Source organism: Dermacentor silvarum, chromosome 8 (genome assembly GCF_013339745.2).
Source record: "Dermacentor silvarum isolate Dsil-2018 chromosome 8, BIME_Dsil_1.4, whole genome shotgun sequence".
Classification (NCBI taxonomy): domain Eukaryota; kingdom Metazoa; phylum Arthropoda; class Arachnida; order Ixodida; family Ixodidae; genus Dermacentor; species Dermacentor silvarum.
In genome coordinates this window covers 6,600,486-6,888,843 of record NC_051161.1, presented here as the reverse complement: position 1 = coordinate 6,888,843, position 288,358 = coordinate 6,600,486, and the positions used below count along the sequence as shown (strand labels likewise).

Here is a 288,358-nt window from a genome sequence, read left to right as displayed (position 1 = left end):
AAGGTGGACAGCGAGAACCTTAATTCTCAAGGCATGTGCATTTCGGCTCCAGGAAATGGCAAAGGCGGTGAACGAGATCTGGACGCGGTTGGCGGGGCGCTGCCTCAAATATTCGCGAGGCGCAGTTCCGACTCGGCGCGGCGTTACTGAAGGCCAGAACTCCTGCTGCTCGTAAAAGAACCAAACTACACGAAAGCGAACACAACGAAGATAGGACAGTGGCCGATTCTGTGGAGGCACGCCTGCACCGCGATGACTGCATTTTATTATTCGGCTGCATCCGGACTCTGGCTGCGTTTGTTTCCCTGCATTTAGGGCTCGAAACAGGTCAGTGCGTCCATCCTTTGCGCTACGCCGTAGCTCCCTCGCTATCGTGTCGTCAGGCCATCTCGTTCAACCGCATTCTTACCTTATGCGGTGAAGAACAACCAAGCTATGTGCACCACTGTCAGTGCAAATTGAATTCATGCCCGGCCGGCGGAAAAGTGCAATTGGGATCCGGAGGCGCAAAAACCGTTGAGGAGGTTGCCCCTGCAGGCACCTGTCGTAGCGGACAAGGACGACGTGATTATTTTCTTTTGTTTTAGTGATACTCTCCGGAGCAGAGGCATTGTGGACGGACGTGCACAATGTCAGTCCACTGTCATTGCGCGCACCGCGAATAAGCTCTTCCGAAGATGTCTGCGTCCGCTTTGACAATTCCTGGTGCTGTCGGATTAAACGAATTCACAGTGGGAGAAAGCGTTCAAGTCTACACTGACTGTATTCTATCTCGCTTAACATCCACGTCTGACAATGCGAAAAACATCGATGCGTCACGGCACTCGATGACATTACCGTTTTCTTTCTCTCTCTCGTACTGAATGACGCGGCAGGAGCATTTGTTATTGGAACATTTCAAAGCTCATGCATCAGCTGGCCAAAATTATGTAAGACAGCTGTGGTTGTATACGCACGGAGACTCGTAATTAAATAAAACATCACATCGGGTTCGTTCGCGCCCACACATTTATTCATTGCTGCGCGCACTCAAAGTAGCAGAGTAGCCGTGCGAACTCAATACTCAAAGCAGCAGTGCGAACGATTTTAACTAGACGTCGTGTGGCACACAGTCATTTTCTCATTGAGAACCACCGCTACAATTATCTGTATCAACCAAAATCAACGTTTTCTTGGGTCCTGTTTGAATTAGCCCGTTTCATTTAATTAACCATATTCGTCACGTAATCTGATCATATTACTCTATTTATTTCTCAATTTCAGAGGGAATCCATCGTCTGCAAAAGACAAAAGTCTTGTGTGTTTTTGTCATCATGAAACAAGAAAAAAAATTGGAGGCGCTTAAGCAATTCGCCTTTAAGAGTGGAACGCGATAGCATTAAGATCCCTGGCTGCTTATCAGGCTTCCTGGCAACTGCAGCTTTTTTGTCCAACTTCGCCTCCACGCGCGGCTGCCGTAAAGCCCCTGCCGTAAAGCCCCTGCAGGAGCTCTAGGCTGCCGAGGAGGCGAGCGCCATCTGGATGGTGTTTTTGCAAGGAAACTTACCGCGGCAGGCCGCTGTATGAATTGTAGATATGCTGGAAAAAGGGGTTGTGTGTTTGAGTTTCGGCGTAAGAGAATTATGTTTTCTCGTATGTTCAAAATTACAATACTATGCTATCACGTACCCGCCGCGGTGGCTCAGTTAGCTAAGGCATTGCGCTGCTGAGCACGAGGTCACAGGATCGAATCCCGGCCGCGGCGGCCGTATTTCGACGGAGGCGAAATGCAAAAACCCCCGTTTGCTTGCGTTGTAGTGCACGTTAAAGAACCCCAGGTGGTAAAAATTAATCCGCAGCCCTCCGATATGGCGTGCCTCATAATCAGAACTGGTTTTGGCACGTAAAACCCCAGAAAGAAGAAGAAGAACTTTATCACGTCTGTAGGTTGTGGTTAAGTTGTACTTTACTATTTTTCTGACTCAATTTGCTTTGAGAAATTCGATTTTGTTCACTAACGGCTTGCGCCACGCGCAGAGCCTGCGCGGTCGGGGTGGATCGGGATGATGATTTCCGCCAACGACGCCGGCGAGCCCGCGCCCACGCCGATGCCGAAGTTTCTGCAACACGGGCCCTAGGCCCTCCGACGCTCGTCCCATACTCGTCCCGTTTGAAGCTGCAGCACGGCTTCGCTGTTTCGTGCGGCCCGTCATCATGAATCGGCCCCAAGTGGCCCGGTTTTCATGCACGTCCACGCACACTCTTAATCGTAAATCGGAACGAACAGGAGCGTGGGCACGAACGCAAGATAAGCTCTAATTGTATGTGCAGCTCAATGCGTGAATAAATGACCCAGCTCGCAAACGACTGACGCGAACATCAACGTGCGCCAACATCGAACACCTTGTGCTTCTGCCTTCTTGCAGCTTCGACTCCCAAAGGGACGTGCTGGGATACCAGATAGAGTCTGGTTAATCCTCCAGTCACTTACTTTGAGTCGCGGCGGGGCAAGAGGCGTACAAGAACAGTTTATACATTCTGGGGCCTTTGGGCGAAGTTCCACTGGTGGTTATCTATTTAAAAAAATACAGAAGCGACGATTCCTGTGAAAGCAGTTCCGCCGTAGAAAGATCAGAAATTCTTTGTCTCCACGCAAACTCCAGACAGAACTATAGTCTAATCTTAAACAGAGGAGCACAGAAGAGGAAGCAAACGTTTTAAGCTGACTAAATCATCTTCTGCTAATTAATCGTGCAAAACGGGACAAAAGTAGCCGACAGGTCACAGTGCTGCTCCAACAAAAAATGTCACAGTTTCGCCCTAAGGGCGAAGCAATGAATGCGATAGCAACACAGCAATGTCATACGAAGTAAGGTGAGCGGCTTTGGTAGCAATATGAATTGTAGTAAACATGAGCTGATTAAGTAAGCAGGTGTGCTGCGGCGTAAGTAGACCGACATGAAGAGAGACTCGATGACCACGGGGAGGCGCGTGTGAAACGGTGGTGTTGATGAGAAACGCTTACCGTGGGCAGCGCGTGCGAAGGGACACACCTGTAGCGCTGCACTGCCGACCCGGGCAGCATTGCATGTGTAGCGTGCGTTGGAAAATGTGGCCCGACTATTACTAACTGATTGAACAAGCGTGGTGTGAGCGCGCACAAACAAACATGAATAGATCACACTGGATGACTGCAGACAACGACTGTCAAAACGCTGGCAGCAAGCGCATATATACGCCGCAGCAGCGGGCGAAGGTACGTGCGGTCTATCGCTTCAACGGAAACTGAGCGGCGAATGCACGGCGCATAAAGGTCAGAGCCGTGTGGAGATAAGAGACGGTGCGGACGAGCGACGAGCGCGGTTGTTGGCAGCGTAGAAGTGCGCCCCCCCCCCCCCCCCCCTCGCGCTCCCTCCGGCGCCGGCTTCCCGCTTCCTTGCTTGCGCGTGGGAGATTGAGTGCGTTCGCTCTCCGTGATAGCGCGCGTCCCCGCACGCTTCCGCTCGGGCATACGGCGCGCGGCGAAGATTTTATCTATAGGGAACCTCACGGCGACGGCGACGACGACGGCGACTGCAGAAATACGGTAGAAGTTTCCATATAATTAATATCGCAATAAAAGCATTTATTGTGCGAACGCAACATACGCTCAATAGAAGCGAAGCACAAATGACTTGAAAACGTGCGGAACAGGAACCGCATTTTCTTTCTCTTTTTGCTTTCTTTTTTTATTTTATTTTCTTCCACGATTAATTTCATTTTCTCTTCTTTTTGTCCTTCGTGATTAGCTCGGACGCCGTCCCACCGTTGTTCTCTTTGGGATCGGGCGCTTGGCGCGATGCATGATAAGAATAAGAATGTAAAATAAAATAGTGCGTTACAAAATACCGGTCGTATTTTTTTTTCTACATATATACTTTTTTTTTCAATGAACGCTGCTTGTATCGCACACAATTTAATTTTTTTTTTTTTAGTTGTTGAGCCTTACTCAAATTGTCGTGTGACAAGTTAATGTTGCGCAAGTATGGTACCTTGCTTCAGGAACTGCTGCGCGCTATTTGGCCATGATCACGGCAATAAATGCACATTTGCACCGTGTTCCATTGCGATGAAGACTTTCTTTGATCACTGCAAAAAAAAAAAAGACTTTTGCAATGTGTGCTCACGTAGGAGGGTCGCAGCGTAACTGTATACTATTAGGCGCGTGCACGCGTTGCCTTTTCTGCGTCACAATACGAATTCATACAGAAAAATTTGTTCGCATTAAGAACGGATCTCAAGTGACAAAGCCTTTACACAACAGTTGTTTGTCTGTTGTATTTCCATCTGTCGCATTCGCCTTTTGGTGTGCCTGCGACAGTCCTTTCTGTCGAGACGTGTGACTCTTGCGAAGAAACCTGTAGCGTCCAGCACAATCAACGTATAGCAGCCCCGAGCCCGGCGAGCTCGTTCGCGCGCGCTTTGAGGCGACCGCGTTTCCGGTATCGCTTCTTTGTACCCGCCCTGCGAAACGGCTGCGCCCATATCTCTACATTATTCAAAAAGTGCATCGTGACGGAGCTGCCGCTCGTTAAGCGCTGACGAGCGCCGCTTGTTGGGGCGCGCACGACGGACGTCCGAGGCGCGGCTGATCGGAACGCGTGATCGACGGCTGACGCCTTTCAGGTCACTCGGCGTTTTCCCGGGCAGGCCGCGCGATCGACGGTCCACTCCGCGCTGTGGACGGACCAGCGTGCGGGTCAGATAATCCGCGAGAACTTGATGCGCTCTGCGACACGCTACAGATGCCGCTGCCTGAATCGCTGGCTCGTTGGTAGTCAAGCTGAACCGCAGTTGGAAGATAAGCTGATCGTGTTCGCTCGATGGTCGGCACCTGCACCGCCGCGCCCAGGGCCGGTATTTTGTAGCGATGCGTTTGCTTTATTCTGTACTAGTCTTATCATCCCCCGCTCACGGCCGGCAGATCCCGTTGATAATGTGAGCGGACCATCGCTCTGACCACTGACCAAGCGCGAAAAGTGCGAAAAGGCATTAGCATCGGAAAGGCATCGCTACAATATACCGGCCCAGGCTCGTCGCGACGCCGACGCTCAGACAATTTTCGGGCTTTGCGCAGCTGCGTGCGTGGAGGGCTTATACGAGGAGCACGTCCGCGGAAGGCTTTTCGAAAACGCGACAGCAGACGTTGCAGTCGCCGATTGCGCTGAATGGGTGCCTCAGAGAGAGAGAGAGAGAGAGAGAGAAGTTTAATGGTGCGAAATGCAGAGAGGTCGGCCTGAGGTAAATTCCTCTAGCCAGCTACTCGGCGTTGGGGGAAGGGGAAGAGGGAAAGAAAGAGGGAAGAAAGAGGCGCATGACGGGTGACGATGACGAGAAAAATGAAACTTTCCTGCACCTTGAGGAGCTTTCACCCGGGAAGGTGGCTCTCTGCGAGCTTCAGGCTTACTGTTCGCGGTCACTCAGTTTAGGGAATCAGTTACTGGACACTGGGAATTTTGGTACCTCGCTACCCGTTATGAAGTCCAGTGCCGCTCTCCCCGGACATTCAAGACCATTTTCATAAGCAAAGATCCTTGGATCATGATATATGCGTGGTCGCTGCGCGCTGAAAGCAGCGAGGGCACTGCTACAGTACCTAAAATCGACAGGTCTCTGCGACCCTTTATAGACTCGATGTGCACCTTCAACTGTGCGCGCAACCATCTTTCTCCCTTTTCGCCCCTATATGCCCATAGATCACGTTTCTCGAGTGCAGGGTAGCGAACCGGACATGCGTCTAATCTCTATGCACTTCCTTGCGTCTTTATGTCTTGGTACGGCGCGGTGGTTTAATTTTCATTCAGACACGGCGTCTGCCTTTCCGAGTACCGACACCATTGCTGTCCCCTACCAGGCGGCAATGTGCCGTATTCATCGCTACATGGACAGCCCATTCGCAGCCAACATAAAGTTCGCTATGCTCATGGCATGAACATGGCCTAATTTTACGGCACCAATGTCGATGACGCAGTGCCTGTTAGTAAGTCAGGGACGGCCGTAATTCCTACAGCAATCACTAGGGGAAACCTCTGGCGCTGCGATCGTTCAGTCACCGTGGGAATGATGGGCATGGATTTGTCTGTTCTTTGGGGCTCCCGACGTTCTTGAGGCTTCGTTTATTATACGCTTTATCTCGGCCTAAGTTGGTCTAAATCTCAAAGCAATGTATACGTTTTTTTAATGCTGAAGGCAATAACCCCGTATTAAGAAATGCATATTAAGTTGAAGCCCATGCTTGACTTGACGCCCATCGCGTTTCCTCCGCCGCATTCACGATCAAGTCAAGCATGGGCTTCAACTTAAGGTTCATTTTTGAATACAGGGGCAAGACCCTACGCTCACGCATAACCGCTGCTAATTGCAGGGGTTCCGCTTGTCCGTGGCGTAATGGTTTCAATATCGGGCTTCTGTGCTACAGTTCCTGTTTTTGAATCCTGTCGTCGCACAATTTTAATAATGCTAATTTAACTAATTGTAGTGCAGCACTTTCTTGAATATGATCCCTCTGCAAAGTCACGAAGCCACCTTAAAGCCAGAAGGACCAAGTTTAGGACAAATCTATATTAATAATGCTCATTTAACTATTTATAGCGCAGCACTTTCTTGAATATGATCCCTCTGCAAAGTCACGAAGCCACCTTAAAGCCAGAAGGACCAAGTTTAGGACAAATCTATGTAACCCGTCATGCTGGCTGAACTGCCCTGCATGCTTGCAGCTCCTGTATAGCGTCACAGTTCGCTCTGTAGTAATTGTATGAAACTCTGTGGGCCTTAATTTGTAACAATTATTTTCACTTGGCATTATTTTCGTCCTCCGTCACTGACTTGGCCGGTCGCGAATCGGGGAGCCGCCGCGCGGCCGACATTGGCCACTCGACGCGACGGTTGATAAGAAATGAATCGAACGAAAGCGACGCTTACTATAGACATGACCCTTGATTTCTCGTGCCTCACGTTTCACTTCAGAACGACAATGCGAAACCACTTGGCTTACATTTTAAAAATTGAGTTCAATTCTGGAGTTTTATGTGCCAAAACTACGATCTGATTATGAGGCCCGCCGTAGTGGGGAACTCCCGATTAATTTTCACTGCCTAGGACTCTTTAACGTGCACCTAAATATAAGTGACCTCTTGACCCCTGCAATTAACCCATGGCCCTCAGTCCCCAGCGGCTGCGGAGCACCTGACCAAGGCGGCGGTCAGACCTGCGACGCGGCAGAGGGTGCTAAGTATCTCTGGGTCCGAACAGGCCGCCACTGGAAACTGAACCTGGCAACGTTCAACACGCGAACCCTACCGAGTGAGGCTAGCTTAGCAGGGCTGCTTGAGGAATTATCAGGCAGTACCTGAGATATTATTGGCCTTAATGAGGTTAGAAGATCTGGTGAGGCTTATATAATGCTGACCAACGGCCACGTCCTTTGCTACAGAGGTCTTCCAGATAAGAGAGAATTCGGGGTAGGGTTTCTAGTCCAGAAGGACATAGCGGACAACATTGGCGAATTCTACAGCGTTAATGAGAGAGTAGCAGTCATCGTAATAAAACAGAATAGGAGGTATAGAATAAAGGAAATGCAAGCCTACGCCCCGACCTCCAGTCATGATGATGAAGAAATAGAACAGTAATACGAAGATGTTGAATTAGTGAGGAGAAAGGTGCAAACTCAGTATACTGTGGTCATGGGCGACTTCAATGTAAAAGTGGTGGAAAAGCAGGCTGGTGAACAAGCAATTGGCAACTACGGCATCGATCTTAGGAACACTAGAGGAGATAATTTGGTAGAATTTGCGGAAAGGAATGGCTCATATTATACCCCCTTAAACAATTGCTCATACCCCCGGAAACGCGGCCTCCCCATTACTACGACAGAAGAAGTTGAGCGGCAACGGAGCCAGCTGTGGAAGAAGACGACGACGCTCGAACCATTGCTGCTAATGATGATAGTTTCTGAGTACAGGCGATGGGCGAACGAATCGGCTAGCCATATATACAGCTCGGCTCTAAAAAAGCGTTCAACCGAACACTGCTCAAAGTAGTACAGCAAGTTCCGCCTAAGTATGAAAGTTGATCGAATGAATCAGTCCTTTAGAAGCCGTTGTAGCTGTCATTGCGCAGGTGAGGGGACGAAATGGCCTTGCTGTTGTCAGAATTATGGCGGGGAATTACAGCCGGTATACGGCTTGGCGTTCTTGTGTTTAGATCGCGGGTTGGATTCGCGGGCGCGTCTTTGTGCGTGCGAAATGCAAGAACGCTCGTGTATACTTAGGTTTATCATCTCGTGTTGAGCTCTCATCTCGTACGAATTCTTATCTCATACTGAGAACAGCGTACGTCCTGCGTGATTCCATTCTCGTCATTCGCGCCGCCCGTATACTCGTGAATCCAAATATGCACTACAAACGTTTCCGCCTTCTCCTTGCAATCAAGACATATGAAATATATATGCGTGCCCATCAAATTACTTGTCCAACTGATTTTGATTGTTTTTCAATAGATTTTTTTAACTAAATAGATTTAGGTGCAGAATAAAGAAGCCTGGGCGGGGAAATTTAATCCGCCGCCATCCACTAAGGGAAGCCCCAGTCTCTCGCATAGCCCCAGTGCTGCTTTAGGACGTTAGACTCCGTGAATCAGTCGCTCATATTGTAACCATACATATCCATTCCACCAAACATAAGTGCGCTGGCCTCGACTGCTTCGCGTGCGGACATGAATCTGCGTACCTTTTGTATCACGATGGTTTCATGCCCTTGCGTACTATAGCAACGTCCTAGCACACGGCCGGTGCACTTCGATTCGTGACGTCATGCTAGCTGGCCCGACTGCCATAGAATGTAATGGCCCGAGTAAGCCGCGCACGCTGATTTTGACGTCGCCGCTTTCGTCACGCCGAGCATTTCGGTCCAAGTAACATGATGTCAAAAAGCTGAGTGCATGCAGCCCTGCCATCTAGGAGGCGCTGGTGCTAGTCTCCCCCTTTGACCGCGGTTTTCCTAATATGAACGGCCTCGTTGTTTCACAGCTGTGCATTCAGTCGGCACGGAAAGCCCTTTCCAGCTTTATAACACTGTAAACCAATATCTTTGCACCTTTACGGGAGTAAGGGTGCGAGTTATATATCGATTTGCACCCTTAAAAACTCTTGAGCGTGTAAATCGGTTTACATTGTAGAAGCTCCACTCCTCTGCGGTCCTTCGTCACAACGGTATCCGAAGTGTATGTGTTAGCTGAGCACCGTTCACAGACTTAGCGTTGCAGAGTTGTAAAGCTTCACAGCCCAATATGCGCCCGTATGCTAACGTGTACAAAGCTTATCAGGAATCCGGGATGGCTCTATAGCTCAATTCCAGCTCAGAACGTTTCTCTTCAGAAACGTTCATTTGATGCAAGATATTCGCTATATTGTCTGCACGTTTACTCCTCCACTAACTGTTATTCTGCAAGCGACGGCGAGCGAAGGCATGCGAGACAAGCCACGTTGTGCGAAACGGGAAGTCGGACAGATTTGACAGCCGCTCCGCTCGCCACACGATGATCGCATCCCATAAGATTGGCTTTCATATGCCTATGCCGGCGAAGGCAATGTCTTGTGGATGGGTTGATCGCCGGACGAAATAGATGTGTGTTTCGGGTCGTCGATTTCCAGAGTTGTAGTAAGACTACATTTCGTGACTGCCCGTGGTCACCCGGCGTCGGCCATGTGGAACCACGCCTTCGGCTCGCAATAAAGTGTGAGCGGCCATCAGAAGATCCCGTAATAACTTCGCGCGTTAAACCGAATTTACAGCTATTTTTCTTCAGAAGCATATATATATGCTTATAGGAACCACTGTGACTCCTCATATTAAATGAAACTCGTAGGGAAATTAGGGGAAATGTGGGATATTACCAAATTCGATGGCTTAATGTGAAAAGCGAAGAGGGTTTTCAAAATCAGCAATATGGAAAAAAGAAAAGCTTAATTTTGCCCTCGTGTAATTTTCGCTGCTTCCTTTACGATACAGTTTGCAGAATCCCGTTATCGTTTTTGTATTGGTGAGATGCCGAGCTGCAATCTTTATACTTTATTTTATCAAACTTATTGATGTTCGGCAAATAAAGAAAAAAATCGATGGCCTAAGTAAAATATCTCCTTCCAGATTATGTAGCGTTTCGTTTTACACGCAAGTCGTCAAACTTTGTTCGGTGTTTGCCGAGCAAAACAATTGGTCGGTTCTGAGCGAGTCAAACACTCGCAAAATGTTCAGCACGTCCGGGACTTTGTCTCAACCGAGTTGTATTGTCTCAACTTACATTGAAAGCGACGGGTACGCATAACTTTCGGAAACATTTTATTGGACGAACAAACATCGTATCTAAAGCGGAAAAAGAAAGATATATTGTACGCCACTGAGAAATATACCATCACCTTTTGAATACGAATATCGCTAAAGCTCGCGCAAGCAATGTAACTATTTCATGTGTAAGATGTGTGGGCTTGCCGCGTTTCCTGCACGATCACCTGATGAAGATGAAGTAAACGATGTAAAGCTTCAATGCGTGTCCGTTCATACCGTCAACTTCTCTGCTTCTCATATTTCAGTGCAGTTTTCCCTTTCCGCAGTTTCAGAAACATGTAGACATGCAACCAGGCTCAGCTTGGCTAACCTCCCTGCCTTTCTTTAATCACTTCTGTCTCTCTCTCTCTCTCTCTCTCTCTCTCGTGTAAACTGTGAAGTAATAAATCACACTCTGTATAGTTTACCCAGATATAGTTTACGATACTGTGATAGACTTCAACTAAGCTGAACGTCTTTTGCACATGTGGTCATTCAGCAGGATGACCGTGATTAAGCCTCTCTCGCTTCTTTTTTCCCGGTAAATGTCACAATGTTCGTTCATTCATTCATTCATTCATTCCGGTGTGACATTGTGCCTCCTGTATATGGCATATACAGGAGGCAGAACTAACCATGTGCACCCTTCAGGATGTTCAATCGCCCATTTTCGACGAAATGAAAGCTTTTGGTGTGTACTTCGACAAAACGCTAAGCTTCTCTTCACACGCTAAATATACGAAACAACGTGCCCTTCGCACTCGTGGAATTGTTTGTCGAATATCCCATGACTTCCACTCCCCTGTTGCATTTCTGAAATTGCATTCTCCTTTCACTGCTAGAGTATGCCTCTGTATAAGGGGGGCCTTTGTATCTTCAAGCACCGCTTTCTGCCGTTGTGGCGACCATAGTCCAACCCTCCCAAATATACCTCAACTAACATCTCTAAAATCAAGACGCATTACCTTCTATTCATTCCATGGCATTATGCATTGCCCAAAGCTTCTTGATCGTGTGCAATTTTCAGTGCCGCAAGGTATGCACGGTAGCATTCCGCGTTTTCTGCGAAGTCTTGTTGGATTAGAGACTGCTCGACTCCAGAAAACATGTAATAAGTATTTTAGAGTTGATTTCCTATGTTTTGTGTGTATATATTGATGACCACGCTGTACGAGTAACTCCCTTTTACGCCCGCCTCCTCGCTTTCTGTTTCCCTATTTCGCTCCCTATCTCACATTGTTTTGTCTACCACATTTCTCTGCACATTTTGTCTCCCGTATTACCTTTAAGTGCACCAGAACGAAGGTTCCGTAGCTGTTCCTGGGTACTATAATAAACATTATTATTATTATTATTATTATTATTATTATTATTATTATTATTATTATTATTATTATTATTATTATTATTATTATTATTATTGCCGGGCCAAGTCCCTCAAGCCACTGGTGGCTTTGACAGGCCCGTTTCTTGTACTCTGTATTCCTTTGTGCAATAAAAATTATTATTATTATTATTATTATTATTATTATTATTATTATTATTATTATTATTATTATTATTATTATTATTATTATTATTATTATTATTATTATTATTATTATTATTATTACTTTTTGATGCAACCTTACACTTTTCGGCTCACACTAAACGTGTTGCGATGCGTGGTATGCGCTCTCTTGGTTCTGTGTGCAGACTATCGAGGGAGTTCAAGTCTCCTATACACCGTTCCGCAAATTGTACACAACCATTTGTCTTCCTCAACTCGAATATGCGTCGGTCATCTGGAATGGCTCTTCTAGATCCAACAGTGACATTATAGATCGTGTCCAGAAAAAGTTTCTAAGCATATATAATCACCGCTTTGCAAACCTGGACCTTGCACCCTGTACTAGCACTGTTGGATTGTTGTCATTGCCCTCACTTCGCGACCGACGTAATCGCGCGGACCTTCTGTTTCTCTTCAAACTCCTTCACGGTAACTTCACGTGTCCCGAACTTATCAGCTGTGTCATGTTTTGTATCCCACGCAAGATCATTTTGTATCCCACGCAATCGGTGATTACCGGGCCATTGCGGCATCTATGTTAACGACCGCGCTATTGGCGCTGCATGATTATCCATGTCTGTGTCCATTGCATAGCACTACCACTGTCAAGAACCGATGCAACTACAAAGCTTCGCTCGCCATAGCACGTGAGCTTACACTGCTACAATGGCACTCGAGGGAATGTACAAACACTCGTCTCCATGGCTTGTAATTGCATCTACAGCTCCGTCTTCCACGTGCACTAAGAGTGTCACGCGCTGAACCTGTGACTCAATTGGCATGGCTTTCACAAACGTGTATCCTTTTCGCACGGGAATGGCCGACAGCATTATACAATCGATCACTGTGACCATGAGCTAGGAGCGGATTATAAGCATCTCCTTTGTGAATGCCATCGCCACAGGGCGCCTAGAAATGAACTCTTAGCCTCATTATATTGAGTGAAGAACGGGGCTTTGTCGGAAGAGCTAATCCTCAGACCCAGAACGTACTCGGCACAGAAGGCGTTGAATGCGTTGTTGCACTTCTTGAGGACATGCGGGATGAGATAATTGTGCCCTTCATCCCTCTGTAGTGCCCCCCCCCCCCTCTTTTTTCTTATAGTGTAAGCATTTCTATGGTTACCCACGAGAAAACTGTCCGAGCGTCCGTCCGTCCTCAACTTGAGACGGTCGCTTTCAAGCCACCTGTGGAAGAAGACGACGACGAACGCGCGAGCAGTTGCACGAGTGCGAGGGGCGGTATGGGAACGCTGGCATGATCAGCTGCACCGGAGTACAGTGGTTACTGTAACCGGAAGTTCTAGGAGGCGTTGACTAAGCACACCTTTAGTAAGCCAGAACTGTGGTTTGTGTCGCTCGCCGCAGCGCTGTCGCATTTACCGTAATGGCGCCAAGACGACCGCAGCCGCTGAGCAGTGCTAGGATTACCAGCAGAGCTCACACTCAACACCACGTCGTTACTATGAAATGCTCACGCATCTTTCAGATAACTCCCTGGGGTGATTCTACGTGTATATATATATATATATATATATTATTATTATTATTATTATTATTATTATTATTATTATTATTATTATTATTATTATTATTACGATACCATCTAGAGATGCTAAAGAGACGAGCCGCCGCGAGAAAGACGATGAAGTGTGTCTGGGCATTTGGCGCGAGCAAGGTGTCGGCCTGGCGGTTTTGGTTCCAGTGTAAATATATTGTAAATAGCTTCTTTCGTGTGTGTCTTTCCACGCGTAACATTCTGGTGGAGGATTGCGATCCCCGTCCTCGCCACGGAACTCCGAAGTGGTCGGTACATCGAGCTTGTCACCATGCCTCCCGGTGACGAGACCGCATCTGCAACGGCTTCGGCTCGTCCGCCTGCTCCAATCGTCACGGTTGCCCAACATCGCGACCCTGGTGTTTTCTCTGGCCTAGAGGGACAGGACGTTGACGAATGGATCAAGCTATATGAATACGTCAAATGCTCACCGACCGTGGCCGTACGTTTTTGTCCAAAGTCATTGACGACATCATGCGTGCCTGCTCAATACAGCACAAAATTACCACCTCCTACCACCCACAAACGAACGGCCTCACTGAACGTTTGAACCGCACCCTTACAGACATGCTATCCAAATACGTTTCAGCCGACCACCGTGACTGGGACCTGGCTCTACCTTACGTTACCTTTGCGTACAACTCTTCCCGTCTTGAAACTGCTGGATTTTCCCCGTTTTATCTCTTGTATGGCCGAGAACCGACGCTACCACTAGACACTGTGCTTCCGTCCACCACGGCTTCAACTAGCGATTATGCCCGTGATTTAATCGCCCGTGCTGACCATGCTCGTCAACTTGCGCGTGCTCGTCTGGAAGTGTCCCAAGACAAACAGAAGCAACGCTACGACCTCCGTCACCGTGATGTGCGTTTTGCGCCCGGCACCCTCGTGTTGCTTTGGTCACCATCGCGTAAAGTGGGCCTTTGTGAAAAACTGCTCTCCTGTTACACAGGCCCATATCGCGTGCTCCGCCAAGTGACCGATGTCACATATGAAATCGTTCTAGCCACGCCCACTACGTCCTCCGCTGGGACAACCAGTGATATTGTCCACGTCGCCCGACTCAAGCCCTACACCTCTCCAAGCGCCTTGGATATTTAACAGCACCGTGAAGGTGCTTTCGTCGCCGGGGGGGTAGTATTACGATACCATCTAGAGATGCTAGAGAGACGAGCCGCCGCGAGAAAGACGATGAAGTGTGTCTGGGCTTTTGGCACGAGCAAGGTGTAGGCCTGGCGGTTTTGGTTCCAGTGTAAATTTATTGTAAATAGCTTATTTCGTGTGTGTCTTTCCACACGTAACAATATATATATATATATATATATATATATATGTGTGTGTGTGTGTGTGTGTGTGTGTGTGTGTGTGTGTGTGTGTGTGTGTGTGTGTGTGTGTGTGTGTGTGTGTGTGTGTGTGTGTGTGTGTGTGTGTGTGTGTGTGTGTGTGTGTGTGTGTGTGTGTGTGTGTGTGTGTGTGTGTGTGTGTGTGTGTGTGTGTGTGTGTGTGTGTGTGTGTGTGTGTGTGTGTGTGTGTGTGTGTGTGTGTGTGTGTGTGTGTGTGTGTGTGTGTGTGTGTGTGTGTGTGTGTGTGTGTGTGTGTGTGTGTGTGTGTGTGTGTGTGTGTGTGTGTGTGTGTGTGTGTGTGTGTGTGTGTGTGTGTGTGTGTGTGTGTGTGTGTGTGTGTGACGCGAGCAGGAGGTTGCGGACGTAGAACAACATGGTCGCCCGAACACTGCCTTTATATCTTCATCTTTCACTACTAATGCACGATACCGTCCTTGTGTGGTTCGTTACACACTTCCCCCTCCCCCCGAGAGAGCCGTAGGTACAGGGGCGGATGATACCCTCTTAATCTCCTCACATGAACGATTTCAGTGTGGCAGTCCGGTGACGTCTAGAAGAGCTCAGGTGGCCGAGGCTGGCTGTTGCACTCCGGACGACATATCCATGCTCCGATGAAGAAAGGTATGGACACAAAGCAGCCGTGGGAACTCGGATGTCGTTGCGACTTCCAGACACACGGTGTACCCTGCTCGAACGTGTGGTGGACTGGGTCGTTGCGGCGACGTCTCTGTTGGTCTGGTTTGTCAAGAAAGTGCCCGTGTCTTTTCCGTCGTAGTGCACAGCGTTGTCGCAGGAATCCTTGGAGTGACGACAATACTGATAAATGGCGCTGAACATGCGTTTGGCGACGTTCCTTTCTTACAAAACCCCGTATTCCTTGAGTTCGCCTTGAATTGAGTAGGCTTTGGCGTTGATGTCTTTCTTGTTGTCAGCACCTGTGGAAATTTCGGAGACGGTCTTCGTCGCCTTCTGTTTCGAAGTCGTGGTTGCTGCCGTTGTTCTTGGAGTTGTTGATGCCGACGATGTTGTTGCGACATTTGTTGAGGTAGCGCTTCTATGGAAATATGCCTTTGATTTCTTTCGCAAAACAAAGTGGGGATCACTTGGTAGCCGGTACACTGCTCCTTTTTGTGGGGCTTGTCTGGTGGCAAGGGCGGTTTGCCAGGATTCTCAGAAGACCCTTTTGAGGCTGCTTGGATTTCATTCAGAATGGACGCTTCTGTAATTTGACAGTGCGTGATGCTGCTTGGCGCGTGCGAATCTTCTGAAGTGGCAGCGGTTTGCTGAGGTGTAGTATGCTGAAGAAAGCTTGGGAGTCGCGAAGCAGCTTGATCTTTAGATTTAAGTGACTCCAAATTGTCTTCGCCTTGAAAGGTACGTGCATTCGTGCTGATGCTTGTATTCTGATTTCGTCTTGGCAGTAGGCAAGTTGGCTTCATTTCCCCAGAAGAACTGATTGCTGCTGTATATTCTCGATTCGTTTTGTTGACGCAGAAGTTTGTGTCCATGCAGTTTCGAATTCCTGGCGATTGATCGCTGGAGGATGTCGCAGCGGATGTGGCTTGACCATGTTCTTCCAGAGAAGGGTCGTCTGTCTGAGATGTCGTGACATCGTGCTCAATCGTGTAAGGCAAGCGCTGCTGAGAAGAGTCGTGTGACTTGAAAGTGCGTAGTGGCTCGCGCATTCGATATGAGTGATGGAATGCGTCAGAATCGCCAATGGCGACATGAGCACTGCAGCGTGCGGAAGGCGTACGTATGGTTGAATGATGTGCCGTTGTCAAACCTGGTTCAGAGTTGGGTTTCGAAGCAACGAATTCGCGTGCATTTCGCTTAGTGCGCAATGACTTTTCGTTTACTGGGAATGTCAAGTTGATGCTATGCGTGCGATTGCATGTCCTCTTCGCGGGAGAATCACGACAAGGACAACTCGCCGACGATCTTCTCATATGAGCCTGTTCATTAGTGCAACGTTGTGACTGTGCGTAACTGCATTCAAATTCCTGCTGCTGGTGAATGATGCAGGGCTCTTCATCATATTCTTTGAAGCGACTGATCATTTCATCTTTGATTTCTTTCCATGATTCTTTATATTCAAATACGTGGGTCAGGTAGAACCGAAATGCCTCACCGGTCAGGAATTCATCGAAGCTGGCGACCATCTCCCGTTCCGATCATGATGCAGTGGTTGCGTGGACCTCGTAGAAGCGGAACCAGTCTTCCACGGGCCCATCGTCCGCTGATCCAGCGTACTTGGGGACGTCCAAGGCTTCCCATGGTGTGGTCATGATGCTGGTCGGTGTCGGTGGTAGATCTCTGCGCTTCGGGTTCACAGCGTGGTGTTTAATACTTGCATGATGATGTGAGCGCGATGTGGTGGCTGCAAGGTCTTTATCCTGTCGACTAGTGTGACGCGAGCAGGAGGTTGCGGACGTAGAACAACATGGTCGTTGTTGTTGTTGTTGTAGCCTATCACGCCTGTGACCCTACCCACGGAGGGGGATTGGTCGAACATGGTCGCCCGAACACTGCCTTTATATCTTCATCTTTCACTACTAATGCACGGTACCGTCCTTGTGTGGTTCGTTATATATATATATATATATATATATATATATATATATATCCTATCATCATTGCTTCCCTTTGCATCTTTCTTTCTTTCTGTGGGTTTATTAAAGGCAAATTCGGTACAAAATTGCCTTGGGAGACACGGCTAAAGGCTGAGGAAATGCCTGACTGGGCCGTGCCACCCTGGCAGCAAAGCAGCGACATGATCTTGCCCCAGCACAGGGTATACAGCCGGTCTACGCATTGCCTGACTTTTATTTCCCGTTATTCCTCTCCTCCTGAGCTGTGATCGAGACTTGTTAAGCGAAAGTTCTTTTTAAACTTTTTTTTTTGCTAGATACGAAAGCCATATGATATCACGCCACGCGTTTTCGTAGCATCTGCTCGCTCTTGAAGGCACATATGCACATGTGCTGCGTAAGGACACAATATGTTGACTACGTAAACGCTCGCTCTGTTCATTATTGACTGCCTTCCATAACGCCTGTAAAGGCTGCGCTCTTCTTTCTTTACTGTCGTCGAACGCGGAAGACGCCCGCCGCCTCTCCCGGAAGACACTGCCTCGCCCGGGATTGCGTGTCAGAAAAGGCGAGCGTCGAAATAGAGCGACGTGTCGACCGCACAATATAAAGCGCGCGCGTTCAATGTGGTCACGTAAAATATACGCCCCCCCCCCCCCCCTTTTTTTTTTTTCAGATGAAACGGGAAGAGGACGGCGCTCTTCACCGCGCTTTTTCTTCCTTGATCATATCACCGCGCGGGCGCGCAATATGCCCGCGCGCAGGAGATTACAGACATCCCCGGTATAAGCAGCTCTGCTCTTATGTGTAGTATGCAACACGCGCAAGACATTGTGTAATATAGTCGCTGTCAGCCGCGAGCGTGCACTCCCAGCCGCACAGGCGACCATGTAGTTTGCACGGATTGCCAGTGTCATGTGATCCCGGACCTCACGTAGGCCTGACTGTCTTTAAGTGTTTGCTGCTCACAGCTCTTATGCTTTCTTCTCGCGCTATGTGCGAAAAAACGGGGACAGGAAAACACCGACAGCCGACGTGGGCGCCGTCCGGTTGTCCGTGTTCCCGTCTTTTCGTACATAGGCCAAGAAGAAAGTATAAACAGCCACCTACCATAGCCCTTTTCATCGCCCTTCTACAGATAGCGACTTGGAAAACATTCGGCACTGTAATTGACGTCATCGCTTACCCGCATTTAAGTCACCCACGAAGGTGCATAAAAGAATGTTTACGGTACTCGTTTAGCATTTAATGTCATTAGCTTTACTATATGCTAGCACATTAGAAACTTGTTTATTTACAAGCACTTCGGCTAATTGTCGTGGTTAGCCGAATTTAAGCGCCACTATTATATCATGATATGATAGCTAGGGGCGCTTAAATTCGGCTGCATCTTCTCTCGTGTCAGGACAGATGGGCCCAGAAATTTTCTGTCCGCAGATGTGTACAAGCACCATCATTGAATTCGATTGTCAGCTGTTGGGTATTCGTGCCGATATCGTCTATGTAGCCCTCGGAACAAGGGAATGCCGGTATGCGGGTGCTTTGGACTAGTATCTCTCTGCAAAGCAGCGCGTATACCTCGAAGGCGCGTCTGGCCAGGCGTTGGTCTGGCTCTGTAGAGCGTTCCGTCAGTCACAATGGTATAGTCTCAACTAATACAGTGTGTAAAATTCTGTTTCTGTTTCTTTAATGTAAGAACTCTCCTAATTAAAATATCAGATTGAGTGCTCGTATTGAGACAGTTATTAAACGTGGGCATTTGATAAAACTTTACCGTATAACTTTTAAGTTTGAGAATAGGCGGCAAGGCCTCAGCTCCCTGCGCGTCAGTTAACTTCAATCGCGTGTTTCCGCTGTTGTTTTTCTTTACCTGTATTATATGTGGGTTAACATTAATAAAAGATGTATCATCGATGAACGAAGGCTTTCTACATACTGGATAAACAGCGCAGACAACAGGACTACAAAAAGAACACCTTCCCTACATGCGTAGTTAAGTTAAACCAACTTAATACCTAGCAGTAGCAGCCAGTAAGACTTGAGGATCGACAGTTTTGCTGTGCCTAAGATTTGCACGACCGAGTGCAAACTTGCCTGTTTTTTTTTTTTGTACTTGTATTATTTGTGGGTTAACATTATTAAAAGATGTATCACAGGTGAACGAAGGCTTTTTGCATATTGGAAAAACAGCGCAGACATGACTACAAGAAGACGACGATGATGCCTGATAACTCGCTGCTTTAATATAGTGCATTCGCGTGCGTGCGTGCGCATGTGTGATGTTGGCTATCTTTCTTGCTTCCCGCCTTTTTCTTGCATAAATTTCCGTTCCTCGAACAACACTACCAGTTGACAATCAGCGCTATGTTGTCGCCTTCTCCTGTTGTGTGCACTGTTTCTTCAGCATACCGATGGTCAACCATCATCATCAACATCAGCTTATTTTTATGTCCACTGCAGGACGAAGGCATCTCCCTGAGACCTCCAATTACCCCTGTCTTGCGCTAGCTGATTCGAAATTGCGCCTGCAAATTTTCTAACTTCGTCAACCCGTGCACCTAGTTTTCTGCCGTCCTCGACTGCGCTTCCCTTCTTTTGGCACTTATTCTGTAACTCTAATGGTCCACCGCTTATCTATCCTACACATTACATGGCCTGCCCAGCTCCATTTATTCCGCTTAATGTCAACTATAATATCGGCTATCCCAGTTTGCTCTCTGACCCACACCGCTCTCTTTCTGTCTCTTTACTTTAGCTAGGCTTAACATTTCTCGTTCCATCGCTCTTTGTGTGGTTCTTAACTTGTTCTCGAGCTTCTTTATTACCCTCCAAGTTTCTGTCCCATATGTTAGCACCGGTAGAATGCAATGATTGTACACTTTTCTTTTCAACACCGGTGGTAGGCTCCCAGTCAGGATTTGGCAATGCCTGCCGTATGCACTCCAACCCAATTTTATTCTGTAAATTTCCTTCTCATGATCAGGGTCCCCTGTGAATAATTGACCTAGTTAAACGTACTCATTTACAGGCTCTAGAGGCTGAGTGGCGATCCTTAATTCTTTTTCTTTTGCCAGGCAATTAAACATTATCTTCTGCATATTAATGTTCAACCCCACTCTTACACTTTCTCGGTTAAGGCTCTCAGTCATTTGTTGTAATTCATCTGCATTGTGGCTGAACAGGACAATGTCATCTGCAAACCGAAAGTTGCTGAGATATTCGCCGTTGATCCTCACTCCTAAGCCTTACCAGTCAAATAACTTGAATACTTCTTCTAAGCATGCAGTGAATAGCATGGGAGAGATTGTGTCTCGTTGCCTGACCCCTTTCTTGATAGGTAATACTCTACTTTTCTTGTGGAGAACTATAAGGTAGCTGTGGAATACTTGTAGATATTTGCTAAGATATTCACGTATGCCTCCTGTACACCTTGATTATGCAATGCCGTTATGACTGCTGGTATGTCTACTGAATCAAATGCATTTTCATAATCTATGAAAGCCATATAGAGGGGTTTATTGTACTCCGCAGTTTTCTCGATTACCTGATTGATGACATGGATGTGATCCATTGTAGAGTATCCCTTCCTGAAGCCATGGCCTATTCTCTTGGCTGATTGAAGTCAAGTGTTGCCCTGATTCTATTGGAAATTATCTTGGTGAATATTTTATACAATACTGAAAGCAAGCTAATGGGCCTATACTTTTTCAATTCTCTAACGTTTCCCTTCTTATGGATTAGTATAATGTTGGCATTCTTCCAACTCTCTGGCACACTTGAAGTCGTGAGGCATTGCGTATAAAGGGCCGCAAGCTTTTCAAGCATGAGATCTCCGTCTTTTATTAAGTCGACTGCTATTCCATCTTATCCAGCCGCTTTTCACCGGATCATGTCTAGCAAGGCCCTTCTAACTTCATCGCTAGTTATAGAAGGAGCCTTTGTATCCGGTTCATCACTATTTCGAATGAAAGTAGCTTGGCTGTTTTGGGCACCGTACAGGTCAGTATAGAATTCTTCCGCTGCTTTTACTATGTCGTCGAAATTGCTGATGATATTATCCTGCTTATCTTTCAGTGCATACACCTTGCGTTGTCCTATGCCAAGTTTTCTTCTCATTGATTTCATGTTGCGTCCATATTTTACTGCTTCCTTAATCTTTTCCACGTTATAATTTCGAATATGCTTACTTTCTTCTTGTTGATCAGTTTTGACAGTTCAGCGAATTCTATCTGATCTCTCGAGTTTGACACTTTCATGTATTGCCGTTTCTTTATTAGGTCCTTTGCTCCTTTGGAGAACGTTCCTACTGGTTGCCTTGGTGCCTTACATCTCATTTCAATTGCTGCTTCTGAGATCGGCCTGGTTACGGTTGCATTCATTACCTCTATGTTATCTTCATATTTATCTTCTAAAGCTGCATATTTGTTTGCGAGCACCGGCCTCAATTCGACTGCTTTTACCCTTACTGCGTCTAGGTTGGCCTGTTTCTTCTTGACTAATTTTACTCTTTCTCTCTTCAAATTGACAGAAATACTAGACGTCACTAACCTATGGTCACTGCACTTTACTTTACCTAACACTTCTACATCCTGTACTATGCTGGGATCGGAAGAGAGTATCAAATCTATTTCATTCCTTGTATCTCCATTAGGGCTTTTCCAGGTCCACTTCCTGTTGCTGCGCTTCCTGAAGAAGGTATTCATTATTCGGAGCCTATTCCTTTCCGCGAAGTCTACCCAGATCTCTCCTTTTGTGTTCCTAGAATCGATGCCATGGTTGCCAATTGCTTGCTCACCAGCTTGCTTTTTCCCCACTTTTGCATTGAAGGAGGAGGAGGAATAAACATTTTATTAAAATAGCACACTGAGGTTCTTGCGGGTGAAGCCCCTACTCCAGGGCCCCACTGGCTCTAGCGGCTCGTTCGGCTTGGTCCAAGGTTGCCTGCTGGCTTCCCAGGTCCTGCCGGGCGAGTCGCGCCTCCCACGACCTTTCAAGTTCGTTGCGTGTAACGAGGGGTGAGTTTCCCTCTGCTGGTCTTTGTTTGCAATGCCAAGTGATATGTATGAGGGTTGGTGTATCGCTGCACCAAGGACAGCAGTCATCGTATTGGGACGGGTGTATTTTGCTGAGTGTGTGTATATTGGGATATGTATTCGTTTGTAGGCGTCTCCAGTCCTGGGATTGCCAGCGTGTGAGTTTAGGGTGGGGTGGCGCCATTGTCTGCCTTGCGCGTCTTTGGCTGTCGAGGATATCTCGCGGCAGCGTAGGTGTGAGGTATTCCTCCCGGGTCGATGTGTCCGCGGCTCGGAAAATTAGTCCTCGAGCCAGGCGGTCCGCCCGTTCGTTTCCCTGTACACCTTCGTGAGCGGGGCACCATGTGATGATGTGATCTTCTCGAAGGTTGTTTCCTAGAATGCCTAGGACGCTCCGAGGGAGGACGCCCCTGAGAAACAGTCGGCAAGCTTCTTGAGAATCCGTGAGAACGTGTGCAGATTGCCTCTTGCCCTCTGCCGCTCGTATGGCTAGTGCTATGGCCGCCGCTTCGGCCACGGCCGTGCTCTTGGTACGGATCGTAGCCGACGTGATTGCTTCGTTGCCTCTAGTGACGACCGCAGCAAATGCTCTCAGCCTCGAGGGGTAGGGAGTTGCGTCTGTGTAGTGAGTGTTTGGGTCGTTGCGTAACCGTTCGAGTGCCACCGCTCTCGCTCGTCTGCGGCCGGCGTTAAACATGGGGTGCATGTTCTTGGGTATTGGGTGCACGTGTATGCGTTCCCTGTCTTGTCTGGGTATTTGGTGCGTCTCCTCCCCGCAGAATTGGGGTGCCAAGGGGTAGTGAAGTCTCTGTAGTAAAGCTCTACCTTGGGTTGTAGAGTTGAGTCTCTCTCTGCGCGATCAAGACTGCCGCGGCGTGTTCATCGTACGTATTGTAAATACCCAGACTCTGCAGACGCTCTGTGCCAGTGCAGTGAGGGAGGCCCAGTGCAGCTTTGTAGGCAGTCCGTATGAGTACGTTGGCCTGCTCTGCTTCACATCTGCGTGAAAGCTGGTATGGCAGAGCGTACGTAATGCGGCTGATTACGAAGGCTTCTACCAGTCTCCTGGTGTCTTCCTCCCTCATGCCGTCCTTACTGCGGGCTATTCTTCTTATGAGTCTCGATACGCTCCTGGATGTGTGTTTGAGTTTGTTTAGCGTTGACGATACGCTGCCCGTCTCCTGAATTTGCATGCCTAGCACCCGGAGCTCCTGCACTTGTTTGACCTGGCTTCCGTTGATCTCCAGATTGAGGATGGGGTAGCGTGTCTGCTGGGTGTTTTTAGGTCTTATTTGAATAAATTCAGATTTTTCTGGTGCACATCTCATGCCTGCCCTTCTCGCGTGTTCGTCAATTGTGTTGATCGCTCTTTGTAGAGTGTCTTGTCTGTGCCGTCGCCCATGACTACAGTATACAGAGTTTACACCTTCCTCATCGCTAATTCAACATTTTCATGAAACTGTTCAATTTCTTCATCATCGTGACTGGAGGTTGGGGCGTAAGCTTGCACTACACTTATTGTATACCTCCTATTCAGCTTTATTACGACGACTGCTACCCTCTCATTAATGCTGTAGAATTCACCAATGTTGCCTGCTATGTCCTTATAAATTAGAAATCCTACCCCATATTCTCTCTTATCTCGAAGATCTCTGTAGCAGAGGACGTGGCCGTTAGTCAGCACTGTACAAGCCTCACCAGTTCTTCTAACCTCACTAAGGCCAACAATATCTCAGGCAATGCCTGCTAACTCCTCAAGCAGCCCTGCTAAGCTAGCCTCATTCGAGAGGGTTCGCGTGTTGAACGTTGCCAGGTTCAGTTTATAGTGGCGGCCTGTCCGGACCAAGAGATTCTTAGCAACGTCTCCTGCGTCGCAGGTGTGACCGTCGCCTTGCATGCTCAGGTGCTCCGCAGCCGCTGGGAACTGAGGGCCATGGGTTAATTGCAGAGATCATGACGAAGGTAATGGCGGAATACTGCTTCAGGGAGGCTAATTCCTGTTCTGGTGAGGGAGTACCTTTGTTAAAGTTACGTGAACCTTACTAGTTTGGTTGCAGTTGGACTAGTATAGCCACACTGGCCCTCGGCAATTTTTTGCCGGTATCAGGCGCCATTCCAAGCCAGAGAATGTAGTGGACTGGAGGTGGATTCGAACCTACGACCTTCAGTTAGAAGCCCGATGTTCTACCTCTGCTCCACGCCACCACAAGACTGATGTTCAACCAACTGGCCCAAATTAGCCCTCTTGTATGATACTTCTGCTAAGCTTTAGTTATACGATGGCTTTATTTGTGCGGCCTCTCAACGCGTCCCCGCCTAAGCAGAGCATGCTTGAGAAAAGAAGGGCAAAGCTGTGTTCTCAAATCAAGTATCGTAGCTCACGCTGCAGTTGACGCGCTTTCGGTTAGCAGTGTTTCCAGCACCTCAGAGCAAGCGAAGCTACAACCCTATTTTCAAGCCCATTTGGAAAGCACACGACAAAGAATGACCTCACTTGAAAATGGCTTCACAACAGAGTGAGCAGAAGAAAAAAATTCCCCTGTCGAGGAAAAAGGGGGGTGAGCGAAGTTTGTGGCAAGACGACACTGTCGCAGGCGTTCCGCTTCGTTTGCCCTAAACTCGGGGTAGGCGGCTCTTCGCTGATGTTTGGCCGCAACATCGTGTTGCCGCAGCTCGGGGTCCGCAACTCGGGGTTTCGCCTGGGCTTCGGAAGCCCTCACGCTAGAATCGGCACGTCGACGACGAGCCCTTTCCCGAGTGAGTTCGCGGCGCCATTGTTCCAGCGCAGCCTGCTCCTCGGCGGAACGTGCCACCCGAGCCATCCCATTCGGTCCCCAAAACTGATCTGAGGCGAGGGAAGCCCGGCGAAGCGCGTGCCAACCCCCTTTCCTCCTCTTTCTCTCCCCGCGACACGCCAAATGATCCTGATTGGTCGCGTCTGTCACCACACGTGGCCCGGGGAAAGACCGCGCTGCGAGTATAGGGGCATATGGCCTTTTATTGCGATAGCAATTATATGGACACTCCAAAGCAAATTTCTGCCGTCGTCGTCGCCGTCGTCGTCGCCGTTGCCGTGAGGTTCCGTATGACGTCAGTGGAGATGAAATCGTCGCCGCGCGCCGCCGAACGCTGTATGTGCGAGTGAAAGGGCGCGAGGGACGCGCGCGCTTTCACGGGGAGTGAACGCACGGCGAAGAACAAACGCGCGTTCTGCGCCGTGCTCTGCAGAAGTAGGCGTCTCTTTCCTCCTTTACAATCACGATATATGTAGAACAAACGCGCCTTCTTCCGACGCGCGAAAGGCCGTGGCGGGGAGGGGAAGGGAGGCGACGTTTAGCTGCTGCACCAAGTGCCTATTCTATCCCTTCTTTCGCTCCCACTTACCCCTCCCCGTTGGCGCTGAGCCGTGCTCCCTCAAGGGCTGCAGAAGATAGCGCCAACCTTTCCCTTTCCCTCAAGAACCACTTATCAAGTGCCTATTTATATCAGACGCTCCGGCAACAGTCACCAACGCCGCACGCATTTTGTGCGAACGCGGGCAAAACGCTGACGGCGTCGACAACAGTTCTGCGTGTTGCCGGTGCTGCTGCATGTCCAAGGTTATACACCTGATAAAGCTACTATCATTACTCCGTATAGCTCTCTACAAATTTTCTATTGCAATTGATGCTTCGCCTTTCAGGTGAAACTGCGACAACTTTTTTGCCGTGCTGCCGCTTTGCTATACTGAGAAAACTATATGCTTAGAAGCTACAGTGAAAAAAAAAAATGTCGCAGTTTCACCCGAAAGGCGAAGGATCAATTGCGATAGCAAATTAGTAGAGAGCTATACGGAGTCAGGATAGTAGTTTTATCAGCTGTATAAACTTGGACATGCAGCAGCACCAGCAACGCGCAGAACTGTTGTCGACGCTGTCGCCGTTTTGCCCGCGTTCGCACCGAACGCGCGCGGCGTTGGTGACTGTTGGTGACTGTTGCCAGCGCCTCTGGGGGCGGCTCGGAGGTTTTCGACGAGATCAGAACGGGAAACTCGTCGAGCAGCTTCGGAAGTCTTTACCCCCTTCTCGCCTCGCAACTTTTTTATATAAATACGCATTTGGTGCCGCAGCTAAACGTCGCCTTTCTCTATTCCATGATTCTCAATTCAAATTTTCTCTATTCCATGATTCTACAAAACTGAAAATCCCAACACCGCAATTTAATCATTTGCTTTTATCATGGGACAATAAATGGTGTCCCACACGTAAATTGGAAGTCTCCCTAACAAAATTAGGCTGCCGTATCCCCCATTTAATCTTTCCCTGTACAGGTCCGATCTGGCAACGTACCCTTTATGTCCTACGTGCCAGGAACCTGAAAAAATTTGACAATTTTCTACTCACATGCCGTAGATTTCTAAATCACAGAAACTTTTTTTAACTTTCATTTCTAAAATTAGGCATTTCTTTAAATGCTAAAAATATTCCCACCTTCGGGGCTTCTTTATTCAAAACTGGAACATCTGCATGGTCATTTGCGACTATCTCTGACACAGGGACGCTACCATGTTAATTCTCTCTATCAATAATGGAATGTATAGCTCATCAAATCAATGATAGTATGCTCTGAATTAGTATAATACCACAAAATTGATGTTTATACGTAATTATAATTATTTTAATTCAGTCTCTGCAATGTAAGTATATTTCCTAATTATTAAAATGAATCAACCTCACCGTGACTTTTTATTATTTCTTTAGTTTTCGCTCTCCCACGTCCCTGTAACCTTTAACCGACGGCTTCTTGGTCAATCCCACCGTAGTGGGTAAGCGCCAAGCATTGAACTGACGATTGGCTCTTCTCGTCCTCCGGGTCGCTGACGCGCAAAAAAAAAAGAAAAAAGAAAAGAAATAGAGACAGAACAATAAAAAAGAAAAAAAAACTGTCAGCCCTTTCACTGGGGTGGAGATGGAAGACCAGCGAAGCTGTACTATTGTGGGAATAATGTATTTCCAATTATGACTATGAAGATGTGATGGTGTAATTGGTTATTTGAACTATTAAAGAATGAGAAATACAGGGTGTTTCAGCGAACACTTTCAAAATTTATTTAAGGTTGCCTGTGGCAGATAGCCCAATTCTAGTTAATGAGATGGTCTACTCGAAGAGGCGGACATTACTTGCACAAAAAATTGAAATGCATAATCGATTAATCAACAAAAATTGACTAATTAAGTTTTAACTAATTACCTGATGGCCCATATTGCAATTTAAAAATTGTAGTCGTGGAGTTCGCAAGGCGGATCCACTTGGAATTAATTCTCGGGATGACACCAGTTTCGAGATATTAATTCCCGAACTTTGCGTAGAAATGCATTGGCGTTCAAGTTAATTTTGTGCTTCAATGCATAAAGCGACGTTTTGTTAAGAAAGTAACTGTAACGCCAATGCATTTCTCCGCAAAGTTCGGGAATTAATATCTCGAAACTGGTGTCATCCCGAGAATTCGTTCCTAGTGGATCCGCCTTGCGAACTCCACGGCTACAATTTCTAAATTGGAATGTGGGCCAAGGCCATATTTCAAGCCCATCCAGGCGCTACTGAACTTTTTAAAAAGTACGGGCCTGGACTCTAGGCTTTGAGCATGCCAAATTGCTTGCCATATGTTTTACATCCTCCTTCTCTCGTCATCGTCACCCATCATGCGCATCTTTCTTTCCTTCTTCCCCTTCCCCCCAAAGCCGAGTAGCTGGCTGAGGAATATACCTCAGGCCGACCTTTCTGCATTTCCCATCATTAAACTTCTCTCTCTCTCTCACACAATATGGGCCATCAGGTAATTTGTTAAAACTTAATTAGTGAATTTCTGTTAATAATTCGATTCTGCATTTCAATTGCTTGTGGAAGTAATGTCCGCCTCTTCGAGCAGACCAGCTCATGAACTAGAATTTTGCTATCTGCAACAGACAACCTTTAAGAATTTTTGAAAGTGTTCGCTGAAACACCTTGTATATATGATCCGGTGGTTTTAATTTATTTAGTGACCACAGGGACCATGGCCTTATGGTCGCTACGGTACACCGCCATAGGGTGTACGGCAAAGATTGGCACGTTCTTCATAAACACGTCACCAACGCCACGCGCATTCGTTGCGAACGCGGGAAAAACGCCGCCGCCGTCGACAACTCTGCGCGTTTGTGTGACCGCACACAACCGCTGTCAAAACGCTGGCGTGAGGACGCGCGCCAGCAGCAGCGAGCGAAGGTTCATGTGGTCTATCGCTTCAACAGAAACTGAGCGGCGAAAGCACAGCGCATACAAAGGTAGGAGCCGTGTTGCAGATCGCTTTCAAGATACGGTGCGCGCGACCGCCCGGCGCCGCGCGAACTACAAGTTGCTCGCAGAGCTGAAGCCGTAAGCCCTCCCTCCCGCACTGCCTTCCCGCTGTCTTCCTTTCGCGAGGGAGATTGAGTCGCCAGTTCCCCTTGCGTCCGGTCGCAGGTCGCAAGTTACGCATTTGGTGCCGCAGCTAAACGTCGCCTCCCCTCCCTCCCGACCCGCCACGGCCTTTCGCGCGACGGAAGAAGTGGCGTTTGCCCTCCGCCGTGCGTTCGCTCCCCGTGAAAGCGCGCGTCCCTCGTGCACTTTCACTCGCACATACAGCATACAGCCAGTGAGAGTTTTTTTTTTTTTTAACCACCGTCAACATGGAGACAAATACCCAATTCCACGCGACGTACAGACTTGGCTACATGCCGACCCTATTCCCAAAAACATGCATCCGGACTACAATAAAGAACGTCGGAAGGCAAGGGCTGCCTCCCTCATTAAAGCCTATGGTGACACCACGGGCGTCACCTTCGTCGACGCAGCTGAATATCAAGACGGGCACCGCTTCGCCGCGGCTACCACAGTAAGCGGCTCGCTCAAACATGCCGCCAGCATCGTAACCCAAAACGCCGAGACGGCCGAGGAAGTGGCCATCGCCCTGGCCACCCTTGATCCGGACTGCCATACCATCGTGAGCGATTCCCGCACGGCAATCAGCAATTACATCAAAGGTCGTATTTCAAAACAAGCGCTACGCATCCTAAACCAAGCCCCTCACTCACTTGAGAAGGAAATCACTCTCGTCTGGTTCCCAGCGCACGCTGGCGACGTACATCCGCACCTCACCAACCTCAACGAGGTCGCTCACTCCGTAGCACGAGGCCTTGTCAATCGTGCCGGAGACAGCGCAGGTGCACCCGCGGAACGCGATCGCCTCACCAGCTACAACGACCTCACGAAATCATTCCATCTCAACAGAAGAACCTTCCCCATCCCTCATCACAAGCTAAACAGAGCACAGGCAACCACCCTTCGCCTGTTACAGACAAACACGTACCCCTCACTAACACGTTACCACAGGATCTACCCGGACACCTACCCTAGTAACATTTGCAAGGTCTGTAAGACTGAGGCAGCATCGCTTCCCCACATGCTATGGGAATGTAAAAACCAATATCCGACAAATAATACCGTGACCCTCTCGTCGAGATGGCACGCCGCCCTGCGCAGCTCCCAACTCGACGACCAACTCTGGGCTACCCAGCAAGCCTGCGAGGCGGCGAAGAGGCAAGACCTCGATGTCCCCACGTGGGAGGCCTAGGCCCAGCCAGCTAAACTGTTGGTTTAAATAAAAGTTTGTTCCTCCTCCTCCTTAAACATCCGGACGCGACCATCGAAGAATGAGCCCTTAACAGCTTCACTGTAAAACAAAAAACAAAAAAAATGAAAAAAAAAAAAAAAACGTGCGACTGTTTTGTAACGTCGCCCCATGCACCGCCGCCTCTTTTAGTTCTCAGTGGAAGAAGCAATAGCTCAGTGCATGCAGGCATTCCTTAAGCATGAAGGAATACAAATATATCAAATAACGGTACACAGCCCCGGAGAATGTAAGTGCTGCAATATTGTGTCTGCAAACTTAGACTGGGCTCGAGCCTGAGCTGTTTAAATATATCTCGTGCCTGACGGCCGGCTTGCCAGGGCACAGCCACAATGTGGACCGTGAGGAAAAGCTGCATCGCAGGCATTTGAGTGCATTCCTTTCCGCGTGTCCATTTCGTATAAAAACGCTCCTAGCGCATGGCTCCCATTGTAGCAGCATTTCGCTACTCTTAGGCCGAATCCTCTCAAACCACGCGCTGTCAACGGGTGAAGCGCGCGTGCCCGGAAGTTGCCGCGGCGAGGCCCGCCACGATCGAGAGCGACCACCCGGCGACGGCGGGCTCGGCCGCTTTACGCAACGAGGCCGCAACGAGATGAGCGCGGCGTAGAGGATGATGACCGCGATCGCAATTTCGATACGACAAGAGCCTGACGCCGCTGTTAGGAAGCGCGCTGGTCACTTGCTACTGGACCGTGCAATCAATTCTCCAGCCAGTCCGTCACTGTGCCTCTCCGATTGTGCGCACGTTCCCACAACCGGAAATCCTCAGGTTTCTCGCGCTACATCGGACGCGGTGCGTCCACATCGTTCGTCGTAGAGGTGAGATAGCAGCGTGTATAATTGCGAGTGCTAGATTGGCGACGTATATATCGCGCCCCTGCAAGCTGTGTGACCGTTACGTGCGCTGCTAAGCGCAACTACCATGCAGGCTACATTATTGAGATATAGAACACGCCAAAGTCGGCACCTGTAGTTCAACTAACGCTGACTTTGGTCTTTTGTATTAGGAATGCCATTACGTACCGATGATCTGAAAGGAAACAAGTACGAAATAAAATGAATTCCACGTTCGCACGAACGGCTGATAGAAGCGTGGAAATAGGGCCAGGAATTTCAACGCAAACAGGCGGCCACGTTTTTTTCTTTTCACTCGGCAGTCATATATCAGCGATAGCGCACGGATGTTCACTTTCTCTCGCTTCCGCTACGGGCACGCGTATCGGTATCGCCCATCTGGCACCGCACACTGGACACCTGTGCGTTGACCGCACGCCGGATCGCCATTAAATGAGTCTTACATGGGAAGATGTTTCATGAAGCTGTAAAAAACATTTGGTCTCCACGCGAGCAAGGTTCCGCGCACGTATTTTATAACCATTTCCGGCTGCTCGTAAGCATGCAGATATCTTTCCCGCATAAACATCGATTCAGTTCCCCTCTCTGCGTCCTGGTTTCTCGCGCGATGATGAACCGATTGCGTCCAGCTTGCAGCGTGCTCGTGGCTGGGAACGGGAACTCGGGTCCACCTCTGTGAGTGCATCGTTCGAGGACGATTCGCAAACAAGCGTCTAACCGACCTGATTAGATGGAGGCCGATCGGAGAACCAAGCTCGGACCACATGCGCACGCAACGTCGTGTGCAACGCGCCTACGTTCAACGTGCGCTCCTAAAGTATTGCGAAATGGTTTTTCTACTGACAGACTCGGACATAGAAAGGGAGCGCAAGACACACGAAGCACTTCGTGTCTTGTGCCTCCTTTTCGTGTCCGTGTCTGTCAGCACAAGAACCATTTCGCAATGCATAACCTACTCGCCCAAATCGCCACTTTGGATTTTTAAGTAATTGCTATTGCGTTAATGGGTGAATTTTGGTTGACTGGAGAACTAATCAGCGGTTATCGCGCAATGTTTCTGCTCGCCAGAGTGAATGTGCCAGTGAAAAAATAAATGCGGCATATCCAACGAGTTGGAATCTACATACAGCGAAGCTTTGTGTGAGTGCATGAAGAGTGGAAACACGAGTTTGTGTTCATTGAATGTTTTCACAAAGTGGACACGGAAGGCTTTATTCAGGCATTGTACAGAGGCTAATGCAATGCCGCCGTCGCTGCCGTGGATGCACGAAGGACAGCTTTCTTTTTTTTAAGAGAACCAAATAAAATAGAACCAGAACAGAAGCGAAAATATTGCAGCACAGGGGGAGCATCACCGCGCAGTGCGGTCAAACCGGATGTGCGCGCCAGTCGATGGTGCTGACTGGACGGCACCCGATTGGTCGCGCAGGCACTCCGGAGTGCGAGGAACACGGGACAACAGAACACGTCTAGTGCATTTGCCCGCGATATGCTGCAAAGGCAATCACTGGTACAACATTTGCTCAAGTTTACCAATCAACCTTTGTCTGAAGAGGTTCTATTGGGACCGGATTCTTGTCGGCGTGGTGTTGTGAAGGCTCTCGTTAAATTATTGCACGAGAGCGGTCTAGAATTGAGACTTTGAAGAGTCATTGTTGCTCAAGTTCACTCACCACAATCTTCTCCCTCATTATCAACACCTCTCTCTTTTTAAAGCGAAGCTTTATATGTCTATGCGAAATGGCTAGGCGAAATCGCCTGTGTACAGAAAACTATCGTCATCAGCTTTGGCTCCAGCGTGGTCGTCTTCTTCCGCAGCTGGATCGTTGGCACCCCTCGGGTTGCGCTCGTGCTCGTGTTCGGCACGCGCTCGTTCTCGGCACGCGCTCGTGCCACTGCTCCCGCGTTCGTCGTCGTCGTCTTCTTCCCCAGCTGGCTGCGCTGCCGCTCATCATTCCAGCGTAGAATTTCACTTCTCTTCTGTCGTCGTAACGAGGAGCCGTGTTTACGGGGGTATGAGCCATTGCTTAAGGCGGTACGAGCCATTCATTGTCTTACCTAACGGACAGATTCAATTTTTAAGCAATTTAATTTCGAAGAATCGCAAGCAGCAATGGGCGGGCGAATGCGGCTAACCACGCCGCCGAGCAAACTCGAGACATCGAACGCAAGCGACAACGGCGGACTGCGGGCATCCCGTCAGTGACGTCGTTCTCTCCGTCGCAGCCGAACGTGTATGTAACCTCATAACTGAGAAATACTTTATTGAACCGTCGAGGTTAACCCAGGCATAAACACCGGGGCCGCACGTTTGTTGGTTAACCATCTGTGCGGAGTGCTTGGGCGGTGTTTATTCTATTTCCGTCTCCCTTCTCCAATGCTGAGTATAGCAGGTCAGAACTTTGATCCTGGTGGGCCTCTCACCTTTTCTACCATAATGTATCTCTTTATTCGACCGAAAATGTAATTTATAAAGGAATGCACATTGATGGACTTGTATTTGTGAATGTGCAAGGAAGCTTCCACTGCTTCTTAGAATACACATTTGACTATCGTGTTATCATCTGAAAGAGGGAGAAATCACTTTTTGTAGGACGATTGTCGATGCGCTTTATATTATCCGTCCATCCGTCCATTTACCTCACAAGTTCCAGAGTTTAGAACATTGCTTTGGAAGGAGGAGTATGGGGGGGGGTTACAGAATTAACCAAAGCAGGTGTTATGGTACAAGCACACAAAAATGCCTAATGAGGACAAATGACCACTAGTGCAATGCTATAAACAACGGAATCAACATTTTTGAGTATTCGTGACGCCACATAGCGTTGCACCTCGATAGTGCACGACCAATGGGGGAGCGTTAGTCACCGCGCAGAGAAAACGTTAACTTGACGTTTACTGTCCATTCCATTGAGACCAGTGGATACACACCGCAGCTCAGCGGGAACGCTATAGTGCGGAGTGCGCACAATGCTCATATTCCCGCCGCGCAAGGCAGAGCGCTGCGCCTGACCCTGGCAGAGCACTGAGCTGATTAAGCGTAGCGTCGACGGTGTGTCCACTTCGCTTCGTCGTTTTTGCAGCCAAACGAACTCTGCACCTCTCGAAACCCTCAGCGCACCGGCCGCGCATTCGGCATCGATAGCAGAACAGCATGATCGGCGGCGTCGACAGCGCTAATGCGCCTCGAGGCTCCTCATAATCACTATCGCAATAATAAAGAAAGTGGCAAACGAATCTCAGTAGCAGAGGAAGCTGTCAACACCTGCATGGGGTGGGCCATTTTTAAAGCAAGGTGATCCTAATGGCACCTCATTCTCTTATTATTTGTGTTTACTAATTACGTGTTCCACCATTGTTCACATTATTACCTTTTCAAAGTGCACTCTAGTGTCGCGTGTTACTCTGGCAATAAAATTGCTGATTCTGGCTTTTCTCAGCCGGCTTTTTCCATTGTTCCGCTCTTACGCTCAACAATAGAAAGCGCCGGCTCCGTAGCCCAGTAAGCTTGTAGTTGCAGTCATTGCGAAAAGTGACTGAGGGTTCAGCAATCAGTATGCACAGGAATGATGTGCATGTTCCTCGTCTTGCAACTTTACGCGTCTCGTATAACCACGTACGCGAGCACACGAGGGTTGGACCCTCTCGTGCCTAACCGTGCTTGGCTTAGCCGTGTCCGGCGAAAAGGGGATCCTGGGTGTTGAGCCAATGCTGAGAGCTTGGACCTTTATGGCCCCTCGGCGGAGGCAACACGCCGACCTTTGGCCTCTGTCACGTAGACGGCGCCCCCGGACTGACTCACCCGGGTTAAATCGGTAGATCCTGTCTTCCACTCCACTCTGTCTTTCTCTCTCACTTTCAATCTTTCCTGTCTTCTCCTCTCTTCTATTTACTTCCGATCATCTAAATAGCGAGGGTTAACCATGTCTGACGTAACCAATCTAAGTTATATCATATTAGGTTATATCAGTAACGTGCAGCTGGCGTTTGCAGGGCTTGTTTTACATGTGTTGCGGCGTCCCCTTTTGGGTTCCATGGTGGGTGGCTGGCGTTACTGCCGAAAGCACGCACTCACATATGGCTAGCAACTTTCGTCCACATGGCCTGAACAGGGTGTCAAAATGGGCTAATAAAAACGGGTGTAAGCTAAATCCTCAGAAAAGCTCTTGCCTCCTTTTTACAAGAAGGAGAGTCCTGGTACCAGATGTTGATATCGAACTCGATGGACAACGCATACCTCTTCCCAAAGAGCACAAATTTTTGGGTGTCATACTTGACTTGAACTATTCTCCATAGCCCGCACTCAATACATTTAGAATAAATGCTTAAAAACAATGAATATTCTTAAAGTTTTGTCGCACACAACATGGGGTAGTGATAGTAAGTATCTAATAAACCTGTACAAGAGCCTCATGCTATCCCGTTTGGATTATGGCGCTGTAGTCTATCACTCTGGCGCACCCATGCAGCGCGTTAAAGATGCTGTATGCCGTTCATCATTTAGGCATCCGCCAGGACACAGGCGCCTTCAGGGCAAGTCCTGTACCAAGTCTTTACGTGGAATCAAATGAGTGGTCACTTGAACTCCACAGAACATATTCTAGTTTTACGTATCTCCTGAGAGTGCATTCGAACTCTGAATATCCTTGCTACGCAACTGTAAATGACGTGTGCTGCACTGTTTAATAATCGCCCAACATTCAGCGAACCCTTCTCGCTGCGTGTTAGGAGGCTTTGTGAAGAAATGGGTGCCTCCCTTCTAGAACATCGTCTAAACACCCCCGCCTCTAAACACCGTCTAAATACCGCCGTGGCACTGGAAAATCGTAGAATGTGACACGTCATTTGTACAAGTCTCGAAGCACGCTCCACAAGAACACATTCGAATGCACTTTGTAGAACTGCAAGCGAAATACTCGTGCACGGAATTTTACACGGATGCATCAAAATCGCATGCCGGCACGTCCTATGCAGCAGTTGGACCATCATTTTCGGAATCAGACATTCTGCACCCACTAACAAGAATCTTTTCGGTTGAGGCCTATGCATTATTGTCGAATGTAAAGCATATATCATGCATATAAATTTAGAGAAGGCAATTATAATTACAGATTCATTAAGCGTAGTTCAGACTTTAATGTCACTACAAAAGCACAGAAATCCTGTAGTAATTGAACTCTATTAGCTTCTGTGCAAAGTTATGCTGCCGAACAACGCATCCTAATATGCTGGGTTTCTGGCCACAGAGTTATTCTGGGAAATGTGCTTCCGGATGAACTCGCAACATCTACAGCAACGAAACCTTGCAACGCTCCCATAGCTGTCACAGCTATAGATTTGAAACCTTTCCTACGGAGAAAACTAAGACGCTATTGGCAACACCTTTGGTATGCTCAAACTTCTAATAAGCTTCACCTAATTACACCCCAGTTAGGCTTTTGGCCATCAAGAACGAAATCACGGGCAGCCGATGTCCCCTTAACTCGGTTGACAATAGGACACACGTATGGCACGCACAACATCTTGTTGACTGGCGATATGAACCTCCGATCTGTGGTAAATGTAGTGAGAGGTTGACCGCCATCCATGTCTTACTGGAGTGCCGGGCAGCAGACGCTGAAAGGAAAAAAAAAAAGAAAAAACTTTTTTCTAGCGTACAGACAACCTATCCCTCTTCATCCAGCAATTTTTTTTTTGGTAATGAACGGCTAATCAACATGAAATCAGTACTAGATTTTTTTTCAATGAAGTCCGCTTACTGCATGCTATCAGCCCCAGACAGAAACTCGTAACGTGGCCTCTCTTGAGAAGCCCGCTGTTGCGATGGTAGCGTTTTGTATACCGCACGCCCCAGGCCCCTTACTCTCGAATGGCCCTGATGAGGCAGTAGTGCTACTGACAGTCACGCATTTTAGTATATCAACTCTTCGTAGCATGTCTTATTTTCGCCCAGCGTGTCACTGTACATCCTATGTATCACTGTCATAATTTTGCTTGAACATATATTTTACGCACTCCTACAGCGAATGCTTTTTAGACATCTATACAGCCGTGTCGCTTACCCTCTGACATTGACCACAACATCGACTACATCATACTATTGTCTGGCACTCTTTGGCCTTGCACCATAGAACCCCATTAATTATCACATGTCTCATGTAACAGACCTCGCGCTTCTGGTGGAATACACGTGCGATGGCCATCAGCAGGCGATATCTACCGTGCTGTCTCGGAGATTTCTCGCCGCATTTGTCTCTATTATTATAACTGTCCAAAGGCACCTATAGGTGCTACTAAGATCATAAGCAGACACATTTGGCGAGATAAAATGCAATAGACAGCCCTATCAAACAGAGCACGGGAAGCCTGCAAAGTTGTGAGCCTTTTGGAGTGCTTGTTTGGCCACCTCTCTTATTTTCAGGCCAACCATTACCTTGCTTTGATATCTCGAGCTTCTCACGTTTAGACGTCATAACTCGAAGTGCGCCACCATCCCGCTGCCAAACGTGATGGAACTTGCTGACCACCGAGGTCTAACCAATTCTGTAGTCTCTTAGGGCAAGCAGAGACGACAGGAAATAGGGAAGTGGCGGCGCATCCATCGTTTGGAGGTGATCGGTGACGTATAATGCGATTAGCAATCTACATCTTACGATGGATGTGTAATCGGTGATGATATGTCTTGTATGTCATGATGATGAACATGAAGAGCGACACATATCCAGTGACTCAAGTTGATGTGAACATGTTCATTGCAGAGGTGCACACGCCCAGGGGCACATACCGAAGTTGGCGTGCAAGAGGTTCATTGAAGAGCGGCGCATGTCACGTATCCCCCAGGTTGGTCCGACATTTGGTTTCGAACTCGATTCCCTGAGCAATGCAGCCCAATGTGTTCAGGGAGCTAGCTAGCCATTATAGACCCGCTGACCCAAGTTGGCGTGAAAGAGGTTAACCGAGTACAGACAGACATAGCGCAAGCTGGGTGAAGTTACCAAAGAACGCTAATCGCATTGGAAAGAAATACGCGTCCTATCGGTTCCAGCCATCGCGTAAAAAGAGATTCTCATGCCTTACATGAACAACGAAACGAGGCGAACTACCAGCGTGCATTCGAAGGCTTCAACGGAAAGCTCAGGTAATATACAAACGTTTGCGTCTGTGTTGAGCATCTCGCCGCAGCTATAAGTCAAGGCTGCCGCGCCGGGAGCGTGCTACAGGCGCTCTAACCAAATGGTTATCAGTGCTCTTAGCGCGCTCGCGCCAGTGGTGGCCTCCGTTTAGCCGTAAGGTCCCTCGATAAAAAAGTTATATCTAGGGACCTTATTTAGCCGCAGCGCCCAGCGCGACCAACCGGCTCTATACGGCAATTGTGCTTGACCACCAGTCGACGCACACGGATACGGCAGGAGGCAGCAACAGCAGCACGTCGGCACAAAAAGAAAGCAGCTCTTGCGTGTTCGGTCGCCGGCCTTGCGTTCCAGCCGTCGAGTCGGCGCGCGATCGACGCTGCGGGCGAGGCGCACGATTTGGAGCAAGGCCGCGGCGGCCGGCCGCTCCCACCGGATAGCAGGCGCCGTACGGACTTTTAAGCCGAGAGGTCCACTCTTTCTCGCAAACGGTGTTCCGACATGGTGCTGCAGTTATACGTTCGTCCCGCTTCGCGAAATGGCTGAGAGTGGCCATTGTCGCTCGATTGCTTCCTCTTCTAGTTCCGCATGTATTTTTCTTGTTTTCTTCTTTTTTTTTTTTTTTTTTTTTTGCGCGTCACTTCGACATGTGGATTTGCGAGAGGTATGGGAAGGATCCCCTCCCACAATGATGGTGTCACCTCCCAAAAGCGGAAACAGATGGTGGGGGGAGGGAGGTTTGGGATCGGCGCTGTAAGCAAGGCTTAAAGGCTCCCTTCAGTGGTGGAGGGAGGGGGATGGGGGGGGGGGGGGGGGGGGGGCTCGTAGGGCGGCGACCACTATAGCGCGCGCGCACTTACTCGCGCTCATAAATAAATAAGGGAATGAATGAATGAATGAATGAATGAATGAATGAATGAATGAATGAATGAATGAATGAATCTCAGTGAAGCATTGAATCACAGGATCCGGCAATGAAACAGGTCAAAGAATACAAGCACGTACGAAAAATACAGAGGTTTTACTGACGTTTCGGCCGGCGACTGCCGGACTGGCCTTCACTCCAACGGAGGCCGGTCCCCGGCCGAAACGCCAGTAACATCCTGTTTTGTTTCCTAGGTGCTTCTATTCTTTGACCCATATATACAGGGTTTCCCAACTATCATGCACCAAGATTTTAAAAAATTGTTACGACGCAACCAAGAGTGGCGCCAGTCAGAAGACGATTTGACGTGAAGAGGTGGAATCGGTCTCGACAGCCATCTTGTTTATGTATCGTTGTCTCCCTTGTAAATATTGTAAATACATATTTATATGTGACATCGTAACAAATTGATTGGTGAGAAGTGCGGGGTACCCGCAAGAGCCAACAACGGAGCTCCGCTGTGGTCGTCACCTCGGACTGGACAACATGACGGACGAAACAGGACCCGAAATTGAACAGCCCAAAACAACGCCTACAACCCCGACGGTTGTCGTGGCTCAGCCGCGGGATCCAGGAACATTCTGCGTCACCGACCACCTCGACGTGGAAGGCTGCATCGCCGCGTATGAGCATGTAAGTGCCCACAACAAATGGGATCCGACAATTATGTTAGCTAACTTGGCGTTCTACCTCAAGGCACGTCGAAGGTGTGGCATGATAACCACGAGGAAGAACTTAACAACTGGGACACGTGCAAGCAGAAGCTGAGGGACTTGTTCGGCCGTCCCGCCGGTCGAAAGAGTGCCGCTAAGAAAGAACTATAGCGACCCGCGTCCAAACGTCTACAAAATCACGCATATCTTACACCCAGGACGTGCTGGCTCTGTGCCACAAGGCCGACTGCGATATGGCTGAGTCAGACAAAGTTGGGCATGGGCTGAAAGGAATCGCTGACGATGCTTTCAACCTGCTCATGTGCAAAAATTGTGAAACAGTGCAGGACATCATAAAAGACCGTCAACGCTTTGAGCAGGCCAAGAGTCTGCCGAACACAGAAGCGACATCCTCTTGTGACGACATGTAGGCTAGGAATACCGCGACCATCATCATCAAACGACCTGACGTGAATAGTGCGGCGAGAACTTGAAGCCACGGCTCCTGCAGCCCTTTTTTCCCGCCCCAGTGAGCCGAACAACTTGCCTACAGTGCCATTTGTGCAGGCAATAATCCACGAAGAACTCGCTAATCTTGGAGCTCATTCTGCGTGTGCCGTTGCCGATCCACCGCTGTTCAATGCTCCTTGTCCATCCACTGGGCAGCGGTATCCTGCACGCTACCGAAATCCAGCCAAGTGGCGAACCGCAGACGATCGGCCAATATATTCTACCTGCCAGCGTATCGGTCACGTTGCTCGCCATTGTAATAACCGCACTGTCTCATCCCCTCGACGACCGCCATTCGCCAGTTATCTCGCGAACAGAGCCAGCGTCGTTATCAGAGAAAATTCTTGTTCTTATAAAAGCTCGTGCCACTAATTCGCATAAGCGGCGATGTCAGCAGGCCCATGGTTCTCTAAAAAGGCCCTGTCATGCAGAAGACTAGCCGCGAGTCGCTCATCTTTTCAGGGTAATCATGGTCGGGTAGCATTGCGGATTCAAAACGACAGACTGGTGGGCTAGTTGGTATGACATTATTTACACAGTAGCGCAGAAGCACACGGACGGCGAAAGAAACAGACGGGACACAGCGCCAAGAACTGAGTGTTCGTCGCGTTAGGCGCCTGTGTCAGTTGAACTTGTTAGGTTGATTTGTTGGTGTGTCTTCCTTGTACATTCCTTTTGTGTGGATATATATATATATATATATATATATATATATATATATATATATATATAATATTGCAGAGCCGCTATTTCGCCTCACACGTGACGACGCGCCATTCCTCTGGACTGATGAACAGCAGACCGCCTTTGCCGAGCTACACGATTGTCTTCTCCTCCCGTGCTCGGTCATTTCGATGAGGACGCTGACACAGAAGTACGCACTGACGCCAGCAATATTGGTCTCGAAGCTATCCTGGTGCAAAGGCAAGACGGGACTGAACGAGTTATAGCCTACGCGAGCCGCACTCTATCTCGCGCCGAGTCCAATTATTCCACCACAGAGAACCGGGAGTGTTTCGCGGTCATTTGGGCTACTACAAAGTTTAGGCCGTATCTCTACAGGCGGCCATTTAAAGTTGTGACCGATCATCACGCTTTGTGCTGGTTGGCCAACCTCCGAGACCCTTCTGAACGATTGGCACGATGGAGTCTGCGACTCCAGGAATTTAACATCACCATCGTATACAAGTCCGGCAGAAAACATGAAGATGCTGACACGCTATCACGAGCACCTGTTGAATCTCAGAATCCTGACGAGGAAGACGACAGCGCCTTCCTGGGAGCCCTCAGCGGGTCGGATCTGCTCGCTAAACAACGATCGGACGCTGAGTTAAGGCCCATCATCGATCACTTAGAAGGCGACATCGCGTCCATTCCTCGCCCTATTTCGCGACAGTTGTCGTCATTTTGCCTACGAGAAGGCATCTTATACAAAAGAAACACAGGTGCCGGCGACAAATCACATCTTCTAGTAGTGCCTCAAGCCCTTCGCGACGACATCCTATTAGCCTGACACGACGAGCCGACATCTGGTCACTTGGGCTACTCAAGGACTCTGGACAGGGTACGACAACTGTACTACTGGCCTAGACTGACTGCTTGCGTCAAACGCTACGTGAAAGGATGTCATGAACGCCAGCGCCGCAAGTCACCACCCTTCAAGCCTGCAGGCCTTCTACAACCCATCGACCCTCCGCGTACGCCGTTTGATCAAGTTGGAATGGACCTTCTTGGACCATTTCCCTTGTCTTCCTCCGGCAATAAGTGGATCATTGTCGCAACCGATTACTTGACGCGTTACGCTGATACGAAGGCACTACCACGCGGGACAGCATCTGAGGTTGCCCAGTTTTTTATGCATCACACTGTGCTTCGGCATAGCGCACCGTCATTCATCATCACTGACCGAGGGACGGCGTTTACAGCGAAGCTTCTGGACGACATCTTCAAGTTGAGTTACACGAGTTATCGAAAGGCTACTGCATACCACCCTCAGACTAACGGCTTGACAGAAAGACTAAACAAAACACTGGCAGATATGATCTCGATGTACGTGGATGTGCAGCACAAAACGTGGGACGAAATCCTGCCGTACTGTGAAATAAGGAGCAGTGGGGATGTGTCTATGGGAGCGAGAACGACTACGAGAGATAAACCTTGTTTCAGTGCTCGATCGGAATCGTGTGCGCACTTTTGTAAATTACTCAAAATTTAAAAATGTGTTAAAATCATCTTTAAACGCTCAGGAAGGCATGGAGAAGGATATTAAGGCAATGAGCCTTTGTTCAATACTAAAACAAACATAAAAAAGTCTCAATTTGCCGTACCATCTACTAAAGGTGGTTCTTATTGTCCATGGTGGAATTCTGACTGTGAGCGAGAGTTTAGACGTCGAAAAGCTGCATGGAAAAAACTTTTATATAACCAATGCCCTGTAAATTGGGCAGATTATAAGTATGTAGCTGCTACATTTAAGCGAACAGTCGCAAAAGCTAAGGACGATTACGATTCGAAACACTATACATATCTTTCTAAGTCTAGTAATAAAAAAGCTCTGTTTAAATTTCTTCGATCCTGTAAAGTTATACCAGCCCCAGTGAACATAGACTCAGTCGTTCTGTCAACAAAGGATCAGAGTCACGATTTACAGATAAATTGCCGACAGGACTATCGAAACCTCCCTCGGGAGACGACTTTGTGGAAGTCACATTGACAGAGCTTGAAAACATAATTAGATTATTACCGGCGTCATCCCCAGGCCCAGATGGAATTACAACACGAATGCTAAAAGTTTTGTTTGATTATGCGCCTCAATACCTATTAAATATAGTAAATTTTTCTCTAAAAAATTCCTGGATTCCAAGAGAGTGGAGGGTAGCTAAAATTATTCCACTGTTGAAGAAAAAAGCAGCTGGACTTAACCTAGACAACATAAGGCCAATTTCTCTTACTTCCAATGTCGTAAAATTAATAGAAAGGATTGTTCATGGGCGCATAACACATTCTATGCAGGACGATACAATTCTCAGTCCTTGTCAGATTGGATTTCGTCCCGGGCACTCGATATGGTGCGCTCATGTAGATCTAGAGAGCCGCATTAAACTAGCTCGTCGCAAACGAGAGTATGCAGCTTTGGTGACGCTGGATGTGGCAAAAGCATACGACGTTGTGGAATACCTAATTCTATTCAATAAACTGAAGTCTACGAATTTACCGAAGTATATTACCGCATAGATATATGAATTTATGAGAGATAGAGAATTTTATTGTTATCAACACGGCATTTCGACGTGTAAATACAAGCAAACAAGAGGCGTACCACAGGGTGCCGTTCTTTCACCCATTTTGTTTAACGTTTTGCTAAGCACAATTCCTTTGTCCAGGGAAGTGAACGTTTATGTTTATGCGGACGATATCGCATTTTTTTACATCTGCAACTAATGTACACTCACTGCACCAGTCGTTGCAGAGTTACCTAGGAAGGCTTGAGACATGGCTAGATGAGTTATGTATGTCATTAAATTATAATAAAGGTGCCGTACTAGTTTTCCCGTTAACTGCACCAGTGCATATATCCCTCCAATATCACCAGGAAACCATTCCTCAAGTTGACTCGGTGAAATACCTTGGTGTCATATACGATGGCAAGCTTGTCTGGCGCACTCGCATTGAACATATCGCAACAAAGGCAGAACGTGCCGTACCTATATGCTCCACCGGCTTAGTCACCGTCGCTCTGGACTACGCAGGGATACTTTAATGATGATATATAAAATGTATATTCGGCCAATATTAGAATTCGGTTGCGTGTTATTTTCCGGTAGGTCCCGCCTATAAGATTAAACCTCTAATACTATTAGAAAGAAAAGCTCTGCGATTATGCCTTGGGCTACCTAGATTCGTTGCCAACACTGTATTATATCAGGAAGCTAATATACCCACTCTAGATTGTAGATTCCGCATGCTTACGGTTCAGACTTTTTTAAAAAGTTATGAATTTTAAAGGAGGGCGTGCACAATGCATATTTTTCACTGAACCGTCTGAGTTTCTTAACGTATCGTGGTCGCGATTTCACAGTCCTCAGATAATATTTGTGCACGCACAGTTCCAGCAATTGAATGTGTCATTACGTCAAGTTTGCCATTCGAATAATGCCTTAATAGACCTCAAAATTGAATTCGAGTACATATTTCCAAATCATGCTAAACTATTGCCTAGCAGACATTTAAATAATATATTAGAAGACCAGCTAAACCAGCTAGCTACTGCCAACATAATAGCTACCGACGCTTCCGTGTGCAATGAGAAGGCGGGAGTGGGGATCTCCTCTGAATCTCGTCAATGGTCTTACTCTCTTCGCCTTCCCGACTTCACACCCATTTTTCAGGCAGAACTAATAGCGATTATATTAGCCCTACGAGAAATTCCCCAAAACGATTCATTGGCAGTTATTGTGACTGACTCACTGTCTGTCTGCACAGCACTTACAGCCTCGTCAAATTCAAAAATTTTGCAAACATTTTGTTCAATGGTTCCTTCGTACTTGCTGCAAGTATACTTGCTTTGGGTACCGGGACATCGTGGTTTGCACTTGAATGAAATTGCTGATTCACTCGCACGACCATCACTTAATGGTCCTGTCATATCTGTTTTGCCGACATCAGCTTATGTCACCGCGGCTAGGTACAGAAATTTCTATATATCGCAAAATTCCGCAAAATCGCTTTTAACATCGTCTTCGGATTTCCACCATCTTTGCTTCTCATGGAATAATAATTGGTGTACATCAAGGCAATTCTAAGTTTGCATTACAAAATTGAGATGCCGTATACCGCCTCTAAATTTTTACTTACACAGGTCTGGTCTCGCTGTGTCCCCTTTATGTTCTTTTTGCAATGAATCCGAATCCATAGAGCATTTTTTTTTCCTTTCGTGCCGCCGATTTTTAAGAGAAAGAAAAATCTTAGAAATTGCATTTCGAAAACTAGCCTATTATTAACCTCACCAACCATTCTCTCCTTTGGGGCGACTTCACTGGGACACAGTCACAGGGATGCTTTTCTTGCAGTTTACAATTTCGTTAGAGATACAAAAAGATTACCTTGCTGAATTTCTAGAATTATGAATTATTCCTATTATTTCACTTCTTTATGACAAAATTGCTTTATCTCAAAATTAAGAATTAACATTAGATTTTCGTTAAATTTTCAATAAACATAGTTGAAACCGCCTGCTTCTTGGCCAATCCCCCGTAGTGGGTATGCGCCAAAGTTTAGGTAACAAGACAAGACAAGGATGTGCTGCCTCTCGCTGCTTTATCGTTCTAGTCGCGAACGCTGACTTCCCCAAGTGCTTTGTGACATTTGGTGGAAGGTGCAGGACCTGTTGCAAACCTGGATCTCCGAAGCCGGACAATCCCTGTCACATCTCCCATGCCTGAGGAGACTGGTCCTACCGATTCACCCCCGGCACCGCCTCCGGTCGTCTGTCCTGGTGCGCCACGCCAAAGGGATCCTCCCATCTTCAATGGCACTGACGATCATGACGTAGAGGACTGGCTGTCATCGTACGACCGAGTGAGTACCCACAACAAATGGAATGACGCTGACAAGCTTGGTTACGTACCGTTCTACCTTTCTGGGGTCGCCCATCTTTGGTTCCGCAACCATGAGGCTGACTTTTCTACCTGGACAGCATTCCGAACGAAACTTCTAGAAGTATTCGGTCGCCCTGCTTTGCGCAAACTTCGGGCTGAACAACAGCTTCGCTGTCGTGCCCAACAAAAGGGCGAAAACTTTACCTGCTACATTGAAGATGTAGTTGACATTTGCCGGCGTATCAACCCAGATATGACCGAAGAGGACAAAATCAAGAACATATTGAAAGGCATAGACGATGACGCCTTCCAAATGCTCTTGGCAAAGAATCCTCAGACGGTCAACGACCTCACAACGCTTTGCCAGAGCTAGAAGAGCTACGCAAACAACGGCTTTCTACGCGCCGCGCTTCCGCTCCGGACGTCGCGCTTTCAGCTCTGAGTGACGGTGTCAGTGCTACTCCTTCCAGCTCAGCACTCTTCGACCAAATCAAGCAATTTGTACGAGAAGTGGCACGCCAACTCTCTCTTCTGCCAGCCAGTCAAGCGTCCGAGTCGCCCTTGTCTCCCGATCTCCGTCAGGTGATACAAGACCAAATCGCTACCGCCGTACCACTTGCTCATCAACCGCCTCCTCCGCCTGTTCCACTTACGTACGCTGCCGTTGTCGCGAATCCAAGGCCTCCGTCTGCAGCTATTCAATCCAGACCTACCAGCGCCTTTCCCTCACCTCCGCAAGTAGCTGCAACATATGCACCTACAAGCAGCTACTGGCCGCCACAGCAGCCCGTGCGCCCACCTCGCCAATATCTCCATCAGTCTCAGCCTGCTGTTCTCAATCCATGGCGCACCCATGACAACCGCCCTATCTGTTATTCGTGCGGCCTGCCTGGGCATGTAGCGCGGTTTTGCCGCCGGTGCGGATGGTATCCTTCGGATTCTCCGAGGGCACCAAGCAATGGTTTCGACTCTCCGTTCCGTTCCGCTCCTGCCGCTCAGCACTTCGAAGCCTCACCTCCTGCTCCCGCACTTTCAATACCCGTCGGTCTCCGTCACCCCGTCGGCGTTCTCTGTCGCCGCTTGTCCGTCGCCCTGAAGCTATCCGAGAGGAAAACTAAGGAACGCAGTTCCGGAGGCAAGAACTGCGATCTCAACGAACTCCTCAAGCCCCAATTTATTTCCTGCAAACGTCCTTGAAGTTTATGCAGAAGACATTGCCGTTCATGCGCTTGTAGACACGGCAGCAGCAATATCAGTGATTTCGAACCAACTTCGTCTTCAACTAAGAAAAGTCGCGACGCCATATTCTGCCGTTTCACTACGCACCGCAAGCGCTGCGCTGGTACACTTCCCTTAGGGAAGTGTACCGTGCGTGTTGCTATAAGAGGCACTTTATACCGTGTTGAGTTCGCTATTCTGCCCCGCTGCTCCCATGCCATGATTTTAGGGTGGGACTTCCTCTCACCTCATCATACCGCTATAGATTGTGCCCGTGCTGAACTCACTCTGTCGCCATTCGGCACCAACGTTTTTGAAGATACTGATGACGCTTCCGGTCGTGTGTTCGTGACCGCCGACACCGAGATTCCTCCATACTCTGCCGCACTTGTACCCGTTTCCTGCGTTGGGTTTTCCGACTCTACTGTTCTTTTCACGCCGTCTAAACTTGTTGCTCGCCGTCACCCCTTTTTACTTCCTTTTGCCCTTCGTGCCGTTCGACAAGGTTCCAGCGCACTTTATGTCTCGAACCTGTTTCCTTGCCCTGCTAGCCTGCTCCACGATGAGTGTCTTGGTTATGCTGATGCAATCGAGCCAAGCTTCCTTTATGATGTGCCTGACGACCCGGCTTCTCCTCAGGTTGACGCTATGGCCCTTCAAGTTTCTCCTCCGACACTGCCGTGTGACCCAACATTTTCTCGATGTATTGATCCCAACCTCGCTCCAAGTCAGCACGTCACGAAGCTCCGTGACGAGGTACAGGGAACGTCCACCTCCACCAGATATGTTACGTAGGAAGACGCAGACGAAAGGCTATAAGCAAGAGTATATTTACAAGTAAATGCGTCGCACTTGGCCAAGGGGCAACAGCCCGCACTAGCCTCTAATCTTTGTCGTCGTCTTCACACTGCTCGCTTCATCATGGCAAATACTGTTCCGTAGCACTATATATATATATATATATATATATATATATATATATATATATATATATATATATATATATATATATATATATACATACATACACAGGTCAGGGTGGGCGGCGTCACTGAAGCAGCAGAGCCGGCGCGACTCGCATCGGGCGACGTTGCTGATGATGATGATTTATTGGCATCCGCTTTGAAACGGGGCGGCGACATTTAATCACCTAGCTGGCTTGATTTAATCAGGTATACCATACATGTTCTTTATCTAGCATTTTTGTATACCTCTCATTATATTTCTTTTTCAAAAATTTACCTTGTACCGCTACCTATGATTTTAAGAGAGCAGGTCGTATCCATCTTTTCCCTGCTTTTTTTTTTTCCACCAGTACTCTAATCGTCTCCTGCTTGTCTCTACGGCTGATCTGTTGATGTTTCCTTCCACTTTAAACCCAAGCGCTTCTGGGAGTTGCGCGTTACCTACTGTTCTCGCTGGGTGGATCCCGTCGCATTCCATTAGGATGTGCTGAGTGGTCTCTGGATATTTACTGCAGCATACACATGCCTCATCTAGTTCCGAATATTTGCTCCGGTATGTTTTGGTTCTTAGGCAACCGGCTCGAGCCTCAAATAGCAAGGCACTGCCCTTTGTGTTATCGTACAGATTTTCCCTTCTAATTTCTTTCTTCTCATTCTTGTAAATCTCCATTGTCCTCTTTATATCCATTCTTTGCATCCAATTCGCGGTCTCTATTTCTCTCACTTTCTTTCTGATGACTCCTGGTTGTCTATTTACAGCTTCTATTATCCTGTACTTGGTTGCCAACATCCTTGATCTCTTCCTCCATTCTGTGTCCACGCTTTTCATGTAGAGATACTTGTGCACTTTAGCCGCCCATTTATTTTCATCCATGTTCCTGAGCCTATCTTCAAAACTAATTTTGCTCTGTGCTTCCCTGACTTCAAAAGAGGCCCAACCCATGTCACCCTGCACTGCCTCATTTGTGGTATTACCGTGGGCTCCCAAAGCCAACCGGCCTACTGATCTTTGGTTAACTTCCAAACCCGACAATATATCCGATTTTAAGCATATAATGGCATTTGCGAATGTTAGCGCTGGCACCATTAGTCCTTTCCAGATTCCACGCACCACCTCATACTTATTGTGGCCCCACAGTGCTCTGTGTTTCATTATTGTTGCATTCCGCTTCCCCTTTATTTTCAGATTATCTTGGTGGTAGCTTGAGTAATTCTTTCCTTCGTTTATGTGTACGTCGAGGTATCTTATATTGCTTCACTATGGGTATTACTTGCTGTTGAATTCACACCACGAAGCTACTCGTCTCTTCATTAAAGGTCATAATTCCTGATTTCTCTGTGCTAAACTTAAGGCCTAGATTTGTCACTGCATTCCCACAGATATTCGCAAGTATCAGTAAATCTTTTTTATTGTCCGCTAGAAAGTGTCAATATACGTGTCAACGACAGCGCGCGCCCCCTCGCGGTTCCCTACCGGCGGCTTCAATGCGCCCCGTAGGCGCTGCGTGCCGCTCGTCATACTTCCCCATTCTAGCCACTGTAATTAAGCGTCTCTTTCCTCCTTTACAATCACCATATACATAGAGCAAACGCGACTTCTTCCGTCGCGCGATAGGCCGTGGGGGTACTGGAGTGGGGGAGGCGACGTTTAGCTGCGGCATCCAAATGCGTATTTATATAAAAACGTTGCGAGGCGAGAAGGTGGTAAAGACTTCCCATGCTGCTCGACGAGTTTCCCGTTCTGATCTCGTCGAAAACCTCCGAGCCGCTCCCAGAGGCCCTGGCAACAGTCACCAACGCCGCGCGCGTTCGGTGCGAACGCGGGCAAAACGGCGACGGCGTCGACAACAGTTCTGCGCGTTGCTGGTGCTGCTGCATGTCCAAGTTTATACAGCTGATAAAACTACTATCCTGACTCCATATAGCTCTCTACTAAGTTGCTATCGCAATTGATGCTTCGCCTTTCGGGTAAAACTGCGACATCTTTTATGCCTAGATTTAACCAGAGTTGCAGAATGCCGTATTTAGGTAAGCGAATATCGAAATAAGGTATTTTGCGTCGTACATAATGCCCGGCAGCGTCGAGCATTTGGAGCAGTGAGCAGTGCACGGTGCCGTAATGAACAACTAACGAACGAGTTCATGCAAATTGGTACCGTGTTAACCACGTTATTCCAGAGGTACGGATTTACAAATATATTTTTTAAATGTTTGTAACCTTACCTCGCTCAACACGATGACGCGCTTGGAGGGTAGCCGCATTGCTGTTATGCCGCTTACCCGGCCACTTGTGAAGTAGTTGTATAGTGCCTAGAGTTATTCTAGGCACTATAGTAGTTGTGAGCCTCAAGAGACTTGTATGCTTTCATTTCAGTAAGCGATGCGTGGTTCGTCGACAGCACCAAATAATTTAAAATGTCAGCATGTGTCGTAACCGGTAGCAGATCGACGTCAGTCGTCTTGTCGGCCCCGCCGCACAACGTGTACGGATCAACACCGTCGCACATGTTGGTTTTCGCTTTCGCCCACCAGCTTGGCAAAATATGATGGGTAGAATTCCTTCGGCCTGGCCTTCATTGAACACGCGATAGTTCGCAAATCGCAAATTCAACGCCGAAAGACTGCACAGACGGCGCTCAAACATACGCGCGCATCGGACAGTGCTCCCACATGGCGGACGATCGATAACCTAGACGGCGCTGTGACGTCATGGGTCGTGGCCGAGTGGAGCTCAGCGCAGCAGGTAAGTTCAATTTTTGTTTATTCTTATTTGGTTGATAGAAGTGTTAGGGTACCCGAGCTATCTATATATATTGTTTTTCATGCTTTTTTAGTTTCTTGGTTAGTTTGGTAGGACGTTAGTAGGTAGCGAATAGTTCAATTTTTTTTTTTTTTTTTTTTTTGGAAGCGGGTTGTGGCGCACGTGTTGCATGGTGAAATCAGTGTAAAGCGGCAGTTTTAAACCGCGTGAAGCTAGCGGAGGTAGCCGGATAGCGAGTTTGCCGTACGGCTTACCGTGGGGCTTTGTTCAGGTATTTTATTGGGCTTTCTCGTTAGGTGGACGGGTGGACAATGGCGCGGCAGGCTAGGAAGGACAGGGGTGAGGACGAGCTGGTGCAGGGCGAGGAGTGCAAACGTTGGTGTTATTTGGACGAGACGCACTTCGCCAGTTTAGCCGACGCTGAGGAGGCTAGCTTCGTGTGCAGGTCGTGTGAAGGATTTAAGGGAGCTGTGCGGCGGATGGAAGGGGAATGGGCAGCCAGTGTGGAAGAGCTCAAAGGGGAGCTGAAGGTGGAGCGAGAGCGGCGAATTGAGCTCGAAACTCGGATCGGCGAGTTGCTTCACAGGGAGGGGGCCGAGGCCGTCCTGGTAAAGCGAATAGCTGGCGAGCTACAAGAAGAACGGGAAAAGCGGGCCGTGCTGGAAGAGCGGGTGGAGGCGCTAATGGTACAGGCGGCGCGTAATCCCGGGTCAGCTCAGGCGGGCGGCGGGGACAGCGCGGAGACTCAGGCAGAGGCATGCCATGAGAGCAGGGAGGGACGCCTAGGGGCCGTTGAACAGCAGGTGAGAGCCGGCGGCAACACGGCGGTTCCACAACTCTACAGCGAGGTAGTGCGGCAGGCTTCGGGTGGGAAGGGACGAACAGCAGGGAGCACATCGTCACGTGTCAGTTCCGCACGGCGGGTGGAGAACCAGCTAGCGCGAACTGGAGGACGACAATCGCAGGCGGGAGGCAAACGTGTAGAGCGAAGGGTCCTAGTGGTGGGGGACTCCAACGTAGCTAGGGTAAAGGAGGGCGTCCTTACAACAGTGAAGGCAGACGGGCGGGTGAGGGTGGAGGCCCAGTCAGGGAAGTGCATGGTTGACGCAATGGCAAAAGCTCAGAAGGTGGTATCGGACAACCTCGAGCATGAACACCTGGTCGTTATCCATGCTGGTCTCAACGATGTGCTGAAGGGAAGGAGCCAGAACCTAAACGGACAGTTAGAGGTTGGGTTGCGTAAACTCAGAGAAACCTCTGCGAATGTGCATGTGACCATATGCACAATCCCACATGTCCGGGGCCAGGCTAGCGGGATGGAATGGAGGGTGCTTGAGGCTAACCGGGTCATTAGGGGTCTGAGCAGACCACTTGGGTACGGCATAATGGAGGTAAACCGGGAAGTGTACGAGTCTGGCTCCCACCCTTTTGCACAGGATGGCATTCACTACAGTGGTGCCACGGGCGGGAGCATAGGTAGTAGGATAGGGCGCCAAGCTACGGCTTTTTTGGGGGGACCCAGAGCCCTAAGACCACCAGTGTAGACGAAGACGGACCCAGAGAGGCTCCAAGATTCAAGAAACGTAGAATCGGTAGAAGAAATAGACGTAAGCACCAGGGGCAAGGTCATTCTGACATAGGGTACATTAACATGCAAGGTGGCAGGAATAGGCTGAAGTGGGAGGAGATAGACGAGCAACTAAGGCAAGAAAAGCTGATGGTATACGGGTTTGTGGAGACACATCTTAGGGACATGGAGCAACCTCCCTGTAATCCTGACTATGCATGGGAATATTGCAATAGAACAGAGGGCAGCAGAAAAGGGGGTGGAATTGGTGCATTCATTCATAAAAGTATGAACTGGCAAAGGGTCAAACAGGAATGCAAGGAGCATTTATGGCTAAAAGGGAAAGTTGCAGGAGAGCAGACACTCCTAGGCTTTGTATACCTGTGGACAGGAGCAAATGCCAAAGAGGAAAACAAAAAAATGCTGGAATGCATATCAAGTGACATTAATGAGCTAGGAGAAGAGTGCGAGATTATTATACTAGGAGATATGAACGCACACATAGAAGACATGGACGGGTACACAGACTCAACAGGCAACATGATGCTGGATATGTGTGAAATGCATGACTTAGTTGTATGCAACAGTACTGAGAAGTGTGAAGGGCACATAACATGGGAGGTAGGGAGCCTGCAGTCGACGATAGATTATGCGCTAATGTCACATAGGATGCACGATAGGCTAAATGTAATGAGCATAGATGAATATGGCTCCAGAAGTCTAGGTAGTGATCACAAACGTATTAAGGTGAGTTTTAGAAGGGAAATGAAAGTAGGTAGGAGGCAAGATGAACAACCAGGTGGGATATTTTACTCGGAAAAGCAGCTTGAAATAGCAACCCAGCAAATTGAGGAAGTAATTTCAGAGGATACAAAAACAAAATGGACATATGCAAATTTAACACGACTATTTGAGCTAGAGCTTACTAAGGTACGAGTCAGGACAAAAGGGAACAGAAGACGTAAACCCAAGAGCTGGTGGGATGAGGAGGTTAAGAAGGCCATAGAGAAACGTCAGGAAGCATCCAGGGAACACAGATATTCAAAGCAGAGGGGTGAACCAGAAGCTGATGTAGGCAGAAAATGGAATAACTTCTTAAACTGTAGAAGGAAAGCATCCAATTTGATCAATGAGAAGATCAGAAGAAAGGGGAGCCAATGGTTGTCAGAAGTAAACAAAAAGGATAGAAAAGCAGCGAAGAAATTTTGGAAACATCTCAACTCCTTGAGTAATAAGACTAGCCTAGAGCAGAGGTTTATAGTTACAGCTCAAGGTGTTCGACTAGAGGGAGATGAGGCAATGGAACATATAAGAACAATGATGACAGAAAAATTTAAAGAACGAAACATAGCATGTGCTCAATCAGGTGAGGATGGACTAGTCAGTGCAGTGGCTCCACTGGCACAAAGCGAGTGGGAAAGGGCAGAGAAGAGGGTTCCTAGTAGCACGTCGACAGGTCCTGATGGCATCCCAATTATGTTGATAAAGACATTGGGCCCAAAATCTAAGAAAGCATTAAGAGAGGCAGTGAGCAAAATGATAATGTACGGTAAAGCCCCCGACGGGTGGAGACTGAGCAGGATGAGCATGATATATAAGGGAAAGGGGGACAAAGCCGACATAAACAACTACCGTCCCATAACAGTGACGTCAGTGGTTTACAGGGTGGTGATGCAGATTATAAAGGACAGACTGCAGGCATGGGTGGAGAGCGAGGAGGTGCTGGGGGAACTACAAAATGGGTTCCAAAAACAAAGAAGGTTAGAAGATAATCTGTTCTCATTGACACAGTGTATTGAAATAGCAGAAAAGGAACACAGGCCCCTATGGCTTGCCTTTCTGGATATCAAGGGAGCCTATGACAGTGTAATCCAAAAGGATTTGTGGGACATACTGGGCCCTCTAGAGGTGGAAGATGGAGTAAGAAATCTTTTAAAAGATATCTATAAAAGTAACAAGGTGCTTATAAAATGGGAAACAAGGTATCTGGGCCTATAGAGATACAGCAGGGGCTTAGGCAGGGGTGCCCTCTGTCACCTCTGTTGTTCATGCTGTATTTACAAGGATTAGAGAAAAAATTAGAGAGGAGCGGACTTGGCTTCAACCTTTCCTATTTCAAGCAAGGAGAATGGATTAAACAGTCATTACCAGGAATGATGTATGTGGATGACATTGTACTTATGGCTGACAGCAAGGAAGACTTGCAGAGATTAATGGAAATCTGTGGTAAAGAGGGAGATAGCTTAGGTTTGAAGTTCAGTAAAGAAAAATCAGCAGTCATGACTTTTAATGATAATCAGGGCAGCGAGCATAGGATACAGGAGGTTACGCTGGAGGTGGTGGATAAGTACAAATATCTTGGAGTGTGGATAAACAATGGGGCTGAGTACCTAACGGAACATGAAAAATATGTGACAGCTAAAGGTAGCAGAAATGCAGCTGTGATGAAAAATAGGGCACTGTAGAATTACAATAGGTACGAAGTGGTGAGAGGGATTTGGAAAGGGGTGATGGTCCCTAGTTTGACTTTCGGCAATGCGGTCCTGTGCATGAGATCAGAGGTTCGAGCAAGGTTAGAAGTTAAGCAGCGAGGGGTAGGTAGACTGGCTCTGGGAGCACACAGAAATACACCAAATCAGGGGGTACAGGGTGACATGGGATGGACGTCATTCGAGGACAGGGAAGCCAGCAGCAAGATAGAATTTGAGGAGCGATTGAGAGAAATGGCAGAAAAGCGGTGAGCAAGGAGAGTTTTCAGTTATTTGTACATGAGGAATGTTGATACAAAATGGAGGAAGCTGACCAGAAAACTGTCAATCAAATATTTGGACTGCAGGAGGGGTGCAAACCAGGAAACAGCGGTTAAGAAAAAGGTTAAGGAAACAGAGAGGGGTCTGTGGAAAACAGGGATGCAGACGAAATCAGCACTGGGAACATACCGAACTTTCAAGCAAGAAATTGCCAAAGAAAATATCTACGATAATTCTAGGGGAAGCTCTTTGTTGTTTGAAGCCAGGACGGGAGTATTGCGGACTAAGATGTACCGAGTCAAGTACCAAGGTATAGACACGTTGTGCTGTGCGTGTGGATAGAGTGTACTAGAATATGGTCGAGTGGGACGAGCGGCTGGGGCGGCGCATGCTTTGCAGTGAGGCGCCCGACGTGGAAAAATACTATGGCGGCGCTGCGATCGAACTGGATTGGGCCGCATCAAGGTCGCGCCGTTGGAAACTGCTGGCGGTACTGCTCGGCAGGGTCAATCGCACTACTTCGCGCGCTGGTATTTGCGTTCAGACCTCTCAAATGGTGTTCATAATCGAATATGACATGTATATATGTCTTAAGAACAAATGCCTTTCTTTCTCTTCATTTTATTTTTTAATGTCGCTCGGTGATTGCCCGTGCATTGCGGCCGCAGTGTCGGCTTTCATTCTACTATGTTATTGTACGGTTCCTAGCTTTGGAGAACAAATATTTTTCTCGTTCTTCAAGCAGCATGTATCTCTCGTGTGTATTGTTCCGCATATAGTTTTCCATCAGTAGGTCTTGCGGAACGCAAACGGAGAAACATATGTAACCTTCCTGCTTGCCGCTTCAAACAAGTAAAGCATATCTGCCCCATCCGGCACCTTGTACTCAGATTTCTTTCTTCTTTTGGGGTTTTTTACGTGCCAAAACCAGTTCTGATTATAAGGCATGCCGTAGTGCAGGGCTCCGGATTAATTTTGACCACCTGGGGTTCATTAACGTCCACTACAACGCAAGCACACGTGCTTCTTGCATTTCGCCTCCATTGAAATGCGGCCGCCGCGGCCGGGATTCGATTCCGCGAACTCGTCCTCAGCAGCGCAACGCCTTAGCTAACTGAGCCCCCGCGGCGGGTACTCAGATTTACGGGAAGCATTGTTATTGAAAAAAAAAAAAAAACTGCAGCGCAACATTCTATTCAAGTTTCCGCCTTACTCGCGTAACAGAATGCGGAGTAATGGGTACGGGGTCATTTATCGCGGTCGGTGTCATTCTGGTGTCATTCTGGAAATTAATTTCAAGTGGATGCGTCTTGCAACCTCACCGGCTACAATTAGTAAATTGCAATATGTGTCGTAAAGTAATTAACTAAGAAGTTCATTAATCAATTTTGTTAATAAGTTGAATAGGTGTTTCGATTCTCGTGCTACTAATGTCCGCCTCTTCGAATAACCCAGCTCATCAATGAGAATTGTGCTAACTGCCACAGGAGATTTTTAAAAATCCCCTAAACCTAAATTTCGAACACCCGGTATAGTGGATATACGGCGTTGCGCTGCTCAACTGGAGCTCGCGGGTTCAATCCGTCGCGGAATTCGATGGGAACAAATGGAAAACACTCGTGTACTTCTATTTAGGTGCACGTTAAAAAGCCCCAGGTGGGGAAATCTAAACCAGGTGCCTCATACTCATATCGTGGTTTTGCCACGTAAAACCCACAAATTTGTTTGAACTAAACAAAAAAAGACAGGTGGCTGCGTTCTTCGTCTTTTTGCTAGGAGTGTAAACAAAATAAATTATTCTCGAGTCTGATTTCCGAGAAAAACATGTTACGCTTATCCTATATTTCATACATAAATGTAATGCCATTCCCAAATGTCTGTCCGCTCAACTAAGCAGCTTGTATATTATAAACGGCTGCTTTCAGTTATTCGACGCACTATCATAACCACAATAATGAAGCAATTAGAGAAACGGCATACCTCACATGCACGTACAGATATGTGCAGATCTGCTGCGTTCGTTCAAGAAGATAAGTGTGGTACCACATGGGGCACCCAGTTTTAATGGGTTGCAAAGATGGTGAGACTGTCAAAAAAAAAAAAAAGTTTTCCTTGCCTGAATCAAGTTAGCAGATTTACAGGCTGCCCCAAAACGGGGCGTTTATATTGAATGACAGCTTATTACACTCATTAGCATGGCTTATTAGCAGCTTATTAGCCGGACTTATTAACACCCCTGCGTTAATTTTCTCAGGAACTGCGCCTCTGCGCAACAGCCACAACTCTCCGGCAGCACAATCATTCGGAATAACAGTCCGCACTTGCATCGGTCTCTCACCTTTGAGACTGCAATAGTGCGGTTATGCGTTACATTCGTACGGAAACGACTGTTCGGCGTCGTACAGCATATCAATAACACTTTCATATATATATATATATATATATATATATATATATATATATATATATATATATAGTTTTAATTGCCTGCTATGAATAATATTTCTGCGAATGAGAGTTTTATGTGCAGTATTCACTAATACGTGTGTTTCGTATGCAAACGTGCACGGTCGGGAGTTCTCACTGTACCATTTGTACCATTCTCAATGTACCCTTTGATTTAATTACGTAGAAATACATCGGTCATTCTTCGCGCCACGCAGCTAATAAACCTGGTTTATTTCACTTTAATATTGTTTTCTTCGATCATTGTTCCTGATCAATATCCACCGACAAGAAGCGCGCTTAAAATGACACGCTATCAATAATAAAATTTTCGTACGTAGCTTCATGTTGCAGAGATGCCAGTTGCTTTTAGAAGACAGTGTTAAAAACAATGGTTCACTTGACTGAAACTACCTTTGGTACCCGCCGTCAAGAGTCATGAGCGCACCAAAGCACCTAAAACATAAAAACAAATGTACTACACAGACGTTCTGCGAGAAAAACTGGGCGCCGCCAGCGTCCGCGTAGCGAACGCGCGCTCGCTAGCAGACGACGCGCTTGACAACGACAGCAAAACTGAAGACGACGCATTGTATAATCCATCCCTCAAATATATATGTTTGGCAAGATGGTGTAAACATAAATTTGCAGTTGAAATAAAGCACTATTTTAAGAGCGTACTATGCGCAATCGGCCTCGGCGCCCGCAGCGAAAGTGCGTTGAATATGCCGCGGAGCGCGTCTCCGCCCCAATCCAGTTCGCTCGCAGCGCCCTCGCAAAATTTTTCCACACGCGGCGCCTCAGCGGGAGAGCGCCGTTCGGCCCACTCGACCATTATCTAGTACACTCTAGTGTGGAGAAGAAGAAACGGCTGAACACCTCATACTTTTCTGCAAAGGGCTTAACCCTACAGTGCAAGGCAACGGGGCTGATTTTTTCAAAGCATTGGGGTTTAGGGACAGCGAAGGCAAAATAGACTTTAAGCGGGTAGAAATAACCAAACAGAGGTTATCTGATTGGTGGATAAAATCAAGGCAGGGGTGAAATTTCACCCACCACAAAGTACATAATATGTTAATAGTCATGGCTAGGTGACGTATGCCACCGCCCGGTTTAAAGGGTTGCCTCATCCATCCATCCATCTATCCAAAACAGCAGAACCCATAGAGTTTCTCACTATAACACCGTTTTGTAGTGTGAAACTCTATGGCAGAACCTCCTTGGTGTAAAAGCTAATGTAAAATACCTAAATCTAGGCAGTTTTTTTTTTTTTTTTTTTTTTGGGGGGGGGGGGGTGGCAGCACTGACTTTCATGCATGCCAAACCAGCGCCTCCTCTACTTTTTAAATAATAAAGGATGCACTGGCTAAACCATAGAGTTTCTTACTGCGAGAAACTCTATGGGTACTAGTACACTCTACTATGGGCTAAATCATGCTAACCATGCTGAGCATTGAGACTGAGCACCTTGAGCTCAAAACGCCAAAGCGAAACTGAACGATGCCAAGCCTATCCACCATTCAGCCCGGTCGGTTATTTGGTTTCGGTGCATTGCTGGTTGACCGCTTCTGCAGCTGTGTCAGCGGCGTTGCGGTAACCAAAATACTGACCGCCGTTCCTTGTCCCATCCGTATTCTGTTACAGAACCTGACCGATGTGCTGTTGTGCAGCGTGTTCCTTGCTCCCAGCCTGTTATTGTCGAAGTTTGAGCTAAACTGAGCATCCACGGCTACAGATGCACAGGCCAGCAATTTCTTTCGACGTGTGATCTTTTGAAACGAAGCTTACAGCTTACATTTCCAAGCACAAGGTCTGATATCAATGTGAAAACCTCATTTGGAGCATGCTTCCGTTATGATTCGGTAATCGACGTCGGACCACCACTGCTGCCAGAGCTCGCAAGTTGAATTGATCTGCGTTTGTGCCATTCTTCCGACGTCACCATGGTGGCAAAAAACCAAGGTAAGTCCAGCTACTCATATTACTTTCAGAACGAAGCCACCTGTTGACTTATGATTTTTCTTCCATAGATTCAGTGGAGTGGTTGCTGCTCCTAGCCTGCGCCGTGCATCTCGTCGTTTGCCCGTTCACGAAAGTTGAGGAGAGCTTTAACCTGCAAGCTATACACGACATTATTTACCATAGAACGAACATTTCGAATGTAAGTTTATAGGTTGACTTTACTTTATTGCAGCATCGTGCATGGTTATGCAGCTAGACCCGATTTTTCTGCATTTTATTTTGACTGGCCGCAAAACCTTGCACATGGTTGTTAACGCAAGACATTTTGACGCAGTACGATCACCTGGAATTTCCTGGTGTTGTGCCAAGGTCGTTTGTGGGCCCCCTTATGGTTGCTGTCTTTGCCGGACCATGGGTTGCTGTGAGCACACTAATGGGCTTGGAAAAGATAGTTGCACAGTTCGTAGGTAAGTTTTTTGTGATGCCGCTTTGGAACCATCAACATTGGCTTGCTTTTACGTGGAAATACACGTGTATATAATCAGATATTTTTACCATCTTGCCACATTATGTCATGTTTATTCACATCATCAGTGCACGCATTTTTCTGTTGCAGTGAGGGCTGTCCTTGGAACGATGGTGGCATGTGCGTACCGCGAGTTCAGCAGGGCCCTCCAAAAGGAATTTGGGTTTGCCATGACCAATTGGCTTACATTGCTGACAGTATCACAGTTCCACTTTGTGTTCTATATGTCACGACCACTTCCCAACACCTTTGCTCTGATTTTCGGTAAGTATCGACAGCAGGCCACCATTGTAAATGCACTTATTCTTGTCTTGACCGGAGTCTCGCACCTCTCACGTATTTTCTGCCCAGTGTTTCTTGCATATAGCTACTGGCTGGAACAGCGCCATTTCCCACTCATTGTCACAAGTGGAGTGGCTGTTCTTGTTTTTCGTGCTGAGCTGGCATCCCTCCTGGGCATCATCATTCTGATGGAGATCTTTTCTGGCCGCCTGAGAATCCTGAATGTTTTCAAGTGGGGAATACCCATAGCACTAGCCTTGCTTGGTAAGTATAAATATTCATAAGTTTTAACTGTTACAATGTAAGCTCTATATAAGTCCACAAGATTCTCATAGCCAACTATGCACTGCTCATAGCGAAGGTCTTCGCCCATTCTTATTTACAATGGCAAAAACACAGCGCAAAAAAGACATGGACACGAGAGTGCGACACGCACACAGCGCTGACTTGCAACAGTTTATTCATGAGGACATGAGGGATATATGGCACTGCCATGCGCAACATGTGAATAATTAGCAAAACACTGCAGCATCATTTCGAATGATGATAATGATAGCCACGTGCTAACAATGCACACTGGCTGTTTGCCATTCAAATGTTGTTAAGATATGCGATTTCCCGAGATGAAAGTGCAATAGAAGGTGAACTGACGCATGAGCTATCAAATTTCCTTATGAAATCTGCCTCAATGATTTCACGTGTCAGCTGCGAATTATTCCTAGCCAGCACTTCGCTTTTGTCAAAATAGGGCTTACACCCGTGATCACGGCAATGAATGCCCAGATGACCCTGTATCGTGTTGTACACGTTATTATAGTGCTCCCTGAGACGATCGTTTATGCACCTGCCGGTCTGTCCCACCTGCCGGTCTTTGCCAATTAATCACCAACACGCCCAAGCTTCCACGCTAAATCACTTATTTACAAGTCTGTCTTGATGGTTTAGTAAAATTTAAATGGTCCAAGTTAAGCTGTATTAATAAATTATGCTTCACACTTAGCAAAATGGCCACTCTTGCCTTGAGAAATATTGGGCGTAATTTTAAAAAGAAAAACTGGGTTTTGTTGTCTGGCAGCCGAAAGTTTGGGATTTTTCTGGTAACATTCACAAACGATTACCACAGGCAGTGGCCTCTTATTAGAATAGACATTCTACTTAAACAAGCGAAATCACTTTCAGGAACATGTAATGACAAAAACAGCTGTTTGCAAGGCATGACGAACTCATCTATACAAGTCTTTGTTGGCAGAGATTATTTCTACACTTGAAAGAAATACACAAAATGGTACTCTTAAAAAAAATTATGCAGAAAGCATTGACAATGATTGCCAATGTAAGCAAATAGCCCAAACAAACAAGTGAGAGAGACATGTTACTTGCCGAGTCTGACCACCAACTACCTCTTTTTTAACAAAAATAGTACAAATAGTAGTGTAGAGTGCTCAGCGATTCAAATATGATAATTGACCCGCATGACGGATGGCACTTTTTGCACCACTGACAGGTGCTGGTGACACCGAGCTGATGCACTGTGGTATAACATGAAAGCATGGACCTTTGTGACGCATTGTGACTGCATTTGGCCTCACCAGTGATCACCCAGCGCTCACCAGTGGCACTCACCAGCTGCCATGCAGGCTGATTATCACATTTGAATCACTGAGCACTGTACATGGGCATGTTGTGCAATAGGTGTGATGTTTTCTCTTATCTTACAAGCTCTCGTTGGTGTACATTATCATATCCATTTTAAGCATTTCTGCATCCATCCTGTCAGGCTTTTCATCCTTGTGTGTTTTCTTGCTGTTTTGCTGTTTTACGCTATGCATCCTTGCTACAATATTAGTGGAATACCAAGTAGCCAAATCTGCCACCATTCTTTGAGCATGACTTAGCTGGGGAAGATGTCCCCTCAATGACACAGCTACCATTCGCAATGCATTACGTTACGCAATGTCACATTCACTTCCTAGTGCATTACTGCCATTTACATGAAGGTGACATGCGGGAAATACAATGCAATGCGCCATTGTTGTATTCATGTAACAAGGCTGCTAAAAAAGCAACAAGCTTTCGTTCAGTAAATGCTGGCAGGCGGTGAATACACTATATATGCCAGTTTTTGCTTTAGCGTTGAGCAAGAAGGAACCATATATCATATTCATATATGAATAATATTGATCTTGACCACTTACACAACATGGGCAGCATTCATTAGTTTTGTAACACCTGCATTTATTCTTAACCTTTACAAATTTACAAAAGGACAAAGTTCGGGGAAAATCAGGCTAAACCCAATTTTAATAAACCTTGTACAAGGTTTAAAAATCAATAATTATCAGGGTTTACCTGAAAGCAAAGGACCCTTTCTATATGGTGTTATATATTAAATTGCTACTGAAGTGTTAGTTTTTTAAATGGATTCAAAGCAGAAGTAATTAGTCAAATAGCTTTAGAGCATCTTTCTTGTGTGAAGTTTCATAGGAAACACTGAAGTATGCATGAAAGGAAAAATAATGTATGATGTATAATGGCTGCCTCCGAGATGCTGCCATCGCTGGTCTGTGGGGTGTCACCATTTATTCCACCCTGCAGGTGACGCGCTACGGGAATAGCCAAGAATAGCCAGAGCCAGTACAAGCGAGTACTGTAGTTCAATAAAATACTACCGAAAATATTTACAAAACAAAAATGTTGTCTTTTTCGCCGTCTAATGGCTGCACCCCCGATTTTCACCCCAAATCTCAGAAAAAAACCTGCAGCCACAACAAGAGTGTATATGGTATGTGTTGCCTATGTTTTTCAACAGGTCTAAGTTAGAAAACCCTAAAGAAATTTTACCGCATATAACAGTTGCCATCAGCCCAGTTAAATCTTCAATGCCAGAAGAAATGTGTTTACACTTGGCTGCCGTGGTAAACTACATATCGCTGTTCATGTTTTTGCTGCAGGAACCACCATTGCTATTGACTCCTTCTTCTGGCAGCGATGGCTGTGGCCAGAAGGTGAAGTGCTCTGGTTCAATGTGGTGTTGAATAAGAGCTCAGAATGGGGTGTATCCTTTTGGCTTATGCCCTAACCTAGTGAAAATACGTTCTTCCAACTGACATTTTGATGTTGTTACTGTGGAGCCATATCTTTTTACACAGTTCTGATGGGTAATGAAGTTTGCCAGGATAGCATCATGTTCCTTGGAATCGAGTCGTAACTTTGGAAATATTTAATAATGCTCTACATCCTTGTCTTACACCTTGTACATTATAGCGCACACTGCATTTAATCCTTCTGAAAATTATCTCTGAAGCAATTACTGAACATTTCATTCATAGATAGTATAAAGTTGGATGCATATGAAAGTGTATGGAAGTTATTTAGGCATAATCTTGTCATTCTTGCATTCATTTCTAAGGTGCCCATGAACAGTAGAGGGGCCTAAATAATGCTGCACTGAAAAAAATTGAAAATAACAAACTAAAAGTAGAACTTCTTGCAAAAACTCAAATAAGGGATAAAGAGTTAGGTAAAGTACATGTGGGCAAAAAATATAAATATCAAGACCTCTAACATTCTGCTGAGTTAGAGCTTGTTTTATGGGGCTCAGGTTTCTTGAATCGTGGACATGAAAAATGCTAGGGATCCGCAAGCCTGGTTGTGGCACAGAAAATGCGAGTGTTAATCTCAAGTTCTCAGACGAGACCTCGCCATGTATAATTTTGAATAAAAACACATGATCATGATATTTTCGGGAGATATTGCGAGTTGACATGAAAATGCAGGACGTAGCATTAAAATGCCTACCTACCTCCAGACAGTGTTACTTTCATCTCCATGTTTAAGTAAAGAAAAGCAGTTTTTACATCAAGAAACCTGAGGAGACTTGCTTTCTTCACATGAAGATGATGCCTTTCTCATCGTACCGTGATGTTTAAAAAAAAATGTGGCCGAAACCATCGAAGATGATAGTAAAAGTCAGCGATAATGTTGTTGTGTAATCTGCTGCATATCCCCATGCCATTCGTGAACCACAAAAGCTTATGGGCACATCAGCAGACGCACGAAGTGGCAATCTTGCTGCCAACTACGATTCAAAACATTACCACAACACAGTATATATTGGTGTAATCACAGCACCCCAGTGGAAACTTCGTAGCAATCCCCAGTATCTGTAGTAGCCTGGCTGCAACTTCGTTGGAATGGCTGTTCATCAAGCGACAGTTCCAACTGTTGTCTGTTGCAGATCGGGTGCTCGCAGCCGGCACACGTCCTCCTCGCTCCTTACCCTTCTCTTCCTTGTGCATTCTCTCCCCACTCTTTACTCTCCTTCTTGTCACTTGTGTTGAACCTCTCCAATTTTTTAAAGTGGATTTGACATACTGTGCAAAATCACCGGCATCTGTCTAACCATACAAGGTGGGCAAAGTAGCTAAGGAAAGCTTTCACCTTAAAATGTGTTTTTATGTTTGTGTAACATACCAGTTTGTAATAAGAACAGACTTGAAAAGCGATTATGTTCCTGGGCTGCCCTTGGGCCTGGCGAGGCTCTGTTGCTGTGGATTTGTCAGGGCCATATTTTTTTATTATCTGACCAACACAACTGGCCAGCACAACAGATACACATGACACAGTGTATAGGGGTGACTTTACACGCTTAAAAAACTGCTCTAGGCAGCTTGGTTTCTGCTCGGGAGGCACCACATCATCATGCCACGACTAGTCAGGGTGACGGGTGTTTGGTTGAGGTTGCTAACAGCTACATATCTTACGCTGTCAGGCACAGGAGGTAAGGAGCCAGCTGCATTTAGCTAGCACCACTTCTGGCGCTTCCAAAAAAAGCAGTGTTCCTGTAGGAACTTCACAAGGCAGCAGCATCATATGCAGTTGCTGCAGTCTGGTTTTCTAGGCTGGTGTGCTCACTCCTACCTATTCACCGGTGATGATCCTCCTGTCTGTAATAAATGTGGTGAGACGCTTACAGTCCTTCACGTCATGTTAGAGTGTCGGGGAATAGAAGCTCAAAGAAAAAAATACTTTGCCCTGGCATACAGGCGACACATTCCCCTCCACCTCACAATGTTTTTCGGCATGGAACCACTATTTGACAATAGGTTAGTTTTAGCGTTTTTACGAGATGTTAGCACATGTTTGCCCAAGTTATCTTAGCACATCCTCTCACTAGAGGCTGCTGCTGCGATAGCATTTTTGTAAAGCTTAGTTTCCCAGCCCTTGCCTTCAAGGGCACTCTGGTGAGGTGTGAGGGCTACTGTTACTCATGCATTTAGTAAACATCACCCTTGGTTAACAGAAATTTTATGGTCATAGCATACAGCACTAGTCATTCTCACTATTGTAATACCTGTACATTTTACACACTTTACAGCGACTAATTTTTAGGCCTCTCTACAGCCAAGTTACATGTACCATTCACATTCTGATTGACAACCCTTACAGTTGCCACATTCTACCACTGTCAATTCATTTATTATCTTTTGTTTGGCACTATTTGGCCTTATCTAGCCCTTGTTCCAATAAAATCCATTAATCATCATCATCTAGGCTAGTGTGAAGCCTTTCCTGATATGTGTCCTCTACAGATGTCTTAAACAGTATCCAGACGTGCCAATGAGAACCAGCGTCGATGAATTACGTCATAGTATTACTGCTTCAGCATGACTTGGTAGATCATTTGTGAGGCACTGCGATACCAATGGTAGGTCTAAGCAACTACTGTAAGTCTGCACAAGTATGTTGGAATGCTATTGTACAATGAGTGAAGATTGTGATCTCAGCCTTCACCAAAAATCTATCTTCGAAATTCCCAGACTGGATGATTGGCATTGAGGTCCCCACACATATGCCAGGGTCCAGGTGTCACTGCTGATACGTCATTTGGTCTTATGTTTAGCTAACTCAGAGTAGATTTACAGGCACCCATAATAGTGAATGCAAGTGCTTTTTTTTTTTTACAACGAAGCTGTTAAGGACTCACTCTTTGATGGTCGCATCTGGCAATAGAAAAAAACTCTCATTGGCGTATGCTGTATGTGTGAGTGAAAGCGCGTGAGGACGAGGGACGCGCGCTTTTACGGGGAGCAAATGCACGACAGAGGGCAAATGCGACTTATGTGCGAGTGAAAGCGCGCGAGGGCAAGGGACGCGCGCTTTCACGGGGAGCGAACGCACGGCAAAGAGCAAACGCGACTTCCCACTGGAATGGGAGCGGTGGGCAAGGAGGGCATCGAGGCACACTAGACTGTGCGTGTGCATGCCCGCTCTCTCATTGTGCCGCATGCGTGCAGCCCTGCCGGTTTCTGCCGCCTTTGCTGCCGACTCTCTCTGGGCTCTCGCCCGCCTCTCCCCAAACAGTGTTGACAACAGCGTTTAGCCGTTCCATCACCTTGCCAGCGTTTTGACAGCGGTTGTGTGCGGTCACACAAACAACGCGCACAGCTGTTGTCGACGGTGGCGGCGTTTTGCCCACGTTCACACCAAACGTGCGCGGCGTTGCTGACGTGTTTATGAAGAACGTGCCAACCTTTGCCGTACACCCTATGGCGGTGTACCGTAGCAACCATAAAGCCATGGTCCCTGTGGTCACTAAATAAATGAAAACCACTGGACCAAATATATTTCTCACTCTTTAATAGTTCAAATAACCAATTACACCATCACATCTTAATAGTCATAATTAGAAATACATAATTCCCACCATAGTACAGCTTCGCTGGTCTTCCATGTCCACCCCAGTGGAAGGGCTGACAGCTTTTTTAGAGAGAGTGTTACGCAAGCATATTTTCTAGTGTCATGAGGCAGCACTGGATGAAGCACATAGGTGAAGTCATGCCAACTGTAGACAAGAGGGAGCAGAAATTTAACAGAAATGGTGGAGAAGGTCAGCCTGAAGTTGACTCCTCTAGCCTGCTGCTCTGTACCAGGACATAATGAAGGGGAGAGAAAGAGTGCTACGAATAATGACGATTTGGACAAAAGGCATGAAAAGCCTGTCAGATGGACCTTTCACAGCTGCGACTTGAGCCCCATGCTGTGCTGGAATGTAAATAATGCACAAATTGCTCTGCAACCAGATTTACATTCTTCAAACAATTTATAGCCTGAAAGCTGGATCACTTCTGCAAAAGCTAACAAGGTGAAGAAAGGTTCATGAAAGAGAAAAATGTAGTCCACCTGACTGTAGCACGAATCCACAAGAAAGCTTTGCAGTTAAAGAAAAATTCGTCCTGGTCTGAGGATTAAACTCGAGATCAATGCCTTTCTGGGGCAGTCACTATTACATCTGAGAGCTGAATTATGTTTTGAAGATTTTGTTGACATATCATGATGGGAAATCTGTTTTCGTATATAGGGTGTCCCAGCAAACACGTTAGCCAAGCTGTTCAATGGAAAAAAAAGTATAAAGACAGGTGGTGCAAGGTACAATTTTAAGACCTATAGTGTTCGGTCACCAGACGTCTGAACCGCTGTAGGTTTTATAATTGTATCTTGCACCGTGGTTTTTAATTTAAAATTTTTTTTAACAGCATGTCTAATGTTAGCTGGGACATGGTATTTATGGGGACAAAAAACTGAACTGTGGAATCAGAAGCCATATGAAAACAGATGCTTCCCTGACTTTGTTGTGGAAGAATAGCACTGGTTGAGCTTTATTTCTGATTACTAAGGCTTGTTGGTTCCAGATATAGAATTTCGACTGACCAGTTACTTTGAATGTACTGATGGTAACTGATGTGTATAAGACTGCTGCAACTACTTGCTTATCCTGGCTTTAAACTGCCAGCAGTGGAAGCTGGGGTCATGAAGCAGGCCACATGGCATTGGTGTAGGTATGTTCTGAAGTGCTGGCCACTCATTGTTTGAGGCATGAATTTGGACCTATAGATAGTTGTAGCCCTCTGGGTGGCAGCGGCGAGACGCCTACACCTACCTATGGTAGCAATTAACTTTTTAACGGGTTTTTGTCAGTATGAATGTTTCTATGCCTCTGTAGCCTTCCTGTGCAATTAATTGTCTCTCGCCATGCTTGTTATAGCCATCTGTTTTCTCTTCATTTCTGGGCATTTCTTCAAGGACGCCTTGTGTAAGTCTTTACAATTACATGCCATAGCAGCTCAGTGCTTGTGCCATTGCACTGCTGAGCTTGAGGTTGCAGATTCAATCCTGGCCACATTCCGTTGGTGTCAGCATGCAAGAATGCTAATGCACTGTGCATTGGGTGCACGTTAAAGAGCCCACAGGTGGAGCCCACCACTACGGTGTCCCTCATATGTTATAGTGACTGCCCCAGAAAGGCATTGATCTCGAGTTCAAAGCCTTTACAATTGGTGCACTTATCGTCACTTGTACTGCAGCTATTTCTGCCATGCTTTTCAGAGCAGTGTGAGCTTAAAGCTTAATTAGCTTGGGCAGTATTCACACCTCCAGTCTTTATACTACTGTACACCTTCGACACAGGAATGGGTTCAGAATTAAATGCTACGCTTCATGTCAAAAATAGGCTACCTTCGTTGACACAAGAAGGAATTCTGTCTTCCTTAAAGTTGTTTTTTTATGTATCAAGATATACCTTTGTGATGTATCAGCAATGTGACAGCATCATCTTCACCAGCTTGATCTGAATGGCTACGTCACTGCCTCGTATGGTAACATCAATGCTGTAAACAGCACACCCTGTGCTGAGGGCCTCTGAGCCGATACTGTGGTTTGAAGAGCGAGAGGTCTTGAGCATTCTTCGCTTCACCTTTTGGCTCATGACCGGTGGGAGTTGGTCATCAAACGTGTCATCACTGCTAGCCAGCTCCATCACTGAAGTGGCTGCTCTGCTTCTTCATGATGGTTGTGCTTGATCTTGCAGGGTGAAGCAGGTCCCTATTAGCCCCCTGGTTTATGCATGGTAAACCCAAGAACAGCAGAAACCAGAAGTGGTGCTCTGTACAAGAGTCACTTTGTAATTGACTTCCCTGAAAACTCTAGAACGGCACCTATAAGGCATATTTTTGGTTCCACAAGACAGGGCCATATGTTGTGTGGAATTCAATTAAACATTATTCAGCATCCATCCGATGTTTGGAGCACAAACACAAAGGCTTAACTATGTTCATGCCCTGGAGCATGGCATACAGGGGTAGCATTCTCACCTAAGCGGCTGTACATACAATCTAGGTTAACAATGTTAAATTTCTTGTTCATGTTCCCTGTCTGACTTAAATAAGGAGCTTTAAGATATACAAAAAAAAGGTACTAAATGCACAAAAACTGTGTAGCTACAAAAAATGCAAGATAGAAGAAATATATATGCATATGCGCATGAAAGAGAAAAACACAAGAGGATTATTACAGTGTATACAAACCACAAAAGTTGCAAACAGACGTAAAAATGTGTAGCAGGGTCGTAGGATCAAGAAAAGAACATACTACTACAGTAGTCACCAAGAGAAAACATAATGGCAAGCCTATACATATATACCATGCAGCTCTTTCAGAAAAATCAATTACACGTCGATGCAATGTTTCACCAACTCGTATAGCAATGTTGAAAATATAAACCTTAGTATTTGGTTACTGTAAGCTGTGCGGCATATGTATACTTTCAATTTTTCTGGATTACATGCCAGGTATCTTTTCATTTTTTTCAATTCAATTCATTTTTTAATCCTGGTCAGTGATTTTTAGGTGCCATTTTTCTTACTTGTTTCCAACTTAGTATTGCAACAATAGCATTTTCTAATGGGAGGGGTGAAGAGAAGCATGTGACCATCCTGAGGGAATAGGCAGGTCTTGCCCATCTTTTGCTGTGCCCCTTGTAACGATTGCATCTTCTCGATAGGGCCAGCATAGCGATGTGGCGTGAGGTTTTCAAACAACACCACTGTGGCAATCTGTGACTAGTCCGTGCAGTGTACCCCTCCTCCACTCGCCTAGATATGGCCGTACCTGTGATCCACCGTATCTGTCAGTAGCTTGCATTTGGTGTGTCCTTGACAGCCGCGGCAGACCTCACCCTGGTCGTGGTACCTGTATTCGGCCATTCCCCGAGCGCTGGGCAGCTCCCTGCTCCTGATCCCCATTGGGGTGTGGGTAGACCGGCGGGTGAAGATGCTGCTGCTGCCTGCAGTGGGATATGTGCTGCTCTACTCCTTCCTCCCCCACAAGGAGCTGCGTTTCATCATCTACACTCTCCCCCTCCTCAACGTGGCTGCTGCAAGGGCCTGCTTGTACTTGTGAGTGCAGTTGTGGTAGAGCACACTTACAAACTGCACAAGCCAAGTGAGCCCTGAATAAGCTCAGCCGTCTCACATAGGTGACTGGACCTGTAATCCAAGCAGCCATGTCAACACCATATGTCATCGTGAAGATAGGAATCTGCCAGGAGCCAAAATGATAAGTGATAGGCTGGCGCTGAAAGCAGATTGAAACATGCTCGTTAGCTTTACTTACATTGGGCATGTGGGCTTCATTCTTATGAAATACGGCTGAGAGCACTGCAAATTAAATGTGCAAGCGCACATTGACATTATATTTTTCATAGGTCACGCACTTTTTACAGAGCCTGGAAAAAAAACCATGTAACAGATAATGTCCTGGGCAGAATTTCATTGGTTCTTTCTGAGCCCACTCGACATCTTTCACAATAAAACTTATTCCCTAATAGGAATACTTAAATATGTCAGAATCGAACTTAGTTAATTAACAAACTAATTCCACTTCATAAAATAGTTTGAGGAATTCACACCAACTATGAAGAGAGTATGCCTTTGATCAAATTTGCCTAAAGTGTACCGCTTTTTTAAAAAGCTGGTTCAAGTTACATGAGACATCCTGTGTGTACATGCATGTGTGTGTGTTCTTTATTGCAGAAAAGAGTGGCTAGAAGGCCTATATAGTGTAGCAGGGTAAATAATAGGGAAAGAGGAATATTAGAAATTGAGCAGAGCTTCTCCACACGTGTTACTGCTCCAAGTAGCCCAACAGAGTTCAACAGTTTTTGGTTTCTTGGAGCTGATAGTACTGAATTGGCATAGCTTCCACATGCAGCAGTATTGCATTTGCTGAAGAGAAAAGCAGAAAAATAGTTCAGATTGAACATTCATTGGTGTATTTTTGTCTTATGTTGCTGTGGTAAATAAGATGTGTATGGTTTATGTTCCCCCAGACTAAACTTGAGTGGATTGTAAGAAACTTTTTTTAAGGAGCACACTTTGCCTCCGTAGTTATCCCTTCATTGCCACACAAAGTTGGCTGCGAGTACAGCACGTTTATGCTTGTCTTCCTTTGTTCGTGTCTACATTATTCAAGAATTACAATTTTCACATTAGCAGTGGAAACCCACTGACACTGCATGTAGGACACACATTGCATGCTCTTATATTTCCTGTGCTTTTGTGAAGACAGCTTTGTGGGATGGCACAGCTTTATGGGAGCACACTGCTGTTCAGTAAAGGCTCTTCTTGTTCTGCTAAATGCAGCTGGAACAACAGACTCAAGTCCTCATGGCATGTTGTCTGCACACTGGGCATCTGCTTCCATCTTGTCGCCAACCTTTTTGCTACTGGCCTCCTGCTTTACATCTCCAGCCACAACTACCCTGGCGGCTATGCACTTAAAAAGCTCCACGAAATTGAGGCAGGCTTGCCAGGTAAGCTAGTATGACAACATTATCAATTTGTTAATTGTATCCAGTGAGATGGCTGCCACTTGAGTTCTTCTTAAAACTGCATCCAGGTTTTACGGTGTCAGTAGTTAATGTGAGGTATGCACCATAAATATTGTGTGACAGTGTCAGCATCTGTATCCATTAATGTGTGGCCTCGGCAAGTTGTTCAGTGATTTAAAACAATTGTTACAAGTAGAAAAATTGGGGTAGTGAGCTGAAACAGGTATATTGTATAGTGTGGGTGGACTGAAGCTGTGTTGAAAAATGAGCTGGGACAACTAGAATGAGCACAAATGATTAGTAAAGTTGTCATAATTGCCTAGAAAGAGCCCCATGCATGGCATAAGTCCATCTGCGATTGAAAAACAGTTTCTGCAGACTGCTCGCAACCCTGCTAGTACTGCTTGCATAATTGGGGTCTGATTAAATTGCACTATTGAAAATAATACAAATTGTTTAGCTTAGTATGGTGGCAGCAGCTAGGTGAGTTTTGCAATATGTCTCTATTGTTTGGTCATGTGCAATGAGCAATAGAGCATAGGCAGTGGTTGGAATGAGTTAGCAGATCGTGGGTGTGCTGTTTACAACTTCAGCATGCCATGTTAATTTTTCTGGGCTTCTGGGTTTGGGCTCTTCTGCTTTATGTAGCTTCAATTAAGTTGGGCTGTGGTCATAGTGACATATATGCATTTGTTCTTGAGACCTCAAGAAGTCATCCCCTTCTTTATATAAATGGGCACATTATATACTTGAACATATAATGTGCCACCATAGCTGTACTTAGACTGGTGGACTCAAGACAGGGCAAATGCCCTGTGGTATGCACAGCGGTCATGCATGTACCTTACTCCTCATCTGCTTTGGCACTGCTTGTCCAATGTGAGCCCCGTGCACAGCTTTGTGATGCAAAATTCCATCAGTCAGATGTGTTAAAATTTAAAGAAACATCAACACTCACCTTACGATTGGTTAGAGTCCCCTCCCCCCCCCCCCCCCTACCCCTGTTTTCAAGCCAACAAGTCCGAAGAATGCAAACATGTGCTGCAATGACATTTGACTGCTTCATACTACTAGCCATCAGCTCCCTCACTTTTCAGTGGTGTTCACAGCGCACACAGACTTAGTGAAATAAGAGACAGGCAGAAAGTTGTAAGTGAATGCTTTTAAAGCAAAGCTTTCTTTGCCTCTTCCTTCGACATTTCCACTGCTGTTGCTGCCTTTGGGGTGGTTGAGAAAGTGTGTAATGTACGTAGCAGGAGAGGTGTCTATGAGACCTTTGCAACAAAGGAGTACTTCTTGTTGGGCTAGTTGGTGGTGCATAGCTTATAGGAGAGGAGTGCAAATTAACAACACACAGAGGAAGGAGAGAGGAAGAGCACCATCACCAAGTGTTGCGTTTCGAACGAATTCAGTGGGCGTCGCCAAAATGCCCTGTGGAGCACCCTGGCTGTTGCCACAGTGCCCTCTGGAACTCCTTGGCTGTCGACACAGTGCCCTCTGGACAGCTGTAATTACGCATGAGCCCCCCACAAAAGCATTGGAGAAGCCAATACCGTGACAAAACGGGTGAATAGCGGCCTTCCCACTCTTCGCTCGTGGCAGCTTGCATACATGGGAGAATTGCAGGAAAAGGGAAAGGCGTAGTCAAAAAGCATGCTTCATTTGGGTTCTCTTCAATAAAAAAAAACAAACACTACTACTGGACTTGGCAACAGTTGCCAAGAAACTGTAAAAAAAAAAATATGAAAAAGAAAGAAAAATAATTTAATTCAAGGTACGGTGTGGCTGCATGTTTCTGCTATTTCTTAAAAATAAACAACATGCAAGTTTGTCCATGTGTACAACTGATGCAGGGCATGCAGACACAAAGCCGCACTAAAACACTGCAACATCAACATGACAATATGCAAGCGACCATCTAGCAAATCAACACTACGACCACAATGTCACAATTCTGCAACACTGGTAGGCCATGCTGCGTGAAGGAATCCTGGGGGGCCAGCGGGCGCTGGTCTGTTGGGCACGGAACGTGGCAGCAGCTATTTCACCTAAGGCTTCAATAAAAATTTTGTCTCTCTTTCTCTCAGCCACGATGCGATGCACCATGTGAGGGAATGACAGTGCTAACATTCTCGCAGTCTATGAACAATGGCACATACAGTAACAACTCCTTGAGTTGTTAACACATCTCGCTGTATGTTATGTGTACAACATAGACAAACACCAAGTAGGGCACTGAAGGTAACATTTAACGTCATATCATAACTGTCGTATGCTGTCAACGTTGCAGCCAAATATCGTCAATGAACATAAAACAGCACTGAAAACTTCACTTACATCGATTCCCACAGTGCGTGGCATCTGCATAATTTTTACTCACTGCCTAATCCTTATATTTTGTAGTATGTGTGCACGGTGTGCACTATCGAAATTAATTGTTATCATTTGCCCAAACTTCTGCTCTTAGAGTACTCTGTTGCTACAATACTTACAATGATTTTCATGCAACAAAAATGGCGGTTCACTCTTATGTGCTTGTTTATTTTAGTTGCCAATATCCACATCGATGTGTTTGCTGCTCAGACCGGGGTTTCCAGATTTGGAGAGTTGAATCCTCATTGGAGGTAAGGACACTTTTCAGTTGCTTCTCAAGTATTATAACAGCTTGCCTTACAATTGATTTCAATGTGTATGGTAATAATTAAATGAAGTACTAGCCGCTTTTTAGCGGCTTCTATGCATGGTGTGCCTTGTTTTAAAGCCATAGCAGCACAACTAGTTCTGGTGAAATGGAAAGTTGGCATCCACCAGATTGAGGCATAAAAGCCACAGAGGAAACCGACACATTCTCATTGTTTCTCCTAATTTCAAAGCTTTCGTTTCAAGTAATAGAAAAAACTAGTAGCCTATAAGATTGCTGACAACTAATAGCCTATTAGCCTAATAAGTTCTTACAGAGCGAACCATTAGGCTGTTTGCTTGTTGACAAGTAGCCCAGTCCAATAAAACATTAGGATTTCCATTTGGGACCCATTGGCCCTAATGGGTCCAATAGATTGAATAGTCAATCTGAATTGGTAAATTTCACTTACAGAATACTGAAAGCACCAGTCTTACTATGAGCAGAGTGTTGGTAAGACATAAAGATTCAAAAATGAAAGTCAGGAGGGTGATGCCACCTTGAAGTTGTCAGTGACATCATAGATATTGATAGTCTGTTCATAGTGAGTTAGCTGTTGAAAAGAGCTGAAAACACAATTGTGTAGAAATACAGCCAAAACAAGTGAAAATATTTTAAAATTTGTGACACCACATTGACACTGCACTTTAGGTGCGAGATTCTGAAAGGGAAAGTTTGTTCCTTTCAACCTCTCTCCCTTAAATAATAAATGCAAACAGAACCTTGAAAAGTGGTGATGAATAAACTTTGAGAGGGATTAGAGGAATATTGGTGCTGCTTGCTGTGTGTCAGATGGTCATGAAAGAATATTTATTAGTCGAAGCATCTCCACTCTTGCTCTTCAGTGTCCCTTTAAGTTAATTTTGCTTATACTAAATACTACTCCAGCCTAGTGCTGGGCTGTTGCAGGCAGTGAGTGTTGCAGAAAGCAAAGCCAAATGGAACAGATGGCAGAGAATGTGTGTTTAGCTAACTTCACCTTGTTCATGTTCCTTTGTCCGTCAAGATACAACAAGACGGAAAACCTTGTTCCTGGTGGCTTGGAGATGCAGAGCTTCACCCACCTCATCCTGGAGGGCAAGTCCATGCACAGTAGCTCAGTGGTGCCTTACCGAGACACCCACGAGCTCCTGGCCACAGTGGAAGGTTACAGCCATGTGCGTCTCAACTATGCCGCCTTGCCTCTTGTGCATGTGCGGACTCGACCCCGAGTGCTCATCCTCAGGCGCAAGGTGCCACCCACACAGGTCATCCTCGATCTCCAGCGCAAGCGATCAGCGCAAGTGTGACCATCATAGGTCTTGCCTGTTGCCTCATTGTGTTTGGTTTGACCTCTCTTCTGATAGTTGTGTCTACGTTTGCGCTGGCCCTTTTGGTTTGCTCAGTGCAAGGCTTACAGATTTAAGAATGTGGAAGATGGTGTCAAGAGCAGGGTGAATGGAACTGGCAATGGACATGCATTGAGCTTCTTAATTTAGGTGCATTATTTTCACTAATGCATTTTGTGCTATAGCTAAGGTTTTCTTTTTTTTGTGTGTGTGTGTGTGTCTGTCTAAGACACAAGGTAAAATTCTTATTGTATGAAATTACTATCCCTCGAAGCTTTACATTGCAGTGTTTTAGATGGAATGCATCGAGTACATTTGTTTAAAATATTTATTTTGAGTACTGTACTCTATGTTTTATTATTCTTATGCATATGAATCTGAACTGGAAGCTCTCATTACGCCAGCATTGTGTAAAACAAATGAAGAAATCTGCATTGTGTTAAAAAGTGAGTAGCCCAAGTAGTCAGGGGCTTAGTGAGCTGACCAAAGATGCGTTGCTGTACATCATTGCCTACACATGCTTCATAATTAATTTGTGCTTGTATAGTGATGTAAAGATTCAGAGTAATCTGATCATTTCTTTGAAAAAATCAAAAAGGGCTCTGCTTGATGGTGCTTGTTGAGAATGACATGCTTACACAGTGAAGAACATAATATTCTACTAGTCCTTGCGTGCTTGTCAGCTGTCAGTGTACGCAATGCGAAGTGCTGTGCAGGTTAATAATTTATATATGGTTTTCGAGAGATAGATTTTTTTGCGATCTGTCAAGAGCAACACACAATGGACATTTGACACAGGAGTGCACACAGCCGCATGATCATGATCTTCAATTCACACCTCAAGGCATCACTCGCTGCACATCTTGCAACTCTGGCTTTGTGCTCAGTTGGGCTCGTTGGTATTTCTTGGTGAAAAGAAAACGTTGAACAGTTGTGATCGCAGAAAGGGGAGAAAAAAGACTGAAATAACTGCAACACAGCGCTGGCTATGTTATTGCTGTGCCCTCTGTTGGGCTATATTTTCACGAACTCCAGCACATGTTGTTGCTAAGGAAAAGGTAATAGAGGCTCAGTCAGGTCAACTAAACATTGTTGTAACAAGGATGAGCAAAGAGAGGATGAATGTCAGACTGGTGGCTTGTTTCTTTCAACCTATGGTTCGACCAGAACCAGCTAGCCCAGCATTCAGTCTTATTGCTCAGATCATTTGAAACACAGGGTAGCGCTTATTCTTTTAATGTGCAGTGCTCACACTACATTTGTGTAGGTCCCAGCTCAGCCTTGTGTGCTGCAGCATGTGGCTTGTGATGTTTGTGCTCCAGATGTCAATATCAAATGTATGCTAGTATCTCACACTAGCCTTTGTCATCTGCAGGCTGAGGAGTGAGTAACAAGATCCTCAAAGTATCAGAATCACGCTTTATTGTCCCAAGATTTGGGAGGGACCCCAGACACAAAGCTACAGTAAGTAGCTGGTGATTACTAGAAGAGGAACTTGGACGAGTTGGTGGGAATTCATGTTTAGGAAAATTATAGCGCTGGATGCCTGTGTCTTTGCCTATCCAGCGCTGTTATTTTCCTAAGCTGGTGATTACACTTGTGAATCATGCATTCTCAATGCTTCATTCAAGCTGCACTCTTGCATGGAAAATGCTTGTTGTGCAGCAGCTGTGAAGAAAATGTTTAGTACGTGGAGACTAGCGATTGTAAAAATAATGCTTGAAAGAAATGCTGAAGAAATGTAATGTTATGGTACCATACTATTTCCTCATTTTTTGCTATGTTTTCTCGGGTCTTTTATTGGTGTGCGGTGAGAGCAGAGAAAACTGGGCTTCAATTTTGCACCAAAGAATGCCACATACACAGAGTGTCCCAACTATCATGCACCAAGATATTAACATATGCAAATGCCATGTGGCTCGACAGAACCAAGGTAATGTTATTTTCCGTCGCTTGGAGATACTCAGATTATTTTTTGCATTCCATCTAATTCCATAATTAGTCTTAATTAATTAACTTCTCAAATATTATAATTAGGTGAAAAGTGTCAATGAGAAAATTGTAGAGCAACATGGAAAAATCCCAATGCAGCTTTCTGTTGCTTAATACGTGCTACATAAAAGTGTTTTTCTGAGCGTGAAAGAAGCCCGCGAATGCACGCAAAATTGCTGCACGACTGGCCGCGCAAGGCGCTTTGCGTGTATTCACGGGCTTTTTTTCACACTTGGAAGAACACTTTTATGTAGCACGTATTGAGCAACAGAAAGCTGTATCGGGAGTTTTTCATGTTTCTCTACAATTTTCTGATTGACACTTTTCACCTAACTATAATATTTGAGAAGTTGATTAATTAAGACTAATTATGTCATTAGACGGAATGCAAAAAATAATCTGAGTATTTCCAAGCGACGGCAAACAACATTACCTTGGTTCTGTCCAGTCATGTGGCATTTGCATATTTTAGAATCTTGGTGCATGATAGTTGGGACACCCTGTATATTGATCTCTAATAGTGCACACTTTACTGCACTAGCCCAGCTGATGCCATTCCACAACTCCTGCAAAAGGCTTCTAGGCAAGTGATGTTCTCGGGACAATCATTATGACAGATTGTGGTGAAACTTACATTGTTCACTATTTCACATCTCCACACGTTCGCATTTTCTCTCTCTTTTTTTTTTTTTTACATTCTTGGTCAAGCAAGGCAACAGGAAAAGCAGTTGAATATACTTAGAATGCCTCAAAATTTGGCTTATAACTAAGCTTGAGAGGTCAGTTTGCCATTAAACCTGAGCATTGCTCACTTTCATGGTTTCTGCAAGGAGGAGCAGTGTTCTACAGAACAGTAAAGCCATTGTTCACTGCCACAGGCACTGTTATAAGCAAAACCGTTGATGGTAGTGTTGCCATACCTGAAATTTTGCGCTAGCAGATGGCATGGCTGTTCACAGCCTTTCCTAAGCTCACCTCACCTTTTTACAGTGGTTCGTGAGCTGCAAGTCTGACAAGTGTTTAGCTGAGCTGAGGCAATGCTCATGTATAACAAACGATGCATTTACAGTATTCACAATGGCAAGAAAACAATAGATGCTATTATTTTGTGCAAGTAGTTTCACAAACAGAGCTTACCATCCTTAATTAAAAGTTTTCAAACTGTATGAGAGTACAAATAAGCACTGCTAACCATTCAGTTCTGTGTAATGATGTGGAGTGCTTGTATGTGAAAAATGTGAGTTGTCCAAGTAATTACTACTGAAACATTGCAAAAGGCACAGATGATTGAGAAGCTGTGTTATCATGTTACCCATGTCATTGTCACTCAGGTCTTCTGCACTGTTTTCAGTATGGAATATAGCCCAAGCCCGTACCTTGCTGTCCTTGTAATGACTGAGCGTCGAGAACCACTGCATGCAGCGGTCTTTGCCTCTCCTTCAGAAAGCCGCATGCATATTTACAACTGCAATCATTCATTGCTCTGCATGTTTAACTCGCTAAAACTTTTAATATCTTGGGTGAAAACAGCTTTATGTGTAACGCTTGTAAGGAGGTCAGTGTCATTTCTTGTTCTTGAAGAAAACATTTCTTCTTAAAATCTGGAGTGAATCCTAAAATGCCCGCCGTTACATTGCAGGTGAACATAAACTTCATTGTAGATTTACTGTGTGTGTGTTATCGTCCACACACTTTCCCGTGAGAAACAGTGTACCGGTACAAAAAGGATAACCTTAAAAGATAACTTTAAAATCTCACTTTTTTCTTTGCATTGTTTGTGCAGTAGGATGTGATTTATTGTTTGGTGAGAGCATTTACATTTGAAGTTCGCTTTCTACAAGTGGCAAGTTTATTTGTGAAACTATGCAGATAATCAAAACAAGGATGGTGCATAACCTCACGACTACACACTTAACAAAAGATGAAGTGAATCGGTGTATCTTGATGCTGATGGTTGGTTCGTGGTGCTGTGAGCCTGTGATTGAAACTGTGAACAGATTTGTACGTGTTTACAAAGTTGTTAGGACAACTGATGATGCAATATGGGGCTCGTGAAAACACTGGCGCGCACTAGGTTTCCTATTCTAGTACTTAGCAAATCTCCTCCCGGGTTGTCGCACGCCACATTCACAGCTATCGCCACAAACCCTATTACGATAATAAACGATAACACAAACGTGCCGCCGTTCGCTGCTGCAGGCCGCACAATGTGAGCGCCACATTTTGCTCCGGCAACATCCGGCATTGCCCACCAGCTCGACTTCGTTTCTGTTTCCCCATCTTAAACACAAAAGACAACAAAGATACGTCTCGGGCCGCCAGAGCCCCACCAGCTCGACAGGCGTCTCATGCGTCGTGCAGCTGCGATTGGAATCTGCACGTATGCAAAACATGTAGACCAAGCAGCCGCGCGTATCCGAGAATCGAAGCGTGCGACTGGGTGTTTTGCATCCATTTAAATTTACGAGCGTTGAAAGGGTAATGTCCAAGTACCCACGATCTTTGCATGAAGCAGACAAAGTAATCATTTTTTTTAAATGTTCCACTTTCGCCCTCAAGGCGAAGCATCAATTGCGATAGCAAATTAGTAGAGAGCCATAAGGAGTAGGGATAGTAGTTTTATCAGCTGCATAAACTTAACACATTCGCTTACTCACTGAATTAACGAGCGTGGTGTCAATGCGCACAAGCAAACATAAATAGACTCAATGACCGCAGACAACCACTGTCAAAATGCGGGCGTGGGGAAGCGCAGCTGCTGCAGCGAGCGAAGGTTCATGCGGTCTATTGCTTCAACGGAAACTGAGGGGCGTAAGCACAGCGCATACAAAGCAGTGTGGAGATCGCTTTCAAGATACGGTGCGCACGTCAACACCGACAGCCAGCACAGGCTCAAAGTACAAGAACGCATTTGTTGGCAGAGTAGAAGCCGTCCTCCCTCCCTCCCGCGCTGCCTTCCCGCTTTGCTTCTTTTGTGGGGGAGATTGCGTTGCCGGTTACCCTTGCGCCCTGTTGCAAGATACGCATTTGGTGCCGCAGCACAGCATCGCCCCCCCCCCCCCTCCCTCCCTCTCATACCCCACGGCCTTTCGCGCGATGGAAGTCGCGTTTGCTCTCCGCTGTGCGTTCGCTCTCCGTGAAGGCACGTGTCCCCCGCGCGCTTTCACTCGCACATACGGCGTGCGGCGACGATTTTATCGCCCTTGGACTCATGCTCCACGTCTCATGCTCCTCCTCCGCATCGCCCTCGTTGAAATCCTCTCCCATCGGTGGGCACATCTCGTTGAGAAGCGTGCTCGCTACCGCCCTTGTCGGCAAGATTTTCCCGCGGAAGCCGCATTGTAACCGGTATTTCGTCTCACACGGCTGCACTGTAAGCGGTATGCATATACATGGAGTTCTATGGGAGGGTAAACGGGAGTCGGAAAAGGCTGCGTTGTAGCCAGTTCTGCACTATAAACGGTTACGTTATAAGTGGTCTATACTGTACTGCAATCAGGTGGCCTCGAAAACCTTTAGCGTGCTATAGATTTGTTTTGAATAAAACAGATGTGTATTCTTGTCTTTTCGAAGCTCAGGAACAACTACTCTTTTACTTGCAATTTCTTGTAGCGTCAACATCGCAATTCCCTGTGATGATTTCTTCAGAGTAATGGAAGCCAATGAGAGCACCGAAAGAAAAGGAATGTAGAAAGGGCTTTACGTAGGTTCCAGGGCCTGCTTGCACTAGTGAAGCAGGTCAGCAGGTGATATAGAAGCATTAGATATTTGTCAAGCGCTGCACAATTTCATACCACTGTGGCAAGATTCTCATTGTGCATCATATTTTGCATGGCATCCGAGATTTGAGCATTCCATTTTTGCATAATCTCAAGGACCATGCTTTTGATGCACTACCAGTAGTGCACCCAGGATCTCTGCCAGGGGGAGGGGGGGAGGGTTAAATTTTTGTGGTGGGGGAGGGGGGGAAGCAAGCACTTTGTGTAAGATGCAATTTCCTTGCTTTAGTCAGAGGAATCCAACAGCAAATAAAATGCCTAATAATTATAATAATGTAATGACACCAAGGATGATGACGATGTTTACTTATTCAGCGTTTTACCCAAAGTAATTTGAGAGTGAATGAATAAATACAAGACAGTGATAGAGTGTTTGTGTTAATCCGGAAAATTCGACCTCAAGCCACCTCCTGAATTGTAATAATTGTAATAACAATGTGAACAGAGCACTGAAGGGACACATTGGACTGGTGGGGCTGTATGCGTAGGTGGGGGGGTTAATTCGGCCTCAGGAGGAGGGGGGGGGGGTGTTACAACACCCAAGTAGTTTAGTAGTGGAGGCGTTACAGGCGGGCGGGCGGTTCCAATCCAAGCTTTTTCTTGGCACGATTGTCTTGGAAAACATTTAAGCGAACACCTGCGACCTGAATTTAGTGCTCGATGCAAGATGAGCAAGGTGTTGTACTCGGAGGATTTAAAAGGCGTAGACCGTAATTTTTCTCGTATGTTTTGTGAAAGGGGCACAAGACGAGAGACACTGGCCTAGCGATCACAAAGCTGCAATGTTTTACTTATACACGTCGAAAGCATATTAAGACAGACTCAAGCGTGCATGGAAGTCAACTGCAGTCGACGAACACTAAAATTCTAGCATACCTCATGTTCCATATCCTACATAACTATTGCCGACCACGTGGTTAACGTTTGGTTATTAAGCATGTTCCATGAAATATTATCAATAACGTGGAGGACAGCAAGTTATTTTACAAAACCACACATGCATGATTCATATATAAACATCGCAAAACATATATAAAAGTTCGCTGTAAAATGCTATAAAATTCCTAATATGTCATACCAACTTGTCCAAGCTCTACGTTATCAGTGGTATAAAAGTTCGAAAAGCTAAATGTGTGGAAGGTATTTTTTTTTTTTTAAGGAAATTCAAGGTTCTTAGCTGTGCGCGCTTACGCAACGCGATTTATCAAAGACTACGAAATGCAAACACGTTAGTGTATACGACGGGCTCTAGCACAAATCTGATATTCACGATTGAAATGTTAGATCACTCACATTGTTGATCCAAACATAATTCACTTGAGAACACGAAAGTGCGACTCGTCATTCATGTTAAGCCCGTGACTGCGACAGCACGCATACCTAATTCACGTGTTCGATCGATTCGGCTAGGAAAAAAATGTTTTAAATGACTGCCTATGCTCAGATATAATGGTCAGTCACCGATGCAACCGTCACAGGTTCTAGATATTTGCAGCGTGAACGATACCTTATGATGAAAGTGCACAGAGAGCAAGCGCGACCAGCCCCGCATCGGAGAATCGTGCGCCGGAACCGTCAGCGGTTGAACCGGAAGCGCCGAGCAGACGACGCGTCCCATGAGCGATTAAGAGTTTACGCCTCACCTATATATTGATGGTCTGTTTTAGACACCACATATTATTTGTGGCCATACTGTCGCAAAAAGTCTTCTTGCACTAAGTTGTCGCAAGGAAATTTTCCCAATGAACTTTATATACACCCCTCCCCTGGCTTGAATTTGGGTTAATAAGCCCTGATGACTTTATGTGTTTGCCTTGCACATGAGTAATGTTATTGTAGACTTTTGGGCGAAAAATCCAAGCGATATAGCCATGATAAATGACGAGTAAATTTACAGTGATGAGTAACTTTACATTTATCCAAATGTTTAACATTTTTCTGAGCTACCATAACAAAAATCACCAGAGCAAGTTGAGCAACAATTATGATTTTGAAATGTTGTATGACCGAAAATTCGGGTGGAAAAAATGAAATTGAAGAGGCGGGATGCTGCACAATGGCAGTGTGGTGTACACGCTGAACCTCTGCACACCTTTGCTCGTGCTCAGGCCAACTAGCAAACTCAGCCCAGCTTGCAAGTCTTGGCTGTTCTTTGTCTTAGGCTATGCCGATGCCAAAGTACCTCCACATCAGACATTTCAACTGCATACAAAGTCAGACTTCAGCCCAACAGTAACTTAGATTATCGGCCCATCACTCCAGGGGTCTTGCTGCACATAATATTGCACCAGCTGCCATCACATTATGAGCAGATCTGACAGATTTTTCATTTGCTGGAGTGATTAAAGTTCCATAGCTTGGTTGCTAGACCTTTGTTATTTGTAAAGAACACCGTATGCAGAATTTTGTGTATCCTCCTTAAGTAATGGGGCTTTTAACTTTTGTTGATATGCATAATATCAGGTGAGAGATAGAGGGAAAGTTCAGTGGAATGCAGACTTCTGCTGGTGTGTGCAATGTTGCCTACATGCTACTTTGCATGTGGAAGGGGATGAGGGATTGGAAGTTGTGGATAAGATAGCTGTAGTGCAGAACAGACATCCATGTATGCCATGTGTTCTCACAAAGATGCCATTTCCATGAAAACTACTTGCTTCTAACCACCCCTAAGAATTGAGCACAAGCGTAATTGTTTTCCTGGTCATCTTACTGATGGCTTATATTTATGCACACTTTGAATAAGACAAGTGAACTACAGAGTTCTCTGTTACATACAACAGAATTTTACTGCAACTTGTAAAGCGAAGTGATTTGTAAGCGACCATGCATATGGCAGCGCAAGAAAAAATTGGATTTGTACTATAATTACTGCATGTACTGGTAACTATGTTTTGTTACACATTGTGTGGTCAGTTAACACTAGCCACAAAATCAGTTTTGACAAGGCAGATTATGTAATCAATGGTTGAGTAGCATGTTAACACTGTCACTCATTTTTTTAATGTCCACTTAATGTCCTTGTCTTGCACAAACTTTTGTGCATTGTGGGCAGTTTAACATACAAAGCACTTGGTAGCATGAATATTCTGTAGTCCAGTAAGATACACCTTGACAAACTTCATGTGAGCAGGACAGTCTTCACAGCAACTCTTGATTGAAAGATGAAATGACATACTACTTTGCCAAATTTACAACCGGTCACTAGTGGGCACCGCCACATGTCAACAAAAACAATAAAACAGCTGCACTGTTTTACCTCTGCCTAGTACTTCTTTGGTAGCACTGAACAGTGCATCTTTACAGCAATGCTCATGTCATCTGCCTAGTACCCAAACACGCAAGCAATGATGCAATACCAGGAATATTATCATCCTTTAAAAAAAGCAGATCTTCATGGAATTCTTGGAACTGCTTGGGACAAGATTGTTGCAGCAAGTAGAGGCAGTTGCCAATATCGTCCCACAGAGCAGAGTTGCCATGTTCACATAGGTCATAGGCCAGCTTGAAGATGCTATCTATAATCCTCCTGAAATGAAACTGAATTCTTGGCCACGATTGTTTGATAAGCATTGCTAGTGACAATAAGGCATTCCTCCTGCAGATCTGCTCATCTGTGTCATGCATTTCCATGTATTCCAAAAGGACTCTTAACGTCTTGTCCATGTACTTCACAACATCCATTCCAAGACATTTAATGTAGGGTGCAAACTGGCTTGAGTAAGCCTTCCTTAGAGCAAACGTCTGCTCCACCTCGGCTGCCGTGAGCAACTCGCAGTACACATAATCTGCCATTTTTTGCCGCCTGTCATCTTTGGTGCGGAATGTGCGAAGAGCATCCAAGTAGTCACTGAAAATCAAGTTTCGTAATCCTGTGTGGAGTTCAACTATTATGTCTGGCTCTTTAACATACAGCAAATGTTTGAGAGCATCAAAGAGCACCTCAAGGCGGCCGTACTGATCAAGGTCACTCGGAGGAACACTGACAATGATACAGCGAACACAAGTGAGACCAAGTCTCTGATTGTAGGTCATATAGTCATCTACAAGCAGTAACGCTGGTGCCATGACGATCGGCAGAACATCAGCCATATCATTCGGAGAAAGCTTAAAGAGCACTTCCCGGTAGACATGCCTGTAGCAAGGATTCTTCTTCCAGGTCTCCTTGGTAAGTTTTGGTTGAATGTATTTCAGCACGGAAAGAAGTAATTTTGGCACAGAAAACATGCACTTCAGCTGCGACGACAGTGCTGACGATGCCGCGACTGACTCTTCACTGCACCAAGGTAATTCAGCTTTGTTGTGTGCGAAACACAGAACTTTTAACGGCGTCACAAAGTCGTGTAGTCCGGTCAACTCTGATGCGTTGCTCTTTATGAGGATGTGGGCGCAAATCATTCCTGCACTAGCAGCTTCAGCAATGCCGGGAAAATCGTTTTTCTCGTGTCGACTATCTTCCTCATCGCCCGTATCATTCGGGGTGCCGCTGAGCAACAGCGATTGGGTGAGCGCGCAAAGTGTGGCGTTGTCGCTCATGACAAGGTCGTCCGGCCGTAGTGTTTCGAGAGTGGCGCGAAGTGCTTGGAGCAGTACGAGTTTCTTTGCTGGACAGTTCTCAGACATGAACGACTTGATAAGCTCCATGCTAAAGCTTCAGGCAAGTTGGCAAAAACTTCAGGCAAGTTGGCAAAAACTTCAGGTACGTAACAAATGTTCATTCATCTGTTCTTCTACTGTAAGCGCGCCTGATGTAACTGCGTAGCCGAACCAAAACAGGAGGTAGCGTGTAGATCACCGTGGAATCTATCGCAAGGCAGTTGTAGTTGGTTGTAGATGCGGATTTGGTGTAGATGAATAAAATGTAGAGCCTAGATGCTAGTGGCACCAGGCATAGAGTTTCTCACTTATAGTGAGGAACACTATGGCACCAGGCATTGATAACGCATACATAGAATAACAAACTGGAAAGAACCAACTGTGTGGAGGCAATGCCTCCTTTACTAGATGCCTGCCGCGTGGTCCGGTAAACCCGGTTCCGTGCCTTCTCCCATTTCTCTTCTCCGCGAAAAGGCAACGAGCGCCACTTGTGGCGCACGTCTGCAACTTAGATCACGTGCTGCGGCCTCTGAGATTACTGTAGCATCTGTTACCGTCTCGGAGTCGGCAGGCGCTATCGAAGCGCCGGCGGAAGTCTTCGACCGCCGCTACTAGTACACTGTACCGCCGCTGCCGCCGCCGCCGGAAGTCGAAAAGGCAACGAGCGCCGCCTCACGGAATTTATGCTGAACTAAGGGAACCGCCGCCCCAATGGGAAAGCGAGCAACGCGACGGGCATCTAGTGCAGACCAGATCCTAGGCACCTAGGGACACGATCATTTAGGGACTTTTGAGAAGGCGCGATGGTGGCGCCAAGTGACGACGCGTGCGTCTAAATGTCGTACAAAAATCCCTCACGTGACCAGATCCTAGGCACCTAGGGACACGATCATTTAGGGACTTTTGAGAAGGCGCGATGGTGGCGCCAAGTGACGACGGCATGGGATGGCGTGTTCGTTCTCGGCGTGATCGTTCTCTGGCCCGCGCCCACCGCGCGTTGTTCAACATTGCGTGTGTGATTGTGCTTGCGTTGCTTGTGTATTGGTTGTAGGTTCTGTGTTACTTGGCGGAAAGCCGTGAGTAGTGCTTGTGTGGCACTGCGGCTTTGGCCTCGGTGAGCTCTGGCAATACAGAACCTGCGTTGTGTGATCCGTGTTCCTTCACAATGCGGAGGTGGTGACGATTGAAATGTCGAAGTGGCGTAGCGCCTCGGCAGTGCAGTTCAGCGAACCGCGTCCGCCTTTGCATAACGGACGTCGAGAGATATGCTGCTCTCTACAAGTCATAAAAATGTGACTGCGTCGACCGCCCACGGTTCAGCGCTGAATGTGTGGTTCAAGTACTGTGCTTGAAACGAATGGCGCAGCTGTGGTGGCAGAACGCCATGAGGCCTCAGTTCGTGCTGTATGCTTGAAACGAGTGGTGCAGCTGTGGTGGCAGACCGCCGTGAAATCCGTGCTGTGCAGACGCTCGAAATATCCAATTCACGTCGGCGTCTTGGCAACGGCCAGTTCGCGAACCGGCGAGCGGCGCCTCTGTGCCCGCCCTATTCGGTAGCATCGACGCAATAATATTTACGTAACCAGTCCTTGCTTGACAGACGCCGATGGCGAAGGTGCTGCGATATGCTGCCGGCCAGCCTTGCAGTTTTTCTCACATTAAAAACATGTAGCATATATACATGCCTAGCATGTGTTATAAGACAATGTCTACCATGAGACGATTGTCAGGAGTGCCCCAGTACTGCTCCCAATCTGGCATTCCACGCTTTGCATGCCCTCAGTAATCATGATGACAATGTGGGCCCATTTTCTTCAAAGTGAGTTGCTATTCTGTTTGCAAAATGGGGAGGCTAGCTAAGCTGGTCTGTTCTTTGTGTTTTGTCAATTTGATGACAAATTATTGGCAATGTTATTTTAAGGTGCTTTTAAAAGATGTTAAGCCTACCAAAAAATTCCACCAGTGGCAGTGTTCTTTGGTGGTGACAGAAAAGTGAAACTGCAGACGACCAAGTTGGCCATGCCCGCATTCTTGCAAAATTTAAGAGCAATGTCGGCACCCACAACCTTACAACTGTGATTGAGCCATGGATGGCCACATGCTTTCTGCACCAATTATAGGCCCTTACGCAACATCAGTGAAGAGCCAACAGACCAACGTACTGTGTTCCCTTCAACCTAGGCAGTCTACAGTTCATTGTTGTCGCAACAGCTGATCGCCCCGCAAATTCACAGCCTGTGCCTTCTGCTGCTACTACGGTCAACTCGTCACCCGTGCACAACACACTTCTAGTTGCCCTAGTGGTAGTGCCGTTGCTTCTAAATATTGAGTAACCACACATTGTAGGCTACAAGGGCATTGTTGCACTGCATCTCATCTCCATGTGTGTTGTGTTGCTGTTTGCATACATGTCCTTGTTTGATAAGTGCTCTGAATTTTTTTCACTGCTGCAATGTCTTGACTGCACTGTGGCAGTGTTGTATGTACTATCGATTAACCTCCATATACACAAGTGCTTTGATCATCAATCTTCAAAAATGCAACCTTCATGCTGCTCCTTCCTTCACAAGAAAGCGTGCATATTAAACATTATTCTTGCCCCAACTAGAATTGGTAGGTTCAATTTGGTCACCTCACCAGACATATCTAATCCGCATTCTTGAGTATAGCCAAAACTGTGCTGCACGTTTAATCGCCAGGGATTGCAACCAATATTTGAGCGTATCTAACATTATGTTGTCATTGTCACTACCATCCTTGGAATCATGCCAGAATGTAGTGTCGTTTTGTCTGCTACATAAAATCATTAATAGTGAGCAGTCGTCCACCTTGCCTCTTGTTTGTCCATCCCACACATCTAGGTGCTTGCACAATCGCCTTAGCGTCCAGCACATTTTTGGTCGAACTAATGCCTTTGACTTGTGTGCTTTGCCACGTGCCATTAGGCATTGGAATGGTCTTCTCGATAACATTGCTGACATTAACAATACTGTAACCTTCAGACAAAAAATCAGTATGTTTGGGTAGTGTTCAAGTGGTTTCTATTTCTGGTGTATGTAACTTTTTTTATGTAATTATGCAATCGTACTATTCACTGTATAACCCAGCTTTCTAATGGTAGAATTTTACTTCACGATTTTATAATTTGTTATCTTTAATTTATTGCGTTGATCTTGTGTCGCTGTTTATATTTCTAACGTTGTATAACTTTTTCGCTCCTTTGTTATGCGATGCCCTCCCCCCTCCACGCAATACTCCTTCTGGAGCCTGTGACGTAGATGAATACATAAACCAGATAGCACTACTGTTTCTTGTGAAATCAAAATTGTGTATATTGTTGTGGTTTTACCAATAGAAGCTCTAAATCGTAAATTGTTCTCCTGCAATGCCAGCAACGTATCCATAACAGGCCAGTTGTGTATATTGCCTAGAATTATCGTTCTTAGACCCTGAAAAGTGTGGAATATCCTATCTTCCTGTCTGTCCGGGTCTTTATCCATTTTTCCGTAAACTTGGGTCACTGGGTAATCCATGGTATAAGGGGTAGAGCACTGGGGCTGTTGTGCTGAGGACACCCAGTTTGAAACAAAAATAGGTCACGAGGTATGGGCCGGGCCGCTCATCAATGACAAAAAAAAAAATTTCTTAGGTGCTGGGCAGATTCGAATCGAATGTCAAGCACCGACTTAGCGGCAACCCTGCTAACAGGCGTAGCATGTCCAGAGGGACTCGTGAGAGAGGAGCCCGACTCATACATGACTGATCTCTGTGGTGGCAATACAATGTCTCTACATTGTTTCAATGCTATCGTATTAGCATCGGCATCATTGTGAAATGGGTTGTGCCAGAATTTTTCTTTCTAAATTTATTCGCCTGTACCTATGTGCCACAGCTGAGCTTCTATCTCAACATTAGTCGATCTCAACTGAAGTAATGTATATATAGCCTTAGCTATAATTTCTAATGCGCATGAATGATTCTCACCAAGAGTAACAACCGCATCAATTCCATCACAATCTGCACCTGCATTATCAAATATGTTATAGTGAAGTGAGTCTGCTACAACTGAGGATCGAACATGTTTTCAGTTTCAAGCAAACCATGCCAGTCAATTTCATGAAAGTGGCATTACAGAATTCACAGGCATTCAATTGCACAATGCATGCTTATAGGCAATTTTATATTCAGTTCATGGCAGTTGCCATCTTGGGCTGTCGTAATCTAAATTTTGTGCATAGTGACGTCAAGTTTACTTAATCGTGGAACGTTAAAAACACCTGTGCACTGACTCTAGGTTGTTACAGCCAGAAAAATGGGCATGTGAGCAACCATGGTAAGAGCGCCCCAAAGCTCCAGTATAAGGGTGCCTGCATGCGCTCCCCCCCCCTCCCCCCCTTTCACCATTCAGTGCAGAGTAGGGAAAACTGCGTCATTTGCAACTGAACAGAAGTTACAAAAAAAGAGTTCCATAGAACAATTTACTTTATTTTTCATTAATTGTACATAATGACGGAAGTCTGCAGTCAGGCATTCCGCTCACTAAGGCACATGGAAACAAAACAGGAAAACAAAAATGAGTAGCTCATGAAAAATTAAGCCCTCGAACATGCAATATACATCCATCACCTGTGCACCATCAGCCCGATTACAACTTTTCTATTACTGTGCAAATATAGCTGTAGCCATTTGCCTTTGCACACTCAACTTCTTTCAGTGGTTTATGGGTTCAATTTATTAGATATCTTTAGTGGCACACCTAATTTCCTTTTTTTTTTTTTTGAGAAGCTCAATCACCACATACCTGTGATGCTTTGTTTCCCAAGCACCAAATAATGCCAGCAACCTCATCACATTATCATGGCAATCTCTTAAAAGTCACAATTTTATTTGGTCGTTTTGACAAGATTGCCAAGCTGATTAAACATGAATTGCACTGAATCCTTCTATATAATCTCAACTCTTTCCTTGATTGGCACCAGTATATCAAGCTTTAAGTTGACAACTTGAAGCATCACTTTCATATTCTTCAGGATAGGTAGGTTATCTTTATGTTTGCTTGGATTGTTACACATTATTGATGGCAAGCGCCATGAACACTTCCAGATTTTGCGAGAACTTTCATTTTTCAACTTCTATTTCATCAGTGACTCCACCACACCTACCGGTGTGATAGTTTTCTTTGCATGCAAGGAGTATGTTATACTTTCACAAGCATCATCCAAATGTGGTTCACGTTCAAGGCATTCACCAGACATGGTAAAGCAACATTTGGCGGCAGTTGCAGCAAATAGAGCAATGTAACAGTCGAAAAAGCAACCAATCTGCGATTGTACAGCAAAATCCCATTTTTGCAGCTACTCTGACGCCACTGCTGTAATATAATATGTAGAAAACAGACAGCCTAAGCTAATGATCAAAGAACTGCTCAGTGACAACAGAAATTCAGACATGTGATCAAACAACCGCTCAGTGATCCACAGATCCAGACGTGATGCTGCAGCAACTGTGGAATTCCTTTAACGTGTTTTCACAGTACACCCATGTGCACAAGAAATCTAACACTATAGGGTATACCATTTGGGCAGCTGCTTTGGTGCTGCTACCACTGCCAAAGTCCTGCACCCCTCAGTCAGTCAATAGGCACTGAAAGTACTGGATTTGCATGCAAGTAACACGACCACAAATATGATGCAACGAGCGGCTTTTGGTCTCTCCTAAATAAAAATTTAATGTGATTATATGTGTCACGAACCCGAATATAATGCGAGGCGCGTCCTGAGGCTGGAAATTTCAAGGAAAAAAAGGCAATATCCGTGAAAGTGAGCCATCAAGTATAGGGTGTGTCCTTCTACATTGAGCTTATTCCAATGACAAAATTCAGTGAGGCACCTGACACAGCCACCAACTCCACACCCCCTCACCACACATTCGTGCTGAGCCCCAACCCACACGATGGACTCCCATGTCTCATGTGAGCAGTGAGTGATAATCCTAACATACAGCTTGTTTGAAAGCAGAACCAAACAGAGTTCTGCAAACGCCACATTCGAGTTGAGGCTATATTCACAGCATAGCTGCAGTGCACGCTTGCTTGCTGTAGAGACTACCATCACAATAAACATGCACGGCATTGTTGACATTGTAGCATCGCCTCAGCGGGTTAAGATACGATTTGTTGCCCTTTTTGCACATAAACACGCGTCTATATTGTGCGAAATTAGGGCACCACCGCTGCACCACTCGTTTCAAGCACAGTACTCAAACCACACATTCAGCGCTGAACCGTGGGCGGTCGACGCAGTCACATTTTTGTGACTTGTAGAGAGCAGCACATCCCTCGACGTCCGTTATGCTAAGGCGGACACGGCGACGCCACATCGCGGTTCGCTGAACTGCGCTGCCGAGGCGCTACGCCACTTCGACATTTCAATCGTCACCACCTCCGCATTGTCAAGGAACACGGATCACACAACGCAGGTTCTGTATTGCCAGAGCTCACCGAGGCCAAAGCCGCAGTGCCACACAAGCACTACTCACGGCTTTCCGCCAAGTAACACAGAACCTACAACAAATACACAAGCAACGCAAGCACAATCACACACGCAATGTTGAACAACGCGCGGTCGGCGCGGGCCAGAGAACGATCACGCCGAGAACGAACGCGCCATCCCATGCCGTCGTCACTTTTAGCGCCACCATCGCGCCTTCTCAAAAGTCCCTAAATGATCGTGTCCCTAGGTGCCTAGTATCTGGTCACGTGAGGGATTTTTGTACGACATTTAGACGCACGCGTAAAGCAGGCATTGGTGGAGGTGATAGCAATGATGATATGTGGCTGACAACCAAAATAATTTGGAGAAGCCAGGTCAGGCCAAGCCAAGCCAGGTTGGTTGATGATTGGTTGATGTCATTAGCACGACCTACTTGGCAATGCCTCCTCTAGTAAAGGAGGCATTGGTCGTGGTCATTTAATTTGTGAGCGTGATTTCAAGAGGACCCCAGTGCACCGCTGTTAGCTGCTCAAGCTGCTCAAGATAGTTTCATGAGAACTCTTAGTCGAAGAACAGTGCAGCGTACTCTTGATGCGGTAGGCTCGGTTTCTCCCATCTGCGTGTCTCCCCTCTATGGCTTAAACAAAGCGTCCGGGATGTACGTCTTCCCAATTAAGTAATATGCTCTGTGAAAATTTCATATGGTAGGTGTGGTCATCTTAAACCCGATCACGCAAGGACGCTGAGTCAGTACGTCAGCCTGTTTCATTCCCAAGTGTTCGAGGAACACGAAACAAAACGCCGAACTCGAATGTCAGACTAGATAATTACGATGTAACTAGCGGTATATATGAAAACGGGATGAAATTATCTAGAACACCTATATTGCTAGGCAAGCTTGACACGCCGTCGCTCTAAAACACGTATACCAGCGTGTACAGCCGCGATGTCACACGCTTATGTGTCGAAACTCATTCAGTTATTTTTTGCTTCAGCAATACTTGACATGCCCAGCACGGTGTGCGTTTGTCTTTCAGCTCGTTTCCTGCTCGGTGGTGGTATCGTGGGTGTTCGCTGTCTACACGGGGCTCTTCGTGTCTTTGAAGCACCTTGAGCATGCGTAAAAGCTGTCATGCAGAAGGAAGCCGACAACGCCGTCATACAGGAGAAACTACGGGAGCTGACGCACGTCATACAGCAATGCCAGGTGAAGTTTCTTGTGTTGACAGTGGTTGGCATTTTATGGCTGGAGGCATAGCACAAGAATCTGCTCTGATTTTTTTACAATCAGCACACTCACGGGGATTTTGGAGGGGTATATTTGAAAACGTTTTGGATAAACAGGTGGTCTACAACAGTAACAAATGACGGATAATATAAAAATGCAGCATTACCTTGCAGGTTGATTGTATATTCGTGGGCTTGTTTTTATACTTTACTGCTGGTTGGCCAAGCATGGTGACAGTAGTTTCCTGCAATCCAGGTATGCGAAACACAGAAGTGCACCCTAGTCCACACTGATAGATAGCAAAACTGCTGCCACATACTGTGAAAGTGCACTTGCAGTGTTACATTACTTCTGATGCTGTATTTTGGTGTACTGCAGCCATCAGCTAGGTCCAAATGTTCCCAAAGTAGTCGCTATCTGTGTTTGTGGTTATGAAATTCATCATACCACGTTGGGTCCATTTTTCCAGCATACAGTAGTTCCTGCTAGCTTGTTGCACAGCATTGAAAATGTCCAGATCTGTGTGCTTAACAGTGTATTGCTGTAATAGAGCATTCAACAAGGCTTTCAGAATATCAGCTGTCAGTGCCACATGCGCAACTGTTGCTGGATAGTTCCCACCTACGACAGGTTTGCTGTGTAGCAGGTCAGTGGCATTCAAGTGAAGCCATTGCAAGCTGGATGCACTGAAGTCGGTCAACAGATGTAACATGCTGTAGGCTTTGGAGTATGTTGCAAATGTGATGAACCTGCCACTGTGTGATCTGATGATTACTGTGTGATCTGATGATTACAGTACACAACTGGTCATAGAAAGGTGTCCAGTTCTCATCTTTAATGGCGAATTTATCATAAGCAAAGCCATGATTTTGTTTTTAGAGCTCACTCACTCTTAACTGTTTCCTGTGACCTGCAGGTTCACCTTTGAAACTGCAATTGGATCACAGCTTTATGCCCTAGATTAAATTACATAGCTCTAATTTCTGCCTTCAATCAATCAATCAATCAATCTTTATTAATGCAACAATAAGGGAATACAATTCATTTGAATATGCAGAAGGAGGTCCCATGGTTACAAACCGCAGGCGGGACCTCCTATGTTAATAGATTAGAAAACTATCAAACTGAATGTATAATAACAATTTCAAAATGTTACTCGTAACAGAGACACTGTGGAATATTTCAGTGATTACATAGAAAAACGTAATGAAGCACAGAGAGTAAAGAGAGTAATGGAAAGCATCAGTTATACATTGAATAAAAACATTCTTATCTTTCGCCTAAATACATGAATAGGCATCACTTCTTTGAGTACAGATGGGAGTGAGTTCCACAATGAAATGGATGAGAAAACAATGCTAATTTTTCCATAATTAGTACGTATTCTGGGCAGCAGAAGGTTATTATGGATCGCAAATCTAGTTTTGTTTGTATTAGATAACATGGCGGAAGGGAAAATATCGATTATGAACATGCGATGAAAAACCTTAAAAAACAAAAAACACCTACTGTAAATATATAGTTCAGAGATAGGTAGTATGTTAAGCTGGGCGAAAATAGGATGTGATGGCGTCAGTCGAGTAACGGAGGTAATAAGTCGCACAGCTTGCTTTTGCAGTACCTTCAGAGGCCAGATGTGAACTGAATATGAAATACCTCATGATGTAATACAGTAAGTTAGATGACTGTGTATGAATGCATAATACAGCGCTTTAAGAGTACTTATGCTAAAGCACTTTCTTGATTTTAATAATGCCCTAATGCCATAGTACTATTATGCATGGGTTATGTCATAATAAGTCCGATCACAATGAGGCCAAAAGTAAATGTCATTGATATGAAGTACTGGTTCAAATTAAATAAAGTAAAATTTGGTCTACTACTATATGCAAGAGAACCTGTTTACTAGCATCTCTGCATACATAATGCAGGTGGTTAAAATGAATCTAGAGGTTCTAGCAGGGGCACATTCGGTCCTGGAACCTTAATTCTTGTCTAAAATCACTGTTAGTTTCTTACAGGTTATGCAGCTGTCCAGTGTGGAACATGCTTGATTAATCTTAGCTTCTGTTTCAATCGTAGGAAGAGCGAAACCGGAGTGAGCACAACCTGACCAACATCACCAAGACTCATGAACGCATCCAGCAGGAGCAGAAGCTGTCACCCTACTACAAGTCCAAGCTGCGAGGCCAGTACAAGACCGCACTGCAGGACGCTGAAAGCGAGGAAGAGCTGCTTCGCAAGGCCCTGGACATCATCTTCGAGATCCGTACTGTCCGCAATGAACGACGTATTGCAGCCAAAAATTCAGGTGGGCAGTTTTGCATGCCACTGATACTATATGGCCGGTCTATTTGATCTCTATCCTTGGGGCATTTAGAGATTTTTTCAGAGGAAATAGTTTCTGTTTCTGGGGCACAAGTGAAAATAAGCTGCTATATCGAATACAAGCTTAGTTACTGTAACAAAGATCACACATTGGGCATTCCCCTCCAGTCACTATAATTGTTGATGAGTGCTTTGCATTTATATTTATAGACCTTTTTCGCAGAGAAGTTTGCTGTAGAGGAACGTGATGGCACTTTCGGCAGGGCACCGCATGCTGCCTCAGTGAAAGAGCACGAATACATTACCGCCTCTGCCCTGCCGCTGTGCGATCAGATGGTGGAAATGCAAGTGGCTGGGTGATCGCTCACGTGCTGTGCTTCCTTCATGCTGCAAAATGTGGAGCGTTAGAGGAAAGACGTGTGCAGTAGTTGGCTGTAAAAATAGTGACTGGAATATTAAGGAATGAAATGAATCTGTGGGACCAAGTCCACGGACCACTGCTACATAAGGACTGCCTGTGTGGTTGGCCCTTTGTGATGCACAGCTTTCCTTGAGGATAAAAAATTCACTCGTCCTCCAGCGTTGTATCGCTAACCTCCAAAGAAAGAACTTCAACCCCGGAACGTCACAGAGAGTGAGAGCCGCTCGTTACACAGAGGCAAAGGGAGTAGCGCCACTTCCTGGCATGTTAAGTTTCTCACACATTATCTGCACACATGCACCCCAACTGACATGCAAACTTATGCCCACTCTACCGCCAAGTTTCAAGAATAAGTGAATGGGCGCAAACTTGAAATCAATGCGCCAAAGCCTGGGTGACTGCTACTGCACTGACGAAATACGAATGTTTAAAGCTGAATGTTTCGTAACGGTCTACGGAGTAAGTGAGTGAGTGAGTGATAATACGGGCTTCGCTACAGGCTATTACAAAGTACAGAACATCTACGCTGCAAGCCCTTGTGTTCAGCAAGAACAAATCTATTGCAAACTGAGCACACCTGCGAGCGACTAGGCAGAAAATAAACAATCAGATAGTGACCGCACCAAGGAACTTTACCGAGTCATAAACATGACGAGCCACCACTTCAAAGTGTTAGCCAAATAAAGAATGAAGAGCAAAACAGACTGATCCTGCTTTAATTCACAAGTGGAAAGTTTGGACAGCTTGGAATACGTATCTAGCCCCGCTTCTATAGTACAAGCACTGTATACGCTGCTCGTGCCGTTTGGACAAGGCGTAATGAGCTCTGAAAGCACTTGCATGTCCATTGGAGCTGTGGCCAAAGCTTTGTCTCATGCACCCAGTCACCGTCTACAATATTTCCTGAAACAAAGGTTTGCCGAGCCGAACCGGGCGTCATGCACATTCATTGTAAACACGCAGGCAGCTCAAGCAAGCAATGGACATGTCACCACGTGATCAAACATGGCGGCACCCACGGGATAGCTGTGAAAAGGGTCTATGGTGTGGTTTGTCAAGAGCTCATCTACACTTTCTTGTGTCCTCCATCGATCTCATTAAGTGAACCATACTTTCACTGACGTCCCATTTTGGGTGTTCCAGATCTTCATAAACGTATCTACGCAGAGTCCTTGTAGGCAGGAGAATAAAAGTATTGAGAAGGGGTTTATTAGCGGTGTCCTTCAAGGACGCTACAAGTTCCAAGAACGGCGAGGCAGCGTGGAGCACCGTCTCCAAAGACGCCAGCGACCAACAGCGCAAGCAGAGCGGGCCGAGCGTTGGCGATGCTGCTGGACGGAGGCGTGTCTTCTTCTTCACAATCGCCCCCGCAGAAAAAGAGCCATCCTGGCGACCTAAGAGGTTGTTAGCAGAGGGTCATGGTAGGGCTTGAGACGCGCCACGTGGACGAGGTCACGTCCACGCCGGCACATGTCGTCAGATGGAAAAAGTGGCTCGATGAGAAAATTCACCGGGGACGTTCGCTCCAAGACGCTGTAAGGCCCTTCATACTTTGGAACGAGTTTTGAGGAAAGGCCTGGAGTTTGGCAAGGAACAGCCAGCCATACAAGACACCCTGGGGCACACGTGGGACAGGGCAGTGATCTGGCGCGGGCTTCCTTCTAGCGCTGTTGTTCTTGTGACGTAAAGGTGTGCGCGAGCTGGCGGCACTCTTCGGCTTGTCGGGCAGCTTCGTACACAGGTGGGCACTCGGAAGCGTCAGGACGGTATGGAAGGAGAGTGTCGATGGTATGCAATGGCTCCCGTCCATATAGGAGGAAGAATGGTGAAAATCTCGTAGTAGCTTGTATCGCGGTGTTGTATGTGAACGTTACAAAAGGAAGTACGCGGTCCCAGTTCCCATGATCAGATGCCACGTACATCGCGAGCACATCACCGAGAGTGCAGTTAAACCATTCCGTGAGCCCGTTAGTTTGCGGATGGTAAGCTGTACTCGTTCGATGAATAATGTGGCATTCCGAAAGCAGCGCTTCGACGACCTTGGAGAGGAAGGCGCGACCTCTATCACTGAGGAGTTCTCGAGGTGCGCCATGTCGAAGGATGAAGCGATGCAGGACGAAAGAGGCTATATCCCGCGCTGTAGCACTCGGTAGAGCCGTGGCTTCTGCGTAGCGTGTCAAATGGTCCACCGCAACTATGATCCACCGATTGCCTTCCGGTGTCATGTGAAGCGGGCTGTAGAGGTCAATGCCTACGCGTTCGAAGGGTTTGGCAGGGCACGGAAGCGGCTGCAAGGCACCAGACGCACGTAAAGGTGGTAATTTGCGACGTTGACAGTCAGGGCAGCACTGAACAAACTTTTGCACAAAAGTGTACATTCCCCGCCAGTAGTAGCGATGGCTTATACGTTCGAAAGTCTTAAATACTCCGGTGTGGCCACATTGCGGATCGTCGTGAAAAGAGGCACATATTTGGAATCTTAAGCTGTGGGGAATGACTAGTAGCCATCTACGGCCTTCGGGAGTGTAGTTGCGTTGGTGGAGCAGCTGATCATGAATGGCGAAATGAATAGCTTGGCGTCGGAGGGATCGGGATACAGGGGTGGTCGATGATCCAGAAAGATAGGCCAAGAGAGAAGCGATCCACGGTCACGGCGTTGTTTGGTGCCAATCGAGTCAAGATCAAGAGATGACAGGGGTTGAGCGCAAGTGGTTCCGCAGGCCGAGTCTGGAGGTAGAGGTGAATGGGACAGGGTGTCTGCGTTAGTGTGCTTGCGTCCGCAGCAGTAGACGACGCGAATATCGTACTTCTGGATTCGGAGTGCCCAGCGTGCTAAGCGGCCAGATGGATCTTTCAACGTGGCGAGCCAACAAAGCGCGTGGTGATCCGTTACTAGATCAAATGGGCGGCCGTATAAGTATGGGCGGAACTTGCCCAGCACCCATACTAGAGCCAAGCACTCTTTTTCAGTTACGCTGTAATTGGCCTCTGCTTTTGTCTGCGTACAACTCGAATAGGCGACCACGTATTTCGAGTAGCCGGGCTTGCGTTATGCGAGGACGGTGCCAAGACCGACCTCGCTGGCGTCTGTATGTACCTCAGTTGCAGCTGTCAGGTCGAAATGGCGAAGAATAGGTGGGGAGGTAAGAAGACGACACAGTGTAGCAAACGTGGCGTCGCATGCAGGGGACCAGGAGGAGAGGTCCGCGCCACCGCGTAGGAGCTGGGTCAAGGGCTACATGAGCGACGTGAAATTGCGTACAAATCGCCGGAAATATGAGCACAGGCCCACAAAACTGCGTAGTTCTTTGACGTTAGTAGGCTTCGGGAACTGAGCGACTGCATGAAGTTTCGCCGGGTCCGGTAGAACGCCGTGCTTGGACACAGTGTGGCCTAAGATGGTCAGCTCCCGTACGGCGAAGCGGCACTTCTTGAGGTTCAGTTGCAGGCCAGCATTGGTGAGACATGTCAAAACATGTCGAAGGCGAAGTAGCTGGGTCGGAAAGTCAGGCGAGACCACGACATCGTCGAGGTAACAAAGACACATAGACCACTTGAGGCCACGCAGCGTATTGTCCATGAGTCGTTCAAACGTGGCAGGCGTGTCGCAAAGTCCAAAGGGCATCACGTTGAACTCGTATAGGCCGTCAGGTATAATAAATGCTGTTTTCTGGCGATCGGCTTCAGCCATTGGAACCTGCCAGTAGCCAGAACGCAAGTCTAGGGATGAAAAGAATTCCGCGCCCTGAAGGCTGTCAAGGGCATCGTCGATGCGCAGCAAAGGATAGACGTCCTTGCGCGTGACCTTATTTAATCGACGGTAGTCAACGCAAAAGCGAATAGACCCATCCTTCTTGCAAACGAGAACGACAGGAGATGCCCAGGGACTCTGGGATGGTTGGATAACGCCACGGCGTAGCATATCGTTGACTTGGTCGTTGATGACGCGACGCTCGTCGGTGGAGACACAGTATGGTCGTTGACGCAACGGCTGGTGTAAGCCGATGTCAATGTAGTGCTGCACTTCCGACGTTCGGCCCAATTGCGACTGAGAAACATTGAAGGAATTTCTGAAGTGGTGTAGAAGCTGAAGAAGCTCGGAGTGTTTGGCAGGGGTTAGTATAGTGGCGATGGAACTGGTAAACATGTCACTCGACGACTCTTCAAGCGTTGAAAGGGCGAGGAGTCCGTTCGAATCAAGAGTGAAAGATTCGTCTGGCATGGTAACAAAGAACGAAGAGTGAAGCTGTTCCACGCGGCCGAGACATTCGCCGACAAGCAACATAACCGACGCAGAAAGTGGATTGCACACAAAAATATTGCTGATGCCGGCGGCGATGTCAAGCGTTGCAAAAGGCTGTGGAACGGCTTTGCGACTCGTAAAGATGTCAGATGGTGTAAAGAAGACCGTAGCATCGGTGACGGCATCGCAGATGACTGGGACAAGGGCAAAAGAGCCAGGTGGAATGTCAGTGTCCTCACGCACGACCAGTTTAGGCGGCTGATCAAGAGCGTCGTGGTATTGTGCGTCACACAGCGGCGAAAATTGAACTTCAGCTCGTGCGCAGTCGATGCCGGCATTATGACGAGACAAGAAGTCCCTATCAAGGATGATGTCATGTGAGCAGGCAGGAAGAACAATAAACTCGATGATGTACAAAACGCCTTGTAAAAGCACACGGGCACTGCAGGCTGCGAGAGGTGTCACGTGCTGCGCGCTTGCCGTGTGAAGCGACAGTCCAGAGAGCGGCGTGGTCACCTTGCGTTGCGAACGACAGAGTTTGGCGGCTATAACAGAAACGGCGGCGCCGGTGTCCACAAGCGCAAAAGTAGAAAAACCTTCCACAGATATTGCGACCGTGTTAGCAGGAGAAGAGCGAGGACTTGGGCAGTTCGAAGATAGCGCAGTTCTTGCCTCACGAACTGCGGCACTAGTTTTCCTGGCCGGAGGGTGCGGGTCGACGACACATTGGGGAGAGCGATCGTCGACGAGGAGATGGATGGGGATTGGCGCGACGGAAATTCAGGGAGGTCAGAAGAAACGTACCGCTGGGAGGGACCCGGGGCTGGTTGGCGCATGGGCTGACTGCCATACTGGAACGGCCGGGCAGCGTCGTAGGGAGTTGGAAGGCAACGGGGGCAATAGCGAGCGACGTGTCCTGGCGTGCAGCAGCGTAACAGATGGGACGATTGTCAGGCGTCCGCCATGGATTGCTGACTCTCGGCCCGGCCCAAGAAGCAGTAGGAGCGGCGGGTGGTGCAGACTGTTGCGGGATCAAGAAAGGCGGCTGGGGAGGCCTACGTACTACCTGCGCATAGGTAGGAGGCACAGCAACTGGCTGCACTGCCTGCGCATACAAAATAGGCGCGGCAACGACTGCGCTGCCTGCGCATACGTAAGAGGCACGGCGACAGGCTGCACTGTCTGTGTATAGGGAAGAGCCACAGGTGGCTGGTGGTGAGCGACGGGAACAGCTTGAGCGATCTCTTCGGCAATGACAGTGCGGAGCGTAGAAGGCAGACGACAGGACGGCTCCTGAGTGATGGGGACCAAGGAAAGTTGACGGGCAACCTCCTCGCGCACTAAGTCTTGAATCTGCTGAAGCATTGGAGAGTGGTCGGAAACGGCAACCAGACTCACTAGCGAGTCGGCGGTCAACAGAGGCTGCCGAGTCAGGGTGCGTTGCTTCTTCAACTCTTCGTAGCTCTGGCATAATGTGACTACTTCAGAAACGGTGCGCAGATTCCTGGCCAAAAGCATCTGGAATGCGCCGTCATCGATGCCTTTTAGGATGTCCTGAACTTTATCAGCTTCGGGCATGGCGGCGTTCACAGGTTTACAAAGGTCGACGACTTCTTCAATGTAGCTAGTGAAATTTCCACCAGCCTGCTGAGCATGGGCTCACAAGCACTGTTCAGCGCGTAGTTTGCGGACAGCAGGTCGACCAAACACTTGAGTAAAAGACGTCGTGAAAGTTGTTGGGATGTCGACTTCGTGGTTATGGAACCAGAGTTGGGCAACCCCAGTAAGATAAAATATGACGTTGGTCAGCTTCGCGACGTCGTCCCACTTGTTATGTGCGCTCACCCGTTCATACGACGTAAACCAGTCCTCCACATCCGTTTCATCTGTACCGCTGAAGACCTTCGGATCACGTTGCCGAGGAACCCCGGTGCAGATGACAGGCGGGGGCGCAGGCACCGGCGGGTCTGTGTTGTCGGTCATGATGGGCGGAAGCGTTCGGGTTCGAAGCTCCAGAGTGCAAGCGGCGGGGGAAATCCAGCAACCTCCACGAATTGAGAAGAGGTTTATTGGCGGTGTCCTTCAAGGGCGCTACAAGTTCCAAGAACGGCGAGGCAGCGTGAAGCACCGTCTCCAAAAACACCAGCGACCAACAGCGCGATCAGAGTGGGCCGAGCGTTGGCGATGCCGCTGGACGGAGGCGCGTCTTCTTCTTCACATTATCAAGGTTACACATTGGAGATATTGGTGAACCCAGTGTAGATACAGTCAACGTGTGATTTTTTGGACTCCATAGGGGCCGCGAAAATGTCTGAAAGAATTAATGCATGCTTTTTACTGCCCCCAAGGGCTCAAATTGCCACAAACACATCCAAAATAGCTATGAAGGCCTGCCAGTACACTTATTAGGTGTATCGTAGCTCGTACTGTTCTAGGAGGAATGCGTGTATAATTAAGAAATACATAACGCGTCCTGTGACTATTGCCCCTTCCCACTCTTGATATGCTTCACTACAATACATCACGTATGCTTCACTGCTTAACACTGCTGTATTGAAGCAAAGCTGACTTTCGGGAACCGGCGCTGTGCAACGCGCCATGCTTTCCAAGTTTCCAAGACATCGGCAAGGATTACAATGTTGGAGGTGACGCCATTGCTAACAGCAGCGAATTGTTTCAATGAAAAACACGGCACCGAACAGAAAGAAGGTTGGCAGCGAACGTTGAAGTAGCTAGGCCTAGCGTTGCCGCGGTTAAAGTGTACTAGAATGGGGGAGTGGGTCCAGCGGACGCCTTAGCAAGTGCCGAGGGTGAAGCAAAAAACGCGGAAAATGTGGCGGCGCTGCCGTCGCCTTATTCTGAATCTCCGGCCAATAAACGTTGGCTCCGGCTGTTGCGGCAGCGCTCATTGGCTGAGGCGAGCTCGCGGGCTGAGTAGCTGTCGTCTGCTCGACGCACCATCGTTGTTGCGTCGTTTGCGTTCTTTCCGCCGCTCTTTCTCCATTTTATTTACAATAGATTGGTGGGGAATAATCTCAGTGATGCCGCCACCGAGTATCCGCCTGTCAAAGCTCCATGTAGCTGTGGTAGGGTCTCCGACGCGACAAGCGTCCAGCCGGCGAGCGGGGCCGCTCATTCGGAAGAAAGTGACGGCGGCGCCACCTGGATTTTCAATAAAAAAATGCCTCAGTGTAGAGCCCTCGTTGGACCCACTCCCCCAATCTAGTACACTCTACCGCGGTGGTGGCTACGGCTGCCAGCGGATCTGCGTGCAAGAGCGGCCGGTTTGAGGAGGCGAGATAATCAAAATGGCTGTGGTGGTGGCTTCAATTAGTGCCGTATCAAACATGCAGTCATGGCAAAAAGTCCGGAAAATCGGACAGCGAAGGTTTTTTGCGTCCGAAATTTCAGATGTTTTTATAATTGACTCTATGGGTTACGTGGCGGTGCCGCGAGGGCATCCGGGAAATGGTTGTTGACTGTACTATAGATATCACTACAAAAGCTAGAGAGACTTTTCTCATTGCTAGAGAGACTTTTCTCACCAAAAAAATAGTTTGTCACATATGAACAAAATATATAGATATGCGTCATGTGGTTTGATGTGACATTAAATCTCATATATTTGTGTAGCAAGATACGACATGTATATTACATAGGAGATGCTGCATATGTGAACCTGTTCACCACCAAATGAGCAGAGTGGCACTTTTCTGCGACCAGCCACCACAGTGCACTATCTACAGTCACAAACAAAACATAATATGTCTCATACTAGAAGTAAAAAATTCGTCGACACTTCCACTTTTTGACGAGAGTTAACCAGCAAAGCTGACACGTCTGGCCCCAGTGTTTATCACTAGGTTAATCCCGAGGGCTCAATAAAGTATTTCTCAATTATGAGGTTACACACACGTTTGGCTGCAACGGAGAGAATGACGTCACTGACGGTATGCCCGCATTCCACCGTTGTCGCTTGCATTCGATGTCTCGAGTTAGCTCGGCAGCATGGTTAGCAGCATTCTCCCGCCATTGCCGCTTGCAATTCTTCAAAATTAAGTTGCTTTAAAATTAAATCTGTCCGTTACGTAAGACAATGAATGGCTTAAACCCCCCTTAAGCAATGGCTCATATCCCCGTAAATGCGGCCTCCCCATTACGATGACAGAAGAGAAGTGAAATTCTGCGCTGGAATGATCAGCGGCACCGCAGCCAGCTGTGAAAGCAGACAACGACGCAGGATCAGTGCCACGAGCGTGTGCCGAGCACGAGCGCAACTTGCGGGGTCGCCAACGAGCCAGCTGCGGAAGAAGACGACGACGCTTGAGCCAATGCTGATGATGATAGTTTTCTGTACACAGGCGATTTTGCCTAGACATATAAAGCTTTTCTTTAAATGGTGCATAGATACATGTGAGTTGGTGTAACCTTATGTTCTCAAGTTTACTTGCGATATATGAATTAGTTATCCATACTGTGTTGACGCAACTGTGTTGCAGGTCAAAAACAACTGCACTGCAAAACGCTTGAGGTAGGGCTTCTACCTGCTAAGCGTGAAACTATGGTGAAACTCTTAAAGGGGCCCTGTAACACTTCTTGAACATAGTAAGAAAACGGTGCCGATCTGTTAACGAGGCTCCTGTGAGCATGTGAGCCAAATAATATTGCAATGCATGCAGCAGGGAATTTGTAATCTCATGTCAAAAGCAGTGAAAACTCGCTTGATTTCGCTTCTGCAATGTTGACATGCAGCGTCATCGCAAGCAGGTGGACCCACAACAGCTATTCACTGATTTTGTGATCGCAAGGACATTCTCAGTAATACCATTATTGGTCATTTGAGTTAAGTAAATGAAAAATATATATGGCTACAATCCCAAAGAGACAGAGAAACCATTTCGTCTTTGCTTTGCTGGTCTAAATACGTCACTTGCACGTTGCTGCATCTGCTGCGCGTAGCCTCCGAGATGACAGCGTAAATACCGTGGCCGCCACAAGTTGTCTCGTGTTTTTGGCGGTGTGCCAGTGGGGCATTGGTTCCTTGCTTGCTGTCTTCCCTGTGCAGCTTCCATGGCACTGGTGGAAATGAAGGGAAAGAAAAAGCTGCTGGGGGGGGGGGGGTTGGTGTGTTTGGTTGTGCATCTAACTTTGGTTGTGCTTGAAGGTTTAAAGAAAATTTGGCGGCAGGAGGTTCGAAAGGTGACATAATTGAATAGTGATGTCATTCTATGATTAGGTAGAAAAGCGTTTCAGGACCCCTTTAAATATCGTTTGGTAAAATACTAAAATGAAATAAGAATTTAACAATGGTAGAGCTGCTGGTCACCATGGCAGCCAGGGGAGTGTCAGTGTTTCTAGCAGTCCTTATTAGTACTAATGTAAATTTTGCGAATGTTCATGAACTTTCTGAAGGCTCCAGCATGAGCTAAAGATTCCATTTGGAAATACTTGCAAGCTGATGCTGTTCTTGGTGTGTGCCAATTGCAGAGATCTGGTAATTTTTTTTCTGTACCTCTCTTTTGTCACTCTTGATGGATGGCGTGTTTTACACCACTTTAAAGCAGCCTTGCAAATATAATACAATATGGGTAGGTTGTACTTTGTGTATGAGTGTGAGGGATTTAATGAAAGATTAAGAACATGGGGCTTTGGTTTTGCTTAATGAATTGCTTCCATGCATAGGGTTCACGAAGATAACTTTTTCTTTCTCTCTTTGCTCTCTGATGGTTTGCAATGAAAATAATTATCTGAGGCATGTCTTTGCATGACTGAAATATTCAAGTATGGAGTCCCTCCCCTGCTGTGTATGTTCTAAAGGTTTTCCGTGAAAGGTGTCAGTGTAGCCCTATTCATTATATAGTGACTAGAGCTGGCAGTGTGTCACATCGGATGTTTGCACAGTGCAACTTCTTTACTGCTGCGGGCACCATCCTAGGGCATAAGCTCCTGACGAGTGAAGAGTGTGCATGAGAGCGAGGCCTCTTTCCTCCCGGCCGGTTGCATGCCATTGTGTTGGCAGTGCTGTGGCATAACCTTCTCTGTGCCTCACGTGTTCCAGGCAGCGTAGGCAGACGGAGCACATCTTTTTCAGAACGCCCCAAGGAAGCTCTGCGTCGGGGGGCCCTGATGAAGATGCTCCAGCAGAATGCACTCACGCTGCCCCTGTTCATTGGCAAGGAGGATGAAAAGCCACCACCACTGTGCGGGGCCATTCCGGCTGAGCCAAACTACGTTGCGAAGGTAATATCCGAGGCAACTAGGTTTTGTCAAACTGCAAGACTGATATACAAAAAATCCTTCAATAAATGATAACATCTACTTTTGAATTTGAATTTTGAATTTGCCTTTATTTCCATAAATGTACAGTTTATGGGGGATTTAAGGAAAAAGTTGCGCACAGCAACTTGACGGGCCTTAAAACCCAGTCTGAGGGCAGCAGCGGCAGGCACAGGCGCTAATTCAGGACTGACAACAAAAATACATTTGAAATACAATGCAATGTTGGCTTAAACTTATGCCATAAAAAATCAATATAAAAAACACTACAGACAGAAAAAAGCAGTTTTATACATGAGCAAACAAAAACGGTGAAAAAAAAATTGATCATGATCAAATATCACTGAAAAACTCATACAAACGCGAAACAGGACAAAAATGACATCATTGTTATTGCGCATGAGTGTGTTTAACAAGTGTGGTAAGCGATGATGTAACATTTGAAAAGCATAATTAGTGCGAGGACGTGGTACATGCCAGTGTTCAGGTGACCGTGCGCTGTATTCTGTTCTATTTCTAATTAACTGCGTTAAAGACGTAATGTATGACTGATTTTGTTTCACGTCTTTTCGATAGGCTAAGGACAGTCTAAAGTCTAACAGAGAGTGCCTATGGTGTTAGGCTGCTGAGCACGAGGTCGCGGGATCGAATCCCGGCCACGGCGGCCGCATTTCGATGGGGGCGAAATGCGAAAACACCCGTGTACTTAGATTTAGGTGCACGTTAAAGAACCCCAGGTGGTCCAAATTTCCGGAGTCCCCCATTACGGCGTGCCTCATAATCAGAACTGGTTTTGGCACGTAAAACCCCATAATTTTTTTTTTTTTTTTTAACAGAGAGTGCAGCGTGAGTAATTTAAGCTGTTTGAAGAGAGGTGCAGTATGAGAATCTGCTGGAGCATTGAAAATACTACGAATTACCTTTTTTTGGAGCAGGAACAATCTGTTAATGTTGGTAACAGACGTACTCCACACCAGACAGGAGCCATATCACTCCACGTTTGATGGCACCTTTAAAATTTATCAATGGTCAATGAGGTCAAGTATGGGCCACTAAGGGCAAAAGGCTGGTCGCACTGATTCTTTCTTTCTTTGTTGTTGCAAACTATAAATAAGGAGCACAGGAAGAAGAAGCAAAAAAAAAAAAAACATCTGCATTGATTTTGAGCACCCTTCCATGGTCTTTGAAAAAACAAGAAGCAACTGCTTGCCATAACAGCTGTCTGGGTTGAATCGTGTAAGTGCAAAATGCAAAAGGAAAGAAAAAAGGAGCACAAAGCTTTTCAACTAATTGCTGCTGTTCCTTTTCAGAAAAAGTGGTGGTTATTACAGTGCATAGTCTACCATTACATTTTAATTGGACACTAGTGATGCGGTTGTGTTGCACATTTGCAGGCCTTCACTGCCTGGGACTGGGCTCGGGGATGACCAAATACAATACCTCTGAATTAATGTTTGCTGTGCCACAATAATGCATGCATTTGCCAGAAACAAATGAGTAGTATAGTAATGCAGCTTTCTGAACCAACAAAGGTCAAGTTGACAAGCTTTTACGGCACTACTACAGATGTGGAATCCACCATTTGCTTAGTGAGGCACAATGAAATATATCAAGTTTTTGAATTGCTGACTGGACTTCAATGAAAGTTAGTGAATTATTTAGTTAGTTATTAGTTAGAAAATTAGTTAGCTCAAATTCAGTTATTCTGGGCTAATTTCAGGGGAAGGTACAGCTGCTGCAAGCGTTAACTCACTGTTTTCTTGCAAAAACTGTTTAGAGTAAGCAATGGCCTGAGATATTTATGCCTCAGCTTTTCTCACGATGACTGTGAAGCTATTTTTCTATATAGTGATATGTTTCACAGAGAAAGCAGTTATTTGAAATGCTTCCTCTTCTCCTTTTTCATGTACAAAAATTTTTCTTTTTAAAAATCACTTTGGAAGAAGTCTGAGTGTGCACATTGGTATTCATGAATAAATTTTGCGTCGCAAGACAACTTAAAGTGAGTAAGCCATGTGTAGTATGAAAACAAACATTGTTTTAAACGAAATGCAAAATTAAAAAGTGAACTTAAAGTTTCAGAAGTGCCAAGCTTAATTTCCTATGATTACAGTAAGACCTTGTTATAACAAAGTTAAACAGTAAGCCACATTTATTTTGTTATCCATTACTTCATTATGGCAAATCAGTTTTGCAGAATCCTGCAAGGTGGAGGAAGTGTCATAAAGGGAAAATTGTCATCCACCCAAATGTAGCACAAAGCTTCAAAGGAAACCATGACATTTAACATGACGAACCAACACTTCCTGCAGTGGGATTCCACGGCACTGGTTTTCCATATTCAGTGCTCCTGTGCTTTGAGTTGTTGATTAATTCACCCTCGCACTGTGATTTGCTAGCCTAGCTGGTAGAGCAACCACCCCAGAAACGCGTTGGTCCCAGGTTGAAATCCCGGACCAGGACAAATTTTTTCTCAACTGCGAAGCTTTGTTTTTCTGCATAAGATTCCTTTGCAGTTTTTTGCTACATTCGGGTGGATGACAATTTTCCCTTTGATTACTTCATTATAATGAACGTCAGCTTTTACAGCCGATATTGGCTGCCAGGATAAACTTTGGACTTCAATGCATAAAACAGTGTTTTCCTCGAAAAGTTTACTGGCGTTCCAGTTAAATTTGTGCTTCAATGCATAAAACAGTGTTTTCCTCAAAAGGTTAACTGGAACGCCCATGCATTTCGTCGGACACTTTGAAAATTAATAGCTCGAAACTGGTTCAGTCCTGAGAATTTGTTCCGAGTGGATACGCCTTGTGCACTCAGCAGCTATAATTCGTAGATTGAAAGATGTGCCGTAAAATAAGTAATTAAATAGTTAATTAGCGTAATTATGTTAATTATTCAATTTGGTGTTTTGATTTCTCATGGAAGTAATGGCCGCCTCATCAAGTAGTTTAGATCAAGGATTATAATTGTGCTATCTGCCACTGGCAATTTTTTTTAATTTGGGGCAGCTAAAATGAAACACCCTGTATACTGGACTGAGCGGAATGAACAGAAAGCGTCAAGGTAAATCCATCTAATCCCTTCTTAGGGCGCTGACGAACACAGATCCTTCGGTCTCATTTGGGGCACCATCAAGATGCGATGCCTACAACGCCATTGCCGGTGCTCCATCATCTTGCAAGCTTTCTGAGACGCCTTCAGCAAAACACTAAACCTTGCTATTGCTTTCAATGCTTCGCCGTTGGGCGAAACTGCTATATATTTTTTTTGATGATGTAATATTAAATGTTAAAGGAACTGCCCCTTTTCCTCCCTTTAGTAATTCAATGCCTTACATGACGAATTTGCATATTTAGTTTTACATAGTGACTACACGCCTTTCTTGTAGCTTGCAGCAAAAAAAAATTGTGCCCACTTGTCTTGACAGGTTGGTGACATGGTAGCAGCCTTGGCACGTGGTCCTGATGATGATGAGAACTGGATTCTAGCAGAAGTGCTTCACTACAGTCATGGCAGCGCCAAATATGAGGTGGATGACATCGACGAAGAGCAGAAGGAGAGACACACACTGAGCCGTCGCAGAGTTGTTCCCCTACCGCTCCTGCGAGCAAATCCCCTGACCGACCCCTCGGCATTATTTGCCAAGGGAACACTCGTGATGGCATTGTACCCACAGACTACTTGCTTCTACCGGGCACTGGTTCACGAGCCCCCCAGTGGTCCCCAGGATGACTATCTCGTACTGTTTGAAGATTCGTCATACCCGGAAGGCTATTCACCCCCTCTTGCAGTTGCACAACGTTATGTCATCTGCTGCAAAGAGATGCGTAAAAAGTAGTGCTCAGTCTTTTGGTATTTTGCACAGGGCAGCTGCATGTATTATGGCTGCAGTTGTTGCTGTGTGTTCCACTGACGGAGCAAAGCTGTACAAATGGAGTGCCCAAACTTTCAAGGGATCAGCTTTAGGAGGGAAAGAAATTGGCAAGATTTATGTTCTGCCCCCTTTTTCTTTGTGGAATAAGTTTAGACCTGACAGTGGTGAGTAGGGTTTTGCCGCACTGATCGATTCCTTCACAGTCCTTGCTGTGAATGAGGTAGCAGCTAGGGCCACTATTTTGTATTGATGCCTTTTTTGATGCTAATGCCCTTTTGCACATTTTGAACTTCAGCAGTTGTCGGAGCAATGCTCTGCCCGCATTATGAACAATATCAGCTGGCCGTGATTGGTGCTGAATGATAAGACTAGCATGGAATTGAGTGGAAGGCATCGCTACAGAATAGCAACCATGATTGCTCTTGTCTGCTCTCTGCGTAGAGCTTTTCCTATGCATGATTGTGCACATCCACTTCACAGTATTTAGTAGATTCTAACGCACACTTTTTTTAGGGAAATTTTACTGAAATATGACATTTGCATAATTACCAATGTGAAATAAAAACTGCAATAGGTGGTGCAATAATATCGCCTTCTCTGCCAATTTTGTATGAAGCGTAAGATTGCATGTTCTGGGCATTTGATATCAATAAGGAGACCTCGGGCTGCAACAAAGAGTAATATGGTCATTTTCTTTTTCCAAGTGAGGAGAAATCATTATTTCTCTCTCGTTCATTAAAAATTGGGTGGTAGAACAATCAAAGGTATTGCAAATTGCATTTTTTTTTTTGCAGCAAAGCTGTTAAAGCAAGTTTCACAGCCGTTGTCATGTGGCAATGAAGGCCGGAATGTGGCAACGAGCTTGGTATCAACAGCCAGCAAAGCAACCTCTGTCGGAGTCCTGTATTATTGCTTTGAAACTTTAATATCAATGATTATAAGATAACTACCTTGCGTATGCATCACTGAAATGGAAAAAAACTTATTTGCGTACCAGTAATCTGTAACTCTTTTTCTCATGTCACATTTACCGGCTCCATGCTGGAAGTCAGCTAGGAGTTTGTACAGCCACCGCTGTGAAAGCTGGTGGCATAGTCTGGCAAGGCAGCCTGCGTGGAAGCCCTAAAGTGCTCATATAACCAGGGTATCAGCGATCAGTCATTACTGAGAACAGTCAGCAAACAGAACCCTAAAAGAATAATGTGAAAATTTGCTTTTACAGCTTCGTTGTGTTGTATCACTTGCTCAGATTGGCAATATGAAATTCATGGTCCGTGTTACAATCGAGGCTGCGTTATAAACAAGTAAATACTTGCCACTGAATGTTGCACATGAAATCCTATTTGATATTGCCATCAAGACTTCATCCATCTATCCATCCATATGGCTTTTTTTTACATCTCTATGAATAACGCTTATACATATGCTTGTCAATTACATGAGCTGCCACACTTGAATGAACTGAGTGATATGAAATTTGTGATATTGTTGCTTCACTTTGCATTTTGTTTGTGTTGGTAGCATTTTTGGCAGATGCTATATGCCTAATTTGATTTGTTCAGGGCACTTATTCAGTAGTATTTGATGAAATTTTGAGACATGGAAAAGCATTTCTTAATGTTGGCGTCCAGTGACAGCATTGCACTTATTCAGAGGCTAGCAGCACTCCTCCAGTACAGTCAGGAAATTCTGATTTGAATTTCCATTCTTATCATTTTATCTCTATGAAGAACACTTCTGCATATGCATCTCAATTTCATGAGCTACTTAATTAGAATGAACCAGGTGATACAAAATTTGTGATATTACTTCACTTCATGTTTTGTATTGTTTGGAGCATGTTGTGGTGATGAGCAGATATTATATGCCCGATTTGGTTTGTTGAAAGCACTCATTCTATAGTATGTGCCGAAATTTCGGAAAAGAAAATTCAATCTGCAGCTCTAGCAACAGGCTGCTAGTGGGAATTTTGTCCTGGGTTACATAATATTCATTGCTGTACGGCTTTCCTTGGTTTGTGCTGAGCCACTACATATTATAGTCTCTCTTAAAAACGGTTCAACCACAAATGGCAAAACGCTATATCATGCGTTAAATGTTCCTTTTGAAGCTTTCTGGTCTCGATGTTTGTGAGTGTCAAAAGTTGGCTCAGACATAATTAGAGAGAGATTAGTGCACCCAGTAGCAGATCAACACGAATTGATTAGTATGCCACAGATTTCTTTGGTCTGTCATTCCTGACAGTCAGAGACACTGAGTACACCAGTTCTCATTGGCTGATGTCAGCGCTTCGGGCAGCCCTGGGCAGTGTGGGGCAACAAATTGAAACGATGCATCTGAAATCAGGGAGTGTAAGTACCGTATAGTTAGCAGTCGAATTGCTAATGAGAGCATTTGTGAAAACAAGTCCCCATGTTGAAACATCGGCTGAGGATTCCCTTTTGTGTCCATTGTTGATCAATTAAAGTTCATACTTTTTCTGCAAGAAGCACAGTGGCAAAGAAAAAGCTAAACTGCAGGCAACAGGGTCACATGGATTATGTACAGTGTAAACAAGGCACACAAGGAAGATGGACAGAGCAGCGAGCTTAACAAGTGCACCTGTCCCATCCATTGTGCTTGTGTGTATTTGGTGTGAAAGGCTACAAAAACCATCAAATCAACCAACTAACCCATCAGCAAAAATTTATGGGTCAGACGAAGAGTGGGTAGCTTGAAAAAATTTGCAGGGCGAAGGCTCCGCAGGATGCCAAGTGTTGGGCGAAACCTCCGTCTAGCAGTGCCATGACTTGGTACAGTGTTGTTTGGGCAGCCAGTCTAAATCTCCGGCTCAACATCAACTTGTAGTGCAGCGAAAACTACGAGGCATGCTAAGGCACTGGTGCATGCACAGCTTTGTAAGCAATAGAATGTAGTTGCTTTCTTCGGCACAGGCAGGATAATAGGTCATTCCACACCAATTGTACCAGACGTGTTGCTCGAACATCAGAAATTTTCTTCTAAAAAATCATGGCTATTCACTACCTTGCTCAGTGATTTCCCAGTATATTCCTGCTGAAAAAAAAATTGTTACCACATCACATGCTTCCAAAGTTTGCTCAAGTATTTGAATCATGGTTCTGCAAGAAAATTATTTTTGTTGTCCAAAGTTGGACTCCCCATTTCTGAAGCCCCTGACGCACTGATTTGGCGCATGACGCCAATTTACGCGATGAATAACGGCTATGCACAGATGGGCTCTCGCGCAAAAAGAAGAAAAAGAAAGTAAGCGCACGATACATAGTCGCCGCAGCCGTGTTCACCCATTAAAGCGTTGATTCGATGGATAAATCACTACCCATGCTATTGCACTTGCTGACGCCGATGCACACGATGAACATTTAAATATGCGCAGACTGGCTTTCCCGGAAAAGCGGGAAAACGCGCACACACACTCGAGGCGCGGCGCACGTGGCTTCAGCGACAGCACAAGAATACGAAACCATTGCCGCTTCTACCCCACTGAACACAAGACGTTTTGTAACCGTCTTGGACCAGCCAAAATGAACTAGAACGTCTACAACTATTCAAAACGGCTACAAGACGTCTCTATATGTACGTCTTGAAGACGTCTTGCGGAGGACGGCTTGGAGTCGTCTTGTTATGCTGTTTTAAGATATCATCTTGCTAAGACGGCTAGAAAACGTTTTGTAAAAACGTCTCGAAGATATCTGTGCGGATCCTTATCCAGATATATGTATAAAATATGCATTTCAGTTCTTTCCGCTGCTTTATACGGTCGTTAGATACCTAGCACCCATACTGGCCACACACTTAAAAACATGTACATGCACTGCCTTTCCTTTGGTCTGTCATTTTACCATCCTGTAAGGTGTACATTTCCATTGGCTGTGCTGTACGTCCGGTCGTAGCGCCTATACATATTTCAAGAAGAAAAAAAAACATGAAGCAAACGTAAAAAAATGTGCTAGATTGAAGGCAGCATACATGCAAGACCTAAGGCCTTTAACCACGTTAATTGAGAAAACAGAAAAAGTGAAAAATAAATCGAACGGTTGTACGTGCCTGAACTAATGAAGCAGCGCTGTAGGTGGAGACTCCGGATTAATTCTCACCACCTGGGATCTTTAAGATATATATCAATCTAAGTACACGATCGTTGTTGTGTTTCGATCCTATCGTACCCGCGATCTTGAGCTGAGCAGCGCAATGCTATAGCCACTTAGCTACCGTGGCGGGTAACAGAAAAAACGTGTGCCTACGCTGAGCAGCTGCGCAAATTTAGTGTGAGCGTTAGTTTCAGATAGATGAATAGCTGAGTCCGATGATATATTTTTGTGGCAGAAGATCGATCAGGTTTTTACCTGTGCGGTTTTCTGCAGGCTGTCACAATCGGCGTTTTTCGCAGGATGCTAGTTCAACCTCCACGCCAGCGCGTTATTTGACAGTTTCTCGCTCCTACCGAAATGTGCACATTGAGCTGCATCACAATTCCGCTGTCAGCTGTTCAATTCAGTAGTAAAAAAACTATAGTATTGCAACTTCATCAATTTCTTATAACGCTTTTCACCGTCGTGTACTCCGAAGTTGTGAGACTGAATCGTTCATTTCATCGCTCTTTCAAATTAAATACCTATATACGCTCAAAAGCTATAGCTAAAACTGGCGCTTTAAATAACGATGTGAACTTTGGGGGGAGAGCAGTATATCATGGCATTTCATCTAGACGTATTCGTTTTGCCCAATTATGTGCAACCACAGCACGGCGATTTTAGAAGTGCACCACATATAGTAAGCGTTGCCCGAAATTTTAATACTGCATAATTTGCGACATAATTGAAAATGTTTTGCTTGCTTTGTATATTTACTTGGAATATTTTTCACAATAGAAGTGCGCACATAACAAACTCGTAACGCTGCACCAAATCGATATTGCAGTCACCAGGACTGTGCACAGTTGGCCAGCAGCTCAGTACAGCCATATACAGCCGATGCATGGCGGTGAGGGGGGGGGGGGGGGGATTATGCCAGTGTCTACCTAGATTGGAGCGCTTAAGGCAGGCAAATTTGCTTTAGAAGTACGTTTGCAGTCCACGTGCACTTCTCACAACGTTTACAAGGGCGTTGCAAAAAAAGAAAAGCCTTCGATAATTAGCGGTATCTTTCAGAGCCGCGTATACTGCATCTATTTTGTCTGCTTTGGACGTGTTATTAGGTGCACATTACAAAATTGCGATATCGTTTAGTATTGCTATGTCGCAGAGTTGTAAACTTGATACTTTCCAATTTTCGAGACTCTTTCGAAAGACAGCGCCGCCATTAAATCAACATCTGCTTCCAGCCCATACCTGATTTTAGATTTTATTTTAAATGCAAGAAACGTCATCGAAATCGGTGTAGCGATTGCCGAGAATGTCGATTTCACCATTCCTAAGTATCCGGAGCTAACGCTGCAAGCATTACGCATTTCAGTGCGGGCGCTCTAAGCGCGTTTCCGGAGTTTTCTTTCTGCGTGCTAACGAAAGGCTAACGGCGCCGCGACTTGCAGACATGGAAGGAGGATGAGATTGGAATTTTCTACCTCCCCCCATGCCCGGCGGCCCTGGCTGCATAGCGCCTCTTCACTCTCTCTCGACGCCTCCAACTATCACGTGACGAAAGCCATGAGCGAGGGCGTTGCGTTCGTCGCGTGAGCTCAACCTCCCTTTGCCGTTCTCTCTCCCGACCTGCGCTTCCAATCTTTCCCCCTTTCACATCTTTTACGGCGGCAAGCGGCGCCGGTTGCTCGGGCAAGTCGGTTCGCGCCTTTGTTGCCTTTGTTTTCGCCTTTGAAAACTGTCGGAGCGTACGCTCTCTGTGCGTGCTCTCCATTTTGTGTCTTCGATACGTTAACCAAGGACCCTTGCTGACCCTCGGAGTACGCGACGTCGCTTCTTTGACTCGGAAAGCGGATCCTGCCTCGTCGATACGGACAAAAAAAAGAGTACCGCACGAAAGTGCCTTATTTCTGAGAATTGTTACCCCCAAATGTCCTTTGTATGGTCATGTCACGTTTGCGCGACGTGCTCGAAACGTATACTGTGAGCTTGCCGCCGTCTTAAATTAAACATTGATACATGTTTGTCACAGAGCAAATAATGCTTGCTTTTTCCACATTGTGAATAACTATTTCATGACGCGTTTTCGTGTTTTTTCTCGATGATCCTGACAACCTGCGAGATATAGCGCTGCACTGACAAATTCCTAATTGCAGTCATCCATGGTCTGTGGAATGCGTTCGGGACAGTTAGTGTCCCTGTGGGGGCGAAATGCTAAAACACCCGTGTACTTAGATTTAGGTGCCCGCTAAGGAATCCCAGGTGGTCCAAATTGGTACGGAATCCCTCACTTTGGCGTGCCTCATAATGCAGATCGCGGTTTTGGCGCGTAAAACCCCATAATTTTTTGAACGTTACGGAGAGTTAATTACTCATGACAGGCTTATCACAGCTGCTGCTGTACGAATGCCGAAACTTTAGGGCTTCAACTAGTGTCGCTCGTTTGGCGATACAGAACTACGCTGCTTGCATAGGCGTATCTACCGGGGGGGGCAGGGGGGGCACTTGCCCCCCCCACTTTTGAAAGCCGACACCTTTCAACAAAACGCAGCTGAAGCAAAATTTAATTTCTTTTCGGTGACGGAAGCCGATTGCCAATCAATACTGTATTTTTTTCGTGAGGCTCCGCCAGTGTGCTTGACACCGTGTACCCTTTGGCAACATCATTGCAGCGCTGTTGTAGGCTTGCTTTTAAGTTCCCAGTTCCGCCTTATAGCACGCCTGGCACTCTTGGCACGAATTTTTGTAGAATGATGCCAGGGTAATTTCTTTTTTGAGGTGGTCTTTGACTCTGACGAGTTGCTGCGTTATTTTCTTGTAGAGATGTGGCAGATTCGCACTTCGTAACCTTTGAAAAACCTCGAAATGACTCGCTCACCCCTCGTGCCTAAGGAAGTGAAGCACGCTGTCTTGTTGTCCTTGCTCTGGCAGGAGGGTTAGCAGCACGCCTTTTTTCCGTCGTTATAGGCTGGTCGGGATAGCCATTGTCGATGAAGTCTTCAGCTCAAGTTTTCGTGCGACAGCACTGGAGTATAAAAGCGGAATGTGAAATATATAGGCGAAACTGGGAACTTAAAAGGAAGACTACAACAGCACCGCAATGATGTAACCAAGTGGCACACTGTGTCAAACGCACTGCCAGAGCATCACAAAAAAAACAGGACACGGTATTGATTGGAAATCGACTTTCGTCATCGAAAAGGAGAAGAAATTATCATTCCACTTGTTCCTTGAATCATTTGGGTATAATCTACGGCCCACACGATTGACCGGACACGGGGACTCCCCCTGAGCTATACGCAAACGAATTACGTCATTCGGCATGTATATAATAAAAGACCATCATCATCATTTCTTTGTTTTTTGGTTGGCGAGTGCTCGCTTTCTTCAACCATCTCGCAATTTTTATGCGTTATACAGGGTATTTAGGTGTTTTTTCCCGGTATCCTCGGCAAACTATGCGAGGAACGTTGCTTATATTTCTTCGAATTGTGAAGCAATGTTCTGAGTGAAGAGCGATAAATGTTTAGTCTGTGTAAGTTCATTACAGAGTTTGTAGAAAGTTACTCATTCAAGTATTCCAGGGTGCCATACTGCTACAAATGTAAACGTTTTCTAGACTCATAAAACTGCACGTTATAAGAACTTGAAACTTTGTCAGAATATGTAGAAATTGAGTGAGATGTGTTGCTGAACATTCACGTTCCTGCTTTAAATGGAATTACTGCAGATAATTACCAAACCCTTATTTCTCCATGTGCTAGCTTCTTGTGCATCGTATGAGATTCGTATTTGTTTCTCCGGTGTCCTCGGTGAGCTAAACAAGGCATCTTGTTTATATCTGGGGAAAGCTAGGGGCATGGTATGGGTAATGTGCAGGGGATGTTTCAAATGAGTAGATTAAATGTGCGTTTTCCAGTAAATTACGTACGCAAGTGGTCCATAGCGTTATTAGTGTGTTTTACGAGCGGTGTTAAACTTATACTGCTGCACTGGCATAATTACAACTGAGGTCTAATTTTGCGTACATAAGGAGAACAACACGCCAAGTTTATGTACGATGGTAAATGTGTGTTGATCAAACACAGTTTTGAAACATCGCAAGCAAGCATTTGAAAATATCACACTACTGTTATTGGAGCGAGGGCCTTACTACTCCAGGTACAAACCCAGAAAACGGCTGGTTCCGCAAATCTGACCTTCAAGCTCAGCAAAGGTCAGACTGGTACTACCGGCGGCGGCTGCGTACGCCGCGCCCATGTCTTGAAAGCGATGTGGACAAAGTGCGGCGAGTGCTGGTATGCGCTGTGCTTTCGATGCTTAGTTCGTGTTGAAGCGAGAGGCAGCATGAAGGTCAATTCGCTCGCTGCTGCTGACGCGCCGAGCAGCGTCTGTGTGTTGTATTGTGGTGCAATTGCAGAGGCGGTACTTGCTGACCGCGCTGAACAGTGTGGTTTAACCGCGTTGAACCACGGCAAATCTTTACCCAGGTTTCCCAATGTCCCAAGAGAACTCTGCGTTTCAGAAATTTTATACTTTGAAGGAATAAGCAGCACTTTAAATGCAATGTGTCGCGAAGTTCTAACGTTAGTGGCTTATTTAGAAGCGCTACAAATAATTCTTGAACTCCCTTCTTTTTCTTGCGTGATATATTAGGCTGGCCTGGTGTTCTCACTGAACTAAAAAAGGCAGCTTCTTTATGTTTGGTAACTGTAAGGACCAGGTAATGGGTGATGTGTAGGGAAAGCTTAAAATAGATAGGTAATCAATAAATTTCCTATGCAAGTGCTCTAAAGCGTTACGAGTGTGTCTAACGAGCGGGGAAGAATTGAGACCGCTACCCTGGCACACTATGGTAAATGTTCTGGCGAAGTAACATGAGTGTTGATGAATTACTGGCTTTTTTTTTTTTTTTTTTTTGCGCGCCGTACTACTACTACAGTGCGGGATCAGGGACCTCTGTGAGGCACTCATTGCCTTAGACCTGCATCATCTGGAAATTTTGATTAGTTCCAAGAAATAAATGCAAATTAAAATAATTCCTCGGGCCCTCATGGTTCACCATGTGTGATTGATAAATAGGCCATATAAAAATAACCAACAGACGCGTTTTCCGGGCTCTATCAGATAATATAATAGTAATTAGCAATTATATATATATATATAGAGAGAGAGAGGAGCAGGTGGTTTGCGGTTTGCCCCCCCGCACTCGAGAAATAGTCGGTACGCCACTGGCTGCTTGCTCTTCCAGTGGCCCGCATTGTTGGCGATCACGAAAGCGATCAGGCAAACTTGCGTAGCCGACGTAATTTGTTTGGCCTGTTTATTGTTATTCAATTCCTGGCTGGCGCGGTAGCGCCGTTCAAAAAATATTCCCGCCTCGAATCTTGATCCCCATTGTTCTCGCGTAAAATCGCGTGCTTGCTGTTGCGTGTTACTGCGCTCGCTTGCAACGTGTTACGTTTCAACTCGTATTGTACTGGTTGCGTGTGACCCACCTGTTTTATTCTTTTCATTTGCGTTTAGTGACTGTGATGTAATTGTGTACTGCGCATTCGGTCGAGCTACAGTCACCCACGCTTCGAATCTATTGATTGCTGGTTGGCACTTCTAAAATATTGCGATCTTTGCGGGTGCCTGCTCATGGTTTCAGACTCGGGAACACTCCGCTTTGCGCATAGTTTTCTTTCGCGCTATCAATTTAACCCATAAATTGTGCATGGCTTAAATTAATTCGCATCGGCGTTCCTACCGCAAGTCATATATCTTAATATGCTAAATCACGCGGGCTGAAAACGAAACGTTAGGGGAACTCGTAATTAAAATTCGTGAAAATCTGAGGCTTTACATGCCGGAAGCGCGATATGATTATCAAGTACGCCTTAGTAGGGGACTTCGGATGAGTTTTTACCTCCTGTGGCTCTCTAGCGTGCACCCAATGCACAGCACACGGGCATTTTTGCATTTCGCCCCCGTTCTAATGCGGCCGCCGCAGACGGGATTTGCGCACCTACAGTACGCCCCATATCTTGTTTCCTTGTTTGTTTCTCTGGTTAAAGAAATATCGCCAGGCCATCTACGCGTTTCCACGCTGTTGTGTTCTTCTTTCGGGGGTTTTACGAGCTAAAACCACTTCTGATTATGAGGCACGCCGTAGTGGAGGGCTCCGGATTAATTTTGACCATCTTGGTTTCTTTAACGTGCAATACAACGCAAGCACACGGGCGTTTTTGCATCTCGCCTCCATCGAAATGATCTCGTGCTCGCTCGGCAGCGCAACGCCTTAGCCGACTGAGCCACCGCGGCGGGTCACGCTGTGTTTCTTGTTTACCCGTTATTTTATCAGAGCTTTATGGGATCGCTGGCAGCGATTTCCTCCAACGCACTTCTCTGGAAGGGAAGGTAACTTGAAATTTTAGGGTTGTTACGAACGTTTAGCATAGCGCTATACATCGCTTTATACCATTGCCGCGACGGTCTGAGGCACAAGTCTGGTTGGCGCATGCTCGCTAAGCTGCGCCACATGTACGCGTGGCATACTTTAGGCAATGCAAGCAAACCAACCGGTAGCTGCAATGTAGATACGGTAGCGGCAATGGTAGAGCGGCATATGGTAAATGCTTGTTCATTTAATGTTCAAGTGGGAACCCGTGAGATACCTGGATGATTAAATAAATTGGGGTATGTGTACCTACTCGCGCGTAGCGTCAAGCGTTGAGCAAAATTACACTTGCAGCGTTCTATCAGCAAGATGAAGCGCTGGTAAACAGAACGATGCATGACAGAGTGGTTTCCTGTGATGCGCATAACGATGGGCCTTTGTTATCGCAACACAAATTATTTGCAACGCTGAAAAGGTCATTTCTTATTCCTCTTGTTCCATAGACATGCGGAAATTTAGTTTACAAGTCAGGCCGCATTATTGTTCCAGAGCGGATTATGTGTTCATATACATGGTCTTTTTTTAGCGGCAACAATTAAAAAAATTGCCTGTGGCAGATAGCACAATTATAAACCTTGATCAATATTACTCGATAAGGCGGCCATTACGTTACGAGAAACCAATATGCTTTTCGAATAATTTACTTTATTGCGATAATAAACATATACTAACCACTTTGCAGCACATATTTTAATGTACGAATTGTAGCTAGTGGGTATGAAATTCATATCGACTAGCCCCCCCCCCCCCCCCCCCCGAAATTTTTTCGTGCTGGCATGCACCGCCGACCAAAACTACCACCGACGCCGGCAATCATTCTGGATTTTGTCGACAATGTCCTTTTCACGCTCGAAAAGACATTTCGGCGCGAACATTGCGAACTCGGGCTGGATTTCGTGACAACGCCCTTGCACCTGGAGTCACGTAACGCAAGGAGCCCCATCCGAGCACGAACTTTCAACGGCTTTTCGATGGCGAGCGGGCGCGTTGCGGCATTTCGCAGCGGCCGCGGAATATACGGAGCGCATGGATTTCAATTACGAAACTTTATGAGTATAAAGTTCTCATAAACTTTTGACGCGAAAGGTGCGCTGAAATTTCCAAAGGCATGCTTTAAAAGATTTTCAATTCTGGAACTTTATGGGGTTAATGCTGTTATAAACTTGGGCCAACATGCGCGCACTGGAATGCTCGTGTCCAAGCCGTTCCATAAATGGAAGCGCGCGCTCGCAATCTCCCACACACACGAAAATACTAAATATCACCGTGAATGTCAGCTAGCAGTTAGCAGCTAGCAACTTTATATGGAATACATTCTGTGTTGAAATAACCTATGTCGTGTTAAGATTTCACATCCTCTCCACTTAAGATCAAGTATATTTCCACTGTCACTATCTGTAAAACAATATTTAGGGCTTAATTAGCTAAATACGAGCGACTAGAAAATGTCATGCCTTAGTTGACTAGTAGATGTTTCAAGCATTTAAAAACGTTTTTAAGACATCCTCAAAACGTCCAGCGGAACGTTTTGTAGCCGTTTTCAAGACGTTCCCAAAATGTCTTGCAAGACGTCTTATAGCCGTCTTTGGGACGTCTACAGGACGTCTTTTATAACGTCTGATATCCCAAATTTGGCGGTGTATTAGGCAGTCTTAGAGACGGCTACAAGACGTTTTAAGACGTCCGACAAAATCTTGGTAAGATGTCCTGAAGAAATATCTAATATCTTGCCAAGACGTCTTGTAAACCTTTAAAATGGTTTTCAAGAAGTTTGCTTGCTTATCTTGTCAAGACGCCTTGAAGACGGCTTCTAGACCAATGTGTGTTCAGTGGGGTGTACATCACTCCCCATGATAATGCGCGTGCTGCCGCCGACTTACGCGACGAATAAACGGACATGCACAGATTGACTTTCGTGGGGAGAAAGGGGGGGGGGGGTAAGCCTGCAGCCCAATAAAATGTCGCAGCCAGGTCTAATCATTTCTCTGAAAAGCGTTGGATCGACACTTACATACCGTACATCAATCCCCATGCTAATGCGCGTGCTGCCGCCGACTTACGCGACGAATAAATGGAGCTGCACTGGTTGACTTTCGTGGGGGAAAAAAGGGAGGGGGTAAGCGTGCAGCCCAATAAAATGTCGAAGCCAGGTCTAATCATTACTCTGAAAAGCGTTGGATCGGAACTCACATCACTCCCCACGTTAATACGCGTGCTGGATTTTGAAAAGCGTTGGATAGAATTACGCGACGAATAAACGGACGTGCGCAGATTGACTATCGTGGAAAAAAAGCAAAGCCTATAGCACATTGAAATGTCGAAGCCAGGTGAAATCATTACTCTGAAAAGCGTTGGATCGACACGTAGTACATCACTCCCCAAGCTAATGCGCGTGCTGTCGCCGAATTACGCGACGAATAAACGGACATGCGCAGATTGACTTTCGTGGAAAAAAAGCAAAGCCTATAGCACATTGAAATGTCGAAGCCAGGTGAAATCATTACTCTGAAAAGCGTTGGATCGACACGTAGTACATCACTCCCCAAGCTAATGCGCGTGCTGTCGCCGAATTACGCGACGAATAAACGGACATGCGCAGATTGACTTTCGTGGAAAAAAAGCAAAGCCTATAGCACATTGAAATGTCGAAGCCAGGTGAAATCATTACTCTGAAAAGCGTAGGATCGACACGTAGTACATTACTCCCCAAGCTAATGCGCGTGCTGTCGCCGAATTACGCGACGAATAAACGGACATGCGCAGATTGACTTTCGTGGAAAAAAAGCAAAGCCTATAGCACATTCAAATGTCGAAGCCAGGTGAAATCATTACTCTGAAAAGCGTTGGATCGACACGTAGTACATTACTCCCCAAGCTAATGCGCGTGCTGTCGCCGAATTACGCGACGAATAAACGGACATGCGCAGATTGACTTTCGTGGAAAAAAAGCAAAGCCTATAGCACATTGAAATGTCGAAGCCAGGTGAAATCATTACTCTGAAAAGCGTTGGATCGACACGTAGTACATCACTCCCCAAGCTAATGCGCGTGCTGTCGCCGAATTACGCGACGAATAAACGGACATGCGCAGATTGACTTTCGTGGAAAAAAAGCAAAGCCTATAGCACATTGAAATGTCGAAGCCAGGTGAAATCATTACTCTGAAAAGCGTTGGATCGACACGTAGTACATCACTCCCCAAGCTAATGCGCGTGCTGTCGCCGAATTACGCGACGAATAAACGGACATGCGCAGATTGACTCTCTTGGAAAAAAAGCAAAGCCTATAGCACATTGAAATGTCGAAGCCAGGTGAAATCATTACTCTGAAAAGCGTTGGATCGACACGTAGTACATCACTCCCCAAGCTAATGCGCGTGCTGTCGCCGAATTACGCGACGAATAAACGGACATGCGCAGATTGACTTTCTTGGAAAAAAAGCAAAGCCTATAGCACATTGAAATGTCGAAGCCAGGTGAAATCATTACTCTGAAAAGCGTTGGATCGACACGTAGTACATCACTCCCCAAGCTAATGCGCGTGCTGTCGCCGAATTACGCGACGAATAAACGGACATGCGCAGATTGACTTTCGTGGAAAAAAAGCAAAGCCTATAGCACATTGAAATGTCGAAGCCAGGTGAAATCATTACTCTGAAAAGCGTTGGATCGACACGTAGTACATCACTCCCCAAGCTAATGCGCGTGCTGTCGCCGAATTACGCGACGAATAAACGGACATGCGCAGATTGACTTTCGTGGAAAAAAAGCAAAGCCTATAGCACATTGAAATGTCGAAGCCAGGTGAAATCATTACTCTGAAAAGCGTTGGATCGACACGTAGTACATCACTCCCCAAGCTAATGCGCGTGCTGTCGCCGAATTACGCGACGAATAAACGGACATGCGCAGATTGACTTTCGTGGAAAAAAAGCAAAGCCTATAGCACATTGAAATGTCGAAGCCAGGTGAAATCATTACTCTGAAAAGCGTTGGATCGACACGTAGTACATCACTCCCCAAGCTAATGCGCGTGCTGTCGCCGAATTACGCGACGAATAAACGGACATGCGCAGATTGACTTTCGTGGAAAAAAAGCAAAGCCTATAGCACATTGAAATGTCGAAGCCAGGTGAAATCATTACTCTGAAAAGCGTTGGATCGACACGTAGTACATCACTCCCCAAGCTAATGCGCGTGCTGTCGCCGAATTACGCGACGAATAAACGGACATGCGCAGATTGACTTTCGTGGAAAAAAAGCAAAGCCTATAGCACATTGAAATGTCGAAGCCAGGTGAAATCATTACTCTGAAAAGCGTTGGATCGACACGTAGTACATCACTCCCCAAGCTAATGCGCGTGCTGTCGCCGAATTACGCGACGAATAAACGGACATGCGCATATTGACTTTCGTGGAAAAAAAGCAAAGCCTATAGCACATTGAAATGTCGAAGCCAGGTGAAATCATTACTCTGAAAAGCGTTGGATCGACACGTAGTACATCACTCCCCAAGCTAATGCGCGTGCTGTCGCCGAATTACGCGACGAATAAACGGACATGCGCAGATTGACTTTCGTGGAAAAAAAGCAAAGCCTATAGCACATTGAAATGTCGAAGCCAGGTGAAATCATTACTCTGAAAAGCGTTGGATCGACACGTAGTACATCACTCCCCAAGCTAATGCGCGTGCTGTCGCCGAATTACGCGACGAATAAACGGACATGCGCAGATTGACTTTCGTGGAAAAAAAGCAAAGCCTATAGCACATTGAAATGTCGAAGCCAGGTGAAATCATTACTCTGAAAAGCGTTGGATCGACACGTAGTACATCACTCCCCAAGCTAATGCGCGTGCTGTCGCCGAATTACGCGACGAATAAACGGACATGCGCAGATTGACTTTCGTGGAAAAAAAGCAAAGCCTATAGCACATTGAAATGTCGAAGCCAGGTGAAATCATTACTCTGAAAAGCGTTGGATCGACACGTAGTACATCACTCCCCAAGCTAATGCGCGTGCTGTCGCCGAATTACGCGACGAATAAACGGACATGCGCAGATTGACTTTCGTGGAAAAAAAGCAAAGCCTATAGCACATTGAAATGTCGAAGCCAGGTGAAATCATTACTCTGAAAAGCGTTGGATCGACACGTAGTACATCACTCCCCAAGCTAATGCGCGTGCTGTCGCCGAATTACGCGACGAATAAACGGACATGCGCAGATTGACTTTCGTGGAAAAAAAGCAAAGCCTATAGCACATTGAAATGTCGAAGCCAGGTGAAATCATTACTCTGAAAAGCGTTGGATCGACACGTAGTACATCACTCCCCAAGCTAATGCGCGTGCTGTCGCCGAATTACGCGACGAATAAACGGACATGCGCAGATTGACTTTCGTGGAAAAAAAGCAAAGCCTATAGCACATTGAAATGTCGAAGCCAGGTGAAATCATTACTCTGAAAAGCGTTGGATCGACACGTAGTACATCACTCCCCAAGCTAATGCGCGTGCTGTCGCCGAATTACGCGACGAATAAACGGACATGCGCAGATTGACTTTCGTGGAAAAAAAGCAAAGCCTATAGCACATTGAAATGTCGAAGCCAGGTGAAATCATTACTCTGAAAAGCGTTGGATCGACACGTAGTACATCACTCCCCAAGCTAATGCGCGTGCTGTCGCCGAATTACGCGACGAATAAACGGACATGCGCAGATTGACTTTCGTGGAAAAAAAGCAAAGCCTATAGCACATTGAAATGTCGAAGCCAGGTGAAATCATTACTCTGAAAAGCGTTGGATCGACACGTAGTACATCACTCCCCAAGCTAATGCGCGTGCTGTCGCCGAATTACGCGACGAATAAACGGACATGCGCAGATTGACTTTCGTGGAAAAAAAGCAAAGCCTATAGCACATTGAAATGTCGAAGCCAGGTGAAATCATTACTCTGAAAAGCGTTGGATCGACACGTAGTACATCACTCCCCAAGCTAATGCGCGTGCTGTCGCCGAATTACGCGACGAATAAACGGACATGCGCAGATTGACTTTCGTGGAAAAAAAGCAAAGCCTATAGCACATTGAAATGTCGAAGCCAGGTGAAATCATTACTCTGAAAAGCGTTGGATCGACACGTAGTACATCACTCCCCAAGCTAATGCGCGTGCTGTCGCCGAATTACGCGACGAATAAACGGACATGCGCAGATTGACTTTCGTGGAAAAAAAGCAAAGCCTATAGCACATTGAAATGTCGAAGCCAGGTGAAATCATTACTCTGAAAAGCGTTGGATCGACACGTAGTACATCACTCCCCAAGCTAATGCGCGTGCTGTCGCCGAATTACGCGACGAATAAACGGACATGCGCAGATTGACTTTCGTGGAAAAAAAGCAAAGCCTATAGCACATTGAAATGTCGAAGCCAGGTGAAATCATTACTCTGAAAAGCGTTGGATCGACACGTAGTACATCACTCCCCAAGCTAATGCGCGTGCTGTCGCCGAATTACGCGACGAATAAACGGACATGCGCAGATTGACTTTCGTGGAAAAAAAGCAAAGCCTATAGCACATTGAAATGTCGAAGCCAGGTGAAATCATTACTCTGAAAAGCGTTGGATCGACACGTAGTACATCACTCCCCAAGCTAATGCGCGTGCTGTCGCCGAATTACGCGACGAATAAACGGACATGCGCAGATTGACTTTCGTGGAAAAAAAGCAAAGCCTATAGCACATTGAAATGTCGAAGCCAGGTGAAATCATTACTCTGAAAAGCGTTGGATCGACACGTAGTACATCACTCCCCAAGCTAATGCGCGTGCTGTCGCCGAATTACGCGACGAATAAACGGACATGCGCAGATTGACTTTCGTGGAAAAAAAGCAAAGCCTATAGCACATTGAAATGTCGAAGCCAGGTGAAATCATTACTCTGAAAAGCGTTGGATCGACACGTAGTACATCACTCCCCAAGCTAATGCGCGTGCTGTCGCCGAATTACGCGACGAATAAACGGACATGCGCAGATTGACTTTCGTGGAAAAAAAGCAAAGCCTATAGCACATTGAAATGTCGAAGCCAGGTGAAATCATTACTCTGAAAAGCGTTGGATCGACACGTAGTACATCACTCCCCAAGCTAATGCGCGTGCTGTCGCCGAATTACGCGACGAATAAACGGACATGCGCAGATTGACTTTCGTGGAAAAAAAGCAAAGCCTATAGCACATTGAAATGTCGAAGCCAGGTGAAATCATTACTCTGAAAAGCGTTGGATCGACACGTAGTACATCACTCCCCAAGCTAATGCGCGTGCTGTCGCCGAATTACGCGACGAATAAACGGACATGCGCAGATTGACTTTCGTGGAAAAAAAGCAAAGCCTATAGCACATTGAAATGTCGAAGCCAGGTGAAATCATTACTCTGAAAAGCGTTGGATCGACACGTAGTACATCACTCCCCAAGCTAATGCGCGTGCTGTCGCCGAATTACGCGACGAATAAACGGACATGCGCAGATTGACTTTCGTGGAAAAAAAGCAAAGCCTATAGCACATTGAAATGTCGAAGCCAGGTGAAATCATTACTCTGAAAAGCGTTGGATCGACACGTAGTACATCACTCCCCAAGCTAATGCGCGTGCTGTCGCCGAATTACGCGACGAATAAACGGACATGCGCAGATTGACTTTCGTGGAAAAAAAGCAAAGCCTATAGCACATTGAAATGTCGAAGCCAGGTGAAATCATTACTCTGAAAAGCGTTGGATCGACACGTAGTACATCACTCCCCAAGCTAATGCGCGTGCTGTCGCCGAATTACGCGACGAATAAACGGACATGCGCAGATTGACTTTCGTGGAAAAAAAGCAAAGCCTATAGCACATTGAAATGTCGAAGCCAGGTGAAATCATTACTCTGAAAAGCGTTGGATCGACACGTAGTACATCACTCCCCAAGCTAATGCGCGTGCTGTCGCCGAATTACGCGACGAATAAACGGACATGCGCAGATTGACTTTCGTGGAAAAAAAGCAAAGCCTATAGCACATTGAAATGTCGAAGCCAGGTGAAATCATTACTCTGAAAAGCGTTGGATCGACACGTAGTACATCACTCCCCAAGCTAATGCGCGTGCTGTCGCCGAATTACGATCCTCAAGTCTTACTGGCTGCTACTGCTAGGTAATAAGTTGGTTTAACTTGACTACGCATGTAGGGAAGGTGTTCGTTTTGTAGTCCTGTTGTCTGCGCTGTTTGTCCAGGATGCAGAAAGCCTTCGTTCATCTATGAGACATCTTTTATTATAGTTAACCCACATATAATACAGGTAAAAAAAAACAACGGCAACACGCGATTGAAGTTAACTGACGCGCAGGAGGCTGAGGACTTGCCGCCTATTCTTCAACTTAAAAGTTATACGGTAAAGTTTTATCAAATGCCCACGTTTAATAACTGTCTCAATACGAGTACTCAATATGATATTTTAATTAGGAGAGTTCTTACATTAAAGAAACAGAAACAGCATTTTACACCCTGTTTTAGTTGAGACTATACCATTGTGACTGACGGAACGCTCTACAGAGCCAGACCAATGCCTCGTCAGACGCGCCTTCAAGGTACGCGCTGCTCTGCAGTGAGATACTAATCCAAAGCACCCGCATACCGACATTCCCTTGTTCCGAGGGCTACACAGACGATACCGGCACGAATACCCAACAGCTGACAATCGAATTCAAAGATGGTGCTTGTACACATCTGCGGACAGAGAATTTCCGGGCCCATATCCTAACTGAAATTGACCGGCGGCCGATCGTTGATAAACAACTGGGCAGTGCTCGGCAACCAGTATTCTTGGCCAACCAATGGCGGCCCAAGGTGGGGCTCCTGGATGGGTGCCAATTATGTTTGTTATTAGTTGGTCAAAGACGGTCAGCCAGCGGTCGGCACCCAATGCTCAGGCGACCAAACGTGATCTTCTGTAGGGCCATGATTTTGATCAAGAAGCTCACAATTTGCATTCGTTTCTAATGTCATCTGCGATATATTGTCTCTGTTGTTTGTGTTCTGCTGTGCTGTTTACTGTCAAGATGTCTGCACCTACAGAAATCTTCATAACTGAAATGCCGTTATTAAGTGTAATGTGGGTAAGGTAACCAGAACCAGGAACTGACCCGATTTATAATCCAGCTGTGCACCAGCTGATGTCTGCAAGGTCGGCCTACGGCCTATATTGGCAGCGAGAAGTCGGCCGGTGTAAGTCCAACAACCTATCCCGCCTTGGCCCGACTATGCTAGCCAAGCATGGGCCAAGGTCGGTCAGGTTGTCCATCCACGTTGGGTCAGTATGGCCATAACTAGGAATTGGCCCGATTCGTAATCCAGCTGCGCACCAGCTGATGTCTGCAAGGTCGGCCTACGCCCTTGGGCCTATATTGGCAGCCATAGGTCGGCCGGAGTATAGCTATTAACCACTCCCGACCTCGCTGGCCAAGCTTGAGCCAAGGTTGGCCAGGTCGTCCATCTACGTTGGGCCAGCATAGGGCCGAGGTCGATTTCTCAGTTGGGATCTTTTCTGACAAGAGAGAGGATGCAGCCGAATTTAAGCGCCTCTAGCTATTATATCATGATATAAAAGTGGCGCTTAAATTCGGTTAACCACGACAATTAGCCGAAGTGCATGTAAACAAATCAGCCAAGTTGGCACTCGGTCGCGCAAAGCTTAGGCACAGCGAAGCTTCTTCTTCTTCTTTCTGGGGTTTTACGTGCCGAAACCAGTTCTGATTATGAGGCACGCCGTAGTGGAGGGCTCCGGATTAATTTTGACCACCTGGGGTTCTTTAACGTGCACTACAACGCAAGCACACGGGCGTTTTTGCATTTCGCCTCCATCGAAATGCGGCCGCCGCGGCCGGGATTCGATCCCGCGATCTCGTGCTCAGCAGCGCAACACCTTAGCTGACTGAGCTACCCCGGCGGGTACAGCGAAGCTTACTGGCTGCTACTGCTAGGTATGAACTTGGTCGCTGCTAGGTCTTAACTTGGTTTAACTTAACTACGCACGTAGGAAGGTATTCTCGAGCGATCATTTTCGGAGGTACCTTTCCTTTCGCTACATTTCGCGTGACTACCGCTGGACGCGTGGGCGCCTACGAGCGACAGCGCTCCTGGCATGCCACAAACGCAAGCAGGCTAACCTAGTTTGGTACAGTGCCAAGAACGCTGTCGCTTGCCGACACCGAACGCGTTAGCGACATTTCGCGTGACTAGCCCTGGATGCGTCGGCATCTACGAGCGACAGCGTTCCTGGGATGCCACAAACGCAGGCAGGCTAACCAAGGTTGGCACCGAGTGCCAAGAACGCTGCTGCTTGCCGACGCCGAACGCGTTGGAGGCTAGCCGCTCGATATCAATCGGCCAACTTCGCTGTGTCTTGAGCTTCGCGCGGCCTAGTGCAAGCTTTCGCCTTTTCTTTTTTCCTGGCTCAGCGCGCCGCGGAGAAAAGAGAGGCAGGGGTCGGGAAGGCAGGGAGCTGGCGGGAGACCATGCACGCGGTCTCCTCCACCGTTACTAGTCTTCGCCTCCTCCGGGTTGCTATGACTACCACGGCTTAGTGGTAGTCATAAGTTTCTGGTGTGCTAGCATAGTAAAGCTAATGACATTAAATGCTAACCGAGCACCGTAAACATTCTTTTATGCACCTTCGTGGGTGACTTAAATGCGGGTAAGCGATGACGTCAATTACAGTGCAGAATGTTTTCCAAGTCGCTATCTGTAGAAGGGCGATGAAAAGGGCTATGGTAGGTGGCTGTTTATACTTTCTTCTTGGCCTATGTACGAAAAGACGGGAACACGGACAACCGGACGGCGCCCACGTCGGCTGTCGGTGTTTTCCTGTCCCCGTTTTTTCGCACATAGCGCGAGAAGAAAGCATACGAGCTATGAGCAGCAAACACAGTCAGGCCTACGTGAGGTCCGGGATCACATGACACTGGCAATCCGTGCAAACTACATGGTCGCCTGTGCGGCTGGGAGTGCACGCTCGCGGCTGACAGCGACTATATTACACAATGTCTTGCGCGTGTTGCATACTACACATAAGAGCAGAGCTGCTTATACCGGGGATGTCTGTAATCTCCTGCGCGCGGGCATATTGCGCGCCCGCGCGGTGATATGATCAAGGAAGAAAAAGCGCGGTGAAGAGCGCCGTCCTCTTCCCGTTTTATCTGAAAAAAAGAAAAGGGGGGGGGGGGGGGGGGGCGTATATTTTACGTGACCACATTGAACGCGCGCGCTTTAATTGTGCGGTCGACACGTCGCTCTATTTCGACGCTCGCCTTTTCTGACACGCAATCCCGGGCGAGGCAGTGTCTTCCGGGAGAGGCGGCGGGCGTCTTCCGCGTTCGACGACAGTAAAGAAAGAAGAGCGCAGCCTTTGCAGGCGTTGTGGAAGGCAGTCAATAATGAACAGAGCGATCGAGCGTTTGCGTAGTCAACATATTGTGTCCTTACGCAGCACATGTAAATACATGCATATGTGCCTTCAAGAACGAGCAGATGCTACGAAAACGCGTGGCGTGATATTATATGGCTTTCGTATTTAGCAAAAAGAACTTTCGCTTAACAAGTCTCGATCACAGCTCAGGAGGAGAGGAATAACGGGAAATAAAAGTCCGCCAATGCGTAGACCGGCTGTATACCCTGTGCTGGGGCAAGATGCAAAGGGAAGCAATGATGATAGGAGACACGGAGGACAAAAAAAAAAAAAAAAAAATTACGTAGAATCTCCCCAAGAAGTTATTTGAATGATGCGTGAGCATTTCGTAGTAACGACATGGTGCTGAGTGCTCACACTCAACTCTGCTGGTAAATCCTAGCACTGCGCAGCGGCTGCGGTCGTCTTGGCGCCATTACGGTAAATGCGACAGCGCTGCGGCGCGCGACACGAACTGCTGCGGAAGGCGGCACAACGTGAACTGATGAGGGAAGCAAACTACTGCAGGTGGCGGCGCCAGGTGCGCTGCTGACGACGTTCCGATCCGAAGCCACGGCTGCTCCACAGTTCTGGCTTACTAAAGGTGTGCTTAGTGCGTACCTGACCAACACCTCCTAATTAAATAGACTACGCGCTTTCCTAGCGCATTAGGCCCGTTTACATGGATGCGATGCGCTAGCAAGTTGATGTGATGCGATGCGCCAGTTGTCGCATTCATGTAAACGCGGCTACTGGCTCTGCAATAACAGACGGCGAAAAACATCACGCAAACCAGCGCAAAGCTGGTGCGCTAAGCCAACGGCTCCTGCTAAGCAGACGAAATTACCGCCATTCGTGTGAAGCTTTGCTTCCCGTAAAAAATGAGTTTGAAGAAAGTGGACTTTATTTCATTTACGAATTTGTTATCTCACAACAGCGATACATAAACAACTTGAGTGTCGTCGTCTGCATATAGCAGCGGAAACAACGCGCGGTTGACAAGGTGTCGTCTGCTCACGGCAAGCCAGCTCGGCTGCTCGGCTCCCGGCCGCCGCGCGCCGGCATGTTTACAAGGATGGCCGTCAGAGGCGCTCGCCTACCTACTGTAACATTCGCAAATGCCATTATATGCTTAAAATCGGATATATTGGCGGGTTTAGAAGTTAACCAAAGATCAGTAGGCCGGTTGGCTTTGGGAGCACACGGTAATACGACAAATGAGGCAGTGCATGGAGACATGGGTTGGGCCTCTTTTGAAGTCAGAGAAGCACAAAGCAAAATTAGTTTTGAAGAAAGGCTCAGGAACATGGATGAAAATAAATGGGCGGCTAAAGTGCACAAGTATCTCTACATGAAAAGCGTGGACACAGAATGGAGGAAGAGGTCAAGGAAGTTGGCAACCAAGTACAGGATAATCGAAACTGTAAATAGACAACCAGGGGTCATCAGAAAAAAAGTTAGAGAAATAGAGACCGTGAATTGGATGCAAAGAATGGAAACGAAAAGGACAATGGAGACTTACAAGAATGAGAAGAAAGAAATTAGAAGGGAAAATCTGTACGATAACACAAAGGGCAGTGCCTTGCTATTTGAGGCTCGAGCCGGTTGCCTACATCGCCTACTACTGATGGGGGAGAGAAAAATCCGAGGGTAGGGCAGGGGGTTCGCGGCTCATTTTCCAAGCATAGTCTTTTTAGGAGGCGTTGACCTGACTGCACACGTCTTGTGGTCACAGAGACGCGCCCGTGTCACTGCTTGCGCCTTTGTCGTAGTCTTCTTCTACTGCTGGCTCCGGTTACAGTAGCCACTGTACTCCGGTGCAGCTGATCATGCCAGCGTTCCTATACGGCCCCTCGCACTCGTGCAACTGCTCGCGCGTTCGTCGTCTTCTTCTTCCACAGGTGGCTTGAAAGCAACCGTCTCAAGTTGAGGACGGACGGACGCTCGGACAGTTTTCTCGTGGGTAACCATAGAAATGCTTACACTATATAAAAAAAAAGGGGGGGGGGGCACTACAGAGGGATGAAGGGCACAATTATCTCATCCCGCATGTCCTCAAGAAGTGCAACAACGCATTCAACGCCTTCTGTGCGGAGTACGTTCTGGATCTGAGGATTAGCTCTTCTGACAAAGCCCCGATCTTCACTCAATATAATGAGGCTAAGAGTTCATTTCTAGGCGCCCTGTGGTGATGGCATTCACAAAGGGGATGCTTATAATCCACTCCTAGCTCATGGTCACAGTGATCGATTGTATAATGCTGTCGGCCATTCCCGTGCGAAAAGGATACACGTTTGTGAAAGCCATGCCAATTGAGTCACAGGTTCAGCGTGCGACACTCTTAGTGCACGTGGAAGATGGATCTGTAGAAGCAATTACAAGCCATGGAGACGAGTGTTTGTACATTCCCTCCAGTGCCATTGTAGCAGTGTAAGCTCACATGCTAGCGAGCGAAGCTTTGTGTTGCATCGGTTCTTGACAGTGGTAGTGCTATGCAATGGACACCGACATGGGTAGATCATGCAGCGCCAATAGCGCGGTCGTTACCGGTCGTTACCGCAATGGCCCGGTAATCACCGATATGCTATGTTCTGTCCATTGCCGATTGCGTGGCGATGAAGTAGTCTTATGTCAGCGATTAATTGTTGGTTGATCGATCGATTGATTGATCGATCAACTTTATGCACATAAACATTTAGTAAAAATGATCGTATTTATGCATCTGATCAGAAAAAAAAAGCATATCACATACTAAAAGAGCAAGTCTTACTCAAAAATTGCATAACAATTCAACGCATACTGAGTGAGAACATAGCAAAAATCATGTTATCAATTGTACTGGAACCTTCTACGAGTCATGTAAAAAAAGCCGACGCGCTTAACCTGCTCATTAGATTTTCGAAGATCGCCAACTTTTCTCCCCGCTATCGTGCTTGAATGTTACTTGTTTTGCTGGGCACTAGTTCGACCAATAAAGAGAAAATTGTAACGCACCGTTCTGACACTGCATCATTCTTCAGCGTCACAACAACGCAATATTATAAATCTATCTATCTAGCCTCTTACGCCGACCCAGTGGGCCAAGTTGTCTACCTGCTTGGGCCTCTAGGCATGTGCCCCTGTCGTGGTCGTTCCATTTTGGTCAATCCAGCCTCGTGATATTACTTGTCATGCAGTCGTCGTCACGCCTTCTACCCAGTCGCCCAAGTTGTCTAATAATAGCTAGTGCCAGTAGGCTCGTGGTCATTGCATCACCGTCATGCCAGCTTGTCATCCGACACTCGTCATGTATTCGTTGTCACACAGCCGTAGTGATACCGTCGTGGTCGTTCAATCGTCGTCATTTCAGCTTTGTGATCTGTCCCTGCTGTCATCGTCATGCATTCTACTTCGACACAGTGGCCCAAATAGCTTAATTGTTTTCGGGGTCGTGATGCTGTCGTGGTCATTGCACTGTCGCCATTCCAGCTTTGTCATACGACTCGTCATGCCGTCGTCATCACGGCATCGTCATGCCGTGGTTTTATCACTGTAATCACTTCAGTACAACGTCATCCCATTTTCGTCATACCACCTTCAACGTCAATCTTTCTTCGTCATCGTATTGTGGTCATACCGTCTTCATTCAATCTTCATTATGGCGCCCTTGTGATGCTGTCACCGTCAGTCATTATTATCATGCCTCCATTGTCAGACAGTTGTGATGGCGTCCTGCCATCATTGTCACTCCAGCTACGTCATCCGACTCTCGTCATGCAGGTTACGTGATAACGTCATCGTCAGGCCATTGTCTTGCCACCGTCGTCGATCCATCGACATCATTTCTTGTTTGTCATTCTATCATAATTATGCCGTAGTCGTCGTGCTATCGTTGTCATTCTCGCTTTTTCACCCAGTTTTCCTCGCACCGTCGTCATCACGTTGTCGTTGTGATGACATGAGGACATAATTTAAGAATCAACATCTCATTGTTGTCATCATTATAAGCCTTTGTCGTTCCATCTATATAATTTCTTATCCCTCATTTCATTGTCACTGCGTCAGCGTCATACCTCCATGCTCATGGGCGACATTGGCAAGCGAGTGCCACAGCAAAGTGGGACGATATCGCAGTATGTAGCATATAGCCAAATCAACGAGTCTCAGAATTACCACTAAACGTGTTAAAATATGGGATTTCAGAAATATGGTCTGTCGTTACATTGCTTGATTGCTATTCCCATTCATAAGACGAGTTCTGCTGTATTCATCTCTTTTCACCCAGCCCGAGGAGTGTTTTCGACCCTTTTAAATAGAACAAACCTCTACGAGGAAGTCGCCCCAACTCATTAACAATAAATGTTTTCTCGCTCTCTGTCATCAAAATCGGTACAGTGATTGCTGAGCAAAACAATTCCACTGTTTCCATTGGAGAGGAAGCTAAACATATTAGTCTCCCTTTCCTTGAAGAGGGTGCTCTCACGCATACATGGGCTGTTCACATGTATGTATGAGTGCATTGCAGCTTTTGCAGGAAACATTTGACAGCTTGAAAATAAAAGACTGCCCCACAAGAAGAGCAAACATTTTTTTATTGCACATGGAATGAGAAAGTGACAGCTAAGTTCTTTTTTTTTTTTTTTTGCATAGACTGCCAGGCGATATCACTACACGATGGCTCACTACCAGGAAGATGCTAATCGGACTGGGTTGGCTCAACTCTTGGCTTGTGTAAGCCTCCATGGTTGAGCCATTGGTTGGGCATACACATAAAGCTCACTAGGCTGAACCGAAAGCAGAATTCAAAGATTTTTTGAGCACTAGAGGAAACTTGAGGGCTTTCAAGGCCTTTAAAATGGCTTACATGACCACACTCCAATGGCAATTATATTTGCCAACAAAAATAAAGTAACAATGGGCACAAGTCAAAAATTTTATTTAAGAAGTGTTGCGCAATAATATGTTGCCAGCATTCAGCAGGACTGATTGTGTGTCATTTCTTTCCAGACTTCTTGATGCCTCCGGACACTGAAAGGACAATCAGGGTTTCAGTTAATGTTCTACCCACCCATATAGACAGTGAAGCTTTTTGTAGGCTATTCCCAAGTTCCATTAGCTGGTATTATGGCCGAAAAGATTTTTTTAAAAGAACCTTGTTTGTCAGGTGGTGTTGAGCAGAAAAATTAAATTAGTTTGAGTTCGGTTCAAAATGCTGAGGTTTCATTGGCCCAGTTGCAGTGTGGAGAAATAAGCATTTATTTAGAACAGTGGCACACTTCAGTCAAATTCCATACCAAACACTTAATGATACTCCTCCAAAAAATTGACATTTGTTTGAGTTGAATTAGAAGCCATATTTTTATAACGTTGCTCAGAAAACAATGTGTGGCAATTTGTGGAGCCACTCCACCAGTTGAAAGAACTAGTGTGGTAATGTTATCAAGCCACCCATCAAACCAGAAGTCAATCACCTGTAAGTTCACATCGGTGCAAAATTTATTGCGTCACCTAGCGACATGGCTTAATAAACAAGTGCCAAGCTGAACAGAGCTCGAAGCCACCTCCACTTGTGAACGTTTAACTGATTGACTGAGACAGCTTATTATAATAAAGGCTCTGGGAAGGCCCACATCAGAACTACATTAACTATAATTTCAGCATTTCTTTCATTACAAAAAATGTAGTCAATATGAATCACTAAGGAGATGTGTATTTAAATTGATTTATCTTCAGGCACGGAGCAAGGCAATACGACAGGGACCAAGAATAAGAAGAGACATACACAGCGCTGTGCATGTGTCTTCTTATTCTTGGTCCCTGTCATGTTGCGCTGCTCCGTGTCTATTATGAATCCAAACAAACTAGCCCGGCAACGTGCCCTAGCAAATTGTCTGCAGGCCTTTACACCAAATTAAGCTGCTAAATACCCGCAAAAATCGCCATTTGTCACCACAGCAGAGATTGTGGTGACAAATGGCGATGCTGTGCTCAAACACATTGCGTGGCCTTCTTATTGCGTTCTGTGGCGGTGTACTCTTATCTGCTGAAGTAAAAACTTCCTACTTGCTATACTTTTCTTGCAAGAACCATTGCACAACTCACACAACAGATGAACATTCCAGCACTTTTGATTTACATACAATGCGACCCAGTGTCACCACCAGCAGTGCCTGTTCATGTTTCCATTCCAATATGGTAAGCCAAAATGCATCTGATGGGCTAAATCTCTAGAGATGTGTTTCTCTTAAGAGTGGATTACCCTTTAATGAAACACGCCGAACAAAGCTGCATCACTCTGAGCGATGGGGTTTTATTAGGACCACCAGGTTCTTCATACGCAGTATTCAAAAATGAAACTTTCATTGCAGTAATGCAATCATACCCACTTAAAACAATACCAACTACAGCAGTATACGATTGGAGATAGATGAATGGGCAAATGCAGCATCACCAGTGCTTTATTAGTTCTACGGAAAAGTGGCATATTACAATGCTGCCTCGGTTATAACTGTGAGATCTGGTGAGCGCTAGTCAACACTAAGTGGAAGAAGGTCCAAGTCACATTCGAAAGCCACTGGCACTGCGCTGAAACTATGACCAGTGCACAGCGTTCCTTTATGCAACTTGCACTATGTCCTTCAACCTCCCTTCCCTCAGAACAAGGAACAAGTGATCTGCTCCTAATGCAACAGACAGGTCAAAAATTAAGCGAGAACTCCCATTATGTGGATTTGCCTCAACCAGTCTCCAGCATAATTGGTCACAGGCACCATGTTGCACTTTTGTGTTCTAGGTGCACGTGCATAGCCAGCAGCCACTGTAACATTTTAGTTGCTGCGTGGTTATATTTTGCCTGTCTACGAGGGCAGACCCTGCAGTGTCACTTCCATCAAGAGTCAACAAAAACAATATGCACAGTAATATCTGAAGTGCAGCATCGTGAACGATCACAAGAATAGCAAGAACATGCACGAGTTAGTAAGGAAGTACGAGCCTTTACGGTCAACAATTTCCACTGTTATCCATACCTAGGGCTCCGTGTTTTCGGTTCTATCCGAAAAAATCCGATAAACATTCGCTGGTAAAATTTTTGACAATTCGGATTTATCCGATAAACTCCGATTTAAAGGGACAATATGATCTGGTTCCGTTCTTTATCGAAAGGGCAAGTTCTAAGCGCTCATTTATACAACTTCTGGTTTGACCGATTCAAAGTTTACCGCGCGTCGACAGTATCTCGGAGACCACACCCATCGCACATTTAATAACGGCATTGTCGCGCACGAAGCGAGAGACATCAACAGGTAAACGAATGTAAGCGCACCAGAAGTGCGCGACGGCATCTTGATATACGGTCCCCTGGCGACACTAAGGTGCGCCAGGCGACAGCGGCGCTAGGGCGCCTAGACAATATCGAATATACGGGCCCCGGGCTTTGCCGCCCGCTGCCGCCGCTGCCCCCCTCAAGAGAAATTGTGAACCCAAATGTGAAGCATGAGCTTACCTGCGTGTTTGAAACCTATGCACCTATTTTTCAATTAATGCTTCTTGAAACTGACAACTTGAGCCAGCTCCTGAATAATCTTGCGAACTATCACTGCTATGAAATACGTAACATTGCTCAACCCCTGTCGTTTTGGAGACTTCACAATGACAATGTCGAGCAGCCAGTACTTTCTCACTGCGCGCTGCATCTTCTGGCGCTAACGTTGAAAGGGCGTTTTCAAAGCTGAGAGTCGTCAATAGAAAGGAGCGCACTTCGATCACTGACAGCAATCTTGCAAAGTATGCTTGCGTGTTTTACAATAAGCTTTAAGCTAAGGCTGTTATACGCAAAATTAAAGGTGTTCTGTGTTCAAGTATTTCACTTGTGCGTATACACGTTTTTGTCCATTCAAACGTTCTAGGAAAAATAAAATGCGCTTCGTGTGTTTTGATATTTTAGTATTCAGATATGAATTGATCTAATATTTTTGGGTTTTGAGAATAATGCAAAACTCCAAATTTTGGAGAATTGGGAATTTACGGGAAATAAACTCCGATAAACGCCGAATTTCCACCAGAAATATAAACTCCGATAAACACCCGCCGATTTTCAAGAAAAATAAACACCGAAAACACGGAGCTCTATCCATACCTCTATTACTTCTAAGTCAGAGCAATGCAATGGATAAGTGGCAGGGGGCCCATAAAGATGGAGGGAAAAAAAAAAAAAAACCATTATGCGTGGGGTTCTTGAACACCTGTGCTGAACATGCTGGCAAAAAGGCAAATAATCTTCCTTTCCTGCTTCACAACACCGATTTCCAAACAAGCAATCGCTGGATTAAAAAGGTTTACAGAGTGGCACACGATTGGGCAGGTGAAGATCCATTGATGAAACGTGGAGTTTATATCCTCAGTCAACAGTGACGCGTCAGCAATGGAGGGCCTTTAGTATGCCAATGATGCTATAAAAATTTGTGATTCTATGACAGATGAGGAAATTGTTGTTAGACTGGCCAACGGAGCGAATGGCAAAAGTGATGACATATAGGAGCAGCATGTGCTAGTAATTTCATCTGAAAAAGCCTCGCTCACAAAAGTCTTTCCTGGGGTGATATCACACAAGCGCCCCACTTTCAAAATGTCCCCTTTGTGTTCAATTTGCCCTCCTGCCTCTCCATGCTCATGCCTGCTGACATAAGTGCAGCACCGGCAAATCACGAGGGCAAGAGAACACCTGGAAAGCGAGATGCGTATGTGATCCTGCCCCAGGACTTTGTTCTTGCTTAAGAACTTACACTTCACTACGTGAAACAGTTAGACACGTTTCAGAAACATGTGAGCAAACTCTGTACATGAAGCATGTAAGGTTTAGCAGTTACGTATTTTCTTTTGTGAGGCAGCAAGAATTTGGTGGTGGAACAGCCATTTGACCTTCTGACACAGGCAAATATTTCACTTGCACAGCGACAAACGTTCTTGGTGCAGTGTCCATTGTACATCTATATACCTGATGGTATGGTCTCAATTTTGACTGAAATAGACAACAAATATAATGGACCTGACTTTATGCGCATCAATGAGGAATTCGGCTAAAAATTGCGAGAGGACTTTCATTCATATTTAATAGAGTGACTTTCCCTGTGTGTATATTGTTACGGCGCAACCAAGAGCGCCAGTTCGAAGAAGACGATTTGACATGTAGAGGTAGAATCGGTCTCGCCAGCCATCTTGTTTATGTATCATTGCCTCTCTTGTATATATTGTAAATACAGCTGTATATGTGACTTCCGCAACGTAAGAAATTGGTGAGAGGTGTGGGGTACCCACGAGAAACAACAACGGAACTCCGCAGCGGTCGTCGCCTCGGACAGGACAACATGATGGACGAAACAGGACCCGAAATGGTGCGGCCCGCGTGAATGCTTACAACCCCGACGGTTGTCCTGGCTCAGCCGCGGGATCCAGGAACGTTCTGCGCAATCGACCACCTTGACGTAGAAGACTGGATAGCCACGTATGAGCGTGTAAGTGCCCACAACAAATGGGATCCCACGATTGTTGGTTGACTTGATCTTCTACCTACAAGGCACAGCGAAGGTGTGGTATGACAACCACGAGGAAGAGCTTAGGTACATTAGATTTGGCTGCACCGCCTGAACCAGTTCACGAGGTGCTCCACCCTGCCATTTGTTTCAGCGGTGCAGCAATGGCGCACGCTGAACCACGACGTTCATTTCAAAAGGTGCAGGAAAGGTGCAGGGCTGGTTCATGATTTTGCTGTACTCATTCCACTGTCGGTGCCACCTAGGTGCAGGCGTACAGGTGCGCGTTAGCAGCGCAACAGACAACACAGCACACAGGCGCGAGCGCCGTTAAAACCCTGCTTATGCACGTCTGATGTATCTACGCAAGTGTGGTGTGTATTTAGGCCCCAGAATCCGATCATATCTGCAGTTCAGGACCTCTCAAACTTACGCACTCTGTGCACATTAGTTGGACATAACATAACGCCTGCACCACGTCTGCACCTTGGCATTCGTTTCGAGTGTTGCGCTGTGCCTGCACCGCAGAAATCGAGCAGGCGAATTGATTGGACCTCTCAATGACTGGGACACGTGCAAACAGAAGCTGAGGGACTTGTTTGGCCTTCCCGCCGGTCGGAAGAGCGCCGCTAAGGAAGAACTAGCGACCTGCAACCAAACGTCAACAGAATTGTACTTCTTTACATTCAGGACGTGCTGGCTCCGTGCCGTAAGGCCAACAGCCATATGTCTGAGTCAGACAAGGTGGCCATGTACTGAAGGGGATCGCTAACGATGCGTTCAACCTGCTCATGTGCAAAAATTGTGAAATGGTACAGGACATCATAAAAGAGTGTCAACGCTTTGAGCAGGCCAGGAGCCGCTGCATTGCAACGCTGTTCGCACGTCTGCCGAACACAGCTGCGACATCCTCTTGTGACGACAGGTTAGAAATGCAGCGACCATCATCATCAGATGATTTGACACAGATAGTGCGGCGAAAACTTCAAGCCACGGCTCCTGCAGCCCTTTTTTCCCGACCCAGTGAGCCGAACAACTTGCCTACAGCACCATTTGTGCAGGCAATAGTCCGCGAAGAACTCGCAAATCTGGTAGTTCATTCTGTATGTGCCGTTGCCGCTTCACGGCTCTCTCATGCTCCTTGCCCATCGACTGGTCAGCGCTATCTTGCACGCTTCCGAAATCCAGCCAAATGGCGAACCACAGAGGATCGGCCAATGTTTTGCCTGCCGGCGTATCGGTCACATTGCTCGCTAATGTAACCGTCCTGTCTCCTCCCCTCCGCGACCACCATTCACCAGTTATTATTGCCCCAAACAAAGCCAGCATCGTTACCAGTCTCCATTTGAACTGCAACAGCCAAACACAATGATGCCGTGCCCCTTGAAACAGTTCCTCGTCGTCATTCCAACATCACCAGTCCCATTCGCCGCAGGCGCATTGCGCATCATCCCCGATGCTGCCCCAACACTCGTCCCGGAAAACTAAGCGATGCAGCTCCTGGAGGTGACGGTGCCTTGACGACTCAACCGCAAAATCCTCTGATCACTTTGCCGACCAAACAGAACTTGATGGATGTTGTAGTCGATGGCGTCAGCGTCCCAGCACTCATTGACACTGGCACGCACATATCCGTGATGAATGCCCACTTGCGCCGGCACCTGAAGAAAGTTCTCACAGCTGCTGCATCACGCACCCTCCGCGTTGCTGACGGCAGAACGCCTACCCTGCTTGGTATGTGCACTGCTCGCATTGGCATTGCGGGGCACCTAATGACATGTTTGCCGTTTTGGAACAATGCCCTTACGACGTTACACTCGGCTTAGACTTCTTATAGTTCCATACAGCCCTCTTTGACTGCGCGCCTAGTGTCATTCAGCTTGAACTGCCCCCCGGCTGCTATAGTCCACCAGTCACACAACCACGGTTATACTCTCCCGAAGACATTCATCCGCCGTCGCCTCAAGCCACTATGTACGTCACTCTGATGTCGTTCCCAAATGTTCCTGACGGTGTCTATGTGCCAGTAGCGCACTGTCACGGAGCGGCATATTTTTCGAATGGTTTGGACGCTGATTAACAACACGCCGAATTACGAGCGTCAAAAACGTGGGCTCCTGACTGTGCAGCGTATAATGCATTCGACATCGACACGCCGAATTACGGGCGTCAAAAGCGTCGTGGCCACTCGGGCTGCCATCTCAATTCCAGACGCGACACGCCGATTACGGACCCCGAAGTGTGCGTGTACGGCCACGTGGTAGTGCCAGGCTCGACCTTGGCCCTTGACATTGGGAGAGAGGATAATCTGCGGTTCTTCGTCCATGGTGAAAGGGCGCGGCCAAGATTGTTGGGAGCTAAGAGAGCTGAATTCGGAGAACGCTACATAGCGGCAGTTTCCCTACCTAGGGAACTAGGGAAAGGAGAGGCTATTTAAGCGCATGTTTTGGGCCCTGCTGATTAGTCTAGAAGCTGAACCTATGCGCTACTGAGAAGCCGTTGGGGGGCTAGTGCCGTCCAGTATCGCCTGGGCCGCCTGGCCACGTCGGAACTACGAGGAACTTGTTGACGTGCGAGACGTCAAACCAGCGTCTGCAACGAAGCTCACGGTAGTTCACCTCAAGTTAGCTCAACCTGCTTGAGAGAAGTCGTCAGATCTAGACTCCCGGGAAACCCAGCTCAGCAATTCGCATCCACCTCGACAAGATCGGACCGCCAGCATTCTTCGGGAAAGCTTTGTGCACCGACTTCCGCGGTTTATGGACTTGCTGCTGCTGCCCGGCCATGCGTATGACACCATTTGTTTTCTTTTGAACGTTGTTTTAGTGAAATGCTGTTAAGTGTATTCTTGTGTATTTGATCCTCGCACAGTTTCATTTTTATATCTATTGTTAATCACTCGTATTTATTTGTCCTTATCATTGTGTATACTAAGCTCAGGTGTGTTAGTCTGTCTTGTGTTTTTTTTATTATTTTATTTTATTAATCTGTGTATTTATCAGCCGATAAATATCTTGTTTTTTTGTTTACTCCCGACTCTGACTCTTTTCACTGTGCTCGCTTGCGTACGGAACGACCAACCAGCTTGTCTACCCCGTCGATTGACTTCGCGCCGACGACGAATCGGGGACAGCTGCGACACGCACCCGGGATCTCTGCCAGGGGTGGGGGGGGTTGACAGTTTGCCAATGCCATCTAAACAGCACTAATTTCAATTTCTTCATGGGAAATTGTAAAAAAATGCACTTTTTGCGAGTGTGCAGACGATTGTGCATCTTACATCTTAGTTGCAGAACTCAAATGCGCAAGGAAAGAAAGGGGGTTAAACAAAAGGGGGGGGGGGTTAAGTCGGCCTCAGGGGGGGGGGTTACAACCCCCGAAACCCCCCTCGTCGGTGCGCCACTGCTATGTGCTATGTCCCACCATTTACATACTGCTTGAAAGGAATTTGGCCGTTTTCCATACTGTGCTCACTGTTACAGGTAATCAGACTTTGCTCCCTCTGTTTAATTTTACCTGCTCAACTCAAATTGTTCCCAGAGGCATGTCTTTAGGCAACATCTCACCTGTGAACGATTGAGAGATATCAGCACTTGATGTCGAAATTGTGTTGCCCTCTACGGGAACCTCCGATTCACGGACTCTCACAGACGAACTTAGCAAGATGATCGCACCTGACCTTCCTCCTGCACAAGCTGCTGACGTCCACCGTCTTTTGGAAACTTACCGTGACATTTTTTACCTTGACAGCCGCTCTTTAGCTCAGACATTGGTGGTCAACCACCGCATTTACACCGGAGACACCAATCCGATACGCCGCAGGCCTTACCATGTTTCCCATGCTGAACGACAAGTGATTCAACAAGAAGTCGATAAGATGTTGACTAAAGGCGTTTATCGAGCCATCTTGCAGTCCGTGGGCGTCCCTTGTTGTCCTTGTCAAGAAGGATGGCAGTTGGCGCTTTAGCGTCGGTTACAGACACCTCAACAAAATCACGCGCGAGGAAGTCTACCCCTTGCCGCGTATTGATGACGCTTTGGACTGCTTGCATGGAGCCAAGTAGTTTTCATCCATAGACTTTTGATCAGGCTATTGGCAAATCTTGGTAGATAACATGGAGCGCGAGAAACCTGCCTTCGTAACACCTGACTGCCTCTACCAATTCGAGGTTCTGCAGTTCGGCCTTTGTAATGCCCCGGCAACCTTCGAAAGAATGATGGACTCCTTACTTCGCGGCTATAAATGATCCACATGTCTGTGTTATCTAGATGATGTGGTAGTCTTTTCACCAACTTTCGCGAGTCATCCTACACGTCTGTAGGCCATTCTTGCTGTTTTCCGACACGTCGGCCTGCAGGGAACTCATCCAAGTGCCACTTCGGGCGATGTCAAATTACCGTTCTTGGCCATCTCGTCAGTACCGCTGGCGTTCAACCCGACCGTCACAAGATTCGCACTATTCAGAACTTTCCTGTTCCGCCTTGCACCACAGATGTAAGAAGCTTTGTAAGACTGCGCTCGTATTTCCGTTGTTTCATCAAGAATTTCGCCAAAACCGCCCGCCCACTCACCAACTTACTTAAGAAGGACGTTACTTTCACATAGGACCTTACTCAAACCAAAGCCTTCTCCGCCCTCGTACACTTGCTAATGACTCCTCCCTTGCTAGCTTATTATGATCCATCTGCCACCACTGAACTTCACACGGATGCCAGTGGCCACGAAATTGTGGCTGTACTTGTTCAATGGCAGCGTAATGCAGAGCGCGCAATAGCATACGCCAGCCGTCTCCTGTCAACTACCGAGAGGAATTTTTCAATTACTGAACGGGAGTGCCTGGCATTAGTTTGGGCAGTAGCCTAATTCCGCCCTTACTTGTGCAGCCGCACATTTTCAGTGGTTATTGATAACCACGCCTTGTGCTGGCTCTCGTCACTGAAAGACCCCACTGGACGATTGGGCAGATGGGTGCTATGGCTCCAAGAATATTTATTTGCTGTTTTCTACAAGTCAGGCCGCTTGCACAAGGATGCCGACTGCCTCTCCCGTCATCCTGTCGACCACCCTGCAGATGATGCGCATGGCCATTTCTGATCTGTGTGACCTCCGCACTGAACAACGGCGTGATGACTGCTTACGTGTTATCGATTGTCTCAATTCTGGCCATTCGGAGCCCACGCTGCGCATGTTCGGAGCCCACATGGAGCCTTGTAACCTCGCGGACCGAGACAAGTGCGTTTAAACGAGTGCAATGCTTTTATTATTTGTGGACAGTTGCCACCTGACAGAATTACTCTAGCTTTTTGCAAGAGTTACATAGTTCTATGATTCTGTGTTATGCCATGCTTCTCCTGCGAGTTCCTCCGTTTTATTCCTCTCCACTATTTTTAGTTATTTTTTATCTCTACAGGGTTAGATAATGCCATTTCCTGCTTTAGCCATTTATTTGCAAGACTCCTGCAGCACAAACTAGCTTCTTGCACCCTGTACACAGCACTCAGAGTGATATTTTAATCCTCCAGTTGCCCAGCTTTCTACAGCTACTCCAGTCCTATTTGCCTACAGATTGACACTTGGTCAAGGGCTTGCACATTGGCAAGGGTTTTGGACTTGGCGGAATGCCAATTTGTTAAACTACTAAAACCTCAACTACATAGTCCTGGCACGTTGACAGTGCCTTGGGCTTGGTGAAGTGCCAATTCGTTAATGTACCAAAACTTCAACTACATAGTACTATGGCCCGTGAGTGCAAGCGTAACTCAGGAAAATTTTTTTGACCTGGCCTCCTTTTTTCCCTTTCCTGCCCTGATGGACCCATTTTCTGAGGGTGCAAACTTTTTATAATTATTTGATTTAAATAAACATTTTCACAACACTTTGGGCACACCACAAATATCAAATGTCTTCTCTGGTGCACTTTAAACACTGAGGAACAATAAAAAATGAAATTCTATGGTCAATGGAGGGAGCAATAATTACGTGCGGCAAGCATGGCATAGGCATTCACTGATCACTGCAATCAAAGGCAACAGAGCATAGATTGGCCAAATGTTTCCGTTTACTGTGAAAGAAATGCAGACATGCTGTTGTTACCAGTGCAATACAGCCATCAAATGGTCTTCAGAAGATATGCATGCCGTACCTGGTACCAGGCAGCAGAAGGAACAGTTTACACATGGTTCCGCCAAGATATCATGGCGAATAGCTGCAGCAGCCTGGTCTGATGCTCCAATTTTCTAGCTTATCAATGCAAAGCATTCTTGTCGAATGTAGAATGGTTTTTCCAGCCAGGTATCTGACCATTTCCATGGGCCGATCCCAAAGGTAGTGCAGTTTAACACAGCATCTTAAACAATGACCCAGGACTGCATTTGAAGTCCACAGCTGTTATCAAATGCCCAGATAGCAAATATGACCTTCAGACCCTGTAGACTTGATGAAACAATATGCAATCACTTATAGCTTGACACATACGCCCTCGTATCCTAGGCGTAGCGCACCCGGATTCTTCCACAAGTGCGCATTAATTTCAGCAATAATGCACACTGGGCTCGCTCCACCCTAGCTGGTGAATACACCAGTGACATCACCAATCATACTATGATTGAAACCACAATCAGTGAAATGATGGAGACTGAGTAATTATACCAAATGTATAATTGCACATATACTCAAACGTGTAAAATTCTACAGAGGTGAGCAGCCTTGTCTAGAACGTGGGAACGGCAGCTTCCGGGGCTCTCCGGAGCCAGCCAGAGACGCCTAATGGTAGTTGCTGGGCCCAAACGTGCCCAGCACCTACCGTTAGACGTTGGACCCAGCAGCTAGCGTTAGACGTCGCTGACTGGCTCCGGAGAGCCCCGGAAGCCACCGTTCCCACGTTCTAGACAAGGCTGCTCACCTCTGTACATAATCCTTATCCCTACCTACCTACCTACCAAACCTCCGCATTGCCCCCAATGCCAATGCTATTAAACATACTTCATCTTCCCAACCTGCAGTGTACATTTTGATTCAGAAAATTATCATGGTTTGCGAATGCCTTCTACTAAAACAACAATGCTTCGCATTACAGCATTACATAGTGCTATAGAGGAGTTGTGACTGCCAAACTCTTGCCGCAGTCCACTAACACTATAATTAGCCAGCTTACTTGGCTAAGGTTTGCTTTTTGTCAAATTACTCTGCAATGGCTCCAACATTGCACAGATCGCTGCTCAGGCTTTAGCGATGTTTTAAAGATGACTTTCAAGATACACCGCAACTGCCTGGACGAAGAAAGTGACAAGTGTGGGCATGAACTTGAGCGTCTAACAAAATTGTCAAAATTGCTATCCATAAAGTACATAAGCAAAAACTGCAGCTGGTTGAAAGAAGAAAACGTACCGAGGGGCCCCTTTCCAGCAGCCTTTGCCGCTGCCTCCTTCAGTGCCTTCTGTTGTTCTTTTTGCTTTTGCTTGAACTCCAGGTCATTCTATGGGAAAAAAACAGAATGCAGCACATTATGCGAAGAATAGTGTACAAACAAAAAGGCATCAATGAGCACATCGCATGTCATACGCACCTGCGTCAATCAGATATGAAGCCCTGCATCCATTATAATGTTACGTGTAACTGATGTCCAAGGCTATTTACACTTTATTCACAGAGGAGGTAACGGAGGCCAAAATGGCAACGCTATATCAAGTGTGATGTTATATATAACATGTGTGTACAATGCGTGCACAGTGTGTACATGAAACATAGCTTTTAAGGCTGCAAGATATCCCATGCACCTAATCACATCGGTTTGTGAAAAGCTCTAGCGAATTGTAAAGAAAGAGAAGTACAGGCGCCGTCCTCCACTGCACACATAGGGGAACAGGAAATTGGCAGTTGCTCCCTATGTATTTAAAATGTTGCACTGCTTTTAAAAATGTGGGTCTGGCGTTTGGGTGATATCTTCTGCGCCCCACGGAATCAGCTGCATCTGTTCCATTGTGCACAGAAGGGCACTAGGGACATTGGCTGGTAGAGGAAAATGCCTCCAGCATGTAAAAGCATGTAAATTGTTTCGTTCAGTGTATTTCAGGAGTGGTTTACAACATTCCCCTTTCCTGTGGACATGTTAATATTCACCTCGGAGAACATCGAAATTCATTAAATAACGCACCGTTCTGTCATCTTGCGTCACACTGCCAATCATGCCATTGTAGAACCCTGTTCAAATGCACAACCATTTTGTTCCGGCACCCTGACTTGACCACACGAGAAATCTCGTAGGTGTATATGACCAAGAATGCTGCACTATGCAAAAGCCAGCCATCGTTGTTACTACTTGACAGTGCATTTAACTTCATTGAACACTGCTAGACACGCGCATTCGTTATCAACTTGTTTAAATTTTAGAAGCTCTTTCTAGACATGCGCGATGTATCTGTGTGTATATATTTCTTCTGTGCGTGCAGTAAAAAATCAGTCACGTTACGAGTTTGTGTCACTTCCTTCGTCTCTCGTCTTTACTGCGCTCCAAGTTTCTTACGAGACTGAAGTCAATATATAAATAATAATGTAGAAATGGCACAAATGGCTAATTTAGCTAATTTACGAAGAGACGTATTAGTGAAGAAAATATATGGTTTATAAAATAAAATAAAATTGGAAATATTAAAATGAGTTTGAACACTATCGGAAATATGAGAACGTTTCAATTTCCGAAAATTAACACGGTTATCCCTTTGTATCGCGGAAATCGTTGCACATGGCCATACAAACGTTTCTGTGGCTGAAGACAAATGCAAAGAATACCCGAATTTCATTGAACACGCAATGCCGGAACAAAATTTGTAAACATATTTTTTTTCTTCTTCTTCCCGAGTTATAATCAGACAGCAGATTAGCAAGAAATATCCAATGAATTCTGGCTCATTGCAGATATGGCATACCTCGTCCAATTCTTTCTGTTCCTTTTTTGCCGTCTTCAAGGGTTTTTTCTTGCCGCCTGAAATTTAGAATTTTGGTTGAGTTTACAGTACAAATTAATTTAAACAAGCACAAGAAACGTTTTGCAACGAATGCTCTTACCTTCCCTGCCAGACATGATCGGCGATGGTGGCAACGAAAATGCAACGAAAAGAACTAAGAGAGGGTGCGATCTTTTCGTCAGACCGCATCAGACTTTACGAAGTCGATGTTGATTGGGCTGTCCGCTGTAGATGGGGTCGCCAAGCACGGAGAGCGCAAGTGGCGCGAACCATAGGTTTTATAGTGTGAAACTCTATGGCGCGAACGGACGAGCACATAATTGGATTTATCTGCTCTTCCTTCGCATGCGCGAGGAGCAGTGGTTGCGAGCACGCACGGTGTAGTTGCGAGAGAAATGTGATGGTACGTTCAGCTGAGCTACACTGTAGCTGAGCCACCCTGGCACCGTGGCAGTGCAGCGGAAATTACGCCAAACACCGCCCGAGTTTCCCGTTTCGCTCCTTGCCAGACAAACGTGCGAGCCACCAAACGGGACATGGAGGAAGGATCCTCCATGAAACGGGAGTTTGCGACTGTAGCGCCCTCTGCGAGATACATGCCGAATGCGAAGTTAAGCAGACGGCGCTCTATTACGCAGGCCACTTCTCCCTTGGTCTCGCTGCAATTTGCAGACGTGAACAAGGTCAAGCATTCTATTGATGCCAGATGCTTGAAATATGAAGTGACAAATGACTATTGCCATTCGAATGATTTTGGGGGTACTTGGACGAGCCTGCAAACTGCGCTGGCAGACCCTTGCATGTACTCCGACTTTTAAGTGTTTTCGGAACTGAAAAGAAACAACGGAAACGAAAGTTACAGCATCAAACGTAGAAACTGATGCTGCAGCTTCATGTATGTACCTCATTATCGCATGACGCCGCTACATCGGTGATGAAATGGTTCCCCTTCGACGGCTGCTCTCGTCACAGCTCCTGATTAGCAGCTCTTCGTTGACCGATGAGCTCCTGGATTCTAGCAGCGAAAATAATTTTGTGCGAGACACGCAGAGACACGGCTATAGTGAACTAGAATATACTAGAATATACTATTCTATTATAGTTCACTATAGACACGGCTTACTTACATCGTAACCGCCTGTTACAAAATGGCGCCTGAACTGAACAGCTCGCTTTTCGTCGTCTGCTGCCGCACGCTGCCCGACGGGATCGCACCGCGCTCCACCGTCGATCTCCGCAGTGGCACGGTGGCGCGCACTCGTGTTGTGTTCGCCCCAGCCGAACGTGCGCCACCACACGCGTGGAGCCCAGACGAACGTGCGACACCACGCGAGTGCAATGAAAACGGCACGAGTGCCGTCAGCCGAAGGTACCATGAGATAGTAGTAATATGAAACTCAAGTAATATCCCGAGAACGACCTACAGGGGCGCTGCAAGCGCCGCTCGCGTGACGTCAGGGCACGGACTCGTGCCTGTCGTCTGCTGCCGTTCGGGCGCTGTCCGGGGGCCTTCTGCAGTGTTTCCGTTTGTTCGCTGTCGTTCCCTGTGCTTACGACGGTCATCTCAAATGCACTTTTACGACGTCTTAATTCGCGCAAACTTATTCAAAGAGCTTATTTTCTAGACGACAATTTATTTCTTAAGGGCAACGCTGCAGTGCCAGCCGAAGGAGCTCAGACCAGCCCATTGCGCGTTTTTCTTGCGCGGATGTAGACTTTTTGCAGATTGGGGGACTGATAAAAAAGCATAAATAGCACGTGACTAATAAAAGCATAAACGCATAAACATAACACATAAGAATACAGTTAGGGTACCATACCTGCACTGGTGCAACGATCGAGCATGTCACTATGTCGGCTACATATGACTGCTACATTTACCTTGATTTTAAACCATTAGAATGTGTTTGCTTATGACGAGTAGCTCATGGTATAATATCTAATTTTTTCATTTCTTCACAGAAACGCTCGGCGGTAACACGAGGACTTCACACTACAGTTTAGATTCAACCAGCACCACTTGTTCCTTTAACTTCTCAAAATTAGGCCGTTCTTCACCGCTTAATTTCAAGTGGCGGTAATTTGAAGTAAAGCTAATTGAGGCTTACAGCTATTTGCAGAATACGCAAAGGAATGTACCAATATTTATTCACTGTTCCGTCCTACACGTTCAACTCACTTGTGCAATTTACTGCTGCTTGTTTCTTGAGGAACATACATCACGAATCTGTTTGTCGAACTGACACAGGCTGCTCGGCCCAAATTTTTTTAGTGAAATATGCCTTTTGGACAGTATGGCTGCAGCTAGAAAGAAGCCGAAGCCTCATTCATTAGCAGCATGAGGCTTATTAAATATATCATTATTCCCCTGTGGAGGTCAAAAATTAAGTGAATTCATTTGAGGCTTGTGGTGTCTCCTCTATGAGACGGCTATGTGAGGTTTTATTATATGTAATCACGAAGCGAATAGTTCTCAGTATGGGTAGGATCGAGACATGGTGATGCAGAAGGCGTTTGAATTTTCCTCTTCAGAGCAGCCTAAGCTGTGCTGTATAGCCTCGAGTATAGATTAGGCATTGCAATTGGCGCTCAAGGTGGCGGTCCCACTCCGGCGGCACGAGCCCCCCGTTTTCAGTACTTTTGGAACCACCGTGGCGGCTCTTCTACTTAGGATATAAAGTTGTCCTATATACCACAAAAAAGCTTAATTCTAGTAGATTCCAACTATATATAATATAAAGAAATTGATTAATGTGATTTGGAAATAAATGTTCAAGAACAAGCATGAGATACATGGTTTTTGCGAACTGTGTCTCAGTTGTGACCATATTTAGAAGAAACTACCGCATTTACTGCATTGCGGCTTGCTCTGTAGCTTTAGGACATATTTATCTATTTCCTAGACGCAGCAAAACAATGTTGGATTTTTACTTTTTGGATGATTTGCTTTAGAAGATTGCCAAATATCGCAACTTCTGTTGTAAACAGCCCGGCAACTACACGCTCAAGGAATTTCCATTTAGGACGCAAAATTTCATTCATGTACCTTTATTAGTTTTAAAAAGCAGCTTCGTAGCTTTAGTACCTACCCGCAAAAATGAGCAAAAGTAGGACCAGAATTCTAAATATTGCTTAATTTCCATGGCATTATTAGGAAAACTGCGGTTGACATCATATATTGACATCAAATACCAATACCAAGATTTTTCTTCCTTGTAAAATGCAATGTATCTCACAGCTAAGCACTAAGGGAATGTTAAGTGTTTTGCGGCGCATCATACACAACTTCGTGTGTTGAAATTGCAGACATTCTTTTTGCGCAAGGTTTATGGACAGACACTGCGGATCTACGCATTGCAAAACCAGTAGACTCCTTCAATATGTTACATAGCTTGCGATATCCACGCCGCAGATTTTCACCACTCGCGGATTGGAAGAAGAAACTGCCGTTCAGGCATGACAGTAAAAAGAAGCCGGCATATCCTTCAATAATGCACGAAGGAACGAGCGCGCGCAGCAGCCGAGCGAGCGCCGTCCTGGCCGTGACGTCACTCGTAGAGGGCGCCACCACAGAACACGCGCCACTCCAACTTCTCGCCGCTAGACCACAGAACACCCACATGCCTGGCTAGACCAGAGCACGGCCGGACTCGACTCTACCCTCCGCGCTCCGAGGAGAGTCGAGTCCGGCCGTGACCAGAATTCTAGTACACTGTACCAGAGGTGCTCCGACAGCGCGCGCCAGTCGAGTCCGGCCGTGTCCGACGACGCGGGGCCCGCGAACGAACAAAAGCGGCGCTGCGAGCGCCGCTCATATGACGTCATGGCAAGGATTTGCGCCTGTCGTCTGCTACAGTTCGGGCTGCGTTGGTTGGTTCTTTATTCTATGGCTGCGTCCGGACGCCTTCTGGAACGTTTCCGTTTGTTCGCTCTCGTTCCCTATTCTGGTGCACTTATGAAAGTCCTCTCATATTTTGACGATGTCTTCGTTCGTCAAAATTTATTGGAAAAGCTTATTTTCTAGACAACAATATGTTTATCAAAGGCAGCGTTACAGAGCCGACCAACGGAGGTCAGTCCAGAGCGGTGTGGGTGTTTCATGCGCAGTTCTACACTTTGCAGCGGTAGCTCACGTGGATAATAAAGACATAAAGGCGAAAACTTAGGATAGAAAAATCTAGTTAAGCGACCATACTTGCCATGGTGTAACAATCATGTAACAAACGCTGGCTATATATGCCTTCTACAACATTTAGCCCACTAAATCTTGTTTGCTCATGACGAGCTGTTCATTGGCAAAATACCGAATTTTCACATTTATTCACAGTAACGTTCGGCAGTAACACGAGGACTAAACAACACATCAGTATAGATGCTGCCACTACTATTTGCTTTTTTGAACTGCTTGTCAAAGTTAAGCCGTTCTTAACCAGTTAATCTTAAGTGGCAGCAATTTTAAGCAAAACTAATTGAGGCTTTAAGCTGTTTACCGCACACAAAAAGACATCGGACAAATATTTATTCTCCTTTCAGTGCTACGCGCTCTACTCAGTTCAACAATTTAGCGCTGATTGTTGCTCGGGAAACCGTTCCGACCGTTCTGCTTGGCGAAACTGACAGAGCTGCTCGGCGCAACGTTTTGGGCGAAATATGCCTTTTAGACCATATGGCTGCAGCCAGCAAGAAGCCGAAGCTTCATTCTTTAGTGGTATGGGAAACATAGAAAATATCAGCATTCACCGAAGGAGGTCAAAAATCAAGTGAATACTCGTACATATAAGGCTTGCATTTATAGTGTGTTCTTTATGAAGCGGGGATACGAGGGCTTTTTTGGGCTGACGCAGCGAATAATTCTCAGTTCGTATAATTAAACAACATTGTGGTTCGAGGCATCGTCATGCAGACGGTAGTTGCGTGACAATGTTGCATGACGAAGCTGCCTCTTCCGAAGCAGCACTCTGGTGCCTCGAGTACGTTATAGGCATTCCAATTGGCGCTGCTAATGACTTCATGGTTTCAATTCGAAGTTGTGAACGGAAGGGTTTCGCGAACAATGCGTGCCTCGTCATAACGATTGTCGGTTGCTTTTATTGCAGGAGGTGTCTAGCCTATTATCGATAAAGACCGCTTCAGGCCACTATGAAACATTGCATGGCATGTGACGATTTGGCTCTTGATCTTAACCACGAACCTTTTCTTTCAGGTGATTGTCTAACAGACAGGAAGCGCAGTCGTGTTAACAGCCATCTAGAATGCTTTTTCTGGGTGCCTGTTTCGGAGAAAGATAAAAGTAGTAGCAATTCTTTTTCTTAACACACGCGCGCTTTACTCTTGTTTTTACGCATTACTGCAGTACCTACAATTGAGTAGAACTCAGCAGAACAATAAGAAGCTTGATGAAAGCTTCGTAGGCATTATATCCTACTCTAACATACCGATATATATGATGTTGACACGTAATACCAATGTTGCTGTTCCGTGTAAAGCGAAATGTCTGTCATTACTACAATAATGGAATGTTAAGTTTGGAGCGAAGCATCGTACAATTAAAATTTTCCATACTGAGTTTGCAGACATTTTCACGCAATATTTATGAACAGACACGGCGCACCTCTGCGTTGCAAAAGCATGCAGTAACCCCTGCAACTCTATATAGCTTCGACATCCAAGCAGAAAATTTTCACGATTCACGCAGTTTCGAAAAAAAAATGTCACAGTTTCACCCTAAGGGCGAAGCAATGAATGCGATAGCAACACAGCAATGTGACACGAGGTAAGCTGAGCGGCTTTGGTAGCAATATGAATTGTAGTAAACATGAGCTGATTAAGTAAGCAGGTGTGCTGCGGCGTAAGTAGACCGACATGAAGAGAGACTCGATGACCACGAGAAGGTGCGTGTGAAACGGTGGTGTTGATGAGAAGCGCTTCCCGTGGGCAGCGCGTGCGAAGGGACACACCTGTAGCGCTGCACTGCCGATCCGGGCAGCATTGCATGTGTAGCGTGCGTTGGAAAATGTGGCCCGACTATTACTAACTGAATGAACAAGCGTGGTGTGAGCGCGCACAAGCAAACATAATGACCGCAGACGACTGTCGAAACGCTGGCAGCAAGCGCACATACGTCGCAGCGGGCGAAGGTACGTGCGGTCTATCGCTTCAACGGAAACTGAGCGGCGAATGCACAGCGCATAGAAAAGGTCAGAGCCGTGTGGAGATAAGAGACAGTGCGGCCGGCAGGCGACGAGCGCTGTTGTTGGCAGAGTAGAAGTGCGCACTTGCTATAAGTAGAACACTTGCTATAAATGTATCTAGACATTTATAACAAATGTTTTGGTGCAGTTGGAGAAAGAGATACTACGTTAAAGCATCGTTAACCCATGCCAACCGCATGGTTAACATTAGGTTATTAAGCATGTTCCATGAAATATCAGTAACATGGACAACAAGTTATGTTACAAAACAACACATGCATGATTCATATATAAACGTCGCAAAACCTATAAAGGTTCGCTGTAAAATGATATAAAATTCCTAGTATGTCATACCAACTTGTCCAAGCATCTACGTTATCCGTGGTATAAAAGTTCAAAAAGCTAAATGTGTAGAAGGTATTTTTTCTAAAAGGAAAGTCAAGGTTCTTAGCTGTGTGCGCTTGCGCAATGCTATTTATCAAAGACTACGAAGGGCGAACACGTTAGTGTATACGACGGGCTCTAGCACAAATCCGATATTTACGATTGAAATGTTACAAGATCACTCACATCATTGATCCGAACAGAATTCACTTGAGAACAAAAAAGTGTGACTCGTCATTCATAAGCCCACGACTGCAGCACGCATACTTAATTCCCGTGTTCGGTCGATTCGGCTAGAAAAAAAATTTAAGATAAGATATAATGGTCAGTTATCGATGCGACCGTGACAGGCTCTAAATATTTGCAGCGTGGGCGATACCTTGTGATGAAAGTGCACAGAGAGCAAGCGTGACCGGCCCCGCAAATGCAGAATTGTGCGCCAGAACCGCAGAGCAGACGACGCGTCCCATGAGCCTTTACGAGTTTACGCCTCAGTTCGGATCAGCTCATTCCAAGTGAGTGGGAAGTTGGTGCACGCATCATATTCGCGACGTGCATTGTTTTGTTTCGCTTGAGAAAGTGCGGAATGTAATGATGAGCGAGCCTCCTGACCAACAGAAGGTGATCGAAAAGTACCTCCAAGGGTTACATTATCATGAAGACGGCTACTCCCATGGCTACCTGAAGTCAGACGATGAGCTTAAGCTTTATGAGAGGTCGTTGGCTGCTGTCAATGAGAGGTATCCTGTGCGGACATCAAGAGACCTGAACAAGCCGTCTAAATGTAAGGATGTATCGATTGCTTCTTAATGTTTCGCTCTGCACGTAGATTTATCATTGAAAAATGCAGTAGTAATTTTAACCAGGGACTCAACCCGGCAGAACGACTTGTTTTCAGTTGTGGTTAGTGCGCAACACTAGACAATTGATTTATCTTGATTCGCCTTTTTGAAGATCGGGTTATCATTGTTCTGGTTACTAGTTCAGAGTTCCCCTAGCACCGATTTATTTCGGTTTGAGTAGAGTATTGTTCTGGTTACCGCGACATGATCCGATCCTCAGAAATTTTGATAAACATAAAAATACCTGAACTGTTATTTTTGAGTTTCAGTCATGATTAGAACCGCGCATGCAAGCTAATTGTGACTTTAAAAAATGAGAAAGTCTGCCCCTGTGCTGGGCAATCGCGCGAGACGAAACTGTACGTCGGCTTTTCGAACGCATACAACATAGTGGCCCTGGCCTGAAGTCGTGTCGTCGAATCTGCAGACACGCCGTCCGCAGAGCTGCTGCTGTGACCAATGGACGCCGGCGGTGTACCTTAGAAATAATGTCAGTGTGCATGTTATGAAAACATGTCACAAAGTCTAACCTCAATGCTCATGTTGAGGTTAGACTGTGTAACATGTTTCGCTGGAGATGTGGAGTCGCTCGACTCTCACACGTTCCCCGATGATGTTTTCCCTTCATGGCTCTCGCATATCCTGTAATCTAGCGGCCCTGAGTGGCTCGGTAGGTGTAGTTGCAGAATAGTACGACATGGCGCGAATTTTGTGCTGCTAATGCCAGCCCCCCCCCCCCCCCCCCCAACGTTGGGGTTACCAAAACTTTTTCCATTCTCGAGGTTGCCAAGTGTCATGAGCATGGGGAACAAAGGCGATGCAATGCGCACAGGTTTCCTGCTGGGTGGTGCATTTTGCACAACAGCCACTTGCCAGCAATGTTTGCTTGTGAAAAGGCACAAGCAAGTGATAAAGTCCAGTTCCTTGCTTCTTATAAAAATCCTTGTACATGTGCACAATAGACAATAGACAATTTACAACACAAATTACTTAACTAAATTGCAGTAAAATACACATATGGTGCTAAAACTTGAAGGAAGAAAGAGGTTATACCAAGGTTCAACTGCGCTGCCTTGCCAAGCTAGCACTGAAAGAAAGTCCACCCAAACAGAACATGCCATCTCACAGTTCTTTATTCTGGCCACATTCGAAGCATGTCCATGCTGACTGAGGAAGCACCATACTTAGTACATTTCTTCCACTCAGAGATGGCAGGTCTTGTGAGACAAGATATTCAACAGTACACGAGATATATAGGCAGCAGCAATGGCAGACAGTATTGAAGCATTAAGTAATCACTCAAGACAATAAATGTGGGGAAACAAAGGGGACCACCACCACCACAACTGAGTATAACAAGAGCATGTGCACAAAAATGCATACATCTGCCTACAAAAGACCTACAAAAATAAATTGCACCAGGAAATGAAAGGACATAGCACCGAGATTCAGAATCTCACAAAATTCTTGCAACTCATTGCCAAGCTTAAACTTGAGCATACAAATTAATGACTTCTTAAAGCACCGAGATTAAAAGAGCACACTCATGGGGTTAAGTGTACAGTAAGCTACTGACAAAAGCAAAAAAAAAAAAAGGCAGTGTTTCTAACAAAGGAAAAAGCTGCCAGAGTTCTAGAAAGGTATGGCTACCCTGTAAATTGTGTCCAGTCAACAATTATCTTGTATTTGGCAAATAAAAACAGCCCACACAAGAAATGAAAGGTTATGCACTCACATAGGCACAAAAGAAGAAAAAAAATAAACGCTGCAATCATAGAGATATGAGAATACATGCTTGAAGGTAGTAAACCACTGCTTTTTTCTTTTCAATAATGAAAACAAAAACAAAACTGCCTACAATGTTGGAAGGCTCTACTAAATGTTATGGCTCAACACTCTTCATAGTGTAGTTTTTCTTTCAGTAGTCCTGCAAGAATCTTCTACAAGCTGCTCTGAAACTAGCCAAGCAAAGCTGTTCTACCAGGGAAAGTCAGCACAGAAGACATGAGATCACAAAAAAAAAGAAAGTAACAACCTTCAGAAATATAAATAACATCTTTGATCTAATGCTACATATGTCCTCTCAAACTACAGCCCCCCACCAACGCAGCCACCACCAAGCTTGACCTTGTGACCTCTACTTCTGCCGTGTGGACAGTGGAATGTACACTGGCCCGCCATACTTTGCCCACTCGGCATCGAACTCGTGCTCCAGGATCTCGGCCCCTCGCTTACGAGCCAGGCCGGTCTCTTCAAGCTTGAGCTCGCACATTTGCATGTCGTCACGCCCTGGATAGAGAGAATTGGGGTGAGGGCTCCATCTGAGGAAGAAACTGAATTCAGTGGCTTATAGTGGTGCCATTGATGAATGCACACCAGTCAACTTTGACAGTTACTGTCCAAAAAAGTAGACACAGAAGGATGGGTGGGAGCTGTTCCCGTAAGCAAGCAAAACTTTCTTAGCCATGTTGTGGTCATGTCGGGATCGTGGATGATTGTTTCAGGCAATTGTGCCAGAACCTCCGTGGATACAATACACAGAATTAGAATAGCCCTTGGTGCCTTACAAACGTTAAATGCAGGGATGGAAGTGGCCAAGGGAGTTTTGGAGCAGCTCTGGGAGCATGCTAGGTAATGCTCAACACGAGTGAAATGCAGACAAATCAAGAAAAGATGTTCTTTATTTGACTATGCAGAACACTACAAGGTTACGGCGAATGAGTTCTGCGGAAGGCTGAAAGGTGGAGGAAACTTCACTAAAGGAAAAAAAAATTTCATACACCCGACAAAGGAAACCCATATGCGTTCCTTGGAAACTGCTAGTATTAAGTTACATACCGGATGTGCCAGCTAAATGTGATCAATAAAAAAACAACAACAAAAAAAAATAATCAAGGAATTTACGCGAACAGCAGTCATTGTATGTTGATAGGCTTTTGTTAATGCTAGCCAAGAGATTTTTTCTCGTTCTGCACAAGCAACTAATAATTAAGTTTGATTAGCTAACATTAATTACATAACTTATTGGATAAGGATATACAATAATGCAAATCCTAGGTTGCTTTAAATCCAGTTATTGTTAATTTTAAACATCCTCCACAACTTTTTCATTGACATCTCGTCGATTAGGTAAGATTATAAAGCTAGCTAATTAGACGTATTCGTGCACAATATTGAAATTGTGCAGTACTGTGCAGAAATACTGACTGTGACAGCCATGAACAACACCCATCAACATACAGTGAATGCCGTTTGCGTAATGCCCTCAGTTATTTTTTTATCCTTGGTGACAATCGGTTGGCACTACCACAGAATAAATGCAAGGTTACTTTGTCGGTCATTGCATGTTTGCCAGTATTCCACATAACTTGGTGAGAAGAAAGAAATTCTGACATTTATGAAAAGAATAAAGGTGAAAGAAGTGCGTTCAGTGGCTTTCCGATCAGTATAGCCAACCAATATATTTCACAAGCTCGATTATTAGGGCAATGTGAATCTAAAACGGTGACCATTACAGTGAAATGTTTATATAACGAACTTCAGGGGACCGCAGCAAATTGTTCGTCATTCTGAAATGTTGTTATAGTGAAAGTCCCAAATTTAACCACTCAGTTCATAGGTTATCACCATATGAGCTATCCACGAAAACGTTGCTGCTGGCCCTCGGCCAGGGCTGTTGCTATTTTCCGTAAGTTCCACCGCCATGCACCACCGAAGCACTGTATGAGTGGCACGCGCAAAGCATACGCCGACGCTGAGAAAACTACCGACAAAAAGGAAGCTCCATGCCGCCTCCAAAGCGCAATGTTTCTTGCCGTGCACACCACACTGTCTCGCTCGAGGCGGACATCTGAACTATTCCAAGCGACCGTGGGGCATGTCCGCGAGTAAGGAGATTACATTTCTTCGTGGCATGTGGCTAGTTTGGGCTAGTACGGCTTCAGAAAGGAAGAAGCGTGTGCAGAAAGAAAGGCGAAAGAAGAAAGAGATGCACCTCCGTTGCTAGGCGACACTTGTCTGGGCAGAGCATGCACTCGCAAAACCTGATGCGTTGTCGCCTCCGCAGTAACAAAAAACATTCTCTCTCTCGTTTGTTTTCTTGAGCGCCGTCACAGGTTTTCTGAACCTATGCACCGTGGCATCCGCTTTCGGTGCCTTGTCGCCTGCTAGCCTATGTTTTGGCTGCCGTAAAGAATATGCGGAAATCTAAGAATCCCCAGATTTTTAAATATTAGTTCATAGAACTAAGGTGTTGTTAACATGATGCGGAAACTGAATAACGATCATTATTCTGGAACGCTTGGTATTCTGAAGTTCGTAGTACTGCTCTACTGCTATACTGAGCACAAGCTTTCCACCACCTACCACCTGCAGACAAATGGACTCACTGCGTGGTTCAATCGCACATTGACAGAAATGCTCTCTATGTACGTTTCTGACGACCACAGTGATTGGGACAACGCATTACCCTTTGCGACTTTTGCTTACAATTCGTCCCGTCACGAGACCGCTGGCTTTTCATCCTTTTACCTTCTGTTCGGCCGCCACCCTACTTTGCCCTTTGACACACTGCTTCCTTCTTTAACGAACACTCCCACAGAATATGCTCAAGACGTCTTCGCCCGGGCTCACACGGCGTGCCAGATAGCCGGCTACTGGCTCACCGACTCTCAGGCCGCGCAGAAGATCCGGTCCGACAGCTGACATCGAGATGTTCGATTTCCTTTTGGTTCTGTTGTCCTCCTATGGACGCCATGTAGCCACGTCGGCTTGCCTGAAAAGCTGTGGCCGCACTACACGGGGCCCTACACGATATTGCGGCAGCTTGGCGATGTTAACTATGAGATCGTTCCGCTGGACTCGCCTGTTCCCACTGACATTGTGTATGTGTCTCGGCTGAAGACAGCGAGTTCACCTCCATTATAGCTGGCATCGAGATGGTCGAGGTGTAATTGGTCGCGACAGCCATCTTGCTGTATATCCATACCTGCCAACCTCAAGACTCAAATTCGTAAACTCGCGACCGGCGAGGGGGGGCACGGGAATTCTGCCGAGGAGTACGACTTCACAAACACACTTGGAAGTACTGATGGAGTCTAGTACTGACGAGGCTGTGAGCACGCCTTCACACTTCACAGCGGCTACGGCTACGAAACACCGGAGTACTGGAGTTGCACTGCGCCTGATGTGCTTAAGCAGCACATCGCACAAAAAAAAAAGTGAGGCCCACAAAACAGGTCATACTCGGGAAAAAAGCCTAGCGAAGGTGACAGGTGAGACGACAAGCCACAGCCTCCGATACAGAAACTGTGCCTGCCGCATCCACCCGAAATCGCCGTCGTCTCTGGGGGCACCACTTACGTACAGGTGGGTCTCTATGTTGAGAGTAACGACAACCAGTGATGTCCGGCCGTCATTGGGTCGTCCAACGACCCGATGACGAACGCAACGTCACAGAGTGAAAAATGTCCCGACTCTGCTGACAATAAAGGTTACGGCGCACACCCCCATCTCTATGCGCCCCTATGTAAGTGGCGCCCCCGCCCACCAGCAACGGTGTGACTTTATTAGAAAAAATAATTTCGCGAATATAACCATTTTTCCATAAAAATTGAGCCGACATTCGTAAAATCGTAAGATGGGTCCAAATTTGTACATTTTACAGAAAATTCAGAAGATTTGGCAGGTATGTATATCAGTTGCCTACTTGTAAATAGTGTAAATACATCTTTATATGCAACTTCCACAACGTAACAATATTAACGAGGCTCTACTGAATTCGATTCAGTATTCAAAAGTTTAGAGTATTTGCACACCGTTATTTGTCTTTTATTGAACAATCAGCATACCGACACTTAAAGCTCAATGAGAATCTCAAATAAAAATGTCAGTAATCTACAAGTACCAACCCATATAAGGAGCCATTAATATCATGATTTGTTTCTACAGAAAAGTGCTCTACATGCTATACATTCCGAACTAAATAAACCTGTTGCTATTATTATATTTTTATTCTTGTTATACTTTTGCTGGCATTATTGTCTCCAATATGCTTTCAAATCTACATGTGCATAGCCATGCATAAAAAAGTCAATTTTAGAGAGCAGCTCTTAGGCACCTGTACCTACGTTGAGTGTCGGCATAACTGAGTGAACGAGCACAGCGAAGGATGAAAGAGCGAACGCGGAGCGCAGCGAGGGATAAAAGATGGCGATAGTGAAGAGAGTGCGAGGAGAAAAGCGGACTAAGGTGCAGTGGAAGCATGAGGAGGAAAGCGGAGGAGGAGAGTATGGCAAAAGACGTGCGCCACAGCAGGGACCAGGCATAGGTGAGCGTGTCCATTGATACCATATATGGAAACAAAGCACTGGCGTGGGCTTCAGGCCCACTGCACATGCGCTACTTCGCCTGCGCCGCCACTAGAGAATGCACTCTGCGCAAGCCATGCGTTCTCGTGTTCACGCTTTCTTCCTGAACAATGAGCAACGCAACCGGTGGAAATGCTTCATCTCCTGCTGCTGCTAAAAGAGCTGCCCGAGCAGAGGCTCGGCGCCATCGCTGAGAGGACGTAGTTCAGAATAAAATTCTTTGCCACATTTTTTATATGTTGCAAATTCAAAACATCTAAACAGCTGCGCTCAAAATTTGCATTCGGGAGTATCGTAATCATTGGTGAATTCTTTATTATGCTTTTCTTGGTTTCAGTGTCTGTTGCTTTCATATGACGGCATGAATGCGGTTGTAAGGAAAGACCCACACGGCAAAAAGAGCGCCGTGAGTTCGATTTCCAAATGACAAGTGACAAGGCCGGAAATCCTCTGTCTATTCCTTCTTCTATGAAGCAGAACTAATGAATGCACTGTCATTCTGTGGTTTTCAATATTTCTCCAGTCAGCAAGATAAGGGCACATCACAGAGGAAGTGTGTAACCAAAAGGTCTCTTACCTGCTATCAGCAGAACGGGGGGCCTGCCAGGGTGCAGCTCCATCTGCCGAGCAATGTATTGCCCATCAAAATGAGCAAACCAGAGGCCACTGCTGCTTCCGTCTTTACGGAAGGGAATGCGGAAGTAGCGCTGCCGATTCTCCTCACTGGACGCATCCCCACGGGGCCCTGGAGAGATGGAGTGCGCACCTGCAACCAAGAGCACGGCAATCAAGTTGCCCAAAAGACGATTTTAAAAGCAAGCAACTTCTAAACATCAACCACAGCTTGCCAGCAATTTGCAACAATGTCGAGTGCAAGTCAACATGTCCTGAGCAACCACTGAATGATACAAGGATGAACAATAGGCAAATGAGGGAACGAACTTTCAGTGTTTCAATAAAGGGCGCTGCTGATTAGAAGTCTTCCTGTGACCCCTTGGTATTGTCAGGATACAAGGATGCCTGACGCACAGACATTTTCTTTTTCTCTTCTTTTTGATAAACAAAGTGTGAGACCAGTCACTCGTGGGACACAAATTAGTCCAATTTTGACTATTACTATTTCAGGTTAGGACTGCAACATACTGTCGTTAAGCACAAAACATGACATCTATGATAACTGTTGCCACAATATTCACCTTTTGGCAAAGTATTTTCCCTTTAAACATTTTTATCCTTGATGATTTCCTTAATCCTTGCCAATACGATTTCAGGAATACATGCATGTGTGAAACCCATCTCGTGAGCTTTACTTATATCTTTACCACCACTGACAATGAATCTGGTACTATCGACAATTTTTTCTCAGACTTGGTTAAGGTTTGAAATCGTACTGCATGATCTAGTGATTAACACTGACCCAGATATACCGTACTAGATTAAAGGGATAATGAAAAAAACTTTTGCCGCCGAGATATTTAGCCTAAATGAAAGCTTGGGTGCTGAAATTGGTTGACGCAACCTTGTTCTTATGCAGAAGTTAGCAAAAAGTAATGAATTTATTGCATTTTTTTAAAAAGACCACATCTAGCAGCCACACCGTGAACTAGAGGAAGTGACGCTGCCGTGACGTTATCTGTACCGGATACAGACGTGCAAGCCATCGCCCGTGCCTCTACAGCCTCATGCACGGTGCCGACCAGCAGCGAACGACGTCTCAGCTGCGCAATTTTTCGCGGCCGCATACTTGTTTTTGCAAGCGAAGCTTGTGCCCAAGTCTTCTATATTGCCATGTGTTGTGTGCTGCTCTTTAATGTGATCAGTGAAGCACCTGGCACAACACAGGAGAATGCCTCTACGCTGTTGCGAGCAAGGGTGTGAGAAAAGTATCGTCGGGCAAGACAAGCCGTGTCATACCTTTCTGGTAGAGTCAAAGCTGCGAAGGATATGAATTCGTGCGGCGCGCCCATCGCAGCCAAAGGGTACCGTCAAAGCGAAACTTTCTGTGCTCCGAACACTTCGAGGACAGTGACTGTCAGACGAGCCCTGCTTTGCTGCAGAGCTGCGGCATGTTAGCGAAAGGGTGCTCATCGTAGTAGCAGGGTTCTTCAATACTGTTTGTCTAGTCATGAAACTTCCGCACAACGCTATGGGAGAGCTTCATATAGTGTCCGCAGTGGACGTACCACAGCGCTGGCACAAGTACAGTGGAATCTCGATGATACGAATCTCATGGGGTAACGAAAAATATTCGTATTAGCCGAAATTCGTATCATCGAAACACAATTAAAAATAGCTAATTAAAGAGACAGAGGTGAACTCACCCAGGCACACGCACGTAAAAAGCATTTACAGTATAGACCACTTATAACGTAACCATTTATAGCGCAGAACTGGCTACAACGCGGCCTCTTCCGAAGTCCCGTTTACCCTCCCATAGAAATCCATGCATACGCATACCGCTTACAGTGCAGCCGCGTGAGACAAAATACCGGTTATAATGCGGTTTCCGCGGGAAAATCTCGCCGACAAGGGCAGTAGAGAACACGCTTCTCAACGAGGTGCGCCCACTGATGGGAGAGGAGATCAACGAGGGCGATGCGGAGGAGGAGCATGAGACGTGGAGCATGAGTCAATGGGCGATAAAATCGTCGCCGCGCGCCGCAAGTGTGAGTGAAAGTGCGCGGGGGACGCGCGCCTTCACCGAGAGCGAACGCACGACCTTCCGTCGCGCGAAAGGCCGTGGGGGTATGAGAGGGAGGGAAGGTGGCCACGCTGTGCTGCGGCACCAAATGCGTATCTTGCAAATGGGAGCAAGGGTAACTGGCGATGCAATCTACCACGCAAAAGGAGCACAGCGGGAAGGCAGCGCAGGAGGGAGGGAGGGGGGGGGGGGGGCGGCGACGGCTTCTACTTTGCCAACAAATGCGTTCTTGTACTTTGTGCCTGTGCCGGCTGTCGGTATTGTCGCACGCACCGTAGCTTGAAAGCGATCTCCACACGGCTCTGAACTTTGTATGCGCTGTGCTTACGCCGCTCAGTTTCCGTTGAAGCGATAGACCGCACGAACCTTCGCTCGCTGCGGCGGCCACGCTTCCCCATGCCTGCGTGGGGAAAAGCACAAAAGCAACAAGAGCACCACCGTTTCAAACTCTTCGCACCCAGCCGCGGCCTCCGCGCTGTCCGGCGCTGCGTCCGCACCTCCACACCAAAAGAGAAAGGGAGAAAGCACGTGACTGGACGCTGTTCTCTTTCGCGGCCGTTGGTGGGGCGGCATTTATTCGTATCAACCGACACGGGTCGAAAATCGATTCGTAACAACCGTTCTCTAGCACGTTGCAAAGTAATGGGGCTCGGCCGGGACCACAGAAAAATTCGTATCATCCAGAAATTCGTATTAGCCGTGATCGTATCATCGAGATTCCACTACAGAAGGTGGACTGGAGCAGACACCAAACGGACGTCACAGGTGTTCTATGTGTACGCTCGCTATTGCGCAAGGGTCGGCCTGTATCGGCGTATGTATATTGTTGACATGTGCAAATTGCTGCCCTGTTTCTGTAGTGTTCACAAACTTAAACGTGAACGTTTCGAAACAATGTCTACGCCTTGTTACAACAATGCCTACTGCTGTAAGCAGGTACACATGACGTCACAGTGGTCGGCGTGCAGTCTGGAGCTTGCTGGCGTGCAGCCGTCGCGCGCCCACAATCCACCAAAAATACAGCCATCCGTTAAAAATATGTGAAATAAACACTGCGTATTAAAACAGTCGCGTCATTCGAGTCAAATTTCGATGCTTCCCTAATTTTTTTCATATTTTTGTTCAGTATCCCTTTAAGTTTAGCATAATCAAAGTAGATTTGTGGCTACTAGTAATTTTTCATGTGGGTCTTCATTGACTATATCAGGAGTGATACAGGGGTCTGTTCTGTGACTTTTGCTTTTCCTAATTTACATCAATGACCACTCCAACTGACTAAAGTCATTGTCAATTTATTCACTGTTGACTATATTATAAGACCAACGAATGATCCTAATAATTCTGCTAACCTATAAGATGACATTTCCTGCATACCCCTTTGATGCAATGCATGGCTCATGAAACTAAGTACCGTATTTACTCACATAATGAACATACCTTTTTTTTTTTTCAGAAAGATTTGCGCTTATTTGGGTGGTGACGAAGAAATTGCGGTCACTGACCACCAAGGAACCCGTACGGGTCCCAGAACGTCGGTTTTTCACCTTGACTTGTTCAGTGACAGCAATTTCTTCATCATCATGTTACCTGACCAGCAAACCTTTGTCGAACTCTTGACTACATATCCTACACAAGTTGTGGAGTGCGTTCATTATGCAGGGTAAAATTATGAGCACTTTTTTTTTTCTGTAGCTATCTCTAAAATATAGGTGACTGACTGAGAGCAAGATTTGGTGTACAAGATAATGAACAAGATTCCGATGTGTCGGATCGGCATGCCGGATCCGAGGCGTATTGCCGTGCTGAGTGTCTCCAACTTTTGTTGCACGCCAAGTGTCCGAGCTGGCGCTACAGCATAGAAATACGCCTCAGATCCAGCTGCCGTTTCGGTGCGTTGGACGGTGTATCGAACGTGGAATCATATCGTGTCTCCTACTTTTGTCGTGCGCTGGACATCTTATCCGGCGCTATGGCACAGTGAAATGCCTCAGATCTGGCTGCTGTTCCCGTGCACTGGACGCCATACTGTACAGCGAATCGCATCGCGATCATTACGCAAAGAAAAGAACAAACACACTTTTTGATTGGAAAAGCGTGGGGTGTGTTCATTACGCGAGTGCATTCATTATGCGAGTAGATACGGTAAGTAACACAGATGGTTGGGTGAGTTAGTTGAGCATGATGAGGCATATGATGCACTTAACACAGACGTCCACAGAAGAATAGAATGATGGGATACACACAGTGCAATACATGGTGTTTTATTTTAGCTGCACCAAATTTTTAAAAATCGCCCGTGGCAGATAGCACAATTCTAATCCTTGATCTAAACTATGCAATGAGGCGGCCGTTACTTCCACGAGAAATCAAAACGCCTAATTGAATGATTACCATAATTATGCTAATTAACTTTTTAATTAATTACATTACAGCACATATTTCTTTATACTTTATTCAAACAAAACTCGCAGCACCATTGGCATTATTTCTATCTACGAATTGTAGCTGGTGAGTTCGCAAGGCGTGTCCACTTGGAACAAATTCTCAGGTCTGAAGTAGTTTCGAGATATTAATTTTCAAAGTGTCCGACGAAATGCATGGGCGTTCCAGTTACCCTTTTGAAGAAAACACTGTTTTATGCATTGAAGCACAAAAGTAACTGGAACACCAATGCATTCGTCGGACACTTTGAAAATTAATATCTCGAAACTAGCACAGCCCAGAAAATTCGTTCGAAGTGGATACACCTTGGAAACTCGGTACCTACAGTTTGTACATTAAGATATGTGCCATAAAATAATTAATTAGACAGTTAATTAGCAGAATTATGTTAAGTATTCAATTAATTGAATACTTAAACTGCCATTTGGATTTCTCGAAGTAATGGCCACCTCATTGAGTAGTTTAGATCAAGGATTAGAATTGTGCTATCTGCCACGGGCAATTTTTAAAAATTTGGTGCAGCTAAAATAAAACACCCTGTATATGTACCACTGTTTTTTTCTGCCCACATTTATTATGTGCACCACATGCCCAAATAAGTAAATCGTGGCATATATCATCACATTTGCACTACTAATGTGAGGACATACGCTTTTTTTTCTTTTATAGCGCTGCTACCTGGTGTACAATAAACTCTTCCAAGTATGAGGTGGTGTCAAAAAGTTCTGTGACTAATTTCACAACATCCCACAAATTGGTAGCACGAAGTATGCACAGTTGTAGGTAGCACCAACCCTGATATGCCAGAGCAGCAAAGGAAATTGTCCAGTTCGAATTAGGAGCTCAGTAATTGCTGCCAATCTGACAACCTTTGCCTGTGACCTTATCAAAGACTGCAAGTTGGAACAAAGAACAAATGTGAATTTACGCAGGAAACTGAGCAAATCTATCACAGATGTTTGATATGCCGCTATGACTCAAGCGAGGAGCTTTGTGTGACATGCAATTCAAGGACGACAGAACGTACTGGAAGCCGGCGAGCGATCAGGAAGAACAACGAGCTCCCCAAAAATGTTGAAACAATGTGGCATCTTGCGCATGTGGAAAGTCAAAGAAAAACCCAGTACATTGTGTATAGATTTGTGAGGTCAATCCTAACATGCAATTTGAACCTGTGTTGCACCCAAGACTGAGCCACGCTGACTTAAGAGCAAGAGGAACACCACGACAGTCTGCCAAGAATCCTGTCAGCTTCCCTCATGTTGAGGATCATTGCTAGTGATATAACTTGAGTGTATGGGTGCGACCCTGATACAAAGCATCAGACTTTGCAGTGGATGAACCCATCCACTGCAAAGTGAAACAGGTGACGAAAGTTCACAGCTCTACAAAGTACAGTATAGACCACTTATAACGTAACCACTTATAGTGCAGGACCGGATATAGTACGGTCTTTTCAGACTCCCGTTAATTTTCCCATAGCACTCCATGTATACGCATACCGCTTACAGTGCAGCCGCGTGAGACGAAATACCGGTTATAATGCGGCTTCCGTGGGAAAATCTCGCCGACAAGGGCGGTAGCGAGCACGCTTCTCAATGAGGTGCGCCCACCGATGGAAGAGGAGATCAACGAAGGCGATGTGGAGGAGGAGCATGAGACGTGGAGCATGAGTCCAAGGGCGATAAAATCGTCTCCGCGTGCCGTATGTGCGAGTGAAACCCCCGCGCGCCTTCACGGAGAGCGAACGCACAGCAGAGAGCAAACGCGACTTCCGTTGCACGAAAGGCCGTGGGGTTATGAGAGGGAGGGAGGGTGGCGACGCTGTGCTGCGACACCAAATGCATATCTTGCAACCGGGCGCAAGGGTAACTCGCGCGAAAGGAATCTACCACGCGAAAGGAGCAAAGCGGGAAGGCAGCGCGGGAGGGAAGGAAGGGGGGGGGGGGGGGGCGGCTTCTACTCTACCAACAAATGCGTTCGCATCCTGTGCCGGCTGTCGGTGTTGTCGCGCGCACCGTATCTTGAAAGCGATCTCCACACGGCTCTGACCTTTGTATGCGCTGTGCTTACGCCGCTCAGTTTTCGTTAAAGCGATAGACCGCACAAACCTTCGCTCGCTGCGGCGGCCGCGTTTCCCCGCGCCCGCGTTTTGACAGTGGTTGTCTGCAGTCATCGAATCTATTCATGTTTGCTTGTGTACGTTGACACCACGTTTCTTATTTCAGTTAGTAAGCGAATGTGTCAAGTTTATGCAGCCGATAAAACTACTATCCCTACGCCCTTATAGCTCTCTACTAATTTGCTATCGCAATTGATGCTTCGCCTTTCGGCCAAAACTGAGACATTAACAAGAAATTATTACTTTGTCTGCTTCATGCGAAGATCATGGGTACTTGGACATTAACCTTTCGACGTTGGTAAATTTAAACGGATGCAGAACTCCCAGTCTCACGGTCCGATTCTCGGATATGCGCGGTCTACATGTTTTGCATATGTGCAGGGCTTGAAAATCGTTTTGGTTATAGTGCGGTACCGCTTATAGTGCAGATATTCACGACTCCGGCGACTTACGTTATAAGCGGTCTACACTGTACATGCTTATTGTCTTTTCCGACAATAGCAGCATTGTGCACCAGAAATTTGTGCTAAATGACGAGACTATCAACAGATAGTTTTACTGCATTTTAGGGTGTCTGGGGGAGGAAAATCAGCCACATTGGCCGGACTTGTGGTGCATAAGAGAATGAATGTTGCGCAACGACAATGCATCCTGTCACAGAGCTTTCCTTAGGTACAAGTTTCTCACTGGAAACGTGATCTTTCTTTCATACCCACCATATCTGCCTCTTGCTGACTTCACTCTCTTTTGAGAGTTGTTAATCCAGCTCAAATGTTGCAATTTTGACAAATTTTTCAAAACGCTCATCTTCGTGCTCAACACGCTTTGGAAAGGAGACCTCCAGAACACATTCCAAAAGTAGAAAGATGCTGTGCTACTGTGCAAGTGGACCATTTCGCAGGTGATAACGTTAAAAGCGAATAAATTTTCTTGATAACAGAATTGGTCTCAAGACTTTTTGATACCACGTTGGTACTCTTAAATAAATAAATCATTGATGAGAAGTGGAGAGTTATGCACATGCCACTCTGTGCAAGGAGAAGAGAAACAAAATTAAGTGCAAGAGAAAAGAATTACGGTACGGTAAGGCAAAAAAGGCATATGGATGAAGATATTAAAAATTATAGGGTTTTATGTGCCAAAACCATGATCTGATTATGAGGCACGCCATAGCAGGGGGGTCTACGGAATAATTTGGACCACCTGGGGTTCTTTAACGTGCACCTAAATTTAAGTACACGGGTGTTTTTGCATTTCGCCCCCATCGAAATGCGGCCACCGTGGCTGGGATTGGATTGGGCACCTAGCCCAAGTGGATGAAGATATTATAGAGCTTGTCAATTGAAGGGACAGACAGCCGCCCACAACATGTCAAGATTTTGGTGGATATAAAAAGACCATGATTTATAGTGATAAAAGCATAAAACTGAACATACTGGTCATGGTTTAAATATAAACTATAATTGTAAGTTGACACACGTGTGTCTTGCGATACTCTATGGTGAAACTTTGGTACCAGCTTTGTAGTCCGATATGACCAGTCGTCGTTTACAGTCGAGTTGCTGCAGACTCATGGTAACACCACAAATATATGAATGCGAGTGAGATCTGCACTTCGCTATGGCTTGAAGAATCCCATCTAACCATCTCATGCACTGGCGACCCAGCATTCTCTTACCTTTCACTTTAGCTCGCATTATCATAAGTTCCATTGAGTCGACAGCCCACATGACATGACGAAAATAAGAAACCTCTAGTTTTAGGACCTTTGCTTCACAGGAAGAGTTGGGTTTTATCTCACAGTGACCACAGATTGAGATACATAAGCCGGCTGTCACCATACTTACTGGTTAAAACGACATGCATTATATCTTGTAGGCATTTGCACTTTTTTTTTCTATACATGTTACAGTGTAGGGAAAATTCATGCCTACAAGTGTGCTGCCTTTGTGGCAATGAGTATAATGGCAGCACCATGGCGTCTATTACTGCATGGTGGAACACATACCTAAGTGCTTTTGTATGTGTGTGAGTTCTTTCTGTGGAACCTCGAGTTCTGTGGTCTTCCTGTGAGAAAACCTGGGAACTGGTCTGGAGTACATACACACCTCCATTCTGTAGTGAAACGGGAACTCTGCTCTGTAAGGTGTCGGCACCACCCTTCTTTGCATTTTTGCTCTTCCAGGCATGGTACACTTTAAGCCTCCGGTGGAACTCTTCACGGCATGCTGCCAGGAGCTCCAGATCTAAAAAGATGACACTGCTTGTTGACTTTTGACTATAATACGCCTGTATACTCTGGGTAATATTCAAATCAAGATGAGGATTAAAAATAAGGCACACATAATAGTTATTAATCCCCGATATAGCACAGTAACATGGCATTATTTGGTCTGCTGGAGATTGCAGACAACAAATAGTCAATACTAAGTGGATGCATATATTTGATTATTGAATATGCATAGATATAACTGGCAAAATTATTTGATTATTATTTAAAACCTAACCTCTGATTAGCGAGTAACATAAACAGCTCAACAGTAAACTCCACTGGTACAGCTTCCTAAGGCCCACATATGTGGCCATGTCACAAATTTCAGAAATGACCGTGCCCAATTTCGCTTTACTTTTTGCACTAGTTAGAGCCTGAAACGTGATTTCCTTAAATAAATACATGAAATTCAATGCATCACAAGCAATGGTGCTGATTTGTGAATGCAAAGATGCAGTGTCTTGTACTTACCACAAGATGTGTTGATAACATCCCTCAGCTCAGAATACTTCCACTTTGACAAGTCAAACTTGCCCTCCGATTTGGCCCTCACCTGTGACCTGCCCACCAAAGTTACAAATATTAGACAAGAACCCTATACAAAAACGACAGCTGCACAAAGTAAAAGTTTGCTGATGACGTGTACCTGACTGGCAAAACTGGAGTTCCCACATCTTCAACTACGCCGTTGCTCTCCTGCGCAAGCCGAAGGGCAAGCTCATGGTCACGTGACTCTTGCTCAATTTGTTGGTTCCTGCACGTAGAGAAAGAAGCACATATTTGTGCAACCCAGCTCACAGCTGAAAGCTCTTTGGGCCACAGAAAAAGCAACCAGGAGGTCAATACAAAATGGCTGGACACACCTAATATGTTCATCCTTCTGTTCCAGAAAGAGCTTCTCTTGCAACGCTTGCTGGAAGGAAGATCACAAAGCCATCTTAGACATGTACCAACAAGCTTGTATCAACAGTATATGAACACCAACATAATTCTTGTTAGAGGAGGGGCAAGAACACTTGTGATTAGGCTCCCATCGTGTACTGTTCCCACTGCGCATGACTAGCAAGATGGTATAGTTGGATGAAAATGCCCTTTTTCAGGTGACATTTACGATTTCCATTCAGGACCACACCAGGTACCAGAGCATAGCCTTGCAAGGACATGCTGGCAATTGCTGTTACCACACCCCTCTGCCCTGTGCCATATATTGGGCTGAGCAGTATTGCTAAGAAGCCTCAGGAAGAGGCAGAGCAAGTCCCCTTCAAACATCCGGCCTTGTGGGAACACTAAGCCATGTTAGTGCACAGTGCTGTAATGCATTTTAAGCTGCAAGCCTTTTACTCTGTACAAAACTCCAGGATGTCTGATAGCTAATGCTGCACATGGGTGTGACAGCTCACATCAGGAGCAGAAGACTAGCATTGTATTTGCATGGCAAGTACTGACTGACAATGCTTTGGTGCTCTGCCAAGCACAGGATAGTTACTGCAAGCCTCGCTGCTGCATGCCGCTAACTAGCCACTCAAAGTTATTTCAAGCATGTTTCTTTTTCTTTTTAGAATTTACGAGGTGCCTGTTACGAGCACATGCTCTATATTTATTTTATAAATCGGGCATGTGTTACATTCAGGTGCATGTTACATTTAGATGCACTTTTGTTTTCTTACTTTAATTAAAGCCTGCAAGGACTGGGTGCGCGCTGGATTCGGGGGCGCATTAGAATCGGGTAAATACGGCATCTGTGTACGGTCACACACCATGTTTAGAAAAGCTAACCCACTAGTAAAAAAAAGTGAATAGAATAGATGTAATTAAATACATAACAGACAAAGAAGAGAAGAAAGAAGAAGGCAATAGTGCAGGCAAGATGAGACTGAAAAGCCACGAGTGAATCAGGATCAAGAACAAGGCTTTAAAAGAAACTGAGGCAGGGACCCACCAAAATTGTGGGTTAGCAGAATAATCTGTTTCTTACAGCGCAATGGAAAGGCTATTGCCTAAAGTATCTAGACTTTAGGCGGTCAATTAGAGTGTCTGAAAATTTGTACAATTTTCTGATATGTAAACGCTTTGATTAGCTGTGCACTGATGCTGGCTACAATGACAATGATGGCAACAACATGCCACAGAAACTGAGAAACATGCATATTTGTTGGCAAATAAGCAAGCTTTTATGAAATGTAAAAGGTGCGATGCTGGCACACATTCACAGTATGACACACCCATGTTATTCAGAAATATTCGCATGGCACAGACAGTGACTTGCATGCATCACTAATGCATGACCATGTTATCAGGAAACGTGCGACCACAGCATTTTGTCTGGTTGCATGGAGGCAGCACCAATTTTCCACAAAACCTCCTTGCAGATTGCAAAAGCAGATCTGAACACACAACACCTGTAATGACAGAAAAAGAGAATGACGCATTCCAGATGTTTCTCTTGAATAAGTGTTTCAAAACTTGCTTCATGTTACATGACTGGGTCACATGCAACAATGACCAGGCACCTTGGTAGAACTGTCTCTGAAGAAGTAGCTTCGGGTATTTTCCCCTGAATGTGTGAAGTCTTGAGTGTGAAGCAGCCATTGAACTGCAACAGCTCAAATGGGGTGCACCTCTATGCACCACAGCGAATGAAACAACTGGCATACATAATTTCCTAATTTTTGATTAGACACTGAATCCTTTTCTCATTTCCAAGGTTGCCCACAATGTGTCCTAGAGACACTTGTGTCGTAAAAGGCAATGGCATCATTGCCACTTTTTGCAAGTGAGAGTGAACTCTGTACTACAGGGCACTGCTAATCATATCTCTATTGCATAAGCTAGTGTGAATATTCAATGTTTTCAAATATGTGATCGAAGATAATGTCCTTCGGCTTAGGTGGTGTCCAAAACATGGTGGCCATGTTTGCTATGGTGACCATGGTGGCCAGCACTCAAGGATTGAGAGTGCTTGCAAAGTGCTTACCGCTATTCTGGCATCCTCTTGCTGCTTTGCCTTCTCCTCAGCCTTGCGGGCAGCTTCGATTTGAATTTTTCTGAATAGACAAAAAAATTAATTTCAGTGCCTTAAGTGAGGTGTCAATGATAATGCTGTAACCACCAGTTGCCTGTTAGTAAACTCTTTGTAGTACAGTCAACAACCAATTCTTTGGACATGCCTGATAATTTGGATGCCTTCGTGGCACCACCACGTACCCCATAGAGCCAATGTATAAGGACGTCTAAAATTTCAGACACTGAAATCTTTCGCCGTTCGATGTTTTTTACTTTTTGCTGTGGCTGCAGGTTCAGAGCGGCATTAATCAAATCCACCACCGCTGCCATTTTGATTACCTTGCAGCCTCAAACCAGCACTTTCACATGCCAATCTGTTGGCAGCTGTAGTCAGCCATAACCACCGCTTCAACTGCAACCATTTGTGTTTGGTCACATGGCATCTGGTGCATGGTCATCTTGTGTTGTCGTGTGCTCTGCAGCACTAGGCCTAGCTGCTTCAATGTTTGCTACGAGGCTTCCTGCTGTTCAGTGCTGCGTTTTTCACTGAAAGGATTTGCCACTGTCGGCAATGGTGCTGACTTCACCTTCGTCATCCTCGCCAATGGCTTCGAAGCGCAGAAAGCACAGCAAGAGTCGAAAAAACTATGCATAATGCTTCTGTTTCTTCTTGACTAATTTTACTCTTTCTCTCTTCAAATTGACAGAAATCCTAGACCTCACTAACCTATGGTCACATGGTCACTGCACTTTACTTAACACTTCTACATCCTGTACTATGCTGGGATCGGCAGAGAGTATGAAATCTATTTCATTCCTTGTTTCTCCATTAGGGCTTTTCCAGGTCCACTTCCTGTTGCTGTGCTTCCTGAAGAAGGTATTTGTATTCGGAGCCTATTCCTTCCTGCGAATTCTACCCACATCTCTCCTCTAGTGTTCCTAGAATCGATGCCGTAGTTACTCACCAGCCTGATTTTTCCCCACTTTTGCATTGAAGTCGCCCATGACTACAATATACTGAGTTTGCACCTTTTTCTCATCGATAATTCAATGTCTTCACAAAACTGTTTTATTTCTTCATCATCGTGACTGGAGGTTGGGGCATAGGCTTGTACTATCTTCATTCTATATCTCCTATTTAACTTTATTACGACTGCTACCCTCTCATTAATGCTGTAGAATTCATCAATGTTGCCCGCTATGTCCTTATGGACTAGAAATCCTACCCCAAATTCTTTTATCTGGAAGACCTCAGTAGCAGAGGATGTGGCCATTAGTTAGCACTGTATAAGCCTCACCAGTTCTAACCTCACTAAGGCCAATAATATCCCAGGCAATGCCTGGTAATTCCTCAAATAGCCCTGCTAAGCCTCACTCGAGAGGGTGCGCGTGTTGAACGTTGCCAGGTTCCTTTAGCCTTTAGTGTCCCTTTAAGTGTACTAGGAGGCTTTCAGAGCTATTTCAGAAGTGGACGTGGTAATTTGAGCCCTTGAGGGCAGTAGAAAGCATACATTTGTTTTTTCGAACTGCCCAATTTTTCAGTTCTTGCGGTCCCTAAGGAGCCTGAAAAATCAGACGTTGACTGTAGTCTTTCCCAAGCAATGGTTTACTAATAACCATGCATACACAGCAAAAACGTATGTCACACCAACAAAGAGCAATTTGCACAATCAGTGCCATGGTCATTCATTTATTGGCTCTGTCTGGCTGGCAAAGGCGAAAACGTAGAGACTATACACCTACACCACGGCGCTACGTCACGGAAATGCGGTGGCACTGTCGTCGGAATTTAGTTTCGGATGGTAGGCACTCTGCCGCCGAGCCACCGCCCGTGTCGCGCCTACCACAGCAGCCGCTGGGTTTCGCGGGTGGTTGTGCGGTTCCACCTGTGAGGTCTTTATTCTATGATTTTGCAACGAAGGAAACGCAGTATGTCAACGAGCTGAGTTGTGTCGAAATACACAAGAGGCTAAAGTTTTCACAGGTTTCCTGTTGATGAAAACCGTCGCAAGCAATGGGTCGCCACGGTAAAAAGCGAAAGTTGGATTCTGATACCAGATCATTCATTATGCGCAAAACATTTCGAAACCATTAAGCTTCTCTTATTCTGAGTGGCGTGCATTAGCCAACCTAAATATGATCTTAGGATCGTTATTAGCGTGTCATTACAATTTCTTGCAGCACTGTGGGAAAGCTAGATTAGGATTAGCCTTGAATGTAGGTCGAGCGAGCAGATGCCCCACAAAGCACGTCACATTCAAATTTATTTTAATTGATAACAATTGAGCCACATGGAGTGTAGATATCCTATCCCACGTTCACATACGCAGGCAGCACGGTTACAGCTGCGTTAATTATAGTGTGGATGTCATAAACGCGCCTAAATGTGTCAATAAAATTTTCGAGCGCGAAATAAAATGTACAGTGTTAGTACAGAGTTGGAGCGATTGGACGGCCACGGCCAACAGCTCAGATTGCGCGGGCCTACACAGCTGGCGTTGCTGTACGGCTGGTACCTCGCCGGTCCCACGCCCGAAGCGATCACTTCTATCACGGCTCACGGTGACGTAGAAATCGGTGACAGCTTGTTTTTGACATGAAATAGTTCTTAATAGAAAAAATATCTCAAATTTGCGCGTGTTTCGTAGAGCAGCACCCAGTACTAAACCACTGGCGCGATCGGGAGCAACGATCCGACGGCATTTCGTCTCGCAGATGGAAACCAAGTACCGGCCGTCTCAGCGAGGCGGCTCGGCTGGCTTGCAAGTACTATGTTTCGCTTGCTCTTCGCACGAACGAACGACACCGACAAAACCAATTTATTTAAGCCCACATTAATCGTGTTGTCAAAAATAAGTGCACTATGATGGGCTGCAGGCCAGGTCACAAGCGCTGTCGGCCGTCACTGCGGCGGTCAGCGAGCTAGGCTAACCGCCTCGTTCGGCCATGTCCCGATGGGGGCGAAATGCAAGAACGTGCACTGGGTGCACATTAGAGAACCTCATGTAGTCAAAATTAATCCGGCGCCCCCACTACCGTGTGCTTCATAATGAAATCGTGGTTTTAGCACCCCCCCACCCCCACCCCATTAAAAAAAAAAAAAAAGGGGGGGGGGGAAAGAAAAAAAAAGCGTTATCTGCGCGTGCAGGCGAGGCGGCGAACGTGGGCGGAGCCTACGCGACATCGCTACAGGGCCCAAAATATATTGACAGTGCCTACCTCTGTTTACAAACATGGTGTAGGTCTATAGGTCAAGAACAATTGCCCATCCCAAGTTGGAGCACAAATGGACAATAGTGGGAGGCAGAAAAAAAAAGAGAAAGGAGGAATGAATATCCTTTTGCTATCACGGTGTGAGAGCTGGGTGTGAAAAACATGCAGTTTATGCTCAATGAAACACTGAAGGCAACAGCGCACTTACCCCCCCCCCCCCCCCCCCCCCCCCCGCAGAGCCTCCATCTCCTTCTCAACGCCTGATCAGTGTATGACCTCACCTCTGCCTGTTCTCTTCTTCCTCCCTTTTCAGTCGTTCCTCTTCCTCCTTGCGTTTGCGTGCCCGCTCCATTTCCTCCTGCACACGGCGCATGTGCTCTTGCTCTTCAGCCACCTTCTGCAGCTGGATGCGCTGGTTCAGTGCATTCATCAGCTGTGTTGCTGCCATGATCAGCAAATTCTGCTCCTTCTCCATGTCCTCCGTGCATAGGCTGCCATCCTGCAATTGGCAAACCCATTTGTGTCCAAGAGATGCACCGACTTCTTTCATCAAGTGCTGCCAAGTGAGGTATTTAAGGCGAAAGAAGGCAGTTTTCATGTCGCATAATGAATGCACACGACCTTTACCCAAAAGATGCAAATTTGTTTTTATCGATTTCAGACTTGCATGCACACATGTCATGGGTGAGTAACAGCCCAAACCGGCAGCATAGTATCATTCCAATAAGAAACATCTATCCGATCATTCCATACAAATGTCTAGGGATGGGCGAATATTCGGTATTGTCGAATGTTCAATCAAATAATTCTATATTCGTTATTCGCTTTGATTCGAATTCAGGTATTCAATATTTTCTAATTATTCTGCGCTCTCGAATAGGCAGCCAAAAGCCACGGACGACCGGTACACATCTCGGAGGCTATGCTTCACATAATGGCTGCCATACATCAACCATAAATCTCGAAGGCTATACGTTTTTGCTTTAACAAGCCGGAAATGTGCGACACAAAAGAGCAGAAACGGCGCTAGCATACAACCGAAATGAAGCAGTGGAGTCCGCATCGCCATAGTCATCAGCGGAAATTGTACGTGAATGACAGCAATGACGGAACGCTTCGTGCCTATTTGTGACTGTATTGCGTTTACAGCTGCGCATAACAACGCGTTGTCCGCGGGATTTCATAGTCGCCATCCATGATCGCGTCGATAGCTGCCGCGGTTTCGGCAAAAAGTAGTTTCGTTTTGACTCAATAGACGTCATACTCTGGAGCGCCACCTGCCGGTGCGAAGAGGTAATAATTGAGTAGTGCAAGGTCTGACTCCCTTGCTAAGTTGCCTAAGCAGCTAGCGAGTGCGAAACAACGATTTAACTTAATTTTGGTTCATATTGCGAATGTTTTGCAGATTTAACACCCAAAAAGAGAGCTATGAATTTCTCCGCTAATCAGACGCGCCGCCGAACTGCCATAAAGCGATAAAGTGCTTGTTGGCTCACTCGTCAGAACGATGGCGAGCACGTCGGCAACCGCGACAGCTCCGGGCTCTACGAAGAAACGCCACAATCGATGCTACTGTTGCGTTGTAAATTGCCATGAACGTCATGGCTGTCTCGAGCTAGGGTCACATTCCCACGTACTACGAAGCTCAGCAGTCTCTTACCGTGGCGTGCGCCATGTAACACGGAGTGAGCGGCTAGAGTCAGACTCAAGACACGCACGATAAACATCATAATCCATGCAGCATCGCGCACGTACGCTTTGAAGGCTCAACATTTCGGTTTTAACTAGCAAATGCTAATCCACGTGTGCAAACGACTAAATCACAAAATATTGTTCGCGACCACCTTGCCGCAAAGTCCACCGTGGCAATCGCACCTCGCCGCGAGGCAGCGCGATATGATCTCGTGCGCTCTCGGAACACGGAATCACCGTGAGCGAAAAGGGTACGATCGGACAGCGTCCAGCAATCCCTCCATAGAACCGCGAGATGACGATCGCTGATTGATAACCTGGCGCAGAGCGGCGGAGGTCCGGTTGCCGTGGCTCAGTGACGTCACCCTCGTCGCTCTTGATTGGTTCTTCATCTCGCGGCACTTGCCGCAGAAATAGGAGACCCATTTCGCGTGGCACGCCGTAAAACGCCCGATTCCTGCCGCTTTTTCCTCTATCACTACAGTTGAGCCCGACTATATCGAACCCGTTTATATCAAATTATCCCGTATATCGAACAATTTATAAACACGGTAAATTTACATTGAGAATATATAGCAAAAGTTACTGTTACATCGAACGAAAATAGCAACGACAACCGATATATCAAACTCCATGTGCCTCAAGAGTGCCCCAGCAAGTTGGCTTTCCCTCGCGGTGGCGGGGAAAACTGCCGGCGCCACCCTAGAATAAGTGGTTTAGACCCGACTGTGCACGGGCGAACACCCCCCTGCAAAAAATGAATCTGGCCTGCTCGCAGCGCTTACAGTCAATCAGAGGCTGTCGTGCTTTCTCCGAGGCGCGGAGGCGGTACAAGTGAGCGCCATTTTTTCTTTCTTTATGCTTGTGTGCCTGCTGCTGCCTCTTTTCCTCGAGTCCTCATTCAGCGTGGTCCGTGCTGGTGGTGTTGCCTGTTGGCGCTCTGTGAACTTTCTTGGCGCGCTGTCGTCATGGCTTGTGCAAAGAGGCAGAATTTGCCGTTCGCCGCGAAACTCGAAATCATAAATCGAGTCGAGCGTTGCAGACGTCGTGCTGTCCACGAGCCAAAGCGACAGCAATAAGGAAATTTACGATGGCCTGTTGCCTACATCCTCCGAAGTGATTAGTGCACTTGCGCTGGTCCGGCGCTATTGCGTGAATATAGAAGGTTGCGGCCTCAGCTGCTCCCGACTCGTTGGACAACATGGAGGCGTGCGTGCTGTCGCAGGCAGCGAAGTCGTTGAAACAGAAGAAAATCCAGGACTATTTTGTTCCAAAGTAGGGCACGCAATTAAGCCACCATATTAATAAAGTACTTTTCTTATTGGTATGTGCTTTTGCGTCATCAAATCCTACAGCGGGCCTATATTGAATTATGCCATATATCGAACTAATAAACGTTTTTTGGCGAGTTCGATATAGCCGGGTTCGACTGTAATTCGAAGTGCGTGACGCCGAACTTGCCACCGCTACGCGGTGATAAAAAAAAAAGGGAACCCACAATAAGTTATGACGATAGTGCTGACTGAAAAAATGAAAGAAAACAGAAAAGTGCTGTCCCCTGGAGTGTTTTGTCAGCCAAGGAAGAGCAGGCATGGCCTCTGAGACGAGAGGATGGCGCATGCTAGCAATAGAAGGTTTGTTTGATTCAGAAAAGGTGTACGGCACCACAAATGAAAAGCTGCAGGGGGTGCCAGTTATGATGTGCTAGGCTGCACCCACTCAGTGAAAGGTTCAAGGGTGCACTGCACCGCCGTGGCACCTGCACCCCGTGCAATGGAGTGCAGGGGTGCAGGGTGCACCGCCGCACCTCGGGCAATTGAAGGCCTAGGTGCACTGCACCCTTAATAGGTGCAGAAGGTGCAGAGAACCTTGGGCTGAATTGAATAAACCTAGAGAGTGTGTGCCATCCTCTAGTCTCGGAGGCCATAGAGTAGGCCACTGGAAGCCAAGCCTGACCAACCCAGCGGAAAATCCAACATGTCAGCCTCCAAGATCGGGTAGGTGGCATTTGTGGAATGTATTTTTTTTTTCTTTGGGGGGGGGACTAGTCAAGCTGTCTGTTTCAGCTTTTTTTCCCTTACCTCCCCCATCACGTTGATGGAAAAAAATAAAGGTTATTATTATTATTATTATAGAATGAGCGATTTGATTTGGAAAATCGAGCTTTGGGGCCTAAATTCGTCCGAAAAATCGGTTGCAAAATTGCATTAGCTCTATGGGAGCCCCGCCAGTGCATTTATGAAGTCCAGAATATCCATCAAGTACGAAAAATCTGTCGTCTACTTTAATAGAGGCACTCAGTGTCGTGCACCTATTTTTCAGCTTCAAGGAAGGTGAATATGAAGCTATGCGTCACATTCGCACTTTGGAAGACAAACTGATGAACATCGGTTTCAAAGAAAAGAAGCAAAAAGTGATCACAGATTATTTTGGTCAATAAATATTGTGCGTTACAAGCACAGTGGGTACAACCCAGTCTCAATTCTGGCTTCTTTTTTTATGACTTTCGTTAGTTCAATGTCGGTTTAATTCGAACTCATTAACGTCCCTGTGAAATTCAAATTAACGAGCTTTTACTATATTGAGAACCTCAATATAACGAAGTATTTCAATATATCAACGATCTCGATGGTCTAAATAAATGTTTTTCTTTCTCTCTCTCAATATATTGAAATTTCCCTGGTGCCACGAAGGAATACCAAGACAATAAGTGGAAAGTTCCATGGACGCAGATGGTCAAATGGTTGAGTTACAAGCAGCTGCTTGTGAACGCACCTCTCAAAGCTACTGCCGAGGAATCATGCGTCATGTTCTGTATGAAGTTCAAGTGTGATAAGATCCAATCGCGCCCCGCACGCACGCAGTATGCTTTGGGTGTGGGTGAAAGTTTGCAAAAGTGAGCCGAGAAGGATGTTGGCTTGATGAGTGCCGTCTTTCTGTGCAGGGAAGGAGAATAAAGGGGGGGAGGGGAGCGAGCTTGTGGTAACGTGATAAAGCGTGCGCGGGGGGAGGGGGGGGGGGAGAGGAAGGGGGGATGGGATGGATAGAAGCCTTGTAGCACTCACAGACTACTGGGTGAGGTCTGAGTGCGCTGTTGTGCTAACAGTGCGGCCGATAAAGGCACGCCAAGTTCCGTTTGCCGATGTGGCTGCGATAGAATTTGTTATTGCTGATATCTGCACTTGCAGCTCGCGTTTTGTATTCCTTTTACACATTCTTTAGACCTTTGCACATTCAACAAACTTTTAAGCACAGCCATCTGCGTCAAATTTACCAAAGCAGTGCATTTGTTTACAGCGACATCTGCAGCCACAGATTGTTGTTAGTTTCAAATACAGTCAAACCTTGATATAACGAACCTTAATTTAATGAAATTCGCGATGTAACAAACTATTTTCATTTCCTGATCTTAGTTCCATTGAAAACCGTGTATTTTTTTTGCGATATAACAAAGTAATTTTGTGACAGGGTTTCGATTTAACAAAGCTTTCGGCCATTTCAAGCATGTACTTGGCGTCTGTATGGCTAGTAAATCTAGCAAAGAACTATAAAAATGTTGGCCGAGGTCAAAGTTATTCCAAGCGTCCGTCCGCATAAAAAGTTTGAGTGGCAAAAATGCCGTCAAAGGGCACGCGCACCGAGACGCGGTAGGCGGGAAACGCTGCTGCTCCATTTATCGCATTGGTAAACAAGTTGCAGAGACAGCATGCAGCAGCTCGCAGCGTTCGGAGAAACATGAGAGCTGCCTATTCCTTCTGCACAAGGGGGGTGGGGAGGGAGTGAACGCGCGGCAACCTATCAAGCATGCGCTAGGGGACGGGGCAGAAACGTGGGCGTCTTCTCGTCGCGCACAACCATATGCGGGCCACGTGCCCTGAGGTAATCTCTCTGCGGCAAGTGCAAAGGCTGAGCCGAAATGGTTCGTGCGTTGGTGCGCATTGGGTTCCCGCGCGTCTAGTGTTGGCGGTTGCGTAGTCCCAAGTTTAAGGTTCTCAAGTGTGCATCTAAATACTTTCTCTTGCTCATCGACGGCTGGGAAGATACGGTCTCCGTCTAGCGTCTGAAACCTGCCTACTTTGACTCTGACGCTCTAGCCACTTCTGCTGTCATATTCTCTCGCGGCCAGGTCAGTCCTACTAGCCACGTGCGTTTCGCACCACCCCCATCTGCTCTTTGCCATTTGTCTTGCTCTCACGGCTTCCTCGTTAGAAGGGGGGCCCTGTAGCGCGATACTACGTGCCACAGTGATCCGACCAAAAAGACGACGACGACGCCCAGCACACTGACGGTGCGCGAGCAGTGGAATTGGCCGGTGCAAGATCAAAGGCCAGCAGTGCTTGGTCCCGCTCCCGCCTAATTAAGCAAACCCTGTCAAAATATAATTTGTGGAAACCAGGCACCAACGTCTGCTTGGCACCTGGTTTATGTGAAGTGCCTTGAGTTTATGTGAAGTCAGGCACGCATTGCCACCGTCAGCAAGAGTGGGCTCACGCCGCAAGAAGACTCTCAGCAATGGGATGTTTATGAAGTGTTGCGCCAGTGTAATGCAGTTTTTCGATAGATTTGCTAGCAATTAATGAAAGGTGGCTACTACATGGTTCACGGCGCAGTCCGGATGAAGCCCTGGCTGCTTTCCATTTAAAACGTGGAGTTGCAGCCATATGCTACGCATATTTTCGGCACTGCACCGATGTAGAGCTACTGGTGGAGTGGCAACCTGGCACTATGCAGCATCGCATGTCTATGCGTGTTTTTTTTCTTTTTTTTCGGTGGACCTGCCTCCGAGATTGGGCTGCGCGTGAATCTTCCAAAACGTTTTGCGACCAATCTCTGCTAGGGCAGGGTGCCTGTGCCGTCGTGCTGTGAAAAAGGCAGATTATGTTTCTTTCAATCTTGAAAATAGACACTGCATCACGAGAATTGCCTAAAAATTAAGTTTTTACTATTTTTTACCAACTGCACGATGTTGTGTGCTGACCATACAGAAATTACAAAGTAAAACTGATCTGCAACATCGTGGATGTGATCTAAAGCGTACACTTACATTTTGTGGTGATAGCCACAGCACAGGCTTCATTTAGAGAGGACCGAAACATACTTTCAAAAGCCAAGTAGCAGGAGTGGAATGCATTTCAGGCAATGCACACATCCGCACTTTTTGCCAGCACGCTTTATCGGCCAGCCACAAGTGCAATGGCTTCTACTATGTTTACAAAGTTGCAGCGTGTCTACACACTGAACAAAGTGGCTTGGTTAAAATTGTCACCTTAGGCCTTCCCTAGCGCTCGGACAGTCATGAATTACCGGTGATCACTTTCCTAGGTTAAAGTCACCGGTCAGTATTTTGTGTCCGGTTGTTTCACACAGCCCAAGTGAATATCCTTTGATGCTTACAAAAAACAAGCAGTATTTGCAAAACTGCTATGCAAGTCCATCATCCCACAGCCTGGTTGCATGTTGGCAATTGCATGTTGGCAATAAACATAGTATGGTGTTTTCATCAGAAAATAGACAACCAACATACCTTGATCCGTTTCATGGTGCCAGTGATCTTAGCTTCCAAGGCCTGGATCTCTGCTCTGCTTTGCTGACCATCTTTCTTGAGCTGAGCTGCAAGGCTCGACATCTGCAGCACCTGCTGGAAGAGGGCTCTAAGCTTCATCATGCACCGGTACCTGCAGATGGTGTGAACATAAAGGTGGTGGTGTTCATACCAGACCAACAAAACAACACCTGTAGCAGCACTAGAAATTATTTCCTAGTGATCCTAAATAGGGTTGTATATTGAGTCACCAAGTACATTGGCCAGAAGAGCCAACAAAGCCTGGCAGCTCCAGGATGCAGAAATCAGATCAAATTAATTTGTGGGTTTTAATGTCCCAAAGCAACTCACGGGCGGGGCTCTGGATGTAGTGCGGGGCTCTGGATCAATTTCAACCACCTGGGGTTCTTTGACTTGCACTTATATTTATGTACTGTGGGGTCTGAAGTCCTCTTAGAAGGAAAAGCAGCAACAAAAAGTAGTGAAAATCCAAAAAGGGCATTTATTGCTTCTTCTGTACAAAAATACCGGCTACTAATACCAATACCAGCCAATAGAACATTCTGAACTCTGCCTAAGAAATGTCAATTAAGAACAAGTCTTCACCATACATAGCTGGAGTGTTATGGGGACGCTCGGCTCTTACATGTCCCCTGATGTTGTTTTCCCTGCATGGCTATTTAAGGAAACAGATGGGTCGCTGTCACTACAGACTATACGATGCGATTCGCAATCACCCGTGCTTTTACCACCAGCTGCACAACCGACGTTGCCGGACTTCTTACTATACACAACATAATTCTCCAGCATGGGGCACCTCGGCAAATCCTAACCAACCGGGGCAGACAGTTTCTTTCGAAGGTGATTGAGGACATTCTACGGTCCTGCTCGATGCAACACAAGCTGACCCTGGCATACCATCCACAGACCAACGGCTTAACGGATCGACTGAACCGAACAATTACCGACATGCTGGCAATGTATGCGTCCGCCGACCACCAGGATTGGGACGCTACATTGCCTTTTGTGACATTGGCGTATAACACGTCAAGACATGAGACTGCTGGTTGCTCGCCTTTCTTTGTCTTATTCGGCCGAAATCCTACATAGCCCATGGACACGTTGGTGCCTTGTTCCGTGTGTCCACCTATCGAGTACGCTTGAGAGGCCATTGCCCATGCTGACTATGCACATCAAGTTGTCCACGCTCGCTTCAGCGAGTTGCAGGTCCACCAGCAATCTCGGTACAATAGCCATCACAGGACTACCTGCTTTGCTCCTGGCACCCTTGTCCTCCTCTGGTCCCCAGCGCGCCGTGTCGGCCTTTCTGAAAAGCTGCTGTTCCCGTACACCAGCCCATATCGAGTGTGCCGCCATGTGATCGACGTAATGTATGAAATTGCTTCATTGTCTTTGTCCCCATCGGTTCAACTCCGCACCGACATTGTGCATGTCGTCCGCCTATCATGTCCCAGACACCGATTAACCCTGTGTGCAGTGAACCTTTTCCATGCTGTCGTATTTCGACTGCACTGAGTTGGTGCTTTCGCCGCCGGAGGGTAATGTTACGAGCCACCTATCCTGCAGATGAAGAGGACGTTTCGTTTCCAAACGCTAGCGCATACTCACTAAGACGTTGCATAGCAGACGACAAAGAGGACAACCTGTGCCCCGGCCCGCCATCTTTTTTGTGGTGCCACTCGTTGTCACTGTGTAAATATTGTAGAGAAAACCTTTTTGACATCTCCCCGTAATAATATATATAATATATATAAATATACACAGGATGCTCATTTTTAAGCTTTACGGAATTTTTAGAAATTGCCTGTGGCAGGTAGCATAATTCTTATCAATGAGCTGGGTCATTCGATGAGGCGGACATTAGTAGCACGAGAAATCGAAGCACATATTCAACTAATTGACAAAAAATCACTAATTAACTTCTTAGTTAATTACTTTACGACACATATTGCAATTTACGAATTGTAGCCGATGAGCTTGTCAGGCATGTCCACTTGGAATTAATTTCCAGAATGACACCAGTGTGGAGATATGCGCCATCAAACTCGCCGTAAAAATGCACTGTTGTTCCACTTACTGTTTTACCAAAATGTTGTTTTTACATTGAAGCACGAAAGTAAATAGAACGCCCATGTATTTCTTCTCATGCTTTGGGAAATAATATCATGAAACTGGTTCCATCCTGGAAATTCATTTCAAGTGGATGTGTTTTGCAAACTCTGACACTCAAGACCTCGAAAGTAACCAGAAAAGAGCACATGGCGTCAGCTAGGTGGCTTGCCGCAAATAGAGACTACTTGATAGTCCACAGTTCAGTAAGTTACGAAGGGGTGACCAGCGCTCGGTCGGCATGCCTTTGGTTACTGTCATTGTGGTTGCAGTAGACAAGTAACGTCCGCAATACGTATTCCTACCTCCCCGCGCCAAAACTTGTGGTCATGGTATTGTAGTCATCACGCGATGCATATTATTATTTGATCACACTCGGGAATTGTTGAGGCAAACAGCCTGAAGCAGGGCTGCTTCCTGTTTAGAAGCCTTTGTGAAAATTACGGCATTCGCAGTTCGCAGTAAAATAAGGGCCAGTAGCTCCGAAAGAAAGTGTCGCGTCTCCTGACACCCATTTATTCTGAAAATTGCCAAGACATTAGGACGGGCTCTCCGCAGTAAGCAGCATGTGTTACGACAGGGTAGGTGACCCTCAGCTAGGCTACTTACTAGCTACGGCCCGACTGGTGTTGAGCCGTCGGGCAGTGACGTGTCATTCTCTCTATGTCCGTAATGATCCGCCAACTTCGTTCTTGACGCCTTTTATGCGTGTCCCCCCTCCTCCTCGTATCCATCACTCCACTCCCCTTCTTAAAATTCTTTTCTGTTAGTCATTGTGGCACTCTTCAACATTCACCGAGCCGGGCCGTTGAACAGCCCCTAACATTCCTATACAGTAGAACCCCGCTGTTACGTTTTTCACGGGACCGTAAAAAAAAAAAAAAAAAGCGTAAGAGCCAGGAAATGCAAGTGCTGGGAAACAGAAAAAATTTAGAAATGGGAGTAGTGTAGAACTGTACACAATATTATTTAAATTCTTACGTGTGAAAAAAAAGTAGTTTCGCCCGACAGCCACAGTATCGATTGCGATAGGCTGTACAAAGTAAGAATAGTAGTTTTATCGTCTGTATAAACTTGTAAACATTCGCTTATTAACTAATTAACAAGCATGGTGTCAGCGCCCACAGGCAAACATGAACACATCACACTCGATGAGTGCGGACACGCACTGTCAAACGCTGGCGTGAGGAATTTAAGCGCTGCTGCAGAAGCGAGCGAAGTGAACTTCGTGCTGTTGTCTATCACTTCAACGCAAACTGAGCGCTGAGAACACACAGCATGCACAAAGCTACGAGCCGCCGACGCACCTACACTGCAAAGACTCTGCCCCCACGGAGATCGCGTTCAAGATATGGCCTGCGCGCCGCCGCGCAGCATGATGCCAGAGCACAACGCTGCCCAATATCCCTCCCCCCTCGCTCCCTCGCCGGTGCCTTGAGCGCAACGGAAGAAGGCGCGCTTCCTCCCTGCTTTTCTTTCTGTCGCACGCGAGATTTAGACGCGGTTGTCGGCTCCCCTCGCAAGCTTTCACTCGCACATACAGCATACGGCGTGCAGTGACGGCGTTATCGCCCTTGGACTTTATACGAAACATCTATGACCCAAAACCAATTTTAGGGCCGCAACGCGTCATAGACATCATCTTTAAATAGCAAATGCGGATCTCAAGGGCCATACTTTTGCTGGCGGAAACCGAAAATATGTAATAAGTGTCGCCCCCGGCACTTTGGGCGGCCAATGCCATCGTCAAGCAACCAAGCCAAGCGACATGAAAAGTAAAAATGGCCGCTCGGGCCGGCGCGGGATGGCAGTTCGCAATGTATGATGTGCGAACGGTCCCACCGTTGCGACGTAACAGCGGGGTTACCAATGCATTGGGTTCCATGGGAGCTGTGCCGGGACCGGCCGAAAACAACGTAACAGCCGGGAAAACACAGCACGCAGGAACGTAACAGCAGGGTTCTACTGTATTTGTTTGTGCGTGGACTTCGAAGCCATTCACCTACCTGTCCTCCGACCTGTTTGTTGTGGAGGTTTCATTGCCTCCCTGGCCCAGCACCCCCGTCCTTGGTATATTTTGCCCTAAGCATATCAGCGTTCTGTAGGTCTTTCCTTCTTATCCCGTTTTTTGGACTGTTTTCATTTTTCACAGCATGTACAAACTAGCCTAACAGCAAGCTCTTCTCAAGTTTTAACTGTTAACATAATGAAAGTCAGAGACAAGAAAAATAAAAAGAAAGGAAGGAAAACAAAGAAGAAAAGAAGGGGGAGGGGGTGCTTATTATGTATTTCTATAGACAAGCAAGTCGCAATATTTTCAGAGTGCTTTTCTTCTGTGCAGCGTAGTAGTACCAGAAATGAGAAGCTCTTCGACGACATGAAGGCGTGGTGGGGAGCAAAAAATGCGCCAAGTTTCATGCACGTGCTCGTCCCATCTTTATCTGTGTGTGGAATTTGTAGCACTGGTTCCCCCTCAGCAGTTCTGGTTATCACAATCCGTAATGAGCTAGAGGTGCGCCATGAGTGGGGCCGCAATGTACTGTGCTGGAAGAGGGTATCGCCCCTATGACATCCCTCACCCATTCAGACTGCCACTAGCTCTCGCCTTGCTTTAACCTTCAAGCTTTCCCTTTTATTCACGTCGCTCTTTTGATGCCCACCTCTTGAAAACTTTCTGTTCCGTGAGAAAAGGGGAAGTGGGGGGGGGGGGGGGTCGTAAGAAAATTTGGGGGATAATGCCAATGACTGCTAGGACCCACTCTCCTATTACACTCTAGCACTGATCGGAAACAGTCAGTTGTCTGTTCACAGCAATCGCATTGACTCACCCAACTGCAGGCATGATCGGTTCTGTACACTGTGTGCAGAGTCGGCGTGCAATGTCTAAACAGCGCATCACTGACACATCGTCATTGTGGAGAATACTGCTTGTGCTCATGGCACCTACTATGTTCAGGGACAGCAGCGTATTGGTTGTGCTGTCCGATACACGTGTTGCAGCTGAATTGTACTGTATCTTTACTGACTGCTGTTGCTCCTGCAGCTCGATTGGGGCGTCACGGAAGTTTTCTAGGCAAAGTGCAGATGGCGACAACTCAGTACAGTAACACGGAACATGGACTTTGTTTCGCAGTGCTTGGCTAATAATAGGCGATGTCGCAAATTTGTGTAATTGTAGGTTCTTTGTATAGGTTTTAGGTGGCACTTCTGTTTGTTTACGAGCCAGTTTTTGTGAGCACTCTGAAAAAACCCAGGACAGAAACAAATACAGTGGAACCTCGTCGATACGATCTTCGTGGGAACCAGAAAATAAAACGTATCATCCAATGCGAGCCCCAAAACGTAAGAAAACAGGCTTACTTAGTGACAAACTCGCTAGCAAAGCTTCTTGTGACGTTAAGTAATACTGCTCCGCATAACACATGTGTTATGCAGAGCAGCATCACGACACCACACGAACTGCCGCCAACACACTTATTGAGCAATTTCAAAACAGCTCGCCAGTTTTCGCTGACCTTCCTTTTTTTTTTTCGAAGTCCGTAAACAAGTTATCTTGAAAGATAACAAGTTCCTTGACAAAGCTACGGAGGTCACGGCACCATGTGGCTACGAATTCCGAAACAAAGGAACACCACAGAGACCATGACACAATGAGTGATACGACTGGCGGACGAGGGTAGGCGCTTCATTCAGCCATGTGATCGCATGAAAATATCGCCTGAAAAGCCAACCAAAACAAGCGCGAGCGAAAGCTGACGCGAGCAGATGATACTATGAGTGCGAAAATAGCGGTCGGGCGCATCCGCATGACACCAGTTTCCCGTGCCACGACCGGTCTGGAGGCACACTAGGGGACCATACGAGTGCTCCCTGCCTTCGTTAAAGAGCGAGCGTGCGCCTCCAGACCGGCTGTGCCCGCGGGTGATCAGCGAAGGGGGCAGCTCTCATTGGTCTGCTTCCCTCGCGGCTCGTTTGCCGCTGGGGCGTGCGGCAATTTAAATTGGTCCGGGACTGATCCATTTCACGGCACGAGAAACCTGCTTCGCGGTAGCTTTTGTGGCGCGCGTTATGCTGCCGCCGGCGCGCAGCAGGCGTTTTACCCAGGGTGCCTTGATGCCAGCACCGGCAGACATCGAGGCACCCTAGTTTTACCGCTAGTGTCGCCAGCCCTTAACACGTTGTTTGTGGGTCGTTGAAATGCAATTTTATCTAGTACACTTGAATATAAAGCTATGAATTTCAGAAACACCAGTTTGCAGTCATATCATCCAATTTCAGGTGAAAATGCGAGCGTATCAACCACATGAAAATACATTGCTCTTATGAGCCGTTGCCCGGGGGAAAAAAAAAAAAAAAAAAGAGAAAAAAACGTATCATCTCGAAAAACATACTACGCAGAATCGTATCAACGAGGTTCCACTGTATTGTTATGGAATGCCAAAAAAAGAGTTTTTTGACATCCGCTTGTACAAGCTAGATTTTGATTGACAATGTTGGCTTTCTTTGAGTGGTCTACTTACTAATTATGGATATAACAAACAAGCTTGTTATAATACGTATCTATACATATATAAGTCACCTTGACTATAAAAGGTACATACTGCGGATCTATAAAAAAGCATGTATAGAGCAAGAAAATGGGAGGAAAGGAAGACCGTGGATGAGTATACTTGCCTTGGCCGGTACTTTCGTTTCACCAAATGCATCTTCACCGTCTTCTGAATCACCACAAGGTTCTCACGTCGAAAGATGATCTTATTCTTGACTGGAATATGAAAACAAAGGTCTTGATAGCTTTAATAATTGCTTTAGGCCTGTGAAATGCCAATGTGTTATATCATTCTGGAAGCCGATATTTAATCTAATTGAACACTACTGCTCATTTGCGTGACATTTATTTGTTCAAGAATTCTCACGTGAGTTTTGTCTACATACAGTGAACCTAAAAGATTGTAAGGTCTAAGTAGGCACATTGCTAAAGGAATAGCAAAATATAATGATTTAACTTCACAGGGCATACTTGAAGCTGAAAACAACAATTCAGAAAAGTAATTTGTCAAAAACAAAAAACAGACGGAGATACCTGCAGGCTGCTTTGCAACAGTGCTCCGGCAGATCTTTTGTTATCCAGTAAAAAATAGTGGCTAGCCTTTGTGATTAATTGTGCAATAGATGGGCTCAATTACAACTACTGATCTCAGTGTCCAGGCATTCACAATATTTTGAATCAGAGGGATAGTCTGATGAATTTAAACAGGCTTAAAAAGTGAAAACATGCAAAGTGTGCTTTACTAAACTCGAATGAAGTGAGGTGTAGACATGAACTTTAATGCCTCGCCTTTTTGTATTTGGAGCCAGAATACTGTCTCATATTTTCACATTCTTTTAGCCCACTAGACTTCCCAGAACTGCTTTGCAATTTAGACTGACACTTATCTGCAAGCTCACACAGTGAACTAAGTTACTTATTTTGTCCGAGTATGTCAGCAGGTTGATGCTCTGCTGGATTTCATATTCAAGAACGACACTGCGATGATTGTTGTAATATGTTTTGTACTTCTTAAACAAAGATAAATGATATGGTATTGAAATTTCAGAATGCTAACAGGCAGACCAGCTGATTCCACCTATATTTAGAATGCAAAACTGCCTATATGTTTTGAATGTGAACAGTAGTTATCTGCTAGGCTGCATGTGTATTCCTGCAATGATCACCACCTGTGATGTCGCACCAATGCTCGTGACATAAGAGGTGTACCCATCAGAGTCAAGGAAATTTTATGGGCTCATGGAACAATTAACCAAAGGAGGGAAAATGCTATTACACTGCTTGAGCCTGCATTCTTCCTGTGAACAAAACGGGTGGCTTTTTGCAAGAAGGCTGACCTCTGCACTACTCTGCTCTCTTGAACAGTGAACAGAAACCACACATGGTAACTTGTGCCAAGCCCCCCCCCCCCCCCCCCCCCCCCAAAAAAAAAAAAAAAAAAAAAAAAAAAAAAAAAAAAAGAAACACAGGAGTGTGGTGCATGCAATTGCTGAGAACAGTAGTCTTTACTGCTCTTGGGCAATGCACAAGTAATTTCATTGATGACTACGAGTATCTTCCTTGGTTTGTAACAGCTGAACTTTTTTTTTTTGCAATATGTGTAATCAAATGATTGACAACTATTATTTTGCTAATTCTAGAACCATAAAATTAAAGGGATGCTAAATAAGGATATGAAATTAACCACTTATTGCTGGTAAGTGCGTGTGTGTGTGTGTGTGTGTGTGTGTGTGTGTGTGTGTGCACACATGGGTGTTGCCTAGAAAAAAATGTTTAAGGTTAGGACCTCCAGCATTAGTTTTGCACCACCCCAGGATGAAATTTGGGTGTAAAGGGGTATGGGCGTCCACCGCGAGAGAAGTTCTTTGTATCTGCTCATATGCTCACTGAATGTCGTTTGCTGACCTTAATAGGAAGCATTACCTTGGACTCAACTTTGATTTCCTCATTCAAACACGGTCAATGACTGTATTTTTAGGATATGCCTGATAATTCGAATGCCTTCACGGCGCCGCCTTGTACCCCATAAAGCCTATGTTTAAGAAAGTTTGAAATTTGGGACGCTGAAACCCTTCGTCATCCAAATTTCCAAACTGTCGGGATCGCAGGTCCAGAACGGCATTAATCGAAGCCACCACTCCTGCCATTTTGATTATCTCACAGCCTTGAACCAGCGTTCTCACACGCTTATCCGCTGGCAGTCGTGGCAACGCTAGGCCTAGCTGCTTCAACGTTTGCTACCAAGCTTACTGCTGTTCTGTTGCATTTTCTTCATTGAAATAATTCACTGCTGTTAGCAATAGAACCGACTATGCTTGCCTTTGTCATTCGCGCAGATGGCTTCTAAGTGCAGAAAGCACAGTGTATCTAAAAGATGTTGCACAATGCCGGTTCCCAAACGTCAGCTTCGCCGCAATACAATGGTGTTACGCGGTCAAACATACGCGAAGTATTGCGGTGAAGCATACCGAGAGCGGAAGGAGCCACTCTCACACAACACATTATGTATTCCTTAATGTATTCGGTAATGTATTCCACTCGTGCACCTGGTGTATCCTGTGACAGTTCGAGCACCGATACACTTAACAAGTGCACCGGCAGGCCTTCAGAGCTATTTTGAATGTGCCTGTGGCGACTAGAGCCCTTCAGGGCAGTAAAAGTTATGCATTCATCTTTTTTCGGACTCCCTGACATTTAGGACATTTCCCTGGCCCCCAGGAGTCCTAAAAATCAAATGTTCAATACATCTAAAATGCATAAATGCTTTTTTGAGACAGTTGCTGGATCGATTTGAATGAATATTGTTTCATTTAAGAAAGCTGAATTCGACTGGCTGTAGGAAGCAAAGTTATAATTTAGGGTTTCAGTTTTTTTTACAACTTGCCAAAATCTGGTAACCTTAAGAAATTGAAGCACGAAGTTTAGAAATCAGTCAGCATCAAAATTGCATCTGTTAGAGCGTCTCAATTAGACAACTGTCATATAGGTGTTTACGACTTACATGAAATTGTTACTATGTTTAAGAGGGTTTTGCAAAAGCCTTACACAGAAATTACTGATATATCTCACAGCAGTGTATACTGCCTCAATTTTGCTAGCTTTAAGTGTCTTAATGGGTGCGGCTTACAGAAATGTAATATTGCCTTTCACTGCCGAGTTGCAGATGTAAACTGAGTTTAAAAAACTTTTTGCAGTATTCAGCAATGTTTGCAAAAATTTTGCTGGCATTAATAACAAATCTGCTTCCTAAAGTTGGTAGATCAAAAATTTTTCTTTTAATGCAACAAACTTCATTTAAATCTGTGCAGTGTGGATGCCAAGCAAAACAATTTCTCCGTTCTCATGTATTTATAGATGGGAGAATCTTGAGAGCTAAAGCTTCCCCTTCAGTTGTCACACTAAAACAGCTGGTAGTGCAGAAATGACTGCAATTTGGGAATTGAAATTGATACAACATGCACAAGTTTTTTGTTTGGTCTTCAAACTTGTTGGAAACTATGTGTAGCACATCGCCTTATAAGTGTGGGGCAGGCACAAACACCTTATGTACCTTGGCGTTATACCTGTTTGATCGGAGAATCCGGCATTTTCTAACATGTCCCTCTGAAATTCTTTTCAATTCAATTCAAGTTTGTTATATACATTAGAAATGTTACATAGTTGTGCATATACAGAAGGAGGTCCCAAGGTTTACACACCATTGGAGGGACCTCCTGTGCAAGTAAAATGAGTAAACTACAAACTTCAAATCCTTTGAAGCTAAAGAGACTGACATACATATCAAATTGGTTAGTAGAGCTTGACTGGATCTTAAAAAAAAACTGAATAAAAAGCTGAGCTTTACCATAAGAAGAAGCTTGGTAAACAAAAGCCTGAAGTTGCCAGACTAGTGACTAGCTCTGTGGCATCATTAATTTTAACAGTATCTGCTCGGTACCTGCTCATCAACGCACAAGAACTAATACAGTGCATTCTACAGAAATCGGACTCAACCTAGCCAGGTCTGAAAGCTTTTTCTGCATAAAGTAGCCCAAACATGTGAAAATAGTTTGAAATCCTGAGGCTACAGTGACATACCGACACCAGGTTCGACCATGTGAAGACTAGGATGGTTTCCTTGTTACATAAGATTTGTTCACATTCTTCAGACAGTGATAGAATGATGCCTGTTCACATTCTGTTTTACAGTCGCCGACCGATAAATCGGACACTGATAATCCAGACATGCTCGATAATTCGGACAGCTTTGCGGCACCGCCAATAGCCCCATAGACTTAATGTGTAAAGACGACCGATATTTCGGACAGCCACCAGCTTTACATTCGATTATTTGTACTCCATCCGTGACTGTAGCGTACGCGGATTCTGCCGCCATTATCTCCTCTGGCAACCTCAATGAGACATGAAGTATGGCTTCAGAGATTACACGTAAAATGGTAATCCCTGAGGCCTTGTTTTAGCTGCAGCTCTAAGCCTCAGATTAAATTACATACGCTGATCTTGGAGGCTTTGTCTGAATTATGAGGTCGCATCAACTTCGCGATCATCACATCCTATTTTGGCATCCCAGCGCATGGACCGCTCTCGTCATTCTGTTTGTTTAGTTGGCATTCCGACTGCGCTCTGCTTGCTCCAAGAAGTCGTTCTCGTGAAGTTATCGAGAGGCCGTGTCAAATGGCACCAACGGTTCCCTCGCAGTCTGACTGAAAGAGCCTTGCGTCGCAGTCTGAATAACCCTGACTCCGCAACTGAAGAGCCTGAACCGACGCCTACCACGATGAGCTCAAATGCAGACATCATTGATGACCTGCTAGGCTGCGGTGTGCCGATTCCTGCCGCCGTTACATTGGAAGACATTGCAGACGTCGACAGCGCAGTGTTGTGTGACGAACTGAACGATGACGAAATAATTGAGCAAGTTCTCCCACTGTTAAACAGCGACTCTAACTCGGATGATGATGTGCTGGGCAGATCTGACTTGAGCCTTTGCAGTCCTTACATCAGCGTACAGCGACAACAGAAAACTGGCAGAAATACAGGTGTACTTGGTTGCACACTAAGCGGAAGTGTGTGCGGCAACGAATCGACCACTTTTTTCTTGTACAGGGGCATTAAAATGTGAATAAAATTATTTTGGGAACATTCGTTTTTACGGATATTCGATAGTTCGGACTTATTTATGTTCCCTGTGAAGTCATAATTATCGGTCGTTGACTGTATGAGCTCTAGAAAGTGAGAACTATGAACTAGAAATTGACATTATCTGCTCACGTTTGATGACAGCCAGGGCACACCACTGGGCTTTCTTCCATCGTGAAGCGAGCAGCCATTTCTGCACTTTGCGGACGAGCTGGGCAAGGTTCTCTGGGTCAGACTTCATAATTTGGTCAAACTCGGCAAATTTCCCAGGCCGGAAGAACACCTTCGTTAGGCCAAACTTGAAGTCCTTCTCATTTAGACCCAGGGCCTTGAAGAGGGCCTGGTGGGAAAGAAGAGGAGGAGCAGACAAGACCAAAGGCATAAGCATGCGTTCAATATGAGCTGCAATGTGGTGTCCGTGGTTGAACGGGTCCCAAGACTGCATGACTGGTACTGACACATGAAAAATTCAAGAGCTATACACCGTTCCAATTACTGGTACTATTTATTGAACCAAATTTTTGTATGTAAGTGCCAACGCGCTGTGTTGGGGACCCTTCTACCATGAACACCGTGTTGCAGCTCCTATCGAAGTATGCCACTGCGCCGAACTCCGGGTATCTCGAAACCTAGACTGCGAAAATGCTGAAAGAAAGACAGTACAGAAACATCTTTTTGTACTTTTTTGCACAGCTGTGGTATCGCCAAAAAGTGAAACCAGGGCAGGTATTTTGTAGCAATGCCTTTTCTGATGCTAATGCCTTTTCGTGCTTTTCGCACTTTGTTAGCGGTCAGAGCAATGGTCCGCTCACATTATCAACAGGATCAGCCGCTCATGATCGATGGATGATAAGACTAGAACAGAATAAAGCATAACGCATCGCTACAAAATACCGGCCCAGGCCTGCAATTTTATCCCAATGCCTTTTGCTTGATTCTACTTCACCCTCATCTACAGTTCTCGGCCGGCTGATCCCATTGATTATGCGGGCGGAACATCGCTACAACCAATGATGCGCGCAAAGAGTGCGAGAAAGAGTAGCGTTGGCCAGAGGCGAGCGTGCTGCTACTTTTAAACATGTCAGCCATGCACGGCAGTGCCTCGATGCCTGGTGCTCGGAGGCAGCTGTTGTGCATAGCTGTGCTGGCGGCGGTCACGTTACTAAGCAGGGCAGGGGCGAGCGCTTTCCCGCGACGTTTGCTCGCAATGCACGGCATGGTGCTTTTGAGAGATACAGATCTTGCGGCCATTGTTCCGCTGACTTTGTAGCGATGGCTTATGCGGTGCAGTTCATTTTCGCACTTTGTCAGTGGTCAGGACGACGCTCTGTGGAGGTTATCCTCGGTTGAAAACTCCGGGGTACAGAGCATGTTTGCGACATTGTTAACACGTCTCGGTTTCGAACATGGTGTCAACATGCATCTGCGTTTGCGCTTATATGTTCAAGGTTTGCCGTTGCCAATATGCGACTGACGTGTCGGTTGCTGGGTCGCACATAATATCGCAAGAATGATCTACCAAAAGTACCGCTCCTGGTACATTGAGCTTTTGTGAGGAAGTCGGCGGTTACCGGCGCTATATTGGAAAGGCGTTACATTGGCTTCAACGTATTGGACAGGCGTCAATTCGGCTATCTTGAAACTCCGCTTATCTCGAAATATTTTTCAGTTTTCACTATTTCGAGTTAATGGGGTATTACTGTACTTGATCTCTATGGGAATGACAGAGTGAGCTCATAAATGTATGGGTTGTATAGTGCAAATGGAACGACCACAAAAAGAACGACAAGACGACCCACAAACCACTTTGTGTGTTGTCTTGTCCTTTTTATGGCCGTTTCGTCTGTGCTATTCAACCCGAAGATCATGAAACAACAAGCTCAAATTTCCATTATCATAAATCTGGCCAATGAAATATATAGACGGTGAATCCAGCTTTTCGTAGAGGATTTCCCTATCCAGAAGCAGTCAAACCTCGTTATAACAAAGTCGCATCAGACAGGAAAATATCTTTGTTAAATCAAATATTCATTAGAACTTCAAACTGAAATTTATCACTGAAAATAAGAAAAAATAGAAGAGGGACCCAATACGCACATGCACATGCGCAGTGTTACGATCGGCCGGTGGGGGCAGTGAACTTTGCGCCACTTCCGATTTCATGTGACAAATCGCTTTAGCATGGTGAAGTTAGCAGTACGTTTTATCGGACAGACCAGTGGTAGAGTGACCTAGAATATGGGAGAGTTTCCAAAGCGCCGGCTCCGACGAGGGCCTTTCTCTGTGAACTGCCGCGCCGCGCCGCTGCTGCCGCGGACCCGTGGGCTTATCGCGCTCGCGAAGCGAGGGTCGTCTGCTACGCGCTGTAGTTTTTTGAGTTCAGTTTCCACGCAAAGCACTTAAAGCCTATTTAACTTCAACAGTGTGGTGCTGCATGGAGCTTACCCATCTTTGAGCGTTGTGTTTGTGCTTGGGCAGCAAGAGAATGCAAAAACTAACGTATCAAACTCATCAGCGCGGCCTAGCTCCGGTGCTGGAATTCGGGAACGGTATTACGGTAACTGTGCGTGCGTAGAAACGCGCTAAATGAACCTGCGCAAGGAAAGAACGTAAAAAGGGAAACGTTATTCGCATGGGTACGCGGGCAATAGCACCATGCTTGCAAGAATAAGAGTAACGAAAAAAGTAAATTACTCGCGCAGTCAAGTGAAATACTTAGGTGCGTGCAGTGACTGCTTCGCTCACCATTATGCGCTTTTCGCTCACGGTCAGTAGTGGTTTACAACTACATGCATATGTATTTATTCGAATATTTTTTAGCCACGACAATATTTTATTATGAACAGAGCAGAGTGACAAGGTGTAAGGAAAGCAAGAGAAAGAGCAAAGACGGTCCTGACACCGCAATACTGTTGGCTTATTTCGCTTCAGAGATTGCGTACACGAACAATTCTTGCTGTACGCTGTCTCTTCAATACAAACTTCGCGCATGATGTACCTTAAGGTTCACCGTGAGCGAAGCTTTTTTCAAATTCAAACATTCGAAAGAAAAGCCATTCGATCCAGCCAATAGCTAAAGAAATATATTTTTTTCTACATTGAAATGAATAGATAGCTACTACTGGCCTAGCCATTTACTAATTTGTTATGTAAAAGTTATTACTGCAATAGCCTTGTTTTAATAATCTGTGAATCCTCTCTGAAATTACCAACATGTAACTTCTCATTATATCATAGTTATTGCATAACGTGTGATTTTTTACATAAACTAAGAAGCATTCATGGCGCGTTACGATGTTTGTGCTTGCATTATATTGAGTGGAAAATTGTCTTGAAAATTACTATCTTAGATGCCCTACAAATATCACTATTGATTCTACATATCCCTAAAATAGTTACCTTCAATAACAGCAAAAAATTAAAAGTTTATGTTCTGGTGATTTGTTGCCTATTTCATTACATAACTACAAGTACGTAATTATTGATCAGTAAGTATATTTGCTGTGTACGAACCAGCGAGCATACGCAATAAATATTCCTAAAGTTACTTGCATGTTAAAATTCGCTTAGTGTTTGCGCTCTTGTAACACAAGAAGGCGAAAGACGAGTTGCACATACGTAATCCATTATGTTTGTTTTCTGACGCTTGCTAGTAATTATGAAATGAGGCATACGTATACAATGTTGCACTGTTAGCGTTTCATTTATTTTGGGTTGTCTTGTTTTCTGCAGCGTATATTTCTCGCATACCCTTTACCTATGGCGCGTTACGATGTTTGTGCTTGCATTATATTGAGTGGAAAATTGTCTTGAAAATTACTATCTTAGATGCCCTACAAATATCACTATTGATTCTACATATCCCTAAAATAGTTACCTTCAATAACAGCAAAAAATTAAAAGTTTATGTTCTGGTGATTTGTTGCCTATTTCATTACATAACTACAAGTACGTAATTATTGATCAGTAAGTATATTTGCTGTGTACGAACCAGCGAGCATACGCAATAAATATTCCTAAAGTTACTTGCATGTTAAAATTCGCTTAGTGTTTGCGCTCTTGTAACACAAGAAGGCGAAAGACGAGTTGCACATACGTAATCCATTATGTTTGTTTTCTGACGCTTGCTAGTAATTATGAAATGAGGCATACGTATACAATGTTGCACTGTTAGCGTTTCATTTATTTTGGGTTGTCTTGTTTTCTGCAGCGTATATTTCTCGCATACCCTTTACCTATACACGCCGTGCTATAGCTTATAGTGGCTTTGATAGGTTGTACTGCGAAGCTCGAGGACGCAGGTTCGATTCCCGGCCACGGCGGCTTGCATTTCGATGGAGGCGAAATGCATAAAACACCCGTGTACATAGATTTAGGTGCACGTTAAAGAACCCCAGGTGGTCGAAATTAACGGAGCCCTCCACTGTGGCATCTCTCATAGCCCTATTGCGATTTTTGGGTGTAAAACCCCAGAAATTATTATTACTGTTATTACCCTTTACCTGTGCTCTCAGTTCTTCATGATATATGGGTAAGTTCGAAACGTTGAGATCTAGATTGGCATTCAACACATCGTCACACCCACAGCATCAGAGGGATTTCTGGCCGTCGTCATATCACCACACGTCATTTTGTTATCGTTAATCGTGACGTGAGTGCAAGTATGTCAAGTTACTAATGCCATGACCCATCAGTCATCTTAGTCACACATTTGTGCCTTTTCACACTATAGTTTGGTATATATACCAAGTGAACGAGCCGCGAAAGTTACGCAGTTTGTATTTATTTTTGGTACCGCGGCATCGGCCAACAGACATTCCGCTTCCCAAGAGCCCAGTTAAGGATTTCGCTTTACTAAAGGAACAACAGAGCGTGGGATGCAGTCTTGTAAAGCAAATCGAATGCATGAAATAAAAGAAAGGAATTGATAGGGTGTAAAAGCGTTAGCATAAGCGAGCCATATATGCCACTTTCTCTTGGTTATTAACGCGATCTCCAGCTTACATTCCTCTGCAGCACCCACTTTGCTCATTCCACGCATAACTAAATGAAGTAAGCGCGCGGAATGCGTTACCCAAACAGCCGCGTAAGCGCGGACCAAGCGAGCTAGAAGGATATAGACAAAATACCCGTATTCACAACTGGCAAACGCGTTCTCTGTGCGGTGAGTCACTGCGGTATTACCTTGCGGTGACGTGGTACCTAATAAAATTATCGCAATGTTGGCTAATTACAACCAAAATATCAGGCTCGTAGCAGACGCCCGCTGCCTTGGCGCAGCTTCCGCAGCGGAGAAAGCCCACGGGTCCAGTACAGCAGCGCCGCGGCACGGGAGTTGACACAAAAAGGTCCTCGCTCCTCCCATGCATTCGCGTGGTGCTTTGGACACTCTCCCATATTCTAGGTCACTCTACCAGTGGCGACACCATGGCGAGACACGCTTGACACCAGAATACATGGTTGATGGATGCCCTTTGGCAGCCGACCACGACGCTGAGGCCAAGGAAAACCTGGGAAAGTGCGTTCTACGCTGTTTCGTTACAGCTGCTGCTGACTGCCTAAGCCAACTGTCAGACGAACCAGCTAATTGCTGGGCAATTCCATGAGGCGAGACATGTCAATTGAGACAAGCGTGAACCCTCCTATCGAGTGTCTCCTCCTTTCTCTGGGGCAGTGAGCCGTGTGCGTCCGAGGGTACTTCTCTGATTGTGTTCAGTGAACAAAGGCGCCGGAGTGATTATGTACACCTTTGTCCTCAAGGCGGAGCCTTCAATGACATTGGAAGCTCCGGTTGGAGGAAGGTGTGACCACAGATTTCCCTGGCCTAGGGATTAAGGGAGGACAAAAGGGTTTTAAGCAGACTTTTTCGGCTAATCTAGTATGCTCTCCCAGAGAGTTGTAGTCTGCTCTGACATGTAGCTCATGCTACGAGAACAATTTATTGTGCTCCGTGCTCCTGCTAATACGAATCCCTTGTTCTGTAAATAAGTTTGCCTCTTCTATGTAAACAAACCCCCTGTTCTGTTTCCCACACCTCTCGACCTTGTACTCATCCCCAAAGAAGCAACCCTCGTCAAGAAGGCTCGGACGACAGCGTGGACCTGCTAAGCCTCCGTACGACGCCTCGGTAGCGTAAGCCAGCGACCCATTACGAGACGCACCGGCGGCGTAGGCTAGAGTGTGACCCTTCGTTTGACTTCCAACTCCGAGACCACGACCCCTGAATCCTACAGCAGACAAAGGAATCAGGGTGATAAAAACCTTCAATTTGAAGCCAATGTTTGTTCTGTCTTTACCTTACCTTGCATATTAATTTTTTTTTTTACGCTCTATGTAGCAAGCAAGCAAGCAAGCAGCCTTACAAGCTTGCCCCCGTTTCTAGGCTTCCAAGTTTATTCTACTGTAGTACAAAGGGCTCTTTTACTTGTTCTAATTTGACTTACATAATTTATCAATTTGAAAGCGAAGCTTTCTTTGGCTCTTCCTTCAAATATCTCACTACTCCTGGCTGCTGTCTTGCCGAATGTGTGGGTCATACTGAATGTAATGTTGTTGCCATGCTGTTGCTGTACCACTCTTTCCTGCTGGCTACAGTCTTGCAGAGTTGGCTGGTACTGGACACAGTGCGAACAAACATCGAATATAGTGCGAATCGAGGCATCCTGCAGTAGCACGTGATGCACGTAAGTGCGGACATGAGCTCCAAAATCAACACGTCATTCCATCACCTTCATGCCATTGTGATCATTCCTTTGTTATGTCTTCGTCAACCTTCTGCCATTTTCACTCTGTCGCTGTGACTGTGTTGTCACATCGTCATCATCCTCCCTTTGTCATTGTGTCATCATCACAAAGTGGCCGTCATATTGTCGTGGTTGTTCCATTGTCGTCATTTTGTCATAGTGACTCCACTGTCATCATCTGGATGTCAATGCTCCAAATTTGTCCTCCCATCGCCATCATGCCATTGTCATTTCAGCTCTGTCATTCCCTTCAACACACTATCAGCATCAATACAGCATCAGTACCACATTCTCGTTATGCAGTCGTCATGCTGTCGTGGTCGTTTCACTGTCATTTTGTTGCATATTACAGTGTTGTCGTTCCATAGTCATGGTTGTGTGTTCGTCATACCGTATTTATTCGAATCTAGGCCGACAGTTTTTTTTAAATACAGTAATCATATACGAAACTCTAGGGTTGGCTTAGATTCGAGGATTTTAAAAAACTCGCCAGTTTTTAACTGAAACTGATAAATAATGTTACGTGTAACTGATGCCCAAGGCTATGTACACTTTATTTACAGGGAAGATAACGGAGGCCAAAATGGCGATGCTATCTCAAGCGGGAACCCGTCGTCTTCCTTCTCCTCAGTGTAACCACACCGTGGCGGCGGCTGTTCCGTATCATCACCCCCGGCAGTAGAAGCACCGTCCTGGTGATTAAGCTACACATCCGCGGTGAAAGGTGTGTGCTTTAGTCTCGCCACGTGAACGATGTCACTTGCAGCTGACGATGACGCTGAGAGATCGGCGGGGATGATTTCATACATGACATCGGTCAATTGTCGCACCACACGGTATGGTCCAGTGTAGCGCGACAGCAGCTTTTCGGAAAGGCCAACACGGCAGATGGGTGACCAGAGAAGCACCAGAGAACCTGAAGAAAAGTGCACGTCGCGATGGTGACAATCATAAAGGTGTCTTTGATGCTCCTGTGAGGCCTCGAGATGGGTGCGGGCGAGCTGGCGGGCGTGGTTGGCGTGTGCGATCGCGTCGCGGGCGTATTCAGTGGCTGAACGTGCGGGCGAGGGCAGCAAAGTGTCCAAGGGCAACACGGGTTCGCAGTCGTATAGGAGATAGAATGGTGAACAGCCGGCGATGTCGTGACGCGATGAATTATACGCGAACGTCACATATGGTAAATGAACATCCCAGTCGTGGTGGTCGGCCGCAACGTACTTCGAAAGCATGTCGGTGATGGTTCGGTTGAGGCGCTCTGTGAGGCCGTTGGTGTGTGGATGGTAGGACGTGCTGAACTTGTGCTTTGTCAAGCACGAACGGAGGATGTCCTCGATGATACTGAATATAGGGCATTGTTTGAAGATGACAGCGATAAGGAAGATAGCGAAGAGGCTAGCAGCGATGGTGATGTAGAATGAGTTCGGCATGTTCATATTCAATAAATGCTTTTTCATTTTATGAACACGGTGTGCTCCCTTTTTTGTTCGGCCTACATTCGAGGTAAGTTTTTTTTTTTTCTGACTTCAGACTTTGGGGGGCCGGCTTAGAATCGGAGTTGGCTTAGATTTGAGTAAATACGGTATATTCATCTTCATGTCATTGCGGTCATTCTATCGTAGTCATGTGTGTCATGTGCACGATTGAGGGCAACAAGTATCTGCTAAGTGAGGCGGTTCCAGTGAAAATTCCCAACTGGGTTATGTGGTCTCTACTTGCAAATGGTCGTGAAGCAGGAACTGTTCTTTGCAAACACCAATTAAAGCTTTGCTTAAACCAATTCCCAATTCCCACAGCACGTGGGATACACAGGTTTTTTTAGACAAAGAGAGTCATGTGACAAAACAATTACAATTCACTGCAGTTGAATACACTGTTCCAAGATGTTGAAATTAGGACTGCTGTTCCCACCACTGATGTCACAAAAGGCAGCCCACGGTCCAGTTTGTTTCAATGTGACAAATTATGCTTATTTATAATCACGTCTGCAGATTTACGCCAGTTGAACTGTTTTACATGTGACAGAAGGTACAGAGGCATCTATAAGGACCATCACTCTAATACAGCAAAAGAATTAGCAGCACTTTTCTTTAAGGAGGGGTCAGACGTCTTCCCACTTGGGGAATAACAACTGCAATGCTTTTTTTTAATTTTTTGCCCAGATCGCCAACAAAAATCCAAATAGTATTGTTCTATAAATATGCCAGTGCATACCTTGCAAAAGAGCCTGGGGTCAAGTCGAGCAAGCTCAGGAGGCAGGTACTGCTTGTACATGTTGTAGAGGTCAGAAAAAGGTGCCCTGGATGGGTAGCCCTGCTGCATCAGCTCAAGGACAGAAGTCATGCCTGCGAGTTGACAGAAAATACCCCCCAAGAAGGTCTCACAGCTACACCACACAGTCACACAAGTTAAGGATTTCAATGCACAAGCTGGGTTACAGGGGAACAGAGTAAAAAATCTGACAAAGAGATGCACAAAAAACACACACAGTACTGTACTTTCAACAAAAGGTTTATTTTGTGAAACATGAGAAGCATTATCTACGCATGGCTTTCTTGTTTACCTGCAGTAATCAGTATAAAAATCTGACTGCTTGCAAAATTAAAAGTTGAAAGTACAGTGAAAGTACAGTCTGCCTTATTTTAATGCAAAGCATTCTTTGTCTCATTCCTATCATTTTTTCGTAGGTAGGTTCCACTCTCGCCTCCCTTTGATTTAAAAAAAAAAAAAAAAAAAAAAAAAAAAAAGGTGACCGATGGTGCAATCGAACCTCTTCCGTGGAGCACAGCAGCCCAGTGCTGTATCCAGTAGGCCACACTCGCACACATACTTCTCTCATTCCAAAGGCAGCCCGCTCTTTGAAACACTTGGCGCATGGGTCACGTGCCACTTTCTCATCTTCTTTCTTTGTGACAGCTCGCGCTTTGAGGCGCCGTGCCGTGTTGGACTGCACTGTCTCTGAGACTGGCCCAATTTTCTCATAGCAGTTTAGGCAACATAGAAACTGCGAGACATTGAACCAACTTTATAATCAGCCAAGTTAATGTTTTAGCATTTTTTCGCTGGAGTTCAAATGCCATCGTTGTTTTAACAAACACCACATGACATAACCATAGGTATGCACGATTGTATAGCATGTAGTTGATGTCACAATCAGTGTTTCTCTTGCTTATGCTAATTCACTACCCATGTAGAACCCAAGAATCATGTCATAAGTGGCGTAGATGTGCCTTTGCTGCCTTAAGATTGTCTTCCATGTGGCAGCCGTGCTGCTGTCATCACACTCATGTATACTCAAGGCCCACACAAACTACTCAATTTACACAAACACACTGGTTCACCTGGTAACGGTTTACGGAACTCCAAACGATGCTAGATAGCCAGGTACTTGCAAAATGCTTCGTATAACATTGATTCCCACAGTGCATGTAATTTTGTACATCTCTTTGTATTTGTCAGATTTCTGTGCTGTCCCCCTGTAACAATGAACAACCTACAAGCCAGTTAGTAACGCTCCACAAGTTGGGCACCAGATAAATACCGAATGCAAACATTGTCATGCTTAGACAACTGGACAAAAACTGCCCAAATGTGCCGGCCCGGGTACAGAGACGCCCGCCAGCTGAACCCACGGCAGTGCGCACCTCCCTAATATCTAGTTCACTCGCAACGCCCTCCGCCTATTTTTTGTCGTTTTGTGCCTCAGCTAGGGAGCACTGTGCCACTCGGCCCACTCAACCGTATTCTAGTACATTCTAAATACAGCCGCCCTGGCCGTTTCAACAGCAGTGACAACAGCCGGGAGTGGCAGCGGGCATGCCAGCCACTTGCCGTAAGCACTGAAAAGTCCAGTGTTATCAGTGTGAAAATTACGAGAAACTGTGCGGGAGACAGGGGCGCACCTACGGGGGGGATTCGGGGGTTGTAACCCCCCCCTGAGGCCGAGTTAACCCACCCTTTTGTATAACCCCTTTTCTTTCCTTGCGCCTTTGAGTACTGCAACTAAGATGTAAGAGGCGTAATCGTCTGCGAGTACGCAAAAAGCGCATTTTTTGACAATTTCCCGTGAAGAAATTGAAATTAGTGCTGTTTAGATGGTATTGGAAAACTGTCAACCCCCCCCTGGCAGAGATCCTGGGTGCGCTACTGGCGGGAGACGCCGTCGCGCAGTGTGCGGAACGTGAACAGCTTCACTCTTTTTCATAGAATGAATCCGCTCACTGTTTGCAGCCACTGCCGGAGCCCACATTCCGAAGCCGTTCTGGCGCAGCGTGGTGAAATTTTGACCAATTTTCTGTGTTTGGTGCAGGAATTTGCGCTTGTATCAAAATGGCTCAAGTGGCGCAGGAGTCCCACCCCTGAACAACTGGGACTCTGAAGACAAGCTTCGCCACATGTATTCTTCCCTGGAAGATGCCGTGAGGTTTGAGTATCTGGAGTCCACGCTAACAAAGTGGGATCTCTTTCAGTGCAGCTTCCTGAAGAGGTTCACAAGCGCTGCAAGGTGAACAACCACATGATATCGCCTCGCAGCTACTTAGTGGAGACCTTGACGGCCTTCCTGTTCACTGATACCAGGCCACTACCTGTCGCTGCAGCGCCGGTCATACACTGGCCTAATCCCTGGTCGGTCCCCTTAGCCCTTATCCAGAAAACTAAAAACAGGAAGTGATGGAAGTATGGTTGCTGTTCATTGAAATACCAAAGATCCTCTGCTGCCACTGCAAGAACCATCTTGAGAACGCAGCAATGGCATGCCGTATTGCAGACGAAGCCAAGATGATGCCACGCAAAAAAACGCTTAACCTTGCACTCGGCCGCGTAACGCTTGAAACAGCGAAGCTGGGCGATTGTAAACCAGCATTTATCAGAAGTGCACGCGAACTTTTCATCTTATTACTAATGATAATGATAACTTCTTTTCGTGCGTCTCGGACTTATGGCCGTCACTGCGCGTTGCATAGTGCAGCTTGCAACACCGACACCACGTTCCAATGCTGACAGTGCGTTCCAGCAGACCCGCTCCGTGAATGCGTCTCTCTCACTCTCTTTTCTTTATCTCTCTCCCGAGCATAGCGCGCAAAACCTATTCTTCACCTTGCAGAGCACGAGCATGCGAACGCGCCAGCTGTGGACGAAGAAAACGACACTCGCACGCCATCATATGGTTCGCATAAATGCATGTTCTGCAAACGTGGCTATATAGCCTAGTGGCTACGACGCTTGTCTTGGGACCGTGGGTACGCGGGTTCGAATCCGAATATGTTAAGAATTATTTGACATCCCTTGCTCAGCTAGAACTCTGCACTTACACAAAACATGCTACACGAAACCCCGAGGTATGAAAGGTACCATGGTCTCGAAACAATTACACCGTGCAGTCTTTAACACATAATATACCGACTGTACTAAACAAATATAGGCACACAGTTACGCTAAACAAAGATGGTTTACGTGACTACTTTCTTTCTTTATAGCGACGTACCGATCAGTATATTGCATTCAAGTATAAAATGTCATTGTTTATGCATACCTGCGATGTGTAATGCTTGTTGTGTATGAAACCTTTCATGAAAGTGTTGTGTATAAAGCCTTCTGTGTATATGTCATCTGAGTACTACTGACATGTAGGGGACCCTGGGCCTCCGTCAAGCTGCTACGACAGCTTTTTGCCCAGGTGTCCCTCCAGTTCCTTTTGTTTCTGGTAAATAAAATTGATTGATTGATTGATTGAATCCTGCCTCTGCAAAAAAAGTTTATTTTCTTTAATTTCTTGATACGAACCACAAACCACAAATTACGGCTGGCCTAAACTGCTTCGGTGTTAAAAGACCTGACAACATGACGTAACAGCAGCGGGACAGCGCACCGCAGCAGTGATCCGAGGCTGCGACCTAACTGCAATGCAAGACAAAGAACCACCGACCTTGACGAGTTTCTCAAAGGCCACAACAGTCACCGCTCTAGAGGACACATAGACTACTCCATCATTAGTGGACCCTTCACCGCCAAGTTGACGTTAAGATTGTATGGGACGGCCCTCAAATCTGGACAGCAGAAGGACCACGATTAACACTGACTGGTATCTGCACGGCGAGAGTTACCATCCATGAGTAGACCTACCCTATAACCTTGCTTATCCTACAACTATGCTCACATGATGTAATTCTCGGCATGGACTTTCTGAGCCAACATTATGCCATCACCAACCTAAAGTCCAAGTCAATAACACTGTCCACAGAGCAAGCCATACCGCCGCATACCAGTCTATGGTAATGTGCCTTGATTGCTGTCGAAGATCAAGTCAGCCTCCTGCCTCGCTCCAGTGTCATCATTTCCATCAGCAATGAAACACTCGCTGACATAGCAGGCATCGTCGAGGATGACCAACATCTGCTACTTGACCATGAAATTAGGGCTTTGCAAGGAGAGTCGCTCGAATGCATAGTCGGAGAGCGAAGGTGCTGCTGATAATCTTCAGCCAGATGTACAAACATCTAAATAAAGGCTAGACGATCGCATACGTAGGAGAAATTAAGGAAGCCAGCGATGCATTTGTCCTCTCGGCTTCTGCCACATCAACCTCAATGACCGTAGTTCTCGAACCAAACTTCGACGTCAATCCAAGCCTTCCAATGCATCTCAAACGCCTTCTTCTACAATACAAGGACTGCATTTTGTTGTCATCAAAGATTCAACAAACACCAGTTGCCAAGCATCGCATAATAACCTAAGATTGCGCTCGACCTCTCCGTCAGTGCTTGTACTGCATTTCAACACTAGAATGAGAAGCCGTAAAGCAACAAGTAGATGAAATGCAGCGGGACAAAATTGCCATCTCCTGTGGTCTAAGTAGAAGGGAAAGATGGAACTGTACTTTTAACACGAAAGTGTTTTATGCCGGGGTCCACCAAGACTTCACTGACGTATTTCCGTCACGGAAATACGTCATAGAACATAATACAAAGAAAGAAACCAGAAGAAAAAGTTCCACAAACATGCAAAATTTGGGAATCGAACCCACGACCTCTCGGTCCGCGACGATAGATCGCCGAGCGTTTAACCCATTGCGCCACAAACGCATTTGCAGAGAGCTACACAGACGCGCCTTATATATCTAACACTCCTCCGTGTACCCGCGCTCTTGCTCGGGGCGGTGCCGCCGCCTACGAGCAGAAAAGAGAAGTACTGCATTATGACACTAACGCAGCGCCTCGATGCCAGCATTCGAAGGGACGCTGGCATCAAGAAGCACTACCGACGCCGTAACACGCTAGCACAAACGCGTTAGAAACGCGCTAGGTGGCGTTCACCGTACTCAGCACAGCGGAGCGTGGCCTCCGCAATTAGCTCTGAAAATGTTTCTGAAGTTGATCGCGGAGGCTGCAATTACGACGTGCTGTACGCGCTCATTTGACTCGGTGACGATTCAGTTACGTGCTTTGTCTTGCGCGTTGTATTAGTGTGTCAGTTACGTGCTTCGTCTTTCGCGTTGTGCTAGCGTGTGCAGCGTAGTGCAGCTTCCATATGCACGACGGTTGCTCATGGTCATCGACGTTGGTAGTCGTGATGGAGGAGACGTGCCACCAGGCGTCAGCGTGGGTGCATCAACGCCTAAGGGCGCTTTAGCCACAAAACACCAATAGGCATTATATATCAATGTGCAATAAACATTACACTACTTCTGTGAAGACACGTTTCACTTTCGTGTTCTATACCGATTCCTATATAAGAGGGATCAACCACATTTTTTGCATTGATTATGGCCACCTGAACAATATTATGAAAAAGGATGTATGTGCCCCTGCTAAGGATAGACGACACGTTGGACAGGCTCTGCAATGCTAAGTATTTTTCATCAGTGGATCTCAAGACTGACTACTGGCAAATTGAAGTCGACTAGAGGGAACGAGAAAAGACTGCCTTCATCACGCTTGATGGCCTTTACAGGTTCAAGATCATGCCATTCGGACTTTGCTCGGCACCCACAACTTTCCAGTGTGAAACTGACACGGTGTTGGCTGGCTTGAAATGGCAGACCTGTCTTATCTACTTGGATGACGTCGTCATCCTCTCCGTAAAATTTCACCCATCAACTGAGGTGGCTTGGAATAGTACTATAGAAGCAATCAAGTCATCTGGACTGATCCTGAAGCCGCTTCGTGTACAAAGAACTCTTGTTCCTGGGCCATGTCATCATTAAAATGTGGGAAACCTTGTATCCCATGATGGTCGCACACACAGCAAACGTCGCGGCCTTTCGCACTCGCTGCTTGCTGCTGATTGAAGAGACTTGGGTGATGTCAGAGAGATCTCACGAGACACGCCTGGTGGCGCTAATAGCGCTTGTTATTCTTGTGTGCCGTCCAAGGAAGGCTTCCCCCCTCTCCCCAAAACTACTGGTGCTTGCACCTGACGCGACGTTTGCAGTGCGTGCAACCGTCATGGGACACGAGGATTCCCACAAAGCCTGGAGTGCAGCCCGACCTGCCGAAGACCCACCTTTGCAAATTTTCAGCAGCCCATCAACAAGAAGGCAGCGTGTAGATTCCTTGGCCTCTGTGCCTACAATGGGCATTTTGTCAACGACTTCTTTCTCTTTGCCACGCTGTTGACTCTGCTAATGAAATAAGAAGTCGAGGTTCAGTGGGGAACACCGCAGGTAAGTGCACTTTAGGAACAAATGACGGCTATAGTCACTACTGGTACTCGCAGACTTTGACAAAGACGCTGATACCAAAATCCACCTGACGCAAGTAGCGTAGGACTCAGTGCCACACTTTTCCAGAGCAAAGATGGACTTTAAAGGGTAATAGCTTACGTTAGCCATTTGCTATCGAAGCAGAAACCAATTCTACGACAGGAAAGGAGTGCCTTGCGATAATTTCGGCTACGTCAAAATTTGGCCTTACCTACAAGGTAGGTCGTTCAATGTCGTAAGAAAACGATGCCTTGTGTTGTCTGGCAAATTTGAAGGACCCTTCAGGCCGTCTTGCACAATAGAGCCTCAGGTTGCAAGACATCCCTGTGATTAACAAGTCCGGACGTAAACAATCTGATGCCGACTGCCTGTCTCACACCCCCATCGACTCGCCGTCACAAGATGACCAAGATGAGGACACCTTCCTGGGAGCAATAAGCGCTGATAAATTCGCCAAACGGCAGCTAAGAAGCCTTGCTGAGCACTTGGAAGGTAAGACTGACTGTCGTCGATTCAAGCGTGGACTGTCTCTGTTTTACTTGAGAAATGACATCCTCGTGAACAACTTCTCACCAGTAGAGTGTCAGGTTAACAGTGCTATGGGTGTTCTGCGAAACAGCAAGAAGATTCAATGACATTAGAAGGTTAACAAAAAGTGCACCCAGAGAATTTTGTAGTAGCTTCCTGCATGAAAAGGAAGTAAATGCACGAAAATGCCAGTAACCGTTTCTTTGCATAATGTATGCAGAGAGAGTTTTTGAAGAGTGTGGGAATCTCTGTCCCAAGGCAGTCTCCCATGCGGCAAATGTTGGGCAGACACGTCAAGCAGGTTTGGGGAGAGGGGGGAAAGCCTCCTTCACGCAGGTTGCGCACAGTAGTGAAAGCGCCATCAGTGCCACCGGGCGGACTCATGTGAGTTCTCGTCAAGGTTGTCCAAGTCTCTTTGGTTGCCAGCAAGCGGCGAGTGCAAAAGACTCCACTGCTGCTGCTCCCATTTTCCTGTATGCGGTTAGTCAACCACGTTTCTGCTGTGGCAGTCGCTGCTGCTACCAGTAGTCCAGCTCCTAAGTCAGAAGCCCCCTTTTACGTAGCGTATTACAGTCGAATCTACTTATAACAATATTCAAGTGCCATGAAAATTCCATTCTTATAACCGGGTTGCATGAAAAAAGAAAAATAGGGGTATGGCAGAGCTGTTGTGGGAAAACTACAATGACGGGGAGGCCAGTGCCTCTCCCCGCCACCGTCCTCCATCCGGCTGCTGATTGTGTTGACTTGTTTAACTTTTTAACTCTGCTTCCTGCGTTCTCCGATCGGGTGGAACAAGTCGCGGCTGTCCGCATTCAAGAATGGCACTGCTATAGTACAACCTCGTTAATTCAGATTTCATGGGACCGAAAAGCGCCCAAATTAACCGAATGCCGAATTATCGAGTACGTCACACGCTTTTATTTACTGAATGAATCAGCAGAATCCTGTTTCTGTTTTGCACATAAGCAATGTGGACGCTGCAATTCTTGTCATCTCGTGATTGATTAGCCCTCGCAGCGGCGAAGGCCTCGCGACTTCTGTCACAGCGCGATTGCGGCATGCATCTTCACCCGAGACACGCTTTTCACTACGGCGCGCACATTCGGATTATTTTTTTGCCCGGATCGCCAGGTCTCCACCCATCGCAATGTAATGGTGATCTGCATCCTCAATAGCTTTGCACTGAGTAAAAACGAAACTACAGTTTGCTGCAACTGCGGACGAAACCACGGTCGCTATTGAAGCGATCATGGATGGCGACTACTCGGTTATTAAGGCACGCAGCCGACGCGTGTACCGAGTCAAAACGAAACTAAAGTCTGCCGCAACTGCTGCGGACGAAATCGCAGCTGCTATCGACGTGATCATGGATGGTGACTGCATGGTTATGAAAGCATGTGGCCAACGCAGTGATATGCGCGGCGATAAATGCAAGAATAAAGGCTTTAAAGGCACAAATAGGCACGAAGCATTCCGGCATTGCCTTTATTCCAGTACGATTTTTCACTGATGACTATGGCGATGCGAACTCTGTCGCTTCGTTTCGGTGGACGCTAACGCCGTTTTGGCTCTATTGTGTCGCACATTGCGGCGTAGAGCTATGGGCACAGCCCATTCGTGTTCGGAGGGGTGGAAGGGCAACGAGACAGACGCGCGCAAGGCTGGAAAACAGTGTGCGGCAGCCTGCAACTGTTCAAATTTCTTTTTTGCTTTTTTCTTTTCAAGGAGTTTGCATACCATTCCCTTTCAGCACGGACACCCAGTACCCTGACTTCATCGTTATAACCGATAGTGCGGCATAGGGGCATTGTAGTAAGCGGGTTATTTCACCATAGAAAACATACAAAAGTTGACGGTGCTGCAGCTTCTCATTGTTATAACCGATATATTGTTGAAACCGGTATCGTTATAAGTGGGTTCGACTGTAAATACAGTAAAACCCCCGTGATACAAATTCGTAACATTCCCCGGCCGAAATACATTGTTAACAATACGAAAAAAATCGGCTGTTTCAAACGTGTTGCCGCACTGCTGCGGATCATACGAACGCGTGAGCAACAGCGGCGGCGGCCAAGCCAGCGGGGCGACCGGCATAGACAAGCCGGCACAGCGGGATCTGGGCGGGATCCATAGTTGCCAAGCAACCGACTACGTCACGTGGCTGCGCAATCTCTCATTGGTCCCCACGTCGAGAGGACCGGACCAGATCACAGACTAGCCGATACTTAGCGAGAAAGTAGACGAGGACCGCTGCTGCAACGACGGCCGAGGCGCAGCCCCGACGGCCAAAACGCTCCCTGCATTCGACATGCTCAGATGTTCAGTGGCGTGCAAAAACATTCCCAAGATCACGTGCGTGCACTTATACGCCTTTCAGAAGGCGATCGTTGACGATTTGGGCAAGAAGAAAACGTCCCGTTGATACGTTTTTCAAGGGACCGCGAAAAAAAGAGAGAAAAAAAAGCCGCAGTTTCGCCCGAAAGGTGAAGTAACGGAAGCGCAGCAGCAGCGAGCGAATTGACGTTTGCACTGTCTGCAACGATGAAGCAAGCTTCATCGAAGGCACAGCACATACGAAGCTACTGGCACTATAGGCGCACTTTGTCAACATCGCAGATCATTTTGACAACAAGGTCCGCGCGGGCACGCACTTTGCGCACGTCGTGCATCGCTTTCAGGATACGGCACCCGCGTGAGTGCGTCGTATCTGCAACGTGCCGGTCACTTGTTGCAACGCATCGGTCGCTTGTTGCAATGTACAAGCTGGCTAGCTGCACCGCTAAATTTATGTGACCGCCACATTCAAACGCAACGTAACATGCAGGAACATTATAGATTGGCGAAGTATCACCGGGAACGCCCAGTTATTCAACGCGATAGCATTTTCGATGGTTCATTCGAACATACCGCGCACCGACAATGCTCTCAGCAGCACGCCAAATCACGTGGCGGCACCGACACCGGCGGAGAAAAAAAAAAAAGAACCGCGGCGTCATGGCAAGGTCGCCGTTTCTGCGTGGCACTGGAACACGCGTGCACGTGCCGACGTCTCAGCCAACGCTGGCTGCAGCGCAGAGGGAAGCAACGGCGGAGGACCAGTCCGGCCATCACTCGCTTCAACAGCAGAAAACGAAACTTCAGGGAGCGGGCTAAGCGGCGTCGAGCCGGCGGGAGCGGCGGACGCGCACGGAGACAGTCGAAGGTGAGAAGGCTACGAGGCTGTTGAGAGGGAGGGTGAGGGTAGCCACCGAAGCGGCAGAGTTGCTGAGGCCAAATCCACTTCCCTGCCGCCCTACTCCCTCACTTGCGACGGTCCCCGCGTGCCCCCGTCGCCGTGTCGCCTCTTCCTCTTCACAACCACAATCTCTATCGCCGTGCCTGCGCCGCCCGCTCCCTGAAGTTTCGTTGGCCGACGCAGGCAGTTTCGTTGCCCTCGCTCGATATGTGCTTGCGCACTGCGATATTTCACGAATCGCACCGTTCGTACAACGTGCTATGGTGCACGAATATTTCAAAAATAAGTCCTTTTAATTCGAACAAATTTTTTGGCCCCTTCGAGTTCGAATTATCAAGATTCGACTATACATGGAAGTTAATGAGATTTAGGTAGGGACCGCGAAAACGCGACGTAGTAGCCGGGAAAACGCAGCAGCGAGGAAGGTATCAATGGGGTTCCACTATTAGAAATCTTTTCTGGTAAAAATAAATTCATTTTTCTTCATATTGTGTATGTTTTGATGATACGAATTTTGGGTGATACGAATATTTCACGCGACCCCGCGAGATTCGTATCACCGAGATTTTACTGTATTCTCTTCAAGGAAACCCTCAGCGATACATAGGTGGCTGGCCTGCTCAAAGTGTTAGTTGCAATCGTAATATACACTTTCCGAATGTACACGAGGTTGTCATCTACTGTTTCCTTGAGCTTGTACAGGAGTGCAGTTGACCGGCAGGCGTGCGCCAACTGCGTTGTGCTGAGGCGTAGCATCGTTGGCATCCTCCCTACAAGAGCAACCTGCCAGTCAAGAATCCCTTTCAGGCAGTGTTGAGAGAGCTAGAGCAAAAACGATACGTCTGGCCAACATGCCTGCAAGGCAGTCTGCCAAGCTAATGGCCCAATGCTAGCATTGTTACAATTAGTGTGTAATGTTCAATTTGTGTTTACAAGATGAAAAATCATGTGCTACAGACAAGAAGCTCCAGTGCTTGCTGTTTGCACTTTGGATTCATTTTAGTATTAAGCACTGGTGCGCCCATTAGACAAATATGCTATGCAGAAATGTGTTTTTCCCAATTAGGACGAGGGCCTATTATCCACAAACACTGCAGCGTCAAAATGTGTCTCAACAGCGTGCGTGGCTAGCTAGTATGTGTGACTGTGCTAGCAGCTTGGGCAACGCACCTGAGCACTTGATCTGCGAGAGAATCTGGCCGCCCTCAAAGCAGTGGTCCACCATGCGCAGGTTGGGTTTGATGCAACGCACAAAGTGGGTGCCAGTCTGCTGCAGCTTGTGCATGAGCGCCTGCAGCTGGCTGCGGAACTTGCTGCCCACGCTGATGAAGCTCAGCTTGCCCTTGGACAGTGACTGCCTGCTGTCGCCAACGTCAAACAGGCCCCGCAGGAAGGTGTTCTTGGTCTCCTGCACCAGCCCTTCTAGGGACGCGTGCAGTGCGTCGTTGTTTTTCTCCACGAACTTGGCCTGCACAAGCGAACACTACACTCACTACAGTGACACAGGGTATCCCCTGCATTTTCTCTGGACCTAAATAAAGTTATTTCCCTCACTCACTCACAACAGTAAATGTGACCAACAAACTGCTTGGCCGCACAAGACACACGTGTTTGCACAAAACTATGGCACGCAAGGTGATGCCCTCTGCTTCAAGATAATCGTGCGGTCTGTGGAAGAGACTCAAACTTTTGCACTGGCTGCAGTCCTATGTTGCGTATAACGTGCAAAAAAGTGAAAATGTGCAATTGATAATGCAAGTTCTGTGGAAAGTTCTTACGGTGGTGTCATGCAAATTATAGGTCACAAATGCATTGTACTCATGGTGCCAGCATGTGCTTATCACGAATAGCGCAGCACTCCTGCTGAGCCACACCGTTTGCTTCAAGTGTGCCTACAGTCAGTCTGGGGCCGCGTTCTGAAACGATCCACTTTGGCGATACTATTGTCTAGGCGATAGTCACGTTCAGTAAATCAACCTACTGCTTCCCCGTGACATCAGCATGCACTATCAACACGCTCTCTCGAACGTTCACAACACACAAGAGAACGCACCGGGCGAGTGCAGAGTGGCTCGAGTGTGTTATTTTCGAGTGCCACAGTATGACGCTGATGTCTTCATTTATTCATGGGAGCACCCAACGACACCGTGACGTCAAATTGACATGGACCGGAACTGATAGATGATGCTATTTATTTTTCGGTTTCGCTAAAACAGCCAATCAACGCACACTGTTGCGGAGGCGTGGCCAAGGTGACAGTATCGCCGTAGTGGATCATTTCAGAATATGGCCCCTGGTGCGCATTCTTAACCTGAAGTGGTAGGCTGTGCAGTCAGAACTTGGCCATGCAAGTACGCTTTGATTTCAGACTGTGCGTCATGAGAAATGAGAAAAAAAAAAAAAATGTTTTCCAACAGAGTCTGTGGTCTGATGCAAAATGGCAAACTAACGTCATACAGGCAATTGTCTCATTGGTTTCTGCCATTTACTCATGAAATTGCAGTGCACTGATGTTTCAGATGTTTTAACTGTTGCAGAAGTCTTCCATCCGGCCTTTCTGTTACGCCGCAGCATAGCCACGGGGACTTTTCCTAGCAGCGTGTGGCAGGGAGCCATAGCTCTCGCAGCGACGTGCTAGCGCGCCCCTGTCTGTATTTTTGCCCTTGGTGGGCGAGCCCATTGATTCCTGCGCCGACTCGGGACCGGGCATTTGTGCAGTGTAGGGTGCCACTGGAGACAAACGGTTCCCTCCAACTCAGGCCAATACTATGTTCTCTTGCGTGTGCAGCGTTCGGTGCCCCCTTTACGGCTTGTGCACGCGTGCAGCGGCGCACTAGAGAATGAGCAGAAACGACTGACGTGGCCCTGTGGCTCGCGAAGCTTGAACCCGCGGTGGTCGGTACTATACCAGACCCCACAAAGTCGAACGCCTTAACCACTGTGCTATATTGCGTAGCTATGGCATTTAGTATTTTGCACCCTACACAAACTATCAGAGTGGTGGCGTTTGCACATGTATCTCGGAGGCTACAACACGCAGTACTGCAGCAGTCGAGAATGCCAATGTGTCATGCACGCACAAGAAAGTTGTTCTCAAGAAGATGAGGCTTCTACTGTGATATCTTGCTGCTGAAATCTGCCAATTACGTTTTCATTTCCACCATCTATCTTGTTCTAGTCAGTGCGAATACAATGGGAAACCACCAGAATGTTCATGAATGATAACAGCAACACAAGATGTCTTCTCTCTTGCTTTTCACATTTTATGGCATTTTATGGCACATTTATGGCACATGGCACATTTTATGGCATTTTCACAAGAAATTCCATAAAAGGCACTCTTTGAATTCAATTTCGCCTGTGGCTTCAGTGTGAGCTCAGCACCATAGAGTAAGCATACAGTTAAACCCACTCATAACAATATTCAAGTCTCAAGAAAAGCCCATAGTTATAACTGATAATTGTTATAACTGGGTTGCACGAAAAAGCACAGGGGACAAACATCCAAACACTTTAATTAGAAACAAAAATAGTCAAACCCACTTATACTGTTTGCAGTTTTAACAATATCCAGATGTTTGTGTGTGTTCTATGGTGAAATAAACAGCTTACTAGAATGTTCCTGTGCCACATTATTGGCTATAACAATTAAATCTGGCTACTGGGTGTCTGTGCCAAAAGAGAAAAAGGCAAGCTGTCGCCTTCACGCCCCGCACCTTCACCACACCCGCCATTGTGCCGTGCATCCTGCACAGCATGCCTGCATCAAATCGCCCTACACATCACCGGCCTCTCTTCCACCCCTCCGATACATGTGTCGACTGCGTTGACGACGAAGGACTAGAAGGAAGACGGGAGAGACATGCGGGAGGCCAGCGATGTGATGAAGGCGTGCTGTGCAAGGTGCACGGCGCAAGGGCTGGTGTGGCAAAGGTGCGCAGCACGCAGGCAGGTGGGGTGGCTCGTGTTTTGCTTTTTTCAAGAATTTTCTGTTCTTTTAACAGCGAAGCTGTTTAAGCCAGCCGTAATTTGTGCTGCGTAGCAGAGAGAGATTGTGGTTGTGAAGAGGAAGAGGCGCAAACCACCAAGAAAGAAAAGATAATATATATTTCTTGCCGAGACGAATTCGAACCCACGTACCCCCGGTCCCAAAGCGAGCGTCATAACCACTAGGCTATACAGCCACGCCTGCAGAGCATGCATTTATGCGAACCATACGATTCAGTTCGAGCGTCGTCGTCTTCGTTCACAGCTGGCACGTTCGTATGCTCATGCTCTGCGAGGTGAAGAGGTTTTGTGCACTATGAGAGCGGGAGAGAGACGCATTCACGGAGCGGGTGTTGTGTTTGGAACGCGGTGTTGGCATTGGAATGCGGTGTCGGTGTTGCAAGCTGCGCTATGCAACGTGCAGTGACGGCCGTAAGTCTGAGACGCGCGAAAAAAAATTATCATCATCATGAGTAATAATATGAAAAGTTCGCGGGCACTTCCGGAAAATGCTGGGCTACGATTGCCAGCTTCGCTGTTTCAAGCACTGCGCAGCTGAGTGCAAGGTTAAGCGTTTTTTTTTCCTTTCGGTGCACACACCCAGTGGCCATATTTAAATGTTATAACCGATAACGTGGCATGGGAGCACTGTAGCAAGCGCTTTATTTCACAATAGAACGCATACAATAGTTGATGGTGCATTGGTGTAAATGGCAGTGTGCCGTTATAAGTGGTCTATACTGTACTTGACATTGCCTGTTCCCCTGGTTCTTCTCATGCAACACTGAACGCCGCATGAGGTACTATGCAACTGATGAAGCAGGCAAGAATCCACGAACCGTTTCGTAACAGACAGCCCCAGCAAAGTGCCTGACGAGGAATCCTTCGTCATCGGTGATCTCCCGGTGGTCCCTGAGCTTGGACTTTCGAGGCACAGCCAGGCGGAAATGCCTGGGGTGTGTGCTGTGCAGCACAGAGGTGAAGTGGGTGTGGCTCGAACGAGGAAGCTTGCTCTCCTCATCGAGGAGGTCAAAGATCCCCATGCCCTTTCCCTCCAGCAGGTCTGCAATGTGGTGCCCTCACACACTGCTCACAGCTGACGCCACCATAATTAGAAGCACTCACCAATGCAGTCCTGGTTGTCTACATACTCTATCTTTTTCACAGACAGGCCTTCTCTTTCATACAATGCTTGCTCCTGAAATGATATGGTCGGGAACAATGTTACAAGTAGTGAAAAACGAACCAAAAGAGTGAAATTAACTTCATTATGAAGACCATGGGCCACAACGATACTTGAGATACCCAAAGCACAATGCAGCAGTTCTAGTCCATGCGTAGTTCCCAATGACTTGTGCTCCCCAGAACAGATTCCTCTACCAGCATGTGTGCAAATACCCAGTCTTTCTACAAAGATATCAAATTTTTCAAGACAGCAAAGTAGAGATAAGGAATCTATTTCTCCTGTAACATGTTATTCATGGCAGCATTCTTAAGAGAATATCTGACAATCAATGATAAGCTTATGTGATGACCTGCCGCAGTAGACCAGGGGCTAGGCCAGGGGTTCTCAAGTACGGTCATCCCAGGGAACCCTGCTAAGCTCCATAAAGTGCCAAGGAACCCCCCCCTCCCCGAATTAACCGAATGTCGAATTATCGCGGGTATCAAGAACACAATAAACAAATGCTTCACTACGTCAACACGCTTTTATTTACTCAATGAATCGTCAAATCTTGTTTCTATTTAGCACAAGACCAGTGCGGAAGCTGAAATTCTCTTCGTCTCATGACTGATTAGCGCTAGCAGCGGCGAAGGCCTCGCGACATCCTTCGCGGCGCGCGTTTTCATCTGAGACGCGCTTTGCACACCAACGGGCGCACATCTCGATGTTTTTTTCGCCATTCAGCTGCTCGCCAACAAATTGTCCGTCCATCGCGATTTAGCCGGTGCTCTTCATCTTCGACAGCTTTGCACTGAGTCAAAGCGAAACTACTGCTTGCCGCAACCGCTGCGGACGAAACCGCGGACGCTATCGACGCGATCATGGACGGCGACTTTACGGTTCAGGGCCGCGATTTTGTAGCGATGCCTTATGACTTATTTTAGAATAGTCTTATCATCAACCGCTCACGGCCGGCTGATCCCGTTGATAACGCGAGCGGACCGTCGCTCTGACCACTGACAAAGCGCGATAAGCGCGAAAAGGCATTATTACTTTAAAGTCATCACTACAAAATACCGGCCCTGAAGGCAGGTGGCTGACGCACGCACAAAGTCAAAACGAAACTACCGTTCGCTGCAAGAAGTGCGGACGAAATTGCGGCCGGTCGCTATCGACGCTGCCATGGGAGGCGACTGCGCAGTTGTGAAGGCACGCAGCCGACGCGCGCATCGAGTGAAAACGAAACTACTACTTGCCGCAACCGCTGTGGACGAAACTGCGGTGGTTATCGACGCGATTAGAGATAGCGACTACGCACTTACGGAGGCACGCGGCTAGCCGCCAACGCGGTGTTGCGCGCGGCGATAAACGCAAGAATAAAGGCTTTCAAGGCTCAATTAGGCACGAAGCGCTTCGGCGTTGCTGTCAGTCACGTGCCGCGTACGATCGCCGCTGAGGACCACGGCGATGCGGACTACGCCGATTGGTTTCGGTTGGACGCTACGCCGTTCTTGCTCTACTGCGGTGCGCATTTGGGGCGCTCCGCGCATTTTTTTTCCCTCCAACGTATACGTCAGTGCGCACACTATCGGCACCGACCCTAACTACAAAGAGGAGAAACGCGCATGGTGGTAAGCTACGGCCTCCGAGATTCAAGTGTGAAAGCTTAGGCGCGCTGCCCGTTCTCAGAGTTAGGGTGGCTAAAAGCTGCTTGCGTATTTATTGCGCAGTTCGCGCGTTGGTGTTACGCACTGTGATGTGCTTTTTGACACTCGGGCATGGGTAATGGAGGTTCTTTCGATCGAGCGCACCTCGTGTTCGCCGTTTTAGACACTTGTCGAGAGCGGGACCAGGGAAAATTTATCAGTAGCTCGCGGAACCCCGAGCAGGGGCCTGCGGAACCCGTAGGTTCCGCGGAACCCACTTTGAGAACCCATGGGCTAGGCATTGCACTGCCAAGCACGAGGTTGCGCAAAACGTTCACGTACTAAGATTTATGAGCAAGTTAAAGAACCCCAGGTGGTCAAAATCTGCAGTCCCCAACTACAGCGTGCCTCATAATCAGATTGTGGCATGCCATTGTGGAAAGCTTGCCACTGTTGTGTTCATTCCTTAAGAAAAAAGTGCATTTCCACAGATTATGTAAGTCGCGTACGCAGTGCACTACCGTACGCATCACTGCCGCACAGTACATTGCCTATGCACCACCTAGCCAAAATTTCCCCCAACTTTTGTGCACTGTAGTTGACAACCGGGTTCCTTAAAGGCGAAATTTATTGCATAAATATTATCGGTAGACCAAACTGAGTGAGAAGAATGGTCTGATATATCCAAAAGTGTAATATCCAAGCGCATGTGTTCTGACCAGCCAAGTTGAAATTATGCTGCAAAGGCCCATCGAAATAATGAAACTTTGGGCCCATAGAACGGGAATGGGATCGAATTAACCGACAAATGGAATGGAACTGGAGTCGAATAAACAGAAGTCTACTGTATAGGCATTTTTGCCAAATGTGTGTGTAACCCCACAAGACCCCAACGTATCATTTTCAGGGGTGGGATTGCTAGTCATTTTGTAGTAATTTTCGGAGCAGGTAAATCTTAAATCTGGAGCACATCAGGAGACAAATTCTAGAGCATTAAATCTGGAGCACAGCAGACAAATTCTGATTCTGGAGCCGTCTGTAGCTGATGTACCTTATTAATGTAGCAGCCTGGAGCATGCAATTTTAATTTAGAGCATTAATATGATTAAGTGGAGTAACAGTAGCAAAACCATGCATCTTGCAGTATTAAAAAAGTGTTGAAAAGTGGCCTAAAAGCATTTGAATGTGATAGAGTTAAGGGCCCCGTGTCGCAGAAAATCCAGAAATCGCAGAATTGTCCGTGAGTGAACACTTCCGTATATATTTAGGTATATGTATATGCCACGCCTTGCTATATGACATGCGGTATATGCGGGTTATATTGCCACACCATTTTATCGCTAAAGTTGCTCATATCTGTCTTACATTCTTGAGAAAATTATTCCTCAGAATTTTGAGAATGACAGCCCACAAACGTCATAAAACAAAACACTGACAGTGCATGCCGTTTATGTTCAATCTTCCGAGACTGTAATATTAAAAACGTTAAACATTAACAGAAACCTGAAAATGATGTCATTTCTTTTGGTGTGGCTGTGCACTATCCCTGGGATCAGCCCATGCAAGAGGCTGCATTTCTACCAGAAAGCTTGCGTTCGTGCATAGCGTTCGCCGCCAGCATTTCCTGGTAAACATTACGGTTACACAAGGTGCAGCTGCCACGAAGCGCGAGAAGCAATCGGAGGTCTTTGAATGCTATCGCGCTCCACTCAAAAGGTGAAGCTTAAGCGTCCTCCAAGTTTCTTCATACTATTTTTGTACTAAGTGTTGGTGAAGTGACTGGAGGTGCTTTCCATGTGAAGATGTTAAGATGTTAGGGTGAGTGAACACCACCAGTCGCTTAATCAAATACATTTCTAAGCAACGTAACAGCAACTAGCTCAAAGCAAGATTCAGCACGTGAGCAACTTCGCTTTGTCACTCACTAGAAACACTGGTACCTCTGGAGTTAACGTTGAGTGATAGGGTGTAAGCCTCCTGCATAAGCTAAAAGTAGCGACATTCCTCCCCTTCTGGCCTCTCCTCCTCCAAGTCCCCTCATTGCATGCGCCTTCGCTCGCCCCTCGCAGTTTGCTCTCTTTGATTGCGGCAATCGCGCAGCGCAGCACTGTGATTGCCGCTATATCATCACCGCGTTTGCCACAATCCCAGGGCTGCGCATCGCGATCAACAGCAATTGCCACGGAGCTGGCACAAGCAAAAAACAAGAAGAATAAAGCAAAAGATGGGCCTGGCAGCGCCAGCTTGTTTCCACGGCAACAGTGCCAGCACAACCACGTGACTATGTTCCACCAACAGGGAGGCGCGGACAAGCCCCGAACCTCCTCGGCTACCCTCACTAACTGGCTCGGGTGGCAAGATAAAGGAACGTCGCTATCTTTGCTTTCATTATGGTCTCAACGTTTATTCAGGGGGCCTAATTGGGTGTGGCTGTTGGCACCCACTGGCACCCATGATACGAGACCAACCACACAGTTTCCTGCACCACACTGGTGATCTTTCTCTGATGCATGCCGCAGCTAGCCACCGTACGGGAGCCAAAACTGCTAAAACTGTTCTGGCTCAGTATGGCGCAATCTTCGTAAATTTTTTCGCTTTTGGCACAATCTGGCCCAGCGATTGTGCAAGTAATCTGGTGCAGCGATTGTGCGAGTATTAAAATGGCTCAACTGGCGCAGAATTCCCATCCCTTGCATTTTTGATACATTTGTTTTGGTATGAAGCAACAAAACTACAGACACCGACCAAAATAAAAGCTAAAAATAACAAAAACTGATTAAAAGACGTTTCGGCTTCGCTACGGAAGCCTTGTTCACAATGGGGTGAAGGAAATTCGTTGCAGCTTATGTACTCTTGAGCACGTGACGCAGACAGCGTGTGTACGACTGGGGGAGGGTTCCCTCACTTCGATTGAGCGTGTGACGTGTTTTTTGTATCTCCAGCGACTCTAGATAGAGACGTGATTTCAAGTTTCTTTCTTGGCCGATAATTCTTGACTTTTCCCAGTCAATCTTGTGGCCTGTTGCATCCGTATGTTCGGCAAGGGCATTCGAAACTATTCGTTTCTTCTCGACATCGTTCTGATGCTGCCGCAGTCTCTGTTTGAAGTTGCCTGATTCACCGATGTATGCGTAGTCGCAATCTGCGCAGGGTATCTTGTAGACCACGCCAGGAAACGATTCTCTCGGAAGCTTGTCCTTACCGCCCACGAGTGCGTGCCTCAGCTTACACACAGGCACGTGTGCAACCTCAACGTCATAAGTGCGCAGTACACGAGACAAGGCCTCGCTTATCCCAGGAACGTAGGGTATGGCAGCACGTTTTCTAGGTCGGGGATTAGCCGGTCGGACGGAATCAGATAGGCGGTGTTCCACAGCATTCAAAAACGAAGTGGGATAGCCGCTTGCCGAGAGATCGCCACGCACGTGGTCCAAGTCTGTGGTACGGCCTTCTGCTTCGGTGCAAATGCGGTTCGCACGGTTGAACAGGGAGGCAACAACCGACCTTTTGTGAGCGTCCGGATGAACAGAATGAAAGTTTAGGTAGCGGCCAGTGTGAGTTTCCTTTCGGTGTACGCTAAACGAAAGCGCTCCATCGCATCTGCTGACAAGCACGTCCAAAAATGGGAGACTATTGTCGACCTCCGTTTCTACTGTGAATTGGATGGCCTTTTCCTGACTGTTTAGGTGCGCAGTGAACGAAGTTAAAGCGCTGCGCCGAATCACGCAGAAACAGTCGTCCACATAGCGCAGAAAAACTTTTGGCCTGGGACTGAAGGAAGCGAGCGCACGATTTTCCAGCCATTCCATCGTCAGATTGGCCGCAGTCACTGAGACGGAGGCACCCATTGCCGTACCGTGGACTTGCCTGTAGAAGACCTTGTCGAAGCAGAAGTACGTGTTTCCAAGGCAAAAGCAGAGGAGCCTCTTGAGGTCAGGCACGTCAACGGGCGACCTGTCTGGCAAGGTCCTGTCAGATTCTAAAGCAGAAGTGCATGCTTCCACAGCCATGTCAGTCGGAATTGAGGTAAACAGCGACACCACATCGAAAGAAACCATCACCTCGTCGTCGTCAAGTGTCACGTCACGAACTTTTTCAATAAAGTCGCAGGAGTTGCTCACATGCGTGGAGCCCTTTCTGACGAGTGGAGACAGGATCTGGTGCAGGTATCCGGATAATTTGTAGAGAGGGGAGCGGGTGTAGTCAACGATTGAACGTAGGGGGACATTAGGCTTGTGAACTTTCGGCAAGCCATAAAGCGCAGGTGCAGCACCGTTATGACAGAGAAGCTTATAATACAGAGACTTGTGCTCGGGAGCTACGAAGCGAAACACATCTCCAAATTCCGGTACCTCCAAATTCCGATTTAAGCATGGGAAACCTTACGCAAATTTCATAGCTAGTGTCTTTTTATATCCTGGAGTGAGTCTTCCAATTGTGGGTAGTGGCGGTAACCAATGAATTAATTACTTTCTATAGTAATTACTCATTTTCTAAATTAGCATAATTGTTTTTTTCTATATGAATGTACTCCTCATAGCCATATACAGTCGAATCTCGATAATTCAAACTCGAAGGGGCCGGAAATTTGTTCGAATTAAAGAAAGGACATATTTTTGAAGTATTCGAGCACCATAGCACGATGCACAAAAGGTGCGAGTCGTGAAATATCGTGACCCGCAACCGCCAAAGCCGGCCAACGCTCGGTTCCCGATAACGGCAGCAAACGAAACTTCGGGGAGCGGACGGTGCCGGATGGCGACGGGCGGGCACGCGCGGAAACTGTCGAAGGTGAGGGAGGAGGGCGGCAGGGAAGCGGATTTGGCCTCGGCAACTCCGCCGTTTCGGTGGCTCCCCTCGCCCTCTCTCTCAGCTCCCTCCCCTTCGACTGTCTCTGTGCACACCTGCCGCCGTGCCGGTGGCGCAGATTAGCCCGCTTCCTGAAGTTTCGTTGCCTGTCGTTATCGGGAAGCGAGCGTTTGCGGCATGGGTAGTTGCCGGCATGGGTAGTTTGCCGGCATGGGTAATGCTCTGCCGCTGCATCAAGGGGTCTCTCCTAAGCTTTTGCTCTATGGCGGTGTCGGAGCAATGCCGGTCGGAGGCGCCGCAGTGTTATTTGGCGCACTGCTGAGAGCATTGTCGGTCCGCGGTATGTTCGAATTAACTGTCGCAAATGCTTTTGTGTTCGAATTACCGAGCGTTTTCGCTTATTGAAATACACATAACTTTAACGGGACCACAGCGTCAGTTCGAATAAACCGGCAGTTTGAATTAAGTGTGTTCAAATTAACGAGATTCGACTGTATAATAGTGAACTCGTTAAAATTTACCTTGATATGGAATGGTGTTAGGGCTTTGTGGGGCTAAAGTTAGTCCCTTCCCCACGAGTTTCTCTCGAAGGTGAAGGAAAAACAAGAAACAACGTAGATAATTTACATATTCCTCAGCGTACAAGGATATTCAAGCATTGTTAATGCTATTATTAGCTCTGCATAGAATATCTCAAAATCGTGGCTCATAGCCGTAAAAGCAGGCTTCTCCTCGTGAGGCTTATAGCGCATGTAAAGACAAGGACGAATGAAGAGGTGACACACACAGGCGCTAACTTGCAAGAATATTTATTTCGAGCAAAGGACCCACACATATATACAACTGTTTCGTCACCTCTTCATTCGTCCTTGTCTTTACATGCGCTATAAGCCTCACGATGTCATACCAACAAGCCCAAATCACTGCATTACAGGCTTCTCCTGCATGGCCCTGACGTCCGCTGCCATGGATCTCCTTAAAAAGGCAAAATGTGCAGGCAGTACGTCTCTAGAGATGTCTGCATGTCCTTCATCTTTTTTGCACGTTGATATATATTTAAAAAAAAGAGTTACAGCTGCTCTGAAAGAAGGCCACATTTCAAAGGACATATTTTTTGGAGATGATAAATGGGCTGGTACTTAAAAACACTACAAGGGCTGAATTTTGTCAGAGCAACAAAAATGCACTTTCACGTAAGAGGCGTGAGATGCCCACTTGAATGCAACAAAAAAATCGCCACTGCGAATAAGAAAGCTTATCATCTGTAGAATTTTATGTCCTATTTGTGACCAAGTGTTGCAGCTTTGTGTTTTAAGTGTCTTTATTGAAAGTGATGACCCAAGCTGTGCTCCTTTCATAAGCAGAGTGGTTCAAACAAGCAACTCACCATGTTGAATCTTGACATGCAAGTCAATAATGCAGAGTTTCAAATTTTAATTCTGCAAACACCATTCGTTGGGAATTTTATTACTGTGACAAGTTCAAGTGGACAAGCCCCACAAGCATTCTACACATTGATAAATGGATGCACAAAGTAAGCAAATGATAACCTTTTTACTTTTGTTAATTTGTCCTTACCTTAGCTGTGGTGCTAAGGCCCAGAGTTCTTTAGTACCAACACCACAGCTCCTATTTCATTTTATATATATATTGTGAGCACTATTCATACGCTTCATCTTCTTATCTGTACATACTCATCATCACAGTTTTGGGCCTGATGGGGCTCTGCTTGGGAATAAAAAAGAGTTGACATATCCTGACACATCTAATTTCAGGGCTTCCAATGATAGCGAGCTATGTGCTCTGATTCGCTCCATCATCTGTGAGGAACTGCATGCTCAAGCTTTGTCACCCCCTCCTGAAGTCCATGTGGTGGCCTACGCCATATCGTGAGGGAAGAGATAGCTGCCGTGACGTGCCCGCAAATCCTGAGCCCGCACCCTATCCCTACGACAACTTACACTCAGGTTGCCACTATAGTGCCACCCTGCCAGCAGCCACCGCAGCAGGCACCTGCAATGCACGGTTTCCTGAATCCTATCACAGCAAGACCACCACCTCTTCAGTCTTACAACACCTTGAGCCCACCTCGACCTGTTGGCTACTATTGTGGCATCCCTGGCCACATTTCAAGGTTTTCCCGACGCCGTCAACAAGATGAAAGGCGTGGCTACGATGGGTTTGAAAGTTTTCTGAGCCTGTACCATAATGTCGGCGCTCGTACTGCAATTATCCGCGACGTTCTCCATGTCCTCAGGAGTTCCAATGCTGCTTGTTCATTCCGTTTCATGCATTGTCGCTCTCCATCACTGATGCAGTCCTCTTCCCCTCTTTGACCGGCTACTTAGACCTCCTATGACCGCCCAGAAAACTGTATAGTGCAGCTTCAGGAGGGAAAGCTGCATCCTTTGGACAACAAGAAACTCCTCCGGGGTGCCCATCAAATGTACTTTTTGTGTACGTTGAAGTTGTACGGACGGCAGCCTTGGTTGACACCAGTAGCGCACCCAGGATCTCTGCCAGGGGGGGGGGTTGACAGTTTGCCAATACCACCTAAACAGCACTAATTTCGATTTCTTCACGGGAAATTGTAAAAAAAATGCGCTTTTTGCGAGTGTGCAGACGATTGCGCGTCTTACATCTTAGTTGCAGTACTCAAATGAGTAAGGAAAGAAAAGGGGTTAAACAAAAGGTGGGATTAAGTCGGCCTCAGGGGGGGGTTACAACCCCCGAATCCCCCCCCCGTCGGTGCGCCACTGGTTGACACAGGTGCACCGCTTTCCGTTTTTAGTACTGAATTGTGTTCTCGTTTGCGAAAAGTGAAGACACCATATATTGGCCCTCCCCTTTGTTGTGCTAATGCAGTTCTTCAGCCCTCCGGTGTTTGTACTGCGCGTGTTTTCATTGATGGCATCCTTCATCACAATCAGTTTATTGTGCTGTATCCGTGTACCCCCGCAATGATTTTGGGATGGGACTTCCTGTCCTCAGCTTCAGCTTTGATATCTTGTCGTCAGCGAATTATTCATATGACGGACACTGAATCTTCATCCAATGTTGATGCTCACAGCCTACTTTTAATCATGTCTACCGATTATTTCATTCCCCCGGGCAATGAGCACATTCTAACACTCACTTCCAACACCACTGTTAAAGGTGACGTGTTCCTTGCCCCCGAGCGGTCGCTGCAAATCTGGTGGGCTTAGCATGGCTCCTAGCTTGGTGCAGTTTCAGAACGGTAGAGCGTTGATCACTGTACTTTGTGAGCCTTCCTGTATTCTGGCAACCTTGCATCGCGTGTTACGCGTGCACCATCACTGTAGTTTTTGCTGTGTTGTTTTGCCATAAAACCACATTTATTCTCCTAAACGCTGTGTCTGCGTTGTCCAGTCCTCCCATTTGGTACGGTCGACGACGAACCATACCGAGGAACCCAAAGCCACCTGTCCACTTCGCCTGAGTTGGTAATTGAAGCTCGCCACCCGCCTTTGCACCTTTGCCTGCTCTAGCTTCCTTCGAGCTTGCCTGTCTACTCGTCCTCCGTCATGCGACTCATAAATTGGAATGAAGCCACCGCGGAAGACCTCTATGGTTTCACAACAGACTATATTCGTTATGAACTGCTGCATCGTAACCTGGAGACCGCCGGTTCGAAGGACAAAATGATTGAACGTTTACTTGCTGACATCACTGACAACCATTTGGCGTCAAGCAGCCCTGACTCGTAATGAGTCAGGGCTGCTTCACTGAGTAAGCACGCAAGTAATGAGTGACTTATTGCAACTGCTTCTCATGCTGGCACAACGGTCGACAGTTCCTGTTCAAGTCACAACGCTGCCCGACCTTTCAGCTTCACTCCCAACCTTTAGTGTTGACGGCCGTATTCCTGCTCGCCAGTGGATCAAAGAACTTGTGCGTACGCAAGGATTGGCCTCGTGGACACGTTCTACTCTCCTTGCCGTAGCACTTAGTAAGCTCCGCAGCCCTGCTGCAGACTGGAAAAGCGTGGCAGGAAATCCTTGCGACACGTGGAAAAACTTCAAGACTGCCATTGAAGAACAATTTGGTGACAAACTTATGCTCCTGCAGTGGCAGCACATAGTCACCAGATGCGTCCAGTCACCTGGAGATAGCCTTGTCGATTATTCCCTGGCCAAGCTACGCATCATTTCAAGATGTCCTGTCTAACTGACTTATCATCAGCGCAATGAGTATGCACTACAGGGAGTGCGTTACACACACTTGGCAACCACTATTGCAGCACGATGTCTGTCAACTGTGAGTGTGTTTCTTGCCATAGCCACCCAGCTTGATTGAACTATGGAACATTCCTCTGTCTCTTGAAGTCCATCACCTGTTGCAGCTAGAACATCAACTTCACAAGTGCCTCCTTTGCCTGTGCAGCCTTTTGATGTTTCGAACAACACAGCTTCTCCACAACCGAGTCCAGCTGATTCATCAGACTCACGTCAAATTTCCTCCTTACCATTGGACCAGCAAGACACTCGCTACCTTACAATCAGCTCCCGACATGGCGCACCTGCCTATCGCCCTGGGAAAGATCTAAGCAAGGTTGTCTGTAATCATGCCCGTTGTGTAAATACCGCTTTGTCAGCATCGCCAAATTGTGGGGGGGGGGGGGGGGAACAGAGCAGCTGGCTGAAGATATGATGTGGGCGAGTTGTGCATCTGCGAATGGAGACTGTATTTGCAAAGATTGGAGCGTTGTTGTATGCAGTTATTTCAGCGGGTTATACATGTGGATTTCTTTTTTTCTTTCTGGACTGTTATAATTGAGGATGCGGGTGAAACGTGGTGGCAGGTTATATGTGAAAAAATACGTAATGTATATATACATACGTAATGGTTTATACATACACTACTGTTCAGTAAATAGTTTCATTCTGCTTTATTATTGCATCTATAATGCTAGGTATTGCATGCTTGTTACAACTCGTTGTCTGTCTATTTCACACATACAAATGTGTAAAATAGACAGACAGGCCCTGAGGGGGAATTGCAACCTTAATAAATAAGTGTAATATAATTTCTGAAGCATTAACAACTTAATTATAGGATAATAATTAACAGGAGCACCTATGTAAATGTCACACAAGCAACTGCATCCCAACATACAGTAAGCAGAGAAGGGCCAGTCACCTCTTTGAGAATCCTTTCGTTGAAGAACTGCTGCAGCTTCTCATTACAGTAGTTGATACAAAACTGTTCAAAGCTGTTCACCTGGAAGTACTCTGTAAAAAGAAATGGGCCACATGATATTAAAGCCGCTTGAATGCAACAAAGATGAAAATAATGAAAGCCTCGTAGGTCTCACTTAGTGAATGGCTATCAAGCCTGCACATGTATTATTAGAATAAAATAAATTGTCACCACAGCCATGTTCTGAAAGGACAAGTAACAAGCCAAATGACTATAGCACAATTCCACAAAGGAAGCTTATTTGCTGCGATTCAATTTCATATGTAGTCCACTGTCTAGCCTCTGAGTTAGCTGGCAGCATCCCAGTCAGGTAGTGGTTTTATTCCAGAAACAGGTCAGACCTTTCCTTTTTTGTTCTCTCAACTCTGAACATTTAGGTTTCCCGTGTAGCTTTACACTACAGTCAGGTATACATGAAGTTTCTCCTCGTGCGTCCACCTGCACTTTGCAAATCACTTTCAGTGAACTCTTTTAGTAAACAATTTGTGCAGGAAGGTCTGCAAGTGCAGAACACTAGTGCAGTTCAGCTCTAGCGGAAAGCAGAATTACTGTAGCAGGTCAGCAAATTGGTCTCGCACCAATTTTCTTGCCCATTCTGCAAGTCGCCACTTGCTACACAAAGCATATTATTTCATCTTGGCAATGCATGGTTAACCCTTGTTGCTAAATCACTGTCTAAGCCACAAAATGCACACAAAGGACATCGAAATTACAGCAGCTAGCTAAGAGGTCACTCAAGGGGTTTTTCTATCAAGGCTCATGGATGTGAGAGAAACTTTTACTGCATGTCCTGCTCATTCATACCAATTCGCACAGGCATGAAGGGTGCTGTTTCCATGCAAATAAGGTTTAATGTTATGCACCCTGACTACTATGCAGTGCTGGAAACTTCCAAAGCCAGTTTTCCCCCAACTCGAATAAACAATTTCCCTATATCTTTGTAAGGCACAATTGTTCACCCTATCAAATGGTTTCTGTAAAGATAAATTATATTGCCATGCAAAGAGGCCCTTAATTGATATCTTAAATTTACTACTAAGCTTGTTTTAAACATTTACATAATGAAGTCACTGCACTCAAGCTGAAATGATGTTGCAGAGCAAGTAGTAGTGATAATGTAGCCTCCTGCTTGAAGTTTAACAGTTAAACCTCAATATAATGAAGTCAGTAAAATTGGCAGATCACTTCATTCTATCGAAATATTGATATTTTGAAATTTGACTCTTTATGTAAGTACAGTCACTGACATTTTTTTTTTTTTTACTGTGGATACAATGCGAAAGAGAACGGACAGACAGAAGCAGACACACACAGAGCTGTGTGTGTCTGCTTCTGTTCGCCCTCCAGAACACGAGATTACGCAACCTCCAGCACTAAATGCGTGGGAAGACAGAGCATTTAAGAAGACAGACAGACCCACAAATATTTTCGCGCCTGTGGCAGGAGAACGTTGCAGCTCCACCCAAGGCATGCCTCTCACTCATTCCGGATCATGTTAACCGTAACTAGCGGAGATCAGTGCTAAAAAGTATACACACGCAGAAAGAGAGGACACGTGCTTAAAACTCACAGAATTGTTGCTTCCCACCAAGCCGTCGTCACTATCAGTGGCACGAGGAGCTTCACATCGCAGAAGAGTTCCAAAAATATTGCGACATGCCTGTCTAGGCTGTCTACTACAATAAACAAATTTTGTCTATTTTTGGAGCCAGCTTATTGCTTCCAAGAAGCCCTTGTACATAGTGCCAATTTCAGTGGACAACATAAGTTTCCAACAGCCGCCCTAGAAGGCACTACCAACCACAGTTTTTCCCAAACTCGGCTTCAAAGGTGGCGGCCTCTTGTTCTGGCGGGTAAGTTAAGTTCGTCCCCACAATTTTACTTATAACCATCGTGACATTGTGGTTTGGTACATAAAATTGTCTGCACGGGATGGAAGCAGCCTTCAGAAGCAAGAGTTGTAAAATATTGTGACTGACTGAAGCCAAGTTCTTTTTTCAGAACACATTTTCTATTATGTCCACTGTACTGGATACAGTGCATGACCGGAACAGCAACACGTGCATGGGAGCATTTTCTTAAATGTGTCATGCTCGCTCCTTCCACTTTCAACTGCATTGTTTTTGATACTTGCCTCATATTGTCATGTAATAACACTTTCTTCATTATATTATCCAATGAACTAATAGGAAGAAACAGTTGGATCAGCAAGGTTAGTTGCCGCCGACATGCGTTTTGACAACGTTAGTCATTTTTCCTGCCGGAAAGAATGTACAGCACAAATATGCAAAATGCCAGTCGGCAAGTGCAAAGTGACATGTCACAGCATTAAATGCAAGGTATCAGGGGTGTAGCCAGAAGAGGAGGGCGGGGGGGGGGGGGGCACAAACCAAGCACATGCATCGACACAACGCTGAGTTACACACAACAGCATACAACAAGGATGGGGGCACAGGGCAGGCAAGATGTGAAATAGCCACAACAAACAGGTGGGTGGGGAAGTATGTGGATGCAGACGAGCTGAGACGTTCATGCGGCGGTGTCTAGACTTCAAAAGGTACACAGAAATAGGAATGTTAGGAGGCCGCTCTAAGTGCAACAATCAGGTGAATGTTGAAAGGTGTGGTAATGACTGGCAATAGGGGAGTGCGGTTGAAGCAAGACAGAAGTAGCGAAAAATTCGGGACATAGGAAGAGTGTCTGGTCACTGCCCGATTCCTCGACACTAGACGGCCATGGCCAGTTGCCCAGCGGCGGTTCACCAACAGTGTCGTAACACGTGCTGCTTGATGCTCGAGAGCTAGTTCTAACAAAATATCTCTGCAGTTTGCGGAACAGCCGTATACATTGGTCAGGAGCAAGTGTCAGGAGATAAAACACTCAAATCTCTCAGAGCTGCTAGCCTTTATTTTACTACAGAGGCTAGCATGTAGAAGAAGTCTGATGCCGTAATTTTGACAAAGGCTTCCCACACAGAAAGTAACTCTGCTTCGACTCTCATGAATTCCTGATTGTGATCAAATAACGATATGTGTAATGTAATGAGTACCACAAAGCCATAATCTCAAGTGAAGAAGGGTGCCAAGTTGGGCAGCAGGTCACCGAAAGTGAGTGAAACTTTCATCGTATGATACTATTGAAGTTCTAGCGCAAAGCTTTGTTACTGCATTTTAAATGTAAAAGAACATAGCACAGGCATAACACAGGAAGTGTGATTGAGTACCAGGTGATTTGCCAAATAGTGTGTGCGCTCTTCCATAGCTGTGACTGAACCACTCATTAGAAGATCTCGTGGGAAAACAATGCTGCACTTTGTTGTTAGCCGAGCTGCAAGCTCAACAGGTCTCTTTTTGCCCTTTGCCTTGTTTTCCAGCACCTTTTTTTCTTCTTACTTGTTTTTCTGTGACAAGTAGTGACTGAAGAAAATGCCAGTCCATTTACATTCACGAATAACAGGTAGACAGTGGATTTTTATAGACCAATTACAAAACTGTAAGTTTGCTTTCCTGCCTGGCTTGTTAACCAAAACCTTGCCTCCACAGGTTCCATTCCTCCCTCTAAGTAGGGTCCCAATGGTAGAAGCATGGCCACAAAGGCTTTCCTAAAAATTCACGCAGAAACTCCACTGGAATTGTCGTATGCATAAGTGTTGTGCCACTTGCTATCTCCACACAGTGCGATGTCATTATCAATCCTATCAAACTTGATCCGACCAGCAAAAACACTTTTCAAGCTTTAACGGTCGTTATCAACCTTATCGAACTACATCTGACCCTTATCAACCTTTATTGCTTGTTATCAACCCTTATTGATCATTTTGAACCTGCGAAAGTGGATGCCCAGCGAAGCTGTTGCAAAACCACCACTACAACTGTCGAGGGGGGTATGCAATGCTTTATTGATGGTTCAGATGCTTGTTTTGAGCTTGTTCTTTATTGAAACGTGTACGGTTCTGTGTGCTGTATGGGTGATTTCAACGAATGTATGCACTGTTTGCTTCACTTTGCCGAGTGCTTGTCTCCTCAGTCTTAGGGGAGTATGAGCCATTGCATTCGAGTATGAGACATTACATTCGTCTTATATGATGGATGGACAGGTTTCTTGTTGGGTAGGCATAGAAATGCTTACACATTTAAAAGTCCCCGAAAAAGTATTGTCGTCATGGTTTCCTACCCCACACCTAGCCAACGAGAAGGAATGTGCTGTTGCCATTCAAGAGCCTTTGCTACCGTGGAAATCTAGAAAGGTTTGCAGTGGTAAAGGTAAAGCTGTTGAATGGGAACAATGCATTGCTCTATGGAAGTATTATGGTTGCAAAATACATTTCTTGCACATGCGCAGAATGTATCTGCAAATGGTGGGCCACCATGGGTTACATGGTTCACTATTCGCGACTCCAGCCATTCATGCGACACCTAGCGGCGAGCGCCGGAAACCTCGTACGGAGGTCGGAGCGTCGGAGCAGACGCTCCGTCCGTAGCCTTCGCACTGCGAGCGGGTGCGCGCCACCATCAACGAAACTCCGCACAGCCGTGGAATTATTCTGCGTTTTGCAGTTTTGCGGCGTCGCAGAGCCACATGGACTGCGAATCTTATCATAAGCTGCGACAATGGCAATTGTTATGTTCTCAACATCTTGCTTGAGAAAGTTTTCATTTTTTTTTTTTTCAGGCGAGGGTCGGTTTGTTGTTTGTGTGAAGAGAACGCGATACTGTTGCTTGTACTATGTTTGCAGTAAAGCGCTACAGCGAACTTCAGGAAGTTTGCGTTGAGGTTGTTACTGCCATCGTGATAACGTTCAGCGTATGCGTGCTGCAACAAGCAGTTTCATGTGATAGCCGGCGTGGTAATGCAGTTTATGATGCAAATGTCGCCGTAGTACTCAAGCTTTCCTTCATTAAAGCTGTTATATCGGACACATGCGGCGCACAACGTGGAACTACCGAGTATGGTACATCAGCGAAAATCGATCGTTACATCGGAGTTTCAGGTACTCCCGGGTAACGTCGGTAAATCGTTCTATGTAAGCACAACATGTACGCGCCAGCATGCAAAATAACTGTGGGGTGACATAGCGGTACGCCTTCCTTGCGACCTGGACACGCTATCCGTGTAACTAGTGCAAATTAGTAGGTGCTCATTGAAAATGCGTAATTATCAAAGCAATTGTATCTCTTATCAGTGTCTGAAGGAAATTGGCAGTTAACCCATTGGCTTCCGCGCTCTCCGCGGCCGTTCCCGCCTGGTATTCCGCCGTAAAACTTTCGCGCCCGCCGGCGGCTTGGGTAGGTGCACCTAAACCGCAATAAAATCCGCAACAAACGTCATAGAATAACAAACTTTGTTTTATTTGCTTAACAATGCTTGACTGCATCAGGTGCTTCAGTATGACTTTCGTGTGTGAAAAAGTTTAAAGCACACGGGCATGTGAAGAGCAACTTCACATTTTTCACACTCCCATCGGCTCTCGGACTTTTTGCCGTGTGCCTTACAAACTAAGCAAAGTCTTGATGGATTTTGCTTGACTTTGTTTGGCAGGATGTGGCGAGGAAAATGAGCCCATTCGGCGGCTTGTAGGCGCATTGGTGAGGCCGCTACAGGCGGGTTTCTTCGATCATGGTAGAGGGGCAGAGTGGTCTCTTCGAAAATGGCCTCAGCGAGATTGACCTTCCAATCAGTGTAGTGGAGCCGCTTGCCATTTGCTTTGACAAATAGAGCATAGCTGTTATAAACAGTGATGTCCATAATGTAAAAGAAGATTTTCTTGTAGCCTTTCGCATATCTTCTCATGATGGGAAAGGAAGCGAGTTGTTGGTCCTCGCGATCAACTCCTCCCATGCCTCGGTTGTAATCAAGTACAACTTGCGGTTTCAAAACTGGCAAGCCGTTCTGGCGACCCTTCTTTCCTGAATCGGTCACATTAGCTGCATTGTGCAAGGTAGAGAGCATAGTTACTTGCTTTTTATCTTGCCATGTCAGAGCCATGATGCCTCGTGCAAAGAGAGCTTTGCATTCACCTTTTTTCATCTTGAGTTTCTTGAATTCATCTGGCATGTTCTTATGGTGTAGACGAACTGTACCCACTGCATTCGAACCAGATTCTTTAAGGCGACGAAACAGTATCGGTGAAGAATACCAGTTGTCCATATATATCGTGTGGCCATCAGGTAAGTGTTTTCCAACGAGGTCAAGAACAACGGCCTCACTGCACAATAGCCCATCAGTTGCTGGTGTTTTCTCACTTTTTCCAGTATAAATTGAGAAATTCAGGCAGTAACCACTGGATGACTCACACAGTTTGTAGAATTTCAATCCAAATCTTGCTCGTTTCGAAGGATTGAACTGAACGTAAGACAGCCGACCCCGAAACTTCATCAGGCTTTCGTCGACCGCAAGATCTTCTTCGGGATGATAGGCTGCACCAATGGATTTTAGTATGTGATCAAGGACAGGCCGTATCTTCCAGAGCCTATCTCCATTTTGGGGAATGCTGTTGTCGCAGAAATGCAGATAGCGTGACAGTGCCCAAAAGCGATGTCTTGGCATGACAGTGGCAAAAAATGGTGTGCTGATGACAGGTCTCGTTGACCAGTAGGACTGAATCCTGCTCTTTTTCACTTGGCTCATCAACACGCACATGGCGAAATAAGCTTTCATTTCACCTGGCGTTGTTTCATGCCATGAGGGGTCGGGATGCGAGCGCTGCTTCTCGCTTGCAGAGGCGTTTGTGTGCAAAGCAATTGTCCCCCAAATCTCTTCTCCAAGAAGCGCATTGAACATTCCAAGAGCACTCGGATTTGCACCTACTTGAAGCTCTATGGATCTCTTGATACCTGGTTGGCCGCTGAAAGGGTGCTCGACAATTTTTTCAACACTGTCATCCTTCTTCCCATCGCCAGTTTTCAATCCTGCGCTTCTTTGGAAATGTCTGCGAAGCATCCATGGAGGCGTCCGCTGAACACAGATTCTCTTCTTCATCACTACCACTTTCATCAGTTTGGCAGTCCCCATTGTCTAACAAAACATCGTCCTCATCACAAACGTCACTTTCTTGGTCACTGTCGAACACAAGATTCAGTATTTCTTCATCCGTCAAACCGCGTTTCTTCCGTGGCGCCATGTTTCGAAAAAGCCGCGATAGTGCACCCTTCGCCTCTGAAGAAAAAAAAAAACCACTTTCAAACAGCTAAAAAACCTGGACAACTATGTCCATCTAGCGAATAATATACCAAGCAAAAAGCAAACACAAAGTACTGTGCTGCCATCTATGAAACAATGTAAAAAATAAACATTTTCTAGGCGGCCGGCACTTCGCCGGTCAAAGCGCTTTTGGCCTCGCCAACCTGGCCGGCGGAGTGCCGGCCGCGGAAACCAATGGGTTAAGAGGTGAACACAGTTCTGACCACTTAAAGTGCAGGATATGTAAATTATAGAATAACATGAAAATTAATTAGATTCATAATGCAGTAGATTAGTTAACATTAATTTACACAGAAACATTTGTTTTATTCCATTAGTTTACACAGCAGCCATAAGCGACATGTTCGTTGACAGCGGGGAGTAATCAATCATGGTCAGGCCACGCGAAACAAGCCATACATGTACATGGTGTGCAAATGTGTTTTTGTTGTAGTAAGCAAATCTTTCGGTTTCTCATTTATCGTATTGTTCTCTATGAGAGAAACAATGCGCCAACTACTGGAATAACTACAGCTAAGCGAAGCAACAGTCACGTTGTGCAAATCTTGAATGTAAAATAGATAACAGGAATGCAAAAGTATCGAGAAATGTTCGCCACAGATTCGTAGCGCATGCTCGCGATAAAGTGCAAAGCTTGATTTTAGGTTCGCTTGCTCTCTGGACTGAAAAGAGCGTGCAGAGTTTGCGCCTTCGCCGAACAAAAATGTGTTAAGGCAACAACAATGAGAAAGCGCGCGCCGGCTGCGCATTTATCCGCATGTACAGCGGCAACAGCTGATCGAGCACTTCGGTGCGCTGCTGCGGGCCATATTAAATGTACCAAACTGAGCAGGTTGTAATATTTTGGCAATCCTGGCGAGGCCAGCGTGACGTATCCAACTTCGCCGGCCGCTGTCTCACACGCTCGAAACACCGGACTATCTATCTGCGCCTTAACAGTGACTCAAACAGCAGAAACGTGCTTGTACTTTTCCGACCATCCAACAGTGCACGAGTACTTCGGTTCCACGACCAATGGGTTCAAGAATACATCGGTGATTTTCATCAGAATCTCGTGTGGGTCCGCTGTCACGCCAGATGTTTGCACACACCGTGCGACCACTTCAGCCTCATTACCCACTGTGCCTCTCTCAGATCGGCTAAAATGATTTGGTCGGCGTAAGCTACTCGCTTTCCTTCCACAAAACAGCGCAAACCGGCATCACACTGCACGAAAATCATCAAACTACTGTGTACTGTACATCAAACACAGCGGTTTCGGCGACGCGGCGACCTCCGTATAACCGCCATGTTGCACAGTGTAGCCAGGCGCGGCCAATTTTTGCAGCGCCCCCTGCAGTTCATTTGAGTTGCGAATGGGTTCATAAACGCTGCTGCTTATACAAATGCTTCGAAAAAGAAACTGCGCTAAATACGGGACTAAACAAGAAGGCACAAGACAGCACTCTGTCTTTTGCTAAGTCCTGTTATTAGTGCTGTTTAATTTTCCAAGTCATGTACCTACTAGCTCATCACGCATTACATAAGTGCCACCAAATTGTAGACTAAATTTATTTATTTCCATACCTTCAAGGCCAATATGGCGTTATAGAAGGCAGCAGGCATAATATAGGTTCACACATTTTAGTACATATATGGCAGACAGATGCTGGAGTAATACATAGTAAACTAAAAACACAAAAAGCAAAACCCACAACACAACTATGTTGGACAACCAGATTTGGACAAATTTCTTCCTTTGCCTAAACAAAGTATAAAATCCCTAAATCTAGGGAAATTTCTCTAGGCTTGGCAGCACTGCTATTGCATAAAAATCTTAGGACAGAAGCAACCTCTTGCAGACACTCCTTTGCTTTCAAATGCAGTTCATTTTTCGAGTGGGCACCCGCAGGAGATTGTTGAGGCCTGCTACATTCAAAACATGAGCCCAATGTATGCGAGGAAACCAACCAATTGCACTATCCAAAAAGACATTGAATCATTTTGGGACAGCTTCACCATTGCTTCATGCAAGCAAAAAATGGTAATATATGGGCCCTTATTTTCTAAATTTGTTCCGACACTTTTCTTTGCAGCCTCGGTCCTTCAGACCTCTTTAATTTACTGGGCGCCTTTATGGAAAAAGAAGAAAGAAAAACACAGAATTTTCCCTTACTTTTACAGCTTAGTGTATTGAAAAGGAAGATGGGCGGAAGGGGAGCAAAAATAGCTGAATTTTTCGTTCTCCTCCTGGATTTTTAGTTTAAGCTATTCTCGCTAGCACATGGGAAGAAGAGGAAAAATAAAAACAAAATCAAATGTTAGAAAAACAAAAAAATGCCTACCGAATCCAGCAATGTCAAGCACACCAATGTAGTGGGACGATGAACTGAACGGAATGCTCTGGTTAATGCGCCGTACAATGAAGTCAAACAGCTTAGAGTAGACAGCCTTGGCCAAGGCATCACGTGCATTGTTTGCTTCGTAGGCCTTCAGGGGCACCCTGGGGGGATCACACCAGCAGACATGCGACAACTTGCATCAGTCACAATCATGTCATTTGTTCAACAGGCACAACAACACGGCCCTCTGCATGCATGCACGTCACACTGCACACAGAGTGAAGCATGCAGCCTGGTGGTGCAATAAAGTCAAAGACTCTCCATTAGCAAGCAAACACTAAACAATTCCAAGGCGGCTATGAATATCTGAAGGAACAAGATTGCATATAGCATAAGGAAGGCTAGCAGGCTAGGTGGTTTGACACGATTATGTATGTTATACAGCGGCTATGGACAAAGAACGAGATGCACTTGTTCAGTGCTGTGCCCGTCCTTTGGTCAAACATGCTGTACACCACACATGCACATGGCAATTATCATGCCAGGAAGGCAAGGGCACAACAATTTTTGCCACGACATAAAGGTACAAAATACGATTTGGATGCTCAGCACAGATATTTACTCTAAGGCTACTGAAACCATTCTCAATGCAGCAATCAACAAAGAATTTTATCATTAAAAAAGGCAAGCAAGACAGTGTTGCGCTTATACAGTCGCCGACCGATAATTCGGACTCTACGGAGACTCCTTATAACCCGGGAGTCTGAAATACCAAATTTGCCCAGAAATATGCGACTTTATTCCCAAAGTGGCCGAAAAAAGTGTGCCACATTCTCAGATATTAACTTTTGGAGATAACTTCAATTTCGCATGATTATAGCGCAAGACGCATCCACGTCTAGGAGTGATGGCATTCCTGGCACAGTGCCAAGCATGCTATTTTATCACTGTGCAGAAATGCAGCAGCTTGTCAGTGTGTCTCGTGCTAGTCACGCGAAATGTCATGAAAATAAAACTACCTTTCGAAGGCGATCGTTCATGAATACAGCCCAAGCTTGTCAGTGCGTGTTGCTGCGCACACACACACTTGCCCTTGCTCTAGGCACTCCGTGGCTGCGATTTTCTGGCAATGCCTCTTCAGCTATTCCTTCTCGCACTTTTCGCACTTTCTCAGTGGTCAAAGCAATTCTCCGCACACATTACCAACGGGGTCAGCCAGCCATGAAGAGCAGCATAAAATCGAGTGGAAGGCGTCGCTACAAAAACGCGGCCCGTATTTCGACCATAGTCATGCTGTTGCTACAGACAGACGAAAGTGCAGTTGATGCATGCACTGAATTCTCATTGGTGAATATAAGATCGACTAGGCTTTGCTAGTTACGGTGTTGCAAAGCATCAGTGACATGACCAACGACCATGTCGACAACGTCTCAAAACAAAAAATACTGCAATTTCTGCTCGACTCGGTAGCCATATTAGTGCACGGTCATGCAGTCAGAGTCCGAATTATTGCACAATATGCTGTAAGATGTGCGAATTTTTCGTCGCCTGTATACATTAAATGTCTATGCGGCTAAGGGTGGTGCCACGGGGCTGTCTAAATAATCAAGCATGTCCAAATAAATCGGTGTCTGAATAACCGGCTGTTGACTGTAGTGGAGCCACGCAAATGCATGCATACTATTCAGAAAGAAACAAGGACAACCCAGTGATGGAGCTGAACACGCTCACATAAAGCTTGGCCATTTCAAACTGATGTATGCACTAAACAGTAGAAACAGTGTCTAGAACATTCCTTGCACGTAAGCGAATGTGTGTGAAGCAACGAATCGACCACTTCTTCCTTGCACAGGGGCATTAAAACGTAAATTAAATTTTTTTTTTTTTTTGGGGGGGGGGGGGGCGGCTCATTCATTTTTTAAGACATTTAATAGTTAGGACTTATTTACGTTCATTGTGAAGTCCGAATTATCGGTCGTTGACTGTACTTAAAGGGCAGCTGAAGCAGCACTTTTTTAAAAAAAGTGAGCTTTCAATGAATTATTATAGTTTTTAACCTCATGAATAAGAAAATTATAGTTCAACAGACCAGAAGTCTCAGCTAGTTGCTTTAATTTAGCAAAAACAAGCTGCAGCGTCGTTTAACGGGCTCTGATGGCGAAAACGATCGTGACGTCATTATAAGTATCTGCGAGGAGCATGATTCAAATAGAGCGCACACGTGACCCCTGTATTGACGTCATCCTCGCGCCCGGTCTTTTCGCTGCTACTCTCGGCGCGCGAAGGGGGGCGGAGCTTCAATGAAAATTTAAACCACGATTGCAACGCTGCTACGCGCATAATCGAGAAAATAACTGCAGGAGTTGAATTATAGTGTCAACCTTCCAAACCCCTGTAAATCTTCGAATACTAAAACCTCTTCAGCTTCCCTTTAAACTAGGAAAACGCTGCCTCTCTGAAAATGATGCAGAAGCTAGAATAGGGTGGCTCTAGCCAGAATGTTGAGAACCTGTGCGGCTTCTTGGCATGATCTCAAAGATTAGGGTACACTCATGGCACACTGAGGCCATGGTCCTGGATTTGTGTCTTATGCACAAGCCACCAGGAGGGGTATTCTGTCAGTGTTCACCTAGTGGACATGTCCATTTTGTCTGCTGCTGAAGTTATGATTGGCTGGGCTGGGATACGTGTCAGAAGGAGACAGGCACTCCAGCCAATCAGTAATTCAGCAGCAGACAAATGGACATGTCCACTAGGTGGACACTAACAGAATACCCCACCGGGTGCATGTGTTGTCTGCTTAAGTGAAGCTGCATTTCGCTGCTATGAACTTGCAGCACAAATATTGTTAGTGCAGGAATGGGCCTTAAATGCTGTTAATAAAAAAATAACTTTGTCAATTACCATCCCTGCAGCTTTGCCCAAGATTGCTTCAATATTGTATACCCATCAGAACAGTGAAGTTACTGTCTGTGCTCACATGTAGACGGTGCCTTTGAGGCCGCCCTTGCTGGTCTGCATGACACGACTCAGCAGACTCTGGCGCAGCTCGTCTGGGTCAACGCCCATCAATGCTGCAGCGACCCGCAGCGACTGCTCCGACTCGGGCATCACCTGGCTGCCCCCACGGCTGTCATCGGGGCTCTCCTCAAAGGTTACGTTGCCCAGGTGCAACACGGCGGCCACTGCCACATAGATGTTGAGTCGCTCTTCGTCAGTCAGACCTGCGTGTCAGGCAAGAAGCTGGGAGTCAACCTTCGGAGAAGTGCTGGGTACTTGAGCATTTCTGTTTTTATCTTGTCCCAGTGGCTGCTGCAGCTAGAATTGGAGTGCCACAGCAATGAGTTATTTGCTTACTGATCAAGCGGTGTACAAAATGCAGACTGGTACACAACTCTCAATAAAAGAGGAAGATGGGAGAGTTCGTAGCTTTTACCCTTGTGCCTCTTGGTTTGCAAATGCAAGATTTGGGGTTTTGTCCACTAATCTCTGTCCTGCCACCTCTTCTTGCCTTGTGATTAATCCAGATGATGGTTTTCTTGCTTGTCCATATTTTACCATGTTGTGCGTAATTATTTGGGGGAGCATGCACAGCCAGAAAGTCTTACCGCGCATGTTTTTCCAAATAAAGTTGAGCGGATAGACAGCGCTGCATTTCCTTCTTTGCCCATTGTTTCATGTCGCACTGTGCCTACAAGATGGTACACATACCCATAAGCTGGAGGGCCCGGTCAAGGTTTGAGAAGTCCTTGGCATCGTCAATAACTGGGTCACGCAGTGGTCCTTTGCTTTGATGCTCCTTGGATCGGGAGTTGTTTTTGAGCAGCCTCTCAGACTCCGAAGAGCAAAAGTATTGGGTGCATCCATGGCGCAAGTACTGCAACAGCATGAAAAACGAGTAGTGATCAAGAACAACTTGCTCAAAATTCAGAAAGACGGTGGAGCAGAATTCATTTAGGCGTCTTCCTTCAGAATAGACTACTTTCCGATACCTTTTTTTTTTTCTTTCTGTTATAAGGTTCCCCAGCACATTTCTGGGGTGCATGCTATGAGGCAATATGCACTTTTGAGTGGCCAATACCTCATTAATATGTACCTGGTGGGAACGTAGCAAAACTACGCATTAAATGGCAGTAAGCAATAAGTGCCAAGTATAAATTTACGTCTCTTTACATGCGTTGCCGCAAATTAAAAATGTGACGTGACAATAACCATTACCTAAAACATGGGTTCTCAAAGTGGGTTCCGCGGAACCCTGGGGTTCCGCCGGCCCCTGCTCGGGGTTCCGCGAGCCACTGATAAATTTTCCGTGGTCCCGCGCTAACCAAGTGGCTAAAACGGCGAAAACGAGGTGCGCTCGATCTACAGAACCTCCGTTACTCACGCCCGAGTGTCCAAAAGCACTCACAGCGCGTAACGGCAACGCGCGAACTGAGTAATAAATTCGCAAGCCGCTTGTAGCCACCCAACCTCCGAAAACGGGCATTACGCCTAAGCTTTCGTACTTAAACCTCGGAGGCCATAATTTACCAATATGCGCATTTCTGCCGTTTGTAGATAGCGTAGGTGCCGATTGCGTGCACACTGACGTATACATTGGAGGAATAAAAAAAATGAAGAAAAAAGAATGCGCGGAGCATCGCAAATACGCGCCGCAGAAGAGCAAGAACGACGCTAGCGTCCAACCGAAACGAAGCGGCGCAGTCCGCATCGCCATGATCCTCAGTGGCAAGCGTGCGCGGCACGTGATTGACAGCAACGCCGGAGCGCTTCGTGCCTAATTGCGCCCTTAAGACTTTATTCTTGCGTTTATCGCCGCGCGTAGCACCGCGTTGGTGGCATGCCGCGTGCCTTCATAAGTGCGTAGTTGCCATCCATGATCGCATCGATAACCACTGCAGTTTCGTCCACAGCAGCTGAGGCAAACAGTAGTTTCGTTTTCGTAGTTTCATTTGTGAAGGCTCGCGTCGGCTGCGTGCCTTCACAAATGCGTAGTCACCAACCATGTTAGCGTCGACAGCGACCGCGGTTTCGTCCGCACTTCTTGCAGCGAACGGTAGTTTCGTTTTGACTTCGTGCGTGCGTCGGCCGCCTGCCTTCTGAACCGCAAGGTCGCCGTCCATGATCGCGACGATAGCGGCCGCGGTTTCGTGCGCAGCGGTTGCGGCAAGCAGTAGTTTAAAGCTGTCGAAGATTAAGAGCCCCGGCTACATCGCGATGGGCGGACAATTTGTTGGCGAGCAGCTGACTGGCAAAAAAATAATCGGGATGTACGTGCACGAGGCCTTCGCCGCTGCTAGCGCAAATCAGTCATGAGATGACGAGAATTTCAGCTTCTGCACTGGTCTTGTGCTAAATAAATATAAACAGAATTTGCTGATTCATTGAGTAAATAAAAGCGTGTTGATGTAGTTAAGCATTTGTTTATTGTTTTCTTGATACCCTCGATAATTCTACATTTGGTTAATTAGGACATTTTAATTCGGTTAACTGGGGGGGGGGGGGTTCCTTGGCGCATCATGGAGCTTATCAGGGTTCCCTGGAACGAACCTGCTTGAGAACCCCTGACCTAAAATATGCACTAAGAGCTTTTTTTCCAAAGCAGTGAAAAGTAATTTTGGCTCTTTCATATGCAGCAGGCGCTGCTGCATGGCTCCGATCACCCTGTGCAATTTGTGTGCAGCCCATTGAGCTATCTGTTGGTATAGACTTGTTGGTACTGTCCTTAAGTGCATTTCATGAGAGCATCTGTGTAGTCAGCTTTCTTCATGCCCACGCCATTTCTTACTGTGCAAGCGATGCACAAATTAGGTGCGTAGCTTGTTGAGCCAATGTGACAACACTGTGGCCTGCTTTCGTTTCTGCAAGCGACATGCACTCAAACCATTCCACCTCAATGAGGCGGCAGAGAACAGTGACCTGTTAGGGTTATTGTCACTAACTAAATGTGTGCAGTATGCTTCTACCGGCACTTCACTTACTGCGCACTACACCATGAGCACTGCAAGCTACAGCAGGTCCATCCAATTCGCTGGCATTTCTTGAACTTGAGATCACACAACCTCCAACATTAGGTGCACGGGAACACAGTGCGCATCAGTCCACTAGTCATCTCGGCTCACCATTAATGTTTGCACCCGCTAGAGATATGCCCCGACACATTCACTCGCCAGGCCCGTGGCCAAGAATTTTTTTCAGGGGGGGGGCACTAGCTGAAGGCCTTGACTATTTGAGGAAAGCACCTAGTATTTTTCAGTAATTATTTTCGATAAAAATCGCAGTATGTAAATTATGTTACTTTTTAAATACTATTTTATTAATAGTTTTATATTTTTTAGTTTTCAGATGAATCTTCCTAATAGTATAATATTTTTATACGGACGATTCGGCTTAATTGATTTCATTAATAAAAATAAAACAGCATTACTCAGAGCCAAAAATAAAAAGACTTTGGCCGATGTACTGAGCGCCGTAGAACATGGGCACGGAAAGATCTACTCAGTCTTGCACATGGCGAGCAGCTGTTGACAAGTTTCTTTGCGCAGCGGGGTGATGGGAGCTCTGCTGGAGAACACCGCCCCCCACCCCCCCAATCAAAATTTCAGGGAGGGGCGGCCCCTAGGCCCCCCCCCTCGGGCTACGGGCCTGGCACTCGCATATGCGCACCCACTCGTGCAGACAGCAGTGCGCAGCCACGGCCAGGCTAGAGGAGGCCACGAGGGCAGGAGGCGAGTGCATCACCTGCACCAAGGTGCTCTACTCAAGTGCTACCTGTGCTCAACACAATGCAAAAACTCCAGTGCTCCTCTGTATCCAAGAGCAGTGCACCCAATGCACTTTGGCTCTTCCTTTAAGACTAAATGCATCTCACCACTTGCAGTGTTTTGCATCTATATTAGGCAAGCAAGGACAAAGAAGGGCTAAGCTCTTAGCACCACAACTGCACTCTGTACATGCAGCATAGCATCAACTGCAGCGGTCCTCGACTGCCAGGTGGGCTTTGCACCAGGCGGAGTAAGAATGTTGCTTGCTCTCGTTATCAATGACAGAGTTGCAATGCCTATCTATGCTGCATGTCTCTGCATCATCGCGAACACACACAGAGAAAAATAATAAGGGCAGAGAAGAAGCCACTTGGCAGAGCTTGTGCAGAATACACCAGTGCAGCAGGGACTGGGACACCTGAATGGGGCAAATGTTTGAAACGCTAAATTAAGGCTTGCCACACATGCAATGTGCCTTGTACAAATTAAGAAGTTCAGCAGGAATGGTGCAGAATCAGCAACACAACAAGTCTGGCAGCCTGAGTTGAGGAAGTTGGAGTGAACGATGATGATTCTTTGGGAAGTGCTCACATGGAAGTCATCCGGGCTGGTGATTCGGAGCTGCTGCCTGAGCTCGTTGGGTGCGCCAGCGCAGAGTTGGTAGAAGATGTGGTAATTCCGTTCACCTTTGCTCTGGCCACAGATGCGAGACTTCTCCAGCAGGTAGTGCGAGATGAAGCCACCCACTACACTGCACTGCAATCAGAAAGGACCGAGAAAACACTTGAGACTGCAATACGCAGTGACATGCTTTCCTCCAGCAACTGTCACTGTTTGCCACACTGCTATGTGGGAAATGGGGAGCACTAGCCACTGCCATTGACACTCTCCTACTGATTTTCTGCCATTACATTCGCAGTTCCTCTCGTTAATAAGTTTAGGGGGCAATTGTTGGACGAAAACCTACTGTCATGCACCTGGGATCACGTGTCTTATTAGGCAAATTTTAAAGGCAGTCAAACCCTTACTGGAATATGACTGGTGTCGCATCACCTACTAAGTACCGTATTTACTCGACTGCAACGTGACCGCTATTGTAACGCGAGGGGTGACTTTTCATTGCGTCCATCAAGAAAAAATAAAACCGCGAAAGTAACGCGAGGGGCGACTTTTTGTTGCGTCCCAGCAAAAAATAAGAAAAAAAAAAAAAACTCCGCTAAAGTAACGCGAGACCACCGGATGCATGAAAAAGTAGCAGTTTCGCCCGAAAGGCAAAGCATCTATTGCGATAGCAAATTAGTACAGAGCTATACGGAGTAAGGACAGTAATTTTATCAGCTGTATAAACTTGGACACATTCGCTTACTAACTGAATTAACAAGTATGGGGTCAACGCTCACAAGCAAACATGAATAGATCACGCTCGATGACCGCGTACAACCGCTGTCAAAACGCTAGAGTGAGCAAGCGCGCCAGCAGCAGCGAGTGAAGGTTCGTGCAGTCTATTGCTTGAACGGAAACTGAGTGGCGAAAGCACAGTGCGTACAAAGGTAAGAGCCGTGTGGAGATCGCTTTCAAGATACGGTGCGCGCGACAGCCCACAGTCGTGCAAAGTACAAGTACGCAGTTGGTGGCAGAGTAGAAGCCGCGCCTCCTCCCTCCCTGCGCTCCTTTCCCGCTTTCCTCCTTTCGCGTGGGAGATTGAGTCGCAAGTTCCCCTTGCGCCTGGTCGCAAGATATGCATTTGGTGCTGCAGCTAAACGTCGCCCCCCCTCCCCCCCTACGACCTTTTACACGACGGAAGACTTTGCGTTTGCCCTCCGCCGTGCGTTCGCTCTCCATGAAAGTCACTCGCACATTTCACTCGTTGATTAGAATTGGGTGCATCATTGCACTTTTTAGACAACTTGAATTTCGGTATTCGATTGTAACATGAGGATCGACTTCAGGTAGCAAAAATCTGGAAAGAAACTCGCGTTACAATTGAGTAAATACGGTAATCAGGGGCTTTAAATTTACACACACAATTGGTCACCAAAGTAATCAGGCCCATTAAATGCCTGCACCTTAGGAACATGTGCATGGTTTACAGCTAAAGACGCACGAGTTACCGGCTATGCATAAAGCACAGCTTCCTGTACACAGGCAATGGCACAGTGGTTACCACATCCAACCCGAACACTGGCACAATCAGTACATCCAATCCCACAGCTATATACATTTTCTAGACATTTATTTTCCAAGGTGTTACGAGCAACTTGCACAGTCATGCAGGCTCTCAGAACTATCTGCTCAGAGTACCTTTTTACATGCAGTTAATACTCTTGAAGGAAGGAGGAGCAAAATGTGTTGCACATGCTGTCCTAATCAGAACATGGGAATGAAAGCTGCACACAAGAGTAACAATGCTCAAAACTGAGCTGGTGAAACCTGCAGCTATGCTTTGCTCAAGGTTTTTCCTGAGCTGCAGGCCGAGCTGGGCGAGTGCATGTCAAGCATCGTTAGAGTATTCTGAGTGAACAGAAAATAATAAAAAATAAAGAGGGCAGGAGTCTGCCCCATTTGAACAATTACTCATACTGATTGTGTAACAAGTTAACGTGCCTTCATATCACACCCACATTAACTCAATGACAACTAGTAGGTTTTACTGGTGCAATAGCATCACAGGTCATAGAGCAAAACAATCAGTGGTTTAACACTTAACGCATGTGTGAGATATATTATGGTACAGAGTTGTCTAAGGAGATCCTGAGACACTGCCTCATATTGTGGTGAATGTGGGGTCGTATGACTGCAAAGAGCCTACACCATCATCTACTCCCATTCATTCATACCAAGAACTGCCAAAAACTGGAACCACCTTGTTGCCTCCATCCCTGCCATGTGCTATGCCGAGATGTTTGAGAAAATCCCAAACACATCATGCCCCTCCTCCCTGGTGTCAAACCATGTGCACAGAAACGCACAGGACAGGCGTTGACGTTCACCTTGTTCCTCATCCAATCCTAAGGATTGTGTAAGCTTACTGGCAAACAGAGACAAGCAAGTGGACACACAAGCGCTAACTTCAACAAAAACCTTTATTACAAATAGGTGCCACAGCTGTTTTGCACCTGTTTCTAATAAAGCTTTCACTGAAGATAGTGCTTGTGTGTGTCTACTTGCCTGATGATGATGATGTATGGGGCTTTATGGCACAAGGACCAGATATGGCCAAAGAGCGCCATGCATGTGATGAGTTTTCAATGACTCGTTTAAGAAATGGAGAATTAAATGGGATTGGTAGATGTAGCATGGCTCTAAAGAGGCCTAAAATCAGTCGCTGTAACTTGCATAATATATCAGTATTAAAGTAATGACAATGATTAGAGGTGTGTTATGACCATACATGTTTTGTAACGAAGGGATGATGCAGTAATAGGTGTAGGTTAAAGTAGCATTGGTGCCTTAACAGGGCCCTCGAATGCAAGTGCTGGGAGGCATGTGCTCTGCAAAAATGCTATTGCAGGAGCATCCTCTCGAGACAGGATGCGCTACGAATCTAGGGGGCTGATAGCTACATCTTGAAGAAACCTTAAATGTAACTTGTGGTCAAAAAACGGTTCAATGCCAAGAAACATTGCCAGGTGGAGGGTAACGTATTGCTTATATGCTAAAAAAAAAGCACTTTTTTTCTCTTAGGTTCTAATTCCAGGCATCCTATTATAAAGACGAAGTACAGTCGGCGTTTTGCCACATTTACTGCAGATAGGAGATTGATTACCAGTCAACAGGCGAGTACGTGTGCCATATGTGCGGCCAATTCTAAGATAGCAGACAATGACTTCAGTTCGTCGTATTTTCATAATGGATGACCAACTCCCTAAATAGGGCGTAATCACGTGGAGTTTATTAAGTGTTTCAGTGTCCCATAAGAGCTGCCAATAGCTACTAAGGCGTTTCCACAGGAAATGGTTCAAATATATCGCAGGTTCAGCTATAGAGGGCGAGTTCTTTCTTGTTAGGGAAGCGGCTGTTTCATCTGCAAGCATGTTGCCCTCAATATCTCTGTGGCCAAGTACCCAGTATATTGTACATATATTGTACAAACGTGGGTGTATAGCCTAGTGGTTATGATGCTCACCTTCGGAGCGTGGGTACTCCGGTTCGAATCCCGCCTCACCAAGAAAGTTTATTTTATTAACACGAAAGTGTTTTATGCCGGGGTCCACCAAGACTTCACTGACGTATTTCCGTCATAGAACATAATACAAAGAAAGAAACCAGAAGAAAAAGTTCCACAAACATGCAAAATCTGGAAATAGAACCCACGACCTCTCGTCCGCGACGATAGATCGCCGAGCGTTTAACCCATTGCGCCACAAACGCATTTGCGGAGAGCTACACAGACGCGCCTTATATATCTAACACTCCTCCGTGTACCCGCGCTCTTGCTCGGGGCGGTGCCGCCGCCTACGAGCAGAAAAGAGAAGTACTGCATTATGAGTTAGACTTTCAACATGGCCATAGCCTCCTCTATAACTTTTGTGCCTGCGCGGTCGGTCCCTCACCGCCGTCCCCTGAACGCCTCGGCGTTCCCCTAGGGGCGCTCGCGTCCCATAATAGCTCACTCGGCGTTCGCTGCAACAGCAGGTGCACACCGCTACGCTGCGGTTTTCCCGCCGCGTGCAAAATTAGTTTACCGTGCTTGTTCTAAAACTCTGCTTGCCAGTTGATGTTCTTTCTAGTGTGGTGCGTGTCCCAAAAGTGCTTTGCTAACTGCAGCACTCACTGAGACAGCCGTGCCTGTGTGCGCTTTCTTCCAACTTTTGGTCGACTCGGGTAAGTTCTCTGTTAAATGTGTTACATCGTAAAGAAAATTCGCTTGTTTCAAGGCAACATGCCTAAAAGTGGTATTTTTGTTGTGTGCAGCACTACCGATAAAGAGAAAAGGCGGCTGTCCAAGCTCAGAAGTTTGGTTGCGCCCCGAATGCTGCACAATGCCGTACTGCTGCGTACCGCACTGCAAATCATGGAGCGGCCGGAAAGAAACCGGAGTATCATTCCACGAAATTCCCAGTGACCAAGAACTTCGCGAAAAGTGGCTTAAGGTAATCTCGAGAGACAACTGGACCCCAAATAGCACATCTTGTTATTCCACTGTTTGTAGCCGACATTTAATTCGTCCTTTCCGACTTTAAAGAAGGGTGCACGACACGAATACTGAAGAAAGGCGTTGTGCCCAGCGTCTTCCAAGAGTATCCATCATATTTGCAGCCTCGAAAGCAAACCGAAAGAAGCGATGCAGCCCTCAGGAAGCGTACAACGACCCTCGAGGAGCATCCCGACAGGGGGAAGACGTTGCTCCCAACACCAGATGTTACTGCACTAGCAATGGTTGGTGGATATATCGCACGAAAATCCACGAAACCATTTCCTGTGATGAATACTTCACTCTAGTAACGAAACCAAACACTTCTACGCCATCGGATGCCTTAATTAGGCACCAGGACAGAGGTGGACTCCTCTATCCTGCTGAGTCTGCTGAGCTTGTAATGGTTCTGCATTCGCTAAAGAAGTACCTGGAAGTTTTCCTCGCAAAAGCGAGAAAGATGAAGCAGCCACTAAAGGCTGCCGTCGACAACGCCGCGAAAGTACTTCAGAAACGTGAACAACTCAAGTGGTCAGCCCCAGGCCATCATGAAAAACTCTTGGACATTGTGTTTATGAAGTTTCTCCGTCCACTTTTTGTGAACTTCGTGACGAGCGTGACTGACAAACACGACTTTGCGAAAGATTTCCACGCCAAACCGTTGTCCCGAAAAGTGCTCAAGCTATGAGCGCGAAATCAAATATAAAAGTTCGCATTGCATTCCGCATACAGTGTTTGTGTTAAAAATTTTATGTGTGCACCCTATTTAGCGTATACGCATAGTCTTATGCCATGAAGACGTTTCTAGACGATCACCAATGCAAGCGTGCACATAGGCCACGTCGTCTGCTGTTATTGTGGGATCGGGGCGGCTTCTAGCGGCAAGCACCGGAACTATGAGGGACGGATGGCGCCTGTGTATTCCGCGCCAACGCGCGGGCACGAAAAGTATAGAGGAGGCTATGTTATGACACTAACGCGCACCGACAGTGAACGCTTCGGTGGTCTCAGCACTACGACGCCTCGATGCCAGCATTCGAAGGGACGCTGGCATCAAGAAGCACTACCAACGCCACCTAGGTGGCGTTCACCGTACTCAGCACAGCGGAGCGTGGCCTCCGCAATTAGCTCTGAAAATGTTTCTGAAGTTGATCGCGGAGGCTGCAATTACGACGCGCTGTACGCGCTGATTTGACTCGGTGACGATTCAGTTACGTGCTTTGTCTTGCGCGTTGTATTAGTGTGTCAGTTACGTGCTTCGTCTTTCGCGTTGTGCTAGCGTGTGCAGCGTAGTGCAGCTTCCATATGCACGACGGTTGCTCATGGTCATCGACGTTGGTAGTCGTGATGGAGGAGACGTGCCACCAGGCGTCAGCGTGGGTGCATCAACGCCTAAGAGCGCTTTAGCCACAAAACACCAATAGACATTATATATCAATGTGCAATAAACATTACACTACTTCTGTGAAGACACGTTTCACTTTCGTGTTCTATACCGATTCCTATATAAGAGGGATCAACCACATTTTTTTATTTATTTATTACTCTCACTCTCTATCTGTCTCTTTCTCTCTCTGCACCTCCTCTCCTCATGCTTGATTTTGGCCGGGCGGTTGAATCGAGTGACAGACAGACTAAGTTTTTTGCGCTTATGTTGTCCAAGAAAGACTATCGTCTTTAATAAAAGTGGACAGACATTTTGCTGCATCTGTGAGCCAAAGCCACATCTGCATTATGCCTGCGGTGCATTACCAATTAGGCTTGGCTATCCCTCATTTATATTTTTAGGTATTTACGTGTACCTCATTTGGCCCTGGCAGTGATAGCCAACGCCACTCATGGCCATGGCAGTGGATGTGGAATGTCTATTCAAGTGCAGGTTTCACCTTGTATGTGAGCTAGGGAGCAGGCAAATCTCGTATGCTACCTCATGGCATTGAGGTTTCCAATGTCGAGACCATTGCTTGGTGGCACTTCTGCTGCCATGGCTGTGAGGAATGCTGGCTTGCACTCAGGGTTATCTTGTACATGTACACAAATCCATAAGAAAGGTGACAAGAGGATGGCTGCTGCGGTAGCTTAAACGGTAAAACACCACACCCCTAATGTGTAAGATGTAGGCTCAGCTCGCACTTGAGTCAAGATGTCTGTCTGTCCACTTTTATTCCCCTTTTCCTTATTATTTCTACATTTCAGTCAAGTATAACAGTTCATTTCCCATATGCTTTCTCTAACTTCATTTCGTTGTAACCAACAAAAAATAGAGCCCCTTGGTTCACCTCTTATGCTTTTATTGCTCATAGTTTGCCACTGGTTTCTTTCAATTTTACCGATGAAGCTTTATGGCATCAACACTGCAACCATGCTACATTAGTTAAAGGGACCCTGAAACGACTTTGACGATTTTTTAAAAACGTACTGATTCGTTAGAGTAGGTCCTTCTGATCATTAATTGATGCATCTAAGCGCTCCATGTAAAGCGTGTATTTTATTATAAGGTTTTAAAAAGGTACATTGCTACCCATCGCAGCACACCAATCGGCTGAGTTTTGTGATCAAGTGACGCGATTTGACCATAACGTGTCACTGGGCCAGCTATCCGATTGGCTGCCCAGGGCGCGTCATCGATAATTTTTCCAACATTATGGTGACCAAATATTGTTCACAATAGTTTAGATGTTAGTTAATTTGTTTCTATAAAAAGAAAGTACAGTGTAGACCGCTTATAACGTAAGTCGCCGGAGTCGCGAATATCCGCACTATATAACCAAAGCAACAATTTTCAAGGCCCGCACATATGCCAAACATTTGCACTGAGCCGTGGCCACGCGTATGCGACAGTCAAGGAATGCGGCTAGAACGTTTGCATTCAATTTACAGTCGAATCTCGTTAATTCAAACCAAATGACGCGGCGGCGCCTCCTACCGGCATTGCTCCGGCACCGTCATAGAGTAAAAGCTTACGAGAGACCCCTCAATGTCACGCGCAAGCAAAACAAAAAAGAAAAAAAAATGCTGCGGAAATTTCACCCTCTCTCAAATGGCAAGGTCGCCGATTCTGCGTTGCGCCGGAACATGCGTGTACGTGCCGACGTCTCAGCCACGCTACCGTAGCCACACGTAGAAAATGGCAGTGAACCCTTCTTTCTCCTTTGTGCTTCCTCTACTTTCTAGTCACGTGTTGACCTTGCACGCTGCGGCTACGGTGCAGAGGGAAGTCCCAGGCCGGCCAACGAAACTGCCCACGCCGGCAAACGCCCGCTTCCCGATAACGGCAGAAAACGATACTTCGGGGAGCTGGCGCCGGGCCGGCTGGAGCGGCGGCGTTGCCGAGGCGAAATCCGCTTTCCTGCCGCCCTCCTCCCTCACATTCCACGGTCTCCGCGCGTGCCCTTGGCTGTGCTGTGCCGGTGCCGCCCGCTCCCTGAAGTTTCGTTTACTGCCGTTATCGTGAAGCGAGCGTTGGCAGTTTTGTGGCGCTCGCTCGCTATGCGCGCCATGATATTTCACGACTCGCACTCAAGATTCTGGTTTCAGCCTCACTGGCTGTTCGTTCGCACCACGTGCCCTTCTCCTCCACTTCGTCTCTCTTTCTTCCTCGAGCACTCCTTGGGGCGCCCGTTTGAGGGGAGCGTTCGCCGTCTCCGCTGACTTCCGTGCTCCCAGGCAGCCGCACTGTAACCGGTATTTCGTTTCCCGCAATTGCACTATAAGCGATACGTGTATACATGGAGTGCTATGGGAAAATTAACGAGAGTCTGAAAAGACCACACTATATCTGGTCCTGTACTATAAGCGGTTACGTTATAAGTGGTCTATACTGTAACAGAAAGAGAATGCACAAGGACATGTATCACTACACTAAAAGCACTTCCGGCCCACAGCAAGTGCCGTCTGCTTGTGTTAAAACGTGCTCCGTATTGACGAGAGCTGCGCGGTCAGTGTTGGTCTTGTTCTTTCTTTTCGCGAACACCATGGTTTACCCTTGTTGCGTTGTGGGCTGCAAACATAGCGTTTGGCGACATGTCAAGCTGCGACATCGTGCCCCGCTGCAAGGCAGCAGATGAGCGTCGTGGCTGCAGCGCATCGGACTGCCGGTATCCAAACGGCGCCAGCATCTACGCGTTTGCGGCCGTCACTTCACGTCGAAGAATTGTCACAATAGAGTTTAGCGTGCCCCGTATTAAGGTAAACGCAAGCGCAAGTGTACTGGCCGTTTTACCACATTTTACGTGATGAACGGAGGCGCAAACGTGAATTGCTTGCATGGTGCAGCCACCTGGCGGCACAAAGCTCAACCAAACACACAGCTAATATAGCATAGTCAAGAGTTCGACGAAAGCTCGTCTGGTCAAGTAGCATGTTGGGTTAATGAAAAATACGGTCACTGACCAAGCCAAAAAAGTGTTTTGACGTTTCGGAGCCTGTACAGGTTCCTTGTTCACAATGCAGCGGATGTAGCATCGTTGTCCAGTTAAATATGCAGTATATGACGTAATGAACGGGCATAAACTTGAGGCATGTTTCCATCTGTCTTGTTAATGGTATCTAGCGTCGTCTGTATCAGCAGAGATTCTAGCAGCAGTCTCGTTGTCGGATTTTTCTCTTTACCCATGACTGCAGCATTTTCCCAAGCGATAGAGTGCTGACTCTTGTGCACATGCTCCGCCAGTGCATTGTACACGTGGCGGTGATGTTGAACATCGCGCTTGTGCTCTTTCAGTCGTCGAATGAAGTTTCCTGTTTCACCAATATAACAGAAGTTGCAGTCTTGGCACGGGATCTTATAGACTACCCCCGGGAACTTCTCGTCTTGTCCTTCACGTTGACAACTTTGCTGCGGAGCTTGTTAGATGGCACATCTAACAAGCTCCGCAGCTGTTAAGACTGAAGACTTAAAGACTGAAGCCTGAATAGCTGTAGAAAAAGAAGGTGCACGAACATACCTTGTTGTTGAAATGGATCTCAATAAATTTCCCAAAGCGACTGCTGTTGTTGTTTCTCATCGTCTTAGCATTTCCAAATGCTTCAAGCACAGGGTTCGCTGAAAGAAAGAAAAAATAGCTAATAAACATTTTTTCATGGATTCAAAATCGATTTGCTCTGGCATGTAAAATACAGACACACAGTTCAATTTTTTACGATTACATACATGTTTGTGGGATAAAAACATTTATCAGTAAGAGCTACCTGATCGCTAAGCAATTGCAGTTCACATGCAACACTGCAAAGCTCCACTGAAACCTGGCAATGGTTCTACTCAAATGTCGGCTGCAGCATCAAGCAAGCGAGATCCATTCACCTGCTCAATGTGGCCTCTTTATACGCATTGCCTAATACATCAGAGGTCTTGTGCCACTCGCCAATTCACTAAAGTCGTAAGTGAGCAATTTTACTGTGGCTGCCTCACCCTCGAGAATTCGCTGCTCAATTGGTCCTGCATGGCTCCCCCACGATTCACAAAGGTAGCGCAAAATGTATTTGGTTGACTCTGTCTTCCCGGCTCCTGACTCTCCGCTCACAATGATGGACTGGCTTTGCTTGAGCACCTTCATGTCTCGGAAGGCCTTGTCCGCTGTAAGCAATGATGCAGCAGCGTCAGTGACGAGATAACACACAAGCATTTCGACTTTAGAGTGCTAAACTCTCCAGCAAGGTTCTTGTGGTGCACTTCACTGGCAGCAACTTTACGGAAAGGTGACACAAGCAACAATAGGAGCACAACACATATTCATTTGAAGACAGTTGCAACTGTGCCTGCCATGAAGGAGACCTGTTAAATGATGCATGCAGTTACCAACACGAAACACTATATAAGGTGCATCATCAGAAAAGCATGTACACAAATTAGAGGTGGACAAATATCATTTTTTAGATTATAAATTGAACACGAATACTAATAAGTATCAAATACCAAATTGAATAGTCAAATGCAGATGCATGTATTTACAGATAGAATATTTATATTGGTGTAATTAGGTACCCTGCTTGTACTTGTTAGTGCAAAAAAGACAGCTATAAGGAACAACGGATCAGTTTTATAGACAAGATCACTAACTGCCATGAAAAAACTGCACAAATAGCCTCTCAACATATTTAGAGCCTGGTTGCAACAAGATTTCTAAGAATGAATGGCCACTATATGACTAGCTTTCCAAAAATGTTAAATAAACGGTTGCCAAGAAAAGATCAGAAATTGCGGAAAAATAAAAAGCTGCTGAAGGACTTGTGTACCGTAAATACATGTAAACGGGCCTGTTGCAAGGAAAATGTCATTGGTTGTAAAGTAAAACAGAAAACAGCTATGTGACTAGACTTCCAAAAACACTAAATGACGGACTACAAGCAAAAATCACAGTTGTCCTGTACGCTTCAGCCACAAACCTGAAAACAAAGCTTGCATTACCCTTGAAGCAAACTTTGACCAACGAGAAGGAAACGAGACCTAAGATGAGGAACATGAACAAACACAGACGAGTGCTGACTTCCAACTGTTTATTTTGAGCGTCCAAGCAATATTTCTACCCTAGCGTTAGCAAAAATTCTAAAAAACACTTAGCAGGCATACAATAGCTGCAATATTGCAAAGTTACATAGGCTAAAGGAAACATCTAAAAATTTTATCTCCTTATCAAGCAGTGATGGTGTACTGATGCATTTGTGCTTCGCTTTAGTTATGTATTATGCTTCTATTATGCTCTCTGTTTTATCTGTTCCTCGCTTCAGGAACTTTGTTTTTTTCTAGTTCTGGCTTACACCCGCATCTCTTACAATGGTCCCCCATGTGACCGCCTATATTGCTGTGCACTGCCAGTCGGTGCTCGCGTGCCGGCTGATGGTGCTCCTCTTAATTCTGGCCCTGTGCTGAAAGGAGCTGGGGCTGCGGCTGGTGCGTGAAAATGCAAGCCGCCTGTAACCCGCGAAAAGCTTCACACGAAAAATAGTATTGGTCAATCATGACAGCAATAATAAAGCTAATGTACGTGTGGTCATTACTCATCTCAACCAGTGCATTCCTTTAACATCAACGGCCTATATACAGTTAGAACGCATCGGTTTCGAGCTGCCACCCAAGGTACGATGGAGAGACGGAGCGAACACTGGTTAGCTGCGATGCCTACGCTAACTGCAGAAAAAAGACATATCGCCGCATATATGCGAGCAATGTGAAAATGGATACCACCAGAAAAAGACATGAACCGAAAAGGCACCGCAACGAGTGGGAATGAGCATCTACAACTTCGACAACTTGTGCGGAACACAATGAAGATACCATGCAAGCATGATCGAGAGCGCAGCGCGCTGTTTAAGGCTGATAAGAAGCATTCACGGGACACAAACAAAAGAAAGCTTCAAATGGTTCGCTGCTGCTCGTATGGCACTGCCTGGCAAGGCGGAACGGTGCGTTAGAATCCTAGTAAGATAACGCAAGAAGTAATGCAATCAGCGATCCACACACCGCGCTGACATTGGGAATCGCTCCGACAAGTGCCTGAGTGCCTTCTGAGACAAAGTCCAAAAGCACACCAGCCGAGCGGCGCGCGCTAGCGTTCGACGCAAACCAGTTGGCTGAGCTAGGTAAAAGTCCTCAAGTGCCCGCGTTGCAATCCTTCAAGTCCTCAGAAAGATGGCGGCGAGCGCTCATCGCCTCTTTTTGTCGTCTGCTAGCCAGAGAACTTCCAGAGCTGCCAGACCAAAATCGTCCTGGCTGGTTCTGGCAGCCCGCGGGTAGCCAGAAGCTTCCAGCCCGAGTAAAACGAACGCGTGGCGCAAGTGTGTCACGCGGTGGGCGGAGCAACCGGAGAAAAACGAAGGCGTTCTGGCTGGCTCTGGCAGCTCGCGGGTAGCCAGAAGTGGAAAATCGAAGAAGCCCACTGTCTGATTACAGTAACTACCAGATTTTAATGCGTGCCTCTTTTTTTTTGTTTTGCCAGAAAAATTGCACCGAAAATTGCTTGCGTGGTGAAATCGGATACGAAACGAAAAACTGTCTTCATGGCGTTCGTATGGTCAACCGCATAACATGCATGTACTGCGGCAAAACTGACTTCAAAAACCGGCCACCATTGTGCAACATATTAGGTCCTTGCCCATTTTTCCTGCTAAAAAATAGGGTGCACGTTAGATCTCTACCTTGTTTAGGATCTTTATTGTCATTTCTATGTTAGTTTTCTACATTGGACATGTAGAAAGCGGGCGCACGTTTGATTCGAGGGCATGCTAGTATCGGGCAAATACAGTAATACCTCGTTAACTCGAACTCGCATATCTCGAAAAATCGGCTGAGCCGAAATTTTTTGTGGCACCGAAGAATTTCCCATACGTGCCATGTATTTGTTGCCCTTTATCTCGAAGTATTTTTGGGACAAATTGCGGATATATCGAAATCTTGACTTAAAGTGGAACAAAAACTCCGTCGCCGGACTATTTAACAAGCTTCATGCCGCGCCTATCAGAAAGCGGACGTGTTCCCCAAATGTGCAGTCTGAACTTAGCGGCATAACAACTTTGTCAAGCAACCACGTGGCACGTCATGTGACAGGAGAGACGTGCGCAGAGGCAGGCCCTGCAATATAGCACGCTTGGAGCAGTTCGTTTTGTTTGCTTTATGCAACGCTCATGATTTACCATCAGAGGTGGGATTTCTGTTTTAATTTTATTCTACTCAACGCACGCAGCATGAGTACATACTGCGAGCAGGATGTACTGGTGACAGGTGAATTTACTGACGCCGAAATCGCTGGGATGGCTACAAACAGAAGGAACGGTGAGGATGATGGCAACAACGACGAAGGACTTCAAGAGGTGCTGACATCAGCCGAAACAACAAACATGCTACGCTTGCTGGGAATAAAGTTGAGTGCAGCGGAGAGAACGATAGGCTCATGCGATGTGTGAAGCAGCTCGATGACACCTTTCTAGGTCCAAGTGTTACCGCGAAGCAGATCAGCCTTACGCAATTTTTTTCTGCACTAACTAAAGTATAAACCCCATGTAAAGGCTCGTTCACAGTAAGCCAACACGACACCCATATTGGTCTGCCAATATAGCTGTTGTGTTTGTTCATCGCCTACAAGTTGAACCCCATGTGAGTGATGACTCTGAGCGATGTCTCCCTGGTGCTGCCCGTATGAGAGCAGCAAATACACACCGAAACTGGCGTGACACAGGCTTTATTCCTTTAATTTGATGCGTTCTGCTGTAAAGAGTAGCATAAAATATTTCTAAAGGTTTTGCAGTAGGCTCTTGCACGTTTAGAAGTCTAGAAGCTTTTGTTGAAAAGCCGGTCAGTAGCAGTGTATTTTTTAGAAAGAACTCAACTTTTCATTGCAATTTCTGCAATTTTCCTTATCTCGAAATTTTTCTAGCTTTTACTACTTCGAGTTAATGAGGTATTAGTACTGTACTGCCAAATGAATCAGCAGTGTGTTTTGGTGCTTTTCCTACATCTTGTTCAATTCGACCCACCGGATAATTAAATCATTTTTGTTGGTACCATCGGGGTCGAATTAACAGAACATGACTGTATATGAATGTTAAAAAAAAAAATTAAATAAATAAATAAAAAATAAACCAGCTGTGAGTTGAACAGTTGTCCAGTGGTCTCCCTAGTCCCGTCTTACGTTTGTGCTCGATTATTAGCTATGAAAGTACGAACTAGCCCAGCAGCCCGTTTTACTAAAGAAGTGGGCAAAACACTTCAAATTTGAATGCACACAAGATGAAATTCAAATGTAAAACAGCTAATCCTCCAGCATGGTTTACACTCAAGTAGTACACAACAGAAGTCCAACTCACCGATAGCAAAGACATGGGGAGGCAGCACACCGAGGGACTTCCCTTGATACTTCCTAATTGTCTCTGATGAGTACAACCGGGGCATCTCAAAGTATGGGTTCACAGCAATCAGGATGTTGGCCACATATGTCTGTGGAGCAAGGCACCCTATGAGAAAACTGCTACCTATGTTTTGCCAGCCATCATACACACGGAAGGAATGTTAAAGAGAAAGCAAGCTTGAGGAGGGCTCGGCTGCATAACAAGACATACGAGACAAGATTCTTAGGTACTCAATTTCCTTAGTGCTAGTTCAGCACACTTCCACCCAACCAACGCAGACATGTATGATTCCCATGCACAAATACACCATGCTGTAATAATTCATGAAACAGAAACAAAGGGTGCACACAACAATATTGCATTTGCATTTATCTCTTTTCTGACTATGCAAGCTGGGTGCACCTTGCTAATGACGGCTCGTCAGAGTGAACATGGTACTCAATAGAAGAAGGTGCAGATACTTGCATAAATTTTATCCTTGTTGTAACGAACTTTGATGTTATTGAACAGGGTGGCCTCATTCAAGTAGATCAGGGCACCTGGATAAAAGAAAACGTGCACATATTCTATAATTAGCACAGAGACAAAAATCAGAATTTTGAATATCAAGCCATAGACTTTGCTACTTCATAATTGAAGTATGCTATTTGAATATACAATTTTTGATCAAACATTGTTAGTTAAATTAAAAAGTTGCATTAATAACTGCAGAACGTTTGCTGCATCAGATTAACGGCATGTGAGAAGGAATTAGGCTACTGAGGAGCTCTATGTATATATATACAGTAGACTTTTGTTAATTTGACTCTAGTTAATTAAATTTTTCAGTTAACTTGATCCTGACCAACAACGTCCGTACATTCATATGGGCCAAAACTTTTCAATCTGAAAATTGGTCCTCTTCGGATTGTTACAACTTAACTGATCAGCTTGCATTCGTCTTATCCAAATGGCTGCAGCATCTGTCTGGGCAGCATTAGGGGAAAGCAAATGCATCGAAGGCGTGTTGTCTGCCACCAAAAATGCCAATGTGCTTGTTTTTGTTGTTTTTTTGGCTGTTGGCCGAGTTCAAGCAAAAATGGCGGCTCATCCAACATGCACATTTTTTCCAAGAAAATTGGTCTGAAGATTGCCTGTGCGTTACAATAGGATGTGAAGCAAACTGCATTCACAGTGTTAGCAACAGCTTACCCTCAAAGCCTGTGTTATTGCCAATGTTGCCATACAATGGCTGTAGAACAAGCTTTTGCAAGGATGGCAACAATAATGTGCTGCTTTCATGGCTTAATTATGAAGAAAATTTTAAATTATTATTTTACATGCTAAGTCAGTGGCAACTAACAACAAATGCTAAGCTTTCGGCGTTCCTGAGTCTTGCATGTGTCGCAGGAGGAACTGGTGAAGAAGTACGTCTAGGCACGTGCCACCATCTCATTTGCGAGTGTACCAGAGTGTTTGAGAAATGAAGAGTATCAAATGCAATGAACCGCATGGAGGGCAACATGTGCTCTACAGGCAGCGATAAAGAACTGCGCGAGATTGATTGATGATGTCCGCATAAAGTTTGATTCTGTGAAGATAAACTCTGCATGTTTCTTACTTATGATTCTCGAAATCAGAGGCATGCTATTTTTGTTTATAAAATCCAATCAGGTGTTCCCAGATTTGGGTGCACATTGTCTTCTGCTATGAACTAATGAAAACTGAGTGCATGTTAGGTTCAGGAGTGCAATAGAATTGGGCAAACACTGCCAAATGAAGAAGTAGCGTGCTTGGATGCATTTTTCCTGCGCATTCTTTTATTTCAAACCACGAGATAATTCAATTAACTATACTGGTCCCATCAAGGTCAAATTATTAGAAGTCGATCTTATAAGTCAGGCGTCAGTGAGAAACACCAACACGAGTGGCATAGCTGTATTAGAGCACTGCACGGGCCGATTTCTGCGGCCCGGGCCCGGCCCGGGCCCGTTTTTACATTGGGCGGCCCGCCCGAGCCCGATCAAAACTTTTATGGCGAGACCCGGGCCCGGCCCGGGCCGGGCCCGGAAATAATCTACGGTACCCGCCCGGCCCGCCACCCCTTTACCTTAAGCCCGAGCCCGGCCCGAGCCCGACTCGAAAACGGCCCGAGACCGAAAAATACATGTTTTTCAGAGTTGAGAAGCCCGAGAATAACTCGCAGAAAGCCCGAGCCCGTGCAGTGCTCTAAGCTGTACACTGACCCACTTAAGATATCCAATGTTGCACAAACTTAGACATAAACACTCAGCCATACCTGAAACTTCTGTTTCATGCACTGGCACTACCAAGCCACCAGGCAGAGTAGCTTCACAACTCAATAGGCAACATCTTGGAATATCAGTGGAGCACTAGCCCTGTACTCTTTCGCCAAGTCTGCCTCTAGATTATTTGAAATTGTTTTGTGGTGCCTGCATGACCCCAGTGCTTGTTTGCAGGCAAATGTAACAGACTGGAATGTGTGAATGTTCCTTTATTTCACTTCAAAAGTAACGCTTTCACACATGTAACCAGAGCATTCATGCTTGCCTTTTGACACTCGCACCTCAGCTGCCATAGAGACACCTCGTAGACATTTATGGCGATTTCAGCGTTTTTAGCTACCTACTTTAATGAAGGCTGGTCATGGCAATGCGATTCGCAAATTTAATGTCACAAAAACAGCTAATCCGTCATAGCTCGAACACCTGAGGATTGTTTCAAAAAATTAAATTATGGGGTTTTACGTGCCAAAACCACGATCTGATTATGAGGCACGCCGTAGTGGGGGACTCCGGAAATATGGACCACCTGGGGTTCTTTAACGTGCACCTCAATCTAAGTACATGGGTGTTTCTGCATTTCGCCCCCATCGAAATGCAGCCGCCGTGACCGGGATTCGATCCCGCGACCTCGTGTGAGGATTGTTTCACCAAGTGTTCTTTCATGCCTTATATAAAAATAAAAAGAGGGAAGGCGAGGAAACAGTGGCCAACATACAATTGTCGTCAACATCCTTATTTGGGTCCTCTTCAGCAGCATGGACACTTCTATATGGTGCTGTAATGAGCTGTAAATGAAGAAATAATAAACACATATCTCCTGCATAGTCATACTGACTTATGGCTCGCAACAATTCTTCAATGGCTAGATTTGTGAACCAAATATTTGTTATTATTTTTTTTTAATACAGTATTCCTTTAAATTTGATGAAAGTCAATGCTGGGCTGCATGGAATTCAGCACCAACCGTGCACCAAGGCCCTGACAGAGCAAGATCCAACTGCACTACCCTCTCTTTAAATTATAACTATATCAGTGGCACCACTGAACTTGGGATTCCGAACAATTTTTGGAGCAGATTGGAACCCATAAAGACAGATTTTGGTGCACTTTGTAGCAAATAAATGCCAATGGCTGGACATGTCCTAGGCACCTTCGAACATTTCACATTGACAAGCATCATTCCAGAAAATATTTGCTTGCTGTAAAAACCCGTTTCTCTGCCTCTAAATACAAAAAAGAGAAGCCTAAATTTGCGTGTTAATTTCAGTTAATTAACTGAAGACAACAAATCTGTTCACAAAGCATGCCGTAATTTGTTTATTTCAAATTCAGTGAAGCTGCTTAGACTACATCTTTTACATCTATTTTTTTTTTTATTGACAGCTGCCAGCTTGGCCATGCTTTCAGTAAGGCTAGAGTTAGCATACGTCAGAAATGCCTGGCCAGACTCAAAGTTGTCAAAGCTCTCCAGAGCCAGGCCAGCCTTAATGAGCACCTGGTAATGCTCAAGCATCACTTTAGACAACCGCAGGAGCTTTTCAACGATCTGCTTTTTCTCGTAACACTGAAGTTTCTACTCAACAACTGGCTGCTTCACAGCTGACACCGACCGATTATTTGGACACCAATAATTCAGACAAGCTCGATTATTCAGACTACTTCGAGCACCATCACTGAGCCATTAACTTAATGTATAAGGGCGACAGAAATTTCGGACACCTTTAAGGCACATTCAATAATTTGGACTCTGCCTCCATGACTGTGTGCTAATTTGACCGCCAAGTTGAGAGAAAATAGCAATATTTTGGCTTCGGTACGTCGTCGGCTATGTTGCCAACACCTAGTACTCGAAACCGAAACTAGCCTATTCCCATGCAAGTCCTACAGTGCTGATTCCATGCGTCTAGCATGTGTTCACTCATGTGTTAAATAGTGACATGGTCCAAGAAACTTCAAGCTGTTTAAGTGGTGCTGACTTCACCCTCTATGTCTGCATCGACGAGGTCAATGACTGTTGCTCAAAAACCCACTGTCATTTGGCTCAGAGGATGCGACAGTGCTTACATGCACAAAATCTATTTGTTTTGCTATGTTCTGACATTATTTGACGTGACGTCACCGATGAGCGGCATGCACCGGTCGGTGCTTTGGAATGTCAGTGGCGTTCTTCTGGGGGAATTGTGCGCTCTATAAATCGACATAAAAATGCAGAAAGCAGTGCTCCACAACATCTTATATTGGATGCGAAACGCTTCCTTGAGAAGGGGTAAAACATCTAAAATAGCAAGCAGCACAAATCTAATTAGTGGTTAGGGTTACCCTCAGTCTTCATGTTGCAGAGCAATGTGTTGCACTGGGCACTGGCTCTTGTGGTGGTCAGTCGAATGCGATGCGAACGGCAGCAACTCATATATTGAATTCGTCACTTGAAATCGCAGCTGTCATTGAAATCGCAGCTGTCACTGTTTCACAGCTCTAAAGAACTGGTGCAGCTGAACATCTGCTCTTTGGCACTTTCCTTTTCCGTGCTGGTGTGCCACCGTTTACGTCATACGAAGGGGTTCATTCAACTGCTTGGCGAGGTTTAGTTTTAGTGCTTTTTTGCTTATTTAAAATTATTTTTGAATTTGTTGAGAAATTCTATTAAGACGCGTGAAAGGCGGTGTCTCAGGAACATAAAAATGTCATTACCATGATAAGGTAAAAAAGAAATTGTGAGAAGTTGCCTTTTAAAGGAGCCCCGGGACATCTAATAGTAAGCAAAACTGAGAACAGGTTGGATTGAGTGCAATGCCTTTCAATGAATATGCCCACAGAAAATTTTGAAAAGAACCCAGTAATAATGTAGCTATAAAGGTGTTTACGTTCCCCATTCCTCCTCATATAGCAATGCCCCACCTATTACAGCTTTCTTTTGTGGCGCACTTATGGTAACCCTTCAGGAATGGCATCTGACAAAGGTGCCCAAGAATGACAAAGGAGTAGTGAAGGAACATTTGCTATAAGATGGGAGGGGTGTGCCTGTGCTCAAGCTTTTGCTCCAGACTTATGATTATGAACAATCATGCAATGACTGGTGTCTATGGGTTGTTTGGCGGGTCTACAATGTCATAGGTGAGGCTAATAGAGGGGACTTGAAAGTCCACAGGAGAGAGAAAAAGCAATCTTATGAAGTTGTGGGCTTCCAGCTGCATGCAGTGGGTAAGTTTGTATATTCAACGCAGCACTTACTAAGGAATGTGAAAGTTTTGCAGTGCCCTCTTAACCACTTGTAGGTCTTTTGATACGGCTTTCTGACATAAGATTCATGTGAGAAAAGCATTGTGAAAGATACTCTCCATGTTTGGACAGTAGTACGACGAAGTTTGTTTCAGGGACCCTTCAAGGATGGTGTCACCACCTGCCTCATTGTTTTGTCTTACGGAGCCTCCTCTCATGGTAGGAGAGTGGCCACTTTGCTACTGCAGAAGCATGATTTACTAATATACTTAATTTTATGTTCTTTGGTGTCTCAAAGTAGCTCATGGGCTACAAAAGACGCGTTGTGGATGAGACTCTGGATCAATTTCAACCCCCTGGGATTCTTTTAACGTGCGATCAAAGCCTGGTACACAAGCATTTCTAAGTGCGTATGCATTTCTATGCTTACCCAATGAGAAATCCTGTCCGTCCGTACATGACTTAAGATTATCACTCTCAAGATAGAGCCAGCAGCAGCAAATGAATTCACCTTCGTGCTGCCTCTTGCTTACCGCAAACTAAGCGGCGAACTCACGAAGCACTCAGACCCCATCACAGATCACTTCCAAGATCGGACCTGAGCGGACACACTATACACAGCTGCTGCCGGAGTACGGTTGATCACGGCTGATAATGGTTCACATTGAGAGGAGGCAGCGTCATCGACCCCGTCTACGTACGAGGTCTACTAAATATGACACTGTTCAATTATGTGACATACCGTACTTTGATTATAAGGTTGTCATGATTATAAGGCGAGGATGCTATCAAGAAAAAGAACTTGAGTATGCACACCAATATATGGCGATACAGAGTAGCCGACGGATTATCGAGACTCGGCGGGGATCGCCTGAAATACTTAATAACTAACACAGCAAAAATGCAAAATGGCGACCATGAAATAGGGGGGAAGGGAGCTTCCCCTACTGAAAAAACCCCGTATTCCCCATAACTCCGATATCCAATAACATCATATGACATATAGAAAAAACTGGCTTTCGTATGGGATCCTATATGTTTCATATCGGATTATTGGATATGGGAGTTATGGGGCATATGGATTTTTCAGTAGGGTCAACACGTGAAGAGCTGGTTATACACAAATTTCGCCTTACAGTAGGGTTCATGTCACCATGGCACGTGCTGCTGTAAAGCCACACTGTAAGGCAAAATTTGCATATAAGGCAGGGGTGGGGTGACTTCGAGGCTAAAAATTCCGGGGAAAAACCTCGCTTTATATTCGAATAAATACGGTACAACAGCATGCATCGACCAATGCTCATCTTCCACGAAGCAGTGGCATCATCCAAACGCACCATCATATAACATGAGTGAACATTGCTACTACTCGCCTTTTTTTTTTGTCGTCTCATGCTGGTCTCAGTTAACATTTTGGTGTTGCAACCACACTTCTCCATTTCACGATTCTTTTGCAGTGTTTTTCGCAATTATACCAAACACAGCAGCATATGACGACGAAACAGCAAGTGATAAGTAGCAAATGCTTATGCATCATTTTGATAACTCCCACAGGAGATCTTGCGTGCAATTTTTTGTATTCTTTCCCATTAAAATGTTATCTTTCACTTCAGAGGATTCTTCACAAAAGCATTTCTGCATTTTACATGTATTTAAATAGGTGGCACTTGAGTTGACTTCTAGCTAAGGCTTCCTCTTAAGTGTGCCATGCAACACAAAGGAATGCTAGACTGGTGCGATCCTGTGTCAGTGACCAAGACATTTACAGCACCAACAATTTAATAAGCAATCTCATGACAGCACACAGAATGAAAGATATAAACACTGACTACTGGAGAATGACAGAAAAGCTGGGCTCGCAGGTGAGCCTTAACCAGGATGAGCTTTAGCTTCAGGATCACTAATACAAGAAGTCGAAGTTATTTAGTCTCCCATAAAAAAATGCTGAAAATGCTCAGCCACACAAGAAAAAGTGCACTTTTAAAAGACATTTTGTCAAACTGCTTGCCTAGCTTTGCTGAATCCCTTCATATTGAGTACTGCATGCCCATTGCGGTAAGCCATAGAAGTTCTTAAAAGGCAGTGTGCATGCTCACCTGAGTGCCACCATTAAGAAGGACTGTGACTGTTTCGCCGCCAATGTCGACAATCCGTCCCAGCTTGAAGCCCTCCTGCTCATCAGGGGCCCACACCAAGCCAGAGTCCACAGCTAGCATCGTGCCTACAGGTTACAGCCCCCTGTATGCCAAAGAAAAACATAAATATTCATCCAAACGTAACTATATTTTAAAACCGTTTTGGTCGGTGTCTAGATATCATCCTTTTAAATGCGCCAAAGAAAGCAGCTTCACAAACATTGAAACAAGCAGTGCTTGCTTTGGGACAGCTAAGTGTGAAAATGAGTGTTTCATTTTCTTGGGTGTACAGACGTCGCTATTAGTTCCACACTCATGAAACCCCGACCATTTGTTAGTGATGAGAAGCGTGCCGATGAACGAACTACACGCACCCAAGAAATGCAAAAAATTTTTGCTTTACAGATTAAGAGATAACAAAACGTTGCAACATATATTTACATATTTTCATACAACAGCGGTTTAAGATCTGCTTTCTGAAAAAGATCAGAGACGGCGTCTGTTTTTATAAATTTTATTTTCAAAGTTTTACTTTTACGCAGCCCCCCGGCGCGGGGTAGTTCAATCTCCAGACCAGGATGAATTTTTCCTTTAACTGCAAAGCTTTGTTTCTTAGAAATCCGTAGGGGTTTCCTTTGTAACTTCATGCTGCAGTCGGGTGGATGACAATTTTTTCTTTAACTGCTCAAATTGGCAAGATCTGTAATGGAGGCAAGACTGGGGCTTGATGGCAGCAAACTCGTTTTTTTTTTATTCACAAGAAAAGTTATTTTACCTTGAAAACTAAGCACTAGTTCAATGTTCCCACAGGCTAAAGATAACATATATAATTCCCATGTAAATTAAAAACATAGAATGGACATGCTTGGCCGATCTCAAGTGCAATCACTCTATTGCTTCCCGATATGTTTATTACGCACAGGTCCCACCCGCTGGTGGAAGGGCCATAGCTGGTTTTATATTCTCTTTTTCATGCTACAGGATTGTGGCTTGCATTACTTGGAGGAAACTTGCTCTGTTAGTGGAATTTGGACAGTGCCAATGTGGGATACCTTACAACTTTAGCCTTTCTTTCATTCACTGCCAATGTGCTATCACTTAAATTTAAACGGCCAGAAAAAAACTTGTGCAAGTGTTTTTGGATGTTTCACTGCCACTTTCTAGGAATAAGGGCTGCCTTAACTACCAGTTCATTTTACTTTCAATTCCAGTTTCAAAGAACAGAGTAATTTCATCTTTTCATGCAAAGGAATGATTCAAAACTTGCCTTTCCAGGCCATTATTGCACTCAAAACAATCCCACATGAAGCCCTGCCCCAACAAAGATGACATGCTGAAATAGCAACTGCCAAAGTGTTTTCACGTCAGCAATAAACATTTCTTGGCAGTGCAATACATGGCCATAGGAAACAGACATGCCCAAATGGGTGCAGCCTGTCTGCAGCTGTGCACAGTTCATATAGAGTACTGAGAGGTGCCAAACCTTGCATCAAAATATACTCTCTGCAAGCTGTTAAAAAAACATTTGTCTGCCTACTGTGCCAAATAATGCCCATTACATATGTTTGTGCTGCCATGTTCTTCCACTGCAGCGATACAAGTTCCAAAAGGCACTCTACATAAAGAATCATCACTCAAATGTGACGATTATTCTATTCATGGTGTTTGACACCTCGAAGCCAAACCCAAGCTAAGAGAGGGGTGCTGCAGCATCCTGACGAACGCTGACCACTTGCAGCTCTTTGAAGTGCACCAAATGCTAGGTACACAAGTGCATTCGACTCCCACTGGAACGCAGCAACTGCAGCCGGGAACCTGCTATTTCATGCACTCAAGTAGGTTCATTTAATGCGGCCTTGAACAAGGATTTTGCAGGATGACCCTACACTGGGAACTTGAAGCAGGTTTGGGGTGACATTGGTACAGTGATCAAAAAGAGTAACTCCAGGAATGGAGATCTAACATCAAATTGAATGCATTAAGATTATATCTGCTTTCAGGTGTGAAATGCTTCTTAACATTCATCGGTGACCCAATATACTATGAGTTCTTCCACCAGGTCAGATGATGTTGGACTCCATAAAAAACGGGCGACAGAGGAAACCCCCAATGCACACAAACCACGACACAGAACTTTAGCTGACGACTGTCACTCATAAGAAAGGTCACTAGCAGCAGCAGCCCTGCATGTACACCCGGCCACAAATGTTTACGGACCACGGGGGAACCTCAGAAATTGTTCAATTCCCGAGCAGCCTGTAGCAGTAGCCACTAAAAATGTATACGACAATGTTAGCATATTCTAGTAGAAGCCAAAAATGCAAATACCAGGCTGCGTAGTGAGGCTGCGGAGATATTCATCTTTTTCTCATATTTCATGGTCTGTAATATTTCTTGGCCGGGTGTACATGAAAAATGCTCGTTACATTCACATACAACATGTATGAGTGAAAGTCGTTTTATCCTTTTGGTACGAATTCTGCGCAGCAAGATGGCACCAGCTTCATAAAAAGTGATCCTTTGTGACTGCGATTGGTGGAAACAGCTGATTTCTGGGTCTCCTGGGCCTTAAAATTACAGCGTGAAGTTAGGCGGCTGCAGCGATGATGGCCACCTCCTTCAATGCGAAAAATCGTGGTGTTTTTGGGCGTTCTTTCATCTAAAGTAAACAATTAGACCTGGAAAGTGGTAATGAGTTGTGTTCGGAGCTACAACTTAAAAAAGAGTTTGAGCCTCTGGCATTCTCTTTCCAGAGGACGCGGCTTGACAAACACACTTTGCTGTCAGCACCCCAGCCATTTCCTTTCGTCACACAGGCACGAATAATGCAATGCATGAAGCACAACAATAGCATGTGCTTGGCTCCTGTTCTGAAAAATATCAAGCTTCATTATGTTGACTGTGTGGCCATAGTTATATGTAACTCGCTAACACAAAAAAATTCACAGTAACACACAGAAAATAAGAAATGAACTGCTGATATTGAAATGATGAAAGCTGTTTACAATGAATCAGTAATAAAGAAATTTTGGTGCAAACCTCATTCATTGTCCTGAAAAACGAAAAAAAAAAAAAAAAAAGCACAGAAAGGGTTACACATGCTTAGTTAAAGTAATTCAGGACATATTCTTGAACTCCAAGTGCAAATAAAAAGTCGTTGCTTCAACTAATCAGTGAAAGGCAACATTCTAAACATGTTACCTGGTTTCCTACATTTTCCTTCTGTTTAAATCAACTGCAGTCGTCTTCTAAAAAACTTATGAAAGAATAATGTACAATTTTGTTTTTTCACTGAGACAAGGCATATTTCTGATACGTTATGTGGTCCAAATATTTCAGTTGGTTTGGGCAACTACCGAGCAGGCGGTACCGCTTGACACGTTTTCAGGCGCCTATCTTTGGTCAAGCGGTTACTATCAGTAGCAATGATGTAAGAACAACATTGCATGGCTGTTTGAGTGGTTCGAGATGCGCTAACATATGGGTGCTCGTCGCACTAACGTCGTTGACCCTTGTGGACTGAATGACGCGCTTAATAAGCGCCTCGCAGCATATAGCGCGCTTAACTGCGCGGCAGTGCGAATAAGTAGCTTTGAGAAAATCCGCGCTGCAGAAAAGCCAGTCGAAACGCCGCGAACTTCGTTCCCGACAGCTGTACGCGCAGCCTTGCTCCCGATCTTTAATAATGCTAATCGCTCGCAAGTCGGAAGTGGCGGCGACTGGCACGTCGCCAGGATCTATATCGCAGACATGGGTATTACATTACATTACATAAAGAGAAGCCCCTTGGCCGCGCCGACTGTAAACGGACTTGAATTAATCGTGTCGTTCATCACTCAGCCATGCAGCGACGGCTTTGTCTGCTACCTGTCGCCGTTCGCAGAATGCGCGTGCCTTCCATGCGTGACGCTACATCCTAGGAAAGAAAGAAACGAAAGATCCGCGTCGCCAGTCTAGGCTTCTTCGGCAAAATAAACATGCACAAATGCGCTAGCTACAAGAACACAAGGGCGCGGCACTGCGCCACTGAGCATTAGCAGCAGCAGAACGCGTCAACGGAGCCCGTTCCGTCAAACCACCCTCCACATACGCTTCCACCTGTAGCGTGCGGGAGCATGTCAGCCTCGCTTATACGCAAATATACAACACGAACCCCAGGGCGATTCGTTTCGTTTCCATCAGCCCTTCCTGGGACATCTCGTGCTAAGCGCCGTTCAGCACTTGTTTTGGCAGTGGCAAAAATATGCCCGCACTATTGCAGACACGGCCCTGTGCAGAGGAGCGTGTAGCACTTAACCATGAACTGATGAACTCTGCACAGAGCTCAAAACGTGAAATATAAATAATAATAATTGACAATCCAAGTGAACTTATGGAATGAATAATGTGAATACGGTTTGTTAAATGGCAACAGTAAACTTTTTGCTATTTCTTTTTTCTCGTTCTTTGACCGCACATTTGAAGAACAACGGTGCAAGTATTAACCGCGTAAAAGGAAAGGCAAAGCCGTATCCGCAAATATCAAGCAAGAAGAACCTCAGGAATGAAAGTTTCATATATATTTACTCACTACAGCGCCAGTCGCAGAGGCCACAGCAGCCACAGCTGCTGAACGATTGCTGTCGATGGCAGACGAACGGACAAGCGCTCGTGTTGATCGGGCTTGTTTGGGTCTTGCCCACAGGCTTGCCCACAAACACCAATTTACTGCTCCAAGACTGCACTAGAGTGCACCACCACCGTGATCTGCCCCTACGGCTGACATGCTCCCGCACACTCGCACGCTACAGGTGGCAGGGTATTGTACCACCGTGTTGCGCGCTCCCGGAACACGCGGCAAACCTTCCTGACCGGCTACTGCAGCTGCCGGCAGGCGGCGACACAAGTGTATGCTAGAGCGTAGCTGCAGCAGCTTGCATCCCCATAAGTGAAGGCAAATTTGCACTTCTTTCTTAAAAACCAGGCAGCGGTAACTGTGGTAAGTGTTATACTAAACGAAGCGGACCCCAAAATGCAATCGTTCTGCAAAATTTACGCGAGAACCACGGCGTGCCAAGAACAGTGCAGCGGTGAGCGCAAAATTTTTTTTCGAACAGGTGCCACAAAATATTCAGGACCCTGTAGATTAAAAAAAAAAAAATAGCCCTATTAACTTAGGTAATATAGTGAGAGACTCTATGCCTATTAAAGGGTCCCTGAAACGGTTGGGACAAATTTTGTAGACGCGTATAGGGTGCAGCTACAGTAAAACATTCGCGTCACAATTTAGGTGAAGCGTCTCATATTAAGGGAGCTACGGACAATTACAAGTTCCCTTCCTCCCTAGTCATGCATTTTCTCCTCAATTTATCGACTAATGGTAGTGTCCAAATCCAGATCCCAAAAAGTAACGCCTTTTTTTTTTTTTTTTTTTTAATGTAAATCTTAAAGGCTATGCTTTTTCTGGTTGAATGCGGCGGAAGCGATTTTGGGAGTCAGAGACGTCGGTTTTTGGATATCACCCCAACAACGATGCCCTTTAGATGACAAATTCAGATCTAAAAGGCTATGCTTTTGCTAGCAGCCCGCGGCGGGAGCGTAGCGAGAATCGAAAATACGTCATGGATGTCAGATTTTTTAAACGACCTCCACCTATTTGAAAGTATTCTAGTATTCGAACCTGGTGCACCATAGTGCACCAGGTTCGCCCCACCAGCACACCCCGCCATATACTCTAGTGGCACGATCGGAAGGCCGGCAGTCGGAAACACCACGGACCGCCGCTACGGTTTCTCGTGGCGCTACTGCTTTCACAACGTGTTTTCACAACACATGTTTCGCAGCCAAAAAAGCTTTCACAACGTGTTTCACTTTGCTGGAGCTACACTCTGACAGCATACTGGACATTCTAAGCCAATTTAAGGCGAAGCAGAAAAGCCAGCTTAGTTGTCATGACCATTCTGAGGGCATTGCAGCTGAGGTCACAGTTTTTACATCACCACTCGGCTGCACTTCTGATGTGTAATTTGTGCTGCGAATCGTTGGAATACTTTTTGAAAAGCTGTTAAATGAGTGAAATAAAGAGATGTCCTTGTTTTCATGTTCGATGCTGAGCACTGTATCCTGTACCGTAACCTCCTACATAATAAGCCTGCACCACAACCTAAAGTTGGTTCTTTATTCTATGCCACAACTATTGGAGCACTGCACGGGCTCGGACTTACCCGAAGGCCCGGGCCCGGCCCGTGGGCCGGGCCGGGCCGGGCAGTTCTTTCACGGGCTCGGGCCGGGCTCTGGCACGGCATGTGCTTTTGATCCGGGCCCGGGCCGGGCTCGGACGTTCTGGTGGTGTGCATGTAACGTGCAGCGAGTTATCCTCGCGCGTCTCGACTCTGAAAAAACATGTCTTTTTCGGTTTCGGGCCCGGTTTGGAGCCAGCCTCGGGCCGGGCTCCAAACCGCCCGGTAATCTACGTTACCCGCCCGGTAACGTAGATTATTTCCGGACCCGGGTTGCGCGATAGAACTTTTGGCCGGGCTCGGGCGGGTCGCCCAACGTGAATCGGCACGTGCCCGCGAAAAAAACCGGCCCGTGCAGTGCTCTAACAACTATATTGAATTCAGAGCCAAACGCATGTGCCTATATTGAGCAATTAATCGCGATCACTGGGTAACGAAGGTTCTGAGTGCGGATGCTAAATATGAAAAAAAAAATATATATATATATATATATATATATATATATATATATATATATATATATATATATATTCATATTTAGCATCCGCACTCAGAACCTTCGTTACATATATATATATATATATATATATATATATATATATATATATATATATATATATATATATATATACTGCTCGTCATGGTATATACAAACAGCTAAGCCACGCAGTGACTAACCTGACTATTTAATGTTTGCATTAACCAGAAAGCAAACGCGCGTTAGAACCGCAGCTGAAACTACTGAAGGAACCCTACAACGCGGCCGAAACTGCTAGGAAAGGTAGCAGTGGCGCCATCTCACGGCGTCCGTGGAAAAAGAGGACGCCGAAGCCAGGCCGGTCGCACCACTAGAGATATTCTAGTTGCAATGCATCATGTTTCCTTCCTCCATGCTACGGTGTCTACCCTTTCTAGCCACCGTATCTATGCAATGCATTGAAAGTGAAGCCAACGACCGTAACGCCGCTTGGAGCGCTGCGATCGATAGCACACAACCAATGTACGGTGTCTAGAAGGGGGAGGTGAGAGTAACGGCGGCGGCGGAGTTACGGTGGCTAGCGGAGTGTTGCAAGTATAGTGAACTAGAATATACTCATATTCTAGTTCACTATAGTTGCAAGTAGTTGCAAGCAATTAGAGTGTACTAGACAATGGTCGAGTGGGCCGAACGGCGCTCTGCCGCTGAGGCGCCACGTGTGGAAAAATAGTGCGAGGGCGCTGAGAGCGAACTGGATTGGGGCGGAGACGCGCTCCGCGGCATATTCAACGTACTTTCGCTGCGGGTGCCGAGGCCGATTGTGCATAGTACGCTCTTAAAATAGCACTTTATTTCAACTGTAAATTTATGTTTACACCATTTTGCCAAACATATATACTTGAGGCATAGATTATACAACGCGACGTCTTCAATTTTGCTGTCGTTGTCAAGAGCGTCGTCTGCTAGCGAGCGCGCGTTCGCTACGCGGACGCTGGCGGACGCCCAGTTTTTCTCGCAGATCCTCTGTGCAGTACATTTTTTTAATGGTTTAGTTGCTTCGGTGCGCCCATGACTCTTGAAAGCCGGTGCCAAATGTAGTTTTAGCCAGGTGAACTGCTGTTTTTACCACTGTCCTCTAAAGGTAACTGGTATCTCCGCACCATGAAGGCTACGTAAGAAAATTTTATTATTGGTATCGTGTCATTTTACACGCGCTTCTTCTTGGTGGATATTGATCAGGGACAACGATCGAAGAAAACAATATCAGAGCGAAATAAACCAGGTTTATTAACTGCGTGGCGCCAAGAATGACCAATGTATTTCTAGGTAATTAAATCAAAGGGTACATAGACATGTATATTTACGATATATATATGTAAGGAAAAAATTACAAATATTATAAATGCAATAATTTAAGAAGTGAGAACTCCCGACCGGAAGAAGTTCACGTGTTTGCAGTAACAAACACACTTATTAGTGAATACTGGAAATAAAACTCTCATTCGCAGCAATAATATTCATAGCAGGCAAAACCATCTTTATATATATAACTGAACGGCTGCGTTCACTTAGCCGGTGCACTATCATAACGACCATAATGAAACAAAGGAACGGCATGTTTCACATACACGTGCAGATACACGTGCATATATGCAGATCTGTTGCGTTCGTTGAAGAAGTACGTACCACATGGGGCACCCAGTTTTAATGAGTTGCAAACATAGTGAGACTTTCAAAAAAAGTTTTCCTTGTCGGAATCAAGTTAGCAGATTTACAGGCTGCCCCAAAACGGGGCATTTATATCGAATGAGAGCTAGGAACTTGTTAAGCAGTACTTATTAACACCCGTCCGTTAATTCTCTCAGGAACTGCGCCTCTGCGTAACAGCCACGACCCTCCGGCAGCAAAATCATTCGGAATATTTAACAGTCCTCACTTGCGTGCAGTCACTCACCTTTGAGATTTCAATAGTGCTGTTATGCGTTACATTCGAACGGAAATTACTATTCGGCGTCGTACAGTATATCAATGACACACACACACACACACACACACACACACACACACACACACACACACACACACACACACACACACACACACACACACACACACACACACACACACACACACACACACACACACACACACACACACACACACACACGCACGCACACACACGCACACACGCACGCACACGCACGCACGCACGCACGCAGACATGCATATATATATATATACACGGTGTTTCAGCGAACACTTTCAAAATTTCTTAAAGGTAGCCTGTGGCAGATAGCACAATTCTAGTTCATGAGCTGGTCTACTCGAAGAGGCGGACATTACTTGCACAAGAAATTGAAATGCATAATCGAATCACTAATTAAGTTTTTAACTAATTACCTGATGGACCATATTGTAATTTACAAATTGCAGCCGTGGAGTTCGCAAGGCGGATCCAGTTGGAACGAATTCTCGGGATCACACCGGTTTCGAGATATTAATTCCCGAACTTTGCGAAGAAATGCATTGGCGTTCCAGTTAGGTTCTTAACAAAACGTCGCTTTTTGCATTGAAGCACAAAATTAACTGGAACGCCAATGCATTTCTCCGCAAAGTTCGGGAATTAATATCTCGAAACTGCTGTCATCCAGAGAATTAATTCTGAGTGGATCCGTCTTGTGAACTCCACGGCTACAATTTGTAAATTGCAATATGCGCCATCAGTTAATTAGTTAAAAACTTAATTAGCAAGTTTTTGTTAATTAGTCGATTAGGCATTTTAATTTTTTTTTGCTAGTAATGTCCGCCTCTTCGAGTAGATCAGCTCATGAGCTAGAATTGTGCTATCTGCCACAGGTAACCTTAAATAAATTTTGAAAGTTAAATAAATTTTGAAACACCCTGTATATATATATATATATATATATATATATATATATATATATATATATATATATATATATAACTGAACGCAGCCGTTTATATATATAAGCTGCAGAGTTGAGCGGTCATACATTTGGGAACGGCATTACATTTATGCATGAAATATAGGATAAGCGTAACATGTTTTTCTCGGAAATCAGACCCAAGAATAATTTATGTTTACACCCCCAGAAATAAGCCGAAGAACGCAGTCACCTGCTTTTTTCTTTTTCTTTTTTTAATATAAGCAAATTCTTCGGTTTTACGTGGCAAAACCACGATATGATTATGAGGCACCCGGTTTAGTTTTTGCCACCTGGGGTTCTTTAACGTGCACCTAAATAGAAGTACACGAGCCTTTTTTCCATTTCGTTTCCATCGAATTCCGTGACCTGGATGTTTGAACCCGCGAGCTCCAGTTTAGCAGCGCAACGCCGTATCCACGATATAGGCATAATTAGGCTACCGCGCAGGCTTCTTTTTTTCTTTTTTTTTCTTTTTTGAAGTATCGACTGGCAAAAAAAATTCCATGTACGGCTTACGGCCAAAGGTTAGCATATAGAATGGCTAACTAAAACCGTTTTCGGCGCTCGAGGTCCGACAGCAATAAATAACCCCGTACCAATTGCTCCGGATTCTGTTTACTCTGCTTTCTTTCTTTCCTTCTCTTTCTTTTCTTTTTTTGAAGTATTGACAGGGGAAACAATTTCCACGTACGGCTTATATGGTCAAAGATGAGCATATAGAATGAGTAACAAAAACTGTTTTCGGCGCTCGAGGTCCTACCGCGAGGAAGGCAAAAACTTGAATGGAATGTTGCGCTGCAGTTTACTCTTCTTTTTTATCTATAACAATGCTTCCCGTAAATCTGAGTTCAAAGCGCCGCGTGGAGCAGATACACGCTGTTTACTTGTTTGAAGCGGCAAGCAGGAAGGTTACATGTGTTTCTCCGTCTGCGTTTCACGAGTCCTACTGATGGAAAACTATATGCGCAACAATACACACGAGAGATACATGCTGCTTGAAGAACGAGCAAAATATTTTTTCTCCAAAGGGAACCATACAATAACAGAGTAGAATGAAATCCGACACTGCGGCCGCAATGCACGCGCAATCACCGAGCGGCATTCGAAAATAATAAAAAATAAATAAATAAGAGAAAGAAAAGGAATTTATTCTTAAGGCATATCTGCATGTCATATGCAATTATGAACCCCATTTGATTGGTCTGAACGCAAATACCAGCGCGAGAAGTTGTACGAATGACCCTGCCGAGCAGTATCGCCAGCAGTTTCCAACGGCGCGACCTTGATGCGGCCCAATCCAGTTCGACCGCAGCGCCGCCCCAGTATTTTTCCACGTCGGGCGCCTCACTGCAAAGCATGCGCCGCCCCAGCCGCTCGTCCCACTCGACCATATTCTAGTACACTCTACAAGCAATCATGACAGCAGCGGCGGCGCTGCAGTCGACAGCAAGATCGCTCCCCGGGCGCGGAAGCACGGCGGTTGGTGCCGCGGGTTTCGAAGCGGGCGTTTCTGTTCGCAATTAGCGGTCGCATATTTGACATAACTAGCGTTAAGCTAATGCATATCATGCCTTGTTAGTAGAGAATTTTTCTCACCGAAATAGTTCTATTTTTTTTATTGCGATAGCAATTATATGTACACTTCAACCGGATTTCTGCCGTCGTCGTCGCCGTCGTCGTCGTCGCCGTGAGGTTCCCTATAGATAAAATCTTCGCCGCGCGCCGTATGCCCGAGCGGAAGCGTGCGGGGACGGGCGCTATCACGGAGAGCGAACGCACTCAATCTCCCACGGGCAAGCAAGGAAGCGGGTAGCCAGCGCCGGAGGGAGAGAGGGGGGGGTCGCACTTCTACTCTGCCAACAACCGCGCTCGTCGCTCGCTCGCACCGTCGCTTATCACCACACGGCTCTGACCTTTATGCGCCGTGCATTCGCCGCTCAGTTTCCGTTGAAGCGATAGACCACACGCACCTTCGCCCGTTGCTGCGGCGTATGCGCTTGCTGCCAGCGTTTTGACAGTCGTTGTCTGCAGTCATTCAGTGTGATCTATTCATGTTTGTTTGTGCGCGCTCACACCACGCTTGTTCATTCAGTTAGTAATAGTCGGGCCATATTTTCCAACGCACGCTACACATGCAATACTGCCCGGATCGGCAGTGCAGCGCTACAGGTGTGTCCCTTCGCACGCGCTGCCCACGGGAAGCGCTTCTCATCAACACCACCGTTTCACACGCGCCTTCTCGTGGTCATCGAGTCTCTCTTCATGTCGGTCTACTTACGCCGCAGCACACCTGCTTAATTAATCAGCTCATGTTTACTACAATTCATATTGCTACCAAAGCCGCTCACCTTACTTCGTATGACATTGCTGTGTTGCTATCGCATTCATTGCTTCGCCCTTAGGGCGAAACTGTGACATTTTTTATGTGTAGAACAATAGAACAAATGCTTTTTCATGTGTAGAGCTCGTGACAATGCTTTCATTCCACACAGATATAACTTCCCATTGCTGTCATACTGCTATCGTGAACCGGGGATGTGGGTCAAGTTGCCGCAAAGCATGTGGAGCTGTATGTGTGTGGTGAATAAACTGAACCCACACTGCGTAATCCAGCACAGGGAGTGCTGCCTAGCTGGTACCGCTCCCAAGCCATGAGGCGCACAGGAACCTTCACCAGTATCTTCACTTTCTCCTCAAAGCGATACCTCCGAATATTTTCTCCAAGTTACGCGCGTGCATTCTTTTACTCTTGGCTGGGGATCACTTTGAAAGAATTTTCATTGTGCCATTGTTCTGGGTATAACGCTGTTGCTCAATAGAAATATTGTGCCTGTTGTCACCAATTTCATAGTGAACAATTAGCAAGTGAACTAAAGCGAACTTCAGTGCTCTCGAATAATTGCGAAACCTAAGCTTTGGCCGAAGACGCGTGTAAGCCTGCTCCTAGAAAGGAACCAGTTTTGTCTTTAATTATAGATCGGCAAGCTTGAAACCGGCATTTTGCACCCTTTTCATCCTGTTGAAGGGAACGGCTGCAGAGGAAAGCTTAAGCGACGGCTAGCGTATTTGGTCAATGGTCCTTGCTTGACAGGCAAAGCACAATAGGATAATTGGTCGGCGGCGGATGCCCGTCGCGTTGACGGCGCCGAGATGAGCAGGCGCACGGCTCATGACAATGCCAGATTAAAACCGGCACGTGGAGGGGCGATTTGTGGCAGCAAGGCGTGACGCGTCAACGACCCTTGCCGGTTGTGGCGCACGGTTCAGAAATTCATTCGGAGACACGCTTTCAAGTGGAGTCAAACGTGACGGACGCGATTACAGTTGACCAGATGTACTTGCGGACCGACTGGCTCTGAGAAATGATGGGGCGGCGCATGACGACGGAAGACCGTTGCCAATCGGCCGTCGTGAAAGGCTTCTTCGAGCAAACATTTACTGAATAGGGGTACGTGATCCCAAAGTGTCGGTCGCCACGTTTCATTGACGTATGCCCGCAGCTACTGCGCTATCAGTTTTTCTAGTAAGTGCGAGCGGGGAAGGGGTCACACCAAAGGTCGAG

At 46.2% G+C, this 288,358-nt stretch overlaps 5 protein-coding genes across 7 annotated transcripts; 2 read left to right on the top strand and 3 right to left on the bottom strand.

Annotated features, from left to right (window-relative positions):
• Window positions 1-58,990: 58,990 nt before the first annotated feature.
• On the top strand, window positions 58,991-76,250 carry LOC119460564 (probable Dol-P-Man:Man(7)GlcNAc(2)-PP-Dol alpha-1,6-mannosyltransferase). The gene is made up of 10 exons (XM_037721504.2): window positions 58,991-59,438; window positions 59,507-59,637; window positions 59,773-59,905; window positions 60,055-60,228; window positions 60,316-60,510; window positions 63,198-63,301; window positions 70,252-70,478; window positions 71,724-71,893; window positions 74,460-74,535; window positions 75,598-76,250. Exons 1-10 carry the CDS (start codon window positions 59,420-59,422, stop codon window positions 75,878-75,880), a joined length of 1,512 nt encoding a protein of 503 aa, XP_037577432.1. The 5' UTR covers window positions 58,991-59,419; the 3' UTR covers window positions 75,881-76,250.
• Window positions 76,251-82,242: 5,992 nt separating this feature from the next.
• On the bottom strand, window positions 82,243-86,331 carry LOC119460563 (TELO2-interacting protein 2). The gene has a single exon (XM_037721503.2). The coding sequence runs from the start codon at window positions 86,329-86,331 to the stop codon at window positions 85,000-85,002; it is 1,332 nt and encodes a 443-aa protein (XP_037577431.1). The 3' UTR covers window positions 82,243-84,999.
• Window positions 86,243-113,114, top strand: LOC119460562 (SAGA-associated factor 29). Of its 3 annotated transcripts, none has more exons than XM_049672363.1 (5): window positions 86,243-86,365; window positions 93,812-93,981; window positions 96,085-96,313; window positions 107,053-107,234; window positions 110,701-113,114. In XM_049672363.1, exons 2-5 carry the CDS (start codon window positions 93,907-93,909, stop codon window positions 111,109-111,111), a joined length of 897 nt encoding a protein of 298 aa, XP_049528320.1. In that variant the 5' UTR covers window positions 86,243-86,365; window positions 93,812-93,906; the 3' UTR covers window positions 111,112-113,114. The 3 variants fall into 3 exon arrangements, with proteins under 3 accessions (XP_049528320.1, XP_037577428.1, XP_037577426.1); XM_037721500.2 differs by lacking the exon at window positions 86,243-86,365 and adding an exon at window positions 93,199-93,370 and having other exon boundaries at window positions 107,086-107,234; XM_037721498.2 differs by lacking the exon at window positions 86,243-86,365 and adding an exon at window positions 93,199-93,370.
• A 47,048-nt stretch (window positions 113,115-160,162) lies between these two features.
• On the bottom strand, window positions 160,163-279,946 carry LOC119460561 (unconventional myosin-VI-like). Its single transcript, XM_037721495.2, has 27 exons — window positions 279,723-279,946; window positions 275,114-275,255; window positions 270,514-270,583; window positions 267,979-268,052; window positions 267,472-267,601; window positions 263,084-263,248; window positions 262,620-262,717; window positions 253,131-253,295; window positions 249,487-249,652; window positions 248,756-248,999; window positions 245,779-245,936; window positions 236,195-236,286; window positions 224,540-224,612; window positions 224,254-224,477; window positions 220,598-220,895; window positions 209,175-209,305; window positions 200,353-200,560; window positions 195,207-195,297; window positions 188,385-188,535; window positions 181,450-181,667; window positions 177,927-177,996; window positions 175,816-175,865; window positions 175,599-175,706; window positions 175,424-175,512; window positions 174,789-174,926; window positions 165,993-166,181; window positions 160,163-161,336 (listed from the first exon to the last, which is right to left on the bottom strand). Exons 2-27 carry the CDS (start codon window positions 275,231-275,233, stop codon window positions 161,185-161,187), a joined length of 3,672 nt encoding a protein of 1,223 aa, XP_037577423.1. The 5' UTR covers window positions 275,234-275,255; window positions 279,723-279,946; the 3' UTR covers window positions 160,163-161,184.
• On the bottom strand, window positions 241,462-243,633 carry LOC125939759 (piggyBac transposable element-derived protein 4-like). The gene has a single exon (XM_049655152.1). The coding sequence runs from the start codon at window positions 243,263-243,265 to the stop codon at window positions 241,637-241,639; it is 1,629 nt and encodes a 542-aa protein (XP_049511109.1). The 5' UTR covers window positions 243,266-243,633; the 3' UTR covers window positions 241,462-241,636.
• Window positions 279,947-288,358: the final 8,412 nt, after the last annotated feature.

Coding starts and splice junctions, on each gene's coding strand:
- LOC119460564 (XM_037721504.2), top strand. Junction 63,302..70,251: donor ATAAGAGCTCAGAATGGGGT/GTATCCTTTTGG, acceptor CAGCCGCGGCAG/ACCTCACCCTGGTCGTGGTA. Junction 71,894..74,459: donor AATTGAGGCAGGCTTGCCAG/GTAAGCTAGTAT, acceptor TGTTTATTTTAG/TTGCCAATATCCACATCGAT.
- LOC119460563 (XM_037721503.2), bottom strand. CDS start 86,331: ATGGAGCTTATCAAGTCGTTCATGTCTGAGAACTGTCCAGCAAAGAAA.
- LOC119460562 (XM_049672363.1), top strand. CDS start 93,907: ATGCAGAAGGAAGCCGACAACGCCGTCATACAGGAGAAACTACGGGAG. Junction 96,314..107,052: donor TATTGCAGCCAAAAATTCAG/GTGGGCAGTTTT, acceptor CACGTGTTCCAG/GCAGCGTAGGCAGACGGAGC. Junction 107,235..110,700: donor AGCCAAACTACGTTGCGAAG/GTAATATCCGAG, acceptor TTGTCTTGACAG/GTTGGTGACATGGTAGCAGC.
- LOC125939759 (XM_049655152.1), bottom strand. CDS start 243,265: ATGGGGACTGCCAAACTGATGAAAGTGGTAGTGATGAAGAAGAGAATC.
- LOC119460561 (XM_037721495.2), bottom strand. CDS start 275,233: ATGCTAGCTGTGGACTCTGGCTTGGTGTGGGCCCCTGATGAGCAGGAG. Junction 268,053..270,513: donor TAAGGATGTTGACGACAATT/GTATGTTGGCCA, acceptor TCTTTTATCCAG/GTGCCCTGATCTACTTGAAT. Junction 195,298..200,352: donor TGCCCTGGCTGTCATCAAAC/GTGAGCAGATAA, acceptor TTCATATTCCAG/TCAAGAATAAGATCATCTTT.